At 42.5% G+C, this 216094-nt stretch overlaps 1 protein-coding gene across 3 annotated transcripts; it reads left to right on the top strand.

The window, feature by feature from the left end:
* The first annotated feature begins 22259 nt into the window (after positions 1-22259).
* Positions 22260-214808, top strand: DDC (dopa decarboxylase). Of its 3 annotated transcripts, XM_033930501.1 has the most exons (15): positions 22260-22387; positions 71262-71507; positions 76273-76386; positions 88189-88305; positions 110577-110711; positions 117800-117943; positions 135341-135407; positions 140447-140541; positions 152723-152790; positions 177887-177963; positions 191334-191353; positions 197615-197713; positions 202576-202677; positions 207972-208195; positions 213017-214808. In XM_033930501.1, exons 2-14 carry the CDS (start codon positions 71307-71309, stop codon positions 208179-208181), a joined length of 1449 nt encoding a protein of 482 aa, XP_033786392.1. In that variant the 5' UTR covers positions 22260-22387; positions 71262-71306; the 3' UTR covers positions 208182-208195; positions 213017-214808. The 3 variants fall into 3 exon arrangements, with proteins under 3 accessions (XP_033786392.1, XP_033786393.1, XP_033786394.1); XM_033930502.1 differs by lacking the exon at positions 76273-76386; XM_033930503.1 differs by lacking the exon at positions 207972-208195.
* Positions 214809-216094: the final 1286 nt, after the last annotated feature.

Genomic DNA, 216094 nt, shown 5'->3' with positions numbered 1-216094 from the left:
CCAGTTAAGACCGTGAGGCATAACTGTTTGCCATTTATAAATCCATGATTGCTCCTTCTTCCACAACCAAGTCTGTAAGTCACCACCCCGTGGCAAGGTGGGTGCCTCCAACACAACATATGTTAAATCATGCATTCTATGGCCCAGATCTGACCAATGTTGAACAAGGGGAGCTGCAACCTCACCTCACCTTATATTGCTGAGATGTTCCATGATCCTAACTTTGATGGCCCTTTTGGTATGGCCGATGTAAAAAAGCTTGCATGGACACTCAATGAGGTAAACAACCCTACACTTTCATATGTAGTGGGTTGAAGAAGATGGTATGAGTAATGCAATTTGGGATGAACCACTATGTCAGTGATCATGACATGATCACATACTGTGCAGTGTCCGCACCTATTGTGTCCGCAGGTGGTGCTAGCTGTAGGTCTGCCAGATGACTTATAAGACTTGCTCAACATTTCCCTCAGATTCTTGGAATGTGAAAAAGCAAACCTGTGAGCAGACTGAAAACCATCATGATGTTGCAAAATGTGCCAATTCTGTTTGATAATACATTTGATCTGAAAGGCATTATGAAAATAGGGTAAAACACAAGAGATGAATCTGCAGTTTGTGCTGAAGGTTGTAACAAAAGTTCTCTGTGTGCATACAATGCCCTCTTATATGCCTTTCTGATAACCCCCTCTGGGTATCCCTTTTCTTGAAATCTAGAAAACATGTCTACTTCCCGTGTCTTGAACTCGGTGGTAGAGGAACATAATCTTTTTAAATGCAGAAATTGCCCGACAGGGATATTTTCTCGAAGGTGTCGGGAATGATGGCTGTCAAAATTCAATAAGTTGTTTCTGTCAGTGTGCTTATGGTAGATGGTGGTCTCAAAAACTCCATTTTGCAGAATATTGCTGATATCTAAAAAAGATATGGAACTGAATCTTGTAGTGGCTGTAAAAAATAAATTTAAATCACATTGGTTGAGCCATAGAATGAACTCAGAAAAAGTGAGTTCAGCAGAACCAGACCAAACCACAAAAATGTCATCAGTGTACCTTTTCCAAATGTATACATCTTGAAAATACTGAGAATGATACAAAAATTTTTCTTCAAATGCACTGACATAAAGGCCCCCATTGCTGTACCCTTCACTTGCATATAGAATTGATCATCAAATTTAAAATAATTTTTCCCCAATGCAATGTCAGTCAGCACTAATAAAAATTCTATTCTTGCTTTGGGCAACGACTAAGCTACTAGGTGTTGACGTACCACTGCTATAGCTGCATTCTGTGAAATATTATTATATAGTACTGTAATATCGAGCGTTGCCAAAAGTACTCTCTGGGGCAAACGTTGGGACTGCAAGAGGTTTAACATGTCAGTGGAATCCTTGATGAAAGATCTAACTTTTGGAACCTCATTTTTGAGATAAAAATCAACAAAAGTAGATAAGGGCTCAAGAATGGAACCTATTCCAGAAACAATAGGACATCCCAGGGGGTTCACTGGATCCTTGTGAATTTTAGGAATGAAATAAATAACCGGAGTGACAGAGCAATCTTGACGCAAGAACTTAAATTCCAGGTGTGCCCCGAGATGCCGGCGAGGAGGAGAGATTTTTGTGTAGGTGAATGAGACACGTCCTGTGGTCAATCAGCCGGCACCTGTGCCTCTTCTCCTCGCCAGTGCCTCTGCTCCTTCTCCTCACCTCTCCTTATGCAGCTTCCCCCTCCCCACTGGTAGTAATAGGAGGCTCAGGGCTGCGACTGGAGGACATCCGCACATGTGCAGATGTCAACGTGATGACATCACACATGCGCGTGACATCATTGTGTCGACATCCGCACATTTCCTGGTGCCCTCCAGTCACAGCCCTGAGATTAGTGTGTTCTAGACGGATCTCTATACGTTTGATTGGTAGTTCATCTAAATCTCAAGGGAGCGTATTAGAAGTATGGAGTGGGTGAGACTAGGACAGGCTTATGACTTGGACATTTTTCTGCTATAATCAAACATTTAAAAATATGTCCAGAGCACAAGTTAGGTGTCTGGGGTTGGACCTGTTTTAATTACGAATAAGTGCTATAAAGGTGTCCAAACTGACCTGGAGGGATGTAAACATGATCCCCTCCCACCTGCCCCAGATATAAATGAAACAGTACATATTTGCCAGTATGATAACTTCAGATGTTATGGCTAGTCCTAGTAGAGCAGCTAGCAAATTCTTGAAGTAGCCTGGTGAGCAGCGTAGTCAACCATTGAGTTGGGGACTCAGGCCCATACTCCACTCTAACCACTACACTTATGGTAGAATCTGTGATCCTCCCAAACGCCACCCAAATCCCATGTGAGGTGTCACCTGCAGGCCTAAGGGCTATTGGTGTGGTGTACAGTTGGGTCCAGTGGGTTTTGGAGGGCTCACCATATACCATAAGGGGAGATATGTACCTGAGACCTTTTATGTGAAATTCATTGCAGTGCCCCACTTCTCTGCTGGGATGTCATTGTGGCCAGTCTAGTACAAATGCTGGCCCCCTCATACATCCCAATGGCTTGTTTTTTGCATTTTTCATTTGAATGTGTTTCTTTTTGAAAATAGTTCAAAAACATAAACATACAGAAGCTAGAGGCATAGAAGATAGATGCACCAAGTATATTTTCAAAAAAACAAGATAGACATTTTGCAGTTTTGAAAATGGGCATGTTTGGTACTGGGTATTTTTTGGTGTCATCCGCAAAATGTCTAAACTCAGATTTAGATGTTATATTGAAAATATCCCTTCACATCTTTGAAACTGCCCAACCATCTCACAAACTGCACCCCCTCAAAATCTACCCCTCTGCAAAATCTACCCCTCTGCAAAAACTACGTCCTGAAATTGCCCAACCTCAAAAGCTACCCTTGTAACTGCCTCACCTTGCCACAAACACTTAAAGAGCTATATACCGCAACTGCTCCACCAATCCAAAAACAACCCCGTAAATTGCCTTATCCCAAAATCTACCCCACACAACTGTTCCAACATCACCAATAATGCCTCCATCTCCTATGAACTACATTCCTGCAATTGCCCAACCAATCCCTTTCCCTTTTTTCCCTCATTTTCCTTTTCAATTTATTTTCTGCATCTGTCTAGATTATGTTCTTACTACCCTTTCATCAATGTCCTTTTTTACTGTCTACCTAAAGCTTGCCACCTCTTTCCCTTACCTCTCCAGTGTTTCCCTAACTCAATCCATTTCTCCCCATCATGTGCCCTCCTTTTATTTATCCCCTCCTTCCATCATGTACCCTCTTTCTCCAACTCTTCCATCTAGTACCTTCTCCTCTCTCTCTGTCCACTTCCATCCAGCGTCTGCTCCCCTCTTTTTCTCCTCCCATTTCCTTCCTGCATTTGCTCCCTTATCTCTCCCATCTGCACTTCCATCCAGCATAGGCTCCCCACTACCATCCAATGTCTGACCTTTCTCTCGCCATCCACCCCTCTTCAATCAGCATCTGCCCCCTTTCTTTCCCTCCAATATCCTTCCCCCTTATGTCTCTCCCTTTTCTCTGTACATCAATTCCATCAGCACCACCCTTCCATATCACCATGCCCCCTTTCTTTCCCTCCACCACTCTTCCATTCCAGCAGTCCTGCTCCTTTCTCTCCATGCAGAAAGGTCCCACGATGACTGTAGCTGCCGGCTGCCAGTCCACTCCACTCCGACGTACTTGCTCTGGAGCTGACTCAGCAGCCGCATGCTGGAAGGTCCAGCGATGACTCGTCTCTATCAGACGCTGCTCCAGCAGACGCAGGGAGTTGTGGCAAAGTCTCACAATGACTGCGTCTGCCGGGTCCACCCCCTCCAACATAACTTACTTCTTCCGCAGCAGAGCTGGCAGACAAGTCATCGCGGGACCTTCCTGCACCTCAGCGCGGCTGCCGACTCTGCTGCACAGAAAGTAAGTCAGAGGTAACGTGACCATTTATTTTTTTCATCAAAAGGGGCCATCTATTAATTGACTGTGTATCCTTTCATTTCTTTCTGCACTCAGGCCCAACAATTGTCCCTTTCTATTCCCTCCCTCCTTCCTTCCCATGTCCTTAGTGCCCCCAGTGCCTCCTTCCTGTGTCCATAGTGCCCCCAGTGCCTCCTTCCCATGTCCATGGTGTCCCCAGTGCCTCCTTCCGGTGTCCATGGTGCCCCCAGTGCCTCCTTCCGGTGTCCATGGTGCCCCCAGTGCCTCCTTCCCGTGTCCTTAGTGCCCCCAGTGCCTCCTTATGTCCCCCCCACTACCTTCCAGATTTTGTCCACCCCCAAAGCCAGCCTGCCTGTCTGCCTACCAATCTCTCTCCCTCCCCGCTGTGCTAAAGCCAGCCAGCTTGCTTGCCTACATCCTGCCCTCCCTGCCGCGGGAAACCCCCCCAAAAACGCCTCTCCCCTTCCTTTCCCCCAGCCCACGCCTGCAATCTTACCTCCCCCCGCTGACAAGAAGTCTTTCCGACATCAATTCTGACATCGGAGAGGACGTTCCGGGCCAGCCAATCACTGCCTGGCTGGCCCGGAACGTCCTCTCCGACGTCAGAATTGATGTCGGAAAGACTTCTTGTCGGTGGGGGGGAGGTAAGATTGCTGCGGCGCGGGCCGGAGAAAAGGAAGGGCAGGAGGACCCGGACCTGGCCGGCTGTGCATCCCACCAAGCCGTGCAACCGGGGCGGACCGCCCCCCCTCCCCCCTTGCATGCACATCTATGAGGGTGGGGAGTTATTTTTATTTAGAGTGCAATTGTTGGTTATGTATAAAAGGGGAGATTGATATATGTATTTGTCATAAATATATATGATAGAATTTAAGTGTTGTTAAAGTGTAAAATGTCTGTAAAATATGTTGCACTTAATTTTGGCTTTAAAATGAATAAAGATATTTTTTAAAAAGAAAAGAATTCTGAGAACTGATCATGCTCACAGTACCAGCATCAGCAGGTGGGTTTCAATGCCAGCTACATGAATGGTATGCAGGCAGTGGAGGGGCCCAGTCCCACCTGTGGCTATGTCTCTGCTTATCAGTTGATTAGCATTATCCCTGTCAAAAATCTATGACTAAACCTCACCTTTGCTCTTTGAACTGTCCTAATAACTGCCAGAGACTGCAGTTCATGACTAGGTACAATAGCAGTCTGCCTACTAAACAATCTTCTCTCTGGTGTCTTTGTGAAGAAATACTGCTTCTTAAAAAGAGACTAACTTCAGTGGTGCAAGAAGCAAAAGAGAGACTGTTAACCAGCTCTTCTCACTTCTGAGACTAAGAAGCAACCCCATGTTCAGAAAACAGCTAAACAAAGGTAACTATATGCTGATAGTACCTCATGTGACCTAATTTTACACCTGCTTATTTGAAATATAGGCACAGTTTCTAAAATACATGGGGGGTGGGGCTCAATATTTAGCAGTACTTATCTGGGTAGAAGAAACTGCTTTACAAATAAATGCAACTGAAAATCTTCACTGACTGCTCAGACACGGGACGGTCCCCACCAGGGCTATACAGCTGGTTGTGTGGCTGCCCAGTGTGCAAGGGAAGCTGTAGCGCCAAAACTGTGTCCCGTTCATTGGCCATCGATGCAGGTGTGTGATACAAGTGGGCGGGGCATACCGCTCTGGCTGGCAACATTTCTGGGTCCAGCAGTGGAGGTGGAAATGATTCATCTACCTGTGATCAGCAAAATACCTGTCCTCGTTCTCTCGGTACTGGTGCTGAATCAGCAGGACCCAGATAAACTCCAGTGACTGCCTTGTATCTGAATATTCAGTGCCAACACCAAGGTTCAAGCTGGGACTGATTATCTGGGAATAAACTTAAACATCATTTGAAGTCAATGATGACCGAAATGCTTAAATATCTGGGGTGGGGGGTGTGGATTGTATGTTAGAAAGATCATTCCTTACCTGAATTTTAAAGCTACAAAGGAATCTATTCATTGCACAGATGCCCAGCTGGATAATCACTTAAGGTTTAGCGATTGTATGCTATTGATTTCTAGTCTACACGGAGTAGTTTTGAACAGCAGAGAGAGACTTGTTTAGTACAATGTGCTGTTGGGTTCCACTTCCTTCATGGCTGAAGTTTGATGATTAACTAGTCAAAGGACTTTGGATGTTCCTTTTTCTTTTATTCCTGTACACTTTAGTTTGTTGAGGTTTCCCCTGTATCTGTAGCCATCTGCTATTTTAGTGGACTGTTTTCATGTCACTGAGGGGAAGATTCTCAAATGTTGGCAGTAAAATCTGACCGTCTGTTGTTGTGGTTGCTACTGTAACAATTTCAAAAGGACGAATCATTCTTTAAAAAAAAAACGTGCATTGAAATGAGGTTGGCAGAGAGTCACGGAGGGTCGCTAAATTTGCATGTGCCGATTGCTGGTGATAGCGGGGAGAGGAAGGCCTGCCATTTTGAAGAGGTGGGCCTGCTGGCTGGATGAAGGAGGCATCCCTATGGCTGGCCTTTGTAAACAAGGTAAGGGGCGGAAGTCATCGGGGGTAAGACGCAGCAGTGGAAGGGAGTGGACATCCCTCCCACTGCCAGGGAGGGTATGGGGGGGGTTGCTAGGTGGCAGAAAGGAGTGGGAATCTCTCCCACTGCCAGAGGGGTGTTGGGGGCTTACTTGGCAGCAGGAGGGAATGGGTATCCCTCCCGCTGTCGGGGGGATGTCGGAGGGGGGGGGATTGCTTGGCAGCGGGAGGGAGTGGGCATCTCTCCTGCTGCTGGGGGGGTGGAGTGTCAAGGGGGGGTTGCTTGGAAGTTGGAGGGAGTGGAAATCTCTCCCATTACCAGGAGGTTGTCGGAGGGGTTGCTTAAAGGCAGTGGCGGGAGGGAGTGGGCATCCTTCCTGCTGCTGCTTGACAGCCAATCAGCACTCAGGCATTGACCAAAAAATAAGGATAGGCCGCTATGACATCTCAGACCTGCTGGAAAATTTTGCTCGCAAATATAAGACAGTAAGGTTAGGGAATCATTCAGTGATAATAGAGAATCACCTGGAGTTCTCATTTAAATATTAATGACCTCGTTGTAATACATTTGCATGGCAGAGTAGGAGACTGCTAGGAAGCTAGGAAAAGACCACGGTAAACTGTTTTGATAATCCACTGCTAAAATATATGAACGTTAAACCTGCTGGAACTGGTTTAGCAACCTCGTTAAAGTATTAAGAATCTTCTCCCTGATATGTTTTCCTTTCTTTTAACAAGTAAAAACAAAGGAAAGGAGAGAGGGGCTTATGAATGTCCCAGGCAGGGCTGTTTAAATGACCATATTAGTTTCTCTCTCAAACAGAAATGAACGATATGTGAATAAGCTCTTTCTTTAAATAGCTTAATTTGGGCACCTCTGTGATACCCCATTTAGGATGACAGAATAGAAATACCGAAAAGATGAATCTTGTTATTCTAGTAATACGTGGCAGCAGTGGCATACCAAAGGGGGGGAGGGCGGTCCGCCCCGGATGCATGGCTTGGTGGGGTGCACAGCCGCCAGGTCCGGGTCCTCCTGTCCTTCCTTTCCCCCGGTCTACACCGCTGCAATCTTACCTCCCCACTGCTGCAGTGATTGGCTGGCCCAGAATGTCCTCTCCGACGTCAGACTCGATGTCGTAAAGAAGACTTCTTGTCAGCGATTAGCAGCAGCGGGGAGGTAAGATTGCAGCGGTGCGGACCAGGGGAAAGGAAGGAGAGAGGCACTTTTTTTTTCCACGGCAGGGAGGTAAGGATGTAGGCAGGCAAGCTGGCTGGCTTTAGCACGGCAGGGAGGGAGGGAGATAGGTAGGCTGGCAGGCAGGCAGGCTTTTGGGGTGGACAAAATCTGGAAGGCAGTGGGGGGACATAAGAAGGAGGCACTGGGGACACTAAGGACATGGGAAGGGGGCACTATGGACATGGGATGGAGGCACTGGGGGCACTATGGACACAGGAAGGAGGCACTGGGGACACCATGGACACAGGACGGAGGCACTGGGGGCACCATGGACATAGGACGGAGGCATTGGGGGCACTATGGACACAAGAAGGAGGCACTGGGAGCACCATGGACACAGGAAGGAGGCACTGGGGGCACTATGCACACAGGACAGAGGTATTGGGGCACTATGGACACAGGACGGAGGTACTGGGAGCACTATGGACACGGGAAGGAGGCACTGGGGCCACTAAGGACATGGGAAGGGGGCACTATGGACACAAGATGGAGGTACTGGGGGCAGGAAGGTCCCGCGCTGATGTGCAGGAAGGTCCCGCGATGACTCATCTTCCAGCTCTGCTCCGGAAGAAGTAAGTTGCGTCGTAGGGGGTGGACCCGGCAGACGCAGTTATTGCGGGACTTTGCCACAACTCCCTGCGTCTACCGGGTCCACCACCTCTGATGTAACTTACTTCTTCCGGAGCAGAGCCAGCAGAAGAGTAATCGCGGGACCTTCCAGCATGCAGCTGCTGAGTCCGCTCCAGAGCAAGTACGTCGGAGTGGGGTGGACTGGCCGCCGGCAGCTACAGTCATCGTGGGACTTTGCTGCATGAAGAGAGAGAAAGGAGCAGGACTGCTGAAATGGAAGAGTGGTGGAGGGAAAGAAAGGGGCAGGGTGGTATGGAAGGGTGGTGCTGATGGAATTGATGTACAGAGAAAGGGGAGAGACATAAGGGGAGATGCTGATTGAACAGGGGTGGATGGCGAGAGAAAGGGCAGACATTGGATGGTAGTGGGGAGCCGAGGCTGGATGGAAGTGCAGATGGGAGAGATAAGGGAGCAAATGCAGGAAGGAAATGGGAGGAGAGAAAGGGGAGCATATGCTGGATTGAAAAGGACAGAGAGAGGAGAAGGTACTAGATGGAAGAGTTGGAGAAAGAGGGTACATGATGGAAGGAGGGGATAAATAAAAGGAGGGCACATGATGGGGAGAAAAGGATTGAGTTAGGGAAACAGTGGAGGGGGTGAAGGAAAGAGGTGGCAAGCTTTAGGTAGACAGTAAAAAAGGACATTGATGAGAGGGTAGTAAGAACGTAATCTAGACATGCAGAAATTAAATTGGAAAGGAAAATGAGGGAAAAAAGGGAAAGAGATTGCAGAGGAGAGGTGTGGGAGAGGGAAGGAGAGGAGAGAGATGCCAGACCAATGGGGGTGAAAGGAGAGATGGAAGGGGGAGGCATACAGTTTCTGGAAGGGGCATAGAAAGAGAGAAGATGCCATATAGGGGAAGAGAGACGGCAGACAGTGGATGGAAGGAAGAGAGTTACAAGAAGATGAGGAAAGCAGAAACCACAGAAGACAAAGGTAGAAAAAAATTTTCTATTTATTTATTGCTTTAGGAGACATGTGTCATTGTTTTTGTGGTGCACTGTATGCAGAGTCCAGCTTCTTATTGGTTCAGTTTAACCTTTGTCTATGTATTTCTATTTTATCCTCCCTTTTACAAAACTGTGGAGCGTTTTTTAGCGCCAGCCGTGGTGGTAGCAGCTCTGATGCTCAGAATTCTATGAGTTTTACAGTTTTACAGTTTTGTAAAAGAGGGAGGGGTTAGTTTGTGATTACATATTCCATACTAGGCGAAGGTGTTTTATGTTTTCTGTGTGTTCGAAAGACATGGTTTTCTGTTAGGATTGATGGTGTAGGATTGATCTGTACTAGTCTGGCTTGTTTAGTTTTACAATGGGTGTTGTACTGCTCACTGCAGTATGTAAGATACTGCCTTTTCCTAGGTACTCATGTGTGACGTTTGGCTTGTTACTAAAAATCATGTTTTTCGTACAGATGAGGGGGGTTGTCAAAAAATGATGGGTCCCGGGTGTCACATATGCTAGGTACTAATAACAACTCAGATGTATTGAAAACCAATGTATATGAAAACAACTCTTTCAATTGGAGACTGGTATAGTCGAAAGATGTTATAGTTGTAAAATTCTGCAGAAATAATGAGAAGCCAGTAAAGCTCTAAGTTTGCTCCAAAAGAAGGAAAAAGCCTCAGAAAAGGCCTTCCCACCACCACAAAGGTGGATATACAGGTGGTTGAGCGGTAACCTCACAGGCAAAACCTTCATTTAAAAGTGAGCATTATGAACATTTGAGCAAAAACTATGCTTCACATACACAAACTTTCTGATAGAGGAAAAAATCCCACTTATCTTGGGTCTGATCGGCACACCAACGAAGGCCAGCGTTTCACCGACAGGCTACATCAGGGTGTGACCCGACCGATCAGTTTTAATGAGAGTGAAAAACTACGCTTCAAAAAAGTCCAGAAGATGGCTCCCATCTTTTTTGAAGCGTTGTTTTTCACTCTCATTAAGACTGATCGGTCGGGTCACACCCTGATGTAGCCTGTCGGTGAAACGCTGGCCTTCGTTGGTGTGCCGATCAGCCCCAAGATAAGTGGGATTTTTTCCTCTATCAGAAAGTTTGTGTATGTGAAGCATAGTTTTTGCTCAAATGTTCATAATGCTCACTTTTAAATGAAGGTTTTGCCTGTGAGGTTACCGCTCAACCACCTGTATATCCACCTTTGTGGTGGTGGGAGGGCCTTTTCTGAGGCTTTTTCCTTCTTTTGGAGCAAACTTAGAGCTTTACTGGCTTCTCATTATTTCTGCAGAATTTTACAACTATAACATCTTTCGACTATACCAGTCTCCAATTGAAAGAGTTGTTTTCATTTCACATATGCTAGGTACGCCACTGCATGGCAGCACTTTATCTTATAAAGCTGCTGCCTCATCTTCCCTGTGTCACTGTCACAGAGAAGCAGAAAGGAGAAAAGAAGAGAGGGAATCTTTAGCAACTAACTGCTGTCTGCCCTAGCTACAGCTTCCCAGCTCCTGAATCTTCTGAAGGCATGTGTTGCAGCCTTAATAAAACCAAATACTGGATTTTTTTTGGTAATTATAACAGATTGAGACTAGTGTTTTATGGAGGAGTAGCCTAATGGTTAGAGAACCAGTGGAGCCTTGTTCAAATCCAACTGCTGCTCCTTGTGATCTGGGGCAAGTCATTTAACCTTCAATTGCCCCAGCTACAAACTCTGATTGTGAGTCCTCTAGGAATAGAGAAATACCTACTGTTGCTGTACGGTGAGAGATTAGAGAAACTAGGCCTCTTCTCCCTTGTAAAGAGGAGACTGAGAGGGGACATGATAGAAACAGTCAAGATACTGAAGGGAATAGACTTAGTAGATAAAGACAGGTTGTCCACCCTATCCAAGGTAGGGAGAATGAGAGGGCACTCTCTAAAGTTAAAAAGGATCAGATTCCGTACAAATGTAAAGAAGTTCTTCTTTACCCAGAGAGTGGTGGAGAACTGGAATGCTCTTCCAGAGTCGGTTATAGGGGAAAACACCCTCCAGGGATTCAAGACAAACTTAGACAAGTTCCTGCTGAACCGGAACATATGCAGATAGGGCTGGTCTCAGGGCACTGGTCTTTGACCTAGGGGCCACCGTGAGAGCGGACTGCTGGGAAGATGGACCACTGGGCTGACCCAGCAGCAGCAACTTCTTATGTTCTTATGTCCACTGCTTTGATAGTTTTGGGCTTGCAAGAGATGTAGTAAATAAGAAATAAATATCATGTCTCTCAAGCACTACCACATATATGCAACACTGTACAGACTTATATAACTGAGAGAGACTTTGCTTCCCAGAGCTCACAATTTAGTTAAGATAAACATAAATGACAGCGAAAGAGATTCTAGGAGAATGTGCTTATAGGGGAGCTTTTAAGATGTAAAATCATCTCATGGAGGGTGAGTTTATATAACAGGTCATCTATAGGGGAAGGATTTGATATGTGTGCTTGGTTGGTTTTATACCCCGTCCTCCCCAATGAGGATATACAGTAGGTTGACAGACATAATGCATAGCCAAACAAGATATAATTTACAAATGTACATTACAGTTAGAACCTCTTAGTTAGACAGGCACATGAGATCTCTTAAGGAGAAGAGGAGATAGTGGATGCTGTGGATGGGCCAGTGAAGAATGCCATCAAAATGGCAGTTTCCTTTATGTATATTAGACGACCTAAATATGCATAAGCATTGCTTTCTAAAGAGCATGCAGCTGGGAAGATCCTCCTCCATTATTTCTGCATGAAAGAGCTGTTTTAAAAGCATTCTGTGACTATAAAAAAAGAATAATGAATGAATAGATAGCTCTTTAGTACATTAATTTTCAGGAGGCCAACACCATCTGCATTCTCTCTCTTTTTTTTTTTTAACACTGCAGTGATTGCAGACGCTAGAACATCCTGAAACCCAGAATATGGAAGCAACGGTTCAAGAAAGGATTAGAAAACATGAGACTAGATTTTCTGCTGGTACAGTGGCCATCTTAATTTACCCTTTCCCCCTTTTTACTAAGCCATGATAGAGGTTTCTACTGCTGCCAGGAGCGCTAAATACTCTGATGCTGTTCCGATGCTCATAGAATTCCCATGAGCATTGGGGCAGCGTCGGACATTTAGTGCCCTGGGCTATGGTAGATACCTCTACCATGGCTTAGTAAAAGGGGGCCTTAAGCATCAGTGCTTAAATTATGTAGGTTCAACATTGTTATCCATATACGAGGTGCTACCCAAAAGTTCGGGTAATTCAATTGTAAAAAAAAATTGCTTTACAAAACTCCTAGTTATCTACTGTCTCCTTCGAAGCGGTCCCCTTGAGAATGTATTCAGCAATTCCAGTGTTCTTCCCATGAGTCCATGCATCTATGGAAGTCATTTTAGGTGAGTACCTTGAGGACCTCCTGCGATTCTGCCTGGATAATTTCAATTGTGTTAAAATGGCGCCTTTTCAGTCATAATTTCATTTTGGGGAATAGAAAAAAAATCATAGGGGGCAAGGTCAGACGAATAGGGAGGGTGCGTAATCACTGTAATGTTTCTGGAAGTCAGGAACTGTCGAAGAACAAATGATGTGTGAGCGGGCACATTGTCATGGTGGAGCAACCAATGTGTCTCATGTTCAATTCGTCTGACAAAATTCGTTGAACTGTCCCATATGCCTGTCCTACTATCTCACAAACATTTTGGATAGTTTGCTTACGATCTGCAAGGATAGTCTTACAAACTTATGCTATGGTTTCCAGTTGTGCAGCCATTTCCTAGAAGTGGCCTGTGGGATGTGGTGTGTATGTGTGTGTGAGAAGGAACTGTGAATCTCATGGTACTGTAATAAGGAATGAAAGTTGAACAGCGATTAACATTCCAGCTGGGAAGAAACATCTGTTGTTTATTACAGAAACTAACAGAGTGTGAGACAGGATACTTAGTCATGTAAGAGGTAGTGTGAAAAAAGTATAAAATAGGCCATCCTGGGACTTTTCCTTTGGAATCCATCAGCGCCCTGAGAAGGGATAGTCCCATGATTTGGTACCCGGTCCATCATTGCCTGGTAAAAGGATTCCCCAGTCAGTTGTGAGGAATAGTGATGTCATATTCAGTCATGGTGAAGTTATTTTGAATTATCTGTGCTTTGTATATATTGCTCTGCAATTAGCATATCACTGCCCTGCAATTTGTGTCTATATCAGCTATGCTCAGTATATTACTGCCCTGCAATTTATATAACCAATAAAGTAGCATAATTAGCCTTATCTTGTGTGTGTCTCTTTATATGCCGTGAAGTGCTGACTACCTAACAAACTTGGCATTACACCGGTTTTGTGCTTGTTGATGGTCATCTGGAATGGTTTTCCGTCCTTGAAGCGTTTGTGCCAAAGAAAGGTTTTGCTGTAGCACATGGCATTATTTCCAAAGGCTTCCTGGAGCATACGATGGGTTTCTGCAGCAATTTTTTAAAGTTTGAAACAATCTTACAAAATCACACAGAACAAAACAACGCGACCACTCAGCTGCATGCTTGTTGGCACACTGATTCACAAAGCATACTGCTAGACACCTCTAGTGGTGGAAGGACATACTATATCCAGTTCGCGCGTGCTGTTCACATTCCCAGAACTTTTGGGTAGCACCTCATAGGTAATGGTACTCAGTTCTATAAAGGGCACTCAAATGTGCCAAAAATCCAAATGCTAAACTAGTATTCCATGATGGCAAATTTGCATGCCACATATTTTATAGAATACTAGCATACATCAGCAATGATATACCTAAACATAGGCATGTCCACTGAGGCCAAGTCGACAGCAGGCATAAATGCACATGCCTACACATTGACAGCTAGGCATGCTATTTACAATATTCTGTAAGTTTCATGGAAAAGTGTGCAATCATCCTGTGGCCTGGCCATACCCCCCTTGCAGTTACATGCTAAAACATATAGGTCAGCATTTCCCAAATAATGAATATTCACGAGAAATATTTACATGCAGTAGAGGTGGAGCATGCAAATCTCTCTCATAAATATTCTTTGCAGATATCCTGAAAACCTGACTGGCTGAGGTGCCTCTAGGACCAGGACTGGGATCCACTGACTTAGGTGCTATTATCCCCATTTTAGCATTTAACTTCCTTTTTAGCCCAAAAGATTTTTCTTTCCTTTCTTTTTTCTCTCCTTTTAGTGTTACCTACCAAATGTGTTCCCCGCTAAATGTTTTCTTTCTCTCTTTAAAGATTGTAGTTCATCCCTTTCACCTTCCGTACCAGTTATGTATTAGAATGGATTGAATTTGATTGTAATTATGTTAAAGAGTTTTGTTCTACCCCTCATTTTTTTTTTTGATTCAAACAATTTTTATTGATGCAAACATCATCAAATACAGCAAATACAACATCAAAGCACATCAATAATGCATCAACTATTATAATATAATATACATAATAAAAGACAAATTCCAATTTCAATAAACCCCCACTATATCTATATGTGTTTGAACCTTTACCATCCCTCTTCACTCCCACCCCTCCTCACCCTATAGTACTCTCTACCCAATGATACTCTCTTCATTTAACTAAGTAAAAGCCCAATTAAGAGATCCAACTTAAAATTGCACTACTGCCCTTAGGATGTAAGTCTTGCAAATAAGAACCCAAGATTTGTATAAATAACATCTTTTGCTTTCTTATAATTCCAGCATCTCTAGCTTCCCAAATGGTCAGCTGATGTAATTGGTTTCGCCAATGCCAAAACCTCAGAGGATCGGGGATTGTCCAATATTGTAATATACATTTTCTAGCCAAGAGACTCATTTTCCTACACAACGCCCTATTTCCTTTAGGTAAATGTCAAGCTTTTGATATTGTGTACATAACAAAAAATTTTATAAACTTGAAACATGAAACTTGAACAGTTCTAGGTTATAGAAACATCTGATTACCCTAATCATAACAGTCTGAGTAGAAAAGTCTCAAGGGAGCTACAGTAACAGGACATGCTCAGTTTTTGTGTTGTGCTTGGGACAGTGGGAAGGGGGAACTTGCTTGGAAAGGGATGATTCTTCATGGCTGTTTAATCATGGGACATTTGATTGCAGCTATGATGAAATGGCCACGCTGAATCATCCCCTTCCGGTGGGAGTGCTTGCGGAAGAGGTGTCGGATTGCGGACAGGGAGGATAGGGGGAGGGAACAATTTTAGGAGATGTGAGGAGGCATTACCCCCCCAACGCTGAATCAGGGCCAAATAAAGAAAATGACACGGACTAACCAGCACCAATTAAAATGCTACTCACCAGGTGTGCGAGGTCAGGCACCGTCAATACAAGCGAGTAGAAGATGGAGAGAGGCCAAAGGCAACTTCCTCCATGTGCACCTTCTCCCCAGCCATTGCCATTCCAACAAACCCATCACTGAACAGACCGGCTCGATGCACCCACAGCAGTTGATCCTCTGTTTTGGTCATTTCATCGTGGCCAGTTCAGCATGATGAAGCAGCCACACTGAAACAGCCATGCTGAACTGGCCATGATGAAACATCCTAGATCCCCCCTGCAGATCAGAGCCCATGGCACAGCCTGAGCATATGCACAAGAGCCTTGCTTGATATGCAGCTCTTGTGCGCAAGAGCCAAGCATGTTCCAAACAAATAATTTCGCAATGCTTCAAACTAATAGCATGCATATGATTTCCATGGCATTAGTGCTGAACATTAGGAAGCTATTTTTCAGTGTTGTTCCTGCGGTATTCTCCTGCACTCTACAGAACAGCGCAGGAATTCTGAGCATCAGCCTATAAGGCTCCAGGGAGAACATATTCAGTAGTCAATAACAAAGGATCTTCAAATAGCATAGATTTTCAATGTGGTGTTCCCTAAGGTTCAGCATTGTCACGGTTGTTATTTAATAACTTCTTAGCACCATTATTGCTACTAATAGAAGAATGTGGGATTAGAGCCTATTGCTACGCAGATGATATTTGCTTCTAGCAGAAATAGACCTACTCTCCTTATCATTGAATAAAATCATTTCTTGTTTTGAGAATCTTCAAACATGGCTGTTGAAAAACAAATTTAAGGTCAATTTTGAGAAGAGCTTTGGATGCTGGTTAACAGGGCACTTACCGATTCCAAATATATCCCTACAATTTTGTGGAAGGGATATACCCCTAGTACAAAAATTTAAATATCTTGAAATTCATATAGATTCCCAACTTACCTTCTCAGCACAGGTTTCAAAGGTAGTACAAAAGGGCTTCTGTAAGCTGAGATCACTAAGAACTATTAGGCATCTATTTGATAGCAATAGCCTTCTTACACTGATCCATGTGATCTTGATATCTAGGATAGATTACTGTAACATAGTTTACGCAGGTCTCACTAAATTTAATATTAGACGTTTACAGACATTACAAAACACAGCCATAAAGTTACTAGGACACAAGGGTAAATATGATCATGTCACTCCACTGTATAAAAACTATACTTCCAATTATATATCGCATCCAATTTAAAATACTAATACTCACAAGTCATTTCATTCTTAAGTTCCTGATTATCTTAGCTCTCTAACAATTCCCTATTCACCAGGACATGTATCAAGATCAATACAGGACAACAGGCTTGTTCTTCCAAAATAAAATAGAACAAAATGGGAATCAACCCTCACCAAGGCCTTTTATTTAGCACCCAAACTTTGGAATGACCTTCCAAAAAAATATTAGGGCAGAGACGAATATAAAAGCTTTCGAAACACTTCTTAAAACACATTTTTTTCTACAAGCTTTTGGGGCAGATTCGTTAACATTAGATCACATCTATTGAAGATTTCAACAGCTTTTCCTTAAAATTCATAATGTAATTTAATTTTGAGTTGTTATGTAATTTGTTTGACTTCTGTGTGCTTTTCTATTTTAAATGGCATTCTTTTTTAAATTTTAATTTACACATTTGATGTTTATGTAAACCCCTGAGAACTCTGTTAAGATATGGCGGTATATCAAATTTTAATAAAAATATACATAAACATAGCTTTTGTCCAGCTCACAGCAGTTTTCCAATTGGCGAAAAGCTTACCGAGTGGCTTGGAGAGCTGCTTGGAGAATTTTTAGGGAAAAGAGTGTAAGGCAAATCATTTTCTATTAGCAGCTAAGATCAGCAAACCATAGTCTGCCTTAACTCAGTAAAAAGGCCTGCCTGGTAACACGAAAAATCAGGAAAAATTTACTCCACCCATTTGTCTCTGTAATTTCAATTTTATTTAACACTATGCACAAGACCCTACTTTTCCATAAAAACCTGAAAAGAAGCTTCTCTAACCCTTTATACAATTCTGCTGGTAGGAGGAGTAGGATCATATTTAATGTGCAGTTAACGTTAGAGGCCACTACTATTTTTATGGCATCTACCTGCCCCACGAAGTTGGGTACAATGTGAAGAACCATTCTGTGAGATCTTTCATCATAACAAAAAATTAGGTCCTCAACTATTAGTACTACCCATATTCCCAAATACTTAAGATACAAGGGTGAATCAAAAATTAAAGGCAAGAGGGAAACAAGATGGTGATCTCAGTGGACGTGTGTGTCTAAGCTCCCACTCTAGAGGTTTAACTTTGCCTTAAAAACTTTTTATTTACATACCGATTCAATGCCTAAGAGAAGGGTAAGGCAAAGGAATATCCCTCTTACTCTGTCAGCGACTTCGACACCGCGTCAGACTGCAATTACAGCTTTTGCAGTCCCGACAGCATTGGATGTGTCCGCAGCTGAGCTCCAGGAGCAGCCCAGCATGGAAAGCGAGACCTCGCCGAGCCCTATGGGACCTGACCCTCCCCCTCCTCCGGGAAAAGCAACAGAAGTCGGCCTTCATTTGGAGGGACCTTGGGAGCTGCTGAGAGGGGAGGAGACATCGTTGCCTGTGACCCCGGAGAAGATTGCAGAGGGAGGAGGAGCACTGCAGTCGAGCGGTGGTGAGTCTGGGGGAAGTGAGACCTGGGAAGAAGAACGGGATTGCGGGTTACCTCAGCTCAAGCCACTCGTGAAACCAGCAGTGGTTACTCTGGACTCACTATGGAGAGCAATAGAAAATCTTCAGACAGTATGTACCGGATTCATATCTCTCATGGCTGATGTTTCAACTAAAGTTAAAAAATTGGAAATAGACTTTCAAGATCAAATGAAGCAAGTTGGGGATATTCAAAAATCTATAATAGAGATTAAAAAAAAACAAACTGTAAATAAACAGCAAGCCATGGATAAAGTTTTTCTGCTTTGCAAAATTGAAAATTTGGAAAATCAAAATCGGAGTTTAAATTTAAGGTTTTTAAACTTTCCAATGTCTAAATTTAAAACTCCTAGAGAAATTTTCAAGGACTTTTTAATTTCTATATTAAAAATTACAGAAGTGAATATTCCACCTTTGCAAAAGATTTATTATTTAAAAAGAACAGTAAAGGAAATTGATGCAACAACTGAACAAGAATTAACAGCACTTTTGGAATCATCAAATCTAGAATTGTCTGGACGAGCTACATTAATAGTTTCCTTAGTATTTCATTAGGATAAAGAACTGATCTTGAAACTTTACTATAATTTAAAACAAATCTCTTTTTTGGGAGAAAGAATATATATATATCCGGATGTTTCTAAATGGACTCAGTTAAGAAGGAAAGAGTTTCTTACATATCGGGACAAAGTTCTTTCATTAGGTCCCTCCTTTCAGCTAAGATTTCCCTGCAAATGTTTTGTTGTATTCCAAAACAATAAGTATATTTTTTATGATCCAGATCAATTACGTTTCTTCTTAGAAGGGAAAGGAGTTTCATTTGCATCCCAGTGACTTCTGGAATAACTCAAGTCCGTTATTTTGCCATCTGTTTCACTTTAATTTCCTTTTATTATGATAATATGTTCTCTTTCCTGGAAGAGTTTCTTTTTTGTTTCTCTCCTCTTCCTTAATTGAGGACTATGTTTAAGTTATATATTGCTTTGTGGTTTATTTCTGTTTAGCCCAATAGATGATTGGAAGTAGTAATATCGTTATATGACCTATTAAGCACAAAATTGTACTTAATTGAAAAATTAAATAATTAAAAAAAAAATTAAAGGCAATTGTTAAATTTCGTGATAACTGGAACAGAGCTAGCAAAATGCAACATATGCACTTGTACATTGACTATTGGATAGTTCATCCACACCCAGTGCAGCGCTTGGTCTTTAGTTGCAAAGTCAGAAACATGGACGCTCCATTGCAAGATTGCACCATCGAAGAACAACATGCAGTAGGGCAGATAGAGTGAAACCTGTGGAAATTCACCGTCAGATATTACCGTATTTTCACACATATAACGCGCGCGTTATACAAGAATTTACAAACCACGCATAGCCATGCGCATTATATGCGTGAGTGCGTTATACAATTGCTTTCTGTCTTGCTGGCGCCCTCCTCCATCTTCCTGCAGCGTTCGCTGAAAGCCGCAGCAGCGGCTTCCATGCGCCTCCTGCGGCTGGGAAGCGTTCCCTCTGACGTCGTGACGTCAGAGGAACACTTCTGGGTCAGCGCAAGAGGCACATAGGATCCGCTGCCCTCGGCTTTCAGCGAACGATGCAGGAAGATGGAGGAGGGCGCCAGCAAGACAGAAAACACCGCATCACAATAGAATAGGCATTACAATAGAAAACCTGGGAAACAAAATTACTTCATTGGTAATTTCCCTGCTGGCGGCATTTGCTGATAGTTAAAATAGCTCAGCTAATATTTCTTGTGAAGTCATTTTGCATACGAAGCAACAGTTAGATGAATAGGATTTAAACTCTGGCATGGATTATGAAAGTTCAATGAGGAGCATGCGCGGTATACGCGTGGGTGCGCTATACCAAAATTCTCTTACATAAATTACTTGTTCCCGCGTGCTATGCCCGTGTGCACGTTGTACACGTGTGCGCGTTATATGCGTGAAAATATGGTAATTCAGTACGGACATAGAACCATTAAAGGTTTATGAGTGGGTAAAAAGGTTTAAAGTAGAAAGAACAGGTATAAGCAACAAAGGTTGTTCTGGTTGCCCATCAACATCGCGCACACAAGAGCACACTGACAGAGCGGATGCCTTGCCTAGAGAAGACCGACAGATAACAGTATCTCAAATGGCTACATATCTGGATATCAACTATTGATCTGCATTTGCCATAATGCACGATGACTTGGAGTACAGGAAAGTCTGCACACAATAGGTTCCCAAACAGCTTACTGATCTGCATACGCAATAGCATATGGATGTCGTGACACAGTTCCTGAGATGGTATGAAGAAGATCCAAGTATTCTGGAGAGAATTGTCACCAGCAACGAGACACCTTACAATGGCTAACACCACTTCTGGTGTTAGCCACGCCTACAGCAGCATTAGGTGTCATAAGGCACCTCCATAGGTGGGATAACGACTGCCTTTTTGGATGCATCCTTAGCTGCCTTCATTTGAAAAATTGCATTTAAACTGGTTTTTAATTGGCACAGCCAAGTGTACTGATCAAACTAATTAAACCAATTAAATTAGGTGGCAGAAAGGTGCCTACTGCTGCCTAACTTTGGGCACTGTTTACAGAATCGGGCCCTGAATGTTTGAGTGTTTGGAATGCCATTGGTAGATGACTACTCCAAAGTGTATGTGTTTAGCTATTAGTGAATTATATCTCCCTTTTACAAAGCCATGTTAGTGGCTGCTGCAGGACAAATCACTCCGCCATCCATTAATTCCCTATGGAATTGCGATTACCGCAGCAACAGTCGCTAACATGGCTTTGTAAAAGGGAGGGGTGGGGTTTATGTTAAATTTATGTTATTTTCTGCAAAGGGCAAATATTGAAGACTCATTTAATAAAATACTTCTAGTTGGTTGTTTGGTTTTTTTGCATAAAATGTCTTTTTATCAATTTATCATTGCTGAGTGTGTAAACATAAAAGTTATAGCTATACTGCCAAGAAATTTGCTCCGATAAGCAAAACTAATAGCAAATTTTAAGAAAAACAGAGCTTTAGGTATTCAGTGGCTTGGAGGGACCCCAGGATGGACTTTAACTGATGGATGGGCTTTAAATTTTTTTAAAAATTACTTTCTGATCAAGCACAATCAAATTCATGGAAAAATCTTCAATTTGCACAATTTTTCCCAACTTTAGGTTTTTCTGGAGACCCTACCATATTTTTAGTGACAACACCTAGGGCTCCTTTTACTAAGCTGCGCTGGCGGTTTTAGCACGCGCTTAGCACACGCTAGATGCTAACGCCACCATTGAGCTGGCATTAGTTCTAGCCGCGTAGCGCGGGGTTAGCGTGCGCTAATCTGCAGCGTGCGCTAAAAACGCTACCGCAGCTTAGTAAAAGGAGCCCCTAGTGTTTGGAATAGCTTCCCTGACAAATTACATCACGAATCTTCTTTGATTAGATTTGAGAAGGGCCTTAAGGCATTCTTCTTTAATTTGCCTTTGATTAAACTTTATTAGCTGCAGATTGCTCCCCAGAGCTGGGATATCATTGGCTTCGGCACTGATGCGAGGAAAGTGCACAGATATGATGACTTTTGTGATTTTATGGCTATATATTTTTATTGGTTTAATTTCTGCCTCCTTTTAAAATTATGTCACTTTTTATGTTTACTTTTTGGATTATAAACCGCTCAGATGCAAATGATGGGCAGCATATCAACATTTTAAATACTGTATAACTAAACTAATTGCAGAAGGGTAAAAAGCATGCAGAATCCTGGAGATTCTATTGTGGCTTTCCTCACCGAGACACGCCGAGAGCCCAAGGGCTGCTTGGAGATTTTCCTGGTTGCTTTTGTTATAAGGATCTTGAGAGGTGTGTAGCCCTTGGCTTTGATTGGCCACAGGAAGATGGCAGCAGCACTTCACCTTCATAAAGCTGCAGCAAGCTGTTGCTTCAGCTGCCCGTGTCACTGTCACAGAGAAGCAGAAAGGAGAAAAGAGGAGAGGGAATCTTTAGCAACTAGCCACAGCTCCCCGGCTCGTGAATCTTCTAAAGGTAAGTGTCTGCTTTAGTGCAACAGTTTGCTGTGTACAGCTGAGCGCTGCCATTCAGTTTAAACCATCCGGCACAAGAGGTTCTTGCTTTTGACACTGACGCGAGAGTAACATTTCCAAGAATGAGACATCAGTTCATTGATTTTGGAGTAGCATGAAGGTAAATTGCTATGAGGATATATATTTTTTTTCTTTTTCATTATTTGTATCTCACATAATGGAGCATATTATTCTCTTTGACTATATGTGCATGACAGCTCTTTGAGATTAAGGAGATTCTTTAACCTGATGTAGACAAGCAAAACCCAAATTCCATGCCAGCCGATTTTCTCCTTTATTGCTAAATACATTTTTGAAATGAAAATAATAATAATAATAATTGGAAAAGAAAATCTGAATCACAATTACAGATTTTTGTTAAACGAAAAATTATTAGTCTAATGATGAATATAGTAGTGAAAAGTGCCCATGAAGAGATATTCTCTGTTGGCAATCACCTTCTGATGGTTCTGATTTGATTTAAAAATAAATAAATAATTAAAATAAACCTCACTCAGAAAATTGGCGCAAAAACCTGGAATAGTCTCCCGACAATCATCAAAATGGAACCCTGTTTTCTCAGATTTTGAATGAAACTAAAGACTCTTCGAGACAATATAGTATGCTCCATTGACAATCAATAGCTTGTTCGAACTCAAAGATCTCTTCCTTGCTCCAGGGTAAACTGTATTTCTAATATCTCCTCAATGTCTCTTCGCCCCTCCCTCTCCTCCTCCTGCTTAATGTCCCCTTTCTCCTTCATCTGTTTGGTTAACACCCGAATTGCATTTGAATCTATTTAGGCATAGAGCGACTCACAAATTGTAGATTAGATTAGATAATTTTATGGAGATACTTTGAGGTGTGTTTTCAAGGTAATTAGACTTACAAAGTTACACAGTAACCTATGAAATGTTGTAAGTCTAAGCCAAGGGCTAGATTCACATAACATAAAATAACGTTATTCTTCTATACTGCCATAATCAAACAATTTCTAGGCGATTTACAAAGAAGAAAGTTAGACAATCAGTGTAATACAAATAGTTAAAATACAACAATTTTCTTAAGTATACTCAATTTAAAATTTTGTTAACAATAATACCCACATTTTAGGAAATTAATTTATCAAACAATGCTGACTTAATTTCTTTTCGGAATGCACCATAATTTTCTTAAGTATACTCAATTTAAAATTTTGTTAACAATAATACCCACATTTTAGGAAATTAATTTATCAAACAATGCTGACTTAATTTCTTTTCGGAATGCACCATAAGACAGCATAGCTCCACCAATGCAATTACCCAACCAGGACTGCTGCTTACTTGCTTGAAATGCGAGAGTCCTATCCAAAAAAGTCTTATGACTGCAGCCAGTAATTTTTGGATCAGCAAATAAATTGCTACTCCTAATTGTCCTCGTTGGGCTGTATAACACGAAAAGAGATAAAAGGTAAGTTGAGGCTAATCCCCAAATTAGCTTAAAACAGATGCAAGAGAATTTGAATTTTACTTTTGCCTCATTAAGCAAACCAATTGTGCACCGATCAGTTTGCGACCCGATTTTCCTCTGACCCAATTCACTAACCTATGCCGATCCAATTCCGATCCGTGCATGCAAATGAGGGGAAACGGCATGCAAAGTAGGCAGGGACGCGATTCACTAAACAAATCTGGGACACCGACTGGGCTGGCCAATCAACAGAAGAAGTGACTGCTGGGGACCAGTCGCACATGTCTCTGCCAACTTTCCTGCTCCATTGCCGCCCTGCACTCTGCCCCGATCCACCAGCCCTGCTCTGTGCCCCAATCTTCCAGCCCTGCTCTCTGTCCCGATCATGCCCTGCTCTCTGCCTCGATCTTCGCCCCGATCTTCCAGCCCTGTTTGGTTTCAAAATGCCATTGCTAAACTCAGCCATCCTCATACTGCCAGACTGATCTCTACTGCCCTGACTCTGGATCTCTGCTGCCTTCCCTGAAATGCGAGCCTGCGGGTTTAAAGTGGGGCTGCACTACTGCTTGTTCCCAGGGCAGGATTAATTCTTCGAGAGCCCCTAGGCACAAAAGTACACTGGGCCCCCTGGCCCTGCCCTGCCCTGCCTCGCCCCCATTTATCTCTTTTCTTTATTTCTACTTGTATTTCTTTTTTTTTTTTAATTCAAAACAAAGATTAGTATGCCAGTGCACAGTTTTTCTTCTATGCAACCCCCAAACATCTCTGAACAAATCCCCCACTTACCCAGGAATTTAACTCTGAACTCTTTCCATGCATAAATAAAAGTGTTCAAATATTTGTAAAGCAGTAATACCATCTGAAATATAAGTCTATATTAATAACCAAGTTTACAACGCCTCTCAACTGCCTCACTCTACATCAACCAACTGTAACCCATATGTATGTATAAACAACCAAATCTGTAACTCCTCTAGTACGTTCCACTCCATGTATGTTAACTTGCAACGAACCAACAAAGCAAGCAGTCCACCAAAGAATCCAATGTGAAACAAAAGAAGATTGGCAGAAAATAAGGAGATTCAAATCAGGTTAATTCAAGGTGCTCCCAAAAACCATGCCTGATGCATTTCGCCAAACAAGGCTAGTCAACGCTAACAAAAAACCATGTCTTTCATACAAACAGGTCACAGAAAACACCTTCGCCTAGTATGGAATATGTAATCACAAACTAACCTCTCCCCCCTTTTACAAAACTGTAGTATGGTTTTTAGCCACGGCCCATGCTAAAAAAATGCTCTACAGTTTTGTAAAAGGGGGGATAAAATAGACAAAGGTTAAATAAAACCACCAAGACTCTGGACTCTGCATACAATGCAACACCACAGAAACAGCGATGCATATCCCCTAAAGCAAAAAAAATAAATAGAAATTTTTTTTCTACTTTTGTCTTGTCTGGTTTCTGCTCTCCTCATCTTCTTGTCAATATCTTCCTTTCATCTTTTGTCCTTCTGTGCCACTTCCAGAAACTGTATGCCTCCCCCTTCCATCTTTCCCTTCACCCTCATTGGTCTGGCATCCATCTTCTTCCATTCCCTCCTCCAATGGTCTGGCATGTCTCTCCTCTCTTCTTCCCTTCCCTCTCCCACTCCCCCATGGTCTAGCATTTCATTCTCTCCTTTCCCTACCCCCCACTTTCATCAGCATCAGCTCCCTTTCTTTCTCTCCAACCCAATTCCATCCAGTATCCTTCCCTTTCCCTGCACACAATTCCATAAGCATCTGCCCCCTTTCTCTCCCACCCTTCCATACCACGCTGCCCCACCATCCTTCCATATCATCCTTCTTACAACCCTTTCATACCACCCTGACCCCTTTTTCTTCCTCCACCACCCTTCCATACCATCCTTCTCACAACCCTTCCATACCACCCTGCCCCCTTTCTCTTCCTCCACCACCCTTCCATGTTCCTTTCTCCCCCTCCAAACATTGCTGCTGGCTCTGCCCTCTGAGCTTCTTTGCCCGAAAACAGCATTATAACAGCTGATGGCAACACCCCCCCCCCGAAGCAGCGGCAATGCCCCCCCCCTGCAGCAACAGCAACGGGCCCCCCTCCCGGTGAAAGGTCACTTTGGGCAATCACAAAACTTAGAAACTTGAAGAAAGCACAGATGTTTATTCAGCATATGCGGACCCCTGAGCCCCAAGCTGGCTTCAGAAGTCCAGAAACCAGGAAGTTACAGAGATATATATACATTCTTCTGGCTATACAACTGAATTCTAGAAAAAACTTTCCACGTGTTATTTTTCTTAACAATCATTGGTCCTAAGCTCACACTAGCAGGCCACTAGCAGGTGACTTATCTAAGCTCTGCAGTCTTTCTGTTACATGTCGTTTATGCTGAGTTAGCCATAAGAAGCTAGAATGCCCAAGCTAAAACATCCAGTGCAGGCAGGCTAGAACATGAGATAAGTTAGGTCTGCAGCTAAACATAATTCAGCATTTTATTAAAGAGAAAACTTAGTTCAACACTTAGGAAAACCAGTCCCAGACTCCTTCACCGGCATCAACCACAATGGACCCCCCCTCCCGGCATCAACCGCAATAGAGCCGGATCAGTCACTGGAAGGTCCCGCGATGACTGCTTCTGCCGGTTCATCCCCCTCCGACGTCACTTGCTCCGGAAGAAGTGACGTCGGAGGGGGATGGACCGGCAGAAGCAGTCATCGTGGGACCTTCCAGTAACAGATCTGGCTGTATTGTGGTCGCTGCCGGGAGGGGGGGCCCGTTGCTGTTGATGCTGGGAGGGGGGCCCATTGCGGTTGATGCCGGGAGAGGGGCCCGTTGCCGGCAAGGTGAATTGTCCTCTTTTAGCGGGCCCCCCTCATTGTTTCGGGCCCTAGGAACGTGCCTTGTGTGCCTACTGATTAATCTGGCCCTGCATGTTCCAGAACACGCCACAGTGCAGCCCCGCTTTAAACCCAGGGGCTCGCACTGCAGGGAAGGCGGCAGAGAGCAGGAGAGTCAGGGCAGGTTAAGGCCTTGTAGGATTCACATGTTCTGGCTGATTACCTCTCCCTGCCTGCCTCCCTCCCTGCCTACAAAAGTGTCTTCCTTGCATGCAGAGAGCATGCGCAGACCATCAACAGGCAAAGGAATGATCTGTGCATGCTTTGGGATCGCTCAGTAGCGATCCCTGTGGTCGGTGGGGGGAGGGGGGGTTCTCCAATTGCCCCCATTTAAATATTCTCCCATCGAGAATTGATCGGCATGCCACGGATCGGTCATGATCGGACAGGTAGGTGAATCTAGCCCTTTGTGCTTTGAAAATGAGCCCCTTTAATACTGCAATTACATAATATGTATCTGTAGGATCCATTAAAGTGCAACACAGTCAGGTACAACTGAATGTGTTAGAGCAGTGTTCTTCAACCACCGGTCCATGGACCAGTGCCGGTCCACAGGGCCAGCACGTGCATCAGGCCCAAAACAGTGTTCTTCAACCACCGGTCCACGGTGTGATCGATGCAGCATTATCTTCGAGCCAGCTCCCTCTTCCTAATTGATTCAGTGCACAAAGCCACAGGCAGTGGCTCCTAAGGACATCCTGCGCCTGAACCGGAAGCCTTCTCTCTGACGTTGCAACGTCAGAGGGAAGGCTTCCAGATGAGACACAGGACGTGCAAGGTGCAATTAGTACTATTATGGGGGCGGGGTCTGGGGTGGAGATTGGGTAGAGATGGGCGTGGTCGGGCCCACGACTTAGCCCAGTGTTCTTCGACCAATGTTCTTCGACCAATAATTCTTTTATTTCTGCCGTTCCATAGGTGTAAAGGTTGAAAAACACTGTGTTAGACTACAGACATGCATATAGTGCATGATATAAATGTCATTCAGATAACACATTAGAAATACCTGCTTCTGATATTATCTTAACACGTCACACACATATGCAAAAAAATCCCTGTTAGTAGAGAATACAGCGAGAATGAGTATATTCACCGCTTTAAAAGACAAGGCATTTCAAATTCATGTCCTTTGAAATTCTCAATTTTCCTCTTGTCTGAGGAGCTGGTGAAGAGCAATTCGTTTTCTGAGTAAACAAAGGACTGCATCAATTTCCTGTAGAAAAGTGACTGCCTAGAGACAGTTGGCATTTAGAAGCCGACCTGTCTAGTGTTTAGGACAGAAGCATAGTAATATTTTGTTGAAGCACTGTCCCCCAATTTTAAGAAACCGCGATAGTGGTTTTTAGCACAGGCTGGCACACTAAATGTTCTGTGCTTCTCCCGACACTCATAGAGTTCCTATGAGCAGGGCAGGATAAATTCTTCCAGGGCCCCTAGGCACACAAGTACACTGGGCCCCCCTTGGCCCTGGCCCTCCCACCCCCATTCATTTACTTGTTTTCTTCACTGCTTGAATTTTTTTTTCTTTAATTTTAAAATTCATAACAAACAACAAAGATTACCATACCAGTGCCAGTGTAGTTTTAGTTTAATGTAAGCCCCAAACATCTTTGAACAAATCCCCCTTTCCTTCCCTTCCCACCTACTTGCCCACGACTTTAACTCTGAACCCTTTCCATATGTATATAAAAGTGTTCAAATGCATTGTAAAGCAGTAATACTATCCGAAACACAAGTCTATAGTAATAACCAAGTTTGCAACTCCTCTCAACTGCCTCACTCTGTCATCCAACTTTAACCCATATGTATGTATAAACAATCAAATCTGTAACTCTTCTGGTACGTTCCACTCCATGTATGTTAATTTGTAACAAAACAACAAGGCAAGCGGTCCACCAAAGAATCCAACGTGGAAGAAAAGAAGATTGGCAGACAATAAGGAGATTCAAATCAGATTTATTTAAGGTGCTCCCAGGAACCATGCCTGATGATTTCGCCAAACAAGGCTGGTCAATGCTAACAGAAAACCATGTCTTTCATACACACTGGACACAGAGCCACCCTCACCCAGTATGGAATAAGTAATCACAAACTAACACCCCCCCCATTTTTACAAAAGTACGGAAGAGGTTTTTAGCACTGGCTGGCAGACTAAATGTTCTGCGCTGTTCTGATGATCATAGGAATTTTTTACCCATCGGAGCAGTGCAGAGCATTCAGCAAGCTGGCTTGTGTTACAAACCGAAAGAATAGTACAGTTTAGGGGGGGTGAAGAAACAGTAGTGCATATCCCCCAATACTTTTAACAGGCTGATTTTTAGGCTTTACTCCTTTCCATGGAGTTTCTCAGTGCCTTCTTCCTCAGCTAGAGTGCTCACGAAACCAGGTGGGCACAATTCCAGGAGGGCTGGTTCGGCTTATGTGCATGCGGATACAGGCAGGCACAATGCAAGCAGGGATGGTTGGGCTTACGTGCGTGCGGGTACAGGCAGGCACAATGTAAGCAGCACTGGTCCTCATGCCCCGGATCCAATCAGTGGACGCACAATCCATGAGGATCCAGTGCATTCATTCTTCTCCTGCATCCCAGTCATTTCTTTTGATAATTCAGGCATCTTCAAGTGATGAGTAGAAAAGTTGTAATGGAGAGCTGTAGAAAATCCAACCGATGGGAACAGGCGGAGACTAAAGACTGGGGATTAGGGGGAAGCAGGGGGAAATGGGTAGTGCTCGGGCATGCCCAGTGGGGCCCGGACACTGCACGTGCTCAGAGGGAGAAAAAAATAATCTCTCTGAGCTATTGGAGAGCTTATCCGCAAATTGGGAGCTGTTGGGACAACACCCACATGTGGCTGACTTATCCTGCTTCTCTTAGGAGAATGAACAAAATGTAAATATAGCAGATGTAAATTTGACAAAAAAGAGAAATAACAAATCACTTTACAAATTAACAACTAAAAATGAAACAAAAAATTGGAAAATAAGATAATACCATTTTATTGGACTAATACATTTTTAATTTAGCTTTCAGAGGTCAAACCCTCTTTCCTTAGGTCAGTAAAGTATACTACTGTTACAGTATCCTGTCCTGACCTGAGGAAGGAGAATTTGGTCTCTGAAAGTTAGTCAAAAATGTATTAAAATTAGTCCAATAAAATGATCACCGTATTTCCAATTTCTATTTCTAAACATTTATCAACACAGCTACAATACTACTTTATCCTAAAGCAAAAAAATAGAATTTTTTTCTACCTTTGTCATGTAGTTTCTGCTTTCCTCATCTTTTTGTCATTCTTTTTCTTCCATCCACTGTCTGCCCCTTCCAGAAACTGTCTGTCTCCCCCTGCCATCTCTCCTCTAGACCCCCCCCCTTTTGTCTGGCATCCATCATCTTTCCTCTGTTCCCTCATGGTCTGACATCTTTCTCCTTTTATCTCTCTTTCCCTCACCCCTGTGGTTTTTAGCATCTCTCTCTTCTCATTTCCTCCGCTCAGATCTTATATCTCTGTCTCCTTCCCCATTCTTTGGCATCTCTCTCTCCTCTCTCTTCCCTTTCCTTTTCTTCTCTGGTCTTCTTTCTTTATTTTCTGCCTCCGTCTAAATTAAATTCTTTCTTACTATGCAGTCCTCAGTTTCCCTCTTTTTACTGTGTCTACCCATAGCATGCCACCCTTTCCTTCACCCCTCCACTATCTCACTAACTCTATCTTCTTCCCCCATCCAGTATATGTCCTTTTTCTTTATCCCTCCTCCCATCCAGTATGTGTTCTCTTTCTCCACTACCATTCAGCATTTGCTCTCCCTTCTCCCCTCTTCCATCATCTGCCCCTTCTGTCTCTTTCCTCCTACTTCCATCAGCTGCCCCTTCTCTCAATCTCTCCAACCACCACAGGGCCATCTCTCTCCCTTCCTCTTACTTTTATTTTTGATTTTGGTAACAAGATCGGCAACGGACACCCCTCCCCCCCTATGATGGCACTCAAGATCGTCAACGGGCCTCTTTCTCCCCCCGGCATCAACAACACTTCAGATCAGCAATGTGATGCTCAGTCTAAAGCTTCCCTCTGACTTGAACTGCCTGGGCGGAAACAGGAAGCTGCGTCAGAGGGGAAGCTTTGGGTTGAGCACTGCGTTGCCGATCTGAAGTGCAGTTGATCCCGGGGGGGGGGGGGGAGAAGGAGGCCTGTTGTCAATCTTGAGTGCCATCGTGGGATGGGGGGGAGGCCCGTTGCCGATCTTGAGTTGTGTCGTGGAGGGGGGAGGGCTTGATGCCGATGCCACCCATTGCCGTTTGAAAAAAAAAAAAAAACCTCTCTCTTTGCCCTCCTTCACTGGGCCCCCTAACAATTTTGGGCCCTAGGCACGTGCATACTGGGCCTATCCTTTAATCCGGCCCTGCCTATGAGCATGGGGAGCAGCACAGAGCATTCAGAGTGCAGGCCTGTGCTAAAATCTGCTATCGCAGTTTTGTAAAAGGGGGTGGGTGGGGGGGTGTATTAAGATGTCAAACTTCCACACTGTTCCACAGCAGAATACCGTTTGTCTAGAATGATTCTGTTTGAAAAGCATAAGCATGAGTTTAAAATACTCTTATTTCATTTTATATGTGTGTACTTTTGCTTTTATTTAAATTCAGCAAGTGATGTGCTCAAACCCTTTGAAGGGCCACATTTTGGATTTGTAGGTACTTGGAGGGCCTCAGAAAAAAAAAAATAGTTAATGTCTTATTATGGAAATGACAATTTTGCATGAGGTAAAACTCTTTATAGTTTATAAATCTTTCCTTTTGGCTAAGTCTTAATAATAATATTGTCATTTATAGCTAAAGAGACACATGATCAAGAAACTGTTTTATTTTACTTTTGTGATTATGATAAACATACCGAAGGCCTCAAAATAGTAACTGGCAGGCAGCATGTGGACCCCGGGCCGAAAGTTTGAGACCACTGAGTTAGGCACATCATCTTTTGGAGGTCTCCTGTTAATATTATATTCCTGCAGGGACCCAAATATAATTGGAATAATTCTAGGATTATTTTTTTCAGCTATGGCAGGAAAGTAACAAATTAACTTTATGAGAGTATTGATCCCTGGATTCTATAAAGGGTGGCCAAATTTGCATGTGATCTTGAGCATGAGCCATTAACAATCAATAATTAGCTATTTGTAAGCTATAATTAGCAATAATTAGCTATTAGTAAGCAACTATTGATGTTAACTGGCCCTATTTTCGATCTGAGTGCAGATCTGGCTGCACGTAATTCCTAGTAAACAAAGAGAGGCAACAATCTGCACCCGAAGAAGTCCACAAACAAGGCAGAGCAGAATGAATAGTTGAAGAGATGGATTTATTAGTAAAGACTGCCGTAAGTGGCCACGTTTCGTCTTCCAATGGCTGCAGTTAGGGGCTTATACTACTGAAATATTTCCGGGTTCTCTTCCTCGATAAGGGCGTCAATTGCAAGCAGCAACAAACAAGTACAATGACAGCTTCTCTTCCTTAGCCAGCAGCACAAATGATGAAATACTACAATTCTATAAGCCCCCAATGCAGAATTTTGACGGGCAAAACATGCATATGCACATGATTCTGTAAAGATCTGCGCCTAAAGGCTTTCATGTACAACCCACAGGAGGGGAACAGGTGGGTCAGGGGTATTCAAATATGTGTGCAGTGTTAACAAGGTTCCAGGGATGCACACCCAGCTTGCATAACAGGATGTATACCAGGATTTCAGTTGGTGTAAATCCTCCACCTCAAATTCTAGAAGAGCGTTGAGGGCTGATTTTTTCCAGTACCTATTTTTTGGCACTATTGACTGAGAGAAACAGAGATATGTACATTGGCACTAGATCCCAATGTGTCACATGAAGATAAAAACATGTATTGAAAAAAACATGCACTGTTAAGGGTAACTAGCACAAATTGTAACCTGGAAACGCTTTCTCTCTATTTATTCAGTTTTATAGCCCAGGAGCCCAGAACGGGTTACAGCAATGGACTCAAACTCGTGGCCCGGGGCCACATGCTAACTTCCAGATACTATTATGAGGCCCTTGATATGTTTATCATAATCACAAAAGTAAAATAAAACAGTTTCTTGATCATGCGTCTCTAGCTATAAATTACAATATTATTATTAAGACTTAGCCAAAAGGAAAGATTTGTAAACTATAAAGAGTTTTACCTTATGCAAAATTGTCATTTCTTTAATACGACAATGGCCACTCCCTCCTGCCATCGGCCTCGCCTGCTGGATGAACACCCCCCCCCCCCGGTGCGGTACACCTCCCTCCTACCAAATACCCACATTTAAAATTATGGCACGAGGGATGTCAACTCCCTCCTGCCATTGGCCTCTTGTTAGATATGGCAGGAGGGATGCCAACTACCTTCTGCCGTCAGGACTCTCCCACCGCCATCGGTCCGGCCTGTCCCCCCCATACCTGTAAGTTGGTAGCAGGAGGGGTGCTCAGTCCCTCCTGCTCCTCTGGCCTCCAGCGACAATGCTGGATGCACAGGGAGGGGCCTAAGGCCCTGATTAGCTAAAGCACCTAGGGCTCCTCATTTGGAGGTGCCTGAGGTGCTTTAGTCAATCAGGGACTTCCTTAGGGCTGGTTTGAGAACAAAATGGTTTTTACCGCTTTCCAGAAGTATAGTAGATTATCTATAGCTCGAATATCTGGGGGAAGCTGGTATATTGTTACGCTAAGAGAGAAGAATTGTTTCTGGGTGGTTTCAAGTTGGAGCTGATGTGCTGGTGGGATGCACAGTCAGCATTCCAGTTGTGATCTGAGTGGTCTGGTCGGATGACAGATTGGGAGTTTTTTAGTATTATAGTGGGGAGCCATGTCGTGGAAGCACTTAAAGGCGATAGTCAGTTGTTTGAAGATGGCCAGTTTTCCTATGGGTAGCTCGTGTACTTCATTCAGAGCTGGGGTAATGGGATCGAAAGGACTGAGATTTTTCAATAGCCTGACTATGGTGTTCTGGACTCTTGGTAGTTGATGTTCTTTCATAGGAAGGCTGATGTACAAGCTATTACACTAGTCCAAGCAAGAAAGCACAAAGACGTATAGCAGTTGCGAGAAGTTTGCATCAGAAAAGTATCGCCGGAGATGCTTTAGTTGGTGTAGGTGGTAGAAGGATGAGGACACCACCTTGGAGATCTGTGCCAAAAATGGGTGGTTGGCATCTAGGATGATGCCTAGACTACATACTTGGTCTTTGGGTATGAGAATGATGTTATCCCAGGTGAGGGAGAATTGAGAAGCTGTACAGGTCTCTTTATGGATCCATAATAGTTCAGTTTTTTTGTAAGCTATTTTCCCTAGGATATGAAAAAAACCCGGAATCTTGCTGGACTATGTGTATAGTAGAGAGTTGCGCGGGGACAGAAATCTCACCCTTCCCCACCCGTCCCTGCCAAAATTCCACCCGTCCCCGTGAGGAATCCCACCCGTCCCTGCGAGGAATCCCTCCATCCCCACCTGTCCCGCGAGGAATCCCCTCCGTCCCCACGAGGAATCCCCTCCGTCCCCACCCGTCCCCGCGAGGAATCCCCTCCGTCCCCATAAACTTCATAAATAGTTATTTCATTTAATTATGCTACTGAATTAAAGGCTCTGGTAGAAACCCATTTACAAATAAGCAAAGAGACTTTATTAATTTGGAAATATTAATTGGGAAGAATACATACTTTGCAAACGGGTTTCTACCAGAGCCTCTAATGTAAATATAAAATATAAATAAATACTCAGCCCACTGCCTTACTCATTAAGTTTACTTCTTCTTAACTTGTCAAACTTTTATTTTGTTTTTTACAAATCAAAGAGGACCAATCTGGCAATAGCATGTCTTTATATTCATTTCTTGAATAAAGAGAATTATTGCTTACTATTTCCCTAATTAGGGCAGGAAAGAGGAAAGCTTGTATTGGGATTTTATTTATATTTATGTGTTGTGTTGTACTGTTAAAAACAAAATATAAAATGTAAATTGCTTGGAGTCCCTTATTAGAAGGAAATGATGATTCAAAAAAGAAAATGCAGAATTATGCAGTCCAGTATTTCCAGTGAGAACCCAAATGATGGGTGGATGGATCTTTTCAGATATTTTAAAAATGTTTCTCTCACACTATCCAACCATTCTAGGTGGGTTACAGTTTGAGCATGCATAAACTCATTTAAATAAAAACACATTTCATATAAACATGATAACCTTTGAATTTTTCCTACCTGCCCTGCCACAGCACACAGCCGACTGGAAGTCTTCCTGATGTCAGCGCTGACGTCGGAGGGAGGGAGGGAGGGCTTTGCTTAAGCCCTCCCTCCGACGTCAGCACTGACATTGTGGAAGACTTCCGGTCGGCTGTGTGCTGCGGCAGGGCAGGTAGGAAAAAGAAGACGAGCCTCGCGGCTCAAGTTTGCATCTAACCCCGCGGGATCCCCGCGACCCTAGGAGGCGTCCCCACAGGATCCCTGTGCCCCTAGGGGGCGTCCCCACGGGATCCCCGTGATCCGAAGGGGGAACCCGCGGGATTCCCGTCATCCCCGTTCCCGTGCAGCTCTCTAGTGTATAGCCCTCAATGGAGACTACATTGTTTAACCTAACTTTTCAAACCACCTTCATATGCATATAAGTGTATAATTACCCATGAAAGTGTTAGTAGGGCTATACAAAGTTCACATACTGAGATTTGCCTCCTGTGTAATTGAGTAACATTTTCTGGTTTTAAAAACCATTAGTTTAATGGGCCTAGTAATACTTAGCACCTTATTTCAGAATGCTAGTAGATATGCATTGCTGTACAACACTGAAACAGCTTCTGCCTGTCTTTTGGATTTGTCAGTTTAATTGGAACCATCTTGACTGAGATTATAGTGCCATTCTCCAGAGTGGAAGAATAGCCTAAAATAGCCTAAGGGTTAGAACTGCAAGCTCATAGCCAGTGAAATTGGCTTTCAAATCCTCTCTCTCTCAGTGATACTCCATGTGTCTTCATGAAAGCGGCTTTCTCTCCAGTGCTTCAGGTACAATCTGGATTGTTAATCCACTTGAACAGGGAAATAACATTTTTGCCCGATTGTAACTCACCCTTAGCAAGATAAAAAGAATCCAAAATATTTTATGACAGCAACAGAATGGGTTTCATTGCATGTTTAATGTACAGTACTGTGTGTGTCTGGTAGTGCATTAGATATAATAAATACTGTGCTTCCCTGAAAATAAGACAGTTTCATATTAATTTGGAGTCCAAAAAACAAACTAGGACTTATTTTTGGGGATGTCTTATTTTTTCATGTACAACAATCATCTCTCCCTTCCCCTCTTCCACCCCAATTCTTCCTCTTTTCTTTCTCCCTTCCCCCCACCCATGTGCAGCATCTTGTCTCCCCTCTCACCTATACCCTTGTGCAGCATCTTTTTATCCCTCCCTCCCATCTCCCTATACAGCAGAACTCCACCGACCTTCCCATCGTGAAACTGACATACCTTTGCTCTGAGGCCTCCAAAAACAGCAGCAGAGGCAGTACTCTGATTACTTTGCAGCCTTCCCCGCAGGGGTCTTCCCTCTGTCGCATTACTGATGATGTCATCAGTGATGCAGCAGAGGGAAGGCCCTGATAGGGAAGGGTGCCAAGCAGCCTGTTCAGAGCGCTGCCGCCTCTGCTGTTTTTGGTATGCCAGTCTCACGGTGGAAGGGTTGGTGGGGTTCTGCTGCACAGGGGAATGGGAGGAAGGGATAGAAAGATGTTGCATATGGGGATGGGTGAGAGGGGAGGAAAGATGCTGCACATGGTGGGGGGAGGGAGAAAGCGCTGCCATCAGTGAATTGGGTAGCACTGGTGTCAGGGACAGAGTCGGGGAGTGTCGGGGACATTTGGGAGGGGCTTCGGGGGTCAATCTTCACTAGGGCTTATTTTTGGGGTAGGGCTTATATTAGGAGCACCTTTAAAAATCATGCTAGGTTTTATTTTCGGGGAAACACGGTAGTAGTAGGATTTTCAAAAGAGGAAAAACATCCAGAAAATGCCATAAAGGGGTAGATGGACATTTTTCTCACCACAAACTACCAATTTGGTATTTTCAAAAGCTATTTTCTACATGATTATCTATACCATTTCCCAGTAGTATGTCTAAATCTCAAGGGGGGCATGCTGGAGGTGATGTATGGGCTAATGATTTGGATGTTGTTAGACCTATTTCAATAACGAATAGGAGGCAAAAGGTTGCCCAAACTAACCAGATGATCACTGGAAGGATGACTGCATAGTCCTACCCATACTCTCCCAGTGGCCACTGACCCCGCCCACCTCATAAAGATGTAAGTGACAGTACATACCAGCTTCAGATGTAATGGCTAGTTCTATGAGAGCAACATGCAGGTCTCTGGAGTAGCCTGGTGGTCAGTGCAGTGCCTAAAGAGGGGGACCCAGGCCTATATGTCACCCTAACAAGAGCACTTGTGGTGAACAGGGTGAGCCCACCAAACCTCCCTCCAAGTCTACTTTACTGAGATATAGGTGACACCTGCAGGCATAAAGGTTATTGGGGTTCTGGTGATGTGTATCTGGGACCTCTTCTATGAATACAATTTCAGTGCCCCTTAAGGTACCCCACAGCTCTGCTGGGATGTCTGTGTGAAGCAAAAATAAACAAAATTGCAGAAATCACAATGTTTTGGAATGATAAGATTGCTGTAGATCTTATCATCAGCCCATAATAAAGACCTCGTGACAGTGACAGTTACAATAAGATAGGTTTATTAGTAATAAGCAAAAGGCAACTCACATGAAATAGCAAAGTACAGCATATTGGCTACAAAGGATAGCATACATACGAAATAGCAAGCTGATGTTCTTTTTGGGTCTGACTCCTCTCTCTTCCCTCTCCTACTTCTCTTATGCCATCCAGCATGTCACTTATATACATTATTTCAGTAGCCTAGGGTACCTCCTAATTACTCACTTCTAATTGGTTTGTCACATATGTCATTTTTATTGGCTGAATGGTCTTTACACTTATCATGGAGCCATACTGAAGCATGACGTCTTCTGGTGCCAAAACTGACCTTTCTATATTTCCCTGACAAATGCATTCCCAATACTAAGGCTAATAACTCCAGAGAGCAAACCCCCACCATCCTGAGTTACACTGTCCTTCGCTAATACTTCTTAGGAGGACCTCTTATCATGTATTGTACTGTTCTTAAAAGTCCCAAACAGTGATGTCACAGTCAGGAGATCTGACTGCTGGTTTCTGGAGCAAAGGTGAATCTTTCTCTTACTGGCAGAGAGGAAAATGACTGCTTAGAAGATTGAATTCATATGCACAATGTCTCTCTTAGAAATATAACTATTTGGAGTTCTCAGGGGTCTTCGCCTACAATATTTGCAGGTCTTATGCTTGCATCTTCTTCCTCCTACATTTTCATGCAGATCTTACTCCCGATTCTCCTCTGATTTGTCCTCATTCCCCTCTAAAATTCCCTTCTGGAAGCCTACGCGTAGGAGGCTTCCCCCCTCTAGATCAAGGTATAAATAAGGGTTTGTAGTTGTTGTCACGACATCGCAAACATCCAGGAGGAGAAGAAGAAGGAAGGGTCATTACTCAGAAATCAAGCTTAGTAAAATTGAGAAGGCACTGTCATTACCACCCTTAATCTAATATGACGCCAGCTTCATTAGGACTCACGATAAACATGTGTATAACAATAATACATCAAAGTAAAAGGAAACAAATAAAAAGCATTAAGCACAGAAATATCTGGAAAAATTCTTACATTGGTTGTACATTTGACAATTAATGGCTGTATCCAGTTAGGCAGCTACCCCTCTAGGGGAATAAATTGACAGAACTATTGTTCATTAACACTGAATGCACAGTAACTAAAATAAAGAAATAAAACAAACCTCATTCCCTATATTCCAAGAAATATCCTGGAACCTAAAATCACTCTTGCAAACTAAGCCTAATATAATACATTAACTAAAAGGAATAAGAAGGCAAAAGGAAATAAGCGTAGCATAGGCCAAAAGACATAGGCAGTGATGTGAAACACATTAGATATTTCGCATTGCACTGTCCATTTTAGAAACCTTCGGATGGCTGGGATAAAGTCACGAATCCGTATGTAGCTCTGGTATTGGAACTCCCCCCTTCAGCGCACTTCACGTCAGCCAAGCAACAAGAAATGGATGGAAAGAATCCGTTGAGATTAGATATAATCAATAATCAGGGTGCAAAAACAGGAGTCCAAACAGGATGAAAGATACAATCAGGCAAAGCATAAACTAACATTGCATAAGTCTGGAAAGAAATTAAGAGTACTATTTGATAGATTTATTTCATAAATAGAAGTTATACTAATTGCAATAATTCTATTCTGACTATCCTTAAGAAATATATTGTACTTTTGCTAGTTGTATTTTGTACTTCGCTGATTGTCCAATTCTCTTCAATGTAAACCGCCGAGAAATCATGTGATTGTGGCGGTATAGAAGAATAAAGTTATGTTATGTTAAAATGCAAATCAGCAAGTCTACATTTGCAAAGGAAAAACCCCCTAGAAAACAAGTCAAACCAACTTGTAAAGTCCAGTTTCTTGATTTTCATCTCAGGTCGACAATTACGGTGGCAATAATAAATCAGGCAATCAGTCTTTTAGTGCTGGCAAACGAAGAAAAGCCAAGGTGCGTTGAGCCAATCCTCGTTAGGCCACAGGACTCAGCCATGGACAGGCATTCCAGAAATCAGACACTTGTTAAGTCTCTTTCTTCATAGGACAGGTTTCTTTATGTGGAGGAACTCAGTCCCCCTCTGGATACTCTGCAAATGAAAGTCCTCAACAAATGTTAAAAAGATGATTGTATCAAAAAGCAAAAGAGCAAATAGTAAAATTCAGTCACCATAACCACATCATATTAGAAAATGTGCATCAAATTGGCATAGCATATGCTCCAAAATGTAGCATCTTAATTTTTTTTTTTTTAATATCCTTTCATAATGCAATTTAATTCATGACCTAACATTTCTTTTCTCTATCCGGAACCTTACACGTTTCAGGAAACACTCCCACTCTGTTGTATTTCTTCCAACAATTTTTAAATCCGTCTTTGGAACTCTGTCCACATTTATACTTGACGGACCTGACATGGGCCGTGTTTTGGAAAAAACACCTTCCTCGGTGGGGGGTCCAAGTGCAGAATAAAAAGGTTGTATGCAAATATGGGTGAAATATTTGGCCAACCAATTATGAGGAAAACTCTGGAAAGCAAACCGCTGTGGCATATAAGTAGCCAGTCTGCTATGAATGCTAGCCTTTCCTACGTCCCAATGGTGATGGTAAGTGCGTTTTTCACTTGGATGATTTTTGGGGAGAAATGAATTCAAAAGAAAAATGCACATTAGAAAAATTCAGAGGAATAACTGACAGAGGAATAATAGACATAAAAAAACAGACAGATGGCCATTTTGTTTTTTTCAAAAATGTCCATTTTCTTTTCCCAGTATCTGGTTGCGCTTATAAAAATGTCTAACCTCAGAATTAGATTTTATATTGAAAATGCCCCTCCACATCACTGAATGGAGCTCCAGGGATCAAAACTTCTGAGAAACTTAGTACATCAGAGTCCATATATGCAGCTGGCTGTACTCGGGGAACCTCCTTAGGCAATATCCTTTATAAGTGTTGCTACTTTTAGAGAACTGACCTGGTTTGTTAATATCTTAAATGCACCATTGAAATATGCTACATTAACATACAAGTAAATGCTTGGCTATTTAAATGTTATTACTGAATAATATTTATAGTCATGTTTAAGCCCGTTACATTAATGGATGTTAGAATAGATTAGGCCAGGGGTCAGGAACCTATGGCTCGCGAGCCAGATGTAGCTCTTTTGATGGCTGCATCTGGCTCGCCGCCAACGTGACACTCTGACTTCCGGGGCGGAGCCAAGGAGAGCAGCCGCACACACTACGAGCTCCTCTGCTGCATCGGAGAAAAATCTTCTCCAAGTCATGCACTGCAGCAGAGGACACCTGAGCAGACCTACCCAGACCATTGGGGACATTTTGCGGAAGCGGGAGCAACTGACACAGAACCAGATCGGATCTGAGCCAGGACGGGGACAGCGGTGGCCATCTTCCGATGCTCTGCACAGTGTGGCACCTCCCCCAGCTGCAGATTCTAGCCTGGACCGCAGCAAGCTATACCAGTGAAGGGGCAAGTTGTGAGTGTGCCTACTTCATTTGTTATTGCTCCAGAGCCCCCCCCTAATTTCACCAGTGTCCCTCTGTGACTATATGAATGTATGGGAAAGATCCTTGTCTGGGGCTTGATTGATGCATGCTGGGAAAGAAGAACACGTCTTCTTTCCGGCGAGCGCAGGCCACGCCCTCCTCTGCATCGCATCCGCATCTGGCATCCTTGGGACCCACCCTACCTTGCCCCACAGCATCCGCGGCCAAACAGGCCTGAAGCAGCATTGTCCTTCACAGGCAGCCCCAAATCGAGGCCCCGGCTTCCCATCCCACCAGCTACACCCACAATTGGCTACCCTGCCTTCATTACCTCTGCCCTGCCCCACAGACCACTACCTGCCCCACAGACCACAGACCCTGCCCCACAGACCACAGACCAGTCAGCTAGCTAATTGCAGAAACCCTTTTATTGAAGAAGATGGCTAAAAGAAAAAAAGATGAGGAGTATCGTACTTTTCAGCAGGAATGGACAGAAGAATTCGCCTTTGTGGAGAGAGCAGGTTCTGTAGTGTGTCTAATATGGAATGATAAAATTGCATCGATGAAACGGTCAAATATAAAACGGCACTTCGACACATGCCATACTACATTTGCATCGAAATATCCTGCGGGGGACAGCAGGAAGAAAGCATGTCAAGAGCTACTGTGCAGAGTGCAAGCTAGTCAGCAACAACTCCATGTTTGGACCCAACAAGGTGACTGGAATTCGGCTAGCTTTGCTGGTGCTTTAGCAATTATGAGAAACGGAAAGCCATTCACAGATGGGGAGTATGCCATAACATTCATGTTTGATGTTGCCAATGAGCTTTTTGACGACTTTTCGGATAAACCGACAAGATAATCAAACGAATAAAAGACATGCTTCTGTCGGCAAGAACTGTTCACGATCGTAAATCAAATTTACGATGGTAAATCAAATTTGATGGCAAATCAAATTGAGGCAACACAAGTGAAGGACATAAATGCAGCACCATTCTTTTCTCTCGCTTTGGATGAGTCAACATACGTAAGCCATTTATCCCAGTTCAGCGTGATTGTAAGGTATGCTGTCGGTGACACACTATGTAAGGAAAGTCTTGCTGTTTTGCCTATGAAAGGGACAACAAGAAGGGATTTATTCAAGTCTTTCACTGAGCTCGCTAAAGAACAAAATCTACCAATGGATAAAGTTATTTTGGTGTGTACTGATGGTGCTCCGTACATGGTGGGGAAAAACAGAGGATTTGTAGCGCTTCTTCATGAACATGAAAAGAGATCCACCCTAAGTTTTCACTGCATCCTACATCAGGAGGCGCTTTGTGCTCAGATGTGTGGCGAGCAGCTTGGTGAGGTGATGTCGCTGGTCATTCAGGTGGTCAACTTTATTGTTGCCAAAGCTTTAAATGATCGCCAGTTTAAAACGCTGCTGGATAAAGTTGGAAATAATTATCCTGGTCTGCTTCTGCACAGCAATGTGCGTTGGTTGTCAAGAGGTAAGGTGCTCAGCCATTTCGCGGCTTGTCTGAGCGAAACCCGGACTTTTCTTGAAATGAAAAATATTGAGCATCCTGAGTTAGCTAACACTGAGTGGCTCCTGAAGTTCTACTATCTCATGGACATGACTGAATATCTGAACCAGCTCAATGTGAAAATGCAAGGCGTTGGAAATACAGTCTTATCCCTTCAACAAGCAGTGTTTGCATTTGAAAACAAGTTAGAACTCTTCATCGCCGACATTGAAACAGGTCATTTACTACACTTTGAAAAACTGGGAGAGTTTAAAGATGCACAGCAAGTGACCCTGCTCAACATCTTGATCTTCAGCAGGTAGCGGGCTTCACATCTAATCTCCTGCAGTCATTCAAAGCGTGCTTTGGAGAATTTCATGAGCATGCTCGTCTTTTTAAGTTCATCACCCATCCACAAGAGTGTGCAGTGGACAGCGCCAACCTGAGTTACATCTCCGGTGTCTCTGTCAGAGATTTTGAGCTCCAGGCTGCTGACCTGAAGGCCTCAGACATGTGGGTGAATAAGTTCAAGTCACTGAATGAAGATTTGGAAAGACTTGCACGATAGCAAGCAGAGTTGGCGAGCAAACACAAGTGGGGAGAAATGAAAAACCTTCAACCCGCAGACCAGCTGATTGTCAAAACTTGGAACGCACTTCCCATCACATACCACACACTGCAGCGTGTGAGTATTGCTGTACTGACAATTTTTGGCTTTACGTATGCATGTGAACAGTCTTTCTCACATCTACAGAACATTAAGACCAACCTACGATCATTTTTAACGGATGGAAGTCTCAATGCCTGCATGAAACTTAACTTCACCACGTATCAACCAGACTTCAAAGCCATCAGCAAAACCATGCAGCACCAGAAGTCGCATTAATGGTAAGAACTACTTTATTCATCATTGGTTAGCAACAGCATAACAACGTTATTAAAAAGAATTCAGAGACTTATTGTACTTTAAAAGTGTTGGTCTTACATAAAATGCACACATTTACTTGTATTTAGTTTAAACATATTGTACGGCTTTCACGGAATTACATTTTAAAATATGTTGTGTTTATGGCTCTCTCAGCCAAAAAGGTTCCTGACCCCTGGATTAAGCTGATCCAGAATGGCTATTCTTCTTATGTCTTATTCCCATATTCAGGCTCCCATTTCCCCTTTTACCTTATTAGTTTAGTTTAGTTATTTCCTTCCCTATTTCCATCTTTTTTCACCAACTTAAAAATCTGTCCCCTTTCTCTGCCCTTCACCTCCATAGAACTCCCTCTCCATTCCCCCTTTCCCCATCAACTTTTGCTTCTGAATCGTCACTTATTCTTCTAGATCCCATCTTCAGCCCCTTTCTCTCACATTCCCCTTTTTTAGCCCCCAGCTTCAGTCCCAGTCCTTTTCTCTCACATGTCCCCTTTTGTAGCCCCCTTCTCCCACCTCCTCTTTTATATCCCCAGCTTCTTTCTCTCACACATTCCCTTTTTATAGCCCCCCAACCCTAACCCAATTCTCATACCTGCTCTTCCAGCCCTTTTGCAGCCTCCTTCTCACACATATCCCCTTTTTTGCCCCCGTCCCCTTCTCTTACACATCCCTATTGTCAGCTCCCAGCTCCTTTCTCTAACATGTTCCCTTTTTACAATACCGACCCAGCTCCAGCCCCCTTCTACCACCTACCCCTTTTTTTCAGTCCCTAGTTCCCTTCTCCTGTTTGACCCCTTTTGCCTCTGAAGTGTGGCTTGGACCCTGGTCCAATGAAATCAGTTCCCATTCGCTCTGGAATATTGACAGCAAATCGTGAGCTGAGATGCTTTCCTGCTCAGCGGTTCTATTGTACTGTGCATGTGTTTTAATGTGGCACGGAGTTTAAATCGTAATGCATATGCGCTAACTAAGGTATTATTATTATAGATCAGGGGTATCCAACCTTTTGGCTTCCCTGGGCTGCACTGGCCGAAAAAAATGTTTCTTGGGCCGCACAAACATGCAAACACTGCAGCAAGACAGAGGAGGGAGCCTGCAAGATGGTAAACACCCGGGGGCAGCAGAGGAAAACACTGCATTGCCCTCGACTGGGGCCGCACAAAATACTTTACGGGGCCGCATGCGGCCCTCTGGCCACAGGTTGGACACCCCTGTTATAGATAGTGGCAAATAGTTGCACATTTGCTGGTACACCAATGTAACCCATTTCACCTGCATTTCAGCGTTCACTTTTAAGATGCTAATGAGCCAGGTATATATTTAAGGGGCTGAGCAGTTCAAGAGCATTTATTTTGACTTTGTGCTTATCATTTTCTCATTTTACTGTAGCAGCATAGTTAGGATGTACCCTACTAGGGTATGCTGAAAATTCTCAGCCCAACAAAGACGAAGAATGACATGGATATGATTCAATCAATGATCTGAAACAATGTCAAAACATGGAATTTTGCTTCTGCAAATTGGCACTTCCCCCCCCTTCTTTTTTTTTGTTAACAAAACCGTGAAAGCAGGTTTTAGAGCCGTCTGGTGCGCTGAATGTTCTGTGCTGCTCCGATGCTAGGAGTTCCTATGAGCGTTGGGAGCAATGCAGAGCATTCAGCTTGCTGGTCAGCACTAAAAAACACTTTTGCAGTTTTGTAAAAAAGGAGGGAGAGGGGGTTAATGGCAAAATAACGCTCAGAATTTAGGAATTTGGTTGGTTGGGCTGACACCTTTTCAGCACCCCCCTCGTATTATGTACACTATATCAGAATGGCAATTTGATAAATACACCACCACTCTCCCCCAAATTTTCAATACAACTATGTGAAATGTCAAAACACAAAATTACAGTGTTCATATAGACCAGGGGTCTCAAAGTCCCTCCTTGAGGGCCGCAATCCAGTCGGGTTTTCAGGATTTCCCCAATGAATATGCATTAAAAGCAATGCATGCACATAGATCTCATGCATATTCATTGGGGAAATCCTGAAAACCCGACTGGATTGCGGCCCTTGAGGAGGGACTTTGAGATCCCTGATATAGACCAATGGTCTCAAACCCAAACCCTTTGCAGGGCCACATTTTGAATTTGTAGGTACTTGGAGGGCCGCAGAAAAAAATAGTTAATATCTTATTAAAGAAATGGCAACTTTGTATGAGATAAAACTCTTTGTAGTTTATAAATCTTTCCTTTTGGCTAAGACTTAGTAATAATATTGTAATTTATAGCTAAAGAGACATATGATCAAGAAACTGTTTTATTTTACTTTTGTGATTATGATAAACATACCGAGGGCCTCAAAATAGTACCTGGTAGGCCGCGAGTTTGAGACCACTGATATAGACTGATGAGCATCTGCACACAGAAGAAATGTGTGGCTAATTTCATTTTGCTTTCAGAAGGAAAAAGGAATCATTTTGTGACGCACACAGCTTACACACTGAATTTGCTGAGCATTACAAAATGACCCTACTTTTCTGAACTCCTTTTGCTTGTAGGCATGGTGTCAAAAATAGAATAATCTATATATATAAAATCGGAGGTATGTATGTGTGTATGTATGTATGTATGTGTGTGTGTATGTGCCGCTATCACGCAAAAACGGCTTGACCGATTTGAACGAAACTTGGTATGCAGATCCCTCACTACCTGGGGTGATATGTTCTGGGGGTCTCGCGGCCCACCTGCACACGTGGGCGGAGCTACAAACATAAAATCAGATTTCACCCATTCATGTCAATGGAAAAAATGTAAAAAGCTGCCATTCTCACAGTAATTCAAAAACGGCTTGACCGATTTGAACGAAACTTGGTATGCAGATCCCTCACTACCTGGGGTGATATGTTCTGGGGTTCTCGCGGCCCACCTGCACACGTGGGTGGAGCTACAAACATAAATTCAGATTTCACCCATTCATGTCAATGGAAAAAATGTAAAAAGCTGCCATTCTCACAGTTATTCAAAAACAGCTTGACCGATTTGAACGAAACTTGGTATGCTGATCCCTCACTACCTGGGGTGATATGTTCTGGGGGTCTCACGGCCCACAACTCTATGTTGCTTGCTCAAGGGTGGGTTCACCCAAGAATTTATATGTTCTTGCTCCAGGAGGTGAAACTAAAATTTTTGTTTATAATCACGTTTTGCGTTAGTTGTATTGTATTCATTTTGTCAAATATTTCACATTATAATTTGAATATTGTACTTTTTATTAAGCTGTAAAAAAATATTTTCATTCACCACTATAAAGTATCTTTATTTGAATCCATTCCAGCATAACTCTGAAACAGATGGATAGATTTCAACTAAACCTGGTATACATATCATTTAATATACTGTGGGGGTTGGAAGGGGGTGAGGTAAAAATTATCAAAAACGACAGATATTACTGTCTAAACCATAGTTTTCACAGAATAATGCTGAAACGCATGGACAGATTTCAACTAAACTTGGTATACATATGACTTACTATGCACGATAGGGATTGGGATAAATAGATATACACATTGGTATACATATGACTTACTATCTGGAAAAAAGTACTGTGGAGGTGGGAAGGGGGGTGACGTATAAAACCACAGATATTGCTGTAACAGTGCCTCCAACGAAACGTAAGGCAATTGGCCAAGTGCAATCAAAGGCTATAATATGAAACAACAGCGTAGACAAGAAACTCCCGAGGACAGGAATACAAGACTTGCCACGCTGCGCAAGAGAGCTGCTACATCTAGAGCTTCAGAGACTTCCTGAGATTACACTGACACTTCCAATGCCGTTTAAGTCCAAGTTCAGCCCCAGACTGACGGCTATTATTCCTGCTAAAAATGAAGATGTCCACGATTCCTTTTCCTGTCTAATAGAAGATTGGGATAAATAAATATCCGGGTAACGCCGGGTGATCAGCTAGTGTAACATAAAAGCCAGCAATGTCACCTTGACATGGTTCTTTTATCCAGTCTCTTGTTTTAAACAAAAAGAGAAAAGGAAGAATGAACTAAAACTTCCCTCCCCTGTATTTAGAACAGTGATTGATTAATTGCAGTTAAGTTGGGAGAGAGGGGGGGGGTCAACTTAGGACTTATGTGAGGAAGTCGTTTATCACAGATAGGGTGTCAGATGCCTGGAATGCCCTCCTGGAGCAGGTTGTGTAGACAAATTCAAAAATGCATGGGATGAACACAAATGATCCCTGTCTCCAAGGGGACTGTTCCTGTCCACACAGGCTCCATCTCTGTCCCCACCCCATCCCCGCGGACTCTGTCCTCATTTGCAATCTTATACAACTGTTTCTAAATCACAAACAGAGCCTTCCATTTCAATCTGGTTTTGCTACAACCTTCCCAAATATTCAGTTGCCTGTGTTTTCACATTATCTGGGAAGGGAACCTTAGCTGTGTAGTGGATGAACATGTTATTTAATGCAGGCACAAGTTTCACAAAATTAAATTTAGTCATAAAAGGGTTTCCATTGTTTTCTGTATTATCCAATTTTTCACTTATCCAACAATGCATTGCAGCACATGTATCAGAGCTGTCTGTGAGTCACAGAGTTTGCTGATTTTAGGGGGTGCTCAAATTGGGGGTTTGGAGGGTTTCCCTGCATGCCCTGTTCCCCCACCTGTAAAATTCTAAAATTTCCATTTTTCACATTTTCCTGCGTTTTTAACGGCCGTTTTTCAGACAAAATTGGCACCTGCGGCAACCATCTTGGATCTTGGTCCCTTATACATCAGATAACTGAGACTGTACTGTATAATGATATAGCTCCTAATTTTGTTGTTTCCACTTTCCAAGTTGCCTATTGCTGCCTACTAATGGCACCATATAGAGAATTCATGCATAAGGGCCCCTTTTACAAAGCTGCAGTAGCGATTCTCCTGCAACAAATTCACAAATCCCATAGGGATTGGACTGGGCTATGGTGCATTTGCCATAAGGTAATTGCTACCTCAGCTTTGTAAAAGGAGCACTAAGGTAAGACAATTTATACACTATCAAATCAGGAGCCAATGAAAGTCTCATAATAGAGGTGTCACTGAATCAAAGTAGTTTCTTCCCATTAATATTTGGGCTATGTCATTCTGTGCAACTTGCAATGCTCATAAGGTAGACTAGGATAAACCTTACAACATACCATTAATGTGCAACTTGAGGACCAGAGTAACCAGAATATGGCAAGAGGAATTTTGGAAATTAGCTAAATTTGCTCACCTACGGTACTAACTGCAGGAAGAATGTATATCTTGTCAGGACCATAGACAGCAGCCTCCCTCAGACCAGATTGGATAAGAAAGCACATGAGTTTGCCGGGAGTCAATGAGATCACCATTTCTTGCAACAAAGAATCGTAGAGGATAATCCTATAAACCATTTAGGCATGCAAAACTGTTTTATGCTCAAATCCATGACCCTTTACACTTCACCTCTGGTAAAATTCAGTCACACCTAAGAGTACATGAAGTGAAAATGGCGTTCATTTTCAAAGCAGATGGATGCCTCAAAATGCCTAACTAGTGAAGGAAGGGAGAACAAAGATAATTAAAATAAAAGAGTGATATAAAGAGAGGATAAAAACATAAGGGAAGCACAAAAAAAGAAAAGAACTTATTTATAATGCAATAAAAACATAAATAAGTAAGCAGAAAGGGAAAAAATTCAGAATTAAGTTAGTAGTACTATTAGTGTAACCACAGCTGACTAACAAAAGAGGGAAGGCTGTACTAATGGGAAGGCCTATTCAAACAGGTAATAGTTTGAGAGCACTTTTAAGATGAGGAGTTATACTTGTGGGAAAGCCTGCATGAAAAGGTGAGCTTTCAAGGTACTTTTAAATCTTATGTAGGCGAGTTCTGCCCCAAGAGAAATTGGAAGTGAGTTCCAGAGAAAGAGTGCAACAATGCTGAAGCAGAAGTGATGAATAGTGTCAAACCAAATATAATGATGAGAAGATGCTGAGGAGAAGATCAAAGGGTGCAAGAAAGAATATATGAATGAGAAGACTAAAGAGGAAAAAAATGGTATTCCACTATGTATAATCTGATCTATAATGATTAGGTATTTATTAACAATACAAGCAGATAATGGCAGCCAGTGTGCAGAGATCAGCAGAGAGAAGTGATAAAATCACATTTTTTTTCTTTGAAGCAATAATTTTGTGGCAGTATGATCTGAAGTTGCCTGAGTTGAGTTGATGGTAAGCCATAATATAATGAATGGCAGTGATCAGTTTTCAAAATGACTAAAGAAAGTAGCAGCATCTATAAGAACAATATATCCAGAAGAGGGCGGTTGGCACTAATTTGTCGTAGGGTGAAGAACCTTAACCACATTAGAAAAGCGTTTACAGAAAATTACTGAGTGACACCTACAATTTTCACAGACACTTTATAGGGAAAAGCTACTCTGTGAATCATGGAAGGGGCAAAAGATGGTGCAAGCTGAATATTGACCCCCTATCTTTAAGAAACTACATACGAGGCTGTTTGGCCCAGAAAAGACCAGAGGAGGGTGTCAGTTGCTTCATTTAACCCAAATAGCAGGAGGGATAGGAATACCTAATCTCAAGCTATAGTATCAGGTTGCCCAGTTGCAAAGAAATTTGTAAACTTACCTTAAATAGATGCTTAATTCATAGCCCGACAGGACCCGTTTCACCCTTTTTCAGTCTTTGTCAAGGGTTCCACAATAACGCTGCATCTATCAAAAACATGAAAACATTAAAGTCAAAATCAAACACTGTACATCTCCTTTGGACATTGCTTCAATCTCTCCCTTATTATAAAAATAAAACTTCTTTTCTGGGTGAAGGATAAGCTATTAAAAATATCAAAGAAAACAACCACCATTTTAAAACAGGAAACTATTAGAAGAGAAGTAATAAAGATTACAGTTAATAATTTTAGAATATTACACAGAGCTTGTGAGAGGTTTTGAGAATCGATGATGCAACAGTGGAACTTGTAAGTCTTGGCTGAAAAACTTCGTTGCATTTGTCCAAGCTGGTTTCTGAGATTCTCAACTGCCCTCTCTTAGCATTCTATGCTCCAGTTTTGGGGATTTTGTTTTTCCTGTGGATTTCTCCATTTTTGATCCCATATACCATCTTCCAAGATATTAGTCAGATAAGGGATCCCCAAACCTTGGGTGCACCTGGAACACTGCAGACACTGGCATGACAACCCCAAGTGAATGTTAAGAAATGTATTAATCAATTTGTTGGAAACACTGCTGGATATGGAACATGTGGGACCTTCAGAAATGTTTTAGTAGGACTACAGAATTCACAATTTAAACACTAGGACCCAGATTCTATAAACAGTGCCTTAAATTATGCGCCAGTGGGTGCCCTACTGGGGCCTAACTTAAGAGAAAAATACTGTTTAAAAAAGATTAAAAGTGGTTTTAAAAGAAAAATGTAGGTGCCTATCAGTGCCTTAAAAAAAATGGCACCTGCAGCGTAGTTACAGAGATACTTTACGATGCCTAACACCGTTGTAGGTGTGGCTAACGACAGAAATGGTGTTAGGCATCATAAAGTGCCTTCATAGCCGTGATTCACCTGAAAGGTAGGCCTTGAAAATCCTGGCCTATATTTCCGGTGCCTTGCTTTCATGAAGTCACAATTCCATAAATGGTGCCGTTGTGTGATTGATACATGATTGACAGTTGTTTCTTAGGTGACCACTGACCATGGTGCCATTTATAGAATCTGGGCCTGGATTACTAAAGGGACAAGGGTTCTAAGTCGGCTAATAGAAGATAAAGGGGTAATCCTTCTAATCATCTGCAAGAAGAACATGGGATTTCAGATCAGGACAAGTACCAGTATATTCAAACAAGATCCCTTTTGAAGCAAAAGGTGGTAAAGGATATCATTTTACCAGAGACAGGGTTAAGACTCTAATGCTTACAGGGACTATGAAAGGTTCTATATCTTGACCCTATAATTTTCTGCTTCAAAAAGTGCAGGTATCCCTACGCTTCTCAGACCCATTCAAATAAGATTTGGGAATAATTTTTGATCCAGAAGCAAGAAATAGTTAAAGGTCTATTTCATGGACTTGTTTCCAACTCAGTGACAGAGAATGGGTACAAAATATTGTATCGGTGGTATTATATCTCATGACAAACCTTTCTAAAACTCTGATCGGTGCTGGCAAAACTGTAATGAGAAGAGTACCTCTGCACATCTCTGGTGGTGTTGCCCCCTGATGTACCCATTTTGGAAGGTAGTGGAAGCTTCATTGCGGGTGCTTCTTGGGGGCAGGGATCTTTTACTCACTATGGGCCTATTGGGATGGCCCAGAAGTTTGCAGCATTTCAAGGAGTGACTAAAGCAGCTAAATTGACTGTTGCTAAAAGATGGAAACAGCCTGGCTATCCTAGCTCTGAGGATTTTATGCTGACACTGGATAATGCCTAGCTGACAGCCAGACTGCAGGGTCACATGTGTCACTTTGAGGATGGGTGAGAACCTAAATGCATTCATGTAATACCATTTCTTAATTCCTGCTTTTTGTTTTACATATCTATTTTTATATATGTAAACTTTATCTATATTCTACTTATTCCACTACCATGGAGCGGAGGGGGATTAAAAAAAAAAAAAAGAAAAAAGTATAAGTTTTAAAAAATTAAAGGGAAAAAACTGATTCATTGGATTCTTTTGCTCTTGAGCTGTTGGCAGTTTCTAAGCCCAATGTCTGGAACAACCTTTTTGTCCTCTAAGAAGAAAGGGCCAGATTCTACGTGTCTACACTGTAGGTGCTGCTTCTCATGGTTGTCAATCAACTGCTAGGCACTGCTTATAGAATCATGCCTAGTGGCGCCTAAGCAGATTTAGACATCGCTAGGGACCTTAGAGGTAGGTGCCTGTACATTAGGCCAGGTTCTACCTAGCCTAATTTACTGGTACCTAACTTGGATGCCTAACGATGCCTATTCTCTGACCCTAACCACACCTACTTTTCAGGTAGGCATCGTTATGCATCAGAGGGCAACCCGACTTAGACGCCTCTCTGAGTTCCATGTGGAACTCTTAATTGGTTATGTTTTTTTAATTTTTCTCAATTAACTTCAATTGTGTGCTCAATTACCATGCCATTTAAGCTAATTGAAAGAGCGCAATATAATGTAAAGGGCCCCTGTGGAGAAACAGAGGGGATGTGGAAGGTATCCAAAATATAATAAATGTATAAAAATGTAAGTTTTTATACATTTTTAATAGAGAGTGACTCCTAATTGTGAGGTTATGAGCCTTACAGAGCACAATCCTCCAAAGGAGGCAAAAAGCTCCTCCACTCAAATGTGGTCTCAGTAAAACCAGGGAGGATATATATCCCCTCTGAATTAGCCACACACCATCATCAGATGTCACTAGTGTGCATTAAATAGACATGTGAATAGTGTGTAATTTAGTGAATCATCAATCCTAATCAAATTAAATCTTAAAAATGATTCCACGTTTCAAAAATCTTATAACACACAGTAAATCCTTTAACTAGTTATTAGGGAAGCAAACAATGCAATGGAAAAAGCAAAACTTACCTGAGAGTAGTGATGCATCAGAAATGCTCCTTATAGGTGATCGGTCATTTTTCTGGTGCCTAAGCTAGATCCAAGTGGCACGGCAAATGTTAAAAAAAAAAGTAATAAAAGTCCTAATAATATAGAAGAACTCGAGATGGCCCCTGAGATGATCAATTCTTGCTGTCACAGCTGAGTGCCGGGATAGGCCCATCTCCTGGGCGTATCTGCAGGGAAGCGGAGAAGTGGGAAGAACTAGAGCACTCTTAAAGAATGAAGGGCGGTTTGAAAAGACGGATGGTGTATGATGACACTGTGTTTTTTTCTTTCTCCCTGTCCCTAAAGGGCTGAAGTCTAATAAAGAGAGGAAAAGTGGGAAAAAAAGAAAAATAAATGGCTGCTGGAAGTTCCTGCAGCAGTCTTGCAAATTCTTGTGGTCTCATGAGACTGCTCTGGGAACTTGCGGCAGCCTTTTCTGATCACGGCTCTGCACGGGGCAGGAACAAATGAAAATAGCATTTGCCCCTCTTCACCACTAGACCACCAGGGTTCAAAGATATGTTGTAGAGGGGTCTGGGAGGCAGGAGGGAGGTTGGGTGGTTAACATTTGGCTGGGACAGTACGTAGGAAGGATCGTTCCTGTCCCAGCTCACCACTGGACCACCAGGACTTAATCAAGTTTATTCAAGTTTCAAGTTTATTAAATTTTAATATACCGACCATCAAGCAAATATCTGGACGGTTTACATTGGATTTAAAAAAAAAAATTGACAGTTAAGAGTAGAAGCAATTGAAAACAAAGAGTATTAAGTTATTTAAATATTATAAAGTGAACATTAAAAACAATAACAAGACAGACTTGACAGTGAGGAGAGAGGGAGTGGATGGGTGAAGTTACATTATAAGTAAAAAAGAAGAAAGAGAGGTTAGGGAAAAAACATGTGGGATGGGGATAAGATATATTGAATGTTTTTGAAAGCGAAAAATTAAATTACAGAGAATAGAAATTAAATGGAAGAGAATGCATCTCGAAATAAGAAAGTTTTTAGGCTTTTCTTAAATTTCTCAAGATTTTGTTCGTCACGTAGTGGTTGTGGAAGGGAGTTCCACAATGTCGGGGCAGTTACTGCAAAGTTTATTTTGCGTGTATAATAAAATTCTTTTATGGATGGAATCAATAAGAGATTTTGGTTTGAAGATCTCAGAGTTCGAGTGGGGCACTGTGTAATCATCATCATAATAATAATAATAACAGTTTATATACCGCAGGACCGTGAAGTTCTATGCGGTTTACAATGATTAAAAGTTGGTACAGAATGAGTGAACTTAACAGAGTTAAAAGCTAGTGATTAACAGCTCTAGGGATCAGTTATTGTGGAGAAAGAGTAGAACAGGTCAGCTGCCTAGATACTTCAGGAACAGCTATGTTTTTAGGTGTTTCCTAAATTCCCCATAAGCAATTGTTCTAGATCTTTACCCCATAGTGCTGCCTGATATGGGAAAAGGTGTTGATGATATCTTTTGAGTTTACATCCTATAACTGGAGAGGAAACAAAGTTCAAATGTGAGCTTCTCTTATGTCTGTTGGCTGAGAAAGAGAAAAGATCAGTTCAGTGGCGTACCAAGGGGGGGGGGGGGGGGGGGGGGAGATCCGCCCCGGGTACCAAGCCCTGAGGGGGTGCTCCCGGTCCGGTCCAGTTAACCCCCCCTGCGCCGGGTGTCGCGTCTGGAAACAGCCTGCAGCAAGATCGCGATGCCAGAGATCTTTGCCTGCTTCGACTGTTTCCTCCGCCACGGTCCTGCCCCTCCTCTGATGTCAGAGGAGGGGCGGGACCGCGGCGGAGGAAACAGCCGAAGCAGGCAAAAATCTCTGGCATCGCGCGATCTTGTTGCAGGCTGTTTCCCCAGGGCAGTAGCGTACCAAGGGGGGCGAGGGGGAGGTCCATCCCGGGTGCCGCCTTAGGGGGGGGTGCACAGCTGGCCCGGTCCCTATCGCGCTCCTACCCTCCCAGCGAAAGCAGCATCGGCGCCATTATCGAAAAAGGTAATGGCGCCAGGCCTTGGAGCACCAAGGCAGACCGCTTCTCCCCCCTCCCAGCCGAAACCCCGCTGACCATCCTATCTCTCTCCCCCCCCCCCCAAGTGAACCTTTCTGACCCTCCCAGCGAAAGCAGCAAACCTCCCTCCAGTAGCGTCGGCTTTATCCTCCCTCTGCCGCATCACTGATGACGTCATCAGTAACGCGGCAGAGGGAGGAGAAAGCCGCGAAGGAGGTTTGCTGCTCTCGCTGGGAAGGTCGGAAAGGTTCACGGGGGGGGGGGGGAGATAGGAGGGTCAGCGGGGGTTCGGCTGGGAGGGGGGAGAAGCGGACTGCCTCGGTGCTCCATTACCTTCTTCGGGCAGCAGCAGCGTTTACAATTCGCTGCTGTTGCCGGCTTCAGGCCTTGTTCTCTGCCGGGTCCTGCCTACTTCCAGTTTTCATGAAGACAGGACCCGACAGAGAGGAAGGCCTGAAGCGGGCAACATCAGTGAATTGTGAATGCTGCTGCTGCCCGATGAAGTTCAGGACATCAGGACATCGGGGAAGGAGCAGGGAGAAATCGGCTGATGGCTTGGGGGTGAGGGTAGGGAAAGAATCGTGGAAGTGGAGAAATCGGCACGATGGCTTTGTGCAGGCTAGGGGGAGAGAGAAAGAAAGGAAAAAATAAAGAGGGGGGCCAGGGGGAGAGAGAAAGAAAGGCAGAAAGAAAGAGGGGGACCAAGGGGAGAGAAAGAAAGGCAGAAATAAAGAGGGGGACCAAGGGGAGAGAAAGAAAGGCAGAAATAAAGAGGGGGTCAAGGGGGAGAGAAAGAAAGGCAGAAAGAAAGAGGAGGGCCAGGGGGAGAGAGAAAGAAAGAGGGGGACCAAGGGGAGAGAAAGAAAGGCAGAAATAAAGAGGGGGGACAAGGGGGAGAGAAAGAAAGGCAGAAAGAAAGAGGGGGGCCAGGAGGAGAGAGAAAGAAAGGCAGAAATAAAGAGGGGAGCCAGGGGGAGAGAGAAAGAAGAAGGATCAGAAGAAGGACCAGAGACTCATGAAATCACCAGACAAAAAAGTAGGAAAAATGATTTTATTTTCAACTTAGTGATCAAAATGTGTCCGTTTTGAAAATTTATATCTGCTGTCTATATTTTGCACTATGGCCCCCTTTTACTAAACCGCAATAGAGTTTTTTAGCGCAGGGAGCCTATGAGCGTCGAGAGCAGCGTGGGGCATTCAGCGCAGCTCCCTACGCTAAAAACCGCTATCGCAGTTTAGTAAAAAGGGAGGGGGAATATTTGTCTATTTTTGTATAGTTGTTACTGAGGTGACATTGCATAAAGTCATCTGCCTTGACCTCTTTGAAAACCCGCGGAATATAAATGATAATTAACATTTTCTCTGCGTACAGCGTGCTTTGTGTTTTTAAAATTTTATTGTTGGTAGATCATTTTGACTTGGCCACAAAGGTAAGGGGGAGGGAGGGAGGGGAACTGCTGAAAGACATCTAATAATCCTTGCAGGCTTGACTGCAGGGAATTATTTTTGTAAAATCATGTTTTGTTATGTGACTGGCATTATCTAGACTTTAATTTCTATGAATGAATAGAATGAAAATGATATAAAATTACTTGCTTGTTTTTATGTGCGTGCGCTGAAGGAAAGTGGAGAGAGAGTGGGCTGAGGATGCTGAAGGGAAATGGGGAAGAGAGTGGGGAGAAGACGCTGATTTATAAATTGACAATTGTACAGAATATTGTTTCTTTTTATACTTTAATATAAACAATTCAAGGCTTGTGTGGATGGAATCAGGTGGTTTGCGGGGATGGGGACCGAGCTTACGGGGATTAGTCCAATAAAATTGTATTTTTTTATATCTCATTATTTGTTTTATTTTTATTTGTTAATTTATAAAGTGGTGATTGTTATGTATCAGTTTTTTCAAATTTACATCTACTGTCTTTATATTTTGCACTGTTTTAGAGGACATGTGTTACTGTTTTTTGTGGTGTTGCATTGTATCCAGGGTCTGGTTTCTTGGCGGATCAGTTTAACTTTTGTCTACATATTTCTATTTTTAGTTTGTGATTATTCCATTTTGGGCGAGGGTGTATCTCTGTTCTGTGTGTATGAAAAAGACATAGTTTTCAGTTGGCATTGACTACAGGACCAATTGACTGTGCGGGATCTGGCTTGTTTAGTTTTACAATGTATGTGTTGGTGTTCTAGTGCTCACTGCAGTGTTTAAGATACAGCCTTTTCCTAGGTACACTCTTGTGGTGCGATATGTAGATTGGTACTAAAAATCATATTTTTCATATAGATGGGGGGGGTGTCAAAAAATGATGGGCCCTGGGTGCCACATACCCTAAGTACGCCACTGATGACAATTTAGACATAATTTATGTTATGTTATGTTTGGAATAATGGTTACATATATGAGGTTCAATAAAAGAAAATTTTCACTGCCTGTTTCTATTCTGACCATTTATTCCATTTCATGGTTATTGCAAAAAAAAAAAAAAAAAAAAATTTTTACATGGGGGGGGGGGGGGGGTGTCAAAAAATGATGGGCCCCGGGTGCCACATACCCTAGGTACGCCACTGGATCAGTTATATATTTAGGGGCTAGACTGAATAGTACCTTAAAGCAAAAACAACCAAACTTAAACTTCACACGTGCCTCCATCGGCAGCCAATGCAGCTGTCGTGCCCGCAGGAGGCCTGGAATGGGTCTGGGAGGTGGGAGGGTGGCGGATTGGTTAACATTTGGCTAGGACAGAATGCGGGAAGGATTGCTCCTGTCCCCGCTCACCGCTGGACCACCAGGGCTTGCAATGAGCATAGGAGGTAGGGTGTAGAGCTGGGCAGGAAGGAGGGCTGGGTGCAAGGCAGGATAATTGAATATAACCCCCCTTGTTTTATATTTGAGTGAACTTTTTCCCCTTTTTTGGGGGGGGGATGGAAGTTACCTTGGCTTATAGTTGGATTGGTTTATATTCAAGTATATATGGTATTAGATTTCCAGCTTTGGCACATTTTCGAGAGAAAAAAAATAGTTACGATGACCTACCCTTGTATATTGGAAGTTTATTGATTAGCCATTGCTTTTTCTGTAATAAGTGGATTTGCTATAGATTCCAGTTTGTTTTTCACAAGGCCTACAAAATGGAATCTCTTTTTAATCTTTGATATTGAACTCCACATGAGAGTTGGATGGTGGAACTATTCTGATGGCTCTCAGATATTTAATTGGCTTCTGACATGCTAAAGCATTCAATATTATTGAAATGACCCAAGTATGCTGGAATATGAGAACCAATACTTGAGTGTTTCAAGCTATTTTTGACAGGATGGGACCAATTTTCAGACCATAGGAGGCAGCCTGGCTACCTCCTGCAGTTGGCAGCAAACCTAGAAATTCAATGCCAGGGCCATATATGATGACTAGCATTGAATTTCTGGTCTGTTTTCAGCTGCGTTTGACATAGCCAGCCAGGCTGATATTCATCGGTTGGCCATTTAAGTTACAGTGGCCAAAGATAGGCCTGCTATTTAGGCAGGCCAGAATATTCAGTGGGAGATAACCAACAATCTCTTGTTCAATATTAGTGGATAGCCAGCTTAGAGTTATTTAGTCACCGGGAGCTGTTCTTGGCTGGCTAAATAGAGCTGGATATCAGGTGGGATATTACCAGCGCATGAGAGCAGTATTTTGAAGTTCCAAGTGGAAGTGTAATTTAGCCCTGCCCAACCCAACAGATGTTATTTGGTAGTATACAGAACAACCGATAAGAAAGGTATATGATTCTTGAAGTAATTTTCATGGTAAAATTAAAAAGAAAGAACATGATATAAAAGGGATAGGGTGTTTTGCATTTCCTGTGTTTTGCATCTGTGGGGTTTCTATGTCTTTGTGTGTGTGTGTGTTCATTCATTCCTCTGTGCTTTGAGTGTGCTGGGCATTTGCTGTGTCTGTGGAGCAGACGTGGGGGGCACCTGTAGGGCAAGACTGGGAGACTTGTTTTGTTTCCTTGTTGAGTTTTTTCCGTAATAGCTGTTCCCACTTGTATTTGTCAGCAGCCTTAGATATACAGTACTTGTATTTCACAAAAGCTCCATTCTCAGCAGAGCCTTTTGTAAATTCTGGAGAAACTATGAACTGTGGCTTTTGAGCAGAAGATAACATACCTTTTCCACTTGGTTTATGTCCTTCATGCTAAATCTAGCTCTTTGCTTAATAAAATAAAACCTGTTAGTTGGGCCCAAAGTCAATTTAGAAAGTGATTTGGCTTCCGTGCACATTGCTCAAGATATCTACCTATTTTAGGTACGGTAATAAACATTTTACTCCAGGTTTAATGGATACTGGGTGATCGCAGAGGGTTAGAAAGGGAGTGACTCTGATTCAACATGCAGTGGAAAATTATGAACCTACTATGATATCTTTTGAGATATTGAAAAAAAGTATGCATTATGAAATGGAGACTGGTATCCATATTTCCAATTACAACACTATGTACATTCATTATTCACTACTACTACTATTAATTATTTCTAGACTGCTACCAGACATACACAACACTGTACAGAGTCACAAAGGAGACGGTCCATGCTCAAATGAACTCACAATCTAATCAATAAAAACAGACAACAAGATGCCAGGGTAGGGGTAATTAGCAGGCATAGTCAAACTGCTGACTAGGATAGTGAGCAGAGGGCAGTAGGGAGTAGGGTTATGAGTTAAAGGCTATCTCAAAAAGATGGGTTTTCAGCCTACCTTTGAACAAGGGAAGGGGCATGACGCACAGGCACAGGTAGTTAATTCCTGGCATATGGGGAAGCAAGATGAAAGGAACAATGCCTGGAATTGGCAGTGGAGGAGAAGGGTTTAGATAAAAGCAATTTATCTGAGGAATGGAGTTCTCGGAGAGGCATGTAAGGAGAGACAAAAGAGGAGAGATACTGAGGGCTGCAGAATGAATACATTTAATGGTTAGTAACAGGAGTTTGAACTGTATGTGAAGGCAAATAGGGAGTCAGTGAAGTGATTTGAGGAGAGAGGTAATATGAGTGTAGCAAAGTTGGCAGCAGAGTTTGGCAGCAGAGTTTGGCACAGATTGCAGGAGGGAGAAGTAGTTTAGTGGGAGACCTTTTAGAAGTAAATTGTAGTAGTCTCTAAACGTGAGGTTACAAGGGTGTGGACAAGGGTCCAGGTAGTGTGCTCTGAGAGGAATGGGTGAATTTTGGAGGTGTTATAAGAGATAGAAGCAGTCTGATGGATGTGCATAGAAAATGAGAGGTCACAGTCGAAGACGACTCCAAGGTTATGAGCAGAGGAGATGGGAACGATGGAAGTATTATTTACAGAAACAGAGGATAGAGGGAGTGGGCTGGCGGGTTTGGGAGGAAAGAGAAGCAGCTCAGTCTTGGACATGTTTTGTTTCAGGTGGCGGTGAGACAGCCAGACAGCAATGTCAGACAAACAGGAGGAGACATTTCCTGGATTTTTGGTGAAATCTTGGGAATCACCAGCATATAGGTGATACTGGAAGCTATGGGAGGAGATCAGGGCATCATGGGATGAGGTGTAGAGAGAGAAGAGGTCCAAAAACAGAACCCTGGGGTACACCAACTGCTAGTGGGATGGCAGCAGAGAAGGATTCCCCAATGCATACACATGTCTGCCATACAGCAGGCCTAAGTAATCACTCCTAAGTTTAGATTGCTGACTTTCGATAGCATTCTATTTCAGCTTTGGGCAGTAAATTTTTCCTTATAGAGTATTAGCTTAGCACTCAGATTTCAGGCATCAAAATTTGGTGACTTTTATACAGCTGCTCCCTTTAGCGGCCAATGTATATTGGCCTGACAGATTTTTTGATTGGCATCAGATGTGAAAACGGACCGCAAATCGGAGGTCAAAACCATCCTGCAACAACATTTTTTTTGTGACTTAACGATGCCACCCATTCCTTTGGAGGAGCCTCTTCTGCTCTGTAAAGCGGGGAATGACTGCCAGTGTTAGAAATCCTGGAATTTGAGGGCATTGTATGTCCCCCCCCCCATCTAAAGTGTCGATCTAGGCAACAGACTTTCAGGGAAATTACCAGTCTAATTCTCCTAGGAGACAGGTTGATTCTGTATTGTGGGTACACAGGAGCACCAGGTCACTCACAACAGATTACTTTTTCTTAGAGAAAATTTTGTGCAGTTTATCAGGGGTTTATGGCACAGGCACCAACACTGGTACAAATGGAACAAAGTTTTTTCTCAGTCATTTTCACAGACCTGAAATCTCTTTTATGACTTAAAGCTCCATGCGTCTTATTTCTTCATTTGGGTAAAAGGATTTGTGCTCCTAAATTTGGAAATTATGCTCATAAACTGGCCTCTTTGAAAATATACTAATGTAACCAGGGGTTAAAAAAAGATTTGAAAATACCTGAAGGGTGGTGCTCTGTCAGTGGATGTGTTGGAGCTGGTCTGGGAGGTGCTTCGATCCTGGAGTTGTCCCAGGCCAGTGATTGGGAGGTCCGGGTGAGCGCAGGGAGTAGGCCAGTCGGACCATGGGAGAAATGTCAGCATGATGTTCGGGGGGCCACCGGGAGCAGGCTGCTTAGGGCATGAGCCGAGGAGCGGGGAAGCACGCTGTGGCAATGCTCATTGCTACTGGGGCTTGAGGTGGCCATGGTGCATGCTGATGACATCATCGCATGTGCATGGTGGTGACATCATCAAGCTGTGCCTGTGCTACGCAGTATGTGATTTGGCGTGAGAACTGGCTGGGCTTGGTCTGCCCAAATATAAAGTTTATTTTTGGGTGCCATGAACAGTGGAGAGCTGCAGAAGTGGGCTGGAGCAAGTAGGAAGGCTCTGGAGAGCTCCCTGAAGATTTTGAGACTGGTGTTTTGTTTTGTTTTTAGTTAAAGGGCCTGCACATCAGAAGATGGATGTGTACTGAGCCGGGTGGATGGGTTGGTTAAGTGACAGAAACTGTCATTGGCTTATTTATTGCTATTATTATTATTATAACTTTCTTATGCAACTACTAAATAATTGCAGTGTGTGAGGTGACCAGGATTTATGGAGTATTTATCCATCCTGAATCTTTGTCTAAGCTATTGAAGTGCCAGATTGAGCTGGGATTTAATTAAAACTCTATTTATTCAGTACTTCACCTGGAGAGCCTGTTTATATACTCTTATCTTGGTGACTTGTGATTCCATATTTAGCTGTGGTAGAATTTTATGCTCCACGTATAGATCAGAGTTGTATTTAGCAAAGAAAAATAGTTATCTTTACGGTATGTTGCAAAATGGTCTTCTCTTACAAAATATCTTATATATGACAAAATTTATGTCACAACTTGTTTCAAAGGTTTTATCCTATTTGCTATGTGAGGGAAAAGGGGGAAGATGGGGGTTATTGTTTGTAACTTAATAATTTTAATTATTTTTTTTCTTTTCTGTTTGTATGTATATAAAATCCTAATAAAATTTCTTTGACTTAAAAAACCCCCCAATAGTTGCTATTTATCTGGAACTATTATCAAGCGTTAGCCAACACAAGAAAGAAAAGAGGAGGAAGAAAACATTAAGGGAGATACTTATCTGTCTCAACTGTACATTAGTTTTATAACGTCGTCCAGGCCATCTGTTTCCCCTGCCTCTCTCCTGTCGCGGGTTGTGGCAGTTTGGGTAGAGGGGTGATCGCATCGCGGTAGTGGAGATGGCCAATCTCTCCTGCCATGATGCATCACCCCCGCGACACGATCTGGGCAGGGAGCCCAAGCCCTCCTGCCCCGCTGAAAACCCACCCGCCTGACACGATCAGGGCAGAAGGGAGCCCAAGCCCTCCTGCCCTGCTGAAACCCCCTACCCTCCACCTTCCAATAAAATATGGGCAGGAGGGATCCCAGGCCCTCCTGCCCTCGATGCAACCCCCCCATGACCACCCCCCCAAACCCCCGATTGGCCCCCCACCCCCTCCCCGTATCTGAAAATTGTTGGTTGGATGGACATGGGCCTTAGGCACATGGGCCCAACCCGGCTCTAAGGTACACACCTCCAAATGACAATGCCAGCACCTGTTAGACTGTGTTTTATCAATTTTTTGCAGTTTCACTGGGGTCCAGGGAATTCTGTATAATAAAAAATACAAAGATTGTATCATGGAAGCTGAGGCTGTGCACTGCACTCTGCGCTTCCAAAGTTGAGGCCATTGAGCTACCGAGATATTATAATTTATCTCTAAGCTCCAAATGTCACGTAATCCTGTTTTGGGTTTTTGAGGTAAATATTGACGTATAACTTTGTACCATGTAGAGGCATGGTGCCCTTGAAAATCTACTTGGAAACATAAAAATGGCAAGGTATGCTGTTCTACTACTGATTGCCATTGGGGAAATCCCTTTTGGATTACTTGTTTTAGCTGTAACCATTTGAATGATTGTGTTTTTGCTAACCCAAATGAACGTTGTAAATGGGAGAAAGATGCCAGTTCACCTTGGTAACATACATCTTCTACTGTTCTTATCCAAACCTTAATCCATTCTTTCCAGAAGATTTTTGATTTTGCTGTTATAATTTTTGAGTTTAACCTAAGTGATTGACACTTTGTCTTATTCACCGGTATTAGTAATTTAGCATCCAGGAACCGTGGAGGGGCATAATAAAAAAAAAGTCTGAATCCCCTTTTGGCCTAAGGCCCTAAACATTGAAAGTAGAAGCAGGGAAAATGTCCATTCTAAAAAAAAAAAAACCATCCAAAAGGAGGGGGGAGGGGTGGTTCTGGGGCAGGAGGTCTTGGCCTTCCTCCTGCCCCAATCGAGTTGGGGGGTCTCAGGGGCAGGAGGGCTTGGCATCCCTCCTGCCCTGATCGTTGTCGGCAGGGGTCTCTGGGGCAGGAGGACTTGGGCTCCCTCCTGCCCCGATCATTGTCAGGAGGGGGGGTGTCTCCAGGGCAGGAGGACTTGGCCTCCCTCCTGCCCCAGGCAATCGCGGGGCTGAATTGGGGCAGGAGAGGTTGAGCTCCCTCCTGCCCAATCTTATAGTGAGGGGGGGGTGATGGATCGCAGCAGGAGAGATTGGCTATCTCTCCTGCCACGATGGCGATCATCCCTCTACCCAAATTGCCACAAACTGCAGCAGGAGAGATGGGTCGCAGCAGTTTGAGTAGAGGGATGGTCACCATAGCGGCAAGGGAGATGAGCCATCTCTCCTGCCGCGATGGTTGCGGTGGGGGTGGGGTGGGTTGCTGGGCCGCTGAGCTGATCGCGGCAGCCACTATCAGCTCAGCGGGCCCTTTTTTGGCACTTATACCTGTTTTGACTTGGTCTAAGTCAAAACGTATAAGTGCCGACTAGGCAACCTGCCTAAAGTTTTGGTTATACCTTCTGGATGCCTATGTCTAGGTCAGCCCACCTCCCGCCTTTTCCCCTCCTCTAAAAATGCCTCTTTTTGCTCTATGCTTTTAGAGGAAGGGGAAAGGCCTAAGCTGGTTTTAGATACATCTAAAACCAGCTTTGGTTATGAGTATTTGGATGATCAGGCTTTTTGATTGTCCAAGTACCCATTTAGGCTACTTTTTAGACTTTTTTTTTTTATTATGAGCCCCTTAGGGTCTTCCAAGTTGAGTGAAAATTTTTATTACCTTTATAAATTTTTGGGAGCTTAATGCTCAGTAAATATTTTAAGCTGAGTGGGGCCATAAGCTGATTTTCAAGAATGAGCCAATCTGGAAGGTTCTCCATGAGTTCTGGAAGAATCCAATATATTCCCTGTCTTAAAATGTAAGCTTGATGATATATATAAAAGTCTGGAAAATTAATTCCACTCATGGACTGAGATTTTTGTAAAGATGATAGGGCAATTCTAGGTATTTTACCTGACTATAAAAATTTTGTAAGTATTCTATTACTTTTTTTTATAAAAGGATGTCTGAAAATAGATTGGAATCATGCTCATCTGATAACAAATTACCGAGGCTATCATCATTTTAACCGTTTGCACTCTCCCCCACCATGAAAGATGTAGTGGGTTCCATCGTTCACACATCTCCTTAACTGTTCCCTTTAAACAGTTTTCATTAACAAGCATTATTAATTCCAAAGTTCATTGAATTATAATTCCTAGGTATTTTATTCCATCATCCTTCCAAAGGAAAGGAAATGGATCAATCACGCCTTTAACATAATAAATGTTCAATGGGAGAACTTCAGACTTACTCCAGTTGATTTTGTAACTGGATAGCTTCCCAAAATTTTTGATCAACTGCAGTAAAGCTGGGATTGATAGATTGGGATAGGTTTGTATACTGCGCCATCTCCGCAAGCGTAGAGCTCGGCACGGTTTACAGAGTTAGGATAGAAAGGAACTCCAATGAAGGGTTAAAGGAAAGGAGCTAAGAAGATAGAGAGGGATAAGGGTACCAGAGAGCGGGAGGTGTTCGATTTTTGAAAAGAGCCAGGTTTTCAGGTGTTTGCGGAAGAGTTGGATGGAGCTTGAGTTTCTGAGCGGGGATGTGAGGTTGTTCCAGAGTTCTGTGGTTCTAAAGAGTAGGGATGTTTCTAGTTTTCCTGCGCAGGATATACCTTTTGTAGAGGCGAATGATAGTTTCAGTTTTTGGGAGGATCTGGTGGGGTTTGAGGAGTTCCAAAAGAGTGGAATAACGGGAGGTGTCGTCAGCATATGCCGAAATCTTATAACTCCGATTCGCATATGGGATTCCCTGCATCTCCTCTGCTTGATGAATTGCCAACAATAAAGGTTCTAGAACTATAAAAAAAGTAGTGAAGATAGAGGGCAAACTTGTCGTACCCCTCTTTCAAGGTGAAACTTTTCCGTAAATGTATTATTAATATAAAGCCTAACAGATGGGAGACTGTAAAGGGTTTTAATCATCTGAATAAAACTAGAACCAATCCCGAACCAACTCAAGGTTTGACACATGAAGGTGATTATAACACACACTTTCTAACACTTCTCAGTGCTCAGAGAACCGTTTTTAGCTTATGAGACCGCTGGGTAAGCAAAATTTTTTAGCAAGAGCGGTTGAAGTAAAAACAGACATGGTGGGGCAGAATTAAGTTCGTGTTGATGCGGGTTCTCTGAGGCAGCAAGGTGAAACGCGTCAGAACCTATTGAATCCATGCATTAAAAGCTAAGTCTGTTTTGAAGTTGAGCATTTAAAAAGACAAAAAGTATTTTTAAAAGATCAAAAAAAGTAAGAGAGTATTATACTTATGGATAGATAGATACTACAGGGACCAGTGCAATGATTGAGAATTGAGCTGTATCAGTAGTGGGCTAAACAATTTTGCTTACCCAGCGGTCTCATAAGCTAAAAATGGTTCTCTGAGCATTGAGAAGTGTTAGAAAGTGTGTTATAATCACCTGTGTGCACATTAGTTCATATCTGTTTGCAGTTTAGTGCACTTGGGGCAATTAATTATTCCTGAATATATATTTGACACATGAAGGACCACTCTACTCTATACCGAGAAGGCTGGGATTTCTAAGGTTTTTGCCAGGGTAAGTATGTGAAGGGCTAACCTAGTGTTATTAGAGGAATATCTGTGAGTGACGAAGTCCGTTTGATGCATTCCAATGATATAAGGGAGGGCCTTTGTTAATCTCAATGCCAAGAGTTTAGCTAATATCTTATTATCCACGTTGATTAATGAAATTGGCCTGTAATTGACAACCAACATATGATCTTTGATTTTGGGAGCACAATCGTCATTGTCTCCGCCATAGTACCTGACATCTGTCCCTTAGCTAATTGGGTTTGATATACTTGGAAAAGATGTGGGAATAAAATTGTTTGAAAAGATTTGACAAACTCCACAGTATACCCATTACTCGGATCAGACCCCATCTTTAAAGACTTCAATGCTTTTTGTAATTCAGGAACTGATATAGGAACATCAAGAGAATCTTTTATATGATCTGGAATTTTAGGACCTAGAATAGTGTGCAAAAGTTTCCTGTGTTAAGTGTCTCTCTATAACCTGTATCAGAAGAGTACAATTTTTGAATAATATATTAAGATTTGAGACAAGGTATCTAGTTGTTGCGTGTATACATTGCTCCACTCATCTTTGATAGCCATAATCTTTTCTCTTTGTTTTTTAGCCTTAAGATTACATTACATTAGGGATTTCTATTCCACCATTACCTTGCAGTTCAAGGCGGATTACAAAAGAATTATCAAGGAAGTATTATAACAAGAACTTACCAAAAAAAAAAAAAAATTTGGTCATTTTCAAAGAGAGTAAGAAATGAGTATGGTTATTTGTTTGGGGTAGTTGGCTTTAGTGAGAGGTGGTGTTTGAAACTTGCGGTGTTATTTCTTTTTTCAGGGATTTCTTGAAGAGTATGGTCTTTATTTCTTTTCTAAACGTTTTGTAGTCTAGGGATGCCATCAGTAGATTGGCAATTTGGTTGTTTAGTTTGGCTGCTTGAGTGGCTAGGAGGCCATCATATAGTTTTTTCCGTTTGACCTCCTTAATTGGGGGGTATGAGAATGGGGTGTGAGTTTTCCTATGTCTGGTTGAGGTGTTGTGGATGAGGCGATTATTCAGGTAATTTGGACTGTCTCCGTATAAAGTCTTAAATAGTAGACAGTAGAATTTAAATTGTATTCTTGCTGGGATTGGAAGCCAATGCGATTTGAGATATGCTTCTGTAATGTGGTCATGTTTCTTCAATGAGTAGATGAGTCTTAGTACTGTATTTTGGATAGTTTGTAGTTGTCTTGTTATAGTTGTAGGGCAGGGGAGATAGAGGATGTTACAGTAGTCAAGTAGGCCTAGTATTAGGGACTGAACTACGAGCTGGAATTGTGTTTTCTCAAAGAATTTCTGAACTTGTCTTAAGTTTCTCATGACAGAATGATTTTTGTATTGTTTTATTGATTTGCGGTTGTATGGTGCAGCATCTGTCGATTGTTATTCCTAGTAATTTTAGGGTGGCTTGTATGGGGTAGCTGATTACGTTGATTTCAATGTTGGTTATGGTTGGTATTTTGTTGTTTTCTAGGAGGATGAATTTAGTTTTATCTATCTATAGTGCCAAATTCACAGTATGCAATGACAACAATCCACTTACATAGTGCTATTGCCAAGTTCAATATTACTGGTCACTAACTACATATAATTTCAGTTTGAAATACTGCCCAGGAAAAGTAAACATTGATGCTGATGCAATATCAAGGAGAACGTACAGCAGTAATTCTTCTACCCCATGGGTGTAAGTACCAGAAGATGGGATCAGAGCCTTGTGCAATTTGCAAGAACTCTTCTCGCTTTTTTAGATTTCCCAGAATAAACTGCTTGCTGAAAAAACAGTTCTTTTTTGGCAATTGTACTGCTGATAACATTATATTTGTATTTAGCAGACGCCAGCTCATTTAAGGTTACTGAGTTCCAGTGCATACAAATAACATCTTCTAATTTAGTAAGTTCAAGCCTCATTAATTTATGTACATGAGCAGAATAGGCAATAATCTGACCTCTTAAAGTTGCCTTAAAAGCATCCCAAAGGACTTCATAAGATATCTGGTCAGATTAATTAATTTGGAAGAACTCAGGAATTCTTAATTGCATTTCTCCAAGAAATTTTGAATCCGCAAGCAGCTTATTATTAAATCTCCAAACTGGGATTTGTGAGGGTTCCTTATCAAATTATAATTCAATCCAAATATCTGCATGGTTAGTAATTATAAAAGGGTCAATGCTAGCCTCTAAGACCTGATGAGAATGATTTAAGCACCTGAAAACAGAATGTATATTCTCGCCACTAGGATGAAATATCCACCAAATATCCCTTAGTCCACAAACCTTCATAAAGTGATCTAATCCCATAGATTTCAAATATCTACCTGTTGTTTTTTTTTTTTTAAATCTCTATAAGGGTCAATGACAGCATTGAAATCACCAGCAATAATTAAATTGGCCAAATTTTGTGATATAATCATTTGTTCCATCTTATTAAAAAATTCAGCCTGATTAGTTTGGCACATAAAGATTACGAAGTGTCAGGGTATCTTCTCTGGTAATCATGTTTATATAGAGCCATCTACCCATTGGATCCGCAGGAATGTTGTCAAAAACAGCCAGTATCCTTTTATCAGAATTGCCACACCAGCTTTTTTCCTTACCACTGGAGCAAAAAAGCAATGCTTAACCCAGCCAAACTTCCAGTTTAGCAGATTCTATTTCAGATAAATGTGTTTCTTGTAAGAAATATATATCTGCCTGCTGTTTTTTCAGAAAAGCGAGTATCTTTTTCTTTTTAATAGGATGATTGAGACCATTGGTATTTAATGAAAACAGTTTTATAGCCATATTAATTGTACTTCAAAATGAATCAAAAGTAAAAATTTACATAACCTGATACCTGTCACATTTAAAATTAGATCCTTTATGCGTATCCAGTATCTCCCCCCCCCCCCGGTGCCCCTCCCCTAACTCTCCCCAAACCCATCCCTTAACAAAGCACATGGTGAACTTGGTTACCTTCAGATGACCCATAATCCACCAATCCCCCCCGCACAAGTGCTCTATTTTAGTGTTATATAAAATTAATATTATCTTTCAAAACTTGTACCATGTTAGCTGTAATGTTGACAGTGGAATAACATAACTGTACCAAAGATATTAAATTACTTAAGTTTTAACTAATGTATAGTAATATTTCCCCATAAAATAATATATATCAGGAATATAACTTGCATTTAATAAATACATATAGGTTCCTTTTATCAAGCTGCAGTAGGGGTTTAACGCACGTTAAACCACCTGCCATGCTAGCCGCTAATGCCTGCATTGAGCAGGCATTAGTTTTTTAGCTGGCTGCGGGGGTTAGCGCGTGATTAAATGTCCGATGTGCTAACCCCGCTAGTGCGGCTTGATAAAAGGACCCCGTAGTAATAGGATGCCTCTATCAAATCCATAAAAACCCATAACCCAAGAGTAAACTTTAGGTTTCCTTATGATCAATTGAAGTATTTGATTATATACAGAGATCCTCTGCCCACTCCAATTTCAACATCTCTATGTGGAATATTCAGAAAAATTTTTGAAATTTATTTTTACTTTTTGCCATATATATCAATCTAGAAAAACAAAAACTCTATCAAGAATTGGCACCAGTAATCATTAAAAACACATGCATTGCACAAGGAAAGGAGAAACATCAGACTTGTAACTGGTAAAGGATAATAGAGCCTCCTATAGCGCACAGCTATTTCAGTGCCCGCTCCAACGATCCAAGTCATTTAATCATTTGTTTCTCCCCCCTCTCTCTCCCTTTGATAACTTTTTCATAAAAGCAAAAAAGAAAACACATAGCAGAATGTTATCGTTAAGCAGTATGAGTGATGGAATTTCCTAGGGTATGTTTACATATGTTTATAATACTTATGCATTGAATTTCTCTGTAAGATGTTAAAATTGAATAAAGATTGAACTAAAAAATAAATAAATAAATTGCGTCAAGAAGAGAGATACCAGATTGCAGGGTGGGGAGAGGACAGAGAGGGAGCGAGGTGCTGCACTCAATGGGGTGGTGGGGAGAGATGCCCAAGACATGATGGAGAAAGTGCCTGAGCCCAAATTTTGGAAGCCAGTTGTTAAAATAGCCACAGGGGGCCTACTTTAATAACTGGCTCCCAAAATTCTTAAAAACCTAATAAAAGGTTCTCATGAGCTGGTGTTAGCCGGTTCTAGCACACCTCTGCTATTTTCCCTTTTATTTCTAAGTGGAGTTTTATTGTGACCTATGATTAAATCATTTTAATCTTGAAGCATTGTTGCTGTGGTTAAAAATTTTCTACTGAGGTTTTATTTTCTCTATTTCATGAAATTTTTGATGTTTTCTTTTTTAAAAAAATATTGAGAAAAGGGGCACTCTTCCTTAGCCTGAGCGGCTTTTTTATATGAGCTTCAGATTTTCTACTTAGTCACTCTTTTTATCTAGTCTTGAGGTATTTATATATCATAATGCAGAGCCCTTTCCAGCTACCATTTCTGCAAATAAAAGAGAAGATACTTAATTTTCAGACTTGGAGAGGTGTAATTGCTTGCAGTGTCCTATTGCCTTATTTGAGTAAAGTTACCCCCTGTATTATACTGTACATCAAACCCAGTATATGGCAATTTTAATATAGTTGCTAATAGAGGCTTCTTATTTTCCTTTAAGATTTTAGAAATTTGCTTGGTGATTGCTCCTTGAATCTTGGTTGCCATGAATTCAACAGAGTTCCGAAAGATGGGAAAAGAGATGGTGGACTACATTGCAGATTACCTGGACAGAATTGAGGAAAGACCGGTGCTCCCGGAAGTGGAGCCAGGATACCTGCGACCTCTCATCCCTGACTCTGCACCAGCGAAACCAGAGAAATTTGAAGATGTTATGGAAGACATCGAGAGGGTTATTATGCCTGGGGTAAGAAAGCCACAAAATACATCTAGAGCAGTGGTTCCCAAATCTGGTTCTGGAGGCATCCTAGCCAGTCAGGTTATCATGATATCCAGAATTAATTGCAATGCAGTGCAGGCAAATATCTCTCTTGAATATTCATTGTGGATAACTTGAAAACCTGACTGGCTGGAGTGCCTCCATGACCAGGATTGGGAACCACTGTCTAGAGCCTAGTTTTCAATGGAACTATACATTTAGCAAGTTCCACTGAATCTAGTGGTATACATAGAAATCCCCATCATATGTATACCTTATATGTATACAAGTTGAATATTAACATTTCTGTCTACAACTTACAAATAGCAGTGTCCAAAACTGGTGCATGTATGTATAAAAGGCAATTCTATAACCTAGGTTCCCATGTTTATATGCAAGTTACATGTAAGTTACATGTTTAGGATATGTGCATGTGCACAGACACGTGCAAATGCAAAAATTCTATCTTAAGTGCTAATCTGCAAATACTCACTTAAATTCCATAGTGCATACTTGCGAGGGAGGTATACATAGAGGCAGAGTAGGGTGGGACCTAGGTGGGGCTCCAACTTAGGTGTGTAACTTCAGAATACTGTACGTCAAGTGTGCTCCCGCTGCGCTTAGGTACTCATACTTATGGAAACTCTATGGCTGGTTTAAGAATGAGCACTTTGATGTTAGGCACATTAATACAGGGTTATGGTAATACTGCAGACTCTCTGTTGACTGGAACTCAAGCAACCAGACAAAAAATAAAAGAAATACTGTAATATTTCAAATAAAATAAAATCAATTTCTGGTGGAAATTTTTGTAAACTTAGCATGCCACACCTGAGTACACCCACGCTTTGCCTACCACATGTCTTGTAGTTTGTCTGGAACAGTTTATGGTATGGCATAGTATGGGGGTATAGTATTAGTTAGGCCATTTTTAATAGTAACTCTCAAGCAACCAGAAACTACATTTATCCAGCATCTACCAATCCCCATGGGTGCCTGTTAACTGAGAGTCTACTGTATTCTATAACAAAATCTAGGTGCCAATGTTCCTTTATAGAATAAGCTCCTGGTGTGTGCCCTTGGGGTGAATTTCCCCCATAGCCTATATGTCCCTCCAAGCTGCCTGATTTGTAATTGGGTTTTAAGCAGCTTAATGAGCAGCTGTTTGCAATGACATATTATCATTGACATTTCTCATGTCATTTCATGTTGTAACTTAACAAAGACTAACCAGAAATAAAACACGTTGCATATGTGCCAGTTACAGAATGCTCTCTTTTGAAAAATTAGGAAGAGTAAGAATTTGATTCATATCACGAGAGAGAGCTTCCCATGTAGCCCCGGTACATTGCAACAGTGTTCGAGACAACTTATTACAGGGCAATGTTTAACATTTGTGCCATTTCTAATCAAATAAAACTGGCAAATTCAAGCCAACTGTAAATAATGTAGACTTTGATTTAAACTAGGTAAAATTGGAAAAAGTGTAGGCCTGGGATGAACCTATGTGTGATGAAAATGATATTTATTATTATTTTTTTATTTTAGGCTATAAGTGATATATAAATACTAAAAAATGTCTAAAAAGTGGTCTAAATGGATACTTGGATGATCAAAAAGCCTGATCATCCAAGTACCCATAACCAAAGCTGGTTTTAGACGTATCTAAAACCAGCTTAGGCCTTACCCCTACCTCTAAACGCATAGAGCAAAAAGAGGCATTTTTAGAGGAGGGGAAAGGGCTGGAAGTGGGCCGACCTAGACATAGTCGTACAGCAGGTATAACCAAAAGTTTAGACAGGTTGCCTAGTCGGCATTTATACGTTTTGACTTAGACCAAGTCAAAACAGGTATAAGTGTTGAAAAAGGGGCCCCTGAGCTGATGGCGGCTGTCACGATCAGCTCAGCGGTCCCGGCAACCTGCCTACCCACCACCGCAACGATCGTGGCAGGAGAGATTGGCCAACCCAACCCATGTGCCTAAGGCCCTGCCCACAGGAGGGACCTAAGGCAACTGGGCCAATTCCAGTTGGCCCAGGCGCCTAAGGCCCCTCCTGTGGGTGGGGCCTTAGGCGCCTAGCCCAATCAGACCCTAAGGTCTGCCATTCAGGCGATGCCGGGCCTGCTTAACGGACGGGTTTGGGACCCATCCGTCCATCCTACTTTTTCCAGGTACAGGGGAGGGTGGGGGTCGCGGGGTTGGTGGGGGGGGCTTGGGTGGATGATCATGGGTATGGGGGAGGTCGTGGGGGAGTTGTTATGGGCAGGTCATGGTTGTCATGGGATCCCTCCTGCACGTATCTTAGTCGGGGTAGGGGGTGGGGGGTCTTCAGGCAGGAGGGGTTGGGCTCCCTCCTACCCGGATCATGTCAGGGGTGGGTGGGGGTTCTTTGGGCAGGAGGGGTTGAGCTCCCTCCTGCCTGGATTATGGCAGGGGTGGGGGTGGGGGGTCTTTGGGCAGGAGGGGTTGGGCTCCCTCCTGCCCAATCTGATTGGGGTGGTGGGTGAATTGTGGCAGGAGAGATTGGATATCTCTCCTGCCATGATAGTGAAATGTTGCACTTCCCAGGATCGTTATTGCGGCAGTGAGATGAGCCATCTCTCCTTTCGCGATCGTTGTTGGGGGGGTGGGGGGTGGATTCTGACAGACAGACACCGGTTACAGAATCCAGCTTTTAGGCGAAGGAATGGCCCCTCCTTCGCCTAAAAGGTCTGGTTCTGGGTGTTTGGGACTTAAGCTTTTTTTTGTTTGATAATGTGTTGCAAGTGTAGACGTAGTGCTGGTATGGTCGTTTAAACTGCTGAACGTAGAGGTAGGCCATTCTCAAAAAACCCCTCATTTTGGACTTTTTTTTGAGAATGGACATTTTCCCTGCTTCTACTTTCAACGTTTAGGGAAAATCCCTTGCCGTGATCAGGTGATGGCTATGCAATTCTCTAACCGGCACCTGTGACATGGGTACCAGTTAAAGAATTGGGGCAATTAGGTGGGGTTAGTCGGCAGTCTGTTAGAGCAGTCACAATTCTGTACAGGACACCAGTCTGCGATTCTCAGACGCTTCATGGGTGGCTGCTGAGACCGGTGTCCTATACAGAATTTCCCCCTTTGTATGCATGAACTGAGCATGTGCAAAAAGTGCCAGCAGCACACTACTGACCTTTTTACACCTGAGGAGGTTTGGGCTGTAGAGTTCTTCAACTGACAGGGCTTAGGCATCCTTGCCAACAAAGGTAAACTTTTTAACAGTGGGGGCTATGAGAGCAGAGAGGGAATAGGTGGCCACCCCAAGAATCCCCTCATAAATGGGCTGTTGGTTATGCCCCTGCTGCAAATCATTGATTCAATTGCTTTCCACATGTTTTCCTGGTGTCTTCTGCTTTGGCAGATTGTTGAATGTCCGAATGACTTTCTTTTTTTTTTTTTCTTCTTCTTTTTTAATGATTCTTGTAATTACATTCTGTAATTCTTGTAATTACATTCTGTAATGTAATTTTTAATGATTCTTCTTCTCTACCCTCACAAATATCACATGGGGTTCCACAAGGGTCTATACTTTCACCTTTACTTTTTAATATATTTTTGGCACCCCTACTGACACTATGTCAATCTATAGGATTTCATGTTTTTGCCTATGCTGATGATATACAGTTATTGCACCCCCTAAACAATAACAACATAAATGAAATTTTGACAATTAATGAAAAACTCTAACAAATTCATCATTGGCTGGACAAAAACAGATTGGCCCTCAATATCAAAAAAACAAATATCATGCTTTTTCCTTGGAAGGAAAGTTTTTCTTTAGTTACTCCTATTTTGATTCAAAATATTCCTCTTCAATCTGTTAAAAATACTAAAATTTTAGGAGTAATTTTTGATAATAAACTTAATTATCATGATCACATTAGTAGTATTGTTAAAACTACCTTCTATAGGTTGCGGAAAATTCGATCTATTTCTAAATTTCTCTGTCCCAAAGCACTTAATATTCTTATCCACTCTCTGGTGATGTCTAAAATCGATTATTGCAATTCATTATTTACAGGAATTGCTTTACAAGAAATTAAACGATTACAAATTATTCAAAATGCTTCTATTAAATTAATAACAAAATCTAAAAAATTTGATCATGTGACACCACTCCTTAAAAAGGCTCATTGGCTCCCAGTCATTCATAGAATTACGCATAAATTATGTACAATTATTTTTAAAACATTAGAAAATAAGACTCCAGCATTTTTATTTAGGTTGCTTATCCCATATTCAGTTAAAAGAACCTTACGATCTAGTGAACGGAACCTTTTATCAATTCCTTCACTAAAAATTATTAGTACAAGAAGACAATTTATCTTTTCATGTACAGCTCCCCAGATTTGGAATGCGCTTCCCATGTTTTTACGGGAGGAGAAGGTATTTGGGAAATTTAAAAGCGAATTAAAAACCTTTTTATTTAAAGATGCATTTGCTACTTAATTAAATTTTATTATAAAGTGTTATTTTATTTTTTATTTCTTTTTTTCTCTTCCCAGTTTCCTTTTGTATTTACCATGTATGTCCTTTCTTTACTATAAAAATGGATTTCATCCCCTCTTTCCTTTTGTTTATATTATAATTAATTAAGTGTATGTAATGTTTTTGTCTCCTTATGTATGCATATTTTATTGTACATCGCTTAGAAATCAGATTAAGCGATTGAACAAATCAATTAATAAACTTGAAACTTGAAACTTCATATTTTCTCCATATTTGTAGGTGACCCATTGGCATAGTCCATATTTTTTTGCCTACTTCCCTACAGGAAGCTCTTACCCATCATTTCTGGCTGACATGCTCTCTTCCGCTATTGGGTGTGTTGGCTTTTCTTGGGTAAGTTTATGGTTATTAACAGTGAATGTTCCTTTTTCTTTTATTTACTAACATGTCCTACTATATGTCAGTGTGCATAAGTACCTTTCATGTATGTTAGTAGTAATGTTGCATAAGATTGGACTTGTGGTAAATAATGCACATTAATCATGTTAGAATGCAGTAATGTGATAGTGGCTTTCAGTAAATTTAGCCCTATTGTTGTGAGGTTTACTGGAATTCTGCTACGCAGTAAAAAGAAAAAGAAAAAAAAACTGCAGACAAGCGTACAAGATGAAGGCTATGTTTGTTATATCAATTATTGAGTGCGGTTAATGTTACCACCTTTTAACAAACCAAGGGACCCGACACGGTCCATGTTTCGGTTAACACGCCTTCATCAGGTGTCCCAGGTAGACAAGGTATCTGATAAAACCGCAAACAAAAAAACATGAGCCTGTATTAATCAGAAGTAATTGCTGACCAGAGGTCTCTGTATGAACTTGCTATGAAGCAAAAACAGAGACCTCTGGTCAGCAATTACCTCCGATTTATACAGGCTTATATATTTTTTTTCTTTGCTTTCCTTGTGCTGTTTTACCTCACTGCAGATTGTGTTGGATTTCCTTTTGTTGTTCACTCTGCTAAGCAGTACCAAGGACTCATGGTTTGTTGTCAGAAGAATACTAGAGCTTATAGAGCTGCCAACTTTCTGTCTTTGGAAGATATTTGCTAGTTTTTTCCCTCCTCCCCAAAAACAAACATCAGGGTGCGGCTGCCATTGAGTGAGCCTGGCAAAATGCCCAGGGCTGCCTGTAGTAGTGAGCCTTCCTATCCCTCCGCCTTCTCAAGTTCAGCATCTTCTCTTTATTTACCACCTCCCCCTGTAGTCCTTAAAACATGCTGTATGTCTCCAGCAATTGAAACAAGTACCCTCTGCCCAGACCTGTCAGGGCCATTCATTTGCTGCATCCCACCTACTGAAAGTTAGGTGGGACTGAGAAGATGCCACTTGTTTCAATCACTGTCTCTGCTAGAGACTTGCTGTACATTTTTAGAACTCTGGGTAGGGATGATTGGAGTGTAGAAAAATTTTAAGCTTGTGCAGGGGAGGGAGACAAGTTAAAGAGATACTGGGCCTGATTGGGGGTGGGGTGGGGGTGGGAATTGGGGAGATGCTGGAACTGAGAGGGAAGGAGGGAGAGATGAACCTGGATCAAAGAGGAGGAGGAAAGATACTGGATTTACAAGATAGGGGAGAGAGGGAAAGAGATGCTGGACCTGGGAGAGAAGAAAGGGGGAGACATTCTGGATCTGAAGGGAAAGCAGAGGAGAGAGAGAAACCTGAAACAGAGGGAGAGGAATGCTAGATTGGAGGGTGGAGGGAAGAGAAAAAAAAGATACTGGCCAGGGTGAGAAAAGGGAAGCGATGTTGGACTATCAGGAAGAAAGAGAGGAGCTGGACAGGGATGAGGGTGCAAGAGGAAGGGAAGAGAGGGAGAAGCTGGACATAGGAAAGGGCAGGGATACAGACAGGAGATGCTGGACATGGAGAGAGCATAGGGACAGGGACACAGAGGAGAGATGCTGGACAAAAGAGAAGAAATAGGGATACAAAGGAGTGACAAGTGAGGCAATTATATTTGCAGATGACACAAAACTTTTCAAAGTTCTTAAAACACATGTGGACTGTGCAAAATTTCAGGAAGACCTTAGGAAATTGGAAGCCTGGGCATCCAAATGGCAGATGAAATTTAATGTGGACAAATGCAAAGTGATGCATGTTAGGAAGAATAATCCAAATCAGTTACCTGATGCTAGGGTCCACCTTAGGAGTCAGCACCCAAGAATAAGATTTAGGTGTCATGATATGCTGAAATCTTCTGCCCAATGTGCAGTGGCAGCCAAAAAAGCAAACATGAGGCTATGATTTATTAGGAAATGGATGGTAAATAAGACCAAAACTGCTATATTGCCTCTGTGTCCCTCTATGTTGTGACCTCACCTTGAGTATTTCATTCAATGCTAGTCACTTTATCTCAAAAAGAATATAGCATAATTAGAAAAGGTTCAAAGAAGAGTGATCAAAATGATAAAGGAGATGGAACTCCTCACTGAACAGGGTAACTTACCAAACCCTGCCCTTAGTTGCCCGGGAATAATGCCCAAACTTTCCCAATCAGTTATTTTTTATTAGCTTTAACATGATCAACTTTCAAAAGGTAATTTGGGCAAAGAGACCAGTCAGGCATGAAAATTGCACCTCTCCTGAAGCAATACATGGTCTCAGGGAAACCCCTGCTACCAGGTTCACATATACTTTTGCAGTGCCTAGTATGACATCACACCTTTCAACCAATCAACCAAGAGAGAGGCTGTCCTTAGGTATGAACAAAGAAAATTCCTTTTAACATAGTTACGAGGCTCAAGAAAAGTTTTACAAATCATACACAGCAATTTTTGAATGCATAACACATTAGAGGAAAAGTTTGAATCCAAAATCAACTCTCTGTCAGGTGCTTTGGAGAAAACTGACAGTCTGGGATTTGACAGACACTAAAAGGGAACCCCCCCCCCTGATATATAACCTCCCCCAACTGGAAATTGCTATGTGGGCTAAAGGAGCCCACCCTTCACAAGTTTCTATGGTAGGCTAGCTTAAAGGTCAGATAGGTCAAACTGCAGATGTTGTCTTTCAGGATTTCTTCAGATTTAAAATATATATAAATACAATTTTCAAAACTAATTCTCATGTTTAAACATACATTCATACACATAATCAAACACATTCTCTCACACATTCGTGGCCCCTTCACACACATGCCACCGCAACACATTTATTCAATACTTTGTTAGAGCATATTTTAAGCACTTTAGGCTTTCTTGCCAGGGCCATCTGTTTTTACTCAGGCCATGAGGTTTCTCCTATTCCCCTGGGTATGGCAGTCCACACAAAGAGCACTAGAAACCCAGGCCTTTTTTCAAGCGGGAAACCTTCAGTATTTTAGACAAAGAAAAATGGCAAAATGGAGTCAGATTAATACCTCTATAAGTGTGTTATGTATTACCTGATTTCCCCTACGATCTGGCTTAATCCAGCCCTCCTGGTAACCCCTAGCATTTTTCTGATATTCTCTAATGTTATTTTTCTGGCCTTTAGCGCAATCCATTTTCAATTTGTTTATATTTGTGCACCAACTTTTCATAAGTTTCTATTGGGCGTGGCATTAACTATCACATATGCATCTAACTAGATTTACCCAAAATCACATGAAAAGGAGGCATCTCATATGTAGAAAAAAATCTATAACATACTCCACAAACATGTCTTGCACACTATCCATTCCATTACAACATTATAGCACCCCCTACCAGCCAGCCAGCGCCACTACTCAAGCCCTTCTTGAATATCATGTAAGTTTACTAGCGTGATATTCACACCTAGGGCACTCATGGTCTTACCTCTGGCTCTCAGGGTATTACTTTGGGCACTGCCTATCTTATGGATTAAAATGAGTTTGTGCAAGTATATTCTCCTAATGCCAATTAGACAGGATTAACTGCACAAAGGGTCAGAAAAACATACACTCTACAGATGCCTAGAAAATCTCTTACCCAAGGTATGCTTGATTTCTCAGGTGAGAAAGCAAGCAAACCCCATCCAGTGTCCTAGATAAAACCCTTCTTCAAGTAATTTATGTAAAGGTGCTGGCTAAGCAAAACCATACAGAATACTTACCATTCAAGTGGGCAGGTATATAACCAGTGTCTGTTCTACCGTCAAGGTACCATAGCCATAGGGCAAGGCCCAGAAGAGCAGAACAGAGACTAAACTTGCATCCATTCTGTCATTGATAGAGGTATCAGTGAAACTCTAGTACTTTTTGAGGTATAAAGGTCAGAAAGATGCAAAGAAAGTATAGCTAAGAGAAAAAATAGAACCTTAGATATATATTAGACATATCTAAATCCCTAGATTTCCCTAAAATAAGAGAACCCCAATATTATCAAACTTAGGAGTTGTCCCTATACCTAGAAGTGTCTGGCATAGTAACCTAGAATTAAATGCAGTAAGATGTAAAATAATACAAAGTGGAAACCCTAAGAAACCCAAATATATGCATAACATGTGAATTTCACTCATGTACAGGTGATGCAAGCAATGAGTGCACATAAGATATCATTTTTATTTTTCTGTGTGTGATGCAAGAACTCATTTCTCAAAATAAGATAAAACCATTAAAACGCTAGTGATGTCAGCAAATAAAGTACATGAGAAGCACTGCCACCTGCTTCAGGTGTCACAGTACATAGAATACAGCAAAATAAAGTAAACTTTAGAATACAGGATAAACAAAAAGTCTTTTCAGAGAACAATGCATGAGGACAATGATAAAGACATTACAATAGCTAACAGGATGTCATAATGAGCCTATTGGATTATGGAAAAGCATCATTAAAGTTCAGAAGCATAATTCAAATGAAGTAACTTAAATTAAAGTGGCTTAAAGTAAAGTCTATTATTTGTGCAAAAGCTTATGAGTCCAGAGTGTCGGAAAATATAAATTAGAGTCTGTGAAAGTCTCAGTAAAACTGAATAATGGCTTTAGAAGTTCATGCTGCTGGTTTCCTGTCTGTTAATGGTGATACCAGAACCAGTTCAAGTGTGCTGAAGGAAAATTCAGGCACGTCTTCTCTTTAGCTACTGCAACTGCTGCAAGATGCTGGGTGTATATGGGTGCTTTCTTTCTTTGTCCTAGGGCGTGGACACATGCAGTGTGTGGGGAGAGCCTATGTAATACGAGCTGCTACGTTGCTGAAAAAGCAGTTGGAGAACAAAGACAGTTTAAATTCCCGCCAAAAACCAGGCTTAAATTCTCTGTGCCTATCAAACCTAATCAAAAAATATATATCAGAAACGTATTGTAGAGAATGTTTAGTAGCAGGGAGTCATTCACGCCACATATACACAAATTGCTGACACAACACAACTGTATGAAAATAATAATACAACGGAGAAAAATAAACCTCAATTGTGACAGGCTGGGCCTACACAAGTGCCCAAACCTATTCACATCATCACGGGTTTATAAAAAAACTCCGTATACATATAAATAAATAATTTTCATTCATACAGAATCAACTCTTTTTCAAAAAAAAAATTTTCCAGAGTATAAACAGTGTAGGCAAAATTCAATGCATTAATCGTGTCAAGAAAAGTGACTAGAATCCCAAACTAACTAAATTATTGGCGAGGGCTACAGCTCAACTTCACTTGTATAAAAATTTTTGATTTGATTTGATTCAATTCAGCCTACTGAATCAATTTTTCGATTCGATTTTCCTGCCCAATTGGGTGGTTTTTTTCCAAATATCCTGGTGGGTTTATTTTATAGCCTCTTCACCCTCTTTGTCCTCTCCTACCCACACTGGTCTTGTGGTGTAAACAAAATAAACAAACAAAAAATACTTTTCCTCTCTCTATTTAAATCCTAGCTCACGTTTGTGGTCCAACACCACCTCTGGAAGGATACACATTTCAAGTCTGACATATTGTAATCACAAAACAGAAAATAAAATTATTTTTCCTACCTTTTGTTGTCTGGTCATTTTTCAAATCTTGTTGGTCCCATGTTGGTCTGATTGTCTTCTGATCAGGCTCTCCTTCTTTGTTCTTTCTCCATGCTAACCATCCATTTTCCATCTCTTTCCTCCCCGGAGGTCTGGCATCTTTCCTTTTTTTCTTTTCCATCCCCCTGCAGCTGCAGTGATGGACCCCACCATCCACAGATCCACCATCTCTCCTTTTCTCATCTACCCTTTCATCCAGCATCTCTCATCTGTGTCCCTGTTCCTATGCTCCCTCAATGCCCAGCATCTTATCTCTCCCTTTATCCAGTTTCTTCTTTCTCTCTTCCTTACCTCCTGTATCCCCTTCCCCAGGTAAAGGCTTTCTCCTACTATCGCTCCTGCCATCCTGCACCTTGCACACCTACTTTGGAGCAGTATCTGTCCCTCTTGTACCCTTCCCCTTGTGGTCTTGCATTTCTCTCTCCCTCTCTCCATTAGTCCAGCACCTCTCCTCTGCTTTCCTCCCACTCTTTTTGGTCTCTCTCTTCCCTTCACTTCACCCCATGTCTGGCATCTCCCCTCCCCTCTCTTACTCCTTCCTCCTCCTCTCTCTGCACAGGCCTGCCTCCCTGCCCTGAAGGTCTGTTCCCCCCTCGAAGGCCTTCTCCCCCCAGGAAGGCACTTTCTCTCTTCCTCCCCATGCGAAGACCTGCTCCCTCCACAAGGCCTGCTCCCCCCGCCACAAAGGCACATTTTCTCCTCCTCCCCGCCACAAAGGCCTGCTCCCCTCGACGCAAATGAATGCCTGCTCCCCCTGCCGCGAAAGCACATTTTCTCCTCCCCCGCCGGGAATGAACGCTGCTCCCCCTGCAAGCCTGCACCTTCCCCTCTCTTACCTCCTTAATGCTAATAGGGCAGCTTGCAGGTTCGCTGGTGTTATAGCGATCCCTGCAGCTGCCCGTGGTCCTCAGCGGCACGTTCTCTCTGCTGTGATCCTGCCCCTGACGTCAGAGCAGGGGCAGGACATAGCAGAAAGAACGTGCTGCTGGGGACCACGGGCAGCTGCAGGGATCGCTATAACACCAGCGAGCCTGCAAACTGCCCTATTAGTGTTAAGGAGGTAAGAGCGGGGAAGCTGGGGGAGGCAAGAGCGGGGAAGCTGGGGGAGGCCTTTCTGACCGACCCTCCCCCCTCAAGCAGGAGCAGTAGCGGATGGCCAGCATGAGGCAGCACTGCAGCTCTTGTTTTGGGAAGGCACGGGGGAAGGGTCGGCCATTGAATCGGGACGCTGATTTTTTTCCAAATTGAATCGAATCAAATCGATTCACCTGATTCGAATCGGTGAATCGATTTGAGTTGTGAATCGGGCAGCACTAGTCAGCATTACTCTAAATAGGCTGCTTCGTGGCCTTCTCCCACTGGAGCCTTCCCTGTGCCACATCGCTGATTACATCATCAGTGAAGCGGCAGAGGGAAGTACCCGGTGGGAGAAGAGCATGAAGCAGCCTGTTTAGAGTACTGCCGATGCTGCTATTTGGAGGGAAGTATATTGGTCTCGTGGTGGGAGGGTTGGAGGGGTTCGGCTGCATGGGGGGGGAAGCACTGCTGCTGGCAAATCCAGGGATGGAGTCAGGAAGTGTCGGGGACATTTGGGAGGGGCTTTGAGGGTCGATCAAACTAGGGCTTATTTTTGGGGTAGGGCTTATATTAAGACCTACCCCAAAAATCATGCTAGGGCTTATTTTGGGGGAAACACGGTAATATACTGCATAAAGTGTATATTTTGATGGCACTTCATTTCATAAGAAATTCAGCCAAAATACTTAAACAGTAGGGATCCACTTTTTTGGATGTTGTAGTTGCTTTATCCACTTTTTTGGATGTTGTAGTTGCTTTATCCTAGGGGTCCTTACTGTTTAAGTATTTTGGCTGAGTTTCTTATATACAGTGTGTTTCTTATATACAGAATAGTTCTTGTGAATTTCTTGTTACTTCATTTCATAAGACATTTGTTTCTACAAATATCTAGATTTGTAGAAACAAATGTCTTATGAAATGAAGTAACAGGATATCAGTGGCGTACCTAGGGTATGTGGCACCCGGGGCCCATCATTTTTTGACACCCCCCCATGTAAAAAAATATTTTTTTGTAATAACCATGAAACTGAATAAATGGTCATAATAGAAACAGGCAGTGAAAATTTTCTTTTATTGAACCTCATATATGTAACCATTATTCCAAACATACCATAACATAACATAAATTATGTCTGAATTGTCATGACATCAGAAGTACATATGGAGTAGTTACAGGTGATGCTTGGGACAGTTCTGATTGTGTTAGTTCGGTTTTATGTGTTTTTGAATAGAAAGGTTTTTATTTCTTTTTTGAAGGTTTTGTAGTTTGTGGTCGAGGTCAATACGTTGTAGAGTTGGGGGTCAAGTGTTGCAGCTCGAATGGCTAGGAGGTTGTCGAACTGTTTTTTTCTTTTGACGTTTTTGGTTGGAGGGTGTGTGAATGGTGCGTGAGTTCTCCTATGTCTGATTGAGGTGGATTGAATTATTTAGCTGAAGAAATTAGTTACCCCCCATTCCATACACATTAATTCTCTTCCATTTTTGTTCCCATTATAAAAAACACTGATAAGTTCTCAGAAAAAAAATACATTAAAATAAGAAGTGAAAACAAAGGCCCCTACAGATGAGAACATAACAATAAGAATAGCCTAACTGGGTAAGACCAATGGTCCATCATGCCCAGTAACCCATTCTCATGGAAGCCAATCCAGGTCACTAGTACCTGGTCAAAACCCAAAGAGTAGCAACATTCCATGCTACCGATCCAGGGTAAGCAGATGTTTCCCCCATGTCTTAATAACAGACTATGGACTTTTCCAAACCTTTCTTAAAACCAGCTACGCTATCTGCTTTTACCATAACTTCTGGCCACTTCATTTTTAAGCTGAGATCTTTCCTTCCAAACAGAGACTTTGCTAGATGTCAAATACAGCACAAGGTAACTTCACACGGACTTAGCTGTGCAGGAAATGTGAATCTCCTCATACACCCATCATATAGTGCAAAAATGTGCAAAGGTCTGTTTTTTTCTTTCGATCACTACATAGACTAATGCCACACAAGCAGCGCTGTTATAAACATATTTTGTAGGTCAGTGCTAAGGTTAACAAAGTTTCCTTCCTTGGACCAGAAGGAGATACTGACAAACCACTGGAAGAGATCCCAAAACAACTACCCAGGAACAACACCCAAAGACCCACTCAGTGTGTGAACCAGTTGAGTGGAGTGGACTAACTGGGGGGTGGAAATGGGCCCGGAGTTTGCTCAGCAGAATTTCCCAGATCACCTCTTTCTCTCAACACATTGACTCGCTGCCGCCACCACCACTAGGAACACCTCACCGGGTAGGCCAGCAATGCTATAAACTTTATAAAACACATTATTATATTTTCTTATAAAGCACATATTTTAACTGAACTCTCTGACATCCTCAGCCTTTCCATTCACAAAAATAGAAGGAAGAAAAGTTCCCATTTCCTGCTGTCTCATGTCCCCGGCCTATACAATATTTTTCTTCTGCAGAGTGCAGACCCTTCAAAAATCTGACCAAATCCTCATTTCACTTGCTTTATAAAGTACTGAGGATGCCATCTCTTCCCAATCCCAGGTCCTAAAGTCTAAGACAGTAGCGCAAACTATAGCTGCCAGATTCAGGAAAAAAAATTTTAATTCGATTCAGCCTATTGAATTGGTTTATCGATTCAATTTTCTTGCCCAATTGGGTGTTGTTTTTTTTTTTCAAACATCCTGGTGGGTTTATTTTATAGCTTTTTCACCCCCCCTTTGGCTTCTCCTAACCACACTGGCGCTGTGGTGTAAATAAAATAAAGAAACAAAAGGACTTTTCCTCTCTCTGTTAAATCCTAGCTCACGTTTGTGGTCTAACACCAGCTCTGGCAGGATACACATTTCAAATCTGCATATTGTAATCACAAAACAGAAAATAAAATTAGTTTTTCTACCTTTTTGTTGTCTGGTTATTTTTCAAATCTTGTTGGTCCAAGGCTCTGGTTGTCTTCTGATAACTTGCTTGCCAGGGTCTCCTTCTTTCTTCTTTCTCTGTGCTAACCAACCATCTGCCATCTCTGTCCTCCCCTTCCGTTTCCCTTCCCTCCCCCGGATGTCTGGCATCTTTCCTTTTTTTGTCTCCCTCCACAGATCCACCTTTTCTTAACTACCCTTTCATCCAGCAGCTCTCCCTCCTTCCCCATCACCCCAGGGTCCACCATCTCTCCCTTTATTTTCCCAACTACCCTCCTAACCAGTATCTCTACCCCCCCCTCCACACCATCCTTTGTGTCCAACTTCTCTCCCTTTCTGTTCCTTCCCTCCCTAAAACCCATGTCCATCATCTCTCTCTCTCTCCTCTATTTTCAGACCCATTATTTCTTCCCACCCAAAGTCCGGCATATGCACATCTCTTTGAACCCCTCCCCCTTCCCTCCATGTACTTCTACACCAGGGCCCCCCTCCCCTGAAGGCCTGTCCCCACCTTAAAAGTCTGCATCCCACCCCTGAAGGCCTGTCCCCCCCTTGAAGGCCTGCCTGCCTGCTCCCCTTGAAGGCCTGCCCCCCCTGAAGGCCTGTCCCCCCCTCGAAGGCCTGCACCCCCCCCGAAGGCCTGAACCCCCCCGAAGGCCTACACCCCCCCTTGAAGGCCTGCTTGCCTGTCCCCCACTTGAAGGCCTGTCCCCCCCTTGAAGGCCTGTGCCCTCCCTGGAAGGCCTGTCCCCCCCCAAAGGCCTGCACCCCCCCGACAGCCTGTCACCCCCCCCCCCGAAGGCCTGCCTGTCCCCCTTGAAGGCCTGTCCCCTCCCGAAGGCCTGCACCCCCCGAAGGCCTGTCCCCCCCCTTGAAGGCCTGCCTGCCTGTCCCCCCCCTTGAAGGCCTGTGCCCTCCCTGGAAGGCCTGTCCCCCCCCCCAAAGGCCTGCACCCCCCCGACAGCCTGTCACCCCCCGAAGGCCTGCCTGTCCCCCTTGAAGGCCTGTCCCCCCCGAAGGCCTGCACCCCCCGAAGGCCTGTCCCCCCCCCCTTGAAGGCCTGCCTGCCTGTCCCCCCCTTGAAGGCCTGTGCCCTCCCTGGAAGGCCTGTCCCCCCCCAAAGGCCTGCACCCCCCCCCGACAGCCTGTCATCCCCCCCGAAGGCCTGCCTGTCCCCCTTGAAGGCCTGTCCCCCCCGAAGGCCTGCATCCCCAAAGGCCTGTCCCCCCCCTTGAAGGCCTGCCTGCCTGTCCCCCCCTTGAAGGCCTGTGCCCTCTCTGGAAGGCCTGTCCCCCCCCCTAAGGCCTGCCCCCCCCCCCTGATGGCCTGTCACCCCCCCCCCCGAAGGCCTGCCTGTCCCCCTTGAATGCCTGCACCCCCCAAAGGCCTGTCCCCCCCTTGAAGGCCTGCTTGCCTGTCCCCCCCCTTGAAGGCCTGTCCCCCCCCCCTAAGGCCTGCACCCTCCCCCCCCGACGGCCTGCCTGTCCCCCTTGAAGGCTTGTCTCCCCCCCTCCACAAGGTCTGCCTGCCCGCCCCACACTGAAGGCCTGCTGCCCCACCCCCACTACCTCAAAGGACCGCTCGGCCCCACCACCACCACGAAGCACTGCTTATTCCCCCGGCCTCCCCGCTTCATTTCCCTGGGGAAACAGCCTGCAGCAAGATCGCGCGATGCCAGCGATCTTTGCTTGCTTCGGCTGTTTCCTCCGCCGCGGTCCCGCCCCTCCTCTGATGTCAGAGGAGGGGCGGGACCGTGGCGGAGGAAACAGCCGAAGCAGGCAAAAATTGCTGGCATTGCGATCTTGCTGCAGGCTTTTCCAGACGCGACACCCAGCGCAGGGAGTGGGGAACCGGACCGGACCAGGAGCACCCCCTCAGGGCTTGGCACCCGGGACGGATCTCCCCCCACGCCCCCCCCCCCTTGGTACGCCACTGCAGGATATGATTCTTGGCCACTTATCCTCAAATATCAAATGAAAAGCAAAGTGATTGCCATGATTTTAGGAGATACAGCTGAAATTTTTAAAAGTTCAGTAGCAATGAACCTATCAACTGGTTTTCACTATGAAAAGGCTTTAGTATTCTGGAGCATTTGGGAGATGGTCAATGCTTAGTTCTGTATTGCAGAACTGTAATTCTTGCTTTCTACTGTTCCCATATTAACGGCTATTTTCAAATGTGAATTTTCAACAGGCTGCAAGCCCTGCTTGCACAGAACTGGAGACGGTGATGTTGGACTGGCTGGGGAATATGATAAACTTACCAGAAGACTTTTTAGCCAAGAATGGAGAAGGTGGTGGAGTGATCCAGGTGAGGCAAAGCAAAACTGTAGGTAAAAGCAACCGTTTTTTCACTGCACTACACAGAAGACACTGCAAATGTTATTATACCCTTTAGGTTCTGAGTGCTGACATTACAGTTTTTTGTGCCAGAAGCACAGGCAACAGCAGCCATAGATGATGTATTTTCCATGAAAATTTATCTACAAAACACCTGTCATAAAATATTACTTAAATTAAAATGTATACAAAACGTTCATGACTTTGTAAGTACTGAAATTTTTTGTATTGTAGTTCAGGCATTTGTTTTCCTACTGGAATGAGAGGACATAGGATGAAGTTAAGAGGTGATAGGCTCCAAAGTAATCTAAGAAAACACTTTTTTACAGAAAGGGTGGTAGACACGTGGAACAGTCTCCTAGTAGAGGTGGTGGAGACAGAGACTGTGTCTGAATTCAAGAAAGCCTGCGATAGGCATGTGGGATCTCTTAGAAAGAGGAAGAGATAATGGTTACTGCCAATGGGCAGGCTAGATGGGCCATTTGGCCTTTATCTGCCATCATGTTTCTATGTAATGCCTTATTTCTGTGTCTACCAACAAAATATCTATGAGCCCTCCAACTAGCCTTGAATGCTACCACCCATTTAATTTCAAGAGAAATGTAAAGTCTTGCACATAGGGAAAGGGAACCCGATGTTCAGCTATAAGATGGGAGGGAGGGTACTGGGGGAAGGCAACCTAGAAAAAGACTTGGGGGTATTGGTGGATACAATGATGACGCCAGCGGCACAATGTGCAGTGGCCTCAAAGAAAGTGAACAGAATGTTGGACATTATCAAAAAAGGTATCACTACCAGAACAAAGGAAGTTATCCTGCCGCTGTATCGAGCGATGGTGCGTCCACATCTGGAATACTGCATCCAATACTGGTCACCGTACCTTAAGAAGGATATGGCGATACTCGAGAGGGTCCAGAGAAGAGCAACAAAGATGTTAAAGGGCATGGAAAACCTTTCATATGCTGAAAAGCTAGAGAAGCTGGGGCTCTTTACCCTGGAAAAGCAGAGACTTAGAGGAGACATGATAGAGACTTATAAAATCATGAAAGACATAGAGAAGGTGGAGAGGAACAGATTCTTAAGACTAGCGGGGACATCAAAAACAAGAGGGCATTCAGAAAAATTGAAAGGAGACAGATTCAAAACGAATGCTAGGAAGTTCTTCTTCACTCAGAGGGTGGTGGACACCTGGAATGCGCAGAGTACAATATTGGGTTTCTAAAAGGGATTGGATGACTTCCTGAAGAAGAAAGGGATTACAGGGTATAGATAGAGGGTTACTATACAGGTTACTTCAGGATTAGGATATAAACAATTTAGGTGGTGGAGAACTTACAAGTCATGGACCTGGAGGGCCGCCGCGGGAGCGAACTGCTGGGCACAATGGACCCCTGGTCTGACCCAGCAGAGGCAATGCTTATGTGCTTATGTGAGAGGCTGATATGCACGGAGGTGGAGAGGGACCTTGGAGTGATAGATCTAAAGGTGAAAAAACAGTGCGACAAGGCGGTGGCTGCTGCCAGAAGGATGCTGGGCTGTATAAAGAGAGGCATAACCAGTAGAAGAAAGAAAGTGTTGATGCCCCTGTACAGGTCATTGGTGAGGCCCCAATTGGAGTATTGTGTTCAGATTTGGAGACCGTATCTGGCGAAGGACATAAGAAGACATGAAGCGGTCCAGAGGAGGGTGACGAAAATGATAGGAGGTTTGCACCAAAAGATGTATGATGAGAAACTAGAAACCCTGAATATATATATCCTTGAGGAAAGGAGGGATAGGGGATATATGATTCAGACGTTTAAGTACTTGAAAGGTATTAGCATAGAACAAAATCTTTTCAAGGGAAAGGAAAATGGTAAAACCAGAGGGCATAATTTGAGGCTGAGGGGTGGGAGACTCAAGAACAATGTAAGGAAATTCTTCTTTATGGAGAGGGTAGTGGATGCCTGGAATGCGCTCCCGAGAGAGGTGGTGGAAAGGAAAACGGTGATGGAGTTCAAAAAAACATGGGATGAACACAGAGGATCTAGAATCAGAAAATAATAGTAAATATTGAAGAACTAAAGCCAGTACTGGGCAGACTTGCACAGTCTGTGTCTGTATATGGCCAGCACTGTCTCTCTTCTTCTACTTCTTCCTTCAAGGTTCTAGCTACCTTTTTTTCTCCCCTCCCCCCAGTCCATTTCCCAAAGCACTCTCTCGTTCTCCCTTCTTTATCGTTCTCCCTTCCTCCCCTGAAGACATGAAATCTATCAATCCCTTCACTCTCCAAGTCTTTTCCCACACTGTCTCTGTTTCCCTTTACCCCCCACCACTGTGTGTTTCCCTCTCCCCTTCCTTACTTCTGTGGAGCTGTGGTTCTTCAGCTTCCCTGGCACCTGGGGCTCTTCAGTCAATCTGGCTTGTTTCTTACAGCATACTTCAGGAAGTCCTGCCAGCTCAGCTGATCAGGAATTCCCCTGCTGTGATCAGCTGAACTGGCAGGGAGATCTTCATTTTCTCTCTCCCTCCCTCCCACCCACTGAACCCTCCAGCTCCCTCTAAAGACAAGTCACTCTTGCTGAGCCTGACACCCCCCACACACCCCGATGCCCAGACTCCTCCCAATACCCCACGCACACCCAACACCCCCCAACATTGCCACATACCCTTTGGATCAGCAGGAAGGATGCCCACTCCCTCCTGCCAATAGGGCTGCCTCTTCAAAATGGTGACCCTTTCCCCTCCCATTGCATCTCAGGATGCACTGGGAGGGGACTAAGACTGATTGGCTTAAGGTGTCTTTTATTTAGGTGCTGGTAAGTGCTTTAATTTTACAGTTTTTTTTGCCATTTAGACATGCGGGGTTGCATAGTAGGTGCCTATTCTATAATGGAACTTAGAATAGGCACTTACCATGCAACCTTGGAGTGTTTAAATGGAGGCACCCAGTTATAGAATTGCTCCCTATAATTCGGTATTACCTGTGCAAAATGATTTATACTATTCATGGTTAAGGCTTGAGTGGAGTTTGAGTGGAGAAGTAGATTAATAGTTAGTGCAGTGGGCCGAGCACCTGTGGAACAGGGTTCAAGTCCCATTATAGCTCCCTGCGGCTCTGGTTAAGTCACTTACTTCCTCCTTTACAAAACCATAAAAGTGGTTTTTAGCATAGGCTGGTGCGCTGAATTCTCTGCGTTGCTCCTGACGCTCATAAGAACTCTGAGTGTCAGGAGCAGCGCAGAGCATTCACCGTGCCAGCTGGCACTAAAAACTGCTTTTGCAGTTTTGTAAAAAAGGGGAAGGGGTTTAATCCTTCAATGGCCCAGGTACAAAATAAGTACCTGTATATAATATGTAAACTGCTTTGATTATAACCAAGGGAGTATATCAAATCTCTTTCCCTTACCTACATATTACTTAAATTGACAATGAGCAGATTCAAGTTCTATCAAAATTCTGTTAATGAAATAAAGCCCTACCTCTTATGAGGGTTGTAAAAATAAATACATTTAAATACATCATTGCCAGCTGAAAGTTTCAGTGTTTATTTAGGAGATTGGTCAACAGCAATCAGTAGAACAGCAGATATATAAGAGCAGAATGGCACTGTAATTCTGTCTTCAATATCCCATCAGGTTGTGCTCATTTTTATATGGTTCATAGACAAAGGGACGTCTGTGATTTTTTTTTAATGCAAACAGAAAGGCTCTTTTCTTATCGTGCACATTTCTTTTGTTATATGCTGTACCTCAGTTCTCATATACTGCTATGGCTTTGAGTACAGAGCACCAGCCCTGCTGATTTAAACCACAGACAATTTTTTTCTGTAGCTCACAGATTAACCTTTGCTTTACCTAAGGTCACTTGGGGCCTAAATTCACATTTACAAAGTGACTTTAAAAAATTCATGGGGGTAAATTTATATGGCATGTCTTCACCAAAAACAGTGTTTTATGTACAAAAATAGCTGCTTACAAAACTACCTAGGTTGTATGCCTATAAACCTCTGTGCATGAACTCTTTATATGCATAGCTTTCTCCAACCTGATTGCAGGTGTTTGTTGGGGTGGTGTAGCACTTATGTACATATTTTTCAGAATACCTCTATAATTCCATGAAATAAACTGTGCATGCCTAAGAGCATGTGTACATGTGTATGTGAACTTCCTGTGGAGTGATTTTAAAGGGCAATACACAAATATATTTATATTTGAGAATGGTCAAAAAACATCCAAGGACCAAAACATCTACATTTTTCATTAAAAAAAAGATAACACCCACAAAGAAGTGTACACACCAACAGAACTGGGACAAATAATTTTTTATTCTGTAAGAGACCTGACACTGGCATTGTTTCGGCTCTTGGCCTGCCTCAGGTATTTTTTTAATTGTCTGTCATACGATTTCCTTATAGGATGTGGTTATTTTTATTCACAAAACCTGACAAATATCTATTGGTTGTAAATCTTTCTAATTACCAAATCTGTAAAACTGCAAGCTGCTAGTTCGGTTGGGGAAGAAAGATAGAAACAAAATGAAAGTAATATGTTTAGATAAGGAAAACCTCATTAAGAAGAGATATGATTGTAAGACGATTTTCTCCTGCTAGTAGATATGCATTGTTCGGGGCTGAGACTTTGCTTTTTGAGAAAAAAAAGCAAACCAAAAAAACCCCAAACACACACATTTTAGCTAAAACTAGGATTATATTAGGTTTTTTATAAAACTTGGTTGCAAGGATAGTTTCCTTTAGGGGTCCTTTTATCAAGCTGTGGTAGGGGTTTAACGCACGTAATACCGGGCGTTAAACCGCCTGCCGTGCTAGTCGCTAACGCCTGCATTGAGCAGGCGTTAGTTTTTTAGCTGGCCGTGGGGGTTATCGCATGATGAAATGTCAGAAGCGCTAACCCTGCTAGCGCGGCTTGATAAAAGGACCCCTTAGTAACACTAGCCTAGTAACATAGTAAATGACAGCAGATAAAGACCCAAATGGTCCATCCAGTCTGCCCAAACATACACTCTCTATAATTTAATGATTTATTGTTCTTTTTCTTAGATATTTCTGGGCCAGTTAGTATAATGATTTTCTCAGATTTATTTCACACTGATGTGGAAGTAAAAATTTAGCCTGCGTTTGAGAGCAGGGCTGCTTTTCCTGCCTGGTCAAAGTCATTAGGCATGATGCCTGTTTAAAGGAAATGTCACCCTCCCCGTAGACACTGCTGATTAACTGCAATTTTGTTTCACAGACCCACGTACCCACCCAGCGCCCCCAGCCCAATCCCACGAAACCCTTCATATAATTGCTATAAACTTGAGAATGAACTCCGTGATTCCTGTTTAGTATTGGACAATTTAATCCATTGATCTCTGCCATCTTTTCTCGCCTCTCATCCTAAATAGCACAAAGAAAATAATTTACATGGTTGATGTGGATGCACAGGTCAGTCAGTTGTTGATAAGACAAATGTGGAACAATAATTGCCATGTTGGTAAACCTGCCTGTGAGACAAGCCTCTAATTATCTTTCAGAGCCTATGTGGTTCTGAAGTAGTTTTCCCTCACAGCTCACAAAATTACACTTGAGAAAGGCAGAAAGGAGAAGAGATTTTCAGTTCTGGGTTTAGGAGGGTGAGCAAGCTCCTATTATGTAAGGCTTGCTATGGAAACCCTTGTCTGACGTGAAGGGCCTGCAGATGGAGAGAGTAAGAGGAAAGCAAAAGAATTGAAGGAATACTTATGCATAACAATCACCTGGATACTTATCCAAACTGAGCTCTGTGTGTTTTTCAGAATGCTAGACAGTGAGAAAATATTTGTCTACCCGACATGACATAGTAACGTGGTAAATGACAGCAGATAAAAGACCTGAATGGTCCATCCCAGTCTGCCCATTAGTTATACGCATTATAAATTCATGATTAAATTGTCTCTTTTCTTTAATATTTCTGGCCAATTAGACTGTAAAGTCCACCTGATACCGTCTTTAGGTTCCAGCTTCTAGAGTTGATGCTGAAGCTCATTCCAGCCTATCCAACCATCTCGTCATTTGCGGGATACAGACCGTAAAAGTCTGCCCAGCACCGTCCTTATGTTCCAAGTAACTGGAGTTCCCATCGAAGCCCTCCCCAGCCCATCCTAAACTGAATCACCATACATGGGACACAGATCGTGCAAGTCTGTCCAGTACCGGCCTTAGTTCTTCCATTTACAAAGCAGACCTGCACCTTTCCTGTACACATGTGAAAGCGGTTCTGTAAACTAGGTGCATACAGTTATAGAAACATAAAAAACATGATGGCAGATAAAGGCTAAATGGCCCATCCAGCCTGCCCAACACAACATCCGCTATCTCCTCCTCTCCCTAAGAGATACCACATACCTGTCCCACGCTATCTTGAATTCAGATACAGTCATCATCTCCACCATCTTCACCACCTTGGGAGACTATTCCATGCATTTACTACCCTTTCTGTAAAGAAGTATTTTTTTACATTTCCATATGATTTGTGACAAAGACCACTAACCAATTTTGTAGCAGTCCTCTGGACCGACTCCTTTCTATTAATATCTTTTTGAAGGTGCGGTCTCCAAAACTGTACACAATATTCCAAATGGGGCCTCATCAGAGACTTATACAGCGGCAATATTACCTCCTTTTTACTACTGGTCATTCCTCTCTGTATGCACTCATGCATCGTCCTGTCTTTGACTGTCACTTTTTCTACCTGTGTTTTGCCACCCTGAGATTATCAGGCACAATCACCCCCAAGTCCTGCTCTTCTTCCATGCACACAAATACTATACTCCTATACTATACTGTTCTCCTGATTTTTGCAGCCCAAGTGCATGACCCTGCATTTATTAGCATTAAATCTTAGTTGCCAATTACCAGACTATTCTTCAAGTTTCGCCAGATCCCGCCTCATGTTATCTATACCCTCCAGGGTGCCTACCCTATTACAGAGCTTGGTATCATCCGCCAAAAGACAAACTTTGCCAGACAGTTCTTCCTCAATATCAGTCCCAAAAATGTTAGAGTCAGCCCAAGGATGGATCCCTGAGATACTCCACTAACAACATCCTTATCCTCCGAGCAAACTCCATTTACCACCACCCTTTTATCTCCTTCCACTTAACCAGCTTTTAACCCAGTTTGCGGGTCAAAAGCTTTACTAAAGTCCAGGTACACTACGTTTGGGGCCCCTCCCCTGTTCAACTGTTTAGTCACCCCGTCAAATAAATCAATCAGATTCGTCTGACAAGGGGTCTAAAACCATGATGCCTCGGGTCATGCAGTCCATTTAATTCTAGAAATCTAACTATTCTCCACTTAAGAAGCGTTTCCACTAATTTACGCACTACCAAGTTCAGGCTAATAGGCCTGTAATTCCCAACCTTCTCCTGACTTCCACTCTTGTGCAGAGGGACCATATCTCCCCTTCTCCAGTCCTCCAGGACCACACCAGACTCTAAGGAAGCATTAAAAAGATGAGACAATGGAACTATCAGAACCTCTCTGAGTTCCTTGAGCACCCTCGGATGTACCCTGTTGGGCTTCATCGCTTTGTCTACTATTAATTTAGCTAGCTCCACTCAGTCTTCTGAGAATTTTTCCCAGTCTACTACACATCCATTCCCATTTGCGTTCATTTTTTTGTGGTCCTACCCCCACCAGTCTTTCATCTGTGAACACAGAACAGAAATAATTGTTAACAGTTCAGCCTTATCAGTTTCTGCATATTTATCCCCTTCACCTTGAGCCTCACTATGCTATTTTAACACTTCTTCCTATCATATATCTAAAAACATTTTGTCCCTCAATTGTACCTTATCAGCTATCTTTCTTCCATTTGTATCTTTGCATTTCTGGCAGCTTTTTCTGCTTGTATTATGTGTGTACATGTAAAGAATAATGACACATAAATGTGTGAATGTGAGTACATAACATGCATTAGATATCAATAGTCTGTCAGGTACTATTCTATAAATACCCACCTAAATTACACAGTGGTTATTTTATTTGCAAGGATATATACATGGGGGGGGGTGCGTGAGTAGGGTTACCATATTGAAATGGTAAAATCCCCATTGCAAGGCCCTGCCCCATTCTGCCTCCAACCACACCCCATTCTACCTCAAACCTCGCCCCATTCCAGCTCTCAGACCTGCCCACACACAGCCTTATCTCTTCTTCCTTCCAGGTCTGAATGGCCTCTGAGCATACGCGGATGCATGTGACGTTGTCCGCGCATGCTCAGAGGCCCTCCAGATGGAGCGGGGCTTTCCAAAACCTGAACAAACTGCTGAGTTTGGAAAGTCCATCCGGGCACATGTTCGGGATTTCCCAGAAATACGGTAACCCTAAGCAAGAGGCTCTCACATATGTGAATAATTCATTCCTGACTTATTTAGGCACCTGAACTTACATCATCTCAATGTTTGACATAGGCCTGGGTACCTACATGTTGAGAACACTGATACTAGGGATGAGCGATCACAACATGATCAATTTTAAAATCGGTATCGGAAAGGGGAAAAGAACCAAGACTCAAACCACAACATTTAACTTTAGAAAAGGGAATTACGACAGCATGAGAGCCATGGTTAAAAAGCGGCTCACGAAAAGGACAGCCGAAATCAAAACTGTCGACCAAGCATGGTCCCTACTAAAAACTACCATCACCGAAAGCACAGAATCTCTATATTCCGCGGATAGCCAAAGGAAGGAAAAAACAAACAAACAAGGGAGAACCAGCTTGGCTAACTAAAGGGGTGAAGGATGCGGTAAGGGAAAAGAGGAACTCGTTTAAAAAATGGAAACGCGAACGAACAATGGAGGCCTGGAACAGTCACAAGGCTGACCAGAAGAAGTGTCACAAGGAGGTAAGAGACGCTAAAAAGGTTTATGAGGAAAAGATAGCGCAAGAAGCTAAAAACTTCAAGCCCTTTTTCAGATATATAAAAGGGAAAAAATCAGCAAAGGAGGCAATAGGCCCTCTCGATGATCAGAGAGGAAAAGGGTGCATCAAGGAAGACAAAAAGATTGCCAATAGGCTAAATTCATTCTTCGCGTCTGTCTTTACCAAGGAGGATACTGCATCAATGCCCGAACCAGGGAAAATATTCAAGGGGAAAATCAAGGATAGACACACCGCAGTAAAAGTGGACCTGGACATGATATACAATCAGATCGATAGACTGAAAAGTGACAAGTCCCCTGGACTGGACGGAATTCACCCGAGAGTACTAAAAGAACTTAAAGTAGAAATCGGAGAGCTTTTACAAACCCTAGCTAATTTGTCAATCAGAACCGGGCGAATACCAGACGACTGGAAGATAGCGAATGTCATTCCAATCTACAAAAAATGATCGAGAGGAGATCCAGGCAACTATAGACCTGTGAGTCTTACATCGGTTCCTGGGAAGATGGTTGAAGTACTAATCAAGGACAGCATAGTGCAGCACCTGGAAAATCACGACCTGATGAGAGAAAGTCAACACGGCTTCAGGAAGGGGAAGTCATGTCTGAAGAATTTACTTCAATTTTTTGAGAAGGTGAACAAACAAATCGATAGCGTAGACCCGGTGGATATAATATACTTGGACTTCCAGAAGGCGTTCGACAGGGTTCCACACGCTAGCTCCTGAGGAAACTACAAAGCCATGGAATTGAAGGGGATATGCTAAGATGGATAGCCAATTGGCTGGAGAGCAGACTGCAGAGGGTAAGCATAAATGGGAAGTTCTCGGACTGGGAAAAGGTGACAAGTGGTGTGCCCCAGGGCTCGGTCCTTGGGCCAATCTTATTCAATATATTCATAAATGACCTGGAAGAGGAAACAACGAGTAATATAATTAAGTTCGCAGATGACACGAAGCTATGTCGGTCGGTTGGATCACAAATGGACAGTGAAGAACTCCAGAAGGATTTGAACCAACTAGAGAAATGGGCTGAAAAGTGGCAGATGAAGTTCAATGTGGAAAAATGCAAAGTGATGCACCTAGGCACGAAAAACAAGAAGCATGAATATAAAATGTTAGGTGCGACATTGGGCAAGAGCGAACAGGAAAGGGACCTGGGGGTACTGATAGACCGGACCCTGAAACCGTCGGCACAATGCGCAGCGGCTGCAAAGAAGGCAAATAGGATGTTGGGCATGATAAAGAAGGGAATCACAAGTAGATCGGCTAACGTCATAATACCGCTTTACAGAGCAATGGTCAGACCACACCTGGAGTATTGTATCCAACACTGGTCTCCCTATCTAAAGAAGGATATAACCCTGCTGGAGAGGGTGCAGAGGCGAGCCACGAAGTTAGTAAAAGGTATGGGAAACTTGAGCTACAAAGAACGCCTAAGAAATCTGAGCTTGTTCACCCTTGAGAAGAGAAGACTACGTGGAGATATGATAGAGACATTCAAAATACTAAAAGGATTTGACAAAATCCAGCAAGAAGCATCGTTATTCACGTTGTCAAATGTGACTCGGACGAGAGGTCATGGACTGAAGTTGAAAGGTGACAGGCCCAGGACAAATGTCAGGAAGTTCTGTTTCACACAACACTTGGGCACTTGGAACGCTCTCCCGGAGGAGGTTGTGATGGAGACCTCCATTCTGGGATTCAAGGGCAAGTTGGATGCACATCTCCTTGCAAATCACATTGATGGATACAGGTAAACAAGGTCTCATCTGGGAATACCTAGGTCTTCATCAGGAAGCACCTAGTTAGGCCTCCGCGTGTGCGGGTCACCGGACTTGATGGACAAAGGGTCTGATTTGGTGATGGCATTTCTTATGTTCTTATGTTCTGTATGCTGCACACTATATAATGGATGGTCTTTTTGCACATAACAAAAACCTTTTGCGTAGCTACAAGAAGCACTAGCATGTTTTTACCACAGCTTAAGAGGGGTGCAGGCAGACTTCCTGCAGAAAGTTAACAGATAGCATGCACAAACCATGCGCTAAAATAATTATTATTACTTTTACCGTGGAAGGGGCATGTCTGAGACGAAGAGTGGATATTTCTGCGGTAATCAGCACAGGTACATTGCTGCATGCTGACTGATCAGTGCATGATTAGCATGAGCACTTGCCACCTGCAAAATAGATGGTGGTAGGGGCTCATGTGCTAATCGTTTTTTTTATGGCCATGTGCTAATGGCAACATTAGCCCTTGGCCATTGACTCAAAAATCCCAAAATGGGCCATTTTAGTGCTGCATTAAAAATGGTCTTAGGAGACAGGAAAGACCCATGTAAGGGCGCACTAAAGCCTCTTTTTACGTTGCTTTGTGATAAGTCCCTAAAGAATTTTGCTGGGTAGATTTAATCATTTGAAAATATATACCTTCAGTTACTGGATAAAAAGTATGTGGGGTTTTTTTTTATAATGTGCTTTCTCCTATCCAAATAGGAGGCATTTCCAGGGGTGTCTTTAGGTCTGGGGGATCAACTAGATGTATAAAGACCCTTTTTCTAAAATGTGTTAGCCAATTCACAAACAGTTAATGCACAAAAACAGGCTAACGCACAACTGCATGAAGACAAGTTGATATACTCACAAGACACTGTGTTGAAAAAAATCACTCTTTTGAGGAATTTAGATGCTTTGTACTACATCATATTCTCCTTACAGTTCGTCATGGGGATGTGAAAAGATTGTTATATCAAAGTGAACAGCGGTCTATTTTCTTTTTGAAAACTATTTGGCCTAATGGACTTAATCAGAAAGTAGAATGGTGTGCCTTCTACTAAGGCGTTTGCTCTAGTGAATAAAGTTTTTTGACAGTGACCCCCATGGAACCGAAAGTATAAAATCCAGCGCCATTTTGAGCCGTATGTGGACGGAGCAGGAGAGAATGCGATTGCCCTGACACAGCCATTGTTCGGCGAAACAAGAGCCTTGTTGGTGACATTCAGTTCCTTGTCTTTTGCTAGCGTGAGAAGTGCTATAGCAGGAAGATCTACTCACTGCTGTTGTTGCCATCGTCAGAAGATAAGTGAACTGTTCTGTTCTTGTTCTGGCTCCCTGTGCACAGTGGTGGCTTTGGTTCCGTTTTGAAACATTACATTTTGAAATGTGTGGAGTTTTTTTGCCTATGATACAGAGCAGGACTGGCTTAAGAACTCATTGGGTTGCCGTCCGTATATTGTTGATAAGTTGAGGCTTTTCTCCACCTATTATAAATGTACTTTCATGGGGTATCTCCACCACTGTATTTATATTTTTGTTATTGCGATTTTGATTCTTGAGAAATGTTTAAATACTTACATAATATAAATGTACATGAGTCAAGTCTCTTTCATTTGAAAGGAAACTGCAATGAGAGGGCATAGGATGAAGTTAAGAGGAGTAATCTAAGAAATTACTTTTTTTTATAGAAAATGTGGTAGATGAATGGAACAGTCTCCCAGAAGAGGTGGTGGAGACAGAGACTGTGTCTGAATTCAAAAGGGCCTGGGATAGGCACGTGGGATCTCTCGGAGAGAGAAAGAAATAATGGTTACTGCGGATGGGCAGACTAGATGGGCCATTTGGCCTTTATCTCCCATTATGTTTCTATGTTTGAGTCTAAAGACCTAAGAGTACAAGAGGGATGATAGAAATGGCAAAATAGGAAGGCTATCCTAAGTGCTATGTTTTATGGCTGAGATGATATAATTTTAAATGAAATGCAGCATAATTGTGTAACACTTGTTTGTGTATGTGTGGGAAGGAGGTTGGACTAAAAAATGAATTCACTCCGAGCACAAAAATAGAGGTGGGGCATAGGAGCTCTTCTAAATTAATAGAGAAAAATAGGTTAAAGATCGAAAGACAGACGGCAACCAATGTAAAAGAGATCAGAACCATGGCAGTACCGTATTTTCACGTAGATAACACGCACCCATGTAAAACGCGCACATGGGTATAGCACGCGGGGAACACAAATCTATGTAAAAAAAATTTAATATAGTGTGCACACGCGTATACCGCGCATGCTAAAACCTCCTCCCGCCTACTCTGAACTGGCATCCTACCCCCCGCTCGCTTATCCGCGTTTTACAACTTTTTTTTTCAATCCGATCCAGCATCCCCCCTACGAACCGGCATCCTCCCCCCCCGCTCGCGTCACCCCCCTCCCCCGCGATCCTACATCCCCCCCAGCACCGCAAAACATCTCTTACCCGATTGGGCACCGGCACCGGCACCAGCACCAATGCACAGGATGTGGCAGTGCCAGTGCCCGAAGATCCTCTCTCGTTGGTTTGGGTTGGTTTGGGCTGGGCTGGGCTGGGCAGTGCGGTGCAGGAAAGATCCTCCTTCTTCCTGCACCGGGCTGGACTAGGCTTTGAGCATGCGCAAATGCTCAAAGCCTAGTCCAGCCCGGCACAGGAAGAAGTAGGATCTCTCCTGCACCACATCGCCCAGCCCAGCCCAAACCAACGAGGGAGGATCTTCGGGCACTGGCACTGGCACGTCCTGTGCATTGGTGCTGGTGCCGGTGCCCAATCGGGTAAGAGATGTTTTGCGGTGCTGGGGGGGATGTAGGATCGCGGGGGAGGGGGGGTGACGCAAGCGGGGGGGGAGGATGCCGGTTCGCAGGGGGGATGCCGATCGGATTGAAAAAAAAAAGTTGTAAAACGCGCTCACACGTATAACGCGCACGGTTATGCACGGTTTGTAAAATCATGTATAACGCGCGCGTTATATGCGTGAAAATACGGTATTTATTATTTTAATAAAGCAAAGGGGGAAAAGTTTTAAAAAATTCAAGAAAGTTATTCACAGAAGGAGATCATTGACTGCTCCTCCATGCACCGCTCCATCATCTTCCTCAAAATGTCATCACACAACCCAAACACGGATTGCTCCTTCAGAATGTGTCCTGGATTGCTGATTCGATCAGGGTTCCTGTTCAAGATGGCATACATTTTCTCTTGGAACCGATAGGCATAGTTTTTGACAGTCTCTCCACCTCTTTTTCTTTTGAAGACTTCTTTAACCCATAGGCTCAAATGCACTCTATCGTCATATACTTACAGAAGAATTTCAAACATCTCCAGGGTATGTCCAATACGTGGCAAAGAATATTCTATGATGTCTTTGGCTTGTCCCTTTACATGTCACTTGAACATTTCCAGCTGGTGTTCGGGTGGCAAATGTAGAATTCTCCTTGCAGTTTGTGTACTGTCAATCCGCCTTACTTTCAGATCAACAGATTTGGATGGGAAACGGAAGAAATCTTAGATTATCCTTTCACTTGGAATAATGTCTGTGTTTACGATCTGTGGGGCTGGCTTCATAGGTAGCATTTGAGGCTGTGGCTCCTGCTGTTGCTGTCCCTGCACTGCTGCCAGATGCCTCTGCAACTCTTCAATTTGTCATTGTAATTCTTCCATCTTGTTTTTTCACAAGTTCTTTAAATTATTCTTTTTCTAAGTTTGGGGTTTGACTTGAAAACAAAGCCCCCCTCCCCCCATAACAGGACTAAAGGCGCAGCAATCTTATATAATATGTAATATTAAAATATCCCCCTCCTTCATAATTAAACTAATAAATTAAGGGAAACAATGCCAACTAATGGTAGGGAGGGATGGGGAGGGGGGAGGGATAAGAGTTTATGTAAGATACCAATGATAGTTTTTAAGTGATGTATTTATTGTAAATGTGATTGAACATATATAAAACTTATTGTAATTTTGAAAATGAATAAAGATTTATAAAAAAATAAATAAATAAATAAAGGTGCAGCAATAATACTGATTCAAAATCAATTGCAATTGTCAAGTAGTACACTTTCTCAAATTTTCTTCAAATTTTCTCAAAAATATGCCCATAGGTCCTTGGTTCAAATTTTACTCTCTTAAGATGGAGTCCCACAGAATTTGTGGACCCAATAAGCCCCCAAATCCTGCTGACTATGCCACTTTTGTAACCCCTCCCTCCTGAGAGGTGTAACCAGCCTTGCTTTAACCCAGTGGTCTCAACCTTGCGGCCCAGGGACCACATGCGCCCGCCAGGTACTATTTTGAGGCCCTCGGTATGTTTATCAGAATTACAAAAGTAAAATAAAACAGTTTCTTGATCATATGTCTCTTTAGCTATAAATTACAATATTATTATCAAGACTTAGGGCTCCTTTTACAAAGGTGCGCTAGCGTTTTTAGCGTACGCACAGGATTAGCGCAAGCTAGCTGAAAAATTACCACCTGCTTAAAAGGGGGCGGTAGCGGCTAGCCCATGTGGCATTTTAGCGTGTGCAAAGCGCGCGCTAAAACCGCTAGCGCACCTTTGTAAAAGGAGCCCTTAGCCAAAAGGAAAGATTTATAAAGAGTTTTACCTCATGCAAAATTGCCATTTCTTTAATAAGACATTAACTATTTTTTCTGAATTCCTCCAAATACCTACAAATCCAAAATGTGGCTCTGCAAAGGGTTTGAGTTTGACACCACTATGTATTTATGGTTAAAGCCGAATACCTCAAACTGGACTCGCTCTCAGGAGAGAGAGGTGGTAGAAAAGAAAATTCTTTACCCAATTAGGCAGTGTCAGAGATGGGTAAAAAACTGAAAAAACTATGTGTTGAAGTGCTTGCTATAAGAACCACACAATATCAAAGTACAAGCCATTTAAGTTTATTGCATTTTACTCTAAAAACTTTAAAATCTTAAATATGTTAAAAATTTAAAACTCAAGAAATAATTTAAAATCGGTCCCTACTGGATCCAGTGCTTACAATCTAAAGTACCTTGTGAATAGAATACCAGCTTACATTCAGTTACTGGTAATGATTTCAGTGAGTACAGCAAGTGAGGCGAACAGGCAGCCAAGGCAATCAGTCTTTATTCAAATGTGTAATCCCAACAAGGATCCTAGTTTCGGCCCCTCACATTGTTCATATAATAAAATTGTGTGTGTTCAGCCAGATACCATGGTTTTTATCCCACTTTGTTCTGCAACTCTTTAAAACTGGTGTGGGTAATTTGCTTCCCCTTCCTTTTTTTTTTTTATTGCTTGTCCTTAACATTAGCACATGGTCATTAATTCAGGAAATGGAAAGTCAGCCTTAGCGAGTAGGAAACACCAGAACCTTTTACCCATCCTTTTATGTATACCATTCTTTACTATCCTTGATACATATTGTATTCTTCCCTAGCATTCATTCCTTTTGTATCCTGTATTGTCCTGTATTGTCTTTTGTCATGTTTTAAAATTCCCTCCCTTGATTTTAAAATGTAAACAGCTTAGATTTTACTTCTGTACACATATATATATATTTTTTTATAATGCTTTGTCTATGCTCTGCCAGAGCCTAGCAATCTGTGACACAAATAACTAATGGCAGAGAGATGAGGTTTCTGAGTAATTACAGTGCAACAATTATATGGTCCTAAGTACCTATTAGCCAGATAGATCTCTTGAATCCAATACTGTTTAAATGCTCTGAGGCCATGTCGTGCTGTTGAACATGTAAATGTTGTTTTTTAAAGCCATGGCAAAGCACCAGTTTATTATTCAGTCTTTGACGACATACAGTATTCTGAACCTGCAGTCTTCATTTATGAATTTCAGTTTTATGTTCATTTGGGTTTCTCCTACTACAGGGGTAGGAAATTCCGGTCCTCGAGAGCCGGAGCCAGGTCAGGTTTTCAGGATATGTAAAATAAATATGCATGAGATAGATTTGCATCTCAAGGAGGCAGTGCATGCAAATCTATCTCATACATATTCATTGTGGATATCCTGAAAACCTGACCTGGCTCCGGCTCTCGAGGGCCGGAATTGCCTAGTATATTCTAAGAGGTGGATTCTCAAAAGGCTTAACCAGCTAACTTTAGGTCTAAGCTGGTTAGACTTTGATAGTTAAAAAAAAAAAAAAAAAAAAGAAAGAAATCCCCCTCCCCCTGATAGGCTAAATGCACAAAGCACACAAATTTAGCTGGTTAAAAAAATGGGTGATTCCAGGTCAGCTTAGCATTGACACTAGTAAGTTTAGCTGGATTACTCCAGTGGCACAAATCCATTCATCCAGATGTGCCTTTGATTTGAACTGACTCCTGGAGCCTACAACAGGAGGGAAACCGCCCTTGTGGTTTTCTTGGCATGATACAGAAGTGGTTTGCTATTGCTTTCTCCAGTGCAACGTAAGGCAACTCTGTACTGCTGCTACCCAACACAGGGCGCATGACCTGGATTGGTGCTGCCAGAATCTGCTCAGCATTGGATCCAAGGCAGTGGAAGTTAAGTGATTTGTCCAAAGCCACAAGGATCTACTTTCCAGTTTCCAGCCTGCTACTCTAACCACCTTGCCAAGCTCTGTACCCTGTCCCCCCTCTGGTGGTCTAGTGGTAGGCCGGGCCAGGCCAGGCAGGGACAGGGCACAGGGCAGGCGTACGGGGGCAGGGCGGGTAGGTAGGGAGGCAGGTCTCTCCCCTCACCCAGGCAGGCAGCAGGCAGGCCCCGGCCTCTCCCTCCTCACTTTCTACCCCCCATGCAGGCAGCAAGCAGGGCCCGGCCTCTCTCTCCTCACTCCCTAGGCAGGCAGCAAGCAGCAGGCAGGCCCCGGCCCTCTTCCTCCTCCCCCCAAGTACCTTTTTTTTAAGTTTTGGTGCCTCACTCGCTGAAAGTAGCGCATAAGGGTTGCTGGCTGCCTGGTCCCCGCCGCTTCCACTGAGAACAGTAGATGCAGCTGACTCCTCTTCTGTTCTCTGGCGGCATAGCAGCACACTAGGTTGCCTGCCTGGTCCCGCACCGCTTCCCGCGAGAGTTCATCTGAAAAAATAACGCCAGCTCAGAGCAGGTGCTAGGGTGTTTGAAGAGAGGATTTCCCTTTTAAAATCTGCTGTTTTTAATTTTATTTGGAAGCAGAAGGAACCCCTTGCAAGCCCTAAATGCTGGTAGTGAGAGGCGAATGTGTGCGAGTCAGGGCAAACCTGAAAGTGAAAGCACACATTGGTGCCTATTTTCTGTGCTTAAATATAAGCCTTTCAAGTTAAAAAAAGAAATGTTTGAAAAGCTTATATTTAAAGGTGTAGAGAAATGGCGTCACTGTGTGCTTCACTTCCTGGTTTGCCTGGGCATGCGTGCCAAGAGCTTTGCTTACTACACAACTCTTCTGCACATACACCAATACAGTAAGGTTCCTCCCCCTTAACTTCCCAATACTCAATGCTAATATTGAGCATATAATTGCATGCTATTAGTGTTGAGCCTTGGGAAATTCTTTTTGTTCTGTGCTATTCCTGAAGTGTTTTCCGTTGCTGTTCCTTACAGTTCCTTTGTAAAAGGTTTTAACGCGCGCTTAACGTGCGCTAAATTGCCATGCGTGCTAGATGCTAACGCCAGCATTGAGCTGGCGTTAGTTCTAGCTGCGTAGCGTGGGTTTAGCGCACACTAAAATTCTGTACGCGCTAAAAACGCTATCGCAGCTTACTAAAAGGAGCCCTAAGTTTCTAAAGGCCTCTGTTCCTAAAGGCAAGTCTTAATTCTCCGCCTCATGCTACATTGCTTAATAACCTTTGTTCACATCAGATTCAAGGTTTTCTGCAAATGTCCAGACAGTGTTTTCACAAACAAGCAGCTCTACACTCTTATCAGAGCAAAAAACGCTGAAACTATGAACATGACATTTCTTTCTCAAGGATTTGATTTCATAGCAAACTTCTGCTACATGCCTAATATTTTTCAGTGTATACAAAATCCTGCTCTCACAAAAATGATTATATAAATACTAGTCTTATAGCCCGTTACATTAACGGGTGCTAGAATATATGTGTGTGTATGTGTCTGTCTTTAATTCTTTCTCTCTCTCTGTCTCTCCTTTGCACTTTCTGTCTTTATTTTTCCTTGGCTGTCCACCACCACCCCTTGCCTGCTCCCCCTGTCCATTCTCCCTTCCTTTTACCTACCTTGTCCTCCAGTAGGCCTCCCTTCCTTTTCCCCCCTGCTCTGGAGCACTGGGATACTGAATGGTACATCTTTATGTGATGGATGCATTGTAAATACTTGAAACTTGATTTCTCATTCCCTGCAGCCCTCCCCTGTCTGTCCAGTCTAGTCTCTCTATTTTCTTCCCTTCACCTATTCCCTTCCATCTACCTTGCTGATCCGGCATCTCTCTCTACCTCCTTCTTCCTCTCCCTAGCCCACAGTCATCAGTTTGGGATTTTTCCTCTGAAATATCCTGCCCGGAAGCCGGTGGTACCACTCCCCACCCCCCACACCCGCGCTCGGTCCTCCTTGTGGGGGGTGCAGCGGGGAATGCGAAAGTCATAAGGGCGAAGGGGGGGGGTAAGAGAAGGCTCCGAATGGGAGAGCCGGCATCGGTTTGCATGGGAGCCTGGCGCGAGCCGTCAATGCGGACTGGGGGATAGGGAGTGGAAGGTAGAGAGCGCGTGGGAAGGGTAGGGGGGAGGTAGGGCGTGAGGAGGGAGTAGAGGTCACGTAGAAGGTGTGGTATATGGAGGGGGGGCGGGGTAGAAAGCCGGTAGTTGGAGAGGGGTGAAAAGTAAGCGAGGAATGCCCCTCGGCCCCTGCCGTCAGTTACTGCCCCGTGGAAGGATGTCCGATCCCGCTCCAGCCAGGAGCCTCGATGACAGAGAGTCCGGGCAGCTTTTCAGATTGGGGAGAACTCTTCTTTGCCGGCTCCGAAACGAAGGCGAGTCGCGAGTGTGGGGCCATTACTGCAGCGGCGCGAGGTGGAGAGCAGGGAGGCTGTGGTGACGTACTAAGCGCGCATGCGCACTCTCGCCTAGCGCGACAGATCAGGGAACACGCAGCGAGAGTGCGCATGCGCGGCTAGCATTTTATTATATATGATAGAGTCTGAGGGTGGCCCTCTAGCTTCACCTAGTGCTTCTCAGGGTTCACAAAACAACAACAAAAAAATGCTTATCTTACCTTGTGTAGAAGATTGTCACACAGAGGGTGGCCAGCGTTTTCCAATTCCTGCTACCTCGGGGTTTAAAACAAATTATAGTTGTAAGCTGAGTTACCATTCAATGATATCTTCAAACTAAATTAATAAACCTGTGGCTGCCTTCAACAAAGTCATTTCCGATGTCTTCCTGTTTCCAAAGATGGCCAAAAGGCATGCACTGTCATCTTATAAACTGGCTGAGTGATGTCATAACCTAGAAGCGATAGCGATTACACGCTTCCTGATGCGATGAATGTTCAATCTAGCTGACAGAACAAAAATGTAAAAATTTATTTTGTGTGTGTATATAAAGCATATGATCCTTGGAATCACTCTTCAAAGAAACAATCCTCAAAAAAACTGATTCCATTCCAGTTTTAAAATTTAAACCATCAGGCTCTTCACTTTGTAATGTGTGCATCCAAAACTGCTCCCGTACCGCCATAGATCGCTTTCTATCTCCAGTACCAGAAGGAACGTGATCTATTATGCTGCAATGTAAATCTTCAAAAGGATGAATATATTCCAGGCAATGTAGTACTAGATGGCCTGTAGTCTGTTGTTTTGTAAACAGCTTATATGTTCCTTCAACCGTGACTTGAAGGGGCGAGCATAAAGTCATATCATTTAATGGCACCATTTATGGAATCGCAGCTTCATGAAAGGTAGGTGCTGGAAATGTAGGCCAGGATTTTCAAGGTACATAATTCCGGCATCTACCTTTCATGTGAATCACGCTATGGAGGTGCTTTATGACACCTAAAGCCACATCTGGCGTTATCCATGTCTACAGTGGCGTTAGGCATTGTATAATGCCTCCGTAGCCACGATGCAGGCTCCTATAAATTTTTTTAATGCTATTGTATATTTCTTCCTATTTGTTTTAAAGGTATTTCCAAGTAACTTCATTGAGTGTCCCATAGTCTTTGTAATTTTTGAAACAGTACAAAAATTGATTCACTTTTATCTATTCTACACCACTACAGATGATTTTAATGACAAGTCACCAACAGCAAATCAGCAATTTTGTGCTTGCGTTCTTTTAGTGTATACCATCTGGTGCAGGTGATTTATCACTCTTTAACTTGTCAATTTGGCTCAGTATGTCTTTCAGATTCACCAAGATTTCTTTCAATTCCCCTATGTCATCACCCTTGAAAACTGTTTCTGGTACAGGTAGATCTCTTACATCTTCTTAAAGACCAAATCAGCCTCTCTGCTATAGCCTTATTCTCCCTCAGTGCCCTTTTTGTATGTGGCGCTTTTTCCTGCATTTATGAGTGTAAGATGCGTGGAACTGCAGGAATGCAGTTAGAGAATTGCTTTATTTAAGTATATAATAGACAACACTTTTAGGAAGTAGCTTTGGTTATTAAATGACACTCAGACATTTAGTTCGGATGGGCAACCGAAAAGCTTTCATTTTGTTTGGGTCAATAGTGCATGCTATTTGCAAATAGCTGCAATCTTTCCCATTAGCAAGGGCATGTGTTGGAGGAAAGAGTGCTCATTATTTACAGATAGTTTGTACTATTATCAGCCAATGATAAAAACATAAAAAGTCACGATTCCTTTAACTTGTACTCATTTGTTAACAACATGTAACAATATGGGATATAATCAAAAAACAGCAAGGGAATATTTTTATCCAAGGTGATACTTATAAATCACTGTTGTACTAATCACCTTTGTTTTACTTCAAGCACAAATTACAACACAAGTTGATGTGGTTAAGTGAACACTCAGACCCACAGCTGAGGTCCGGTGAAACAAGTTCACGGAGCAGCTATTAAGGAGACCATCATTGTTGTTCACAGTCTCCTCCACCAAACAAAGACTAAATAACAGCACATAAACTTGAAGAAAATAAAATAATAAATTTGACAGCAACTTAACTTTGAATGGTGTGGATGATACACATAACTGCTCCGGGCTCCTCCGTTTATTCACAATACCGACCCCCCATAATAAACGGAGGAGCCCGGAGCAGTTATGTGTATCATCCACACCATTCAAAGTTAAGTTGCTGTCAAATTTATTATTTTATTTTCTTCAAGTTTATGTGCTGTTATTTAGTCTTTGTTTGGTGGAGGAGACTGTGAACAACAATGATGGTCTCCTTAATAGCTGCTCCGTGAACTTGTTTCACCGGACCTCAGCTGTGGGTCTGAGTGTTCACTTAACCACATCAACTTGTGTTGTAATTTGTGCTTGAAGTAAAACAAAGGTGATTAGTACAACAACAATATGGGATATGTCATTGACATTTTAGACACATAGTCTTGCATAATATCTTAGATAGTCTTCCCTCTGACACTGTGTAGTAAAGGACTCTGCTCTTCTCTAACCTAGGGCAGCGCTAGTGAGGCTACCTTGGTGGCGCTCTTGGCTGCCAGGATGAAAACAATCAAACGTCTCCAATCGGAAAATCCAGAACTGACAGAAGCAAGCATCCTGAGTAAGCTGGTGGCCTATTCTTCAGATCAGGTAAATATACTGCGTTGTTAGTTATAATCAAAGCTCTAATTCTGAAGACATGGCACAGTGGTTAAAACCCTATACTGTACCTAACAGGCTGTTGCCAAAAAGCAAGAGTATTAAGAACATTCCTAATACAGAGACAGAGGATCTCAAGTGTCTGCGGTTATTGCCTTAGAACAAGTCTTGGGGTATAACCAACATGCAAACTATCATCGGTCCTATTTGTCTCAAATTAATATAGTAGTAATATCCAAAAAGGTAATTGTGACATTCTAATCCTCTGTTTTTAGGAGTTTTGTAATAAATATGTAAAACAACATCCAGTGCAGTTGTTGCTCTGCATCATTGAGATAAATTTAAATACACCGTGTGTCTGACTAGACTAATTTTCATTCAGTTCAAAGCAGTATTGGGTGGTACTTAGCTTGGGTGTAAAATCTCTACCCAGCCATCCGGAGATAATATTACGACGGACGATCTCCGTTTCGCTCTACTTGCATTAACTAGAGCTTCTTCAGGACATTAGTGCTTTGCAGTTGTAAGTGCTATGAATAAAGAAAGGAAATAGAGCGAGCAACACATTAACTAAATCCTAAACTTTATATTTAATACTACTACACATTGCTATCCAAATTTGTTTAAAGGATCTTGACTTTTCTTTTTCACTTTAGCAATTTAAGACGTCACGAGGTAGCCCACCTAAGGATTTCATTGCTGTTAGTGTAATCTTAACTTTGAATGCTAAAATTTAAAATTTAAGCATAACATTATACATTAACGGTAAAACCTACTTCTTCCAAAGATTTACCTGCTTTAAACCACGCTTTAGCCGGGCTTGGGCTCCCTCTTGCCCCGATTGTAATTGGCGGGGCCAGGAGGGCTTGGGCTCTTTCCTGGCCCCATGTTGTCTGCGGGGGGTCGCGGGTCTCCGGGGCAGGAGGCTTTGGGCTCCCTCCTGCCTCAATCGTTGTAGGGGGGAGGGGGGATTCTGAAACTGGTGTTGTTTTTGACAGACACCGGTTACAGAATCCAGCTTTTAGGCGAAGGACTGGCTCCTCCTTCGCCTAAAAGCCCTTGTTTTGGGCATTTGGGATTAAGGCTTTTTTTAGGTTGATTATATTAGTGGTGGTCTGGGCATTTAAACAGCTGAACGTAGAGACAAGCCATTATCAAAAAAACCCTCCTTTTGGATGTTTTTTTTTTAAAATAATGGACATTTTCCCTGCTTCTACTTTCAAAGTTTAAGGCCTTAGGCCAAAAGGGGACTTAGACTTTTTTTTGATTATGCCCCTCCACGCTTATAGCTCTCTTTAGAACTATACACAAATGCCCTTTTAGAATTATTAGATGCCACTGTTGCACCATGACTGGAAGTACAGCCACTTGCCCCGAGCTGCCTCCTCAGGATCCCCAGTGCCAGTTGGTCCTAGGAACAGAAACCAGGCATGTCTCTAGCATAGCAGTACAAAGAGCTTTAAAGAGGCAAACGTGCAAAATAGTTTGTGTGTGCCTCTGACCAAAGCCACTTAGGACTATCAGCCATTCTAACCCTAGAAGATTTCAGTATGCTATATTCCTAGGACAACTTTGAATTCTGACAAACAAAAATGGAAAAAGCTATTCATACAAAATAATTCTGTCCTTTATTACACTTTACAAAGGTTAGAACCTTTGTTTTGGGAAGGCTACAGATAAAGTATAAACGTTTTATAGATCTGCCTCTACCCAAAAAGCATTAACTTAGTAATGAAATAAATGACTACAGATAAAGACCTGAATAGTCCATCCAGTCTACTCAACAGTCACTCACTTAGTAATTCATGATCAAGCAAACATTGAGGGGTCCTTTTACTAAGGTGTGCTAGCCGTTTTAGCGTGCGCTAAAATGTCTAACATGCCTTAGTAAAAGGACCCCTGAATGAGGTATGAAATACTGGATCATAGTCTTTTTTTTTACATTTTTGGGATATTGATCGTAGAAGTCCTCCCAGCACTGTCCTTATATTCCAACTATGGAGTTACCATCAAAGCTTGCTCCAGCCTAGTTGAATCCATCTTGTCATTTGCTAGACATAGACCGTAAAAGTCTGCCTGGCACTGTCCTCGCATTCTTGCTACTGAAGTTGCTGTGAAAGCCCTCTCTAGCCTATTTTAAAATGGATTGCCATATATTGGCCATATATTGTTATTATTGCAGTGGTTCTCAACTTAGGGTTAACGGATGTCCGGGAAAACCTGGACATGTCCCCTTTTCAGAGGACTATCCGGGTGCCTGGATGGATTTTCAGAAGCCAGTGGTTTGTCTGGGTTTCCCAAGCTCAGGGACGTGACTGGAGGGCCTCCAACCATGTATGGAAGTGATGTCACACGCATTCACAAATGCATGTGATATCATCACATCATATCCAAGCATGCTCAAAGGTCCTCCAGATCGATAGCATGGAATGTTGCTACGCCTTGAGTTTTGCCCAGGTTATAGGGACCTGGATTAGCCACCATGAAAATGGGCTACTGGGCTTGATGGACCTTTGGTCTGACCAATTTTTAATAAATCTTTATTAATTTTTAAATATTAATAGTGCAATACATAGGTATAAGAACATATAATAAGTCAAGAAAAACACATTCAACTTACAGATATTCAAAATCAATCATTTTATCCCACCCACCCATTGATTAATCATTCACATATATACTTTTTCAATAATCTTCACTTATTTAAAATAATACAATAACACAATCCCACCCCCTCCCTCCTTCCCACCCTGGAAGTAAGGCTATTCTTATGTTCTTAAAAGTCCTGAAACTCTTTAAATCCCTATGGGCTTCAAGGTAGTTACCACAGTGGCAGCCGCTAGCCTGGCTTTGTAAAAGAGGGGGTTAATTTTTTCCTACTTACTTGTCCTTCTTCCATTTTTTCTATACTCTTGGACCAGATCCTATTTTATGTACTATGTAAACTGGATCTTTCCTTCCAACATGAGATATGATCTCATTAGAACCACTTTAAGAAAGACATTCCTAAACCCTCATTCAGCTGTTGATCTGTTTCACTCTTTTAATCATTTTCTAAGCGTCTCAAAGTAGCAGTCTGGGTTTTCTAACTCCTCAACTCTTATCACTCTGGTTTTCAGAAGCACCGCTCAACAGAAATATCTCATCTTCATGTATGGGAGAAAAAAGCAGAAGCAAAAGATTCTACACACAACTCATAAATATACAATAAAGTGCTGAGTAGAGTAATAGCCTAGCGTAACTAGATCGGTTCAAGAAACGAGGGGGCGGGGAGACCTCAAACACCCGAACATGGGAACACACCCTGCGTCTTGCTGGGGTCATGAATATTATCACAGGTCTCCCATTCCCCCTCCCCCCTCACACACACAAACTAATTTGAACCTGAATTTTCTTATGTTTTAATTTTATCAGTGGAAATCATCACAAAAATAATGGATAGAAAAAAAATTCAAATAGGAGAAGAAACACTTAGCTTAAAACTTGGGAGTTTTAAATCTTAAAAGTTGCCGAAAATGTGCAAGCCATTTCATACACATCTTACTCTGATGCCGTCTTGATTCCGTCTTGTGATACGTAATTTTAAACATGATTTTTGAGATCAGCAGCCCAACGTCTGTAAGATACACCCGAAAGTGTTGAAGAAGCAAAAACTTTGTTGTCCAGTGTTACTTGTACAAATAGAAATCTTTCTTTACATGAAAGCAGCTACAAATAGCTGAATTTTCAATAGTTTTTTTTTTTTTAATTTCAATCTTTCAGCACACAGGCGTAATTGCCTCATCATTACGTTCCACGTTTTAACACTTGCCACATAGGTTAAGGAAAGAATTATAATAAAGGATAAAGCAATGCTATTTTTCTTCAGTCAAAATGTTACTTCCTTCCCCCCCCCCCCCCTTGCACACGCTCACATACAGAAAAAGCATACTGCACTTATTATGTACTTTTGATTCTGGCTTCCTTCTGTGTCTATAAATGCTAATCCATACAAGAGACATTTAATATTACTTTAGCCTCCAAAATGCCAACCAGTATAAAGAATATTCCTGCTATGGTGTTGCCATGTATCCTCATTTATTCAGGATTTAGTAACTGATGTCTGATCCGTCTGGCTTTCAACAACACTGGTTAGAGAACTGTAAAATGAAGCACAGAGTAAATGTCATTTGTGCAGTGGTGGATAGAAAGGAGCAGTGAGTGATCTAGATGACATTTTCCTAGCAGGCTGGAATTATTGCTTACTTTTGCTTTTGTCCTTTAAGCTATTAAGCACCCACTTCGAACCCTGCTGAGCTCCCTGCCTTGACAGCAGATCCTTAACACTGGCGCACAGAGCTGGCATTTTGTGCTGAAACAGTGATAAGAAATGGGAAGTGACAGCCCTCTGTGACGACAGCTTGAGTGGATTGAGTGCACAGATTCGCCTTGAGCCATTGCCAGCCTTTCCAAAGCTGAACACCTTTGGCCGCACCTTTTCTTTTCTTCTTCTTCTTCCTATTTTTAGTTTTAAATTCCTTTATTTCCTGAAGAATAATATTGCAAGTTGATATCGCTTGGCCTCTTCGAGGAGAGTGCGGCGTAGTGGTTAGAGCTACAGCCTTAGCACCCTGAGGTTGTGGGTTCAAACTGCTCCCTGTGACCCTGGGCAAGTCACTTAATCCTCCACTGCCCCAGATACATTAGACAGATTGTGAGCCCATTGAGACAGATAAGGAAAATGCTTAAAGTACCTGTATATAAACATCTTTGAGTGTGGTTGTAAACTACAAAAAGGTGGTATACAAGTCCCAATCCTCTTTATATAGTAGTTTATTATGCTCACCTATAGCTCACCTTATCCAAGGCAGGTAACAAAGTTATGCACATAATCATACAACAAGTCTATTGGTTTGGCAATTTATTCTCTGATTGCATTAACAAACGCAAATATCATAAAGATATCTTTATGATATTTGTACATAATCGTACAACATAACAGTAAGATAAAAATAGTATCTAGGTAAAACAAGCAAAATCAACAACTAAAACACAATAAAACTAATTGGCCTTTGTCCTTGCATTTTCTCTTACATTTGGATTCAATTACTCTCTCCCAATACTTTTTACAGCTTAACCATTAGCACCATTAACCCAAAACTGAACGGTTAGTCACATGCCAGCAGGCACATGCCAGTACTCACATACTCGTATTTGTTTCACAGGGCTATTGGGGCTAGTGCAAGGATATATGACATTCTAGACAAAACTTTAATCTTGACCCCCCCCCCCCAAGCTAACCATGCCCACACTTAAGATCAGTCAGTCAATCCTGTTCCTTCTGAATTCAGACTTTGTTTTGGAGGGGGCAAGACTTACAGGTTTTGAGCAGTTGCAGGGCTGTCTTTCTCTTTTTCCATCTTGGTGCCTCTTCCTTTTATTGTTCTGAGGCTTTTTCAGGGCCCCTTCCCCACACTAATAGGATCAGCACTCTGCTCCCACCTGGGTGGCCCAGAGGAGGAAAAGAAAAAGTAGCCTTTTTTAACTGGATGTAAATTGAAGCAGTCACTTCAGGGGTGTTTTAGGGACACTTTTTGGTACCCCCCCTCTCCCCCAATTTTGCCACATGAGTTGACTGCCTCGCTTTCTCTAATGATAGAACCAACCGTAGTAGAAATTATTGCCATGTCAATAGGAGATTTGCCAGTGCTAGGTACAACAATGTGCTTTCTCTCTGTCTCTCTCCTGTCATCTGTGATATCCCCTCTGGCCAGCAGGGGGAGACCATGAGCAGCATATCTATATTACCTCTGCTGACTTAATCTAATCTTGGATTTATGAGTCGCACTATGCCTACAAAGGTTCAAGGCGACTTACAGTACAGTTGGAGAATTATATATGCATTACAAAACAGGTATGGAAAATTTTTATAGATACATTAAGACCTTTTGGAATCTTTGAGATAGAGATTGTAGTATTAAGTAATTAAAGAGGTAGTATGGTACAACTGACCTCTTCTCTGTCAACTTTCCTCTGAGGCTAAAACTATGTGACACTGCAGATCCTATGCAGTTTTGATTTAAGAGAGAATCTAGCAGTGGAGGGGGAGGCAGAAACAAGCATGCTGTAGGTGCCAATATTTTAAAATGATTGATGGTGTCAAATTACTTCTTTTTGGGGGTGCGCAGTACCCACTGACAGCCACAGTAACATGTAGGAAGCATTGCTCACCCAATTCCTCTTTCTGGTTGATGGCAATTCTGAGAGGGGCATGAGAAGGTGAAGACAGGGGTGTGTGGGATAGGAATTAATGATACCGAGGGCTACATGGGAAGAAAATGCAAAGTTATGGGAGGGAAAAGAAGGTTCTGTTTGTTGGCTTTTATTGTATTTTACGGTATGTACATATGGAAGAGGAAGGGTATGAAATTGAAATAAATAGAAAAGGATGGTGAGTGTGTGGAGGTGGAAGGTAATAATGCCAACAGTGGGTGAGGGTTGGAAAGTAAAGGGAAGACAGTGATGTAGGAGGATGGTGAGGGAAGGGAGTGTGATGCAGCCAGTGATGCTACTAGGAGTAAAAGGGAATGAAAACTGATGATGTTAAGGGATGGGAAGGAAGGGAAGGTAGTGATGGAGGTGGAATGGGAGAGAGTGACACAAAGAGGTGGAAAGAACTGGAAGGGAGGGGAAGGTTGTGATGCCATGAGGGTGGGTAGAAGATAGAAGAAGGTAGTGATACCAGAGACAAGGAGGAGGTGAGAATGGATGGTGGTGAAGCCAGAGGTGGGAAGAAGGGGAAGGTTATGATACTATGGGGGTGGATGGGAGATTTACTAATGTGGTGATGCTTGGAGAAAAGGGAGGGAAGAGAAAGGGGCAAGCCCAGGGATGTGGGAGGGAAGATAGTGGGAGAGAAAGTAAAGTAGTGTTATGAAGACATTGAGATGGAAATAAGGAGTCAATGTCACTCCTATTTGAATGTCCCAGATCGTGGGTAGAAAAGTGAATGTATCTTGTGTTATTGTGAGTAGTAAGTAAGTTTGGCATAGTATAGTGTGTGCTTCCAAATTGTATCTTCTTTCTCTCTCTTACCGCAGGCTCACTCATCAGTGGAAAGGGCTGGATTAATTGGTGCTGTCAAAATGAAAACTATCCCTTCAGATAATAGCTTTAGTGTTGGTGGAGCAGCCCTGAAGCAAGCTTTGGAAGAAGACAAGGCAGCTGGTTTGATTCCATTTTTTGTAAGTGCTACTAGCTGTATTTCAACCTTGGTTAAACATCTGGCATGCATTAGGTGACCAAAGATACATCAAGAGTTTTGTTGTCTTTAAAGTGATAAAGAGAAGACAATGATTTCTGTAAGCTGATGGGAAAAATCCCAGAAAAAAAAAGAAACAAAAACTGTGAATTAAGAAAAAAAATGGGCTTTATTTGTTCCTTTGCCTATTTCGTTCGTACATTAACGAAGACACATGGCAGGCAGTGGGGCTCATTTTCAAAACAGAAAAGCATCCAAAAAGTGGCATACATAGGCGGATGAACATTTTTTTCTCTCCAAACCTTCCAAATCGCCATTTTTTAAACCCATTCTGTAGACGGATTTCTATTTTGTTTGTCTGCAATGCATCTAAATCTCAAGGGGGCATGTTGCAGGTGTGTTTTGGGTGAGACTAGGGTGGACTTATGATCTGGGTGTGAAACATTGTAGAGTGTGTCGAGGGCACAATTTGGACATTTTGAGGCTAGAGTTTTAATAACAAATAAGTGCCTAAAAGTGCCCAAACTGACCAGATGACCACTGGAGGGATGAAGGCATGATCCCCCACACTCCCCGAGTGGTCACTGAACCCCCTCTCACCCTCCATAGCATTCATCTGTGTTCTGTATGTGTGACCAAGTTCCATGTGTTCTGGTAGGAATGAATGTTGAGAAGCACCATACAGTATGCTTTGTGTAGTTTAATTTTGGGGTTAAGCATTATGTATTTGTTAATATGATTATATTGTGTGCATATATGAAAAATGAATGGAAAAAAATGGCATTACAATTAGTACTATTATTATGTGGGATGGGGGGGGGGTGGAATTTTGGCAAGGTCTGGGGCAGAGCTTGAGTACCCCAATCATTAAAAAAAAACAAAAACAAACAACTTTATTGATTTTATTAAGCACTAGCTGAAGCCCCGGCGTTGCACGGGTATTTAATTATAGCAATAACACTGTAAATGGATTCAAAAAAAGATACTTTATAGTGGTGAATGAAATTATTTTTTTACAGCTTTATAAAAAGTACAATATTCAAATTATAATGTGAAATATTTGACAAAATGAATAAAATACAACTAACACAAAACTTGATTATAAACAACATTTTTAGTTTCACCCCCAGGAGCAAGAACATATAAATTCTTGGGTGAACCCACCCTTGAGCAAGCAACATAGACCTGTGTTCCTAGTTCAGCATATGTGAGTACTCATGTAAGGTAATAACATTATGAACTGGGGTGCATGAAGGAAACAGTTACAAACACAGTTAGAACATACAAACTCTATATGTATGGTGTCCGTGGTAGAATAGAAACGATGTCCCTAGTGGTTATTGTGTCATAGAAAGTGTTTTATAGTTGGAATTACTGTGAGAATGGCAGCTTTTTACATTTTTTCCATTGACATGAATGGGTGTAATCTGATTTTCTGTTTGTTGCTCCGCCCACGTGTGCAGGTGGGCCGCGAGACCCCCAGAACATATCACCCTAGGTAGTGAGGGATCTGCATACCAAGTTTCGTTCAAATCGGTCAAGCCGTTTTTGAATTACTGTGAGAATGGCAGCTTTTTACATTTTTTCCATTGACATGAATGGGTGAAATCTGATTTTCTGTTTGTAGCTCCGCCCACGTGTGCAGGTGGGCCGCGAGACCCCCAGAACATATCACCCCAGGTAGTGAGGGATCTGCATACCAAGTTTCGTTCAAATCGGTCAAGCCGTTTTTGCGTGATCGCGGCACATACACACATACATACCTCCGATTTTATATATATATATAGATATAAAAGGTGCAACACATATACATTCAAAAATTCAATAAACAGTACTTACATACTTGCAAATTACTGAAACAATTTACCCATCCCTCCTCCCCCCTTCCTGGATGCACGTGGAATTAAGATCAAATCTGGTAGGTGAATACTAATCATTAACAAATGACTCCAATGGACTCCAAATTTCTTTAAAATTTCTAATTATCCCAGATTGCTCTGCTAACATTCTTTCATAATGGTAATATAAACAAATTGTTTCCCACCAAAAAGTTAAATTCAGACTATCCCAATTTTTCCAATTTCTGGTGATTAGTTCTATGGCCACCCTAGTCATTATAAGAAGAAGTCTATCTTTATTTTTGCGAATTGGACTTTTAGGTTTCAACGATGTCCCAAATAAAATCACGTCATATGACAACGAAATAGAGACACTTAAAACAAAATTAATTTTACCCCACATTGATTTCCAGAAATTAAGGGGTCCTTTTATCAAGCTGCGGTAGGGGGTTTAACGTGCGTTAAACCGCCTGCCGCGCTAGCCGCTAATGCCTGCATTGAGTAGGCGTTAGATTTTTAGCGCATGATGAAATGTCCGACGCGTTAACCCCACTAGCGCGGCTTAATAAAAGGACTCCTAAGTATCAACGGACAATAAAATAAAAGATGATCCAGTGTCCCCACTTCAAGATGACAGTGCCAGCGTCTATTCGATTTTGTGTTATCCAGTTTTTGAAGTCTGACTGGAGTCCAAAATACTCTATATATTTAGAAAAAACAAAGTTTGTCGCATAGATGTTGAAGCTGTGCAACACATCCTCTGAGTCCAAATCCTTGGCCATTGAGTAGTAGAAATGTTTTGTTGTATTTCCAAACCCTAGATATCTCTTAAGCTTGTTCTTGTTTTTTTTGAGAGGTACTCATATATTAATTTATATCATTTGGAGGCTTGATGTCCTTGAACATCCACTTGGAAACATATGGCTGGCAAACTATGCTGACTTACTAAAGAACGCTATTCAGGGAACCCTTTCTGAATGGCTTGTTTAATTGCAACCATTTAAAACCTTGAGTTCTTGGAATATTAAATGATTGCATTTTGAAAAGTTGGCTCCGGTGGCTGTGATTGTCGAGATGTTCAGCAGTCTTATTCTTTAGAAACAATGGCTTACTCCCAGCCCCATCACTCTCTCACTTTTTCCCTGGGACATTGCTGAAGGATTTGAGCCAGCAGAGGGGAGGAAAAGGAGGAGGAAGAGGATTGCAAAGTCGAGAAGGGAGGAATAGAAAAGGAAGAACCACTGAGACTGAGGCTAAGGTGTCTGAATTCCCTCAACTGCAGAAGGAAGGAGAAAGAGAGAGAGAAGCAGGATGCCATGCATGGACAAAAACCAGAAACAATTTTGCTTCATGGCTGGAGGTGATCTGAGAACTGGAAAGCATGGAAACCCAGATAAAGCCCTCTGGGGACAGGAAACTACATATTCTACCTTAATATACCATATTTTTCGCTCCATAAGATGCACTTTTTTCCCCCTCCCAAAAGTGGGTGCTTCTTATGAAGCAAATACCACCCCTCCCCCCCCCAGTGTCAAAGCGGCGCAAAAGGCACAGCTCCAGACATCGAAGTGGGAGGATGAAGCCCTTCGGATTCCCTGAGGAACTGACCGGCAGCCAGCAGAGCCCATGGCGAGGTGCACCCGGCCTGATTCCCATCGCTTGTGACCCGCGACCCCTCCCCCCTCCATCTGCCTCCACTTGGCGTTCGAACCGGCGCAAGGGTTGCTGTTGGGAGAGGCTTCTGCAGCTGACACTGGGCCTGCGCTAGCCCTCACGGCTTTCTCGCTCGGCCCGTGAGGAGGAAGAAGAGGTGGTGGTAGTGGGGGGGGGGGGGGGGGGCGGGCGCAGCACCGGGCACGGGCAGCATCATTAACCTAAGTCTGGGCATGGTCCCTCTATGATGAAGTTTAAGCCGAACCAGGCTCATACTTACTACTGGGAAGGCTTCAAGAAACAGGTAGCCTGCTTGTTTTTCAGGCATGAGCTGGAGGATAAGGTGAGCACAGCTTAAAGAGGGGGCTGGGGCTTTGTGTGCACAGCCATCATCCGGGAGTGGGGAGGTGGCGAATCTTGTCAGAAACACCAGCTGGGCTAGGCTGCTCACTCCCCATGGGGGCTTTATGCGCTGGTGGAAGGGTTTGTAGCATCACCTGTCATCACTCCCCCCATCGAGATTCCTGCCCCAGCCCCAGCCCCACCCCCTGGCTCTCTCCACGGCCCTAGCTTTAGGGTGGTCAACTTTCAAAGGCTATTTTGAGGGAGGGTTTTGAAGCATTTGAGGTCTGAAAGGAGGGAACAACTGAAACCGATCCCTGTTAGTCTTTGATTTTTACAATCCATAAAAGGGCAGGACCACTGGAGGAACTAAAATAAAGTTCGGGGCAGGGGCTCTCTGCCTGCCTGCCTGCCTCGGGGTGTAGGGCCCTGCCTGCTTGCACTGTGCCCCGTCCCGGCCTACCATTAGATCACCAGAGGGGGGACATGGTATAGAGCCTAGCAGGGAGTGGGGACAGGGTGCAGATCCTGACAAGGAGTGTGGGGTTGGGTGCAGAGCCTGGCAGGGAGAATTTGGTTCAGAATGTTTTTTTTCTTGTTTTCCTCCTCTAAATCTAGGGTGCGTCTTATGATCAGGTGCATCTTATGGAGCGAAAAATATGGTAACTTGTCTTGAGCTAAATCTAAATCTCCTTAGAGTCATTAAAAAGAAATAATATAAAATGCCATGCTTTGGATCAGAAGCTTCATTTCAGTGCCTGAAAGAGTGATCCAATTGCTATCTTGCACACTTTACTAATTTTTTTTAAAAAACCTTTTATTTATGAAGTTGCGTTAGGGTTTTTTATTGCCGGCCGTGGCGGTAAAAGCTCTGACGCTCATAGAATTCCTATAAGTGTGAGAGCTTTTACCGTCACAGCCTGCTATAAAAGAAACCCTAAAGTGGTTTCATATAAGGGGGATAATTTCTTATTATACGCGTTCTCTGCCGAAAAGCAGATCTTCCCTCATCATGTGTTCTACGTTTGTTTTATCAGCTGCTTGGAAGAAGAAAAGCAAACAAAAGCAAACAGAAACACACCATGTGCACACAACTCCCATGAGGTTGCTTCTCTGACAGCAGTGTTTACAGTATTTTGTTTGCTCTGTTTGCCCGGGTAGGTGACTTGGGCTTGGTGAGCAAGCTTGGATTGGCACTGAACTACCAGAAGTTTGAGATCAGAGGACCAAAAACCTTCTAGTAATTCCATCGCTTAGTATAATTAAATACAAGACAAGTTACCGTGCCCAGAATATGGAACTCTTTACCAGCACTTATTAAGGAAGAAAAACTGTTAGATAAATCTAAAGGACTGTCAAAATGCTGGTTGTATAAGGATGCTTTTAAGACATAATCACCGGATTCTCTTTTTGACCCCATTCATTGCAGAAACATTCACTTCCTTTGTCCCAAGCCTCGAGAAATTTAAAAAATAAATAAATAAATATAAATCTGTTTCATTTTCTTTTTACCTTTTTTTTTTTAAATTATAAGAACATAAGCAGTGCCTCTGCTGGGTCAGACCAGAGGTCCATCATGCCCAGCAGTCCGCTCATGCAGTGGCCCATCAGGTTCAGGACCTGTATAGTAATCCTCTTTCTATACCCTTCTATCCCTTTTTCCTTCAGGAAATTATCTAATCCTTTCTTGAACCCCAATACTGTACTCTGTCCTATCACACTCTCTGGAAGTGCATTTCAGGTGTCCACCACCCTTTGGGTGAAGAAGAACTTCCTAGCATTGGTTCTGAATCCGTCCCCTCTTAATTTTTCCGAATGCCTTCTCGTTCTTGTAGTTTTTGAAAGTTTGAAGAATCTGTCCCTCTCCACTTTCTCTATGCCCTTCGTGATCTTGTAAGTCTCTATCATGTCCTCTCTAAGTCTCCGCTTTTCCAGGGAAAAGAGCCCCAGTTTCTTTAATCTTTCAGCATATGAAAGGTTTTCCATACCTTTTATCAATCGTGTCGCTCTTTTCTGGACCCTCTCGAGTATCGCCATATCCTTCTTAGGGGGATAGTGTGGCGCAGTGGTTAAAGCTACAGCCTCAGCACCCTGGGGTTGTGGGTTCAAACTCACGGTGCACCTTATGACCCTGGGCAAGTCACTTAATCCCCCCATTGCCCCAGGTACATTAGATTGATTGGGAGCCCACTGGGACAGACAGGAAAAATGCTTGAGTACCTGAATAAATTCATGTAAACCGTTCTGAGCTCTCCTGGGAGAATGGTATAGAAAACTTAATTTAAAAAAAAAAATTTCTTAAGGTACGGCGACCAATACTGGACGCAGTACTCCAGATGCGGGCATACCATCGCCCGATACAACGTTCTGGTTGTAATACCTTTCTTGATGATACCTAGCATTCTATTCGCCTTCTTTGAGGCCGCTGCACACTGTGCCCACGGTTTCATTGTCTTGTCCACTATTACCCCCAGGTCCCTTTTTAGGGTACTTTCACCCATTACCAACCCTCCCATCATATAGCTGTACTTTGGGTTTCTGTTTCCTACATGCAAGACTTTACATTTCTCTACATTAAACTTCATCTGCGATCTCGTCGCCCACTCTCCTAGTTTGTTCAGGTCCCTTTGTAATTCTTCACAGTCCTCTTTAGTCCTAACTCCACTATACAGTTTGGTGTCGTCTGCAAATTTTATTACTTCGCACTTCGTCCCTGTTTCTAGATCATTTATAAACACATTGAACAGCAGCAGTCCAAGTACCGACCCCTGCGGAACACCACTCGTGACCCTCCTCCAGTCAGAGTAGAGGCCCTTCACTCCTACCCTTTGCTTCCTACCCGCCAACCAATTTTTGATCCATCTATGTACATCTCCTTCCACCTCATGGTTCTCCAGTTTCCGTAGTAGGCGTTCATGAGGTACCTTGTCAAAGGCTTTTTGGAAATCTAAGTATACGATATCTATGGGGTCCCCTTTGTCCATTTATTTGTTAATTCCTTCGAAAAATGCAATAAGTTCGTTAGGCACGATTTTCTCTTGCAGAATCCATGTTGGCTTGTTTTCATCAGTTTATTCTTTTCTAGATGCTCATCGATGCTTTCTTTTATCAGCGCTTCTGCCATCTTCCCCAGAACCAAAGTCAAACTTACCAGTCTGTAGTTCCCCGGGTCACCTCTCGATCCTTTTTTAAAGATGGGCATTAGCTTTCTTCCAATCCAACGGGATCACGCCTGTTTCAGGGATAGATTACAAACCTGCTGTAGTAGTTCCGCTATTTCCTCCTTTAGTTCTTTCAATATCCTAGGGTGGATTCCGTCCGCGCCCGGAGATTTGTCAGTTTTTAATCTATCTATCTGCTTGTGTATGTCTTCAAGGCTTGCCTCCATGGATGTTAATTTTTCTGCTTGATCTCTTACCCCTCCCCATTGTACATATCTTTCTTGTTTACTTTACTATGCTTATTGTAGTTCTCCCCGCTTCCCCTATGTATAAGTCTGTAATGTTTGTGTGTTTGTAGTAGTTAGTAACTGTGACCCTGTTTATAATTGTAAATCGTTTTGAATTTATGATATTGCAATACATCAAAATTTTAATAAAACTTGAAACTAATAAGCTAGCAGCCAGATCAATATGACCCCTCTGTTACATCCCATTCATAATAAAATGTTAGTTTAGATGGGAGTGCTTACTGTATCTCATTGTTCTGCTCACTGCTGCAGGCATATTGCTAGGATGGTACATTTAGCAGTTTAGGGCCAGAGAGGATGCAACATAGCTTGACTTGAATTAAAGCTTCAGGATCTAGTGCCCTCAAGATATACCAAATATATACAGGCCTTGCCAAGGAGTATATCAACCAGTACTATAACATTGTGGAACCCACTCCTCAGACAGTTCCCAGTTTTGAGTTTAATAAAATCTGTCAAAAAATCTCAGTAGATATGATAGATATGCCCATAAGGAACTCCGTTAAGGATCTATGAAAATGCAGTTAGATTCACTCAGATGCACTGTAGATCAGTGCATCTCAACTTCTTCAAGCCAAGTATCCCCTAAGTCTAATAAATATCAACCAAGTACTCCTGCCCAAGCTCTGCCCAGACGCAGGCCCCACCCCAGACCCATCCAAGCTCTGCCCCTCGCCCCATCCCCATAATAATAGTACTAATTGCAATGCAATGTCTTCTATCCATTTTTCATGTACATGCAATATAATCTTAATACATAATGATAAACAAAAATTTTTTAAAACCCACAAAGCACACTACGCAGAGAAAATGTTAATTATTATTTATATTCAGTTTCAGAGAGAAGGTTTCCAGGTCAGCTACTTACGTGCAGCGTGGAAATTGCTGCCTGTGCCATCCCTGTAAAGAGTGCAGCTGAAGATTGAAGGAGCATGTGTGGCTCGAACAAGAACTGGGTTGGCTTCGGGGGGAGGGGGGCAGTGAGGGAGGGATCCCTAGCAGCAGGGGGCGGGCAGAAAGGCAAGATCCAGGGCAGGGGTAGGCAGGAAGGAGAGATCCCTAGCGGTGGTGACGGCTTCTACAGATGGGCGGGAATATCCTCCATGGTGGCCAGGCTGTGTACCCCCAACAAGTGACCTAAGGGTACATGTACTGCATTTTGAGAAGCACTGCTGTAGATTCATGAGCAATGGGCCTCTGGTTTTCAAAGAAGTTTATCAAATCAACAGTTATGTATTTAAAGTTGAATGGTGACTGCACCGCTAAATATTGACCTTTTGGCATTGGTATCTTTTTTTATGAAGAAATTTTTCTTTGTTGCTGCTGACTCTTTTCCCTTTGAGCCTCTTAGATCCTCTTCCATTATTAATAATAATGGGAGGGGATCTAAAGATCCACAGAGACACATAGCAGTGAAAGGAGATAGTGATAGTAGGTTTCAAGTTTACAAATTTATTTAAAATTTGATATACCGCATATCAAATATCTAAGCGGTGTACATAGTTAAAAAGTTAATATAAATAGGGGCACATAATATACATGTAGACAATCACCAAAACATACTTAAGAGATAGAAGTAGAAGGGACCCTGGGAAACAATGATCACAACATGATCCATTTCAACCTAGACACAGGAACAAAAAATCGGTCCAGAACGATGTCCACAACACTGAACTTCCGTAAAGGGAACCATGAAGGGATGAGAGTCATGGTGAGGAAGAAGATTAGGAGGAGGATAAGCACTGTAAATATGCTAGAGCAAACATGGTCCCTTTTTAAGGGCACAGTCACAGAGGCGCAAAATTTATATATATACCGCACATCAACAAGGGTTCCAAGAGGAAGAAGAACAAGGAACCAGCGTGGCTCACTGTAGCAGTGAAAGAAGTGATCAGAGACAAGAAGACTTCATTTAAGGAATGGAAAAGGACAAAAACGGAAGAAAACTGGAAAAAGCATAAACATCAAAGCAAGTGTCATAAGGTGGTAAGAGGGGCCAAAAGAGACAACAAGGAAAAAATAGTCAAGGAGGCCAAAAACTTTAAGCTGTTCTTTTGATACATTAAGAGTAAACGACCCGTGAAGGAAGTGGTGGGGCCATTAGATGAACAGGGAATAAAGGGAGTACTAAATGAGGACAAAGCCATCGCTGACAAACTGAACATGTTTTTTGCATCTGTATTTACCGAAGAGGATATATCCAATATACAAGAAAGCCGACAGGCTTTACACAGGAAATGAAGACGGGAAACTACCAGGGACGACGGTCAGTCTAGAGGAGGTATGCAGACAGATTGATAGGCTTAAAAACGATAAATCCCCGGGACTGAATGGCATCCACCTGAGGGTAATCAAGGACTTGAAAGGGGTTATAACTGAACTGCTCCAACTAATAGCAAATCTGCCGATCAAATCGGGAAAGATTCCAAAAGACTGGAAAGTGGCAAATTTTACGCCAATCTTCAAGAAAGGTTTGAAGGGAGATCCGGGAAACTACAGACCGATGAGTCTGACTTCGGTACTGGGAAATATGGTAGAGGCGCTGATAAAGGACCGCATCATCGATCACCTTGACGGACACAAACTGATGAGGACCAGTAAGCACGGCTTCAGCAAAGGAAGATCTTGCTTGACAAACTTACTGCACTTCTTCGAAAGAGTAAATGGGCAGATAGACAAGGGTTACCCGGTCGACATCGTCTGTCTAGATTTTCAGAAGGCGTTTGACAAGGTTCCGCATGAACGTCTACTTCGAAAAATTATGAGCCATGGAATCGAGGGTGATATACTCATGTGGATTAAAAATTGGTTGGCAGATAGGAAACAGAGAGTGGAGGTGAATGGACAATACTCGGACTGGAAAAGCATCACGAGTGGAGTGCTGCAGGGTTTGGTGCTCGGGCCTGTGCTCTTCAATATATTTATAAACGACCTAGAAATTGGCACGACGAGTGAGGCGATTAAATTTACGGACGATACAAAGTTATTCAGAGTAGTAAGGACACAGAAGGATTACAAAGAGACATAAATATGCTCAAGGAATGGGTCGTGAAATGGCAAATGAGGTTCAACGTGGATAAGTGCAAGGTAATGCATGTCGATAAAAAAAATCATATGCACGAATACAGGATGTCCGGTGTTATACTCGGAGAGAGCCCCCAGGAAAGAGACTTGGGAGTACTTGTAGACAAGTCATTGAAACTGTCTGCGCAATGTGCAGTGGCGGCGAAAAGGGCAAACAGAATGCTAGGAATGATTAAGAAGGGGATCACAAACAGATTTGAAAAGGTTATCATGCCGTTATACTGGGCCATGGTACACCCCCACCTGGAATACTGTGTCCAACACTGGTCACCGTACATGAAAAAGGATTCAGAGAAGAGTGTACTACTCGAAAGGATTCAGAGAAGAGTGACGAAAATGGTTAAGGGACTAGGGGAGTTGCTGTACAACAAGAGGCTAGAGAAACTGGGCCTCTTCTCCCTTGAAAAGAGAGGACTGAGAGGGGACATGATCGAATCATTCAAGATATTGAAGGGAATTGACTTAGTAGAGAGAAAGAGAAATAGAGAGATTGTTCACCCTCTCCAAGGTGAAGAGAACAAGAGGGCACTTGCTAAAGTTAGAAGGGAAAAGATTCCTTACAAATGTAAGGAAGTTCTTCTTCACTCAGAGAGTGGTAGAAACCTGGAACGCTCTTCCAGAGGCTGTTATAGGGGGAAAGTACCCTACAGGGATTCAAGACAAGGTTGAATAAGGTCCTACTGGAACAGAACATATGTGAGTAAAGCTAGACTCAAATAGGGCACTGGTCTTTGACCTAAGGGCCGCTGAGTGAGCGGAATGCTGGGCACGATGGACCACTGGTCTAACCCAGCAGCAGCAAATCTTATGTTCTTAAAAGAGGGAGGAAGGGTGAAAGACATTTAACGATAGAAAATTAATACATTAAATGGGAAACACAAATTGAGGGGTAATAAAATCTGAGAGGAAATAATTTAATAAAATGATGAGAGTGTGAAGATCAAATGCATCTCTGAACAAAGTTTTTAAATTGGATTTGAATTTATTTGAAGAGGGTTCTTCATGAAGGTACGTGGACAATGTGTTCCATAGTGATGTAGCAGTCACAGAGAAGATTGATTTCCTTGTCATATCAAATATTATATGACACGATGATGGGAGAGCTAGTAAACTTTGATTACATGAACGTAATGATCTAATAGGAGTATAAGGAGTGATTAATCTGTCAATCGTCAGCTTTCAATGAGCTTTAATACACGTGCTTGGGATGCACCTCTAATTCATGTACTAGAGATGCATGCTTTTGAAATTTTCACCTATTATTGTAATTTATGTTAATAGTGTGGTTTAAAAAATTTTTTATATCATGAGTCACAGTCAGATACGCGCACCTGAGATGCACTTTCACAGTACCGGCACCCCCAGGCCAGTCAGTAATTTTGGGTCATTAAAACCCAGTGCTTCATTTGGAGAATCACCCGGCAATGATAGAGAATTACCCAGAGTGCTCATTTTAATATTAATGACTTCATTGTACTACATTTGCACGGCAGAGTCGGAGGCTGCTAGGAAGCCCCGAAAAGACCATGATAAGCCATTCTGAGAATCGGGAGGTAAAAACTCACACTGGCATACTATACTGCCTAGAACTGGTTTAGCGACCATTGTTAAAGGCATGGTGGAATTTTGAGAATCCGTTCCTTAGTCGAAGTTAGTCGCTAATATTCAGCTGCACTTAACCAGCTAAGTGCTGCTGAATATCGTAGTGAGCACCTAACTCTAGGGCATTCTAGGGGGGCAGAGTCAACACTTGGCCACTTAAATTCTGATATTCAGCCCTTCAGAGACCAGGTGCATAAATGGGACCGCAGAGGAGTCCATCCTATTTTTATGAAGTATCCCATGGCCACTTAAGTGCTGAGTACCGACTTAAGCAGCTAAGTCTTAGGTGGCTTAAAAATAACTGGATATTCAAAACTGAAGCCTGCATCAGTCCTGGCTTTGAAAAATCTGTGAATAACACCGTCAGCAGTGAGTAAAATGCTTACTGCCCAACAACTAAATATTGTCCCTCCAATTTTCAACTAGTATCTAAAAAAAAAAAAAGATTTTAAACCTCCTTTTCATTGAAAACTGCTTTCCAGAAATGCCAGAGAGCGACATGTCTGCTTTCCAGGTGAGAAATTTCCTAGCCATGTTTGCTAAGTGATCACTATGGAACTAGATGTAAAGGAACAGGCAGCAGCATATGTGGGTTAACTAGATTATCCCACTGCTGAGTCCATGTGGCACGAAATGTTTTTATAGCCTATTATAGTCCTGCTGCACTTATGTTCAAATCTGTTTTATTATGCAAAACAACAGAAAGCACAACTGCGATAGTAAAACATGGTATACAATGTTTTTTGGTTTTCACCACAGTGGTAATACATACAAATAAATAAGGTAATACGTTATTTTATTAGACTAACTCAATGCATTTTATGATGAGTTGTCAAAGGTAACCCTTCTTCTTCAGATCAGAAATAAGCAAATGTTGACAAATATTAATATATATATGGAAAACATGAAAGCATTTCAGGGATAAGAAGAGGGAGGGGTGGTTGGGTGGGCAGGAGACAGAAAAGTGGCAGGGCAGTTTTAAATGTCTTTAAAGTGGGAAAAGAAGCCCAGATCTTTGCTAAACCCTGTCTAGTAGGCGTCATCATTTTAATTTCAAAGGTTTTATGGTCTTGAATTGTCTTAAAGTTCCCTTTTAATATTCTTACCAAAAATTCATTGGTGCAGTGGCCAGTTTTTCCGAAGTGTTGTCAAAGAGAGGTGACATCCTGGTTTGTATTGCAATTCTTAATATGATATCTATGTACGAGATTGATTCTGGTCTTTAGCATTTTGCTTGTTTCACCGATGTAACATGCCTCTTTGCACTTTTTGCACTGAATGATGTATACCACATTAGAAGATGAACTTGTGAAGGATCCCTCTAAGCTGAACGTTTTTCCCATGAATGACCGTGGTATCTTTTGCAGTTTGTCACACCCCAAGGATGTGTGCCATTCTCTTCTTCATGGGTTTGTATGGGGAGCCTGCTTTTTATCAATTTTGGTTTCAGATTAAGTGGCTGATGGAAGGGCCAGCACAGGCGGTGAAGCTGGGAATATTTATTTTAGTAAGTCATCTTCCTGGCATAGTGGTTGTAAATTTCTTATCATTTTTCTTAGGGCTCCTTTTACTAAAGTGCGTTAGGGCCTTAACACGCGGAATAGCGCGCACTAAATTGCCACGCGCTAGACTTTAATGCCAGCATTGAGCTGGCATTATTCTAGAAGCGTACCGCGCGGTTTAGTGCGTGGTAATTTTGTGCATGCGCTAATAACGCTAGCGCGCCTTAGTAAAAGGAGCCCTTAGTTCTGGATTGCATGTCACTATCAAGCGGGGGTCCTAGTCTGCAGTTTTCTTGTGCTGGGTATTTTAAGGGATGTGGTGAAACAGAGAGGTTCACTGAAGAAGCGGAAAGGCTGTACTGCAGGTAGCTCAGCAGGCTCATAAAAATCAAAGCCCCGGGGTATGTTGTGTGGCTTCACACAGCTTGAAAATTTCCAGAGCTCTGTGTGACTCAGACAGGCAGGCGTGCACAAAGCATCACTCCTCTTCTTCCAGAGAAAGGACTGCCTATCATGGTTAACCTAAGACATATGGTTGGAAAGCAAAGAGGCTCCAGGCTGATGTGAGCTGTGAAATCAATTTCTGAGATCCAGCTTTCTCTCCTGCCTTACCAAATGCAATTAGATTCTTGTATTATGACTTAGGAATTAGGTTAGGATCATTGAGCAGCAGTGTTGCTGATAAGAGCAGGGACTATTACTTTAAGTGGGGAGATGTCGCTCTAGGTGTTTTTTCCTGCACTACTGAGTTTTCTTTTTAACAGTCCTTGGTCATAACATTTTCTTCCCACTTTCTTTACTTCAAGAATTCATATAAAGTCAGCCTGAATGGCCTGTCTGACCACAGATTTCTGGAAACTGATTGTGATTCTGTAAGGAAAGCTCAGATGCCTCTGTTAAGTCTTTGGCAATTCTGGGGCCCTTACCTCTGACCTGGCCCTATTTTGGCACCTAACTTTAGGCATCTTTTATAGAATCAGGATCTATGGGTTTCTTTTACTAAGCTGCGCTAGCGGTTTTAGCGCGCTCTTAGCGTGCGCTACAGTGCCGCGCGTGCTAGACGCTAACGCCACCATTGAGCTGGCTTTAGTTCCGGCCGCGTAACGCAGGGTTAGCGCGCGCTAATATTCTGCATGCGCTAAAAACGCTACCGCAGCTTAGTAAAAGGAGCCCTATGTGACTGTCTGTGGGCAACTCCAGTACCACACTTGAAAAATGTCCTTTTCATGCACACGGTCACATCAGTTCTTACCTCATATTTTGATGCAACAGTGAATTAATGCTGCATGCAAGGTGGCTCGTAGGCAGTATTAGTCCTTCACCACAGGAAGATACCACAGATTGGTGACTCTCATGATATATCAAGGTGTGATTTTAAAAAAATATTTCTTTTTATCACACCTTGATAACTTCCCCCTTAAATGCTTTCGGTGGTTTTTTCCCATGATATTTTATTAATTTTGAAAAAGTTTGCAGTATACAGTAAACAAATTATATTACATAACAAAGTGTAACAGGAAATATATTAGAAGAATATAATAAGATAATAAAGTTATTAAACAGACAGGTATATTGCATGGAATAGCCATAATCACGAGAAGTACAGCATCTGTGCTTGCTCAAGGCCTGCCTTCTCCTGCCATCTCTGAAAATCTCGGGGTGGGAGCTAGCAGGCTTTGAGCATGTGCAGATGCTCAAAGCTCTGCACCGGATCAGACTACAGCATTGATGGCGGCAGCAGGTTTCCAGTGTTAATGGTAAGCGCGATGTCGGGGAGTGGGGCGTGCATAGAGGAGAATGGGCATGTATTCAGTGGGGAAAGTGGGAGGGGGTGAGATCATTCTATTGAAGATTACAGCCCTAGTGGTCATCGGGAGTTGAATGGAGGATAGCCGCGCTATTGGTCATATTTTAACTTCGACACACAGCTGCCCCTAGGCAGTATTTTAGTGCGGTTTCATGAGGCAGCCTTGGGGCCTTTGGTAGGCTGGCCCACATTGCATCATCAAAGCGGGACGGCCTACCACAGGCCCCGAGGCTGCCTCATGAAACCGCGCTAAAATACTGCTTAGAGGCAGCTGTGTGCCGAAGTTAAAAGCACACAGAGCTGCCGCTAGCCTACATAGAGGAAACATTTGCTGGAGAGGGAAGGAGGGAAGGGAGTAGAGGTGCTCCTGGACAAGGGAGGGGAAGGGGCTACTGCTGGCAGGGGAGAAGGGAAAGGGAAGGGATGAGATTACTGTTGGATAAGGGGAGGAGGAAAGGGAGAAGGGGTACTCCTGGACAAGGGAGGGGAAGGGGCTACTGCTGACAGGGGAGAAGGGGAAGGGAAGAGAGTTACTGTTGGATAAGGGGAGGAAGAAAGGGAGAAGGTACTGCTGGACAAGGGAGGAGAAACATTGGAAGGAAACAGCTGGCAGGGAGATTAGAGGAGGGGAAGGAGTCAGGATGGAATGGAGAGATCAGATGAGGGAAACGGGAGAGACAGAGGAATGACAAGGTAGAGAGAGATTGATGCTGGGAAGGGGGGTCAGATGAAAAATAAGGAAAGAGGGACAAAGATGCTAGATCTGGTGTAGGAGAGAGGGGCATAGAAAGAACGCAGATACCATATGGGAGGGGGAGGGGTAGAGGGCAGACAGTGGATGGAAGAGGAAGATGCTGGATTGAAAAGACAGAGGGCAGACGCTGGATGGAAGAGAGTGAAAAGACGATGAAAGCAGAAACTAGAGACGACAAAAGGTAGAAAAAAATAATTTTATTTCTATCTTGTGATTAGAATATATCAGATTTAAAATATGTATCCTGCTAGAGCTGATGTTAGACATAACTGGGGAGTGCAAAGCCCAGGCAGTGCATCTTTAGCTTCCAGCTGGCTTAGGGCTCTCTCTGACCAGGAGGCAGTTGCCCTAGTTGCACTCCTCCTAACACCATTCCTGCCATGTGTGACTGCGGTATTCTGTTAGCATGATATTTGTGTAGCATTCCGTAATAATTTGGCTTATTCAGTTTTCTTGATAGTAGAGGGGATATATGTGAAGGGGAGGGGAGACGAGGGTTTTGTTGATCCTTGCCCTGTATTATTTATATTTATAAAATGACAATTGTACAGAATATTGTTTCTTTTTATACTTTAATAAAATATGTTCAATATAAAATCATAACTATTTGAGGCTTGTGCGGATGGGATCAGATGGTTAACGGGACCGAGCTCGCGAGGACAGGGCGGCAATGGGGTTTAAAAAAATTTCTGTCTTATTAGTTTGCCGGTCCACGAAATAATTATTTTATTTCCGCCAGTCCATAGGTGTAAAAAGGTTGAAGAACACTGGTTTAAGCTACAACCTCAGCACCCTGAGGGTTGTGGGTTCAAACCAAAGCTGCTTTTCATGACCCTGGGTAAATCACTTAATCCCCCCATTGCCCCAGGTACTTTAGATAGATTGTGAGCCCACCAGGACAGACAGGGAAAATTGCTTGAGTACCTGAATAAATTAATGTAAACCATTCTGAGCTCCTCTGGGAGAACAGTATAGAAAATTGAATAAAGAAAAAATATTGTTGAAGGGCCCAAAGATTCTATGTGTAATCATAGCTCATTAAAACACAGCTGCTATTAAGCTTTATTCATGTAAATATATCAGAAATACATTTTTTAAAATAAGAAAATAAAAGTTACTCCCAGTTAAAACCCACTGGAAACTCTTTCAGGAGCTGTTTTTTTAAATTAATTTTATATTGTAGATATTTTATCGACCCTTCCACTGCATTGGAGATCTTGCTACACTGTTTAATATTTAGCATTTTACTTGTCTCTTCCCCTCTTTTGATTTGTAATGTGTGTAATATGTTATTTATATGTGCCTCTTTCCATATTCCTTGATCTGCAGTTCTGTGCGACCCTTGGAACCACCCCATCATGTGGCTTTGACAGACTCTTAGAACTGGGTCCTATCTGTAAGTGTGCATTTCTTTTCATCCTAGCTCACATGTCATCCTTGAACACCCTAAGGCATTTGGAAAACTGATTTAGCAGAGTCAAACAATAGTTTGACATATCTTTTTTCTTATCTTCTTGTGATTAATGCACATTTGCTCCATGCAGCCAATCATCTAGTGGCTCTGCACAGGCAGGAGCGACCTGCCTTTGCTCCTGCCCAGTCCTGCGAGAACTCATGGAAGCCAATTAGCTAGTGACTCTGCACGGGCAGGAGCGAAGGAAATTGCTCCTGCCGTGATTTACCACTGGCTCAGCAGGGATACTAAAGGGCACGGGCAGAGCCACTAGCGGTTCTGCATGGGCAGGAGTGAAGGAAGGTTGATCCTGCCTTGATTCACTGCTGGATCACCATGGAAACTAAAGGTACATGGGGGAGGCAGGAGGGATAATAATTAGAATCAGCTGGTACAGGAGGCGGGAGGGATCCCTTCTGTCCCAGCTACTGCTGGACCACCAGGTCTCATGGCAGGCCCAGCAGAGGCCTGCAAACAAGTTTGGGAGTGGGGGGGGAGGGGGTGGTCTGCACTGACCTGAATATAAATTGAGACCCCCATTTTTGTGGCAATTTTTGGCCCCAAAATCTTGTTTTTTATTCGAGTATATGATCTAAAGCTAGGTGCGGTTTATAGCAGTGTTTTTCAAGTTGGTCCTGGAATACTTCCTTCTCATTCAGGTTTTCAGGATATCCACAATGAATACGCATAGATAAGATTTGGAGGCAGTGCATGCAAACCAGTCTCATCCTGAAAATATGATTGGCAAGGGGATACTCCATGACCGACTTGAGAAACACTGGTTTATTGAATAGCACTTACACCCGGGATCCACTGTTAGATTAGACAAGACTATTTGCACCAACATAAATGTGGTACAAATCCTGGTGCCTAAAGTTAGGCATAGATGGAGAGTGTGGTGTAGTGGTTAGAGCTACAACCTCAGCTCCATGTGACTCTGGGCAAGTCACTTAATCCTCCACTGTCCCAGGAACATTAGACAGATTGTGAGTCCACTGGGACAGACAAGGAAGATGCATGAAGCACATATATATAAACCTATATAAAACTACAAAAAGGCAGCATACATGTCACAATTCCTTTCCTTTTATTCTATAATTTTTTTTTCTTTATTTATTTATCCATTTTAAATTTTAACAAAATCAAACATTTTGTATAGAAAGATTGTATGATTATACAAGATTTAAAAAAAGAAAAGAAAATTTTTCCCAATAATTCTTTATTCAAACAATCTCAAGTCCTCTTTTTGATCCAAGAATTTATGAGTGAATATTAAGGAAATTCAAAAAGATAAATTCTGTGCAAGAAAAAGGTATCTAGTGACTGGATTAAGGACCTTATATCCTATTAAGCTAGTCCGTTGTTCCTTCCTTTTCCAGGCGTTTCAGCGTCAAGAAAGTTGTAAGTTAGGCCGGTTCAAAAAACACATATTTATTATCATGATACCTTACTATATATTTACATGGAAAACGCAAGAAGAAAATACCGCCCAACTGAACAACACCTGGTTTCAATAAAAGAAATTGTCATCTACGATTTTGAGTTTCTTTGCTAACATCTGGGAAAACTTGGATTTTCAAGCCTAGGAACGCCTTACATTTATTTTTAAAAAACACTTTTAATATCCATTCTTTTTCTGGCAGTAATGCCACAGATAATAGAAGAGTTGCTGGTTTAGCCAAATCTTTATCAGATACTTCCCAAAATTGCTGTTAAGTCTAATTGAGGTTTCTTCTCGACCTGTTTCTGATCCTCTGCTTGCTGTTCCAATATTTTAGAAGGCAAATAGTACACCCGAGTAAAGGGAGGTATTGAGTCCTCGGGGATATTTAAAATCTCCATGAAGTACCTTTTAATCATTTCCCTTGGACTTATAGACAGAACTTTTGGAAAGTTCAGCAAGCGCAGATTATTGGCTCGATAACTATTTTCCATTGTCTCCAATTTTCTTCTGATAATCTGATTGTCTTTTATTATTGTGGATTGAACTTGCTTAATCATTGTCACTTCTTTTTCAATTTCTCCTACTTTTACTTTCACATTGGAAATTTTTTATTTATTTTCTTCTATTATCTGTTTCTGAGTTCTTAAATTGTTTTCACCTTCTTTAATCTGTTTAGTTAATGAGTCTTCCAGTTTGGAAACCAAGTCCCATATTGAATCAAGAGTCACTTCAGCTGGATTTTCAGGTTGAAAGGAAAGTTCATGTAAAATTGGAGTTGGCTCACCTTGACTGCCTTCTGTCTGCCGATCCTGGCTTTCTCCTCCCACTGGTCTTCTATCCGCTGGTAATGTCTCTGGACTTAAGAAATTCATCGAGACTCTCCTAGCTTGCTCCCAGATGATTCAGCCTCTCGGTCGGGGAGTACAGCTGCTTCTGGCTCACTCCCTTCGCGTGATGAGCGGTTGGGGCTCAGAGTGGTTTCTAGCCCTTGTTCTTCCGGGTTGGCGTCACTCCGCGCCGCAGGGTCCAGCGGGTGACTCCCCGAGATTGCAGGCTCCCTCTGAAGACGCTGCAAAAATTGCTCGATAGTGGCGAGAGGGGGATTTTCAGAATGCTGCAAGGCTGCAGCAGAGCTCCTATCCCGCCTCTTCGGCATCATGGAAAAACAGATAGAAAAATCGACACAAACAATTTATAATTCTTACAGTGTCTCTCCAGTCAGCAGGTACCAGACGCCATCTTGGATCCCTTTATTCTATAATTATGTGCAAAACTATGAAGAATGCCACGCATCTACCCATCACCCTCCCAGTTCTAGGTCCCCTTTTTTGTGTCACATGTAAATTTTAGATGCAGAAACTGCACTTAAATTTCAATTAAAACCAATTAATGCTACTAATTGCTTCTTAAGAAGACAATTATTGGCGCTTGTTATTCAATTAAGTTGCATGTACAAATTAGATGTGCACCCAAATTTACCTGTGCAATTCAAAGTGCCTTTTATAGAATTCAGGGTATAATTTTTAGGTGCCACCTAAGACCTGGATATTTAATACTAATGCCTGGATAAAGCCCAGTACTGCTACTTATCATTTCTATAACGCTGTTAGATGTACTCAGCACTCTACATTAAAACATTCAAGAGACAGTCCCTGCTCAGTAGAGCTTACAGTCTAATCAATAGACAAACACTGAATATCAAGGTCTATTTTAGCTGATGTAAGTTATGCCTTGTCTATAACAAGTATGCTAGTAGTGCTCCTTTTTAATTTTAATAGTTAAACGCTTAGGGCTCCTTTTACTAAGCTGCGCTAGCGGTTTTACATTGCCACGCGCGCTACACGCTAACGCTTCCATTGAGCTGGCGTTAGTTTTTCCGCATAGCGCGGGGGTAAGCGTGCGTTAAAAATGCTACCGCAGCTTAGTAAAAGGAGCCCTTAGAATTATGATTAGTGTTTCATCAAATTTTAATAAACTTGAAACTTGACCACTGACAGCTAAATACTGACCTGGCTATTGCCACATCCTTGTTTTTTAAATGCTGCAATAGATTCTGTGTAACTGTCTTGCGGGGATGCATCAATGATTACATAGTCTATATTCAAAAGAATCCAACAGTGAAAGATGATAGCAGCAAAACATACTTTTCAAACAAAATTAAACTATGCCTAGGAAATTTAATTTTCTACATTTGCTTACTTCTCCCCCATTTATTAATAACAAGGTGTATTACAATAAAATAATTCATATAATCATACTATTAGAGGTAGACCAAATTTCAGTTTTGGTTTTGGCACTGGTACATGCCCAAAATATAGGTTCAGAAACATTTCAGTTTCAACTGAAAATGCATGCTCGTTTTTGTCCGAAACTGAAACTCTCCCTAGACCACCCTCTACTTCAGTGGCTGACGCTGCTAACAAAGTACTCAAAGGTCAGAGGACTGAAGGAGGTGATGGGGAGGAGGGGAGGAAAAAGGGAATAGAGTTACCAGACTGAATGGGGGAGGGAGAGGGAGAGATGCCAGACCTCAGGGGAAAGGTGAGTGGAAGATGCCAAACCATTTTTTTGTGATGAAATTGGGGTGGTAACGGCTTGGCAAGCTATATTTCGGGATGGTACTTGCCATCTCATACTACCTCATGGGGATGCCTATGGCTGTGTAGCTACTAGGTCCAGATTTGGCAATCAAACTCAGCAAACGCCAGAAGGGCTGGCCCAACTATTGGCCACAGGGGCTGGTCAAAGTGGCCTATGACCCTTTATTATTAGTAATAGTAAGTCAAGGAACAGTGGTTGCTAAGCTGTCTTCCAGCTAAACAGGAGTTTCCCCTTCTTGAGTGGGCGAGCAGGAAAGAGACTCTCAAAGTGGGAGACTCCTGGTTATTAAGGCTGGAGCTTTGGCAGATCTGCCGCAGATGACTTTTGATATGGCACTGCTACCTGCAAGAGATTTATCCTTTTCTTGACCATTGTGCAAGCATGGATTTCTAGAAATTTTTAATGGATAATATTGCATTGTCTGCTACTGCGTGCATTAACATTGGATGATTCTGAATTTGAGTGAAATGAGAACGTGCAGTGGCATCCAATATTCCTTTCCTCATTTGTTGAAGTAGCAAAGATATTTTTACACTGTACACCACATTTATACTTACAGAGACACAAACAGCCTACACTCACACCCCCATACACATACCCTAACATTATTATGAGGGGCCGCTGAAAGGTTTTCAGTCCTACCAAGAAAAGAATGATGTGAAGTCATAAACACGTTATTCCATGTTTTTCTTGACACTTTTCATTTCATATCATATCATTGAAACGAAAAGTATGGAATAACTTGTAGGTTTCATACCTCCACATCATTCTCTTCTTGGTTGGGCTGAGAACTTTTCAGCGGCCCCTCGTCAGGTGCCCGTTTACCAAAAGATGAGATCTCCATGAGACTGTAATTCTCATTCTCATCCCTGCAGGAGAATGACAGCGTAGAATCCATGAATTGCTCTCGCCTCTTTTTCATCTGCTTTGTTTTCAGGTAATGAAGAGAATCTCTGGTTACACATTGATGCAGCTTATGCAGGAAGTGCCTTCATCTGCCCCGAATTCAGGCATCTTCTGAATGGAGTGGAGGTAGGCAACTTTCGCTTTTCAAACTTTTTTTTTTTTAAAAAGCACTACACCAAAAATTTCCTTTGTGGTGGCAAAGCTGGTGAGGTAGAGAGTGGCAATGGATGAGTCGCACAGAGCTGTCTATGGCTAGGTACGCTCTTGTAATGTTCCACTCACTTTTGGACACCTTGAGAGGAAGTGTTTTGGAGGGACCTTTTTTCAGAATATTTCCAGTAAAAATCAAATTGTGTAAAGGTCCTGTGTACTAGGGACAGCTCTTAAAGGGAAGCCACAGGAGCATACAGTACAATCCCTTTGATAACTGGTGTAAGCTGCAAGTAAAGTATCTGGGGTTTTGGTTCCAGTGCAGAAAGCTGGGATTATTTTGTATTGGCTTTAGTTAGTAAACTGCTGTGATATTTTTTCTACGTAATGGCAGCATATCAAGTTTTAAAAAAACATAAACATCTACTATGTAAAGACCTTGTTAGTTTAAAAAAAAAAATTAAAAAAAAGGATATTACACTACAAGCCGAATACCTATTTTAGGTAATAAACGGCCTCTTTTACAAAGCCGCGCTAACGGCTCCGAAGCCCATAGAGATTTAAAGGGCTTTGGGGCTGTTGCCGCGCAGCAGCCGCTTTGTAAAAGAGGCTGAAAATGTAATCAACATAAAATCAAACATAAAATCCCTTCATGTCCCACACCTAATCATAACACGTCGGGTAAGGCCACAAAATTTCTCTTTATTATTATTTATTTAAAAATTTATATACCGCATACTAACTATGTGGTTTACAATATTTACTACAACTGGATTATTATTCTCCCATAGTGTGTCATAAAAAAATCATCCACAAATAATTGTGTTTTCAGCATTTTTTTAAATTGCAAAAGATCCATCCATAGTCTCAGGGTTCCAGGGAGGAAATTCCAAAGCTCTGCTTAAAAATATCATTACCCTTTCTCCTTGTCACCTGGGCTTTGGCAGCCCAGAGAAAAACTATAGTACACATTCAGACACTAGCATAAAAAAGCATCATTTCAAATGTTCATAATCATTTAATCAGATATTTAGATTGAAAACAGACATGTGCTTTCACTTTTGCTTTTATTTCTCACATCTTATTGTCACCTTTCTTCTGGCTTCTCTTGACTCTCCTATTTTCTTTCCATGCTACTCTTCTTTTCACCGTATGGCACCTCTTTTTGTAGCTCTCTTTTTTCCCTCTAGTCTGGCTGACAGTGTTTCACTTGCTTGTCATTTCTTCCCATCTCTCTCCTTAATGCCTTGATTGCATCCATGAGCTCTTCAAAAATGCAATTCTTTTGCATCTCACACACCACATTAATTTACCTTCCATCTTTCTATCCTTCATCTAAATCAGTGGTCTCAAACACGCGGCCTGGGGGCCACATGCGGCCCGCCAGGTACTAATGAGGCCCTCGGTATGTTTATCATACTCACAAAAGTAAAATAAAACAGTTTCTTGATCATCTGTCTCTTTAGCTATAAATGACAATATCATTATTGGAGACTTGGCCAAAAGGAAAGATTTATAAACTATGAAGAGTTTAACCTCATGCAAAATTATCATTTCTTTAATAAGACATTAACTATTTTTTCTGCGGCCCTCCAAGTACCCACAAATCCAAAATGTGGCCCTGCAAAGGGTTTGAGTTTGAGACCACTGATCTAAATCCTCTACCACCCTATATCAACTTTTCCTCTCTTGTGTCCAATCCCATCCATCCTGGCCCTCTGCCTCCTTTCCTTTCAACTTCTTCCATTCTTTCAAAAGTGGCTCCTTCTGACTCTCCTCCTCTCTCTCTTTTATGCCCCATTTATCATATTCCTTTCCCTTAACCTCTCTCTACGTCAATGTTCCTTATATCATTGTCTTTCTCTTCTCGTTTGACTAAAGAGTTGCACAAAGACAAAAATCAAACTCGTCTCCACTGGAATCAAACCCTGCTAAGATCCATTCTGTCCCTGCCTAGCCCCACAAGCAATCTCTTCCATTCCCACCCATACCCATAATCTTCAGAAGTAGTTATTTCATTTAATTATGCTACTAAAGTACGTTAGAGGATCTAGCAGAGACCCATTTACAAAATATGTATTGTTCCCAAGTAACATTTCCAAATAAGCAAAGGTACTTTATTAATTTAGAAAAATTGATTGGGAATAAAACATACTTTATAAATGGTTCTCTGCCAGAGCCTCTAGTGTAAATATAAAATATACTCTAGCTGATGAGAATCCCCAAAGCTCTATCAGCTAAAGATATCCTACAAAAGTGGCCCAAACTGTTTTTCCAAGCTTGGAAGGGAGCAACAATGTCCCTGAGCCAAATGCTGGTGTAAGCATATTAGTGAGCTGTGCTGCTTGTTTGTAGCCTCTTAATTACTAGAATTTTCTGTGACTTTTATGATTTTATATTTAAGACAGCCAAGGATCGTATAAGACCCCCGAGGAAGACATTTTTATTTTGCTGAAACACGGCCCTGTTGGGTCATTTTTATTGTATACACTTCTCCCTCTGTATTCACGGTTTCTGTATCTGCGGATTCGCTTATTTGTGATTTTTTGGCTTCTGACTCAGCCCCCTAATTTTCATCACTGAACCCAGCATTTCACATTGGAAATCGCTGCTCCCAGCAAATCGCAGGTCGGGTTATTCATGGTTTACAGTACTCCCCTCGATATTCATGTAGGTTCCGTTCCAGGAACCCTCGTGAATCTTGAAAAACCGCGAATACGGTTTTTCATGGGGGAGACTGGAGAGGGCAGTGGAAGAGGCAGGAGAGAGCAGCCAGAGCGCCGGCAAGTGAAGGAAATCACTCGCTGTATGCTCCGACTGTCTCTTCCTGCACTAAAATCAGGCCTTACCAATCAGGAGCTTCTTTGATCAGCTGTCCTCTTCTGGTCAGCGGTTCACGGTCAGAAAATACCACGAATGACCGGGACCGCGGACCGCCAACTACGAATGACCGGGGGAACACTGTATTATCTTTTTCAGGTCTATTTTACCGAAAACCCACGAATAACATGCAAAAAGTTATTCACGGTTTTTCGGTATTCACGGCTATGTTCTGCCCGCATCCCCCGTGAATAAGGAGACAGAAGTATACATCATTTGGTTTCTATCCTGTGGATCATTTGTGACTATATACTTTGTGGATTGTTTTATGATTATTGTTTTTAAGTTATTTGGATGCTTATTAAACTACAAACTGGTACATTTGATCTTCTGTTCCATAATCTTTTTGTTGTTTTGCTGTTTTTAATAGACACCTTGTTTTAGATTTTATGTACACTGTTTTATGTTTAAGGACACCCATGTGGTTTTTAATTTGCCATCTAGTTGAATGTGTTTTTAGATTCTGCCATTTATTTGAACATTCTTTTTACACCTTTCATACTTTTAATTGTATTGTATTGTTTAGCAATGTCATTTGATTATTTAATTTTTATTGTTCACATACTTGTCTTATAATATTTATATATTTCTTTATACTGTTTGTTTTCAATTTTAATTGTTTATAACGCATTAGCTAAATATTATATTTGTAGACTCTTGAAAAAGGCACTCTTGTCTTGTGCCACAACACTGGCCATGTTGAGTCCAGATGAATAAAGATTTCTGCTTGACAGAATACATCCTGGTTGATAGCATCTCTTCTTCACAGCTTTTGTGTATGTCTGGCTTAGGCCACAACACTGGAATACAGGGTTTATAATATGTTAGCACTCTGGTTTATGAAAACTATTGATTTATCTATATTTTTATCTGCATTCCCAAAGATCCAAACCCAATCCAGATAACAATTCCTTGACGTAATCCCCCATCTGAACAAAGTTAGCTTCTTTGAAGTCTAGAATCTTTGCTTTTGAATGAACCTTCTCTACACCTGTGTTAATATTAAACCACACCATCTGGTGATGACTATAACATCGGAAACACTTTCCTCATTCGTAAGCACTATGGCCCAGATGCATAAAACTCACACCGTGTGTTTAATGATCGTCACTAAACCAGTTTGAGCTGCTTTAGCGTCAAAGTAATTTACCAACTGATGCACAAAATGGCTTACTACGGGCTTTTCTGTTCGTTCGTTGTAGCCTCCGACTCTGCTATGCAAATATAGTATAACGAGATCATTAGTATTAAAATGAACTCATTAATATTAAAATGAGCACTCCGACCGATGTCTTTTTTTTAAATTCTTTATTGATTTTCAAAACTTCAATAGTGCAATAAACAGATATATAATATATAATAGATCAATAAAAGCACATTCAGCTTACAAATATATATAACCAACCATTTCTCCCACCCACTGATAATTCCATACAACACAAATCATAGATCTTCCCAATATCCTTACTCTATTCACATTAATAATATCTTACACCCCCCAAGCATTTAAATATTCAAAGGTCAAATTAGGACAGAAATCAAGCACTCCCCTCCCACCCTTCCCTAGATGTGTACGAAAATAAATAAACAATACTAATTCATAATCAAATCCCTACTATAGTAAAGTAATAAAAGATGTCAACGGGCTCCAAACCAATTTAAATAAATTACTGTGCCCCAAACTATCGGCATTGGAGCACAGATTTGCCCACCAGAAAGGAAAATTCAAACGGTCGTAGTTCTTCCAGTTACAGGTAATCATCTGCATGGCTATCCCGGTCATGAAAAAGAAAAGACGGCATTTATATTGATCCATAAGGGGCTTAACATGTAATAATGTTCCACAAATGACCGCCTCATACATCAGTGGAATTGATGATTCCAATATGTTGTTAATCTTAACCCATATTGACCTCCAAAAGTTAAGTATCGAAGGACAATAGAACAACAGATGATCCAGTGTCCCAATGTCTAGATGACAGTGCCAGCATCTATTAGATTTAGAACTGTCTAACCTGTGTAACCTAACCGGGGTCCAAAAAGATCTATGTGACAGAAAAAAACATGTTTGTCTCATAGATGCTGACGCTGTACATCTCATCCTCCAAGTCCAAATTCGTGGCCATCGAGATGCAGAAATATACTGCTTTATCTCAATGCTCCAAATGTCTCTAAGACCATTCTTTGGTTTTTTATTCAAGAAATCAGATATTAATTTATACCACTGGGCAGCCTGATGTCCTAAAAAATTCGTCTGGAAGGAAAGGACCTGCAAACTGTAATGATTTTTTAAATTTTGCCAATCAGGGAACACCTTCTGAATGGCTTGCTTCCACTGCAACCATTTATAATTTTGAGACTTAGCAATACCAAATGTTTGTTGCAGTCGTGAAAAATAAAGCACTTTCCCATCTGATGTAACATCATCTAGTGTACATATACCTGCCTGCATCCATTGCTTCCAGAAGATCCCAGGCTTGCCTATTTGAATCTTGGAGTTTAACCGTAAGGATTGATAAGTGGATTTCTCTACTGGAATATCTGTTAATTTGTTAATAAATTTCAAAGTTTTCCAGGTGCCAAATAAAATACTATTGTCCTTTACATAACTGAGTAATCTGATACTCAACACGTGAAACAGTCTTAATGGGGACATCAATTGCTACTCTAAATATAACCAGTCAGGGAAATTTTCCATGAGCTCAGGGAGGATCCAGTACATACCAGAGTCTTATACAGGGGCATCAATACCTCCTTTTTCCTACTGGCTATACCTCTCCCTATGTACCCTAATATCCTTTTAGCTTTCGTTGTCACCTTTTCAACCTGTTTGGCTATCTAAAGATCATCACATACAATCACATCCAAGTCCCGCTCTTCTGTCATGTTCTTCACCCCTACACTGTACTGTTCCTTCAGGTTTTTGCAGCCCAAATGCATGACCTTGCATTTCTTAGCATTACATTTTAGCTGCTTTCGGTCAGAGCACCCTCTTATGGGCTGCACCCAGGGCAGACTGTCCCCCGCTGCCTCTCCATTGGGCATGACAACCCCACTATCCCAAGTGATTGGAGAGCTGAGGGGGTCACTTAATTCTGTTCCCCTGACACCTCGACCTTTAAATTCTTTAGGTTTTCACCAGCAGCAAGCAACAAATCATCCTCCTTGCTCTTGCCAGCTCTGAGCCTTCCCTCTGGTGCAACTTCCTGATCCCATGAACAGCAAATTGCATCAGAAGGAAGGCTCGGGCCAATGCAAGCAGGTGGAATGTGTTGGTGCTCACTATCCACAAAGAACTAAAGGATTTAAAGGTATCAGGTGAGGGTCAGGGAGTGGAGTTAATCGACCCCCTAATCTCCGGGAGAGAGAGAGATGCTGGGAGTCTTTAGTTGGCAACGCTTGGAGATATTCGCCAGTCACATCACTACAGTGCCACTGATGGGTGGGCCTGTGTCCACCTGTGGCTATGCTACTGCTGTGTGGGTACCTTGGTCCGTTTTTTGTATCATTCCCTTGAGATTGTCACTGGAATGCTTTCCATGTTTCACTACATATATTTGAAATTGTCATGTCTTGCTGATATCTGACCTAAAGAAAAGGGATTTGCCTTTGAAAGCTTGTCAAGAAATATACTAAGTTCAATTAAAAAAAAATCATCACCTTGTTTTCCTTTCCTTTTCTTTCTATCTTTAAAATGGATAAACACCTTAACCTAGGGCAGGGCTAGGCAATTCCAGTCCTCGAGAGCCGGAGCCAGGTCAAGTTTTCAGGATATCCACAATGGATTTGCATGCACTGCCTCCTTGAGATGCAAATCTATCTCATGCATATTTATTGTGGATATCCTAAAAACCTGACCTGGCTCTAGCTCTCGAGGACTGGAATTGCCTACCCCTGACCTAGGGTTACCACATCGCTCCAGATAAAGGAAGACAGATTGAGATATCCGGGTTTTACTTCCATGGAATTAAAACCCGGATGTCTCAATCTGTCCTCTTTCTGGAGCCTTATGTTAACCCTACCACAACCACACTACATTAAGAATGATGTATGTTAGGTGGTGAGATTTTAGTTAATTTTTTTAGCCAATTAAAGTGCAGGGTTGTAGTAGTTATCATTGCTCCTGAAGAAAACAGCATGATAGATTTTAAATTAGTTGCCTTTGCAGTGTTTCTTCCTTGGTAAGCAGCGTTATGCTCAGTAGCCAGATAAGGGCACTGCAATTTCCTGAAGCTCCTTTAGACTTCTCAATAAGAGATATAATGTCAGGAAAATAACCCTGGTTAGCAACGGCAAATGTCTGAAAAGCACAGATCTGAGAGATGGTGATTGACGGCGTGGGAGGTGGATGAGCGAAACAGCTTCCTGTCTGAGCCAGCATAGCCTGTATTAATTTCCGGTCTGTTTATTTTTAATCATTTTTATTGGTTCTTGAAGGAAATGAATCAGCTTCTACAGGGAAGACAAGCGCATCTGCTAATATAGTAGGCATTGAACAGCTTTCAATAGGTTTTCCTACCTCACTAGGACAAGCTGTCTTGATTCCTCCCCTCCATGGCCAGTTTGTATTTGCCTGCAAGGGCTTCTGCCTGTTACGTAGAAACTGGTGTTGAAAAAGACAAGAGGAGTGGGACACCTGGCTTGAAGGAGAAGTGAAGTTGCTCCATCACAGTGGTGTCTGTGTTTTTAATTCTGTATCTATTAAAGAAGGAAGGGTGGTGAATCGGGCTTTAAGAGGCAAATTTAATCACCTGTCAAAATGTTATTCTGTCTCATTATTTGCACCTCATTTACCCAAGTACCTCATTTGCTTCTAATAGTAAGACTGAAAGGTTAGCAGCAGTTTTGTGCATCAGGGTATGGGGAGATGAAAACTAATAAGTCCTTTAGAAGAGGTGATTTTATTTTGAGGCAAATGTACATAGAAACATAATGGCCCATCCAGTCTGCCCATCCGCAGTAACCATTATCTCTTCCTCTCTCTAAGAGATCCCACATGCCTATCCCAGGCTTTCTTGAATTCAGACATAGTCTCCGGCTCCATCACTTCTTCTGGGAGACTGTCCCACGCATCTACCTCCCTTTCTGTAAAAAAGTATTTCCTTAGATTACATCCTATGCCTTCATTCCAGAGCTTCTTTTCAAATGAAAGAAACTCGACTCATGTGCATTTATGCCACGTAGGGTAGGTTCAAAAAAACAGCACAAAAATCCAGGCACCAGAATATTGCATGCTAAACATGAATTTTTAAAATGGTCATTCTATGTGGAATGACCATTATAGAATACTTCTATAAGTTGGTTGCTTTGTGTATGAATTGTAGGCGCAGGCACTTACATCATGTCAAAGCTGGTGTAGGAATTAGGTGCATAACTCCTAATAGTCTACAACATACATGCTTAATTCCTAGGTATACTCCTGCCCTGCCCTCTCCTCCCTCAGAAGTTGCACAAGATAGAATTTGAGCGCTTTACTTCTAGAATCGTGACTAAGAATTTTAGTGTGTTAGAATGTGACATCATCCCAACACAGTAAGTTATATGTACGACTCCAGCATAAACATATTGGCCCTGATTCTCTAAAAGTGCGTCCCGATTTTAGGCAGCTGTAGGCGTCCTACAGCTGTCTAATCAGCCAATCGGGATGCACGTTTTTTTTAAAAAAATGCTCCCCAGGCAGGCCGCCTATATTGAAGGCGAGGCCCGCAAGACACCTAGGCCCTGATTCTGTATAGGACGCCCGGGAGAGGCGTCCTATTCAGAATCGGCCTAAACTAAACCCCGATTCTGTAACCGGCGTCCATGTTACAGACGCGGGTTAGAGAATCGGGTTAGATTAGACACGGCCCGCTACACTTATCGCAGCAAGGGATCTCTCTGCCGCTATAAGTATAGCGGGCCGTGGCCCCCTGACCGATCACTGGCAGGAGGGTGCCCAAACCCTCCTGCCCGAAGACGCACCCCCTTCCCCGACACTACCGACCACCCCCCCTGACACTACCGATGGCCCCCCCGACAATATCGGTCGCTGGCAGGAGGCTGCCCAATCCCTCCTGCCCGAAGACGCACCCCCCTCCCCGACACTACCGACCGCCCCCCCCCGACACTACCGATCGCCCCCCCCGACAATATCGGTCGCTGGCAGGAGGGTGCCCAATCCCTCCTGCCTGAAGACGCACCCCCCCCCGGCGCTAACAACTCCCACTCCACCAAACCTGTTCTTACAGATGGGTCTTGCACGTCGAGCAAGCAGGCACACCTCGTTGAAATGAGGTGGGCCCGCCCCTTCCCGGCCCATCCCGCCGAAGCCTAAGGCCTGATTGGCCCAGGCTCTAGAAGCCTGGACCAATCAGGCCTTAGGAATAGCGGGTCCGCCCATCCCTACTAAGTCTAAGGTCTGATTGGCGGACCCGCTATGCCTAAGGCCTGATTGGTCCAGGCTTCTAGAGCCTGGGCCAATCAGGCCTTAGGCTTCGGCGGGATGGGCCGGGAAGGGGCGGGCCCGCCTCATTTCGACGAGGCGTGCCTGCTTGCTCGACGTGCAAGACCCATCTGTAAGAACAGGTTTGGTGGAGTGGGGGTTGTTAGCGCCGGGGGGGGGTGCGTCTTCGGGCAGGAGGGATTGGGCACCCTCCTGCCAGCGACCGATATTGTCGGGGGGGGATCGGTAATGTCGGGGGGGGGTCGGTAGTGTCGGGGGGGGGGGCGGGCGGTAGTGTCGGGGGGGGGGGTGCGTCTTCGGGCAGGAGGATTTGGGCACCCTCCTGCCAGTGATCGGTCAGGGGCCACGGCCCGCTATACTTATCGCGGCAGAGAGATCCCTTGCCGCGATAAGTATAGCGGCCGCGTCTACTTACAATGTAAACCAGCATTTTGCTGGCCTACATTTTTAAGCTTCTCATCTACTAGGGAGACGTGTAGGGCCGCCTAGGTTCAGCCTAAGGCCCGCCTAAGGCCCTTAGACGAGCTTAGGCATCTTGCGGGTCTCCCTAGGCTCCCGGAGGCGCCTTCAGGCCTGCCTGGGGAGCATTTTTTTTTTAAAAACGTGCATCCCGATTGGCTGATTAGACAGCTGTAGGACGTCTACAGCTGCCTAAAATCGGGACGCACTTTTAGAGAATCAGGGCCATTGTCCTCAACCTCAGCATGACTATAAAAAAAAGAAATAAATGTCAACAGTATGAATATAATTTAGGGCTTCTTTTATGAAGCCGCGTTAGCGGCTTTAGTACGCGCAATTTTTAATCACGCGCTACCCCCGCGCTAGCCAAAAAGCTACCGCCTGCTCAAGAGGAGGCGGTAGCGGCTAGCGTGTCCAGCGGTTTAGCGTGCGCTATTAGGCTACCATGGCTTCGTAAAAGGAGCCCTTAATGACGGAACTAATGGATAAACATGTTTAAACAAGTGTTGTAAGATCAAAATGAAGTAATAACCTGCGTGTGAAAGTTCATCTAAGTGATACTTTAGCAGAAGTACGTTTTATTTCCTACTTATTGTACGCACACAAAGACGTCTGCATCCATAAAGATATGGGGGGTAATACTGAACCATGGCAGTCAGTGTTTGATTTTCATGCTGGTTGCTGCAGTTATTTTATACCGGATATTTACGGCCTCTTTTATAAAGCCACGCTAGCAGCTGCCACGCGGCAACGGCCCTGAAGCCCTTTAAATCTCTATGGGCTTTGGGGCTGTTAACGCAGCGCAGCCGCTAGCGCGCCTTTGTAAAAGAGGCCATTAGTGTTGATGTCTGAATACTGGCCAGTGCTGAATATAAGGGTAAAAGATCCAGAAAAGTGGTACATATAATATTAATGTTTTATTATGGTATACTGTACAGTTCATCTTTCAGTATATGGAATGTATGCTTCCTAATATCTGTACCACATCTTTTTAAGAATCTTATCAATCTGTGACTGGAGATGATTGACAAACTGAACATAACAGCTGAAGGACTATAAGTCCTGTCTAGTCTTCCCTGTTTTTTCCTTTTGCAATACTGTAGGGCCCAGTTTTCCTTTACTTCTTTGCACTTTATTTATCTATCTATCAAACGTATATCCTGCATTATCCAGAAAATCTAAGCAGGTTACAATAGGACATTCACAGAAAATATCACAGATGCTGCTCAGCCAATCAAATTCAGATCAGTACTGTCAGGGCCTTCAGGGGGTTTGGAGAATCCCCAGCCCATGAGCCCTACTTTTTTATTGGGGGGGGGGGTTACTTTTTGTTTGATGCAGTTTGACTGGTTGAACAGGCAGCCTACTCAACCAATCAAACTGCATCAAGTAAACAGTAAACAAACAAACAAAAAAAAAAAAGCTGGGCTGTAGAGATGGGGATTCACGGAATTCCCTGAAATTCAGTTATAGAATGAGAAGGATACTGGTTGCACGTGTTAGGTGGGAAATTACAAACTTAATTTCTCTGCAACTATGGATATTGAGAGTGAGATTCTATAAATGGCATCTAACTCGATGGGTGCCTAGGAAAACAGCACCTACTGCATATCAATCAAAGTTAGCTGCCGTATATAGAATCACGCCTAGTGGCACCTATATATTATGCCTAGAATCACGCTTATGCCTTATGCCTTAGAATCAGTATATTAAGCCAGGGTTTTCTTAGCCTAAAATACTGGCACCTAAGGTAGGCATCTGACTGAATCCACATCCAAACTCCTCCCCAAATCCACCTCTAATTATGCTCACTTGTCGGTAGGCGTCTCAGTGTAGACTCCTGATTTTTTAACATAACATAACAATCCACTTGTATACTGATAAGCCTCTCAGTTCGGTTCACAAGAATCAAGGAAACTGTACATACACAGTGAACTACAAGCTCCGATATTAAAATTTATCAAATAAATCTGTCTTTAGCATCTTTTAAAAGCTTTATAAGGACTAGAACCTAATGCCATCCTACTAAAGCTCTTGTCCCAGCACGCCGCTAGATAGACCAAGATTCTCTGAAAATAGAGCTTATAAATTCAACCTTTAATCGTGGGAAATGAAAATTTTTTTCTGGGATTGTGTATATATCCTGTCTTGGGAAAAGGCATTCCCAGGGAAATTCCCCTAGGACACCCCCAAAAATATCATTTTTAAATTGGTATGAATATATTGGCACTTTCAATTATCAGCACCAATTAAGAATAATTAAGTTAGGCCGCTAGATCGGCACCTTTTATAGAATCAGAGCCTGAGTGTCTATATAAGAAGTTAAAATGATGACATATGGGTACCTGGATTCTGAGTTATGATTTTTCCTTCCAGTTTGCAGATTCATTCAACTTTAATCCTCACAAGTGGCTGCTTGTGGTCTTTGACTGCTCCACAATGTGGTAAGCTTTATGACACAGAACAAGTTGAACCTAATTTAAAAAGTTGATACTATATGACTGTTCTTTAATAATAATAATTTATTTTCTTATATACCACCCCACTAGCAGTTCTGGGCGGTTCACAACAGTAAGACTGAAAATTTCAGTTAGTAATACAATTTTGAAAAAAAACTATCATAACTACTACGTCGTTAAGTACATAATCAGCTAAAAATACATTTAAAATATAAAACATAATAAAAAGTACATTTGAAATGTGGAACCTAAAAAGAACACATTTTGGGGCTCCTTTTACAAAGCCGCGCTAAGGCCTTAATGCGCGGAATAGCACACGCTAAATTGCCACACACGTTAGCCGCTACTGCCTCCTTTTGAGCAGGCGGTAGATTTCCGGCTAGCGCGAGCTATAGCCTGCGCTAATCCAGTGCGTGTGATAAAACCGCTAGCACGGCTTTGTAAAATGAGCCCTTAGAGTCTCAACAATCTTGTTTATTGAATAGATATGTTTTCAATAATTTCCTAAATATAGGATAAGAATTGGCTTGAACAGTCAACGGAATCATCCAGGAGTATCTAATGCAGGTGGTCTAATTCAACTCTGAAAATTTAGAGGGCAGCTCTACAACAAATAAAAGAAAGGCAAAAACCAACTGGTACCCAGAATGCAGAAAATAAAATAGCTTGAGAAGAGCCAGTAGACTCAACCAAATGTACTTAAAATTAGTCAATATAAAAAAGTGGTTCAAGGTATACATGCGTCCAGACTTTATATGCTATCTACCAACCATCTCGGCATCACAGCACCTACATCAGGGACAATTTTTTTTTTAATATTTAATTTAAGTCTTTGCCCTTTAGGACTTGTCTGCTGTCTAATTTATGTTTCTGGTTTTTCTGTTTCCTTTTGTTTTGTTTCTAGATGAATATAAATGTGAGTCTGACTTGCAATAAATTTTAACATGTTGGGCTGTTTGGAAGATTGCATATAAAATCCGGACATATTCACAGACCTTGAGCCACCATTTTATATTAACTATTTTTTGATTTCAAATATTTTTATTGAAGTTTTAGTAACAAAAACAGAGTTACATAAAGAACAAAAAAAACAATGAACAAGTGAACATAGAGGTTCAAAAGAACCATCCAGAATCCAAAGATTACAGAGTACACAATGCATGTAATATAATGTTTATGATACTTCACTACAAAAAGGAACACAAAGAAAACCTGGAGGCTCAAAAAGAACCACTGCATAACCTGAAGAGGAGAGAGGACAAAGAGAGGAAAGTTAAGAAAAAGGAGGTCGATCAAACAGAAGCTGAAAGAGAGAGACTAGTGATAGAAGAGAAATGAGTAGAGAGTGATGAGCAAGAAATAAAGAGTACGGGGCGGACATCCCCTGCCAACCTGGAACGACAAAGGGAAAAGGGAAAGAAAAAGAAGAAAAATTGGATACAGTCGAGGTCAGGTGAAACGAGAGGAAAGACAACAGTTAAGGAGAGTAGTGTTGTATAGGTTCCCATATCTTAGAAAAGCGCTGTAGTCGGTTTGTAAATTCGGCAGCTTTCAGTTCATAGGAGTGAATCATAAGAACAGTATTCCACCAGAAAACAACATTAAGCAAGTCGGCAGATTTCCAGTTGTGAAGAATCATTTGAATAGTTAAAGCAATTAAAATATTAAGGAGAGATTGTTGACTGGCGGAAAGAGGATCTGACACAGCTAAGGCTCTGTAAAGCAAGACTTCAAAAGAGAACCCGAGGAGATAGGGAGAATACGTTGAATAATGCGCCATATTTGTGTCCAGAAGTCCTGAAGAATAGAACATGCATAAATCATATGATGAAGGTCCCCTAACTCCGCAGCACATTGCCAACACATATTGGAATCTCTAAGGCCAGCCAAATACATCTTGTTAGGTGTCCAAAAGACTTTGTACGCAAGGAAATAAAGCGACTGAGATAAGCTGGCGGACGCTGTTGGGCGAATTATTTTACTGAAATAGCGATCCCAATCCTGTTCGGATCCCCGCCAGGTGGAGTAGGACAACCAGATATCCGTGGACCTCTTAGATCTAGGGTATAAATGTGAGCGAAGTTCTTTATAGAAGAGGGACGTGGTATGACCAAGTTCTAGAGCTAGTCTTGAGAGTGTCATGAAAGGAGAGGTTTGAGTATAGGAAAAAAATGGATGGTGAACATTTAAGTAGACAGTGAGAGAGTTGAATCCAATGGAAACATTCCATTGCAGGTAAGTCGAACCTGTCCATGAGCTGGGCAAAAGAGAGGAGCTTTCCATTATCCACGACCTGATTTAAGGTCCATATCCCCTTGTCTACCCAGGACCTCCAGTAAATAGGACGATTGTCAATACAAAATGAGGGACTATACCAGAGAGGAGAAACGGTCGTATTGCATCTATCGGACCCGGAGATAACATCAAAATGTTGAATCGTCTGGAGGGTGGCATGTATGGTGGTAGAATTACAAGGTAATGAAGAGGTAGAAAGGAAAGATAAATTAGATAATGGGATCGGGCGGACAATATGTTGTTCAACTCGAAACCAGGCAGCCAGTTCATCGGAAAGACTAGGCTCCAGTGTCCAATATGAACTGTATCGCAAAAACGAGGCAATATGATAGAGAAAAAAGTCCGGAAAGCCCATGCCCCCATTTTCTTTAGAAGATTTAAGAATTTTCAAGGAAATTCGAAGGGTTTTCTTACACCAAAGGTAAGCTGAGAGCTTCGTTTCAATACATTTATAAAACTCCTTAGGGGCTAATCTAGGGAGCATGGAAAGGTAGTAATTGACAATCGGTGTAATAGTCATCTTAATAGCCTCAAGACGTCCCCACCACAGCAAGGAAAGAGGGGACCACCTCTTTACCAAAGCATCAATCTTGGATGTTAAAGCAGCTAAATTAAGAGACATCATGGTATCAGTATCATGGTGAAAAAGGGTACCAAGATATTTTAAAGAAGAACTGGCCCATCGAAACGAGATAGGACCACAATCAGCCAGTGAAGTAGAATCATTAAGAGGCATAACCTCGGATTTATCCCAGTTTATGCGATAGCCGGAACATCGCGAAAAGTCAGATACTAATTGGAGAAGAACAGGAATGGAGGAAGCTGGATTTGAAAGAAACACCAACAGATCATCAGCATAAGCTAAAGTTTTAATTTGTAGAGAGCCCGCAGGGATGCCAAGTAAATGCAGATGTTGACGGATTGCCAAGAGTAATGGTTCAAGAGCTAGATTAAATAGGAGGGGAGATAAGGGGCAACCCTGCCGGGTGCCTCTGCAGAGAGAAATGGGGGTAGATAAAGAATCATTGATCCGTAGTCTAGAACAAGGATTATTGTATAGTAATTTAATCCATTGTATAAAGTCTGAGCCACATCCGAACCATTGGAGGGCCGAAAATAAATGATTCCATTCCACCATGTCGAAGGCCTTCTCGGCGTCCAAGGAAATAGCTATCATTGGTTCAGTTGAGGAGTGGGCAATGTCCAAAACAGAATGGAAAGTGCGTGCATTATCACCAATGAAACGGGCTTTCATAAAGCCTACTTGATCAGGATGGATAAGGATGCCCAAGATCTTATCCAATCGAGAGGCAAGAACTTTAGCCAAAATCTTACAATCAGTGTTGAGTAAAGAGATAGGACGATAGTTGGCTACCCGTGTTTCATCCCTCCCTGCTTTGGGTAAAACAATAATGTGCGCTTCCGTGAAACCACCTTGATCATCAGGATTGGAGAAAAGATATTCGAAAAGATGTTTCAGCCAAGGGGTAAGATCAGTAGAGAAGGTTTTATAGAATTCCATCGGAAGTCCATCGGGCCCTGGTGATTTATGTGAGGAGAGGGATTTTATAGCCTCGAGAATCTCGGTCTCTGTGATAGGGGCACCAAGACACGAGGCCTGGGAGTGATCCAAAGAGGGATGGGAGATATTCTGGAAGAAGGCAGAACTAGAAATAGAGGAGGAATCGATAGACGAGGAGTATAAAGCACTATAAAAAGTGGCGAAGAGCTGGGATATGGAGTTGTCATCTGTAACAGAAGTACCATCATCTCTCACCAAAGCAGCCACTCTGGATCTTTGTTTATGATTAGCCAAGTAACGAGCCATAGAATGACCAGCTTTATTGGCAGACACATAGGTACCTGTTTTGGAGATTAAGAAGTCCTGTTGAGCTCTAAGCTGAGATAATATATTATATTCAACCTTTTTCTGAACTAAATCCGGAGACATATACGTAAGATTATTCGTGATCTGCTGGCGTTCCAATATAGAGATATCCTTCTCCAGAGATTCCATATTAGAGTGATCTGATTTACGCTTCCAAGCTGAAAAGCTAATTACTTCACCTCTGAGGGTCGCTTTAAAAGCTTCCCATATGTTGGTGTAAGATTCAATGGAAGAAGCATTATTAGTGAAAAAGTCCGCAATAAAGCTTCGGATTTTATCTTGGAAGGCAGAGTCCAGGAGAACGGATGTATTGAGCCGCCAAATTCGCTTAGGATGTGCGTGTTGTAGTTCCACGTGTAACCCGATGGGAGCATGGTCCGAAAGAATAATAGGATGAATAATAGCCGCTCGGATCGTAGGGAGGAGAGATTTAGAAATGAGAAAGAAGTCAAGCCTAGAGTGAGAGCGATGAGGGCCGAGTAGAACGTGAAGGATCGCTCACCCGGATGGAGTAATCTCCACGGATCGCAAAGGCCAAGGTCTTGAATAACATTATGAAGTTCAGACCGCATTTTAGAGGGACGGAACTGTGAGTGAGAATGCCTATCTAGATTAGTATCTAATGGGAGATTAAAGTCTCCGCCAAGTATTAAAGGATAATCGGCTACATCTAGTAGTACGTCCCTCAAGGAATCCATGAAGGATGGCAAGTGAATGTTTGGAGCATAAATATTGACGACGGAGAAAGAGAAGTCACCGATCTGAGCTGATATTGCAATCCATCTACCTTCAGAGTCCGACAGTTGATGTATTACGCGAGCTTGTAACGAAGTTTTCATAAGAATGGACATTCCTCTCTTTTTATGGAAAGCAGGGGAAAATACATGCGTAGCATATCCAGGAATACGAAGCTTGGAACAGTCTATGGGATTCAGATGAGTCTCCTGTAACAAGAGAATATCATAATCTTTCGCTTTAAGATAATCTATAATTTTCTTATATTAACTATTTTTAATAACTTTGGTTGAGCATAGTGGTTGCTCTACTGCTTTTTTGTTTTGTTTTTATTTCCAGGAGCCTATTCTTTGAAGAAACATAGGAGCCTACTTTCTTTTAAACAATATTAGTCTAACTGATGATATACAGTACATGCTTAAAGGTTTGACGCACTTTCAACAAAGGCAACAGGCTTAAGTCATATATGCTCAGAGTAATTCTTCAAATGTATTAGTATCACACTGAGTTCATATATACAATTTAAATATTAGAAGTATTCTCACATGACCTCACTGACACCACCTAATGCTCAATAAGCTTTCAAAGCGTTAAGCTTTATGTGTCATATTGTCATAGGTCTTTCAAATCTTATATTCTCTAAAATCTTTAGCGTGAAAATTATTTAAATAAAGCTTTTACTTAACTTAATTCATAATCATCTCAATCCATCAGTTTTTAAAGATGCTATTATATCTGGGAAGTCTTAAAGAAACTGCTGGATTGAGATGATTATGAAGGATTAAGTTAAGTAAAAGCTTTATTTAAAGCTTTCTCACGCTAAAGATTTTAGAGAATATAAGATTTGAAAGAACTATGATGATATCTGATGTCATTTACTATGTTACTATGATATGGCACATATGAACGTTTATTGAGCATTAAGTGGTGTCGCTGAGGTCATATGAGAATACTTCTAATACTGAATTTGTATATATTGTGACAGGGAAGCTCCTGTCACAGGTTCAAAACCTGCTTTAAACCCTGCCACTAAAGAAAATGTGCCTATTCCTAAGCCAAGGAAGCTGCCCATTAACTCTGTTACCAGTGCTAAGATCAGATAGGCAGGGCAGAATAGGGAAGGGATGGCACAGAATACCTGTTTCAAGCCACTATAATCCCTTTTATAAACCATCTGTTAATTCTCCTGTAAAACCTCTGGTTAGGCAATCTGACACAGCAAGAGTTAAGGAAAGGGGTAGAGCTGACAGGCAGAACATGGTTAGAGCACCAGTAAAAGTTCCCCAGCAAGATAAATCAAAGCCAGCTGAGAGCAGAGAGAGACAATCAGGAACCTGGAGGGAAGGACGTTCCTCACAGAACAGGGAACTGAAGGCTAGGAGCTCTGTCTTACTGCCTTCTGCTAAGAAACCCCCTGTCCCACAGCACTGCCATGCTGACCAAACTTTGCTTTCCAAGCAGAGGCTAATTGGAAGGGAAAAGCTCCATGAGCAAAGCTGGCCAAATGCTGTTCCAGAGGATAACTTGTACCCAGCTTCAGAGAGTGAGGAGTCCCTTATGGAAGTAGAGGGCTATGTCTCTGAGGGGGAGGAAATGGAAGCCCTAGACTACATGTCTGAATGCAGCATGAGTCAGTAAGGCAATGTGTGGGGGAAGGGAAGGGAATGAAAATTTGTTCTATAACAATGGTCTAAAGCAGTGGTTCCCAACCCTGTCCTGGAGGACCACCAGCCAGTCGGGTTTTCGGGATAGCCCTAATGAATATGCGTAAGAAAGAGTTGCATATCATGGAGGTGGCAGGCATGCAAATCTGTCCCATGCATATTCATTAGGGCTATCCTGAAAACCTGACTGGCTGGTGGTCCTCCAAGACAGGGTTAGGAACTACTGGTCTAAAATACTTTAAAGAAACATTTCTGTCCTTATGTGGGACTGTAAAATGAAAGAGAGTTTGATGTGTGAATGTGAGCAGAAATTAATCCAGAATCCCTGTATGCAAGCAAAGCATAATGAGTGGGGGATGGGCTCATGCTAACTAATGTTAGAAGAGGAAATCAAGCCCTGAGTTGATTCAGTGACCTGACATTTCACATCCCTGATAGTGGGAACTTTTGGGAGGGGAATCTTAGATCATTAAAACAAGGGTGGATGGTTCCTAGCCCACTGCCCAGAAATAAGAAGGGTAGTGGGGGTATTTATAATTCAGGTAGTCAGGTGGGGAGAACTTCCTGAAGAAACAGTGGGAAATACAATAATTGTGTCAAGCATTAAAAGGTGTGGAGCTAAAGCCCAAGGCCGGCTGGTCCACAGGGGCTCTTGCATATAAGTTCTTGAAACCAGAATGCTGCCCAGAACTGTGCAAAGCATGGCAGCAGAACTGTGAGAAAGAAACCAGGTTTAAAAGGGACTTGTTTGGGGGTTTTTTTTTCCTCTTTTCTGATTGATACAAAAAGTGGCTGTAAGGAGAACTTTGCTTGTGATAAATCTTTTCCAAGCATCATCGGCCGGTGTGGCTTTATTAGAACCAGTGCAAACTGAACTGGATAATAAAACTTGGAACTGGAAATTATTGGTGGAAAGTTTTTTGTTTTCTTTTTCTCTGCTGTGCTTATTCCGGAGTGGTCCTCCAAAGAGCGCTAATACTTGCACCTGGGGTGGGAGCCGTTGTGCTAGGCTTACCCCTGGCCCCAACACAATATATGGACTCAGAGTGTAAAAGTTAGACACAACACACCAGCCCTAAGGCTTATATAAATGCATGCACCTGATTGTTGGAGATATGCACATAACTTAAGAGTATTCAAGTTATTTATGTAAATAGAATTCCCACCCACATTCTGTCCATATGTATGTCCCTTTGCAAATACACACTTAGAAGCAGCACTTAGGCAGAATTGTATGTTCAAATACATAAGTGCTTTATTTCAAACATGTACGAGATATGAGAGTTCTTCTAAAAGTTTCTGCACTTTCATATTTTTGTGGGAAATAGTTGGGGGAGGGAGAAATGGTAAGAGGGCGTTTCAGTAGGACGCTGGGAATAATGTATCACATACAAACCTTTCGTGGATGGGAATTTCAGCATTACCCCGGATCTACTTTTTAATTGCAATCCTCCAAAGCAGAGGCCCCAGGGAATTTGAGTAAAGGCGTTAATTTTGTCATTTCTGAGCTAGGATTGGAAAACCTTACATTCTGAGGAGAAAGATTATACTTTTTACTGACAAGTACATAAAGTACATGCCAGAATGGATTATCCTAATTGAGGGAGCATTATTTTTTTTCTAGAACATAAAGTGGGTATTCTAGGTGGAGCAATGTTTCATCACTACATGGTGTGGGTTGATATGGGACTTCAGTGAGGTTTGGAGCCTCAGTCTTGGAAAATGAATCATACCTGGTATTTAGGAACTACCTTAAGCAAGAGTGGGAAAATTTCTCAAAGAGGTATCTTTATCTGGAATTTATTGGGAGGACCCACAAAAAGTAGAGAGAGAGCTGTTGGAGCTTAGTTAACGGAGTTATCTCAGAGGATAGGAATACTCGTATAAGTAGTGGAGTGCCTCAGGGATCTGTACTGGGGGCCGATCCTATTCAACAAAGTGTGGCACAATGGTTAAAGCTACAGCCTCAGCACTATGAGGTTGTGGGTTCAAATCCACACTGCTCCTTTGACCCTGGGCAAGTCACTTAATCCCCCCCCCCATTCCCCAGGTACATTAGATAGATTGTGGGACAGACAGGGAAAAATGCTTGAGTACCTGAATACATTCATGTAAACCGTTCTGAGCTCCCTGAGCTCTTTGGTCTGGTCTCTTAAATATCTAGGGATATATATATTAGGGCAAAAAGTGAGATCATGTACTAGAAAAATATACAGGATATGCATTAGGAAACTTTCTACCTGGTGGAAGGAGCTCTCCCTTTCATTTTAACTAGGATTGCCCTAGTTAAAGTGATTATACTTCCTAAACCCTTTTATCCTTTATAATCCAGAAATACTATTCAGCTTGAGAGCCTTGTTTTCTGAAGTCAGGATATTTTATCGTATAAATTGAATTGACCCAGAATCCTCAACACAAATAGAGAATACAGATAATGCAATAGAGAGATGGCCCTGTTGCTCAAGTAAATTACGATGAGAGGAAAGGATCAGGATTTCATCATCATCAACAAAACCAACTTTATTTGATATACTGCAGAGTCAATAAAAACATCTCAGCAATTTGCAATTTAGAAAGAAAGTCATAGACATCAAGCTAAGGAAGCACACAAGGTAACCTAGGTTATAGTCATAATCATTAAAATGAAATAGAAGGTGTCTCATCCCTGCTGGGGTCACTTGGGCTCAGCCATACCCCAGAGATGGTATATTTAAGTATGAGGAAGAAGCAAAGATATCTGTTGCTATGGTGGTGGTCCCTGCTGGTCTGAGGATACACCTATAGGAGGCACTCTCTTCAGCCATCAGACCAGCAAGGATTACAAGAGCCACACAGGCATGAATTTGGAGGTTTGGGTAGGAAATAAAACAAACAAACAGAGAAAATAAAAACAATGCAAAGGTGCACGTGAACAGAAGACATGACATCGACAACAACCATGAATGCCTAGGTTTGGCACGCTGCAAATAGACAATGATTCCCTCTTATGAGAAACCTTCCAATTTCCCAAGTAAGAGTGAAAATAAGATAAAGGCACAGGAAGAGGGAAAAGGTCAGAGAAAATCATGTGGCAGAGATGGAATCAGAACTGAGGAGGAAAGATATAGGACTGAATCGACCATAAATGGCAAAATCACCAAAGAGAAGATGAAAGGATGAATTGAAACCGGACATATCATTGGTTAAAGATAAGATAAAAGATGTAGTGAGAGAAATCAAGGCAGACCTGACAGAAACTAGAGCATGACTATATATGGTAGAGAGTTCCATCAGTTAGCTGCTAGCTAAAATCGGGCCATCGACAACTAGCACATAAAAAATTGTTTGGTTTAGTATCCAATATATTTAATACCACTTCATTTAAACAGTGTTTTGCCTACAACATCTGAGGACTTAGCTTTTTATTTAAATTCAAAAATTATCAACTTAACAACACTTTGCACTCAAATAAAGTCAACTGAAACTCAGTTGTTGTCACCTATTACTGATGCCGTTCATGCAGATCAGCTTTGGAAAGAATTTGAGAAACCAAATTAGGATCTTTTTAAAAGACTATATTGTAAATATGGTAAAACATTCAGTCATTTTGACCATTGTCCTCCAGAAATTATGAAATCTGCTCCGATGGATTTCTAAATAGATTTATTTCAAAGGCTATCTTATGTTGTAGGTTGGAAAAAGGTACTTTTCCTTCAAATGGAGGATATATATTAATTGCACTAATAGTTAAGAATTCAAAAGATTCACTCTCTCTGGTTAATAATTACAGACCAATAGCATCGATTCCTTTCTTCATCAAAATTATGGAGGGCCTTGTCCACTTTCAATTATTGAATTATTTGGAATCTCATTCACTGTTGCATGAATATCAGTTGGGTTTCTGTCCTTTGTTTAGTTCGATCTGAGCAGCGCCTTTGATTTGGTGGATCATGCAAAACTATTGGAATGTTTGGAAGCTATTGGTATACATGCAGGAGTTTACAACTGGTTTGAAGGATTTCTTTCCACCCGTTCATATCAGGATAGATTTAATAATGAATGCTCTGGTAAGTGGAGAAGGCCATGTGGTGTTCCACAGTGCTCCCCACTTTCCCCTCTGTTATTCAATGTGCACCTGTCCTCCTTGGGCACAAAACTGACTTCTCTAGGGATAAAACTATTCAGTTATGCAGATGATATTACTATTATTCTACCATTTTTCCCAATCAATTTCACACATTAGAACAGGGATGTCAAACTCAATCAAAATAAGGGGCCGAAATCCAAAACACATGCTAAGTTGTGGGCCAGACCACGCCCAATCTCCGCCCCCAGACCACGCCCCTATAATAGTACTAATTATAACACAATTTTTTCCATTCATTTTTCATATACACACACACACACACACACAATATAATCTTATTAACACATAATGGTAATGATTAACCACAAAATTAAACTACACAAAGCACACTGTATGCTTCTCAACATTCATTCCTACCAGAACACAGATAACCCTTATGCAAATATGGGACCAAAAACTAAAAGTACTAATATATTAAAGAAAAACAACCTAAAATTTAAGATTCTGCATGTAGTACAACCCCCAGAGAAAAAGAAACAAATGTATTTCTTCCTGAGCAGTGCAAAAGATTAAAATGCTCAAAATTGACACAATTCAAACACTAAGTTGAAAATAAAATCATTCTCCCTACCTTAGTTATCTCCCTCCCTCCATGCTGTGCCTCACCTTCTGGCCGGCTCCAACTTGGCCATTTTATGCAGCCCACAGACCGATGCCCCCCAGTGTTATCATGTGGCTGGCTCCTTCCTCCTCACAGCCGCAGTGTGCATGAAGCCGCGTGCAGTGGACCGGAAGCTTTCTCTCTGACGTTGGCCAAGATGGCGGCGCAAGCTGGCGGTGCTAAGATCGCTCCCGACGCTGTTCGAGTTACCTCCTTTCAAGAATGCCACACACCAAAAGAAAGGAAAGTGTGAGGGCACCTACCTCCAGAACGCCTTCGCTTACCCCCAACTCAGCGAACGATGGAGCATTACCTGCCAGCAGTTTGCTTAACGAACAGGCGAATTGAGCCCCACCACGAGGGAGAGTGGAGAAGGCTCGATCTCGCTGGGGCACGAGATCTCGCTCTCACCCGCAACTGATGTCACGCCTCCCTGTCTGGCTGACGCTGCTGCCCTGGAAGTGGAAGGTAGTGGTGCTGAAGTTGCACTGGACGCTTCCTCAGAGGCAGGTTCCTTAGAAGATGAGCTTCTGCCGATGCAAATCAGCTCTGGGGAGTTTCTTCCTGTCAGTAAGGACACTTTGAGGGCTATCCTGAAAATGCTCCAGAAACTGGACTTAATGACTACAAAGACAACTGATGAGGTAAAGGCCCTTGGGGCAAAATTGGATACTATAACTAAAGTGTTTGAACAAATAATTTGGAAACTAAAAATTCAATTGTAAAAATACAAGGGTAGGTATACTCTCTACAGGCCCATAGAGCCGTTGAAATAAAGGATAGAGTGCTGCTGCACTGGAAAATAGAATACATTGAGAATTTCTTTTTTTTTTATAATTCTTTATTCATTTTCAAAAATTACATTGTGTTAAATATTTTCATTCACAGTAACAATAAATGCATCACTTATAAACAATCATTGGTATATTACATAGATTCTTATCCCTACCCCTCGCCCATCCCTCCCAACCATATACTCCATTATTGTATGATATATGTAATAATAAAATACCCCCCTCCCTACCTCATAAACTGATAAACATAAGGGAAATAATTTTACTTAATCCTGACAATATTTTGTTAATGGTTTCCACACATCCTGAAATTTCTTAAAATATCCCTTTTGTAAAGCAATAAATCTTTCCATTTTATAGATATCAATCGTCGTTTAAACATAAGAGTCTTGAACTTTCCTAAATGTTTGGGAATTTCCCCATACGACATGTTCAAAAAATATTTAGTGGAAGTTTTGAGCTATTCCTCAGAATTTATTCCCCCATTAAACAAAATTTACTATCTTCCACTTTTCACCAAAAAAAATCCCAGGAGATCATGGAAGAAAATGTTCAATCTTCACAGATTGATTTCAAAAATATTTCCGCTATCCTTGAGGAATCCATTTCGGAATCAGCGGTAAGAACAATATCTTTTGGTTTTCAACAAGACTTGGACTCATTTATGGAGCAATACTTTCAGTTGTCAAAAACTTTATTCTATGGTAAAAGAATATGGGCATACTTAGATGTCTCTAAGACAACGCAGGAAAGGAGGAAACAGTTCTTGTCCTTGAGACAAGATGTAACATCTTTGGGGGCCTCTTTCCTATTAGCTTACTCTTGTAAGTGTGTTATAAAGTATGCACAAATTAAATATGTCTTTTTTTCTTCCTGATCAATTAAAGTCATTTCTGGAGCTGAAAAGGGTAGCCTGAAGTTGACGCAGTGTAGTTAAATTGAGATAGCAAACTTGTGTTATTGCCTTTCTTTTAAATATTTTTCCTAAATTAATAAATGTACTTTTCTTAGTTTTGGGCCAACTCCCCCCACTATTTGGGGGTCTAAGGAAGGAGATTCAATTATGCCATGTTATTAAGATGTATACCTAAAAAATGTATTTTTCCTGTATTTCTGTGACAAGAAGATTGTTTTCTTGTAATATTGTTGAAAAACTATAAATAAGGGATTAAAAAAAAGATTTTGGGTGTCATCTTAGACCAGAATTTAACCATGTAAATTCAAATAGATACAATAGTGCAGAAGGTCTTTTATACATTAGGGAGGCTACGTAGTATAAGATCCTACTTTGATGTTACATCGTTTAAATTGCTAGTTCAATCATTAGTGTTGAGCCAACTGGATTACTGTAACATGGTGTATTTAGCAGGCACACAAAAGAATCTATCGAGACTGCGAATAGTCCAAAATGCTGAGGTCCGTCTGATTTATGGCTTGAAGAAGTTTGACCATGTGGTCCCCTTCTATCAGGAACTTCACTGGCCGCCCATTGAGGCCCGTGTTAAATTTAAGTTTGGCTGTCTCCGCTATAAAGTTTTATTTGGTCTAGCACCCAATTACTTATTTGAGTAATTTCTATTGTTCAGTCCAAACGTTCACGAAGATCCCACGGTCTTTTTAATTTTCCATCAGTAAAGAATTGTTGTTGCAAAAATTATCATCAACGTCTCTTTTCATATCAGGCGGCCCTTTGGGATAGAGATTTGAAACCACTGCTATTAAGTTCTGTGTCATACTGCCATTTTAGGAAGCAATTGGAGACATATTTGTTTAACAATTAGTTAATTTCTGCTATAAACTTTTAATATGTTTTAAAAATTTTGTTAACTGCATAGAACTTATTGGTAATGTGGTATAGAAATTGTTAATTATGTTATGTTACGTTAAAATATTTTTTTGTATCTGACTGTGTTCATACTCAGATAATGAAGTAGATATTGCAGGCTGATCTCCAACTTTTCTGATTTAGCTGTGATCCAAATACACATTGGGGTAACAATTATTATAACATTCACTAGATGAAATTGCATAAGTACAGTAATTGAAATCAATAACCCATGAGTATATCATTACTATCAACAGAGTTACCATATGGCTCCAGAAAATGGAGGACGGATTGAGACATCCGGGTTTTACTTCCATTGAAAGCAAAGGAAGTAAAACCCGGATGTCTCAATCCATCCTCCTTTTCCTGGAGCCATATGGTAACCCTAATTATACATAATGTTTCAAAACTTATGGTAAATAAAAATGGAGCTTATATATGAAGGAAACCCTCGTGGACCCTTGGATGATCCCGTCAATGCCTCTTAATATAATCATAACACTCATTTTTCTATAATAGCCGTGATTCAATATATTCAATGATTATTTCAATATTTCAATTTTGTTCAATATAATTATTCAGAAACATGCTCAAATGAGAGAAAAATCAGCACTTATCTTGTCAAGTTTCAATGCTTATCAGGTTTGCAGTGCTTATCAGGTTTCAACATAGCCACATTTTTCCAGCAGTGACTCATAATATATCACAGTGCAGCATCTCAAATAACCTGAAAAACAAAAAATCCCTACATTACACAAACTACAAAAACATTCTTGGATGCTCTAAAAAGCTAAACATTAATACTTCAATTCAGAAATTGTTGAGGCTGCTTCAGAGGGATACCTTAACTCTAAAGTGATCAATATATTCAACTACATCAGTACCATATCTAATGGTGCCGACACCAGGCACTGAAAAAGATCAGACTGAAATAGATGATGAAACCCCAGCAGCTGACTCATAAAATGACTCAGTCCAATGAAATTAAAGCTGGACTGACAGGGGTAACAAACAGGAAGAAGAATTATAAACTGAACAATAAAAGTATAGAATGGAAATATAGTCCATGAAAGGATATACGGTACATATGAAAAGGGTTGATGTTCCATGCTACAGTATCTTAAAAAAGCCCACTTCGCAAACTCTCGATTCAAGCCTGTGAGTACTGCTCTACTAAGGTGTGTCAATTTTGGAGATGTCATAATTTAGGGGTCCTTTTACTAAGGCACTTTAACCGATTTAGCACACGCTAACTGATTTAGTGCACGCTAATCAATTAACGCTTGCTAAATCAGTTAGCGTGCATTAAATCGGTTTGCATGCCTTAGTAACCGATAACTTAAAAAATGGAAAATTCCTCACTAATAACAGTCATATCATAATAACCCCAATTCCAAAGAATCGTAAAGAATCATCAGCATTAGTAACCAACTACAGACCAATAGCATCCATCCCTTTTATTGTAAAAATCATGGAAGGATTAGTACATGCCCAATTGATGGAATACCTTGATCAGTTCTCCCTTCTACATGAAACTCAATCTGGCTTCAGACCTTTGTTCAGCACTGAGACAGTAATTGCAGCTATCTTGGATAATTTACAGTTCCTGTTTAGTAAGGGCCTTAATGCCCTGGTCATGCAATTTGATATGAGTTCTGCCTTTGACTTAGTGGACCATGGAAAACTGTTACAATACTTAGATGCAATTGGTATCAGAGAAGACGTGTTAGACTGGTTTCAAGGTTTCCTTATGTCCCGCACATATCAAGTACGTTTTAATTACAATCTCTCTGATACCTGCAGCAATCCATCTGGTGTACTGCAAGGGTCACCATTATCCCCACTGCTTTTCAATGTCTACATGTTGTCATTAGGTGCACAACTAACTCAGCTGGGAAAAATTATTTAGTTACTCAGTCGACTTTACAATCATTATCCCATTCGCTACCTCTCTCTCGGAAGTCACTCCTAAGGCAACAGAAGTACTAAACTCGATGGAGCAATGGATGACTGAATTCAAACTGAAGCTTAATTCAGAAAAAACAAAATGTTTTGTAGCTTCGCCACACCTACTTGACACTAAAACATCACTGTGCATCAGTAAACGTAATTATCCCATCCAACCCACTATGAAGATATTGGGTGTAACATTGGACCAGAGTCTAACCATGAAAGACCAGGTGGACTCCTTAGTTAGAAAGGGTTTTTTTACTCTCTGGAAGCTTTGGTCCATTAGAGCATATTTCGATGTTTCATCATTTAGAATCCTAGTACAATCCCTTATACTGAGTCAACTAGATTATTGCAATATCGCCTACATGGCAATTTCCCAGAAGAATATGCGGCGATTACAATTGGTGCAAAATGCGGCAGTCAAGCTAATTTTTGGGTTGAAGAAGTTCGATCATGTAACACCTTCCTACCAACTTCTACATTGGCTACTGATGGAAGCACGCATGAAGTTTAAGTTCGGATGCTTTTGCTTTAAGGCACTATTCGGTTTAGCCCCTAAATATATAACTGACCTCTTCTCTTTCTCAAACAACAGACATAAGAGAAGCTCACACTCAAATTTTGTTTCCCCACCAGTTAAAGGATGTAAATTTAAAAAACACCATCAACATCTTCTCTCACATCAAGTGGCATTATGGGGCAAAGATCTGGAACAATTGCTCACGCCTACTACTTATGTGGAATTTAGGAAACACCTAAAAACATATCTGTTCCTGAAGTATTTAGGCAACTAACCTGTACAATCCTACTCCACAATAACTGATCTCTAGCGCTGTTAATAACTAGCTTCTAACCTTGTTAATTCTACTTAATTTGTAACATCTTTTAACCATTGTAAACCGCATAGAACTTCATGGTCCTGCGGTATATAAACTGTTATTATTATTATTAATAAAAGAACCCCTCAAAAAAGCACTAGTGAAAAAATGGTACAATTTCATGTGGAAAATTAACAACAGCTAGTTTTAAATATGTAATATGTTGTTTACTTACCTAGAATTTCTAGGAAATTATGCAAAAATACACAAATTACTGGAATATGTTTTAGTGCTGTTAATAGTATTTATGTGTTTGCATTGCATATTATAATACCTTTTGTAACTCAATTATCAATTTATTTGGGGCTCCTTTTATGAAGGTGCATTAAGCGTTTTAGCGCACGTACCAGATTAGCGCGTGCTATAGTGTGCGCTAGCCAAAAATCTACTGCCTGCTCAAAAGAAGGCGGTAGCGGCTAGCGCGTGCGGCAATTTAGAGTGTGCTATTCCACGCGTTAAGGCCCTAACGTGCCTTCATAAAAGGAGCCCTTTATTTATTTACCCAGATCATATTAATTTTATTTTCTCATTCACAGGTTTTCAACATAGCATTGTCATAGTGATAATCTAATATTGAAAATATCTGAATGAAAAATAAGGCTGCAAGTTTGGACTCATTTACATCATTTGGTGGGATTAGGCAGATAAACCTGTAGATCAACTATCCAACCATTGAGGCTTTCAATATACAGTGGAACCTTGGTTTATGAGCATAACTTGTTCCAGAAGCATGCTCGTAAACCAAAATACTCGTATAGCAAAGCGAGTTTCCCCATAGGAACTAAGGGAAACTCGCTTGATAAGTTCCCACCTCCCCACCCCACCCCCGAGGCCAGCGGCGCTGTTCCACCCCCCGTTCACACAGCCCCCCCTGCGTGAACTGACACCCCCCGCCTGAACAGCCCACAGGACGTGCCGGTGCCGCTTGAAGAAGTTCCTGCCTCTACTGGGCCTTCAGCATGCATCTGCGCATGCTCATGGCCATCTAGTTCTCCCTCTCGCCGAGAGTAGGAACTTGTCTAACTTTGTCTTGAATCCCTGGAGGGTGTTTTCCCCTATAACAGCCTCAGGAAGAGCATTCCAACTTTCCACAACTCTCTGGGTGAAGAAGAACTTCCTTGCATTTGTACGGAATCTATCCCCTTTTAACTTTATAGAGTTGCCTTCTCGTTCTCCCTACCTTGGAGAGGGTGAACAACCTGTCTTTATCTACTAAGTCTATTCCCTTCATTATCTTGAATGTTTCGATCATGTCCCCTCTCATTCTCCTCTTTTCAAGGGAGAAGAGGTCCAGTTTCTCTAATCTCTCACTGTAAGGCAACTCCTCCAGCCCCTTAACCATTTTAGTCGCTCTTCTATTGACTATCCCTTCATTAAAAATAATAGGGACCAGGAGATCTATTATTTTCTCAGTTATAGCACCCCAACTTTGGAATAATTTACCAATATATATTCGTAATGAATCTTCTTTAGAAAAATTCAAGCGTTCCTTAAAAAGTTTTTTGTTCAAGGACGCATTTGAAAAATAGACAACATAATTTTACAAATCACCAAATTTCTTAGATCTTAATCAGATTTATGCATAGATTATAAATTTAGCTTTTTTTTTTCTTTTTGTGTTACCCACCATATGTGTTCCCCCCTAAATGTTTCCTTTCTTTCTTTAAAGATTGTAGTTTATCCCCTTCACCTTCCATACCATTCATGTATTAGAATGTATAGAATTTGAAAGTAATTGTATAAAAGAGTTTTGTTTTGCCCCCCATTTTTTAAAATGTTATACGGATTGAAGCTTTTGACATTGCGTACATAACAAAAATTTAATAAAACAGAGGTTTGGGGGCATGAATTGTAGTGGGTGTTCTATAGCGAATTCTATAGTGAATTCAAAACTGACCTTAATTTTTCAGTATAACCCTCTGATTTTTGACAAAAGAGCAATATAATATAAAAATTAACATATATAAATTAACATATATTAACATAAATTAACATATATATAAATTCGCTATATTTTCTAATGCTTGGAGTAAATATTATAACAATCTCTGAAATATTAAAACAGTTTGTCTCAAACTAGATTTTTTTTTCCCCTGATAATCTTGGTAGTGTTAGTGATAAGCAGGGGAAAGGTTTCACCAGGATATTGCTACAATGGAGAAACAATATCAAGGCATATGAAATTCGTCAATGCTGACTGACTATTGGTGGACATTAATTAGAGATACTCCTAATCTCGTTTATAAATGCACTTCAGCAGTAAAATGATTCTAGAAAATAATATTTATAGGAACTCTTAAATTGGAGCAATGCGTTACATTATGACTTCTCAAGCTACAAATATTTGCGATTTGCTCCAAAAACTATATGTGATAGGAGAAAACAAGCTATTTTCATAAACAGGAGGTCAAATTCTATGAAGTAAGCCTAATTTTCTTCTTGCCTCAGAAAAAAAGTTAAAATTTGTTGTGCAGTGTAATTGACCACCCTTTACTGACAGTCTGAAAGGGAGGCTTCGCTGTTATTTTGAAATACATTGCGACTGCCAGGCAAGCGTTAAAATGCCTTTAACAATTTTCCCTGCATGCTTTTCAAACAAAAGTCTACATGCTGTTTGAACAGCACCTTTTGTGAGGCCTGAGGGGAAGAGATAGGCTTGATACATGAAGTCAATACGGTTTTCATTACCATTTTCAACGGAGGAAGTACAAAGGGCCCTGTTGAGCCAAACTGACACTTTGTTTGAAAACAGAGGATACCAAGAGCAGGTGGGAAAGTTGTTCATTGCCTTCAAATCACTGTGTCAAGAGTAAAAGGAGTATTTGTATTCCCAGCTGGACAGGAATGACTAGAATCCTATGGAACCTTTGCTCAGAACAGCTTTAAAAATTTTAAAAACTAAATACGTAATACAAAATAGGACAAATACACATATAAAAATATACATTAAACTCCCATATTAGGAGTGTGTATGTAATTCTATTCTGTCCACTGAGCATTAAACAGGTTACCTTTTGTACTTTTGTAGAGAAGTCAGGGCTGGGACCAGCATAAGCTTGGAGGTTGATTGGCACAGAAATCTATTTTATGTATTTATTTAATTTACTTTCCCCAAAAAGCTCAGAATGGGTTACAGGTTAACATACATAATATACAGTTAACAGGTTACGATTTGCACTGGATTTATCCTAATTTGACTACTCACCTTTTATTCAGTGAGTAAGCTAGGGCCATATTTTCTTAAATTCTGTTTTTATTAAGCATTAGAGATTTTAGTTTTGCATACAGATTTTATCTAACTTACCCCGTCTTTTACAAAGCTGTGCTAGTGACTGCCATGTAGCAAAAGCTCTGAAGCCCTTTAAATTTCTATGGGCTTCGGGGCAGTTACTGCAGCAGCAGCAGCCACTAGTGCGGCTTTGTAAAAAGGTGGGTGGGTTAGATTCTTTAGGCAAAAATATGTGACAGCTTTCAGCGTCAACTCTGTGATACAGGCAGAGGTAGAATTAAAACCAGTTTTCAACAATTACAGTCTTTAGGAGGAAAGAAATCTCGGTGAATCTGGAAGATGTACTAAGCCAAATCGACAAGTTAAAAATTGATAAATCACCTGGACCGGATAGTATACATCCCAGGCAATGTTCCCTTTAATTTTTCATAGGCTGTGTGCGCAAAAAATTTCATCTATGTGCATTTTAAAGAAAAACTAAATTTGTGTGCGCTATAAAAATGATTGCCAGAGGGCCCGGAGTTCAGTTATGGGCATTTATGGGCAGGTCTTTGAGTTTAGTCTGAATTAACGAAAACACAATGTAATTTTAGTTACACTTTATGTTAGTTACACTTTATGTAACATAAAGTCTCATTTCAATAAACATAAATTATGTTTCATTGAAATGTTTCATTGAACGCTACCTATAAATAAGGTATCATTGTACTTTATACTTAAAATTTAGAAAATAACAGCAATTTAGTTTTCAAAGTTTTTCCCTGCGATCTTTCATATTTATCCATTCCGAATAAATTCTGTCAAGATCTGTTGAGCCTCCATCTTGAAGGTGACTCTTAACACACATCAGCATTTCCAAATGCTCTAAATGTAAACGATTCCTTTGTTTAGTCTTCAAATTGTTCATTAGACTAAAACCACGCTCACAATCTGAACTAGATGCTAAGAATGTGGCATCAATGTCCATCAATTTTGCTAAATCTGCAAATTGATCATTCTGAAATGCAAATTTCGTCATATCTGGAAAGCTGTTTATCAGATTGCTTTTGATTTTTTCTGCAACAAGGAATTTAAAGTCATTGTATTGCTGAATAATAACACTTTCCTCCAGAAGAAATTGTTTATACTTTAAACAAAGAGATCTGATATGTGATATTGCTGTAGTCAAAAGCAGACCATTCCTCAACTTCATTTTCAGGAAATCTTTCACCCAGATGCAAACATAGGATGTTGATGAAGGTTAATATAGAATTAGTATCCACTGAAACTTTTTCTCCAGACCTCATCCTGTTGTCAAGAAGACTGTTGACTTTATCACTCCACTTAACCTTGTCGCCCAAGTATTGCATTTGAAGTTTGTTCAATTTACCCTGTGCAAGATGATAAGCTTCCAATGGTGTCAAACCACATTTTTGAAATGCCATGATTAAGGAAGCCAGTTCTGATAAGACATCATTCAAAACTTCAAGTGTAATATAAAATTGTTCACTGTTCAGCTTCTTATAGCAGTACTTTGCAATAGGATCATTATCTTTGTCTTCTTCAAAATATTTTAACAGGGGATCATAATTTCGAATAATTGCTTTAAGTGCAAAGTGTCTAGATAACCAGCGCACTTCATTCAGAGGTCTGAAAGAAATTGATTCACATTCAGATGCATCTGCTATTTATTGAAATTTGCATCGTTTAGTAGAAGACCGACAGAACACCGTGTACACAGTTCTCATTACAGTTTCTTTCAACAATTTTACTTCTTTCCATGAATCAGAAAGTCCCAAATCTTCCCGATGTGCAACACAATGTTGCTGCACTAAATGTGGAATGTCTTTTCTCAGCTGTGCTGCAACACCATCTATTTTGCCCAACATAACAGAGGCACCATCAGAGGTGAACATAACCATTTTATTCAGGTCAAGTTCATGTTTCCTATAGAATTCCCTAATTGCTGTTACTATTGATGTAGCATCACATGTTTCCAACTGTAGCATCCCACCAAATGATGTCCTATACTCATTTGAATTGACTGGTCGATACTTAAAGTAGACAGAAATGTCTGTGCTTTCATCAACAGTTAATTTAATGTCTGCCATATGATCATCTTGCACGATGCCATTGATAATTCCAAGAAATTCAAACGCATAGTTTTTGCTTCTCCAGCTATCAGGTATACTAATATACTTCGCCATGTGCTCATTGATATCTTGAACAGAGAGCACTGAGATATTCATCTTAATGGCCAGCACAACACTGTCAACAAGAACCTTAATTTCATCAGGACTGGAATGCTTCCGTTCATTACTAATTTGCCTGTTTTCTTTTTTGGTTGGGCTTTCAAGCAACATATTAACAAGTCCCCCTCTTAAATTCGGATTTTTACTTCTGAGTTTCCTAATACTGTCGGTATGAGATTTTCTTGATAGATGGCGTTTCAGAAAGTCCAGTTTCCAAACATCATTCCATATTTTTCCAGTAGAAAATTTTCCAGTTGCTTTGGCATCTTGACAATAACAACACACAACTCCATCGTCTTCGTCAAACGTAAATATTTCACACAGTCGAACACGCATTGTATTTCGAGATTCCGGTGTCTACGTTTCAACAATTTCTTCAAGCCATTCAGACCTAAAAGCAGTTGCAGCTCTCTTGCGTTTTACACTTTTCACCATTCGCGGTTTAGACATTTTAAGAGTTATATCTGGTTGCAATTTAATGAACAAATACAGTTATACAACCACAGTACTACGCTGCATACTACGATTCCACGAAATAAACAATATGGCGGGACTTCAGGAAGTCAAAGAATCGGAAGTGTTTCATATCCTATGGGCCATAGGCTACGGCCCTATGGGGCACATGACATTTCAAGTTCAACTGCCAAAGATAATGGAATCACGTAAATGACTTAAAATTTATATTATAGCGCTTCAATAAATGTGATAAATGGGAAATCGGAACAGCTGGTCTTCTGCAACATTTCATTTTAGCTGTGAAAATCATTTTAGGCAAAAATTTATTTTTTTGTGTGCGCTATTTTAATTTGTGTGCGCGGGTTTGGCAAGTTGTATGCATGCGCACAAGTACACAGCTTAGAGGGAACATTGATCCCAGGGTACTAAAAGAACTCAAACATGAGATCTATTTGCATGCGCTGCTTTCATTGTATGCTAATAGATCTCATGCATATTCATTGGTGAAATCCTGAAAACCCGACTGGATTGCGGCTCTCGAGGAGGGACTTTGACACCCCTGATCTAGGGTATACATATTCAATTCCTCATGTCTTATCTCATATGCCTTTTGAACCACTTCAAGTCTTTTTACATCTTTAGCGAGAAAACCTCCCAAACAGAACACAATACTCCAAGTAAGGTCTCACCAATGACTTGCACAGTGACATCAACATCTCTTGTTTTCTGCTGGTTATACCGTACCTCTTTCAATGCGGTCTTGCAACTTTCTGGCTATATCTACTGCCTTGCTACATTGTGTTGCCACCTTGAGATTCTCAGACTGATAACCCCAAGGCCCCTCTCCTGAATTGTGCATATCAGTTTCTGATATGTCTCCTTTGGATTTCTGTATCCCAAGTATATCATTTACACATCTTCACATTAAACTTCAGCTGCCAGTTCTTAGACTATTTTTCTAGCTTTTGTAGATCTCTTCTCATGTTTTCTATTCCCTCCAGGGCATCCACTCTGTTTGTAATCTTCATGTCATCAGCAAAAAGGCAAACTTTTCCTCCTAACCCTTTGGCAACGCCACTCACAAATATATGGACTTGGTCCTACCCCCAATCCCTAAGGCACTTCACTTCCTTTCTTTCCTCTGAGCAGGTTCCATTTACTACCACCATTTGTCATCTGTCAGTCAACCAGTTTTCAATTCAGTTTAAGCAAAGCGGGTTGAAGTTAAGAAGTGGTAAACTGAATTGAAAACTGGTTGACTGACAGATGACATGAGCCTCCTGTGAGGAAATATATTAAAGACTTTGCTGAAATCCAAATAGATTGCATCTAGCACATGTCCTTATCCAGTTCTCTGGTCACCCAGTTTTTTTACCTTTGCTAAAACATTTCATTTGTATTATATTACATTTATATTTCTATTAAATGATGTTCTATAGTGCTGTTAAATGTGTATACTTCTGATAACTTTCCACGTTAGTTCTATTACTAGATTTAGTTTGCTGTTTCCAAATTTACCTCATTAATTGTATTTATGCTTATGTTTGATCATTTTATGATTTCTATGCTGTTAATCAAAATATTATGTGCTATATGATTGGAGTAGAACAGACTTGTTTCTCAGGGAGAATCTCCGTACCTCTCCCTTTTTTGTTTCTTCTCTAGGGCTGACCATCTGCTTTGGTATGAACTGAGGAGGTACAAGACAGCCCAGAGTGATGGGAGGTGGAGTGAAGAAAATGTTAATGAGGCTCTCTACACAGATCTCACAGGAAGGGATTGACTACCCAAGAGTTCAGGAATGATAGGCCTATTTACTAGAAAGAAGAATACCAAGGTAAGTACCTAATCTTCCCTTCCAGCAAGTAACTAGAGACTTTGTGAAGATTCTGCCCTCTAATATTGAAGAATAGGTGAGGTGAGGAAAGGATGTATTCTTTCAGCCCATTAAAACTTGTTAGAAATATTTAGTTGTCTGCAATTTCACTACCCCTGATAAAGCAAAGGACCCTGAGAACAATATGAATTTGTGTGAAGGTTTCATATGTGGAAAATTGACAAATGCTATGTCGTACTTGTGTTTTGTTATGTTATGGTTGGTTACTAAACATTTGTTAAAAAAAAAGGCAAAGATGTACAAAGCCTTTCCACCTATGGAAAGAACCCCTGGGCCTTGGATTTCAGAGCCAGCATCAGTTACAAAAGCATTATATCAAATTCTGCTGCAACTGCTGTCTGTACAGTATCCTCAAAGTAGAACGAACTAGTTTTAGAGATCAAAATCAATGTGCTATAATAATCTCTGCCTTAGCAGCAATAGTAGCTAGAGGGTCTGTTGTTCTCACTGGAACTAATGTGCAGCCACATGACTAACTGATCTGTAATTATTGGCTTTTTAATGCACAGGGTGAAGAATAGAGCAGACTTAATTGGTGCCTTTAAAATGGATCCCCTTTACCTCAAGCACGACCATCAAGAATCTGGTAATTTGTCTTTTATTCGGGACTTATCATTGCATCTCAGGAAACAGCATGTATAAAGCACAGATATCAACACACACATACAAATGCTGAGCAAATGCTGAGCTTTAGCAGATACTATACATATCTAAATAATTTCATCTGTTTTATGAAGGCTGCATATATGCACATCTATGTTTATGCCTTTTTCATTTTAGTGCCTGGTGCTATTATTGCTGTTAGGTGTCATCGACTCGTGTTTGAGTCCTAGCGATTTGATGAATTAGAGATCTAAAAAAAAGATTTTGTGCTAGTCCAGAAAGGTTTTCCTGCGTCATCCCTATGGTGGTTTTCAACATGTCCAGCCAACTGATTGCAGGTCACCCTCTTTGCCTGGTTCCTTCAATCTTCCTATACATGATATCCTTCTCTAGTGATCTCTCTCTTCTGATGGTATGACCAAAGTCTGGTGCTAGAATAACTATTATTTTTGGATTTTAAGGGAGAAAGTTACCAAGGGCTACCGTTAGGATGTGTTTTACTGTTAGCCCTGGATAGAGTTACTAGACGTCCAGGAAAACCCGGACATGTCCTCTTTTTAGAGGACTGTCTGGATGCTCGGCGGACTTTCCAAAACACAGTAGTTTGTCCGGGTTTTGGAAAGCCCCAATCTCCCAGCTGCATCAGGAGGGCCACTGAGAATGCCCGGATGACATCACACGCATCTGCGCATGCTCGGAGACCCTCCAGACGCAGCCCAGAGGTCGGAACACAAAGACAAGACTCTGCAGGGGTGGGGCTAGAGGTGGAAAGGGGTGGGGCTAGAGGTGGAAAGGGGTGGGGCTAGAGGTGGAATGGGGTGGGGCTAGAAGCTGAATGGGGTAGGGCCATGCATCCGGGTTTCTCTGGACAAAAATCTGGTAACCCTAGCCCTGGGTATTAGTAAGTAGATCTCATTACATCGATAACTACACCCCGTTAATCTACCTTTCCAATTGGTGCTCAGGATAGAAGTTGCATGCACAAAGAGGCGTGAACCTTGGAAGGGCATGGGCAGATCATGGAAGTGCCTAGCATTTGTAAGTACAGGTTCTAGAATTCTAGCATTTATGTGCCAATATTTAGTCATGGGCTTTTACACCAGCCATTGAACTAGATATGCCCCTGATCCATCCATGTCCCTCTCAAGTCCACATACCCCTCCCCCTTACAGTTGATTTTGAATGCTGCAAGTTGGTGCCAGTTAACACCAAAGCTAGTTTACTAATTAAGTTATATATGTAACTGGCACTATTCTTTAATTTGCTTGTACAACTTTTCACACTAAGGGTAATTATGCATCTAAGTTTAAAGAATTAGGGGGACAAACTGCATTAGAGAACATGTCTGTGTGGAAACTGCAGGGAGAATGCTGGACCCACTCCCAACAGTTAGCACAAGCCCTTGACATGTAAGGCATGTTGTTTTGGCTGTTACCATGTGTTAAATGCAAGAATCCAATGCTCTTTAGTAAACATACCCTTAGACTGAAAGGTCTTTGGAGCAGGGACCTATTATACATGAATTTTGATAATGCTGTGATCCACCTTGAGCACCAATTGGAAAGATAGATTAAGGGGTGTAGCTATCAATGCTACATAATTAGTTTTAATCTCCCCTGTGTTAGTTTGTTTAATCATAAGTGGGGCCTAAAGTACCTGCCCCCTCTTGGTAGGCCACTGGGGCAGGTGGAGAAAGGTCGACGGGAACTTGAGCAACTCTATCCAAGTCCCGTGAACACTGCTTGCGGGCTTCATGCAAAAATTCATTAGTGACAATATCATGGGGCACATTTGTCCTGCAAAATGATAGTACTTTCAAATGGCTGTGCATGAGTAGGAGCATGTGTGACAGATGTGTGTAATTGTGTCGGTTCAAACTTTAGAGGATGCCTAATAAGAGTTTTCCAAAATCAGTTTCTCAGAACTACGGTGTTTAACCTCAGGTGTGTCCAAAGTAATTAAAGGCTGTGCTGAGTCTAAATGCTTGTGTGTGCTGATCTGATAATCAAAATGTGAGCGTTCCCTTTCTAAATTATCCTGTATGAGCTCTCCTACACAGATTCCATCATGTGCCTGGGTTTGTGTCATTTTACTGCGTTTTCTGACTGGCTCTGTTGGGATGTCATCTCTAAGGTGTTTCTGATGAACACAGTTCCTTTCATCTGTCTCTCGTCTGGTTTCTAGTTCGGGCCACTGCTTAAAGCTCGCTTCATCATGAAGCGTGACAGGAGTTTCACTCACTCTGATAGGTAAGGGGGCGGATGGCTCAGGGTTAATCAAAGATGGGTCAGGTTCAGGGTACTGAAGTGGCTATTAGGGCAACTACTATCGTAAGGGTCAATCTCTTCAGGGTATTTGTCAGAAGTGCAAGATACAGGGCTAATATGCCCACTTGCAGGTACCATGTCTACAATGGCATTGATTTCATAGGCAGGAATGGGATCCAGAGGGGACAGAGAGAGCTGGTTAAGCTGTCACACTTTTGGGGTAGGCGGTCTAAAGGTTTCACTGTCATATCTACCTACGGGAGGTTGCAGGAACGGATATAAACCAGTGGAAGGATTAGTTTGCAGCGGATAAACATGAGGGCAAGGGGGTGGCTTTTGATTGCCTGGGGCCATGCACAAGAGATTTGTGTCAGTAGGGGGTTCTGGGACAGAAGTGTGAACTGTCATATCTTGGGCTGGAGGGTCCTGACAAAGGTCATGCCACAATTTCCACATATCTACATGCCACAATTTCCACCTTTCTTACCATGCACGATAATGGTGTGGAGGGTGACAAGGTCATTCCAGTAAAGAGAGCCCTCCATTGGCCATTTCCAATTATTAAAAGTTTTCTTTATGCGTTTCTTAGAAGTGTACTTAACCCATTTGTCATGGAAGTGCTGTATAAGCTTATGCAAACCTGGGTGATTAGCAATAGAGAATGACACGGTGGCGGTTTACCCGCGGCCACCGCATTTTAGCCGCGGGTCACCCGCCGAAAACGGGGAAGAAAACTAGCAGTCGCTGCGGCGACGGGGACAAGGCCATTCACCGCCCACGGGGCGGTGAATGGGTCTTGTCCCCGCAGTGAGGCATGAAGGATCGCGCGGTCCCCGCAGCTCACACCCGCCTGCCCAATCGATTCTAGTGTTTAGCCAGCTCTCTCCCTTCTCCTCACCTTAGTTTGTAGATTTTCTTTTTCGGCGACCCGCACGCTATCAGAGAGCCACGCCGCTGCTCAGTTTCGATCTTCTGCTCTGACGCAACCGGAAACAGGAAGTTGCAGCAGAGCAGAAGATTGAACACTGAGCAGCCGCGCGTGTGCGGCTCTTTGGAAAAGCGTGCAGGTCGCTGAAAAAGAAAGCCTGCAAACTAAGGTGAGGAGAAGGGAGAGAGCTGGCTAATCACTACGATCGATTGGGCAGGCGGGTGGGGGCTGCGAGGACCGTGCGATCACCCGTGTTCCCGGCTCAAACTGTAAGGAGGGAGTGAAAGGGAAAAGGATTCTGGGCCAAGGGGATGAAAACGGAAAATGGATGCAGCGGGGACGGTGACGGGGTGGTGAATGGGATGGCAGTGGCGGTGACGGGGCGGTGAAAGGGATGGCGGTGACGGTGACGGGGCGGTGAAGGAAACGGCGGTGACGGGGCGGTGCAGAGGATGGTGGGCCGGTGACGGGGCGGTGACGGGGACAGATTTTTTCCCCGTGTCATTCTCTAATTAGCAATCTTAACAATATCCAAACTTCAAATTGCTCCCCAGAAGCAACAATCTCATTTTCTGAAAACCACAAAACAAAACAGAAGACAGACTCAACATTTCCCTAGCAACAGTATGAAAACAAAACAGAAGTCATGGTCACAACTTTTAACACAATGCCAGGAGCCGCTGAAATAATAATAAAAAAGACTGATTTTAGCTTTCAACGTCACGGTCACATGAGGATTCACCAAATGATAAGATTGCTGCAGATCCTATCAATAGCCCATGATACTGACCTTGTGACAGTGACAGTTACAATAAGATAGGTTTATTAGCAATAAGCAAAAGGCAACTCACATGAAATAGCAAAGTACAGCATATTGACTATAAGGATAACATACATACAAAATAGCAATCTGATGTTCTTTTGGGTCTGACTCCTCACTCTTCTCTTTCTTACTTATGCCATCTGGGAAGTCACATATACATTATTTCAGTAGCCCAGGGTTCCTCCTAGTTACTCACTTCTCATTGGTTTGTCACATGTGTCATTTTTATTGGCTGAATGGTCTATACACTTATCATGGAGCCATGCTGAAACGTGACATCATCTGGTGCCAAAACCTGCTTTTACTGGAACATTGGTCCTCGACCTGGCAGCTGGACTTCAACGCAAAGAAATGCAAGGTCATGCACCTAGGCAACAATAACCCATGCAGAACGTACACACTGAATGGTGAGACCTTGGCTAGGTGGCAGAACGAGATTTAGGGGTGATCATCAGTGAAGACATGAAAACTGCTAATCAGGTGGAGAAAGCTTCATCCAAGGCCAGGCAAATGCTGGGTTGCATCCGTAGAAGCTTCGTTAGCCAGAAGCCCGAGGTCATTATGCCATTGTACAGAGCCATGGTGAGTCCTCATCTGGAGTACTGTGTACAATTCTGGAGGCCACATTACCGTAAGGATGTGCTGAAAGTTCAGTCGGTTCAGCAAATGGCCACCGGGATGGTCTCGGGGCTCAAGGATCTCACGTACGAGGAAAGGCTGAACAGATTGCGGCTATACTCTCTCGAAGAACGTAGGGAGAGGGGAGACATGATTGAGACATTTAAGTATATCACTGGTCGTGTCGAGGTGGAAGATGATATTTTCTTTCTTAAAGGACCCTCGGCCACAAGAAGGCATCCGCTGAAACTCAGGGGCGGGAAATTTCATGGCAACACCAGAAAGTATTTCTTCACAGAGAGGGTGGTTGACCATTGGAACAAGCTCCCAGAGCAGGTGATCATGGCCAACAGCGTGCCTGATTTCAAGAATAAGTGGGATGCCCACGTCGGATCTCTACGAGGGCAGTGTAAAGGTATTGCCACCTGAGTGTGATCTCTAGGAGGGTAGTTATGGAGGGTTAATAGAGTGGGCAGACTTGATGGGCTATAGCCCTTTTCTGCCGTCATTTTCTATGTTTCTAAAACTGACCTTTCTAATTCCCCTGACACTGCATTCCTAATACTAAGGCAATAATTTCTGAGAGCATAACACCCTCCTTTCCTGAGCAAAATCGTAGTTCTGTTTGTTCTTTGGTAGTACGTTCTATCTTGGTGCTTGAGTTTATCAGTGATGTCACAGTCAGCAGACCTGTGCCAGTCACTAGAGCAAAGGTGAATCTCTCATACAGCAGACTGTCTCTTGCTGACAAAGAGAAATATGAACCTCCAGAAGCATGAATTCATAAACACAATGTCTCTCTTAGAAATATAACTTCTTTGGGGTCTCATGGGGGTGTCTTCCGCCTACAATATATGCAGGTCTTAGTCCGGATTCTCCCCTAGGTCTCAGGGATCTCTCTGCCTACATTTTCATGCAGGTCTTATCTGGATTCTCCTAAGTTACCATTAAGATGGGTTAGTTTAACACTAACTTGTGCTATTTTATTACAGGTGATCTGATTGAAATGTCAAATATGTGTAATTGTACTGCTGATTGTAGTTTATTATTCTGACAAACGTGCTATAGCTATTGTAAACTGCTTAATACACTGTGTTCAAGTAGTATATCACTGAAATAAATCTAATCCAAAGCGCAACTGTATTTATTTATTTATTTTAAAAATGTCTTCTCCGCTTAATAACTTAAGTGGATAACAATAAGAACATATACAGTTTCAATATATACAAATATAGCAAAAACCTTTTCCATAAAGAATGTGCTAACAAAGCTTTAAAATAGCCTTCCCAATAACGAGAGAGGGAAGAAGGAAGCAAAAGGAGAGAAAGGGAAAGAAGGGGAGATGCTGCTTTACAAATTTATCATCAAGGGCAACTATCATCTATCTCATAGGCATAACACATGGTTTAGGGTGGGCTTGGGTGTTGTGCTCCCCCACCAATATTTGCAAGTATTAACACTGAATTTGGCCCCTCCCACACTGCTAATATAACTTCCTTGTTCTTTGCCCCTCCCCCAAGTCAGCAGGCAAACTACAGCGAAGGGGTCTCCTTTTAAGGGCAGCAGATATGTATGACTAAGCAATGGTCTTAAGTGGCAAGTTTCTTCCATGCTTGGCATATACAGGGTAGTTCTATAACCGGAGACCTCTATTTACACATCCTTTACACACGTAAATATATAAAATACTAATGATTCAAAATGTTGTGTGATCGTGGCACCAAGGTACCCCCCCTCTTCAAACTCAGCACGCACCCAAAAAGAGGGTGAAAAAGCCTCAGACTAATGTAGCACTATAGAACCAAAAGGTACATATCAAAACTGCTTTTGATACTTTCACTGGCAAAAAAACCTCCCCCATAGAACAGCTCAGGTTTAAAAAAGGGCAAAGTCACCCAGAGGCTCGTTCAAGAACTCAGCTGACTAGATTAAACTAAACTAAAGCTTAACTTTGTATACCGAGTCATCATTCTGAGAAGGCTCGACTCGGTTTACAGCAATTAAATAAACAGGGAATGATTTACAAATGATAAATAGAAGATAATAGCAAGATTTCAAAAGAATTAATTTTCAAAATGTTTGGCAAATAGAGTAGTTTTTAAAGATTTACGGGAAAATTGAAACGAACTGGAATTCCTTAAAAAAAAGGGGAGATCATTCCAGAGTTGAGCGAATTTAAAGACCAAAGATTGACTGAAGATCTTGACTCCTTTAATTCCTTTTTTAGAAGGAAAGGAGAGTTTAAATTGTTGGATACCTCTTGCAAAGGAGAATTGGTAAACGTTCCAAAATAAAGGAATAAGAGGATCAAAGATACCATGTAGAATTTTAAAAGAAATACAAGCGCATTTAAATTGAATTCTAAAATAAACCGGGAGCTAATGAAGACTCTGAAGCAAAGGGGTCACATGGTCAAATTTACGTTTTCCAGAGATCAGCTTTGCAGCAGTATTTTGAATTAATTGTAATCTATGAAGACAAATTTTTGTAATGCCGAGGTAGATAGCGTTACAGTAATCAAGACGAGATAATATAATTAATTGAACTAAGATAGAAAAATGACGGAGATGAAAAAGATGTCTAACCTTCCTCAGCATTCGCAAACTAAAGAAGCATTTCTTGACCAAGGAATTTATTTGGTCCTTAAAGGAAAGAGAGGAATCAAAAAGGACTCCCAATATCTTGACAGAGAATTCAATTGGTAAGGAGGACCCAGATACCAGAGCTACAGTAGAAGGAAAAGACAGTTCAATCTTGGACCTAACCACAAAAGCTTAGTTTTAGTTGTATTAAGCTTCATCCGGACAAATAAAACCCAGGCTTGAAGTTTGAAAATGCAAAGATTTACTTTGGAAACTAGATTGGTAATATCCAGATCAATCTCAATCAATATAAAGATATCATCTGCATAAATGAATAAGGTTTCCCAAGCTGACAGCTTAAAGGTGTTCAGTGTGGTCATATAGAGATTGAATAAAATTGGAGAGAGTGGGGAGCCTTGAAGAACCCCGCATGGAGGCTGCCAGGAATTGGAGATATTGCCTTCAATATTTACTGAATAGGAACAATACAGAAGAACTTTAGAAAACCAATCCAAAACAACCTGATGGAGACCTATATCTGAAAGTAGCTGAAGTAAAATATCATGATGCTGAAGTAAAACATCAAATGCTGCAGATAAATCGAACTGGAGTAGAATAGAACATTTATTTTGAAGACGAATTTCTTGAATTTTTGAAAGAAGAGAAATCAATAAGGTTTCAGTACTAAAATTAGAGCGAAATCCATGTTGAAACGGCTGATGTAAAGAAAATTTCTCCAAATAATTGGTAAGTTGACCAGCTACAATTGACTCCAACATTTTTGTTAATAAAGGTATATTAGCAATTGGTTGGTAGTGAGAGGGGACTGAAGGATCTAAATTTACTTTTTTTTAGAAGAGGAATAAGTGTTATTTGTCCCATGAATTGTGAAAAATAATCATTTTCTAAAGAGAAATTCAGTAAAACGGTTAACCATGTTATAGCTTGAGAAGGAATATTAAGAAACAGATATGACAGAAAAGGGTCCAGTGAACATTTACATTTTCTCATTTTTTCACACAGTCTAGAAACTTGAAGTTCAGATACTGGAGTGAAAGAACACCAGTAGCAATCAGCTGGAATCTCCTCTATAGAAGTTTTGGGGGATACTCAGTTTCACTTGTGGGAAAAGATTGTCTAATGAGAGAGATTTTATCTTGAAAAAAACAAGCAGAGAGAGATGAAGCATGGTCAGATTTAGAATCAGACTTGGTCAAAGAACGCCAGAGTTTAAAAAGGGTGCCATTCTAGTTATCGGACTTAGCTATTTTACAATCGTAGTAAGATTTCCTCGTTTTCCTAAGTTCTAAATGATATATTCTAATTGCACTTCTCCAGTTTAATTTATCCAAGACTTGAGCTCCAACGCTGTCACGTCTTCTCTAATCTTCCCAACAAGCTACCTTGTTTCACCAATGTTTAGCTCATCGGGGAACAAACAATACAGCCTTGAAAAGTGTAGCCACACTGAGACCAGCCCCCTCCAGGTGACTTTGCCCTTTACAAAACCTGAGCTGTTCTGTGAGGGAGTATTTTTGCCAGTGAAAGTATCAAAAACAGTTTTGATTTGTACCTTTTGGTGCTACATTAGTTTGAGGCTTTTTCTTCCTCTTTTTAGTGCATGTTGGGTTTGAAGAAGGGGGTACCTCAGTTCCACGATCACACATTTTGAATCATTATATGAACATATTATATGTTGTCCTCATATAATTTGTTAACATACCTGTGTGTGTATATATATAGCCTAAGTGCTATTCTGTAACAGTACCCAGATGCCTCTCGAGATGCTACATCGGGGTGCCTAAATGAAAGTGCCCACTTAGGGCTAGATTCATCAACCTGCCCGATCGGGCCCAATCTGGGTCCGATCCGGGCAAGTCTGATGAATTCTGGAAGCTAAAATATGCAGATGGGGGCGATCGAAGAAACGCCCCCATCTGCCGGCACGGATCGCTTTTCTGCAATCCCCACACATGTACAGACCATGTGTGTGTGGGGGGGGGGGTTCTGTAACCGGTGTTGTTTTTGACAGACACTTTTTAATTAGTTTTTAGCCCTGCGAGCCTGTGGTTTTAATCTGCTTTAAACCCGCGGGTTAAAACCACGGGCTCACAGGGCAGGGAAGGGCAGGAGAGATTTTGGGAAGTCAAGGTAGGAGAACCGGGGCGGCGATGCGGCGAGCAGGCAGGAGAGGGCGGCGAGCATGGCAGAGAGCAGGGCTTCCAGAGTTGGAAAGACGTTTTCGACTGGTCCCCAGCATTTGCTTCTTCACTTGATCGGCCAGTGCAGTTAGATTGAGAATTTTGTGTTGTGAATTGCATCCCTGCCTACTTTGCATGCATTTCTCCTCATTTGCATGCACGGATTCGAAGCGGATCACAGGAGAGGTTAGTGAATGGGGCCCAAGGGAAATCTGGTCGCAAAGGGGTCCCAAACCAATCGGTTTGCTTTGTGAATCTAGCCCTTTGGCCCAAATTCTGTATATGGCGTTTTGTATGTGCAAATTGGTGCGCATAGCTAATTTGCACATGCAACTTAATTATTTAACAAGCCAATTGGTGCCGATAATTGTCAATTAACACATAATCATTGATGCTAATTAGTACTAATTAGACATTATATGCACAACTTTCTAAATGCACATCACTTCTGAAAAGGGGGCGTGACCAGGGATGGAACATGGACGGATCAAGGGCATTCCTAAAAGTTAGGGGCACTGTTCTAGAATATACCTGATCTGCCCACAACTTAGGTGCAGGCATTTAGGCGTACAGGCACTAAGCGTGATTCTAAATATGGTGAGCTCCTTTTATAGAATCGTATTAAGCACTGTTCTGATCAGCGCTGGTTTTTTAGGCACCATTTACAGAATTTGAGGGTTATAGAATGACCTCATTACAGGTTTTACTGATGCACCTCTTTGGAAGCCCTAATATTGAAGTATATTCTGATGGTTCTCGGGGTCCATAAAGAGATCCAGTTCTCTGCCTCATTTGCAGCCTCATTCTGCTTCTCTCATGCATAATCATTTTGGAAAGTGGCATAGTAAGGGGGGGGGCGGAACACCCCAGGTGCCATCTTTTTGGGGGACACAGGCGCTTCTCCTCCTCTCCACCCCCCTGCGCACCTCCTTAAACATTTGCTGGAACGAGCAGGATGTGATGTCAGAAGGGAGCCATGGCCAAAGCGAGCAGCAGGTGGACGATGTTGCTCATGTCGGTAAACATTTCAAGAGGTACGCAGGGGGAAGGGCATGCTCAAATGGCTGACACTCAATGGGGGACACTCAAGTGACAGGGAAGGGTGGGGGGGGTGCACTAATTAGGAAAACCTGATCCATTTTATGTTCTTGAGGACTGGAAGTCAATATCTACTACAGTTAGATTGTAAGCTCTTCCGAGCAGGGACCCTCTATAAAAGTAAAAATGTACAGAGCTGTGTACACCTTTCAGAGCTATATAAGTGAGAAGCAGTAGTAGAATTTTATAATTCAAACAAGAACACAGGAAGAACCTGTTGGTTTATGCTCCCATGGTAAAAGCATGTCGCAGCAAGAGATTCTTAGGAAAAACATTTGCATTTCAGGCTAGTGTAGGACTGTCAAAGTCCCTCCTTGAGGGCCACAATCTAGTCGGGTTGTCAGGATTTCCCCAATGAATATGCATGAGATCTATTTGCATGCACTGCTTCATTGTATGCTAATAGATCTCATGCATATTCATTGGGGAAATCCTGAAAACCCGACTGGATTGCGGCCCTCAAGGAGGGACATTGACACCCCTGGGCTAGTGCAATGAATTCATGTTGGAATGCTCTTATTCCCCAAGCTCAGTCTTATTATCTATTTCGAAAAATTCTTAAAACTTACCAGTTTGATAAATATGTGACTTAATCCTAATTTGTATTTTCTGAGAAACATTTGATGCTCATGCATGTAATTCACTGTTTGTGCAGCTTCTTCTTGTTGTGAACCGCCTTGAACTGATGGTTTGGCGGTATATAAGAATAAATTAGTAGTAGTACTGCACTACTGCAATACAACACAGCTCCCGAAACTCTGAGCTGTGCTATTAAATGGCACTTCAGCCTTGCAGCAGAGTTAGCAGATTTTGTGCAGTTGCAAAACGCTGAAATTGTTTGTCCCATGTGCCCGCCCTGCAACAGGATCCTTAACAGAACAATGACATGTAAGGAATTTAAAATAAGCATTGTGACAGCAAGTGGAATACAAAATACTTCATAATGACATTTGTTGTTATTATTACTGTTAAACAAAATGGGGGTAATAATTAAAAAAAAAAAAGTCTAAAAAGTGTCCTAAATGGCTACTTGGACCATCAAAAAGCCTGATCGTCCAAGTACCCATAACCAAAGCTGGTTTTTAGACGTATCTAAAAACAGCATATGCCTTTCCCCTGCCTCTAGATGCACAGAGAGAAAAGAGGTGTGTTTAGAGGAGGGGAAAGGGCGGGCAGTGGGCAGGAGGTGGGCCGACCTACATCTAGGCGTACAACAGGTATAACCAAAACATTTACAGGTTGCCTAGTCGGCACTTAGACCTTTTTGACTTAGATGTAATCAAACCAGGTCTAAGTGCCAAAAAAGGGGCCGCTGAGCTGATGGCCGCTGTCACCATCAGTTCAGCGGCCTGGCAACCTACCCACCGCAACCATCGCGGTAGGAGAGATGCCTCATCTTCCCTATCGCGATGCCATCACTCCTGTACCCGAACTGCTGCGACCCGCGGCAGGAGAGATGCCTTATCTCTCCTGCCGCGGGTTGCAGCAGTTCCGGTAGAGGAGTGATGGCATCGCGGTATGGGAGATGAGGCATCTCTCCTGCCGCGATCCATCACCCCCCCTCGCAATTAACATCGGGCCAGGAGAGAGCCCAAGCTCTCCTGGCCCGCGGTGACCCCCGAATCGAGTGGGCCAGGAGAGAGCCCAGGCTCTCCTGGCCCGCGGCGACCCCCGAGTATGATCGGGCCAGGAGGGAGCCCAAACCCTCCTGGCCCCGGCAATCCCCCCACCGGGTTGGGTCCATGTGCCTCAGGCCCCTCTCCCAGGAGGGGCCTAAGGCTCCCGGGCCTATTCTGATTGGCCCAGGCAACTTAGGCCCCACCTGTGGGCGGGGCTTTGGGACAGCTGGGCCAATCCGGCCCCATTCTGCCTTTGGCTGCCTGCCGGACAGGTAGGTTTGGCACCCGTCTGTCCGGCCAACTTAAACAAAGGTACGGGGAAGGGGGGTGGGGGGTGGGGGGTTGTGGGGTCATCCGGGGAGTCGTGGGTCAGCTGGGGGGATTCTGGGGGGGCAGTCATTGGGGGGAGGGAGGGTTGCGTCGAGGGCAGGAGGGTCTGGGATCCCTCCTGCCCGTAATGTAGTGCGGGGTGGGGGTAGGGGGTCGCCGGAGCCAGGAGGGTTTGGGCTCCCTCCTGGCCCATTCAAGTAGCGGCGGGGGGGTCTCCGGGGTCAGGAGGGCTTGGGCTCCCTCCTGGCCTGAACGAGTCGTGGGGGGGTGGTTGCCGGGGCCAGGAGAGCTTGGGCTCTCTCCTGGCCCGATGTTAATCGGTGGGGCAAGAGGGCTTGGGCTCCCTCTTGCCCCGATATCGTCGGGGGTGCCGCGGTTGGCCGGGGCAAGAGGGCTTGAGCTCCCTCTTGCCCCGATGTTGTCGGGGTGGGGGGGGGTCGCGGTTCAACATGGCAGGAGGGCTTGGGCACCCTCCTGCCTGGATCGTTGTGTGTGTGTGTGTGTGGGGGGGGGGTGTTCTGTAACCGGTGTTGTTTTTGACAGACACTGGTTACAGAATCCAGCTTTTAGGCGAAGGACTGGCTCCTTCTTCGCCTAAAAGCCCTTCTGTTGGACGTTTGTGGCTTAGGCGTTTTTTTTGTTTCATTTTGGCTGAAAAGTGTAGACGTGGTGTGGGTGTACTATTAAACGTTGTGGTGATTGGACGTTTAGGCAGAGGAAGGCCATAATCAAAACAAGGACGTTTGGTTTGGTTATGGACACTTTCCCTGCTTCTGCGTTGAACGTTTAAGGACTTAGGCCAAAAGGGGACTTAGACGCTTTTTTTTATTATGCCCCTCCACGTCTTTTGCTTCTTTAAAACATTAACATTTCCTTGTTTATTTCAGGGCTCATCACAGATTACAGGGTGAGTATGACACTCAAACATGACAAACTGCCATTGCAAAACTCCTGCTATGAAGTAAAAACTGATGGCAGATAAGTAGCACCGGGCCCCTCCTGCCCACCCATTCTCTGGCACGGCAGAATCACAGACTCTAGCTTGCAAGCTGGCTCCAGTGTTACAGGATAGGGCAATCAGGCCCTGTTTTACCCTGCTCAAATTAATTATTAAGACTATCAGCAAAGATCCATGGAGTCAGAAACCGCAACAACTGCAGCGGTGGAAAGAGGGGAGTACAACGCGGACCTTGCGGACATTTAATCAGAAACTGCAGCAGAACCAAAGGAAGCAGATTTTTTAGGACGTGCGGTTGAGATCCACGAAGTCCGCGTTTTACCCCTTCCCGTCTCTCTGTGAGTGGGGAAAGGAGTCGCATGCAGGGAGTGACCAATGATATACAGTATAATAAAAAGAAAAAAAAATAAGGTGATGACCATTTTTTCTATTTATTACCTACGAGATACAATAACTACACTTTTCCCTCGGTATTTGCAGGGGATAGGGGCAGAGCCGGACCGCAAATGGAGAAAAACCACGAATATCTTCTCGTTCAGCTCTGACCCACCCCCGTTTCCCTCCCACTTTCCCCCCGGCATCCCGGCCTTACCTGGTGGTCTAGCAGGCTTTCATGGCAGGAGCGATCTTCCTACACTCCTGCCCCGTGCAGATCGCCAATAGGAAATGACTGCTGTGAGTTCCCGTAGTTTCTCGAGACTACGGCGGGAGCTCATGGCAGCCATTTCCTATTGGCGATCTACACGGGGCAGGAGCGTAGGAAGGTCGCTCCTGTCCCAAAAGCCTGTTAGACCACCAGGTAAGGCCAGGATGCCGGGAAGAAGGCGGGAGAGAGGCAGGAATGTCATAAAATATGGGTTTCACCCCCCCAAAAAAAATTGTGAATTTGTGAAACTGCGAGTGTGGAAACCGCGAATGGGGAGGGGGAAGTGTATAGCCTTGCATAAAGTGACTTAGTTTAGAATACATACTGGCAGCACAAATACAAAGGGAGTTCAAATATGCACACACAACAGTTGGGGGCAGATCAAACCCTGGGGAGTCAAGACTACCTGTATCAGTCGCAACATGCATGTTCTTAATTATTTTTTCCTTGGTTACTTAGACCCAAGGCTATATGTCTTGGATGGCTGAATGTAAAGCCGATTCAAGAATCTTTGCAATGTAGATAACATTAAACTAACCGCCTATTTTACTAAGGTGTGCTAACCAATTAGCGCGCGCTAATTGCTAACGCGATCCATAGACTAATGTGCATGCATTAGCATTTAGCGTTCGCTAAATTGATTGGCGTGCGCTAATCGGTTAGTGCACCTTAGTAAAATAGGGCCTACATTAAAATAGTATTTATGGTATAAAAATGATAAATAATTGCATTTGTGGGCAGAATAATTCTCCCCAGTTGCCCTTCAGGGTGTGATTTAAATTTGCAGTCCATGACCCCTTCCTGAAGGGATGTTTAGAAAATGAGCCCGTTCCTACCCTGTTGTCCTGGTTTTAAATGCCCAGCTGTGAGCGCTGAGATTGAAAAGACATCCAGGTTGAAAAATGGATGGTTCTGGTGATATTTTACAAGAGGCTCTGCTGAATGTGGAACTTTTTGCAAAATAAAAAGATTATGCAGGACTGCACATATATTTGTCAGCGCACACAGTGGAAGCAGCTGTTTTACAAATATACTCTCTTCTTTCAGCTTCACACCCTGGGCAAGTCACTTAATCCTCCATAGCCTCAGGTACGTTAGATAGATTGTGAGCCCACCGGGACAGAGAGGGAAAATGCTTGAGTACCTGATTGTAAAAACCGCTTAGATAACCTTGATAGGCGGTATATAAAAAAAATCCTAATAATAATAATAATAATAATAAATAATAATAATAAAATACCAGGTTTAGTCCAGATGTGGTTCCAACCCAAATGAGTTTACAGAGTCCAGCAGAACTAAATAGATAGGCAAAAAAACTGTAGAAAGGGGGCTTAATTTAATCAAGCATGATACTGGTAGTGAAAATCTTCAACCTGATGCCAAGCTGAAAGTGCCCTCTAGTGTTTGTACTGAAACCTACATCACAAAAGACTACTCTTAAATCATCAAAGGACTGAAGGGCCAGATTCTCGAATATCGCAGGTAAAATCTGACAGATTGCTGTAACGGCCGTATATCTAACGATTCAAAAAAAATATGAGTCATTCTCAAAGAACTGTGCGTGCAAATGAGGTTTTCAGAAGTTCATGGAGGTCCACCAAATTTACATGAGTTCAGTCGCTGGTGGTAACGATTGGCACATGCGCAGAATAGTCCATGGAAAGAGGCGTGGGTGGATTGCAGGGGCAGAGAACTACCAGCAAAGCTTTGTTGTTGTGTCCAACATAGGCACGCCAGTGCTATTGGATGGAAGGGAGGGGAGGTGCAATCATTGGCTCGTATAAGACATACTTTTAATCAGGACCGGATTAATCAATAGACCTAGTAGGCACGTGCCTAGGGCCCGAAACTGTGAGGGGGGGCCCGCTGAAGGAGGACGACTCACCTTGCCATTTTTTTTAAACAGCAAAAGCCCCCTCCCAGCATCAACAGCAATGGCTCCCCCGCATCAACGGCAACGGGCCCCTCCCCCTGCATCAATGGCAACGGGCCCCCCCCCCCCGGATCAACGGCAATGGGCCTCCTCCCCCCCATCGACAGCTCTGTTACAGGAAGGTCCGGCGATGACTTCGTCTGCTGGTCCATCCTCCTCCAACGTCACTTACTTGCTCCGGAAGAAGTGACGTCGGATGGGGATGGACCGGCAGATGCAGTAATTGCGGAACCTTCCTGTAAGAGATCCGGCCGCTTTGCCGTTGATACGGGGGGAAGGCCCATTGCCGTTGATGCCCAGTGTACTTGTGTGCCTAGGGGCCCTCGACAAATTAATCCTGCCCTGCCTTTAATAAACACCTCTAATATATGTGCTCGAGATGCATGCTTTTGAGATTGTTTTCCCATCACTATATTGCTATAATTTATGTGAAAAGTGTATTTTAAAAAATATTTTTATCATGAGCCAAAACCAGAAATACGCGCCTGAGATGCACTTTTTACAGTCCTGGCAGCCCAAACCAGCCAGTAATTATTGGCTATTAAAAGCCAGCACTTCAATTGGAGAATCACCTGGTGATAGAGAATCGCCCGGAGTAAAATGAGGCCATTTTAATAGTAATGACCTCATTGTCCTACATTTGCGTGGCAGAGTCGGAGGCTGCTAAGAAACTCAGAAAAGATCATGGTGAGCCATTCTGATAATCGGGCAGTAAAATACTGGCACGCTAAACTGACTGGAACCAGTTTAGTGACCATCATTAAAGGCACGGTAAATTTTGAGAATCCAGTCCTGAATCCTTTCACTTAATTGTCAACAAGGAGTTCACCAGAGAGCAGTTATCCATTACTAAGATAGAAAGTCATAACATTCCAAGCAAACTCCAAATTACTTTGGGCACTGGCACAGGGAACTTTGGGATTCCCAATGCTTTTCCCTAGAGTTTCTTCTTCTCTTCAATCCCTGAGGTATCTGTTATCTTTTCTTCTTCACAGACAAAATTCACAAATACCTCTGGAAGAAGCAAGTTGCAGGATCTGGCTCTATCTCTTAGACTAGATGTTCCCAAACCTGTCCTGGAGGACAACCCCCTCCCCTGCTCCGCCAGTCAGGTTTTCAGGATATCCAAATGAAAATTCACAAGAGAAATCTGCATACCATGAAGGCAATTCTATAACCTAACATGTAGGCATGCGTTATGCGTGTAAGTGTTTAGAAGACTAGTATACCTGCATGTGTTTGTGCTTTTACAAATGTATATGCTAGCATGCCATCTTAGCATTATTCTGCAAACACCCACTTAATTTACATATCACATATTTGCAAGGCGTGTATAGAGGGATGGAGCATGAATGGGACGAAGGCAGAGCTCCCACTTAGAAACATAGAAACATGATGGTAGATAAAGGCCAAATGGCCTATCTAGTCTGCCCATCCGCAGTAACCATTATCTCTTTCTCTCTCCAAGAGATCCCACGTGCCTATCCCATACCTTCTTGAATTTAGACATAGTCTCTGTCTCCACCACCTCTTCCGGGAGACTATTCCATGCATCTACCACCCTTTCTGTAAAAAAAGTATTTCCTCAGATTACTCCTGAGCCTATCACCTCTTAACTTCATCCTATGCCCACTCATTCCAGAGCTTCCTTTCAAATGAAAGAGACTCGAGTGTACGTATGTTGCTCAGATTTGTAGATGAGTGGACATAAGATTTTGTAAATAAATAACTTATGGAATACTGTAAGTTACAAGCTTCCCTGCCATACATAGGCACTCACACACAAGCTCTATTGCTGGCCTAAGTGTGAACACCTTAATGTTAGGTCCATCAATACCAGGCTTTTCTAGTATTCTATAATGGAACTGAGGCACTTAGGTTCTATTATAGAATACACTTCTACCACATGACCTGGGGGTGCCTAAATAGAGGTGCACAGTTAAAGAATTAGCTCCTACATGCAAATCTATCACGTGAGTCTTCATTGAGGATGCCCTGAAACCCTGACTGGTTGAGGTCTCCCAGAACACATTTGGGAACCTGTGCCTTAGTTTCGGGATCTTTTTTTTTTAGAATTTATCCCTTTGGTGCCTCCTTCTAACTCTTCACTTTCTCTTTCCAGGGAGCTAATGCTCAAACCTAATGCTGGTGCTTTAAAGGAGTTAGTGCCAGGTCATACAGGATATTGTGCTGAAACCATTAGTGCAAACTACATTTACCATAAATGCATTGAAATTGGATCATCAATTACCCCGCAGCAATGTACACACAATGAAAATGTTTCTCAGCCATGTTTAGCACAGGAAACTTTCTGCCAAATCTGGAGCAGCATTAGAAGGGTTAGTAGAGAGAAGAAGTGTCTAGCGATGCCTCTTCTCTCCCTTCAACCTAACCATTCTGCTCCAAAGGAGCATGAATATCGCCTCTCCTGAGCATGAGCATCAGCCAAGGCTCTAGTCTTCCCAAACATTAAAGAATGTCCTGGTGGTCTGGTGGCCCCACCCTTCCCCATCACAAAATAGTTTGTTGATCCAGTGACCACCTTGGCTGAGTCAGACCCCTCCCCCAAGTCACTTTCTTGTGGTCTAGTGGAGGCCCACCCTCCCATCCGTTGTACTTTTCATAAGAAGCAGGGCGATGGCCTACTCAGTTCTGCTTCTCCAGGCCGCCATCTTCAAAATGGCAGCACCCCATCATATGCAGTGCATATAAATGTAGTTAGGTGGCCCGGAAAAGTAGAAGTGAATGGGCATCGATCCTGCTTCCTGTGAAAGGTACAGGGGATTGGGGTCCTCTGCTAGACTACAAAGGAATAATTTGTGACTTGGGGGAAGGAGCCTGGAATGGTCTGGCCCAGCTAGGGAGGTGGGGGGGGGGACCTGAACTACCAAGCTTTTTTGTGAAGAGAAGGGGGAGGGGACCACTGAGGCATTCTTTAAGGTTTGGAGGGGCTGCAGCTGATGCTTGGAAGGCGAGGTCCATTATACTATGAAGGATATGTTTGCAGTGCGGGTGAGGCAATGCATTGGGTTGGGAGACTGATGCATAGGGGGTAAGGGGCTGGCTTTCTTATCAGTGCCTGAGCCAATCACCACTCATGCACTGACAGGAAAACTAACATATTTTGTGATGAGCAGCAGATTCGCTGTGATTTTAACATGGCATGAATTAGCATGCTCATTATTTTCTGAATGTTGTAGCAATTTTTCTGCACTGGATTCACGGTAGAATTTCCCTTTATCACAAATCTTTGAGCATTGACTTCTAGAAGCTCTATTTCTGTCTTTCCTGAGGTCTCTTTTGGCTTGTGATTCCTTTACTAAGTGGTAATGTGATGCCAAGGCTTAGTCAGTTCAGTGTCTGTGGATAAAGACCTTGATGAATCAGGTCTGATGTACATCTGAAAATGATTTATAGGTGCGTAGTAAAAGTATAATTTTTTGAAGCCATGTTATATGGCTATGTTTGTAGGAATTTTCCGGTTTTTGGAAAGTCAACCTACAATAGTAAATAACCTTGATGTATAAGAAAAGTAACGCTACAATCCAGCAGCTGCTTAATGACTGAAGTCCCAGCGGCAATAAGGGTGGAAGAGGAGGAAGTCATTCTAATGTGTTTACTTGCCCTACAGCACTGGCAGATACCTCTGGGCCGCAGGTTCCGTTCCCTGAAGATGTGGTTTGTGTTCCGGATGTATGGCGTAAAAGGGCTTCAGGAACACATCCGCAAGGTGATTTTCTTTTTTGTTTGTTTTCATTTGTTGTTGGTGGGTTTTTTTAATAGAACATGTAGGAGAGGATCAAACAACAACAACCGAAAAAGCACCAAGGACCAGACAGAATCTGGGAAAAACTTTATTCTTGGACCCAATAACTTATTCATGGACCTGACACGGTCCGTGTTCTGGCATAAATATGCCTGCCTCAGGAGTCTAAAACAGTAATAAAATATTTATACAATCAGCAGAAAAATTATATACACACAAGCAAAATAAAAAAACTGTTTTAGACCCCTGAGGCAGGCGTTTTTATGTTGAAACACAGACTGTGTCGGGTCCAAGAATAGTTTTTTCCCAGATTCCGGATGGTCCTTGATGCTTTTTTGGTTATTTGTTGTTGTTTTTTCAATGACAATATTTCAGGCCAGTATTAGGCAGTACTAGCAGGGCAATTACCCTGGGCCCCCATACTACAGAGAGCCCTAAGCCTGTCTTAGCCTAAGGCAGGGGTGAGCAACTCCGGTCCTTGAGGGCCAGAATCCAGTCGGATTTCCCCAATAAATATGCATTGAAAGCAGTGCATGCAAATAGATCTCATGCATATTCATTGTGGAAATCCTGAAAACCCGACTGGATTACGGCCCTCAAGGACCGAAGTTGCTCACCCCTGGCCTAAGGAGTTACAGCTCACTGGTGGACTTTGGAGCCGAAGAATGACTTTTGGGCACTGCAATATGGGTGCTGCCATTCAGGTACTCACAATTTTTAGACACCTCTCTTTATGCAGTGGATTTTGGACACCCGGATGGTGGCATATAAAAGTCCATATCATACTTTCCTTCCTGCCCTGCATTGACTTCCAGGAGGAGAGCAGGACCCATGCCTGTTCGCTTCTGCGGGGCTCTCGGTACAGAGCTGCACGAAGCAATGTCTATCAGGGAGGATAGCTAGAAGGATCTGGTACTCACGCATGTAATAACGGTTACCACACTGGCATATCAGTTGCCATATGCTAATTCATGGGGTAACTGTTATGGGGCAGGTCGTGAACTGCACAAATTAACACACAGAACTTTACCACACATATGAGGTAAAGAACATTTTATATGATAACTGGGAACCTGCAGGTAACATTTTGCACTTATTACATACTGGGTTTTGCATCTAAGGCATAAGTGCAAACTTTTGCTACACTTTAGTAAAAGGACCCCTCATTCTCTCCTCATCCATGGTTTGGATGAGCTATATGTATACTGTATACTAGAAGAGAGATGCAGGCCTTATCTTTTTTTAACATCCACTGTACAGGTGCATGTAAGTACTTTTTGTTGCTACTCGTATATAAAAATACTGTATAATGTGGTGAGCTCTCCAGATTGGACTATTGCAACTTAAGCCTAACTAAGAAAAACCTCCACAGACTCCAACAGATTCAGAATGCCGCGACCAAGCTCATCTTCGCTAAAAGGAAATTTGACCATGTCTCCCCGCTCCTGGCCAAGCTCCACTGGCTTCCGATAATCGCCAGGGTCCTCTATAAATGCGCCTGTTTAACTTTCAAAATCCTATATGGTATCCTCCCTCCCTTTATCCCTCTTTTTTGGAATTCCTCAAACCCTAATACCACCAGATCCTCCCACAAATTAAAACTATCCTTCCCCTCGCTAAAAGGCATTTCCCACACAGGAAAGCTAGGGACCTCCCTCCACTTCAAAATCACTGAGCTCTGGAACAACCTTACCTCCCCTCTTCGGAACTTGAGCTCTCTCCAAGTTTTCCGCAAACATCTGAAAACCTGGCTTTTCTCAAAAAATGTTAGTCTCCCTCCAACTTAGGAATCAAGGAAACTCTTATATCCTCTAAATTTTCTTCACACTTCTACCTCTAACCCTCTGTTGTAGTTCCTTCCTATTTCTCCTACTGTAAACCGAGTCGAGCTCTACGAACGTGGAGATGATGCGGTATACAAACCTAAGGATTAGATTAGATTAGAGTTTACTTAATTCGCTCAGAATTGTTGGATTGGTTGCGAGTAATATATATATATATTACTCGCAACCAATCCAACAATTCTGAGCGAATTAAGTAAATTATATATATATATATATAATTATATATATAATTATAAAATTATATATATATATAAAATTATATATATATAATTTTTTTTTTTTTAATAAATATTTTTGCACCATCAACAGGTCCTTCCTATTGAACCATTTTGAGTTTCTAAGAAAGGAAACCCTCTCCTCTTGTATGGTTTGGCTCTATTGAATCTAAGGCAAGATTTAGTACTTCTGCATAAGCTGCAGATTAAACTGTTATCAGCAGCAAAGATAACAAATCAGTAACATCTTCACAGCCCCTCAATGGGCTAGATTCACTTAGCCTACTTTACCTTTCCGGTCTGTGTCCGGGCTCGCTATTCACAATGCGTCCTTATGCTAATTAGGCCCATCGGAGGCACACTCCCAACCGACCACGCGGATCGCAGAAGAGCAATCCTGACGCATGCGCAGACCATCTTCTTTGCTTGTAGATGGTCTGCGCATGTTCTTGCCTCTGTAGCAACTTTTCTTTTTAAACGGAACTCTTCTTGCTGCCTGACTTCAGTGCGAGCCCTGAGGAGGGGCCTAAGGCTTTGATTGACCCAAGTTGTTTAAGGCCCCTCCCTGGATGAACCCCTAGATCTGGCCAAATGAACACTGTTGATGCTAGTTTTCAGGCTTTTGTTCAGCTGGGAGTCGACCATGATTTGACCTCATGGCAACGGTGAAGAACAAGGTGGATAGTTTCTTCAGTTCAACATACAAGCCTGGAAGCATGGGTCTAGACACCATAGTCCAGCCATGGCCTCAGGGCCTACTGTTGTCTTTCCTCCCTGGTCCATGATAGACCGAGTCCTTCAATGGATTGCAAGTCATCACGGAAAGGCCATTCTGGTGGCTTCAGATTGGCCACACAGATCATGGTACATAGATCTGATGCGCCTTTGATTAGGTCATAATCTCTGGCTGCCGGTGCATCCAGACTTCCTTTCGTAGGGTCCAGTATGCTTGGAGGAACTGGATCGCTTTGCTCTTATGGCATGGCTCTTGAATGCAAAGCATTAGAGTGCAAAGGGTATTAAGAAGTGGTCATTGCCACCCTTCTCAAGTCTAAGAAGTCAACTACAGTCTCCACCTATGCTAAAATGTGGAAGACATTCCAACATTGGTGCTCTCAGGAGTGTGTGGAGCTATTTTCTGTTGTGTTAGCTTTCCTCAAGCTGGCCTTGACAAAGGGCTTACTGTGGCTTTCCTTCAGGTTAAAGTCGCAAGGCTTTCTTGTTTCAGGGCCCAAGGTTGCAAATCTACTCTGGCATCTCATCTGGACATTGTCAGATTTCTGAAGGGTGTTCTCCGCATCAGACCACTGGTCAAGACCCTGTTCCCTTCCTGGGATCTGAACGTGGTTCTGCAGGGTTTCACCAAAGCTCCATTCAAGCCACTGGAAGAAGTGTCTCTGCTGGATTAAATGATTAAGGCTGTTTTTCTGGTAGCTGTGACATCAGCGAGATGAGTCTCGGAGCTTCAGGATCTTTCTTGTAGAGAGCCTTTCCTTAAAATCTCAGATACTGGAGTTTCTCTATGCACTGTTCCTTCTTTTCTGTTGAAGGTAGTTTCAACGTTTCATGTCAATCATGAGTTCCACTTACCTGCATTCCAGTCTACAAGTTCTAAGAAATAGGACAGGATTTTGAAGAGTTCTTCTTCAGGAGCTTGAGGTCACCAATGAGTTTAGGCTCTTTGACTATCTGTTTATGCTGACTCATTCAGCTAAGCGAGGCACACCAACCTCCAAGACCATGATATCCAGATGGATGCTTAAGGCCATTTCATCCACCTACATTATCTGCGAGAAACAGTCTACTGTTTCCATCAAGGTGCATTCAACAAGAAGGCAGTCTCCCCAGAGGAGATTTGTAGAGTGGCGATTTGGTCCACTCTACATAATGTACATTTGCTAAGTTTTACAGAGTGGATGTGGCGGCAAGAGAGGACTCTGCCTTTGAATCATCAGTACTACATTCTGGTGCAGTCAGCCCATCCTAGATTTCTAGGACTGCTTTTGTACATCCCACTTGTCCAGAATGACACACCTATTGCACTGGAAACAGAAATGATATACTTACCTTGATCATATCTTTTCCAGTAGATAGGTATGTCATTCTGGACCCCTGCCCTGTCCTTCCTATGCCTGCCTACTGTCTTGTTCTGATTGTTCTTCTCCAAGTATGATCTTGGATGCCAGACAGCCCTTTAGGCCATGAAAAATTGTGTGTAACATAGTTCTAGTGTCTGCAGGGATATTACCTGAACTTTTTTTATGCTTTTGTTGGTTTTGGTTGATCTTTGATTGTTCAAGTATTGTTTTGTTAGAGCAGAGCTGTTTATTTGTTTGGGATATCCCAATTCCTTACCTCGTCTTTTCTTGGAGGAGCTCTTGCATGTTTGGAAACTAACTGTAGGTGGCAGTAGAACTCTGAGTGAAGTAAGTGATACAGAAAAAATCTATAGTGGATTCCTTCTGCAGATGGCTCGCGGCCATGGAGAGATAACCCGCTTGTCCAGAATGACACACCTATCTACTGGAAATGATATCATCAAGATAAGTACATAATCTCTTTTTAGTTCTGAGATGGTTGCTAAATAGAGACTCGCTGCATTTCACGCAAGAAAAAAAGAAAGCTGGATCAAATGTAATTGAAGAGAGGAATGGAAGGTTAAAACTGTGTTAATATGTGAAAGAACTCATTATTAGCTATCAGAGGGCAGTGAAGACTTACAGTGCTTGCATAATGCTCTCATCTCTCTTTCTCTCTCCTCTCCCAGCATGTACGATTGGCACATGAATTTGAAGAGTTAGTGCGCAAAGATGAGCAATTTGAGATCTGTGCCGAGGTCATACTGGGGCTGGTGTGCTTCCGTTTAAAGGTAAAAGTATATTCATGAAGCTGTAGTATGGTGAAGATATAAGATACTTGCAGAGGTTCCCAATCTATATGACTAAGGATACCCCATCATTGGCCTCAAAAATGTTTGGGGATCCTTCTCCAACCTCAACTGTTTGCCCCTATCCCAGGCTTGCCACATTGGTCTTTCTCTCCCAGCAGTCAACATCGGTCTTTATTGCTCTCTCACCTAGGGTTACCAGACGTTCAGAAAACCCCAGACATGTCCTCTTTTTAGAGGACTGTCCAGGTGCCGAGACATACTTTCCAAAACCTGGCAATTTGTCCAGGTTTTGGAAAGTCCCAACAAGCTCCGACCGCATCTGGAGGACCTCTGAGCAAGTGCAGATGACGTCACACACATCTACACATGCTTGAGGCCCTCCAGGCATGACCCAGAGGTTGAGGAAGAAGAGATGAGACTTTCTGGGGGCGGGACAGGGGGGCAAAACAGGGCATGGATGGATGCAGAACATGGTGTCACTGTATGCAAACTGAACAGGTGTGGAATGGGGCCATGTGTCTGAGTTTTTGCATTTCAAAATATGGTAACCCTACTCTCACCCCCAGCTAGTCCTATCAGTTTCTCTGTCTACCCCTTCCCCTAGCCAGCTTCCATTTCTCTGCTCCCCAACCCCCAAAGCCTGGCCATGTTAGTCTCTCTCTCCCATCCAACCTTTTCCTTTACAATCCAACCAATTACATCCTCTTTTCTCCAGAAATCCCCACAACCCCCATTAGACTCTTTTTCTCTGCCCTCACCTAGTTCTGCTACACTGCTGTATCTGCTTTGGGTCTGTGCTGCCGCTACTGATCCCATTCCTTCTGCTTCAGGTTGCACAGCTTCTTTTAACTGCGTCGTTTCTATTAGGGGCAATTCTATAAAGGAGCCGTTATCAATTATGTGTCAAGTGTGTGCATAAACAATAGTATTCTGCCTAGCGCTATTCTATAACTACTAGTCTTTAGGCCCGTTACATTAATAGATGTGTGTCTTTGTGTTTATTTTTTTCATTTTCTCTCCTTGGCTGCTTTCTGTCTGTCTTTCTTTCTGTCTCTCTCCCTTCTGCTGTCTGTCTTTCTTTCTGTGTCTCTCTTTCCTTGACTGTCCAGCCCTTCTCCCTTCATTTTACCTTCCCCCTGCCCAGCAGCACCTATTCTCTGCTTCCCCTGTCCAACAGTAGGGCTCCCTTCCTGTTAACCCCCCCCCCAGCCTGTTACATTAATGGGTGCTAGAGTAATGTCTGTCTGTTGTTGTTTTTTTTATTTGTCTCTCTCTCCTTGGACGCTGTTTGTAATTCTTTCTGTCTTTCTCCCTGGCCCCCTGTCTGTCTATCTTTATTTCTAACTCTATCCTCTTCCCTCACATGTGCCCATTTTTCTTTCTCCTCCCCACTTCCTTCCAAGTCTGTTCCCCTTATCCCTCAGACTTCCATTCAGCAGCTGTCCCTCCTCTCCCCCACACTTCCATTCATTGTCTGTCTCCCTCTCTCTACCCCTTCTATCTACTATTCACCCTCTGTCTTGCCTCTTCCATTCACTGCCCTCTCTTCTCTTTCCATCCAGTGTCTGCCTTCTCTTTCTCTCTGTTTCATATGGCATCTCCTCCTTCCTTTCCCCCTTCCTTTTCCCTTGGTCTGGCATACCTTCCTCCTTCCTTCTATTCCCTGCCATCTCTTCTTCCCTCCCTCTCTGTTCCCTTAGAAGAGTAATAAATCTTGTTTCATTGTGCTCTGGCTTGCCTCAGACCTGCAATTAGCTCAAGGTGACATCACACGCTGCCGGTTACTTCAACACCGATAGTGCAAGGTGCTTGCTTGGATTAGTAAGAAGCCAGGCCTTAACCGCAGCCGGCAGTGCTGGTGGGGGTGGAGGGTTTTCAAAGGTTCAGCGGCGGCGGTACTGGGGGGGTTTGAAAAGCCGTCGGTCGTGAAGTATACCGCCTGCATACTTCATGGCCGTTGGCTTTTCACGACTTTAATAACTTAGCGGCGTAGTCTTTTGACTTCCCTACCCACCTTCCCGCGTTCTGGCCGTCTCCCGGCGGCTCCTCTCACGACCGCCGCCTGCGTCAGAAGCCTTCTCCGACGCAGGTGCGGTTCACCCTTACCGCGCTATCTGCCTGCCCCGGAAGTGTTATTTTTAGTTGCTTCCTTCTGCCTCCGGCTGGCTGGACCCTTCCCTTCATGCTGGGGTGGAGTTTGTTTCGGCAGCAGATCTTTGGCGCTGGAGGCACGCTGTCCTGCTCCGGTGTCAGCCGGCCAGTGCAATTGCTGATGGAGTCTTCTGCTCATCCCTTGTGACGTAGTAAGCGCGCATGCGCACTCGAGCCGCCGCGACAGATCAGGGAACACATGGCGTGAGTGCGCATGCGCGCTTAGCATTTTATTATATTTGATGCACATATCACTGATAGTACATAGTTTGCATGTGGGCATAGACATAGTTAGAATCTGAATGGGGTTCACATCAGAGGCATAGCCAGAAGTCTAATTTTGGGGAACCTTAGGGGTGCATTGCATTAGTATCATATGCAATGAGGCAAATCTTTCCTGACAGCCCTTCAACAATATCACTTACAAAATGTTAAAAAGAACAGCCCCAAGAAGCGAACCTTGAAGCACACCACTGGTAACATCCCTTTCCTCAGAGTGATCTCCATTGACCACTATCCTCTTGTTGCTTTCCATTCAACCAGTTCTTGACCCCGTCTGCCCATACCGAGGACACTCAGTTTATTTATTAGACACCTGTGTGGAACACTGTCAAAGGCTTTGCTAAAATCTAAATACACCACATTGAAGCAGATTAAAAGCCTGCACAAACAGCTTACAGCATAGGCAAAGTAGGGTAAGTGCTTAAGTAAGCACATGAGGAGGAGTGATGCTTCATGTCTTGAAATGGCTGAAGTTTCAAGGCCTCGGGACCATACTGTCTGCAGGCTTGATTACACATGCACCCCGAGATAAAGTTGCTCTCTGCCGCCTGTTGGCAAGAAGAAAGTAGCCTATGCTTCTTACTGTGTCTGCCTGATGGCTTTATAGTCTGAAGCCTAAACATACAGTACTGGTGGGCCCAACTAAATTTCGAGGCCATAGTATGTTCATGCTTCATATTGAATGTGATAGAAGAGATAGAACTAAATGTAGATCTGTAGTATCCCACATGGAACTGTCTACTGTGCCTATTAGGAAACCAGGCTGGATGTCAGACCTGCTTAGTATTACCAGATTTCCTCATTAAATAAAAGGACATATAGGCCCGCCCCATTCTGCCCCAGTCCCCCATCCCCACCCCCACATGAACCTTGTCTCTTCTTCTCCAAGCTTGGAGCTGCATCTGGAGGGCCTCCGAACATGCATATGACATCATTGCGTTGTATCCCCACATGCTTGGAGCCCCTCCAGACGTGGCCCTGAGCTTGGGGCCTTCAAACACCCATACAAACTGCTGGGTTTTAGAAATCCATTCAAGCATCCGGACAGTCCTCTAAAAAGGACATGCTGGGTTTTCTCAGGCAACTGGTAACCCTCGACCTGTTTCTGTTCAACCATCACCTCTCACCCTGGCAAATAGGAACACATTCTTAAAGTGTGATACGCCTGTGGCTGCCGGACCTGGCACTAGAAGACAAATCAGTGGGGCAAACTAGGAACCTTTCTACCTCTTTTAGAACTCTTTTCCATGCCTCACCCCCACCCCACATCACTCCTTCAGCCACAGTATTTCTTCCCTCCTCGTGTAAAAGACCTCTGTCCTAAAGCAGTGCTGCTGTGCCAGACAGCATGATCTCAGCAGCTTGGCAGCAGTAGCAGCCTTCAGTCTCTAAGCATGGGGAAAGTGAGCAGGCCCACATTCACAATCCCTGCCTTCTTGAAATGCTGAGGCTTCCTCTTGGGCAGGAAGAAGGGGGGAGTTGGCTAAGTCTTCACTGTTTGCTTAATTGGCTGTACTTGTGGGGTTATGCTCACAATTCAGTGCTTTGGTCAGCAGTTCAATTTGCATGGCTGTTCTGCAATGGTTTGCTGCTAGAAAACCAATTGGAATGAGGTGAAACATCTTGATCCTGAAACTTTTATTCACTTTACTGTAATAATCAATAGCCAATATTTATTATGCTCCTTGAGGGATGAGAGAAAGAGGGTCAAGAAACAGTGACCCCTAGAGGGCTTGTTAGCCACAAGCAGTGCGCATTTCCTGTGAATCCTTTTTGCTCTACGCCTTCTATACTGTTTTGTATTTTACATTTTCTATTTTAAAATAAAGCAATCCCAGGAGCTGAACAGCATACAGTGTTGTCTTTTCTGAGCAATAAGAGATTACTTACTTATTTCAGAAATTTCCGACAGATTCCTCTGCTTCTAACTAATGATCACACAAGCTGAGGTCTTGTCCAATTCTTTATTTGTTCTGTGAATATTTGTTAACTAAGTCGAGCCCTGTTGGAGGGATGAATCGGTATATAAAACCAAAGATTGGATTGGAATATCCATATTGATCTCTCCATATATGAAAAGGAAGTTTTGAAAAGCCATATACCCAGATAAGTACCAATTTTACCCAGGTAGAATGGCTGTCAGAAAGCTGCCCATCTTCAACACACAGCACACCAGAACAGGGCTGGCTTAACCTATGTTCTAGGTAAGGCTCTGGCCCAGGTCATCACTAGAGGGTGCCAAACCCCCAGGGCTGTGACGTCACTGGCCCATAAATTAGCTATCCTGCAGTTTGAACATTTCCCTCCTCCTCCCTCTTCTGACTCTGCTGCCGTGTCCTGACAGGATGTGGCTTCATAGGCCAGTTGTCACGAGTGAAAAAGGCCAGCATCAGCAGAAGGAAGTGCAACACTTCCCTCCACCCTCATCCGCCGCTACTGCTTGACACTGATGCTGGCCTATGAAGCCACATCCCGCTGGTACTGGGAAGCAGCATCAGAGGAGGGAGAAGGGAAGTGGGCGGGACACAGGCACCATAATCTCTCGAGCAGCCCTACCACGGTGCATTTCCTTTAATGCATATTCAGTGGTGTGTTGAGGCTTGGAAAAGAAAATAATGCACGTGGATTGCAAGATACAAATATCTACTTGTACTTTGTGCTGGTAGCACTTCTGAAAGAAAAAAATATGCACATGGGCTTTCCCTTTGCAATTCAGCACAAAGGACTCATGGACTTTGTAACTGGACAAGCTCAGGTCTGCAGAGATGTTTTCAGACCACGGGCCGGGGGAAACAGTTGCAGCTGTCATCATTGGCATTCTGTTCTTTTTTCCATTCTAGGGTTCCAATAGGCTGAATGAGGCACTGCTAAAAAATATCAATGACGCCCGAAAAATCCATCTTGTTCCGTGTCACCTGGGAGACAAATTTGTGCTGCGCTTTGCTGTTTGCTCGCGTATTGTAGAGTCCCGCCACATCCAGGACGCTTGGGCCCACATTACCAAGACTGCAGTCAAGCTGCTGAGACACGAGGTGCTACAGCAAAAGTGACAGTCTGTATACAGGCAGGTGACAGCAACTCACTGAAGGATAGATTTGCTAATTGTGTGTTAACATGCATTAAATCAGGTTTGTCCAACCTTTTTCTAGCAGGGCCACATTTGATATTTTGTAACATTTGGAGGGCTATAATATGCATGTGTACATGCACTCACACTCTCATTCTGGGGGATCACACAATCTGAGAACACAAAGAAATGTGATACCTTTTTATTAGATTAACTTAGTACATTTTATCTAGTTTTCAGAAGCCAAAACCTGCTGCCTTAAATCAGGACAAGCACAACACTATACACTTCTCCCTCCGAATCTGCGGTTTCAGTATCCGCAGATTTGGTTATTCGCAATTTTCTTTTTAAACAACCTATCTTCATTTTTGACTATTTTTAAGCCGTCCAAGCGTCCCGTAACCTTACCTGGTGGTCTAGCGGTGAAGCGGGGCAGGAGCGATCGTCCTATGCTCCTGCCCTGTGCACAGCCATCATCAGAATGGCTGCCGGAAGTTCCCGTTGTAGTCGCGAGAGGACAAAGGAGGGAGGTGGAGGTGGGTCAGAGCCGGCCGAGAAGTTATTCGCGATTTTTCACACTTCGCGGTCCGGCTCTGCACCTAACCCCCGCGAATACCCAGGGAGAAGTGTATTGTTCAGACCTGAAGGAGGCGGCTTTGGCCTTTGAAAGCTAGTCAAAAAACATATTTGGTGCAGAAAAAGGTGTCACTTTATTTTCCATTTCTTTCTTTTATTTATGTTATTTAACTTTTAAAATGGATTAACACAGTTATCACATTACTTCATCCTAAATTAAAAATAAAGGTATTTTTTCTACCGTTGCTGTCTGGCCAATTAACTTTTTTCTAATTGTGTTCGCCCTGCCTGCTCCTCTCTCTCTGTTCTCTCCTCCTGTACCATTCACCATTACTTCATCTCTTTCTCTCTCTCCCTCTCCCATCACATCCAGCATTACCTCTGTCTCACTCACTTCCTCATGCAGTACTGCCTGTCTCCCCTGCCATCCAGTATTTCCTCTATCTCTCCCCATCCATCATCTCCTCTGCCCCATCATCCAGCATTGCTTATCTCTCTGCCTTCCCCCACCAACATGCAGCACTGCCCCTGTCTCTCTGCCCCCTCCCCACTGCATCATTTAACATCCCCCCTGCCTACCTCTCTTCCCCCTTACAGCATTGTCTCTCTAGCTCTCCCTCCTGCTATGCTGTATTTCCCCTCTCTTCGGTCTCTCTAGTCCAATAGCAAAGCCAGAACTCAATTTCTGGGTGGGCACAATCCACTCATTTCTTTTCTGGCTGCTACCCACCCCCACCCTGAAGCAGTAAAAATGAATATCTTGGTTGGCAGAAATCCCTGGCCTCTGTCAGCTGAGGAGTCCCGTCATTTCCACAGCAGTCAACAGCGTGTATCCAGTCGCCAATATCGGCACTGCACCTCACATGCATGCTCAGTTCAACCCCTATGTGCACATGCACGAGAGTGCTAATTGGATTGAGCATGCTTGGGGTGGAGGGGATGCCAGCATCAGCAGCTGGAATCCCTCTACTGACTGGTGCAGGAATGAGACTACTCAAGGGACTCCAAAGAGGACTCTTCAGCTGGTAGGGCCAGGTGATCTCCAATAGCTACATTAACAATGTGTGTCGCCACTGGGAAGGCCCTGGCCCATTGGCTATGCCACTGTTCCAGCCCATTCAGCATTATCTGTCTCTATTCCTCACCTCTCTCTTTCTCTTCTCCCCCTCCCAATCTAGCATACAGGCAGACAGGGCAAATACAATTTCTGTACCCTATTTTCATCAAGACAAACCCTAAGCAAAAAGAAAATTTCACATATATGCTCCCCCCCCCCAGTCTCCATCCTTCATCTTTTCTTTTTTCCCTCCTTGGCTTCAGCTGCTTTGATGAGAACCCTGCTGCAAATAGTCTGCAAATAGTCTCTACCGTGATCTCTGCTTTCTTGCTGCAAAAGCTCCATGTTACAAAGTAGTCTGCAAAAGTTCTGTGAAGTCCAACACTTTATCTGCTGCAAAATGTCTTTTCAGGACGCTTTCCTGCTGCGAAAAGTCTTGTACCAGGATGTTTTCCTGCTGCAAAAGCTCTGTGATTCATGAGGTTGAGCCATGCTGCACCAGAACTTGATGCTGGTCTCACAGTATCGAGTTTTGCAAGACTTGAAATCATAGGAATAGCATTAACTTCCAGCACAGTGCAACCCAAGTGTACAGTTAGGCCAGTTGCAGCAGAGAAACAAAGGTGTCGTCAGAGTACTTCATGGAGCTCATGGGGGCCAAAAATTGAAGGTGGTGGGCTGGCCACATTGTGGCCCGCGGGCCTCAGGTTGGACAAATCTGCATTAAATGCAAGTTGTTTACTACAAGTCCCATTTTATGCTATGGGATCTATTTACTAATAACACACATTAACTGCATTAGTGAGTGCTAACACAATAATTTACTAAATCTAGCTCTGCATGTGAAAGTAAGATGTTGCTTAGCTGAATAACGATGATCTGTCATTGCTCATCTTCATGAGCAATTCTACAGTAGAATCTCAGTTATCTGGCATCCATGGGGATTGGTGGCAGTCCGATAACTGTAGTTTCTTGTTGCTTGAGTTACTCTAAAAATAAGATTAGTCTCCCTTCTCACCTCAATCTATCATCCCCCACTCCCACTTGCAGGTCCCTTCTTTCTTTCCCACATTTTCTTTCCCCTTCTCCCCTCACTCCCTCCATTTCCAAAGCAACAGAGCTGGTCCTGACAATCCTCCCTCCGTTCCTGATGCAGCAGTGTCCCGACAATACCCCCTCCCTCCTTCGAAGCTGTAGAGAGCAGAGGAAGTGGCAGTAAACAGGCAACTTCTGGCCAGCCCAGGCAGGGCCTTTCTTCTGCCACGTCAGAAGTGACATGGCAGATGAAAGGCCCTGTTGGAGCTGGCCAGAATCAACCTGTTTACCAGTGCTTCCTCTGCTTGCCGGCTGCTGCTACAGCTTCGGGTGAGTGAGGGAGGGGGGTTTGTCAGGTCGCTCTGCTGCTTCAGGAACAGAGGGAAGGGGTTGTCAGGACCAGCTGTCTGCTGCTTCGGGAACAAAAGGAGGGCGATTTCTGGCTGCTGCAATGTTTCAGGAGCTGGAGGGAGATTTCTGGCTGCTGCTGATGCCACTGGGGCTGGAGGGAGGTTGGGTCAGGAGCACCACTTTGGACGTTGTCTGAGGAGCATGGGAGACAATTATTTTGCTGGTTGGTGAGAGTGCTGGTTTAATTGAATACCGGTTAACTTAGATTCTACTGTATTTATTTTATTTATGAGCGATGCATACACAGAGAGGATCACCAAATAGAAGACACAGGTGTAGTGGAAGTAAATTTCAAAACTTTAATGCTCAAGTATAACCAGAGCTCGAAGTGACCATGTTTCACCTATATGGCTTCGTCAGTGGCAGCTGTTAAACATGAACAATAAATAGGATAAAGCAAATCATAATGCATGATAAAATCATAAATAAAATATAGTAAATCATACATACTGTACTTACAAAATCAGTAACTTAATCTTAACATGCACATGGGCTTGGGAGTGTACTTTATCTGGGGGAGTACAGAGCAATCTTAACTACCCCTACTTACTTCTGAGTCTCCCCGGAAGCCTCCCTCTTCACTTCCATTTAAAACATGCCTTTTGTGCGCCATGGAGGAAAGCTAGCTGGTATCAAATCCCTGAGGCAGCCGGTTAACGGTGAAACAAGGCTCTTGTCAGAGGCGTGTGAAGAATGTTTGGTGAATTCAAGCAGCGAGGCTTGCGTTCCTTTTCAACAACTAGAACGCTGGTGAGCAGCGCAACCATTCTTCAACGTCAGCTAAGTTAAACTTTTCCTTTTTCCATCCGTGCATGGTGGTGGGCGGTTGCCTGCTTTAAGTTAAAATATTTAATTGGGTGGAGTTTTTTATGCCAATGACAAGCAGTGTAGCAGCTTGAAGTCCTTATGGACTGCTGTCCGTATATATGATATTTGAGGCTTTTTCTCCACTTTTGTAAATTTTTTTTATTTAAACATCTCTATCATATCTTCCCTTCCCCGCCTTTCCTCAAAGGGTTATATAACACTAGCATTTATAAGCCTAACTTCCAGTAATTAGGTGGAAACATTTATGCCTGCCAATGAGTTAGCAAAAGTGCTCACACATAACGTTAGGTGCATAAAGTGGACTTCTGCTAGTATTCTATAACAGCAGTTGTATACACATATCATCCTAGCACCTATTTTAACAGATCTATATAGAATTGCCCTCTTTATGTGTGAAAATGGTTCATAAACTTGCCCCTTCAATGCTTTCGTGTTTCTTTTTAGTTTTTGGGGTGGGAGAGGCAGGGCACATCATGCAGCAGGGCAGTGTACTGTAAACTAGTCAGAAGCAGGGATTGCACTGGATTACCTCAGAGTCGGCTGCCTGCCACCGAATAGTGCACACCATGTCCAACAAGAAGAATTCACACATTTCCTGATTTGAGTTGTAAACCTGGAGATTTTGTAAATGAATCATAAACACAGCAATCTGGGGTTGAAGGGAGGCAGGAAGGGGCATGATACAAGTTTAGAGATGCTCTAAAAAGATCTGGCTATCATTGTTATGTGCTGTATTACTTGTATGCAAGGAAATTATGTCACAATTGATCATTACAAAAATAAATATTCTACCTTTCATCTATAGAGATTTCCTCACTTTGATGATGTTTCAGGTTCTCTGATTGGTTTTAGAGAGGTTCCATAAATACATCTTTTAATGTACTCGTATAATGTAATATCAATTTCTCTAGGTAAAAAGACCCAGAGAAAACCAGTAAGCAGCAAAATGAAGACCACTCGCCTACCATATACTGTATTTACTTTTGGTTGATCTGAATTCATCCTTCTGCTCCTATGGTGCTGGCACCAAGTTCATGATGCTACCTTCCATAGTGACATGATGCTAGTGCTCTGGCTGCAACCGGGGTGACTGGACTGTATAATTGCATATTCTTAGTATCTTGATCTTTATCTTTTGGTTCATATTTTCCACCTACCACAGCACAGTATCAAGATTATCCTGGCCTGCTGTCAAGAGGATTATTTCATTCATTTCCCTGGTAGTTGAAAGAACAGCAAAAACCAGAGCTAAGTTACCCAGAACCCAGAGAAAGGCCTTTTGAACATGTACTGATTTTCAACTTACTTCCCAAAGAGTAGTAGCAGTAGTTCTAGATGCTTCCCATTGTAATTAATGTTCCACATTTCATTATGCATTAGGATAGAGCTGTCAGAAATCCATGCTAGCTGAAACTTTTCCTAAAAAGTTCAGAGAAGGAGAAATTTGTTCTTACCTATTAATTTACTTTCTTTGAACCCTGCTAAACTAGTCCAAATGCATAACTTGCCACTCTGCCAGCAGGTGGAAACAAAGTCACTATTTTCTAGTGCCATCATCAGTGCTATAGTGGTTCATTGGCAGTTGCCAGTACTCTAATGTCAAAGCCAGAACGTACTTAAGCAGAAAAATCATCAAACATTATAAATAAATGAAATTCAATCATCTTCATCCCCTCCCATGAGAACTCTCCAGACATTCATGGTGACAATTGACTAAATACATATTCCTATCTTCCCAAGAAACGTGAGACCCAAACACCTGATGCTAGCTTAATATTCTTTAATAAACACAAAACAGAAGATAAGCAGCCACATAGACCTGTCTAGTGGGATCCAAGGAAATAAAATGATTGGGTAGGAATACATTTCTCCTTTTTTTATCATGCTGCTAGAAACATCCAGACACATGAAAAGAACCCAAGCTCTCCTCTAGACGAGGTGGGAGATCAAGACTGCCCCGACGACACCTTTCTCATGGACAGAACCCGCTGTTGCCTGCAAATTCAACTATAATATTTGAAAAAGGAATGCAAAAATGACTAGGTAGCTATCATACAAATATTCTCTGGAGTCACTGCTCTGACCTCCAGGAAGAGACTTTGACTCCTAGTCAAGTGTACCTACAAACTCTTCAGAATTCACAACCTCTTTAACAAATACTGGGAATATATTTTCTCCATGATCTACCTGGCTAAGTGGATGTAGAGTCTTATCTCTTCCTTGTAATGATCATTATAAAGGATGAATATTGCCTTTCTGACTTCCAAATGTTAGATCCCTTCAAGTACTAGAGAACAACTCTACACACATCAGCACTGTTCCTTCTAAGTTGAGCGGGAGTCCTCGAACTGCATTGCTGTGAGTGGGAGGAGGTATTTCAATACTGTGTTTTCAATTGCTAAGAATAGGCAGGTTCCCTGAAGTCACACAGAAATACAGCAACACACACTAAATGACGGCAAAAAGACTCACATTGTCTATCCAGTCTACCCAACAAGGTGGCCAGAGCCATGCCTGCCACTCTGTGTGGGCCCCAGAAATCCATGTTTAAATGCTCATCATCAAGTCTTTAACATGCCAACTATATAGGCAGCCAAACATGATGGATATGATACATGATTATAACCAAGACTCCATTACTGATTATCAGGGTGGATAAAAATAAATGATTAAAAAAAAAAAAAAAATCGGATCCAAATGTTATTCATCATGAAATAAGAATTTGTTTTTAGTTATTTAGCATGAGGTTATACTGTATATTCATGCAGTGTTTAAAGTTTTTGGTAAATGAATTCCATTAATCCATTCATAATGTCACAGCCAATTTTTCTATCTAGAAGATATCATCACAGATGCTTGGTTTTGCATGTCTCAAAACTGTGAATGTTTCTGTAGAGATAGCATGTTTCTTCTTCGCACAAAAATGTTATAAAATATACAGCGTTGAGAAAAGACCTTAGCTCCATTGTTCCTTTGCAAATTGATGTACACAGAATCAATCCCTTACCTCTTAGGTGCTAAATTTATTTATCGGAGGACAAGCAGGCAGTCACAGGTGGGTGACATCAAAATCATGGACAGTCAAAAAGTACACTATCACTTTAAAACTTTAAGACCGCCTGTACCGCTCATGTGCTGGTGCCTACCCACCTGATGTTGGCTTGCAGGGCCATCAGTTCTCAGTTTTCCATGGAGCTGAGAAGCTGTTTCATAGAGTTTCTCTCAGTGCGTCAAACTTGTGTGTTTTGTGCTTTCCCGTTTCCTTCCGTTTAGTCATATTTTTGTAGATAATTTCTTTTTCTTTCATTTGATATAAAACTGTTAACATTTTTATTGAATTTCATTTTTGGGCCTTCAGGCTCGTCAGCCTGGTTTCTAGTTGGGAGTGTAAATGTGTTTTTGGATATTATTTACTCAGCCTTCCAGATCACATTCTCGTCGATCTTCTCAACTTTCTCCTTGATGCTCGCCTTGACGTTCACCCAAGCGTCCATCTTGGCTTTCACCTCAATGTTCTCCATCCACAAGACCTGATGGCGAGAACTATGATTCAGCCTTATCAGATAAATCTTCTACTGATTATTCAGAAGTTTCTGCAGAGGAGTCCAATGGTATACCTTCAGATCCATCTCCTCCACCTCCTCGTAGGAGGTTCCCACAAGAAAATCTCTCTTTCACTAAATTTAACAGACAGATGGCACCAGCTCTGCCAATAAATATGGAATCAGAAACAGAACCTCGAGCAGAGCTGATGAATGCATTGGATTACAAGGAATGGCCTAAGGATTGAATAAAAGTACCTCTTCATAACTTAATGAAAGAGGCTTTATTTAAAAACTGGGAAGCACTACTCTCTGTTCCAGTCCTTCCATGCAAACTGGATACTGTGATGGGGCCAGGGGTAAGCCTAGAGCTGGCAACCCAGCTCTCGCCCCAGGCGCAAGTCTGAGCGCTCCCTGGAGGGCCACGCTGGGAAATCACAGTAGAAA

The sequence above is a fragment of the Geotrypetes seraphini genome, chromosome 2 (genome assembly GCF_902459505.1).
Source record: "Geotrypetes seraphini chromosome 2, aGeoSer1.1, whole genome shotgun sequence".
NCBI lineage: Eukaryota > Metazoa > Chordata > Amphibia > Gymnophiona > Dermophiidae > Geotrypetes > Geotrypetes seraphini.
This window is presented reverse-complemented; position numbering and strand designations above follow the sequence as displayed.

What these genes read in the sequence shown, in the direction of transcription:
- DDC (XM_033930501.1), top strand. Translation starts at nt 71,307, where the DNA reads ATGAATTCAACAGAGTTCCGAAAGATGGGAAAAGAGATGGTGGACTAC. An exon ending in CTTAGAACTGGGTCCTATCT is followed by an intron (nt 135,408 to 140,446) that starts GTAAGTGTGCAT and finishes CTTTGTTTTCAG; the next exon opens with GTAATGAAGAGAATCTCTGG. An exon ending in GCACGACCATCAAGAATCTG is followed by an intron (nt 177,964 to 191,333) that starts GTAATTTGTCTT and finishes TGTTTATTTCAG; the next exon opens with GGCTCATCACAGATTACAGG.